Source organism: Eschrichtius robustus, chromosome 13, assembly GCF_028021215.1.
Source record: "Eschrichtius robustus isolate mEscRob2 chromosome 13, mEscRob2.pri, whole genome shotgun sequence".
Classification (NCBI taxonomy): Eukaryota; Metazoa; Chordata; class Mammalia; order Artiodactyla; family Eschrichtiidae; genus Eschrichtius; species Eschrichtius robustus.
This window is the reverse complement of record NC_090836.1, coordinates 27,329,222-27,598,353: the sequence shown is the minus strand read 5'-3', so window position 1 is coordinate 27,598,353 and position 269,132 is coordinate 27,329,222. Positions and strand designations below refer to the sequence as shown.

Here is a 269,132-nt window from a genome sequence, read left to right as displayed (position 1 = left end):
GCAGTGCTGATGACTCCCTAGAACAAATGCACTCTGCAAGCTTTTCTGCATTTCCACAATTTTCTCCTTCTGTATGCAGGCCAATTTTATTCACTAGAGAAGCAGTAGCATTTCCCACCACATACACTGACTTAGCATTCCATTTTTCTTTCAGAGACTTTCTCCAGACTTTGGTTTTATTGTCTTTCTCCAAACACAGCTCCACTGCTTCCACTGCTCTGGGACTGGTAAAAATGAGGCCCCCGTAACCTTCAGGGTGAGACAGCTTCTCCGAAAAACTGGGAAGAGACAAAAACTCAAATGATAAAACAGGGATCAAAGTGGCTTCGAGTCCATATAATCCTAATTCCCTGATGTAGGGATCCTGGCCACAGTCGTCCTCCTCAGGGTCTTTCAGTAAAAGAACCTTCATTATTACCTGGCAGTCTTTACAGGGTGCTCGTCTGGCTGGTGAGGCACTCGGCAGGCGCCCAGTGGGGGGCGGAATCTCACGGTTCCCACCAACGGGCAGCGAGGCTGCGGGAGCGACCAGCCGGGAGGGTGGCCCCCTCACCGCGTGGCCGGCGCTGCCATGGCGACGGCTCTCCCTGGGCCCCAAGCACCAGCACTTGCGCCGGGGGTCGCAGAGCCCCAGCCGCGCTCAGCTGGAGCTCACGCATGCGCACCGACACCCCGAACAGATAAGATTACTACTACAGTAGTCACAGTGAACAAATATCTTAAGTTAATGATTTTAGGGCTTTGCTATGTAAGGGAAGATGCAAGAATCTGGGGTAATTTAAATTCTTCCTGAGATATACATCTAACTATCTAAGGGCCTGTTTAGCCAAAGAACAGAGTGCCTTATCCTGTTTTTTCATCCTGAATACATCTCAAGGTGTACTGTCAGTGGGCAACTGCAGTGGGTTGTGACTTAACCCTTGTATAACTGGTTGGTGAACGATGCTTTTTGTTTTTTGTTTTTTGTTTTTGTTGTTCACAATACAGAAGATAACCTCCAGAAGACCTAATTGAAGAAGATGATACATTTATTTTAACAGAAACTTAGTAAATAGTATGATATTTTGAGCTGGTACAAATTGAGATTCCAATTGTTTTATGTATATATAAAGTGCATAATTTATAACATGTTAATTTAATTTCTATGTCTATATTTTGACCAGGTATTGCATATATTAATGACCTTTGTAAGGAAGTATATATACACACCTCTTAGAAGATTTACACAAATTTGAGGTGTCACCTGAAAGTGTCATGGTACAAGTTTGGCCTTGTACTTAAATTGAAAACTATTGCTTCTTAAAGGGAAGTGATCAGTCAATATCTTTTTTAAATCATTTGGAAACTGGAAAGAAAGCAGTTACTTTCTAAAAAACACAGTACGTGGCATAATGGAGCCTAGCGTTCCATGAGATTAGGAGAGAGGCACCCAACTTGAACCTGGCCTACCAGGAGAAGTTTCCTAAAGGACTTGAAATTAAAAGAGACCTGAAAGTGAGGAGTTGGCCTGGTGGAGGAGATAAATAGTTACCCTAGTGTAAGAAGCAGGACACACAGGAAGAAAGGCAGAAGGGGCGGGGTTCAGGGGAGAGACAGAGAGACAAAGTTGCACTTACAGGGCATGGGAAGAGAGAAATGAAGCTGGAGAAAAAGTAGGGTCAGATCATAAGAACCATGTATGTCATGGTAAAGAGTTAGGACTTTAAACGAAATAATACCATTTGCAGCAACATGGATGCAATGAGAGATTATCATACTAAGTGAAGTAAGTCAGAAGGAGAAAGACAAATACCATATGATATCACTTATATGTGGAATCTAAAATATGACACAAATGAACCTATCGATAAAGCAGAAACAGTCTCACAGACATAGAGAACAGACTTGTGATTGCCAAGGGGCAGGGGGAGGGGAGGGATGGACTGGGAGTTGGGGGTTAGTAGAAGCAAACTATTACATATAGAATGGATGGACAACAAGGTCCTACTGTATAGCACAGGGAACTATATTCACTGTCCCGGGATAAACCATAATGAAAAAGAATATAAAAAATATAACTGAGTCACTTTGCTGTACAGCAGGAATTAACACAACATTGTAAATCAACTACACTTCATTAAAAAAAAAAAAAAGAGTTAGGACTTTATTCTGATGCCAGGGGAATGATTTTTAACTTTTAAGCAAGAAGTGATGTTATCAGATTTGCATTTTAGCAATCACTTTAGCTGTCCACATCCCTCATTTTTATCCCATTAGATAAAAAAATACTGATCAATACTGAAATGTTTCATCTCAAATGATATACCACCTCCAAGACTGAATGAATGAATGAATGAATGAATGAATGAAATATTGGGGAAATTTACTTAAATCTGGCACATATAGGAAGTTTTAAAACTGCTACCTACATCATGGGTTTGGTTTTGTTTTGTTTTGTTTAATTTAGTTTTTGTTGTAGTGGTTTGGTTATGATTTGTTAAACATCTCATACATAAATGCTGCTGAACTATCACTGGTTGCCAGGAAAATTAGAACGTGGAATAACAGAATGCAATTCTATACTACTACATTCCTCTTTCCTGACCAGGAAACACAACTCTAAGATTCTGAATACTCAAGCTTTCCATATGTTATTGACTATTTTGGTAGATTAAATTGCATAACAGAATGCAGTTCTATACTACTACACTCCTCTTTCCTGACCAGGAAACACAACTCTAAGATTCTGAATACTCAAGCTTTCCATATGTTATTGACTATTTTGGTAGTTTAAATAGCAGTAGGTATTGATGTACATGCTTTCCAAAGACTAGTGCTATGAAACAGTAACCCATGAAGTGGGCAGGTCCAGAATATAAAGATAAATTTATTAGTTCCAGGAGCGACATCCCATAAAATGCTTGGTTTTTTTTTCAAGGAAATACAGAAATGCAGTCATTCCTCTGACAAATATTTGCTAATATTACATTTGCACCCATTAGTGATGTTATTAATATCACATTTATACCTGTTGCTCTGTTTCTGTATCTTTCTAAATACATTCTAAGATTTTTGTTTTAATTCCACATTATACTGGAATCTCTTTGGAGACATTTTAAATGCATTTAAACCCACCATGCAGATATCTACAATGCACAAACTCAATGATCATGAGGTATTTAAAGTAATCAAGGGACTTCACTGGTGGCGCAGTGGTTGAAAATCCGCCTGCCAATGCAGGGGACACAGGTTCGTTCCCTGGTCTGGGAAGATCCCACATGCCATGGAGCAACTGAGCCCATGCACCACAACTACTGAAGTCCACGCGCCTCAATGAGAAGCCTGTGCACTGCAACTAGAGAAAGCTGGCGTGCAGCAACGAAGACCCAATGCAGCCAAAAAAATAATAAAGAGTAATAATAATAAAGTAGCCAAACTCTTAGAAACAGAAAGTAGGATGGTGGTTGCCAGGTGTTGGGAGGGGTGGTTGCCAGGTGTTGGGAGAGGTGGAAAGGGGACCGATTGTTCAATGGGTATAGAGCTTTGGTTTTGCAAGAGGAAAAATCTCTAGAGTCTGTTGTGCAATAATGTGCAGAGAGTTAACACTACTGTACTGTACACTTAAGATGGTAAATTTCATGCTATGTATTTTTACCATTATTACAAAAAAAACCCTCAATGACCAAGTTTACAACACATGCACAATGATATATTTTATCAGGAGCTATTTGGTTTTCAGCAATTATATGATGCCATTGATTATAAGATGCAACCCAATTTTGGAGATGTTAAAAAGTAAAAAAAAGAAAAATGTGTCTTAAGATGGATGAAATGTGGTGTACATATATTTGTGTATAAATACCTTTTTTTGCACTTTTATAAATTAAAATAACATTCTGGTAGACTTCTAAAGCTTCCTATATGTGCCTGATTTAAATAAATTTCCTTTATCAAAATTTATTTATTTATTTTTATTTATTTACTTATTGCTGGAAGAGGTATATTCTTTGAGCTGAAATATTCCAGGATTGATCAAGAGTGAATTAGTGATGGAGTATATAAAGGAGTCAGAAAATTTATTACAGAGTTACAGAAGCCCCATATCTCATCCAATAAAGTGTGTTTTTTCCTACTTGGTTTTATACACCTTAAACACATCACTTCAAAAATTAATTACAAATTAAAAGAATGTGACAAGCACTCTTGGCTACCTACTCAACTGCCATCCCCACTTTTCCTTGTTAACAAAACCCAGTTTCAATCAAACGTTGGCATCAATGTGGTCAGACAAGTTGTGCTTCTTCGTAGAAAAACTGGATGAGGTCAGGCGATCATGGTGATCTTATTTTCTTTGCCAGCTGTTGATTTAGGGGAGCATATGATCTGGTTCTGGGTCTAGAGCGGAAATATGCTGTGGGTTTCTGGGAAGGATTTTCTTCCTCAATAGGAGAAGAACTTATTAAAAGGAACCCACTCCATACCACCTTCTCCTTACCCTCCTGCTTTTAGATGTGGTTTTATAAAGATACAGACATAAGTTCTGAACTGCTGTAGCCATCTCGTGACCAAGAGGGAAGATGATACCGATCTACTGAGGGTGGCAGAACAGAATGATGGAAAGAGTCCTGGGCATTGCTATGTTTAATACGCTACTGAATCAACCCTGAAACTTCCTGCCTCTTGAATCCTTGATAAGTGACAAGATAAACTGTCCTAATTGTTAAGCCACTGTAGTCAGGTTTTTTTGTTACCTGTAGCCAAAAGCAAACATACAAACCTTCAAGTTGCAAACTTTCAAAGATGCGAACGTGTGTTCGAATGTCCAATCACGTTAGTTCACGTGTCTGGCGTATATTGTCACGTGCGTGCATCCTCAAGTGGTTGTGCTTTTGTGTACTTTACTATACGGTACTGTATAGAGTACAGTAGTACAGTATCTTTATTTCAAGCCCAGAATGTCCAAAAACAGTGGTGATGTAGCTGGTACTGAGAAGAAGCACCAAGATATAACGATGGAAACAAAAGTGAAAATAATTGAGAGAGTGGAGTGAGGCAAAAAGATGGTAGACGTTGCTCATTATAACATGAATCGTTCAACCATCAGCACGATTCTGAAGAAGAAGGACAAGATCATGGAACATGTGAAGTCTGCTGTGCCTTGTCAACAATAATATCGAAGAAGAGTGGAAAAGTGATGGAGGAGATGGAGAAACTTCTCAGTGTGTGGATGCAGATCAGCATCAGCGTCGATTCCTGCTCAACTTAATGCTGATTAATGAGAAAGCTAAAAGACTTTATGAAGACTTGAAGAAGAAACAGGGGAAAGAATCAGAGGGTGCATCGTTTAATGCCAGCCATGGCTGGTTTCATTGGTTCAAGGCTAGAGCCAACATTCACAATGTAAAAGTAAGTGGAGAGGCAGTGACTGCAGATACGGTAGCTGCCTGGGAATTTCCTGAAATGCTTCGAGAAATTATTGATGAAGGAACATACTGTACTAATGAAGACCTGATGGAATTGGAGGCCCAGAGAAAGGACGAAGAGAGACAAGAGGAAGAAGAAGTAACTGAAGAACCAAAGAGATTCACGACACAGGAAATGGCAAGGGAATTTTCTTTATTTGAGGAGGTACTGTTAGTTTTTGAGGCACAGGACCTGAAGGTAGAACGGTACACGAAGGCTGCAGCAGCCATTCAGAATGCAATCCGGTGCTACCGTGTCATCTATGACGAGAAAAAAAAGAGCTACTACCCAGACATAACTGGATCGTTTTCTCAAGAGGATAGATAGAATTGAACCCAGCAAGGAACCAGAGCCTGTGCCAGCAACGTCAGGCGTGAGTGAAATTGCAGCTTGCTCTCCATCTCCTATTGCTGACGATCCTTCAGCTCTACCATCTCCCACCTCCCATCCCTCCTCCAGTCAGTAACTCTTCTTGCCTGTTCACTCGATAACAGCCCGTGTATGCCAGCTGTTGTATTGTACTTCTGTACTTTTCAAGGTACTGTACTGTAAGATAAAAAATATTTTCTTTATTTTTGTGTTTGTTTTTTATGTATTATTTGTGTGAAAAGTATTATAAACCTATTACAGTACAGTATTTTGTAGCCGATTGTGTTAGTTGGGTACCTAGGCTAACTTTGGACTTATGAACAAATTGGACTTACAAATGTGCTTTCAGAACGGAACCCTTTCGTATGTAGGGGACTTTCTGTACCGATACAGGAAAAATGGTTTATCCAAATTTTAAGAAAAACTCCTGAGAGACTTCCCTGGTGGTCCAGTGGTAAAGACTCCACACTTTCTTTTTGCTTTATTTTTTTTGAATTTTTGAATTTTATTATTTTTACTTTTTGTACAGCATGTTCTTATTAGTTATCTATTTTGTACATATTAGTGTATATATGTCAATCCCAATCTCCCAATTCATCCCACCACCACCACCACCCGCCACCACTTTCCCCACTTGGTGTCCATACGTTTGTTCTCTGCATCTGTGTCTCTATTTCTGCCCTGCAAACCGGTTCATCTGTACCACTTTCCTAGGTTCCAAATATATGCATTAATATATGATATTTGTTTTTCTCTTTCTGACTTACTTCACTCTCTGTATGACAGTCTCTAGATCCATCCATGTCTCTACAAATGACCCAATTCCTTTCCTTTTTATGGCTGAGTAATATTCCATTGTATATATGTACCACATCTTCTTTATCCGTTCATCTGTCGATGGGCATTTAGGTTGCTTCCACGACCTGGCTATTGTAAACAGTGCTGCAATGAACATTGGGGTGCATGTGTCTTTTTGAATTATGGTTTTCTCTGGGTATATGGCCAGTAGTGGGATTGCTGGATCATATGGTAATTCTATTTTTAGTTTTGTAAGGAACCTCCATACTGTTCTGCATAGTGGCTGTATCAATTTACATTCCCACCAACAGTGCAAGAGGGTTCCCTTTTCTCCACACCCTCTCCAGCATTTGTTGTTTGTAGATTTTCTGATGATGCCCATTCTACCTGGTGTGAGGTGATACCTCATTGTAGTTTTGATTTGCATTTCTCTAATAATTAGTGATGTTGAGCAGCTTTTAATGTGCTTCTTGGCCATCTGTATGTCTTCTTTGGAGAAATGTCTATTTATGTCTTCAGCCCATTTCTTGATTGGGTTTTTTTTTTTTTTAATATTGAGCTGCATGAGCTGTTTATATATGTTGGAGATTAATCCTTTGTCCGTTGATTCGTTTGCAAATATTTTCTCCCATTCTGGGGGTTGTCTTTTTGTCTTGTTTTAGTTTCCTTTGCTTTGTGAAAGCTTTGAAGTTTCATTAGGTCCCATTTGTTTATTTTTGTTTTTATTTCCATTACTTTAAGAGGTGGATCAAAAAAGATCTTGCTGTGGTTTATGTCAAAGGGTGTTCTTCCTATGTTTTCCTCTAAGAGTTTAATAGTGTCCGGTCTTACAGTTAGGTCTCTAATCCATTTTGAGTTTATTTTTGTGTATGGTGTTAGGGAGTGTTCTAATTTCATTCTTTTACATGTAGCTGTCCAGTTTTCCCAGCACCACTTATTGAAGAGGCTGTCTTTTCTCCACTGTATATCCTTGCCTCTTTTGTCATAGATTAGTTGACCATAGGTACGTGGGTTTATCTCTGGGCTTTCTGTCCTGTTCCATTGATCTATATTTCTGTTTTTGTGCCAGTACCATATTGTCTTGATTACTGTAGCTTTGTAGTATAGTCTGAATTCAAGGAGTCTGATTCCTCCAGCTCTGTTATTTTCCCCTCAAGACTGCTTTGGCTATTCGGGGTCTTTTGTGTCTCTGTACAAATTTTAAGATTTTTTTGTTCTAGTTCTGTAAAAAATGCCACTGGTAATTTGATAGGGATTGCATTGAATCTGTAGATTGCTTTGGGTAGTATAGTCATTTTCACAATAGTGATTCTTCCAATCCAAGAACATGGTATATTTCTCCATCTGTTTGTGTCATCTTTGATATCTTTCATCAGGCTCTTATAGTTTTCTAAGTACAGGTCTTTTACCTCCTCATGTAGGTTTATTTCTAGGTATTTTATTCTTTTTGTTGCAGTGGTTAATGGGATTGTTTCCTTAATTTCTCTTTCTGACCTTTCGTTGTTAATGTATAGGAATGCAAGAGATTACTGTGCATTAATTTTGTATCCTGCAACTTTATGAAATTCATTGATTAGCTCTAGTAGTTTTCTGGTGGCATCTTTAGGATTCTCTATGTATAGTATCATGTCATCTGCAAACAGTGACAGTTTAACTTCTTCTTTTCCAATTTGTATTCCTTTTATTTCTTTCTCTTCCCTAATTGCTGTGGCTAGGACTTCCAAAACTATGTTGAATAATAGTGGTGAGAGTGGACATCCTTGTCTTGTTCCTGATCTTAGAGGAAATGCTTTCATTTTTTCGCCATTTAGATTGATGTTTGCTGTGGGTTTGTCATATATGGCCTTTATTATGTTGAGGTAGGTTCCCTCTATGCCCACTTTCTGGAGAGTTTTTATCATAAATGGGTGTTGAATTTTGTCAAAAGCTATTTCTGCATCTATTGAGATGATCATATGGTGTTTCTTCTTCAATTTGTTAGTATGGTGTATCACATTGATTGATTTGCATATATTGAAGAATCCTTGCATCCCTGGGATAAATCCCGCTTGATCGTGGTGTATGATCCTTTTAATGTGTTGTTGGATTCTGTTTGCTAGTATTTTGTTGAGGATTTTTGCGTCTATATTCATCAGTGATATTGGTCTGTAATTTTCTTTTTTTGTAGTATCTTTGTCTGGTTTTGGTATCAGGGTGATGGTGGCCTCATAGAATGAGTTTGGGAGTGTTCCTTCCTCTGTAATTTTTTGGAAGAGTTTGAGAAGGATGGGTGTTAGCTCTTCTCTAAATGTTTAATAGAATTCACTTGTGAAGCCATCTGGTCCTGGACTTTTGTTTGTTGGAAGATTTTTAATCACAGTTTCAATTTCATTACTTATGATTGGTCTGTTCATATTTTCTATTTCTTCCTGGTTCTGTCTTGGAAGGTTATACCTTTCTATAAACTTGTCCATTTCTTCCAGGTTGTCCATTTTATTGGCATACAGTTGCTTGTAGTAGTCTCTTAGGATGCTTTGTATTTCTGCGGTGTGTGTTGTAACTTCTCCTTTTTTCATTTCTAATTTTATTGATTTGAGTTCTCTCCCTCTTTTTCTGGATGAATCTGGCTAATGGTTTATCAATTTTATTTTCTCAAAGAACCAGCTTTTAGTTTTATTGATCTTTGCTATTGTTTTCTTTGTTTCTATTTCGTTTATTTCTGCTCTGATCTTTATGATTTCTTTCCTTCTGCTAACTTTGGGTTTTGTTTGTTCTTCTTTCTCTGGTTCCTTTAGATGTAAGGTTAGATTGTTTACTTGAGATTTTTCTTGTTTCTTGATGTAGGCTTGTATTGCTATAAACTTCCCTCTTAGAACTCCTTTTACTGCATCCCATAGGTTTTGGATTGTCATGTTTTCATTGTCATTTGTCTCTAGGTATTTTTTGATTTCCTCTTTGATTTCTTCAGTGATCTCTTGGTTATTTAGTAACGTATTGTTTGGCTCCATGTGTTTGTTTTTTTTTAAGTTTTTTTCCCTGTATTTGATTTCTTTTTTATTTTTTATAAATTTATTTATTTATTTATATTTATTTTTGGCTGTGTTGGGTCTTCGTTTCTGTGCGAGGGCTTTCTCCACTTGCAGTGAGCAGGGGCCACTCTTCTTCATGGTGCATGGACCTCTCACTATTGTGGCCTCTCCCGTTGTGGAGCACAGGCTCCAGACACGCAGGCTCAGAAGTTGTGGCTCACGGGCTTAGTCGCTCCTTGGCATGTGGGATCTTCCCAGACCAGGGCTCGAACCCGTGTCCCCTGCATTGGCAGGCAGATTCTTAACCACTGCACGACCAGGGAGGCCCCCTGTAATTGATTTCTAATCTCATAACACTGTGGTCAGAAAAGAGTCTTGATATGATTTCAATTTTCTTAAATTTACTGAGACTTGATTTGTGAACCAAGATGTGATCTATCTTGGAGAATGTTCCGTGTGCACTTGAGAAGAAAGTGTAATCTGCTGTTTTTGAATGGAATGTCCTATAAATATCAATTAAATCTATCTGGTCTATTGTGTCATTTAAAGCTTGTGTTTCCTTAGTAATTTTCTGTTTGGATGATCTGTCCATTGGTGTAAGTGAGGTGTTCAAGTCCCCCACTATTACTGTGTTACTGTCGATTTCCTTTTTTATAGCTGTTAGCAGTTGCCTTATGTATTGAGGTGCTCCTATGTTGGGTGCATATATATTTTTAATTGTTATATCTTCTTCTTAGATTGATCCCTTGATCATTATGTAGTGTCCTTCCTTGTCTCTTGTAACATTCTTTATTTTAAAGTCTATTTTATCTGATATGAGTATAGCTACTCCAGCTTTCTTTTGATTTCCATTTGCATGGAATATCTTTTTCCATCCCCTCACTTTCAGTCTGTATGTGTCCCTAGATCTGAAGTGGGTCTCTTGTAGACAGCATATATATGGGTCTTGTTTTTGTATCCATTCAGCAAGCCTTTGTCTTTTGGTTGGAGCATTTAATCCATTCACGTTTAAGGTAATTATCGATATGTATGTTCCTATGACCATTTTCTTAATTGTTTTGTGTTTGTTTTTGTAGGTCCTTTTCTTCTCTTGTGTTTCCCACTTAGAGAAGTTCCTTTAGCATTTGTTGTAGAGCTGGTTTGGTGGCGCTGAATTCTCTTAGCTTTTGCTTGCTTGTTAAGCTTTTGATTTCTCCATCGAATCTGAATGAGATCCTTGCCTGGTAGAGTAATCTTGGTTGTAGGTTCTTCCCTTTCATCACTTTAAGTATATCATGCCACTCCCTTCTGGCTTGTAGAGTTTCTGCTGAGAAATCAGCTGTTAACCTTATGGGAGTTCCCTTTTATGTTATTTGTTGTTTTCCCCTGGCTGCTTTCAATAATTTTTCTTTGTCTTTAATTTTTGCCAGTTTGATGACTATGTGTCTCGGCATGTTTCTCCTTGGGTTTATCCTGCCTGGGACTCGTGCTTCCTGGACTTGGGTGGCTATTTCCTTTCCCATGTTAAGGAAGTTTTCAAATATAATCTCTTCAAATATTTTCTCTGATCCTTCCTCTCTCTCTTCTTCTTCTGGGACCCCTATAATGTGAATGTTGTTGTGTTTAATGTTGTCCCAGAGGTCTCTTAGGCTGTCTTCATTTCTTTTCATTCTTTTTTCTTTATTCTCTTCTGCAGCTGTGAATTCCACCATTCTGTCTTCCAGGTCACTTATCCGTTCTTCTGCCTCAGTTATTCTGCTATTGATTCTTTCTAGTGTATGTGTCATTTCAGTTATTGCATTGTTCATCTCTGTTTGTTAGTTCTTTAATCCTTCTAGGTCTTTGTTCTTTAATTCTTCTAGGTCTTTGTTAAATATTTCTTGCATCTTCTTGATCTTTGCCTCCATTCTTTTTCCGAGGTCCTGGATCATCTTCAATATCATTATTCTGAATTCTTTTTCTGGAAGGTTGCCTACCTCCACTTCACTTTTAGTTGTTTTTCTGGGGTTTTATCTTGTTCCTTCATCTGGTACAAAGTCCTCTGCCTTTTCATTTTGTCTATCTCTCTGTGAATGTGATTTTCCTTCCGTAGGCTGCAGAATTGTAGTTCTTCTTGCTTCTTCTGTTTTTTTTCCCTTAATTAACCATTTTATTTAATTTTTTGTTGTTGTTTATTTTTGGCTGTATTGGGTCTTCATTGCTGCATGTGGGTTTTCTCTAGCTGCAGCGAGCAGGGGCTACTCTTCGTTGTGGTGCACAGGCTCCTCATTGAGTTGGCTTCTCTTGTTGCAGAGCATGGGCTCTTGGCGCACAGGCTTCCATAGTTGTAGCACGCAGACTCAGTAGTTGTGGCACATGGGCCCAAGATTGCGCAGGTTTCAGTAGCTGTGCTGCATTGGCTTAGCTGCTCCGTGGCATGTGGGATCTTCTCAGACCAGGGATCGAACCTGTATCCCCTGCATAGGCAGACAGAGTCTCAACCACTGTGCCATCAGGGAAGTCCCCAAGACTAGTGCAGGGGGCATGGGTTCGACCCCTGGTCTGGGAACTAAGATCCCACATGCCACATGGCGAGCAGCCAAAAAAAAAAAGCACTTGATGTTGTAACATTGCAAAGCCGTACATTTAATGTTTTTATTATTATTGCTTGGAAAGCTTTTATTTCAGGATTTATGCATATCTCTTTGTTGTTGTTGTTTTTTTTAAACTTTTTATTTTATATTGGAATATAGCCGATTAGGAATGTTGTGATAGTTCCACCTTTGTTGTTTTTGAATGAGATCATCTAGATAAGAGGTCAGTGAACTGTGACCTGTGGGCCAAACCCAGCCCACAGCCTGTTATTTTTGTATGGCCCATGAACTAACAATGGTTTTTTTTTTTTGTAGTATTTTTTTTGGCCCCACTGCACAGCCTGTAGGATCTTAGTTCCCCCACCAGGGATCGAACCCATGCCCCCTGCTGTGGAAGCGCAGAGTCTTAACCACTGGACTGCCAGGGATGTCCCCTAACAATAGATTTTAATTTTTTAAATGGTTGGGGAAAAATCAAAAGAAGAATATTTCATAATATATAGAAATTGTGTAAGGCACTAATTTCTATGTCCAAAAATAAAGTTTCATTGAAGCCCAGCCAACAGTTCATGGCTGCTTTTATATTACAGCAACAGAGTTGAGTAGTTTAGACAGAGACCAGATGAACAACAAATCTGAAAATATTTACTATCTGGTCCTTTACAGAGAAAGTTTGTTGACTTTTGATGTAGATGGAAATAAGAAACATATAAAAGTTCCATTTGATTTTGAAAAATGATCAAAATATTTTCAAAACTTATAATTTAAGCTCTGCTCTATTTTGCCTTTGTATATGCCATAACAATGTCAATAGAAAGTGACACACACAGGCTATAAGACTAGTGCCAATCTATAATTGTAAATTTATATCTTTCTCCAATGACACCATTGTTTTATTACAAGGCTCACACCTCTATAGGCATTTGCAGTAACCCACATAGCTCTGAATCATTAGAATACAAAATAACCATATTCAAGACATCCTAAAATTTCCCATGAAAGGGATAAAGTATAAACTTGAAATCAGTGATGTTATTTACGTGATACTTCCAATAGAGGGTTTTTTCAAAGTAGACACGAATAGATATATGATAACATTTTAATGAGAATACTGGGCAATCAGAAATATTTTTAAAGCAGGGAATTAACATTTTCATGTGGATGATTTTCAGTTCGTTGTGAGAAAGCAGACTCCTAATTTTTGAGTCTCCAAAGCACAAATCAAAACCTTTGTTCATGGAGTGTATCACTTTCCACCATGTATTATAGTTATATATACTTTGTCTGATTTTCCTTTATACATTGTAAGCTCCTTGATGGCAATTCATCTAATTCATATTTGTATCCTCTGTAGCATCTTGCACAGTGACTTCCCCATAGTAAAATACACAGTGAAATTTACTGAAGAAAAATGCATGAAAGGAAAAATATTCATGACCATTAACAGTATTCCTCCTAAAGGAATGGTCTGTAAGTAGTCAGAAATTTAGATGACAATTTCTGTATAAAGATTTTAATGGCATCATTATTTAAAATAGTCTGGAAGTAACTTAAATATCCAATAATAAGAGAGTATTTTCTTTTTAAAAAGTATCATTTATCCATCCCATAGAATATTATGCCAGCCTTAAAAATAATATAGTTGAGGACTTTCCTGGTGGTCCAGTGGTTAAGACTCCATGCTTCCACTGCACGGGGCATGGGTTCGATCCCTGGTCAGGGAACTGAGATCCCAAATGCCGCACAGTGCAGCCAAAAAAATAAATAAATAAATAGAATAATAATAATAATAATAATAATAATAATGTAGTTGAAAACTTTTGATAACTTAGGGGAAAAAATCGCCATAAAAATGTTCAGAGAAAATTGCAGGATTCAGAATTAGGTATTCAGTATGATTTCAAGGAAAGTCACCAAAATGTTAACAGCAGTTTTCACTGAGAGATAAGATTATGGGTGAACTTATTGTCTTCTTTCTACTTTTGCACATCTTCTAAATTTGCTACAATAAGCATGTGTTGCTTTTATTACTAGGAAAAGAGAAATAAACATTTGGGAAATAAATGAGTGGGGTTGGCAGAAACTCATCAATGACTAATCTGAAGGAAAATAATCTGATTTGTTTTTTTTATCCTGAACTGAGCAGGTTTTCCCAAACTTGCTGGCAGTGAGGGAGAGATAAAACTCCCATCCAAGTAAAGAGAAGCTCTGCCAGGGACAAGAATAATGAGCAAGGCTGGGCTGTGAACAGGATCTTGAACTTAAAAAGCTGACACTGCCTCCACAGCCTCACTGGTGTGATCATCACTTACCCAGCCAATTATCACCCTGTGTCGTTGCTGATTAGAGAATATTTAAGAACACAATCAGTTCTTGAATAATTTGTTCAATATCTTAGAAGCCATTTTTCTACCTGAAAATAGATGCAGTCGTAGGCTCTCTGTGCTTGTTTTCAAACTTTATCAGATGTATTCTGGTACATATTATAAGTATATTATGTTGCAGTCATATGTCCTAAATAATAGGACTGCTCTAGAAGCATCAGTATTGTTCAGTGTAGGGTTGCAAATGACAGGAGAATGCCATTATTTCAGCACATGTTCTAGTTTTTAATGTTTGGTAGCTGTTATAATTTTGCTCAGTTGCAATCTTAAAGAAATCTTTGAGGTTCTATTGATGCATGTAGTATGCAGTCAATAAATGTTCATCTACTAACTGCCATAAGAACTTTTAGTAGTAACTAAATTGTTTATAAGAGAAAACTGCAGTTTTAATGTTTATACACAAAGTTATTATCAAGAGAACATAAGAGAAGAACTTACATCATTGGAGCTCATTTAGTTTTTAATTTCAACAATAGAAGAAACAAGAAGTTACTCCATTTCACTGATCTGATCTCACCTTCAAAGTTCTAATGAAGTACATTGAACAAGAAAATATCTTTTAAATGTAAGGTACTTATCTTTTAAAATATAAAATATATAGAAATTATATAGTAATGTGCATGACATATTCAGATGTGGACTTTGGAATATTCAACATCCAATAAGAATGTGTTTCTAAGGAGTATTTCAGAAAAATCTTGTTTTTGCCATCAATCATTAGATGTGGAAATCAAATGATATTACAAATAATGGTAGGCTGCCATCATCCAGTCCAAAGAACAGCTACTTTCCAGATAAAGCACACTTTTAAAAGACAACTTTCGGGCTTCCCTGGTGGCGCAGTGGTTAAGAATCCGCCTGCCAATGCAGGGGACATGGGATCGAGCCCCGGTCCGGGAAGATCCCACATGCTGTGGAGCAACTAAGCCCATGCACCACAACTACAGAGCCTGCGCTCTAGAGCTGGTGAGCCACAACTACTGAGCCCATGTGCCACAACTACTGAGCCTGCACTCTAGAGCCCGTGCTCCATAACAAGAGAAGCCATCGCAATGAGAAGCCCGTGCACGGCAATGAAGAGTAGCCCCCGCTCTCCACAACTAGAGAAAGCCCGCACACAGCAACGAAGACCCAGTGCAGCCAAAAATAAATAAATAAAATAAAAATAAATTAAAAAAAAATAAATAAAAAAATAAAAGATAACCTTTGACTGGTTTGATGTATGTAATTAAAATCACATAATCATAATTATACCCGAATTCAAGTCAGCTTTATTTTTGCATCTGCTAGAAAGAAGTGACATTAAAGGACACTTCACAGGAGATAATAAACACTTTTAATAGGTAATATTTTTATCAGTTGGATTTTATTTTCATCCTTGATATTTGTCAAGTATGCATACTTATCTAGGCATGTAATTTGATGAGATCCTTTCCATATTACATAAATATATTTAGTTACGTGGCCTTTATTTTCTAATAAGGTAACCCAGAATTAGGGCAACTATTCATGACAGAAGGCTGAGTTTTAAATATATATTACTTTCTGTCAATTCTAATGAAATAGCCAAACTTGAATTCTGGATCTACATAAATCTAAGAAAAATGGTAACACTCAGCAGCAAGCTGATGCAAAGCTTAGCAATGTGATACTATCTCTCTTAACTTTGTATTAGGAAGAAAGTCTGTGAGAATATATTTTAAAAGATGCCCTTGATTTTACAGAAAATTTGGATGAAAGGGTCATTCAAGGAGGAGAGAGTTGGAATTAAGGACCAGAAGAAAGAATAGCTTAATCTCTGACTATATATTGAAAAACAACTTTGAGTTATTTTAAGAATTATTTATAGGATCAATTACAAGTTCATTAGAATTGACAATTATCAATAAGACCGATGAATAAAATTATTTGACTCAAATTTTTATTGGCGAAGCACAAATGAACATGCCCTACAGCTTCAAGAAGGCATAATATCTATTTGTAAAATAAATATTGGAATTTTAAAGCAACATTGTCATGAAATAAAATATATGCATATTGTTGCAATGGTTACTCCAAATTATTAGAACATTTTAAAAGACTAGTTTTTGAAAATCCTATTGCTTAATGTACATCGCTGTTTGATATTTTAGAATAGTAACGTCTAAAAATTTGAACAACCTATGTAATTTAATAATTTTTAAAGCTGAAGCAATCATGATGTAAACAGAATGATTTTTATCTTATTTATTCTTCTTTTTAATACGGCCCAACTTGACCACACCACTTAATATTGTAATCTGTTTCACTTTCTCCCCACTCCAACCCAGCACAATCTCTTTTCCCCGTTCTACTTTTTAATTTTTCCGTAACAGATTCACTAACATACTTTGGTATTTCCATATTTATTATGTTTGCTGGCTTTTGTATGTCTCCCTCATCAATGCTACATAAATGATACAAACTTCAAAAAGGCATGAACCTCCTTTGTTTTGTTCTGCTGTATCTTAAGCTCCTGGAGCAGTATCTGGCACAAGATACGTTCTCAATAAATATTTGCTGAATTAATGCATGTATAAGTGAATGAATGAATTTCATTCATATGGGACTCCAGTAGCCTAGGCACTGTGTTATTGGAAATAATATTAGCTACCAAAGGCTAAACACTGTTTGGAAGATGTCATGTATGTTGATCTTGGCAATAACCTTGCCAGGCAAGCATTTTTATCCTCTTTTTTAAAGTGAGACAGTTGAGACTTGGAGACGTTAAGTACCTTTCCAAAGTCTCAGAGCTGGTAAGTAAGTGCCAGAGCTAAAATCTGTACAAAACTCCATGCTTTTGAAAATGCTTCTACTGACATAGCCTGCTTTAGAACAATTATTTCTCTAGAATTTATGCTAATTTTAATTTCTGACTTCATTGTGAGAAGTTTGAGAGCACCTATTTTCTTTATTTTTCATTTTTGTATAGATACTATATTTCCATGGTTGAAATAGGAAAACAATATAAAAACGTACTCACCTACTGAGGAATCTGGCTCCCCACTTGTTCCCTTACACCAACCCTTCGCTCTTTCACAGATAACCGTTTCTATAGGTTTCCACTGTTACTTTATCAAAAACAGGAAAAAATTACATATATTTTATTTTCTCCCTTTCTTACATATAGGGTAGCTTATTTTCAGTTTCAATAGGCTTCATGGGGTAAATAATTTTTCCCCTTTGATTTATTTAGAAGAAAAGTTGATATGAATCACTTATTAATCTTGGGCTAATAGATCTTTAAAATGAGGTGACTATTCCTGTGACATTTGACTGACATTATTAATAATTTATAACTTCAAAGGAAGTCAAATTATGAAGGTATCAGTAGGGTTCTTAAATTAGTTTTACTTTAATATACATTAATTAAAATGTCTACTGCTGACATTTTGAAGATTTCTTTTAATGATTTTTATAATCTCTCTACAACTTGGTACGTATGTGAGAGTTCAGAAGTTTTGAGTTGAAAAGTATGACTGTGTTGGAATATGGGAGTATTGCAAGATTGATTTATAACTCTTTGAGGTAATAACATTAATTTTTTTTCCCAGAACAAAAGCACATTATTTTTTCTTCCAAGCACAGAAACTGGAAAATCCATTCTGTTAAAAATAAAGCCCAGGTTCTGGATAGCTACATTGTATTGCAGTTCTGAATCATTATTTCAGCATATTCTGGGAAAAGGCTGGCTTCATGGACATGTGGACTTCTGCAGTCACACAGGGCCCTGTGCCTAGAACACCCTGTTAGTTTAATGTCTGCTGTCACTGTCTTGAAATTCTTAATAATTTTTGAACAAGGAGATCTGCATTTTAATTTTGCACTGGGTCTCACAAATTATGTAGACCGTTATAACATTTCTTTACTATTTAACAGGATGTCACTATAGTTATGATTTGTTTATATTGTTTTTTACATTTAAATTACATTATAAATTTTGTTTACTTTTGACACCGGCAATATTTTTTTACAGTGAGATTTATCTTCCTTGACAGTTATGTTGTAGATGAATTATCCTGAGTTTCTTCTTAAGGTATTTAAGTGATAGTTGATTCATAAAATGTTTAAGAAGGGACTCAGTCAGATTATTTCACTGTACACATTAAGGCTCCTTCAAATACAACATTAGAGATATAGTTTTTAGATTGACAAGGAAAGAATGGTAGGAATAGCCATTCACTTCATTTAAAGACCATTTCCCCCAGTGAGTTGGCATTTAGTGCCTGCTCATATTATAGTAGGTGACATTAGGTTCCATAAACTCAATTCCACATGTGTTATGAGAAAAGTTAGATGGCAAGGAGCCAAGGAATTGCACTGAGTTCCTACAATGTGCTAGTCAATGTGTGTATAACCAAAACCTAAGAAAACGTCTTCCATGAGATCCCATCAATTCTGGCCTCTTATCCTCAGTGGGGTTGCAGGAAACCTCCACATTGCTCTTTGTATAGTGCTATCCCAGTTGCCTACAAAATGTAGGATGAGACGAGAGACCTTGATGCTCCTCAAGGCTGATCCAGTTGTTTTAGCTTTTGAATATAGCAGGCTATCAGCTGTATTGTATATGAGAAGATCAAGGATCAAATACATTTATAATATCAAAGAAAAACAATAGCTTTCAGAGACAAAAAAAGATTTTTAGGGAAGTTTACACTATTATTTCTAGTGTTGTATTTATTCAACAGGTAAGCAGGCAACTTTAGCTGGGACCGTTGCAGTGCCCATGGTGGGTTAATTCGATTCATTAAAACGAGGATTGCATTAGAGGTTTCAACTCCTTGGAACCTCACGTTAAGTCCATATTCTGACTCTCCCTGCCTCCAGAAATAAAGCCAGGTCAAAGCAGGTGGCTCCCAAAGCAGCCCATTTACCACAGCACATATCTGAAGGGGGTGGCTAGCCAATTAACTTTCCTCAGGATTGAGACTCTGATGTTTCTTCATATGAAAGAGGATAAAGTATTGTCTCCCAAAATAAAGCATACAAGCTTCATTCTTCTTTCATTAAAATACTGTTTCCTTTTTTTAAGAACAGGCATTTCCTTCATGTTGGTACATTTCTAATCTAATTCAGCTAAGCGTATCCTCCTGCCAAAACAACCTTTTAGAAAAGATTACAAGTAGGAGTGATGATAAATGGAGAAAATGGGCAAAGTTGACACACATTTCTTAATAAGATTGTGTAGAAATGCAAAGCGAAGCATTCAGTTTTTAGTTTGAATAAGCGTTCACTTCGAGTAAATATATAAATCATAGAAATTCATAACTTTTTCCTTTTTTTGTAAGTACAAATCAACATAAAATACAGACACACTGCTCAAACTGATAAAATAGTACCATAGATGAAATGAATGAAAGATAACCAGTTTATTTACTGGAAAGAGTTATGCATTACACCATATGCAGTTGGTAACATAAACCAAGATAAAAGAATTGATGTATTGGCCTCAGTTATTTTCTTAGCACTGTAGTGCCTTTTCCAACCTTTGAGTGCATGATCAAATACAAATACAAGCACATATTGTATGGATTCTCCCATGAGACATTCACTTAGGATTGTCAACAAAAAAGTTTAAAAGGACAAGCAAAAATAAATTCATAAAATAATTTTTTGGATTTAAAATAAAGGCATTTGTCTTCAAGAACAAGTTTCCTATGAAATTTGGATTTAAAAAAATAATTAGCAACAAAGAGTTTCTTAGGTCAGTCTTTTAGTCAAGTTTTCATATGGTATTATCATTAGGTGGAAACACTTCACATCATTTAACACTAAAAGGCATAATAACAAAATTGCAATTAAATGTAGGAATAGCAGGATCATTACAACAATAATCATACAGTGTACAAATCAGGGTTGGCCACACATTACACAAGTGTTAATACTGGAAAGAAATACAATGCTAGAATTATGTATGGGTTCATCACATATGCATAATCGTGCAAATAAAAACACTGAGTAGATTACAAAAATGTCATAAAATATTTTCAAAGAATTGTTTAATTGACTAACAGTCAAACCATTGAGCTAGAAACTTTGTGACAATAAAGTTAAAATCATTTACTTCCTCTAAGATTTGGTGCACAATCATATCTTTGAACTCAAACAACAAAATGATTCATTCTGTATCTCCATTATCACTGAATAATGATTTGTCAACAAAATGATGCCATTTCTCTTTATAGTTCTCTGATCTTTGTTTTAAAATGACTTTTTAAAAAGAAAAACAGTCACACTAGAAAGCATCAGATTTACTTCTCAGTGTTTTCATTAGAGAACCATAACAGAATAATTTTGAAAGAAAAAGAAGTTAAAATAAAAACGTGTTCTCAACCAATGTTCTATAGCAATTAAACTCCAATCACAGAAATAATCTGGCTCAGCAGTTTATCCAGGCTTCAGTTTAAATAGGGCAAATTTCAAATAACTCCAGAGGAAAGGGATGAAAATACACCAGGGATTAGAGCCATGCATTTCAATACGGAAAGGAGACCAGATATAGGAAAGAATCTCCTTACATTCCTAATGGAGAGATCACAAGAGAAATAAGACTTCTATAGTGTTCATATTATGAATATGGGAAAGCTTACATGATGTGAAATATCTCATGCAAACATTTTACACGGCATACTTTTATGCACTCACACCCTTACACTAAAGGCAGTTAATTGCTGCTCTTCTTCATAAGTAGAATATTATTTCTGGAAAATCCTTGATTAGGGGACATATCTTAATACTAAATATCTTTTTAAGTTATTCTTTGAGTAAGAAGGACAAAAGAGATGTCTAGATGAAATCTTTCAGATGTAAACATAATAGGATCAGGATACAAATGCAATGTATCAAGGACTGTGGCAGTTAACTTGTCATTTAAATAAAGATGAATTAAATTACAAATACAACTCATCTGGGGGCATTATTACAAACAATGGAAAAGGTCACTCGGGAACTAGATTGGTCTTGTACATCCACAGAAAGTGATTTTAAAATAAAAATTGCTTGTCAGTATCAGTACTGATCATGTTATCTATCACATCTTCAATTTAACAGCTTTTTGAAGAATTATATTCTATTTAATGAAAACATATTCTTGTAAATTTTTTGAAATCTTAAATATAAGGGCTATTTAAAATCACTCTGGTTTATAAACAAACAAAAAACATACAGGGTAAATTTTTAAAATTATGAACTTTATCCTAAGACTTCCTTTTGAATCTAGTCCTACTTTATATCTACACTATTAACACATTTGTGGCATCATGGGTTGAACCAGCACAGTTCCTTGGTGGAAATCCATCAGTTTCCCATGATGTGTCTTTCTGAGATACAGATTATGTCTTTTGGCTGATTGATTATAACAGTTACACATTAAATTTGCCATTCTTAACTCAGTAGAAAATATATTTCATTTCTTCCTTTTCATATTTTGTAATTTCCAATTGACAATTGTAAGGATTTTATTTAAAACAGAATATCAGGAAATGTCCACATTCATAGTTAATTAATTTGACTGGTGTTTCATGCTTGTTTGAAACAGAAAGACTATCTGTACAGGAAAATTTTTCAAAGCATGGAAAAAGCAAATATTGTAGATTGAAGATCCTTTTAAGAAAAGATAAAATTTGAGAGGCATTTGCCCCCCTGAGGGATTGCATACCTATTTCTGAAGTATTCCTGAGGATGTTTGTTTTTTTAGACTCTAACAATTGAGGCTTTTTATGGTAAAATTACTACATTCTGGACAACTTTAAAGATACTATGAAATATAGCTGGAAGGAAAAATAATACTGACAACCCTGTTTTGTTTTTTACCAAATCTCTTGGAAAAATTAAGATTGCTATCCTATTTTCAAGGGATAAAATATTTTATGACTAACCAGTATAACTTTAATGTATTTTTAAATTTTAAATAAAAGAACCATAGAATTATGGAATCCCAGAATTATAATACATTATCGTAAGATTTCTTGCCACATAACTTAATCCTTACTAGAAAACCAGTAATATTTAATTCTTAAAAAACAAATCTTCCTTATGATTATCAATTTTGATGATTAATTTCCCACTGTTAAAAATCTCCTTCCAAGAGTTAATATAAATCCTTCAGACTGAAGACTTTGTTTTTTTCATTCTAGTCTTAGTAACGGTAGCCATAGCTGGTCCCTATCCTTTGTTAACTTTTCTTGATGATCACTATTGTACCTCTTCTTCCCTAGGCTAAAGTATAATCTTTATAAATAGATCTTTTCTTAATTATTTAATAACTTTCTATTTTCACCAAGTTCTCCAAATTCCTCTTATTGAAACAGAATTGGATATGAAAAAGGGATATGATGAATCATGAGTTGATTGGAAAGATTAATTCTGGGTCCTGTATGCCCCTGTGCACCCAGACCAAAGGCAATTTATTGCTCCTTTTTATTTTAAATATTTTATTTTTTTAACTAAGAAAAATCCTCAGTAGTAAAGCATTTCTGCATCCTATTCTTTTCAGTATGGTAATTGTGCTTACTTTTTAAAGTCTTGCTAGTTATCTTTAATCTTTGCCCACTGTGTTTGCAATAATTAGCCAGTATTGTCATTATACTTCTATAGTTGGTTTTTCTTCCCCAAGGCTGTCTTCAACTAGTCTTATTGAGGTTTATTCTTTTTTATTTTCACTATTTCTTCAGTTTTCCAGTTTCCTTTTAAATCCTGATGTTTCTTTACAGGTCCTGATTTTTATCAATGCTACACCTATTTGTCCATTTTAAATGCCTATAAATAAATATAGATATGGCTCAGTTTAAACTATACTAAGTGAAGCCACAGTATAAATACATGGAACTCTCTCACTGCTTAGGGACTACAATCTAGTTTTGTGCTGAAAATTAGAAATTTATTTCCAAGTTTCTATATCTTTTTGGCAAAGTTTGCTAAAATTAACATTTTTATAGAATTACTATTTCAAAACAAGCATTTCCCACTCTGTTAATATAATGAACTGAAATAAAACTAATACATAATAGACTTAATGATAAACTTTTTATTGGAAGAAATAAGTGTTTTGTCTATGACCCAGCTTTTCAGCTGGTCACAAATACAGCGCAAGAGAGCACAAATGCCCTATAGTTACACACAGACAATACTCACTGCTGAATTCCCTGCACCACCAATGAAACTGATGAGGCAATATAGGAAAATGTTCTGAGGTACTTTTTAAAAAGGCATATTTTCCCTCAGGCACAGTTTTTATTAAAAGTCAACTTAGCAGCTATGTCACTTCTCAGGTCCAAACACATGATGCTTGAAAAAGAAAAAGCAGGGATGGGGGTGGGGGAGCTTCCTTTAACTGAACTCTAATAAAATCCACACAGTCTCACTAAGACTGGTACCAGGCAGATACAACACCGATAAAATAAAGAAAATGTTTAGGAATAGCAAGGCAATGCAAGTGGAAAGAGCAGAAGGTTAGGTTGCCATGATCAGGGCTTTATGAAGATTTGTTTTGTTTCTTTTTCCGTATTTTAACCTGAATCCCTATTTTGGTGAAGATTTCCAACTACTGCAAGTTGCATAATAAATGACACTGTTGAAAATAGCACTCATATGAGGAATTCAAAATCCCTTGGTTGTTTTGGTAACAGTGACCACTACTTAATAGGTGTATGACTGATGAGAGCTCCTGCTCTGTGCTTTATGACTTACCCACTGGCTACCACCTTTGATGGGCCACTTCCACTAAGTAAGCTGAGTGGCTCCTACTGGATTGCCATTGTTAGAGCCCTGCATTGTTAACTACATTTTGAGTTAACAGTGAGGATTGTTTTTGTTTTAAAGAGAAGTTACAGATATCATTACACGAAAAGGTCAAACCGGTATGGTTTTAAACAAGTTAAGGCTACCTGACTAGACAAGGAATGAGGGATAGGAGCAGGTGTGTGGGCAGCACTTGATATAAGGAGCCCAAGAGTGTTAGACCTTTCAGCTCAATTAGCTGTTTTCCTTGTTTGTCAGATTATGTGCAAAATAAATTTTGCTGTGAAAATCCACTGCCTTAAATTAAGTCATAAAAGTTACTCAGCAGAATCTGTAAATTAACTAGGAACATGTATTATCTCAATATAACATAATGATTGTAGGCACCTGAGTGTTTGTCAAAAGTAGACAGTGAGCTAAGGTTTATTACCTGTTGTTTTTTTTTTGGCAAGGAAGATGCATTATGAAAAAAACCTAACAACAACAAAACATACAATTTTAATCAAAATTTGAACACTTTCTGGGTAAATTAATTAACCAAAGGCTAACTTACATCTACATATGCATGTATTTTCCCATTTATACTTGATATCTTGTAACAAGAAATACTCATAGTAGACCCTGAATTGGGGAGAAGTAAAAAAAATTCTGGTCATTAAATAAACACACCATTTTTTTCCCTTCACGTTATTTAGCCTTCTTTAACATTATCACACACACATATACACACACAAAGGAGCAGCACCAGTGCATCTACTTGTCTGCAATTTAAAAAAACTTAAAGATGCCATCAAAAGTTGAATAAGTCAATGAATCATAACATAGTGTCTTTTTAAGATTTACTTAATAATGTCCAGTGAAGAATTCTAGTTAAAAAAAAAACAAAAAAACAAAAAAACCAGCAGACAATGAGCTACCGATTAGAAAGTAAGTGCATAAACAATATCAGTGTAGCAGCAAAATACAGTTATTGTTAACATTCCGATGCACCTCATTTATCATTTTGTGCAAGAAAAATGACCACAGTCTGGCCAATTCCAGATTTCAGACTAAATTAAAATCATACTTAATTGAGTAAATTATGTGTATTTTAAAATAAACGAAGTTCACCTCTCATAGAAATGATTTTTATAGACATAAATCATGTGGCAAGTAAAGTACAAAGTAAATATCAATGACCAAAAAATTAGAATCAACTTCTATAGCTGAATTTGAAGTGTAAGGAAAGATGATTTTACAATATATGTATTTTACATTGTCTGAGGTCTCTCTTAAGCTATCGAGGTAAAGCCAGCCATCTGAGATACATATTTCCTGTTTTGTTTATTTTGATTTAACTGAACTGTGACTTAGAGAAACCATAAAGTGTTTTATCACACCAGAGTCTGTGCTTTGTGTTATTCTTCCCAACTTCCTCTCATCTTCCAAAATGATGGCCATTAATTCAATCAAACATCTAACCACCGAGAAGAAAACACCCGCTGGATCTTGGGCAGTATCCTGTGTGTGGCTACAAAACGTTCACCCCAGGTATTCGTCCACGGGAGATGAAGACTAGGGGTAAGGAGGCTTGGAGAGACAGTGGAGAGGGGCGCACTGCGAGCTGGAATGTGGCTGCTCATCGGGCAGAGCTATGTCAGGACTGCAAATGAGAAACAAGCATGTCAGCCAGAAATGCATTTACAAGGGGCTAGACACAGTTGTAAGGGTTCAACAGACACATTCTTTTCACAGGACTTTTGCACAGAAAATGGCTTAAATCTAAAGCATGCCAAGACAACTGCAGATTTTAAAAAAAAAATGCCCCCAAAAAGAAAAATGAAATGCACTGGGGAAATAGTATGTGAACGCCTCCCCAGCAATCATTCTTTTCAATTTCTTCACGCAGTCTCATTCCCCTAGGTCTCTGGGTTAGTTGCAAGATTTCTTTAGATCAGTTCTTTTCGAACTTTAATGACTGCATAGCAATCACAGGGAGTGATTCTGATTCAATAGGTCTGGGGTGGGACCTGAGAATCCGCATTTCAAAGAAGTTCCTGGGGACACGGACATGCTGGACCAAGGCTTTAGAGGAGTCTACAGTTCTCTGGTAGATTCAATAGGAGAACTAATTTGCCTGTGGAAGTCTGATCTGCTCTAAGGGTTCCCCCTACCTGCTTTAGCTTGGTAGTGTAAATATGACAGAAGAGCAAGTATATAATGCAGACTTCCAAAATGACCACTTCCGAGAGCCTCCAGTTTAAATGAACACAGAGATGCTCAGGCTCATCAACATCTTGCTGAGAAGTATTGGAGAATAAGGACGTAAAATCATTGAATTTCCTAAAGTAATACTACAAAACAGATTTGGGTTCAGACCTCTTAAAATGTGACTAATAGGGGGAAAATCACACTATGGGGATTTTTTTTTTAATTGAAAAAGATTGGCATTTTTCTAAAACTCTGCTTTTTTCCTTTATACTTTGAAACTCAGTACCATAGAATAATTTCTGCCCGGAGTGTTATGTGAGAAAGCTATTCAAGGTTTATTATTGTTATTTATTAATTTAATCATAATTTTTAAAAACCTAACACTATTATTCAAGTCATTAAAAATGAGCATTAAGCAATTTTTATCTTTGGTATATTATGTATATCTCTTGAGTTTTAATACAGAATCATAATTATGTACAATACTGCTCTGCTTGGGGTCACCCTTACTTCCCAAACTCTTTGAACTGCTATAAATTTAGTTTAAATGGAGATATGCTCTTCTGCACTAGTTAGGACAACCAGTGATAAAAATGACTTTTCCTATCTATTTTAAAATGTGGTAGGTAAACATGGGAGAGCTAAAGTTTCAACACAAGGACTAAGAAAATACTGCATGGCAGGATTTTTCCTCCACCCTCCAGAAAGAGTCAGATGGCCCGGGGAATAGAGCAGCAGATAGACTTTCCCACAGACCTAACAGAGTTTCTTTCCATTAAATCTGCATGATTTAGAATGAGTTTCTTTTTAGGGGACTAAACATGTTATTCAGCATAAGTTACGGCAAGTAGCACAGGGTGGTCACATCGTACAAGAGGCGTAAGTGTTTGAAGACCCATGGAGTTCAATACTCTTCTTGATAAAGGAAGGCAAGCATTTCTGTTTGACCAGCTGAAGTGTGTAGTAACGGCTTAAACATGGGTTATAGCTCGGCCCAACACATTGTGTCGTTTCATGATAATTAAAATTTTTTTTATTATTTCAGATTTCTTAAAGTGATAGATTATAAATATTTCATATTATAGTGTTACTATTTTTAATTTGCATAAAATACAATTGCACTGTGTATATTATGTGACAGAAGCATATTTTTGGTTTACAGATTGAGGAATCACTTCTTGAATGTAAATACTGTATTTGATAAGTTCTAGTCAAATAATTTAATCATAATAATCATAATCATTTAATCATAATAAGTTCTAATAATTTAGTCAAAATGGTTCTCAAAAAAAAAAAAGCAAGGTGAAATAAATTAAACTTAAAAAGAGTCCTCATTAGCCTTTCCATTTCTTATCTAATTGAAACACTTAATACAGTAGCCTTCTCTACTCTTTGCCCAAACAAATTAGAGAGGTTATGAGAGACAGCAGATTTCTGTCTTAAGGAATGGTTAGGTACTAAGAATGGTTAGTGGTAATAACAGCTATTGAGAGCACACTGTGGCCCAGCCCTGTGTCTTGCTGAATCCTCCCAGTAGCCATTCTCTTTCTCACTTTACAAGTAAGGAAACGAAATCTTAGCCAGCGAAAGCAACTTTCCAAGATTACGCAGTTAGTAGGGGTCAGAGGTGCGATTCAAACCCAGTAATGTGACTCAAGAGCTCATTCGCTCCCTGAACTTGTTGGGTGCCTGGCACTGCCCCAGGCCCTGGGTGGGGTGGGGACACTTTGTGGAGAACAGACTGTAGGTTAAGAGCCCACGTTCTTCTGCATTACACACGTAGAATCCCACTGAAATGGGTTTGAACATTTATAATTATATTCAGTTACTTAATGACTGAAATTACTAATGGCATTTGTATGTTAATGAAGAACTTTCCTGAAGTAAAAACCTGTTGCTGGAAGTGATGGGAACAGCAGGCTGAGACATCAGTTGGAAGACACTGGCTTGGGGCCTATTTAATCACATAACTTCTCCTGCTCACTTGATGTCCCACTTAAATAGCTGGCTGCACAACCACCTCAGAGACCAAGTCATCACTGGGGCTTTGGCTGCTGCTGTGTTTCCAGGGAACACTTGTGGCTCCCCAGCTCTCAGCTCTAACCCATGACCACATGCAGCCTGCTACTGACATCTACTCCTCAGACATACATGGAAGTATGTCTGGGCCTGCCCTTACTCAACAGAAGCCTTGCCCTGGGAGAAGAGCAACAGTCATATTAAAATAAGGAGAGAACAACAAGCAGGCTATAACAGCCACAACCAGACTATAAAAACTAGACACCATCAGAGGCCAAATAACTGGAGATGAAGGATTTCAAGAAAATGATTAGGTACTGATGGGGTGCTCTGATGATGTGTGGAAGTTCGCCCGTGGAATTTACCATAAAAGTAAGTTCATAATGGATTTGCAAAGCTTTCATTGGAAAAGAAATTGTTTAGCAAACTCTCCAGTTTAGCATCCAGGGAGTATGTAGACCTGCCTTTAAAATTCTTCAGTTAATCTTACATAAAAGGCACTATCACTGCAAATATTCTTTTTTGAATGCCAATTACAAGGTTTTCTCCACCTTTCAATTTCAGTTTCATTGAGGGTACTGAGTGGACAGAAAACAGAAACACTTTCATAAAGTTGTCTTCGAACAGACATCAGATATGCTTTATATCCTTCCTAATTGTTTGCCTGGGAAATATATTCTAAGGACAAAAGACAAGCAATTCCAGGTTTTATATTTTGGACGGTAATGGAACACTGGACTAACCAAGTATTTACCCACACAGGGGAGCTGAATGCCGCCTTAGGCTACTTGCCAGTGGCCAGTAAAATGAACTCTCGCTCTCTTGCATTTTCAGTGGCACGTGTGGACTTCAGGAGTCCAGTGTGTGTCTGTGTAGCCCATATTTGAAATAAAATGTGGCAAGTATAATTATGTATAGGCAGTCACGATGTGGGAAAGGAGAGCTTGGGGGTCTATGGAACTGATGTGCAACTGGGTGGGAAGAGTGAGGACATCTGAATTTACCTGAGAGTCGGGCAGTCTTGCCCCCCGGCTAGTTGTGAGCGCTGTGGCGGTACGGAGGCAGCAGGCTGCTGACAATCTATAAGAAACTGATAAATTAGACACGTATACGAAGAGACAACAGAGCAACGTGTTAGTAACAGTAACTTAAGCAGCTGCCTGAGAGATTTAGTGAGGAATGTGCATTCACACAGAAACATCTGGATTAAGCTTTTTTTTTTCCCCCTGAATGATGCCAATAGAAAAGACAAGGCTTTTTTTCTTAATTAAATACAGTATTTAAAAATTAGTGACACAAAATTAGTCCTGAGAGTTCTCAAGTACCTTAGGACATGCGTGGCCATTCATATTTGGTATTTGGCTATATCTAAAAATAAAGGATCTATTAACATAATGAAAGATCTTCAAGTTCTGAACCTGAACATGATGGTAATTACTTGCTCAGCAGTTAGATTTGTTATTCCAAAATGGTATGCGTTGTCGGACACACGGGCATATTGTCAATCCCATAGGTACATTGAGAAAAGCATGCAATACAAACTTTTCCATGATTAATAGAGGATATTAGAGAAGGAAATCATCTTTACAGTTTTCTGAAAATAGGTTTTATTTATCAAAAGCAAGAATTGTTAAAAATCTTAGAATGTTTATTTTATATATATTAAATTGTCAGTTAACTGGGACTGACAGAGAAAGCTAACCTGAATGGGAAATCTACTTTTATTTTTGTCATTTTAAAGTCATACAATAAAGCTCACACTAGGTTGACAAAGCACTAGCTAGTAAAAGTTCAGGCTTTAGCTGATCAGTTAGTTATGTTACTCATCTACTCCAAGAAAGACCATGTGCTGGGTGTTCTAAAATAATCAAAGAGCAGTCTGTTTACTGGTATCAGGCTGATGTACTAGGATCACCTGCGAAGTTAGTTAGAAATGCATACATTATATTTCTGCAAAAAAGATTTTGCAAAAAAGTTAAAATTAGAATTAAAAATTCAATTATTCTTAAATAATTGCAGCATTTCCTCTTGCTAACCGCTTAGACTATGTATTTGCTTAGCAAACCTCTTTCCCTATATGTTATATAGGTAATATTTAAGCCAAATTATCACAAATTCTGGATTTAAAGTCGAATTAATGAGCCTCTACTGAAATTTACGTTCAAAGGCTTGAATCTAAGCATCACTTGTTCTAAAGCCAACATATTCTCTATTGTAACAAAACCTGCTTGTATAACTTCAGAATACCAAAATTCATGAAAATTGCTCATGCTTTTGTATAAGACATTGCAAACACACTAAAGTTGTCTGTGATGCAAAGTAGAATATAAGATAGGCTTGATTTAAGTTCATTCAAGAGAACATCACTGAAGACAGAGACCCTTTTATAAGGTGGTCTTTGTTGCAGAGTAACTTATTAATTATTGTTTTTTAATAGGAACAAGATCTGATTCGTTGAGTAGCTGGTGTTCAGATTATCATACTCAGTAAAAGTCTTTCAAATGTAAAAAATATTTCCATTTTCTTAGCTTTGGGGAATTCTTTCTATTTTTTCTTTAAGTCTTTGTTTTTCCATTTTGCAGCTTGATTAGCTCAATGATTCCCTTTCGTAGAAACTCAGGAGTCTTAAAGGATGAATTCCTTTATGCTCTTTTCACCTTTTTCAACAGCTGTGCTAAGGGATAATTTAGGAATTGTTGGACAAATTTAGACAACTATTTTGATGTGGCCACCAGACATATTTAAGTTAACCAGATGTGTGCTGCCCTCTTCTGTTATATTTGAGTAAATGCAATGAATGCAAATGAATGTGAACACTTGGGAATCTGGCCTGTCTTTCCTATTGCCAGGAAGGTATAAATAAAGCTGTTCTATAGCAAAGTTTTGACCTCTGTGGAATGGCAAGCCCCAGAATTAGAGTAATTAGAGTTTTTAAATGGTCTAAATTCTTTTCCATCTCTCACATTAGATTTTATTTTTCTTTTTGCTAATGCAGTCACAGATTATTGTTCATTTGAAATATGCTTTGTGATGAAATTTAGAAAACAGGTGAGCAGGACCACAATGCACTCTCTTAATGAAGTGTTTAATATGTGGTGGATATTTCTTACATTGTAGTGAATATCAGTTTTTTCCTCTTTAGAAGTTATATCACCTCTGGTTAATTATTATTTTACTTTGCATTTATTATTTATAAGTACTGCTAAGTGTTATCCTTAAATAATAAAAACAAATTCCATAGATAAGATGGTGAAAGAGTAAAAAAAAAGAAATTTGAAAAATAGCTAATCGCTCTGACTCAATTGTCTTCTAAATTCCTCTTCTGTGGTCAACAGTCTTCCAGTCATGGACTTGGCTAACCCATGTGTATTTAGCATGTACTTTGTAAAATGAAAGGGGTGGGTTGAGAGATTGAGAAAGTCCCTTCCAGCTATGAGATGCTGTGGGCTTTACATGATCTTACCTGTTCTTTGTAGGATCTACTCTGGCAGACTCATTCTTGAAGGAACTAGGCCTCATCTCATTGCTTTTGAGGGCATAAAAGATGAGAAGTATGTGACTTAAGGAGGAGGCATCTCAGAACACCAGAAGCCACTGCTGTCATCTGGGGCCACCAGAATTTGTTTCAACCATTCAGCAAGCAAGTTACTAAACTCCAATTATGTGTCTAAAACTGTGTTAGGTGGTAGAGATAAAAGGAAAACAGAAGACATGGTCCCTGGTCAATTGAGAAAGACAAGCATATTCAACAAACAAAGTGTCATGGTGATGATGATGGTGATGGTGATGATGATGAGATGTGGTGGTGGGAGCACTGAGCACTCATTCATTGCTTACCATGTGCCAGGCACTGTGCAGGCACTTACTATGCGTGCTCTCCTTTAACCTTGCTTTATTAATCCCAATTTGTGAATGAGGAAAGGGGGACCTAGGTTAAGTAACTTGCCAAAGCTCACTAAGAGGTGGAGCTGGAATTTGAATCCAGGATTGTATGATCCAAGGGCTGAATTAGATTTTAAGACACTTCACTGCAGTGCTTCCCATGATAGGAAAATGTAGGGATCTCAGAGCAGAAACAATTCACTAATCTAAGTAGTCAGGAAATGCTTCCTGGAGGTTGTGACATCTAGGTTGTACACCTAGAAAACAAATGAGCAAATAGCAAAAGAACTTCTTAGTAACTATAAACTCTTTATGGCCTCCACTAATAATAATAAAATATTTTATAAAATTAAAGTATTTACTTGAAATGCTCAGAACTGAATTAGATAACACTGTACATTTATATTATAAGGTCATAGGCCTGAGAAATGTCACGGAACTCAAGAGATTGTTAGTGCCTCAAGGGCAGAGGTGAATAAGGGATATTATTGTTTAACACATCTATATGTCCTGGTATACACAGGAACTTATTTGACATTCCTCCCTAAACAAAGACCTCCAGTAGAAAGGAACGTAGAAAAGGGGAGAAAGAAGGAAGGAAATTATCTGGTGAATCAACATGATGTAATTTCTCCTAGGAACTTCATATTAGTTTTAAGTCTCAGCAACACTCTGGAGTTGTTATTTGCACTATTCCTATCATGAGGAAAATAAGTATTTTTGATCTATGGGACTATATTAAAATCTCATGTATTCTGAGACTATTTTTTTCTTTGACATTTTTCATGACCTCTCCCACCAAAAACAAATACAGAACTTGGCATCACAGTACAGTCTCCGCAAACATTCATTGATTAAGTGAATACATGATCACCAGCTAAGAAGTGGCAGAGCAAAGATTTAAAGTTAAACTTTTCCGAAGCTAAGGCCTATTTTCTACTCACTACCCTGTTTGTCTCTCGAATTGACGCCAGCTACCTCTAGAAAATATCAGACAAATATTGTCAAAGAAACATAAGAACTTCATCAGACAGTTGACCGTAATTTGAAGGCAACTAGTCACCTCAAAAACACAAAGCAAGATAAAAGGTGCAGGAATGGGGATAATATCCAGTTTCTATAAAGAGGTGGCTGAAATTAATGAATTTCATTGGCAGGAAGAGAAAGTCTTGTCATATGGTTTTCCCTCAGGCATCTACTATTTTTAAACTTTTCGATGCAATTTAGAAAACTCACCCATTTTCTAAAAGTCAGTGCCTTAGTGACTCCATGGGGCCCCGGGTGACTGATTGGGATGGGAGGGAGAGCCTCATGACGGGGGAGCCGGGAACACATCTATGTTTTTGGCTCCACACATGGCTCAGATGGCAGTGGAGGGAATTGATGAGGACAGTGTGCTGTTGCAGGGGTGGCTTCCTTGGTGCCCAGATGTTCCGAGGGGGGCAGAGCAGCAGCTCTTTGTGGCCAACAGTCTTCTACAGAATGGCCTGCGCCCCAGCCCCTGGTTTTCCTGACTTGAGAACTCATGCATCCTAACCATTTCGTGATGTCTTATTTTCCATACCACATTTCCTTCCTTCATGACCATAAACTCCATCAAGTGCTTCACATTTTCCCATGAAAACGATTTCTGTCCCCCCGAGTTTTCCTCAGGCCAAATAATCCAAGTTCTTCCTCACAGGACATGATTTCAACCTCCCACACCCTCATCTTTGCTCTCTGACCATGCTCCAGTTTGTGTACAACCTTCTAAAAATGAGGTGCTCAGAGAGGAAACCATGAGTGATAAGATGTGACAGCTGGACAGGGGTGGCAGAGTCCTGCTCATCTGAGACATCCTGATTCTATTAAAAGAGCAGAAGCCTGCGTGGCATTTTCAGGCAGCCACATCACACTGCTATCTCATATGGGCTTACTTTGTTTAAAGACGGTGCTGTCAAGTCATGTTTCCTCCATCCTATACTTACGGTGTCTGGAATTTCAATGCAATATTTTATATACTTTTAATGTTATGTTAATCTCTAATATGTTTCACCTCTTCCTACCTGATGCATCTTTTAGATTCTATTCTGTCATCTACCATACTAACTTCCTCTTCCTTTTATTTTCTCTCTCAAGTCAGAAAATGTGATAATCATGACCTTGATTCTTCTCAACTCTAAGCAGGCCAAGGGTTGAAATAAATAAATATGTTTTAATGTAAGGAAACCCACTGGAAAAGGAATACAGAAGCACGAATTCTAACTGAAAATCTGTACTCGAATTTCAGCAGATTTTCTTTTGGGTAAAAATCATTTTAGAGTGAAGTTAAAGTAGTCAAATCAGTCTTGGAAAAAACCAAATTGACAATAGAATGTGAAATTTGAGTAATTACGTTAGTAGAAAATATACATTTTTATGTACTATGCACTGAGGTGGAGACAGAAAAATTGCATAACATTTTTTGGTTTCCCAACTCAGGAATTCTGAATATTTGTGGATAATAGCACAAAGGTGCTCTCCACAACTAATTACTGACATACTTATGCACACACTCAGGTCTTAAGTGAGGGTTTTACACAGTAATTCATGGGACTGGATAATGGGTACATCACAATTTCCTTCCACTTGCCAACGATGCTTCTGCAGCAATTTTTTTATGGTCTCTTTGCCTTCCTCATTATTCTCTATTCTCTCTCTTCTGTGCTCTTCAACTTTCCTCCATGTCAGCATAAGATTTATGTCCATCAGAGAGATCTTAATATTTAGATCCCTGCTCCACCAACCAGTAGCTGAGTGACATTGAAGAAGTGACTTCACCATTCTGAGTCTCAGCTTTTCTGTTAAGTGAGGACATTAAATATAAATCTTGCAGATCAGGTGAGAGGATGCTTGTGAAAGCATCCTCTTTCACATCCATGAACAGGAACTGGTCATCGATAAGACATGAGTGCTAAAGGGAGGAGTCAAGATGACCTTGAGATTTTCAGCTTCAAGAAACAAAGTCCTTGCCATTAGCAACAATAAATTAAAAAGACCAAATAGACCATATAATAAGATCATTTCAACAAGTCTTTGCTCCTATTATTACGTTCATCTAAAATGCTTTTCTCTTCTCTTGGAGTATTCAGAACTAACAAGTTTCAGTCTTTACTCCTGACCACCCAAGAAGGAAGCGTCTGCTTCCCCTAAACTCAGTTAGCACTTATCTCATCTCCTTCAGCATTTCTTGTACACAGCTTTTGACCACTGCATCCCTTGCAGTGTATCTAAATTCCTCAGTCATGCTATGCAGTTGACAGCAGAGAGGACACTGCCTTATAATTCTTTGTTTCCCCACAGTAGCTTCTTTCAGAAATTTGCATGTGATACAAAAAAACCTGCTAATATACTGACTTTGCCTTCCCTAAAGGATCATTAGACTTGTTTATTAGTTACATTATTAATATCATTGTGTGATGGATCCACTTGAGGAAGAAAGAGTACAATTTAGACATTCCTGTCATCATAACAATATCTTCCTAACAAAAGGAATAAGAAAGAGAAAATACTCTCTGATAAAGATTTTAAAGCTAATTTAGTGATATCAGGTGATTGATTATTCTTCGATAATTTTAAGACTTTGATGTATAAATCTTGAAGATAGTTATAATTGCCATTATTTAAAATATGCCAAATAACATCAATACTAAATTATTCCTCACTAAATCTACAAAATGACTAATAGTGTGTTAGTGAATTAACAGAAAAGTTAATGGAAAGAAGCATCAAAATACATTCTCCTCGCAGTAATAACTTGAACACTTAAGTAGTCCTATGGATGCCTATACACATAAACTGAAAAAACAGACATATACAGTAGAGAATTTAAGAAAAAAATAAGAAAAATTTTAAGATAGGAACATTATATACAGAAAAGTAATGAGATAGAAACATTTCCATGAATATAAACAGTAGTTAGGAAAAGCTGAAATATTTTCAAAAACGTAATGATGAATTTAATGGTACATTGGCACTAGTAAAAATGGATAGCTGTGAAAAACTTTTAGCATTTTATAATCAAACACATAGAGTTGGCTATCTCATCCCTTTTTGACAAACATATCACATGAGTTTCTCTGAAAGTACCCACAGATAAGACAGTAACAATTTCCAGCTACTCGAGGGTGTAATCTGCTAATTCATGTCACCAGACACTTCAGAATTAACTTTACATCAGTGTTTAACACAGCAAATCCCATTATTTATTTATACCCTTTATAGTCAGAGACAATCATTATTCATTAAAAATTTCCAGGGAACGATGCAGACAGAATTGTTGAAACACATAAAAAAATTTCAGTATAGACAATGCAAAAATATGACTTGGTGACAAATCTTTAAAAACATCTGGCTCTGCCTTCATATAAATGACAACTGTGCATAGTTTATCATACTTTGGGGACAAGCATTAAAACTGTCTTCAACAATGTAGAATCAGAGCATGTCTTGCTAAGGAGCGGGAGCATTTTTAGACTTTTCAGTGATTATAGATTAGACAAAAACTTTCACCCAGCTTTCCATTTGCTGTCCTGAGGAATATCATATGACTAGCTAATAAAACAAAACAATATTAAAAAATCTATATTTATTTCAAACCTTGCAAAAGAGAAATATAAAAATATCCTGCAGTATTGTCAACTTTCTGCTTCTGGACAACTTACAATTAAACCATGAGCATGTGTGTAATTAACAGCCTATGTAGGAAGACATGGAAGATACAGGGGAAGAGGGTAATTAAATACAGTGGCACCAAGAGGTAAAAGTACATTTTGTTGCCAGATTCTTACACCAATTAAGTACTTTTTAGAAAATAACGTTTTGTTCTGAAATGACCTTCCCAAGAACAATGTCAGCTGGCACAAAGTTAACTCAGGATGGTATGATGGTCTGTTCTCATTAAACAATGTCAATAATAGCATGTATTAGATGAAGACCAGCTATACCTTTGAATGTCAGAATTAATTCATCATCAAAAAGAAATGAAAGAGAAATAAGTTAAACTACAAACAAGAACCTGCTAAAAAGATCAAGTGAAAATACATCCCAAACAAGAAAAATATTTGAGACACCACTCAGTGAAATGTGTTTGATTTGCTTATTTAATATATATATATATATATATAGTCATTTCAAAAAAAATCAAAACTAGAAAATATTCTGAGAGGTTCAGGGTATCCTCTTCTGTAAAGCGATGGATCTGAAAATTATAGACTATCACCAATGTCAGTTGTTTCTTGGCTTTTTTTTTTTTTTTAAGAAAAGAAGAAATACTTATAACATGTAATCCATATTTTGGGGAGGGGGGACAACTCAGAAACCCCAAAACTAAACCAAAGTTCCTCACAAGAAAATTAAACCATACGTATAACTTGGTTAAAGGAAAAGCAATATATTTAAATATTAAATATTTTTAAAATACAAGTTTACAGAAGGTGCTTATTCAGTTCTCAAAGAAAAGAATAAAGATTTACAATAACAAGCTTCCTAATGTAAAAGTATTTGATTTGTAGAAATTTAATTGAAGCAAAGCTCTTCAGAAATAAATCTATTAAAGAAAATAAGGTTCACTCAGGTTTATAGCCAACTTACCTCTTTTTGCTTTTGATGTCAAGTAGTGCATAAAAAGAGAAAAAAATTTATGTTTAACTGATTCTACTGTCATAATGGCTTATTCCATAAATACCTATTCAGAGTAAATGACTCTAGTATACTTTTTTTGTTGTTCTTTGTTTGTTTGTTTTTTGTTTTTACAGGATCCTATGAATAGAGGTGGAGCTGGGACTTCCTGGAAAGCCAGAAATAGGTATTTAACATGAACTAAGCAGCATCCATATAGGGTACCTCTTCCTACTCTAAATTTCTAATTTCAGTTCTTACGACCCAAACTGATCATAGACTGATTTTCCATTGCTAATAAGACAAAATCTTAAGTGCAATGAAGAATTGGGAGGTAAGGTTCAGTTTAGAGCAAAAATGTAGTTGATGGACAGCATCAGAGCAGCAAAAAAGTCCTTAACATGAGGAAAGTATATCTTCTTCAACTAAAAAAAGTACGAATTTTATATCCACCAAAAGCAGGTTTAATTAAAATGACTGTCCTGCTCTAAATCATTATCTTGCAAAGTAAATGTATATATTTTCATATAAAATTTTAAATCATATAAATGCAAATATTTGAAGTTATATTAGTTTCTTGTAAATAATTATTTTAAGAGTAACAATCTAATCTAGTCCAACTCTCGAGAATATTCACTGACAACTGCGGTCACGTTGAGAGGCCCAGCTCAAGAAGCAGTCCCCAAAAAGGAGACGATTTGTGAACTGGACACACTAAACTGACATAAAAATAATGTATACACCAAAAAAAAAAAAAAAAAAAAAAAACATAAAGGAAGGAAGGAAGGGAGGGAGGGAGGGAGGGAGGGAGAAAATCTCCAGAGTCCAGTAATGAACATAGCCAAAACAAACTTGGCTTTTACATATACAGTTCACAAAAACTTTAAATTTGTGATATGGAGAGCATATCAATGACTTTTTTTTTGGCTGAGAGGTGACAATGAAATTAATGGTTATATGACATCTTTATGACTTTACTTTTTTAGTAAACAATAGAAAGCAATAAAGTCAGCCATTTTGAGTCTTGCTTTTTTTTTTCCTGTCATACCTTTCAGGCATAATACACTGGGAAACAGCCAAGAAAATCAAACAAGCATCAACAGATGACTAAAGAGAAGGATGTGTGGAAGAAGGGACACACAGCTGTGCAAGAAGAAAACAAGAGGGTGGCAGGATGCTTCATTGCTGTGTAATGAGTACAGTGCACTGTGAATCCTTCTGGTTGATTAGCTGTATAGGTTCAACGCCTAGGTCACTTTAAGTAGTCTAGGTATAAGTGTAAGGAACTACATTTTCACTACATAATTTAAAACAAAGGAATAGGAAGTAGCAAGCGTAGGCTTTCTGTGAGCATCAGAATTACTCATCATTGGCACCATGCTCCTAGCCAGAACTTGGCTGCTCCTTCAGACCCTGCCCAACTCGTTAACAGCTCAGGAGAGCCACTGAAGCCAGGTTTAGCGTGTACAAAGGCCACCCCCAAACTGTTAATATGCCTCAGAAGAGTCTGGTTGGCTGCCATGTTGATGGGTACCAGAGCAGCATTTCTCAATTAAATCAGTGGCTCCCATATCCAATGTAATGATATAGGTATACTTTTAGAAATTGAACCTCATCGGTTTGGGGAAGGAAAGCAAAGTATTAGCACACTGCAAGAATTCAGCGTGAATTCTGGGACTCTGCTCTTTCCTGACTTGTATAGTCAGTTTATAACACATAGACACTTTAAATTGTCCAAAAAAAAGTTTGCTCTGTTTATTAGATAATGGGAATTTTACTTTTTCTTGATGGAAACTATACTATACGGTGCTGAGATATTTTAAATTTATTTATTTATTTATTTATTTATTTATTTATTTATTTATTTGTGGCTGTATTGGGTCTTCATTTCTGTGCGAGGGCTTTCTCTAGTTGTGGCAAGTGGGGGCCACTCTTCATCGCGGTGCGCGGGCCTCTCACTATCGCGGCCTCTCTTGTTGCGGAGCACAGGCTCCAGACGCGCAGGCTCAGTAGTTGTGGCTCACGGGCCCAGCTGCTCCGCGGCACGCGGGATCCTCCCAGACCAGGGCCCGAACCCGCGTCCCCCGCACCGGCAGGCAGACTCTCAACCACTGCGCCACCAGGGAGGCCCAGATATTTTAATATATTTACTTACAAGTGTATTTAGAAACATGGATTGTACACAGTGAACTCCAGTCCCACTCATGGAGAGAATAATTTGTATTCGTTGAATCAGAGAGACTCAGAGTTGAGAGAGCTCCTTCAGTATTCCTTCACTATAGCTGTCCACATGTCCTTATAAAGGCAGAGGAGAGCCTACAGTTGTTAACCTCAAGATTGGCTTCCCCAGGTATCTACTGTGGCTTTTTAAATTATGTTTTTCTTAGTATTCCTTGTAGATAAAAGACGTCCCTTTGAAAGCTGCAGTTTGAATATAACATCCCAGGGAATGCTTATAATCAGAGCATTTTTATAATAGAGGTCGTTATGTAGTTACAGTGAGGACAAACAGTAGAATTCAACAGACTAGTGCCAGCAAGTTGGATTAAATAGTGTGAGGAGCATAGCATAGCTGATGGCCATTTCCCCTGGAATACAATGAGGGAGAGCCCCCAGCTGCCCATCACAACAGAGTACTAAACCTCTTCTTTGCATGGGGAGGCTTTGGGATCTGAAGGCAGGGCCATGCCAAGGGCAGACGGTTGTAGCACCTTACTCCCTGGCACAAAGGATACCAAAGAAACTAAGGGTTAAGTGCTGTAGGTAAGTAATTGACTGCAGTTTGGTGGAATAAAGGCTGTTCCCTGACTTGAGGGTGGGGAGCATGAACAGGTAGAAGATGGTGAGATAACGTGCAATTTTAAAATTCAGTGTTCGGACTAGTTTGTCTTATGGTGGCAGAGGTTGGTCACTTCAGTGAGTCTGAATCAGAAGCTATGATCTAGGTGCCTGACTCTTTCGAGTTTTCTACCTGCCTTTCAATACTTTTTAGTGAGCCAGAAGTATCATTTGGGCAGGGTCAAGGGAGGAAGGTAGTTATTGCCTGCAACGTTCTGCGCCTTCTGTGTGTCTCAGCCCACCTGTGCCTCCCCATCATCCCTCCAGACTCAACCCCCTTCTGGAGGCCTCTCTCTTCACCACATGGGTGGACTCTGGTGGACACAAGCATGATGTGATCACTTTTGCCCTAAATATGTAACAATTAGGAACATCAAATAAGTATATTTTCTTTCACTTAATGGATATATTAGAGAAAGATTGTAGTTTTTTTTCCTTGAGGATTTTAATTTAAAAATTTTAATTTCCATGGGTTTATTAAAATTTTAATAAAACTTAAAAGACTTTAAAGCATAGTTATACTAAAAGAGTTATATGACATAGTTATATTAAAAGAGTCAACATGGATTGAAAATATAATCTAATTTAATAAGCACATTACTTCTGCAGTGTTGGTTTTCATGTTGATCCCTCAGTAATTAAATAATTCCATCATTTTATCATAGTCTATTGTGCTTACAATGCTCAGGTTTTGAATATGAAATCTTTTAAGAAAATGCAAGTTCTGGATAGTATACCTGACAGAGGAGGGAGTAGAAGACAAACCCAAAGATAAAACAAAATAAAGATGCTGATAGAACCGTGGTCATTAAATGTTCCATTAATCATTGCATTATTTATTGAGTGGCTCCAATCTATACTGTGGAATGGTTTACTTAGTATTGTCTTTATCTTTTCTTTTATCCTGGAAATGGGAAAACACACAGAACCCACCTTGGAAGAGTCTGATGTGTTTTCAGTCTATATATGGTGTCATTAAACTCTGCCATTTAAATTGGCAGGATGAATTGTAAACATTTTCCAGGTGCTCCGCTCCCTGCTTTGAATAAATAACATAGACTTTTTACAAGCTTGATTACACCAATTAAAAAAAAAATTAAGTTGTTTTATTATTTTAAGAATATTTAAGAAATATGGTTTCCTGGGATATCTAAACAATAGGAATTAAATTCTTATACTGGCAAGGAGACCTAGTAAACAAATAAAGGAGATGTATAGAGAAAGGTATGCAAACATTTAATATGTATCTATAATATTTAAAAGAATATTGCTACCAGAGACAGACAAAGCAGAATCAATTTGTAATAGCAAACATTTGGTCCAATGTTTCATTTTAAAAGAAAACCTAAACATGTGTCACCTTAAATCTTATTTTTAAATTAGATGTTAATGATTAGATTTATGTGCAGAAATTATATCCAGTTAAAACCATTGGTAAGTGAGAAGGTCTAGAACTGCACTGTCCAATACAGTAGCTACCAGCCAAATCTGGCTATTGGGCACTTGCAGTATGGCTAGTTCAGACTGAGATGTGCTGTCAGTGCAAAATACACACTGAATTTCAAAGACTAAGAAGAACAGATGCAAAATCTCATTAATAATTGCTTCTACTAATTGCATGTTGCAATCATAATATTATGGACATGTGTTAAATAAAATGTATTATTAAAATTAAGTTTATCTGTTTCTTTTTACTTTTTCTCATATGGTTACTAGATAATTTAAAATTACATATGTGGCTCATATCATCTTTCTATTGAATAGCTCTGGTCTAGATGGTGAAACATTCTTGTAGCTGTCATTTTATTGTTTGACAAGATATATGTCAATTCTGCACATAAAGACATTTCAAGCTTTCTTAAAGAGTTCAAGTATATCTTCTTTCTCCTCCAAACGTTTAGTTAAAAATAAACAAAAAGATGAATATTAATATAAAAAGGAAAAAAAAGCCAAGATATATTAAGTGACAAAAAAATAGCATGCATAATGATGTTTGTGGCTGTGCCAGTGTTACTGTTAATACATATATAAATACATATATGTGACTATATATGCATATGTTTATATATATTTGCTTGTATATGTACAGAGTGTTTCTGAAAGGATACCCAAGCTTGGCTGGGCACAGTTGTGGCAGAGAGAACTACTTTCTATTTGTATACCCTTTTGTACCTTTTGAATTTTGAACAATCATTATCTATCGGAAAATATACTTAAAAAATATTAAGTATACTTATTACTTTCTCTTATTCCTTTTTATATGCATATATAATCATATATGCTTAAAAAGGAATAAGAGGGCTTCCCTGGTGGCGCACTGGTTAAGAATCCGCCTGCCAATGCAGGGGACACGGGTTCGAACCCTGGTCTGGGAAGATCCCACATGCCGCGGAGCAACTAAACCCGTGCGCCACAACTACTGAAGCCTGCACGCCTACAGCCTGTGCGCCACAACTACTGAGCCTGTGCTCTAGAGCCCACGAGCCACAGCTACTGAAGCCTGCGCGCCTAGAGTCTGTGCTCCTTAACAAGAGAAGCCACCACAATGAGAAGCCCGTGCACCGCAACGAAGAGTAGCCTCCACTTGCCACAACTAGAGAAAGCCCACACACAGCAATGAAGACCCAACACAGCCAAAAATAAATAAATAAATAAATAAATACATACATACATACATACATACATACATACATACATACATACATACATACAATTAAAAAAAAAAAAGAATAAGAGAAAGTAATAAGTAAGGAAAGCCTATATATTTATATGCAACATTTTGGTCTGTATTACATGGGTTCATAAATTTTGCCCTCTAAAGTGAATATTTTCAGGGGAATTCCCCACCAGTCCAAGGGTTAGGACTCCATGCTTCCACTGCAGGGGGCACAGGTTTGATCCCGGTCGGGGAACTAAGGTCCCACAAGCCACGGGGCGTGGCCAAAGAAAAGTGAATATTTTCTTATAATTGCCTTGATTTTTAGGCATAATATATTAAAACAACCAAACAAAGAAACTTCAAATGATACATATGCTGCTTATATTAAATAGTAAGAGAAATGACTAACTCATTTGAAAATTTTCCAAATGCAATTGTTATATATAGATTTTATTACATCACCTACTTTAAACTACATTGGAAATGCACTATAATTCTGTATATCGGAAGAACTGCATATAGAGATGATAAACCACAATAAAGCTGTATATTTTGAATAACTGTAGAAAATTTGGACTAATTACCAATTATCCAACAAACTGAGGGCATACTATGTGCCAGGTACAGTGTAAGATCCTGGGGATTAAAAGAGGCAAGGTTTCTGCCCAAAAGCTTACAGACTCATAGAAAAATCTGATTTTAAGACAAATTGTGACTGTACTGTCTGTAGTGAGGAGTAGAGGACGAAGCAGCTAATTCTACCCAGTGGAGACAAGGGATCAGAAAACTCTTTATAATTTTTGTGCATTTATGCACATGATGGTAAAGCTGGTATATATGAGACATCTAGCTTAAAACTTTTGCAAAAGAAAACAAGGAAGGGAAAAAAATCTTAAAATTCCAAAATATTTTTACATGAAACTAGTTATCTGGGTGAAAATCAAAACACTCAGCTAAACTGGAGGACATTTGATATTTATCTAACCAAAGCAAATACGGAGCTATTTGAAAAAAAATGAGATAAATTCCTGTATTTCTCAGTTTTCAATTAGGTATCTGTCATTACAGAGATGGACAGAATCTAAAGGAGAGATATAGCTCTCAGATGACATTCTTCGCACATTCCAACCCAAGATCATTCTATACTAAAAGACTTCCTGTAAAAATGGAATTGCTACTTGAAGAAACACTGAAAGAATTGAAACAAAATTTAAGGGTGTTGCACATTTCCACTGTAAAATGAATTGTTTTAGCAGATTCCAAACTAAGGGCAACATGCTCTAGCATGAGAAAATGCTCAAGCCTTCCTCTGCTGGGGAAAACTCTGTAGAAGCTATGTTAAAAGCAAATACAACCCTAAATGATTACAAGTTTCAACAGAATGCTGTTCACTCCTACCATTTCAAGAATTGAATCCTGTGGAAAAAGAAAGTATGTGGGGAAGTGGAACACACAAAAATGGAGAAGCCTCTATAGGAAAAAACACACTTTAGGCAAAAAACCACTGAGGCGGTTAGTTCAGGAAGTCAGCTCAATTAGCATTTACCGAGCTCCTTCCACAGACAAACCACGGGAGGATGAAGAAGCACAGGCAGTTAGAGCAGGATGTGTGTGTGTACACAGGACACGCTGGCTTTTGCGTAGAGCTGAACTACTTTGCTTTCAGACACTTGTAAACATTCATATTCCTCACAGTTTTGATTCCGAGTCTCCACCACCTCTCATTTCACATTTCATTAGACTCTGTAGTTGCTTCTTTACCTCAGGTGTTACTGTAAGCAGTTAGGGGCAGGGGGTTCCAGGAGAAAGAGAACCAGGCATGGCTTTCTTGACTTAAGAGAAGTCATTTTTGCCCTAAGCCATTTTATAATCTAAGCCTGGCCTTGAACAGTTCTCAATAATCTTAAGGGAACAAAAGAATGCAGAAACATTGCCTGTTATCAGGCAAGAGAAGTAACAATAGCAAACATAATATATCAGCTGTAAAAACTCCCAGTTTTGCTTGAATGGTAAAGATTAGCATGAAGTGCTCAACCACCAGATCAACTGGAACCTAAGGGACGATGATGTTGACCTTTTCTGACCCTCCTGACTTCAATCAACTAAAGCTTGGACTCAACCAAGCCCCTTCATGAATACACTTCTTGTTAAAACTTCCCCAATTTTGCTGTTTGGGGAGACACTGCTCTGGGAAAGATCCCCGGTGTTTTCCTTACTTGCGGCAAGTAATAAATCCTTCCTCCTCCCAGTCTTTGGCTTGGTTGTGTCTTTTGGCTGGACACCCACCAAGAGGTGAACCCAGTTTTTCGGGTAACATTACCTACATCTAATCCATTCTCCACCTTGCTGTCAGGGTGATCTTATATACTAAAAATCTGCTCTTCTTCTTAAAACTGTTACCTGTGCCCTTGGAATAAAGTCTGCTCTCACGAACCCGGCCCTCTGTTTTCAAGTCCCTGCCTGCCTTTCCAGTGTCATTTTCCATCACTCCCAAGTCCTGCTCCAGTTTCTAGCCCCAAGCTCATGGCCTTTGTGCAAGGTGACCTCCTTTCCTATAAGGCTTTTCTCATTACCCACACCTGCACCCCTACCGGTAGCAGGGAAGAGCTATATCGGACTCCATGTTGGATCTGTTTCTTTGACTTTAACCTTTGCTTTTCATTGCTTTTGTTATTATAATCATACATAATGGTCTGCCTCAGGGAACCCTGCCCCTCTGCCCGAATGTTAAACTAAAGTGCCTTAGTTCAGCTCACAGGGAGCCAATCTGACCCTGCCCACCTGTGAATGGCTGCAGAAAAGAAGAAATTTTGCAAGATAAATGGCCTTTTTACCTTACTTCCTCACCTCCTCCCCCTCTCTGTTCTATAAAAGAAACTGGCATCCAAACCCCGGTAAGATGGTTTTTTGGGGACCCTAGTCTTCCATCTTCTTGGTCTGCCAGCTTTCCGAATAAGGTCGTTATTCCTTGCCTCAACACCTCGTCTCCCAATTTATTAGCCTGTTGTGTAGTGAGCAGAGCAAGCAGAGCGAACTTGGACTCAGTAACAAATTTGGCTTAGCCTGCCAGGAGCCTTGCTGCTCGCGGCTAGCTGGCCCTGGTCACGGAATACTGGGGCAAGGTCATAGCAGCTGCCGGGACCATTTGTCCTGAGGATCTTTCCTTCAAAACTCCCTGAAACAGCACTGGTTACCCCAGCGTTTGGCAGTTGAAGCAAGGAACCGACAAACTTCTATGAGTTGACAGGCTCGATGTTGGAGGGTAAGTCGCTCTGGCGTGCACACCGGGAACATATTACCCCCCCCCCTCAATTTGGGCTTTTCCTTTACGGGACAAGTCAGTCTGTTTGGTTGGGGTACCCTGTTGGAGAGGGGAATTGTCATTGGATGATTTTGGTAACCGGTTTGTTGGGTTTGGTTTTGGTTTTGGTTCTGTGTGCATCAACGTTGGAATTTGTTTGTGCCTTTTGTGTTGGAATTTGCGTCTTTTGTGTTTTGGTGTTATCAAACTTATAAAAATGGGAAATACTCCATCTATCCCAAAGGAGAGCCCTTTGGGGCATATATTAGATAACTGGGTAAAACACAGCCGTGAGCCTATGACTAAGAAAGACACATATACTATTGTAATAGGGTGTGGACCCAATATATGTTAGGATCAGAAGAGCGATGGCCCCTGAATGGCTCACTCTGTGGTGGCCCCCAAACTGTAAGCTTATTCAGCTTTCTGCTTTCCGGAGAACTGCTTGTCTCTTTCTTGGTATGCACTCCTGACGCCGCGGTATTGAGCGTAAAAAAGGAAAATGGCTTGCGGCCAGTTTCGTTCCAGGTGCCTGCTCTGGATCTAAGAGCCCCTGGTTGTTCCCCAGAAGAAGGACGTGCTGCCCTAAGGGGGAAGTCTGTATCTCCAGAGAATGGCCCATAAAGCATGCTGATGCATAGATAGTGGCGACAGAATTATGTGGAAAACAAGGTTTACTGATTTATTGTCTGCTATTCGTTCCGTACTAAACCTATGTATACATTCATGCTCTTTGAATAAACTTGCCTTGCAACCATCAGTTGTCTTGGCCCTTCTGATCCCATACTGGTGCTTTTCAGTTCCTTACCCCTCACCGCCAGGAACTTCTAGCTTTCTGCAGCCGGTCTGTGGCATCACTCAATTATTATACGATCTCGCAGTAGAAGTGTTTTGCAAAAGAACAGGGAAAAGAGATGAGACTCCATATGTAGAAGCACTTATGCTATTGCATCAGGAGGAAAAGGAGTCAGAGGACTGCCACCTTATGGTGCAGCGATCTAAAAGGAAACCCAAAGGGGAACCTGTTCTACAAGGGGAAGAGGGAGAAAATGAGAATGGTGACATGGTACTCAAAACCTAAACCCCCCTCTGGCTCACACAGCTTCCCCACTGGCCAAGCAGGCTGCACCAGCAGTTGTTCCAACTGCCCCCATGCCACCAACATACTCACTCCTTTCACTGCCTCCTGTTTCCCCTACCCACAGGGCTCGAATAAAATTTTCTGTGTTAACACCCGAGGCACAGGGACCTGGTTTAGTATCACCATCTAAGACCCAACAGGGCACCCAATTTGGACTGGTAGCCACTTCCACAGAAGGGCAATTTCCCTTGTGCTGACATCCTGTAAGTGGCCAGGGTACTCCCTTAGACTTGAGGCGTCTGATTCTAATTTCCCCTCAGGAGCCCCGGATAACTTTGACAGTGGCGAGCAAGTTGGTTGGCTTTCTAATAGATACGGGTGCCACATATTCTGTGGTAAACACCAAGGTGGCACAGAAAACATCTCAGTCTATCTGGGTCACGGGAGTTTCTGGAGAAGTACAAAACCATTCGTTCTTAAACGTCTAGAATGCCAACTAGGGAACCTCACCCTGAAACATAGCTTCTTATATATGCCAGAGTGTCCAATACCCCTTTTGGGACAAGATCTCCTTTGTAAATTAAATGCTCAAGTAACTTTTTTGCCAGAACAGCTTGACATCAGGGTCCCACTGGAGCCTACAAATGGTGCCCCTGGCAACCCCAGAGAAGGAAACAAAGTCATCCTAGGAGAAACTTGCCTGTATCTTTGAGATGCAAATGTCCCATTTGGTCTTCTCAGGAACCCTCATCTCTGCCATCTTTTTAAAATGCAAATTTTGAAAAGAGGGTAAAGTAATTTAGAAATTGACTTGTCAAGGATAAATAGAAGTCCTAAGTGTCTTTTAAGATTTAGCCATATAGACAAGGGAGCTTGATTTGTTCCATCTGCCAGAAACCCAACTTTAATCCAAACTCTGTTGTAAACTGATGGGTTTTACATGGCTGTACCTGACTCAGGGCTGAAATTTTGAAATGAGAACCATGAGGTCTCTCTGTTTGTGTGTTTGTGTGTGTCTTTGTCTTTGGATAACATTGCTGAGGTTAACTTGTAAATGAGCTCTATTTAATTGGCTTAAAGTAAGCGCTTACAAATCAAACAATTCTAAATACAAGAGAAATTAAGCTAAGTGAATTTCAGGTTCATGTGAACTGAGAAATATTCAGTATTAAATTAATACCTGATATTGTTTAAGTTTATTGATCTAATTAATGTAGACATGTCTTTAGAGTCATCAACATTAAGTATAATACTTTCACTGCACCTAGGTTTAATAGAAGTTAAATGAAATCTTATTATATCTGTTGCAAATTGGTCAGCAAGAAAAATAACTTGATATGATTAAACTTTAAAGTAAATGTAATGAGAAAAGAGCTTTTAGGTAAACTCTATAAGAATAATTATGTTCTAAAAATAATCTAAGATAGTCTCTCCAGGTTTTGGTAACTATTACTTGCCTCTTGGTTTTCACTAGAAATCAAAGTTTTTAAGAGTCAGGGATTCTAATTTATAATTAAAGCTACTGAAAATAATAAAACATTTCAGTATGGTAGAATGTGTGTTTTCAGTTAAGGTATGAGGAATGGAATTACCTTTTACTGAGAAAGTTTTATATATGGTCAGGATTAACTAAATTTATTAATTTATTTATAAATTTATTTATTTATTTTTGGCTCTGTTGGGTTTTCATTGCTGTGCGCAGGCTTTCTCTAGTTGCGGTGAGCAGGGGCTACTCTTCGTTGTGGTGCACGGGCTTCTCATTGCGGTGGCTTCTCTTGTTGCGGAGCACGGGCTCTAGGTGTGAGAGCTTCAGTAGTTGTGGCACGCGGGCTCAGTAGTTGTGGCGCACGGGCTTAGTTGCTCCACAGCATGTGGGATCTTCCCGGACCAGGGCTCAAACCCATGTCCCCTGCATTGGCAGGGGGATTCTTAACCACTGTGCCACCAGGCAAGCCCAGGATTAACTAAATTTAAATTGAAGTTAACTAAGTAAATGGATTTTGTTAAGTAAGCTAATACAAGACTGGAATTTGATCTCTTTCTCTCTGTTAGAAGTGCTCCTTTTTGATAACAGATTGTATGAGTTTCTGTCCCCTTAGGTGACCTGTATTTGTTTTCTTTTAATCATTTTCTGACTTTGGTTAAATGAATAAGTATTGTTTCACAGTGACCTATGATCCTGTTGTGTTTTAAAAGCTTTTTGATATTTTTAACAAGCTTCCCCAATATCAAAATCTGACTAAGCTTTTTAGCCTCCAGCTGACTCTGGGATACTTGAAAAGAACATCTCTGAGACATCTCGGAGAGGAATGTCAAACTAAGTTTATTTGGTATGTTAAATTACTTCAAAAATATTGTCAAGTGATTGGAGATGAACTTTAGGTTATAGTGCATGGATAGATGTCATTAATATAGATATTCCAAAATGTATATGGAATCCCTAACTTCCGATATATCCTGATATGTTATCAGTCATAACTCTAGTTATTCTAAAATGTTATGTGTCACAGAAATATCCAAGTTTCCTGCTAATTGCATTGTATTCCAATCTTTAACCAGGCTATTTTAAGTTTTGTCCTGATGTTTTTACAAAATGAAGATTTTCAAGAAGACTCATAAAAAGGAACTTTTTAACAATTAGTTTCTGATAGCCTTTAGATAATATCACTGGACTGGGTAACAAATGACAAACCTAATAGAAAACCTGATTACTTCATCCAGATCAACAGGAATTAATTACATGGGACTGAATGAACTGGTACATATGATTTATAACTTTATGACTTTGGAAAATATACTGGCTTTAATCTTTGTTTTTCAGAAAAAAAACCTTTTCTCTTATGCTATGACCTACAACAAGTTGATAAAGTATGCCTTTGTAAACAAAGATGAAACATTTATCTTTTTCTCTCTACCTGGTTGATCCTGCCAGTAGCATATGCTTGTCTCAAAGATTAAGCTGTGCGTACATGGCCAGTACAGTGAAACTGCAAATGGCTCATTAAATCAGTTATGGTTCCTTTGGTCGCTAATTCTTGCAACTGGATTACAACTAGTTATACTAATCATTGTTTTAATGTGTTCTTTGTTTCCAAATTGTTTGTGCTTTGTGTCTCCCTGCTGCACTATGTCTCTGTCAGTGTTACCAGCTGCATTTACTTATATTCTGTCTATTTTATAAGATTGCTGTCTCTTACAGTACCCAGTGTGTAACCAGGCCTCCAACAAAACCTCTATGGCTAAACATCTTGAGGAAATAGACCACATTTATAACATAAAATAATTATAATAGTGTGATTCTAGGAATGGGTAGAAGCAACAAGGGAAAATGTCTCCTGGATCATAATTAGACAGAGGATCTGGAGAATCTTTAATTATCAATAGGGCCTAATCCAAAAATTAGCACCTGGAGTGGCATATCAAGAATTTTCGCCTGATCTGGGATGAACCTCCCAGCGCCGTGGGACAAAATTTTATCATGAAACGTCTCCCAAATATTGGTCAAATTTCTGACCAAGAGGGGAGGATCTGAGAAATGGCATCAGTGACTGCAGCCCTCCAACGTGAGCCAGTGAGCCCTGAGGAAACTCAGGAAGGAGAAGAATACCTGCCACCTAGCAGCCATCAGACTACAGCCCCTCCCTATGGTGAGCCCTGAGGAAACTCAGAATGTGAAAATACAGGTTACAGGCCCCAGATAGCTGAGGCACATATCAAAGGAATGATTTCAGTGAGCCCAGACTCTTGCATCTTCCCATACATAGAAAAGCCCTAAATTCCTTGAAGACAAATCTCAACATTCGAAACAACTGGCACCTATGGTGGACATTCCCAGAAAGATCCATGTGACGAGACACAGCAAGAAACAGTTAGAATGGTCATCGCCCCTTTGCCACAAGATTATGGAATGGACATTGACAGTGGGGAACTGTAACAGGGAACTCCATGTTAGATCTGTTTCTTTGACTTTAAACTCTGCTTTTTGTTGCTTTTGTTATTATAATCATGCATAATGGCCTGCCTCAGGGAACCCTGCCCCTCTGCCTGAACGTTAAGTAAAGTGCCTTTGTTCAGCTCACAGGAAGACACGCTGACCCTGCCCACCTGTGAATGGCTGCAGGAAAGAAGAAATTAACACATCCCCTCCTATTTTGTAAGATACATGGTCTTTTTCTTTACTTCCTCACCTCCTCCCCCTCTCTGTTCTATAAAAGAAACTGGCATCCAAACCCCGATAAGATGGTTTTTTGGGGACCCTGGTCTGCCATCTTCTCGGTCTGCCGGCTTTCCGAATAAAGTCATTATTCCTTGCCTCAACACCTCGTCTCCTGATTTACTGGCCTGTCGTGCGGCAAGCAGAGCGAACTTGGACTCGGTAACATACCTTCTGCCTATTAAGGTCTGTAGTTACCTATCACGACCAGTGCTTGCATTTCTTCTGCGAGGATTTCCTCACCACTCCAACTCTTCTATTTACCAGGAACATTTATTAATGTCATTACTTATTTGCCTATCTACCTCCCCTTAAAGGGGAGAACAGAGGTGATGTTTTACTTGAATATCATTACATTATACCAAAAGCCAAAAAAAGTACCTGACACATAGTAGATGCACAATATATTTTGTTAAATTTTGACGAATGAGGAAATGAGTTAATGAAAGAAATGTGGTTTTGGTACATATTTAAGAACATAGGCTTTGCAATATAACAAACACAAATACACGTTTACTGTTTGAATATACGGAAATGTAAAGACAATTTTCACTAATGAACGTGGTTGTATCTATTACTAAAGGGGTGACTACATACTAAGGTTAATACATTTATGAGCTGCTTTAAAAATCGGTAAGATCTAAAATATAGAAAATTCTCAGATTTCAAAACAATACCATTCTTTCACATTAGTTCAGTAATGGTTTCAGAGAAAGAGAGAAGGAGCGAGGAAAAGAGAGAGGTAGGGAGGGACAGAGGAATTGAAATGATAATGGGGAAGCAGAACATTCAAGAGAAAAAGCTCCTACATGGAAAGCACAGGTTCACGAGGAGCAAATTGCTTAGGCTATTACTTCAAGAAGGGAGTTCAAACTTGCTTTTTCAAGTTTCAGATTTCTTGTTTATCCTGTTGCGATATTGTGATTTATAAGAAATGTATATTTGGTCTTCGTCCAGGATTCCTGACCCTTAGCTCCCCAAACCCTTGGAATTTCTTAAGTGCTGAGAATGACAAAAGAGTCTCTTGTGTTAATGAGATGACTTTAGGACCCCACCTAAGGGCGGAGGCTGGTTGCCAGGAGAACCAACCACAGAATTAGAGAGTTTGAACTTTCAGTTGCAACCCCTGACCTTCCGGGGAGAGGCTGAAGGTTGAATCAATCACCCAGCGGCCAACAATTTAATCAAACTCATGCTTCTTTAATGAAGCCTCCATAAAAATCCGAAAGGACAGGGTTCACAGAGCTTCTGGGTTGGTGAACACGCGGAGATTGGGGGAGAGTGTCGCCCTAGGAGAGCAGGCAAAAAAAGCTGTGCGCCTATCCCCATTCCTTGCCCTCCACATCTCTTCTGTCTGGCTCTTCCTGAGTTACATCCTTTTATACTAAACTGGTGATCAAGGAAGTAGCAAATTAATTGAATCTGAAGAGCGGGTCATGGGAACCTCTGATTTATAGCCAGTAGTTCAGAAGTAAGGTAACAACCTGGACTTTGGACTGGCACCTGGAGTTCAAGGAGGGGTCGTGGGAACCCCAATCTATTGCGGTGGGTCAGAAACACAGGTCATGATCCGGGCTTGCAACTGGCTTATGAAGTGGGGGGTGGGGCAGTCTTGTAGGACTCAGTCCTCAACCCGTGGAATCTGATGCCATCTCCAGGTAGATAGTGTCAGAATTGAGTTGAATCATAGGGCACCCAGCTGGTGTCAAAGAATTGCTCGGTGTGGGGAAGCTCCCCCCCGCCCCCCATGTTGCAACTGGGTCCCTAATTCACTTGTACAAATGATGCATTTAGGTCTTTACTACAGAAATAACATCTGTGGCCTATGAACTGCATAGATTCCTTTCACATATTCTGGTAGACTGATTTAAATTGTTGATTAAATTGTAAGTTTTTATTAATTATATAGGCCTAGGTAGTGAAGGCATTGAGATACAATGTTGGCTACAAAATAACCACTGATATTATGAAGATATACTATCTGCTGCCTGATTGCAAACTTGCTGATATCAGAAGGGCCCCTTTTGATTCAAGTTCATCAAAGCTAGTAGGCACATGGGGGAGGACGCTGGAGTTTGTATGCTAAATAAGGATAAAGTCAAGAACAAGAAAGTCAACAAGCCATGGCTGGAACCTCTGGGATTTCAGGGGCTAAGGTAGCAAGCAGAGACAGAGCCATAGCCAGAATTTTCCTCCACAAGGTTTTAGTAACATTGGAAATCAATCAGTAAAATGTACTAACAAATTAGCACAAAACATTCTACTAATTTTGAAAATCAATGCCCTATCCTAGAATTGATTTTCCAGAAATTGAGAAATTCTGCCTTGAAGAAGATGTGGTTTCTGCTTACCATCTCATAGAAGTGAAATCTATTTGAAAATATTCCTTATATATGGTAAATAATATTTTATGTTCTGTTTATGTAACTGTTTTAAAAGTTAAATGAGATTTATACCTCTTCCAATTCCTCAACCAAAGGATCCAAAACAAATTAAACTAATATCATTTCTATTGATTTAATTACTTCAATGATCCACAATAGAAAACCTATATATCTGCTGATTAGAATAATTAAAATCACCTAAAAATATATATTAAAAATATATTTTTGAAAACAATGCCTATCAAAAAACATTCTGATAAATTAACAGGAAATTGTCCTTTTAAAGTGATGAATATATATTGTTACCAGCAGGTAAATTTATAATAATAACATTAAACTCATAAAACCTATTATTTCCCATGGGTTTAAGATATGTCTTGCATAGGACATAGGACTAGATATATATGGCATATTTTCCCTGCCTCAGCTTAATGAAAACATTTTATATAGTAAAAGCATCAAATAATGTTTAATATGTTTTATACAATATAGTTCAGCCTAGGAAAAATAATATATATTGTCAATAGTGCAAATATTTTTAGAAGCTACAATTTGGTGTAGATGGCTAATAAGTTTCTATAGTAATTCATTTAACCAGAACCTTTTAGAAAATGTTGCTGGGTTGGTTTAAGAATTTATTAACGATTAATCTGATTGGTTCCATGATATCCAATTAAAAATTCTTCAGGCTATAATAACAGCTTTACTTCCTTCCTGCTTTTATTATTTTAACTTCAAATAAATGGTTAAAAATATAAGGTTTATCAAAATGCTAAGTTGTCATTAAAATGATTTTCTGGCCTAATGACGATTCTGAATTCCACATTATTTATCTCTAATCTTGTATATAGCAATCATTTCTAAGGCCTATGGCATTTTCTCATTATTCAAAACTAAAGAATTTAAGACGTCGTAATAGTATTCTCATTCATGTATGCTGACTAGCCTTAGAGTTGCAAGATGTGTACAGTGTCTATAAAGTTGTAGAAAGAGTCAGAATGTGTGAAAATGTCGGACTTTTAGTACATGATATGCCCTTTTTGACAGCACATCAAAATGGAGCAAAAAACATAAAGATGTTCATACTTTAACCCAGTGATCTCACTCTTGAGAAGAAAATGAAATATATGAGAAGTTGAATGCATGCTATTCCTAACAGCATCTTATAACAAATAATGGAAAACCATCTCAGTGGCTAACGAGAGGATGTAGTGATTAATGCAATAACAATATCTGAAATAGAATCTACGATACAACCTTTAAAAATAAAAATAAGACTAGGCAGTAACATAGAAAAGTTTATGATATCTGTTAGTGGTTTCCACAATGTAATGACAATGATGTAAAATAGATATTAATGTAAACAAGCATCAACTAGTCATACATAAAATGAAAATAGTTGTTATTAATATTCATTACTAATTTTAATCTTATTGATATGTCACTTTTCAAATTAAAATACAATAGGGTTACTTATTAATCACAGAATTTCTTTTCTAAGTTCTAGAAGATAGTGCTACTAAGTCCAGTTGGAACACAAAAAGACCCGTGGGTTTTATTTAAGTTAGGTGTCCTGATGAATCAGGATCACTTTGGTGACTCACAGACTTCCAAAGGGGTCTAAAAGAAGAGGAAAAGAGTAATGAAAGGAGGAACATCCAGGAGGGTTGTTGCCTTTTGTTTTAGGTGTACATTTTGGCTGCTAAGGCTCTTCTAACTCCTCATCACTACCTATGTCCTCAAACATTCTTAGAATGTTTAACTTCTGCTATAAATTTCCACACCATATCTTTTAATCCCAATCACTAGGCTGACTTATGAATCAGATAAGGAAAGTACAGTGTTAGAGATCCAAAGGCTGAGGTTTCCAAAAAGGAATTAAGGTAAAATTGAAGTAAATTAAAAAAAAAAAAATTCTGTGGCCAAGGTGGCAAACTCAAAGGTTACAGTAGGGGCCGGAAGATAACAGAAACAAGTGCAGCAGGCTGGATATAAGTAATTGGGAGCGAGGGGCCCTGTGGTAAACTGCAGTTTGCCCTGTTTAAAAGCAGCAGGCACTACATAGATCCAACAGGTTGCTGACGGCTGCCAGATATTCAGAATCCTTCAAGGGAGCCCAGAAATACAGCTGTTCAGGTGAAATCTCCTGAGTTTCTGACTGTTGACAACTAAATAGAATTAGTTTTAATTTTTCATTCCCTGCAATAGCCTAATAACAGCTGCCTTTGGGCTTATTTTGTTTCACAGAATTCCTGTGTACCACCTCTGACCTATAGTTAGCATGCAGGCAGGGATTTCCCAAAAGGATGATCTTTATCTGCCAGAAGTCACATTTTCAGTTGAGGCCTTTCATAGAAAAAATAAAAAATGTTAAAAAAAGAAAAAAGAAAAATGCTAAACAGTGAAGCTAAAGTAAGTTGTGAGCATGCTGGTAAGCACAAATCAATAAGGGCTTACAAACTATAAGAACATTATACTAAGACCTAAATGTTCCTGAGGAGCAAAACCTTAGAGGATTTTACTTTTACATTCTCTATAACTGAGGAGACATTCTGAGTCACTATAAAAGGAGATCAGCCCAAAAGGCTTTTTATAAAGATGGTTCCCTTTACTGAAATTACATTAAAAATGATCAGAAGAAAATGACAAAATTTGACCAAGACGGAATTGCTATGAGCTACCAAACTGCAAATAGGACCTGACTGTGTGTGTCCTGTGTTGTGTCTGTTGCTAGTTTCCCTTCAGCTATCCCATTCCTTCCAACTCTCATTTTCCATCCTTGGCTGTTAAAACGAGGTCGCTGGAGACTCCTAAGAAATGATTGTCTGGCTGAGTAAAGAAGGAAACCGAAAGAGAGGTATAAAGGCATTTTTACTTTAACCGTAGGAATTTACCGTCATCAAAGTTAGACTATGTGGATGGGTGGGAGTGAGTGGTTGGAAGGAAGGGGAGAGCTGTCTATTCAACTCATCATTTGCATCACATGCACCCAAGGAAAAAATGTTTACCTGGTGGAGCCACGGTTAACCTTTTTTCCTTGCTGAGCCGGTGCCCTTGGATGAATTCACTCATGGAAGGGGGGCCCTTCAGAAGAAATGACTCTGTGGAGGTGGGATCAGGGGGAACTCTTAATAAATTCTGTAGGTAGGAAGCCCCTGAAGTCCTGGGACGGCTCTGATCACAAAGGGAAGGTGAAAATTGTCTTGCAGGAGATCCAAGAAAATACATATAGGAAACAAAAAAGTTTTACTTTAATTACCTTTCAAAGCCTCACCAGTGACAACATTATTTAAATTGGCATTTAAAATTTTTTAACAAGTAAATCAAGATTTTCACTAAATGTTTAGTTTCCATACCAGGATACAACCCTATTTGGAAACTGTCCTGGATACTGGAAAAGAGATTTATTATAGTTAGTCAGTTTGAACCACAAATAGAAAATATTTATATTGTTTGATTCTTAACTGAAAACTCCTAAAATAAAAATTTTACTATTAACTGAAAATACAGGGTAAGTAATTCAACATCCAGGACTCTGGAAAAAGGTCATAAAATCAAGCCATTAAAAACCATACAAGTGACTTCTGAACAATATTCACATACCAAATGAAAAAGCACAAAAACCTGTTTTTAAGAAAAAGACTATACATATTCCATCCTATTTGACCTAAATAGAGACATCTCCTTTCAGTCAGTCATCAGTTTTCGGAATATGGACAAAAGTTCCCCTAAGAGAACACATTCATATCCTTGCCTCGTTAGAGAGAAGCTGGTAAATAGCACCATTGCCATTAAAACTATCACCCATGTAAAACATAGCTTCATTCTTAATATTGACCTTTTTATCTACCAATTTTTAGGTTGGAGGTAAGGGAGAGGCATATTTATGCATACAAGGAACAGCAAAAATGTTAACAGACACTTGAAAAGTATATTATGGTTAACCAAGAGATGGGGTGTGGGGGACAGAAAGGAATAAATAAACACAAGTATCCAAAGGTTTTAATTTGGAAAAACCAACATTGGCAAGGCCCATTTATACACCCACTCCCAGTTTTTCCTTTCCTTTCCTTCCTCCATCCTCCACAATAAGAGCACATTAATTTTTGCAGTTAACTAAAATCTGGCCACTGCACCATACTATGAAGATCGCTGCATGCATACCTTTTCCTCTGAGTGCCACTGCTGACCCGAATGTTGGGTGTCTGTGGGCCCTGACTATGCAGGAGGTAAGTGTCTATGGTGGGCACGGTGACTGATGCCTCCCCACTTACTTTAGGGCTGCCGATCTTGCTCTTTCCAAGTTTGCCTTTGCTGCGACGGGACTGCTCATGGTCAAATTCTAAGTCCTCCAGCCGCTGGGTCAGGGCGAGTTTTTGCTGGATAGCCATTCGTAACAAAGTGTTTAGAGTCTTCTTCTCATCCTCTGCAGCTGCTAACTGTCTCTGCATCTCATCCAACTGTGTGACATATTCATCACATCTGGAACCACAACAGAAAAGTGGTCAGGAAAAAATCTTGGTGAAATTAAGTTTGGAACTTAAGTTGAAAGTAATGAATTTTACTGGAATTTAGATATTTGGAACACTGGTCTTCCTAGATCACAATGGAAGTAATCCATTACAGTAGAAAATTGGAAACAGAGCAGGTTCAATAACTGATAGTTAATCTATACAATTAAGTACATATAGGGACATTCTTAATAGGTGGTATCTTAAACCCCAGAGACAGAGTTATTGTGGTTGCAGAAGAACCAACAGTAAAGTCTCAGGTAATGTTCACAGCATTGTAGATGTGTTACAATAGCTTTATAGTCTATGCCTGTAGCATGCAAAAGAATAATAATATTTGTAAAGAAAATATATACTTCTTTATCTATATTTATAGGTTTTATTTTAATTGAGTACAGACTGTAGTTGCTATTGCTTTCAATATGGCAGATTTGCCTGAATTAGAAACCTGAGTATCTTCAATGATCTCCCAACCAGATGATAAAGCAATAGGTGTCAAAGAAAACCAAGATTTGCATAGGGTTCAAAACAGATATAGCCGGCTGTCAGGAACATCTTTACTCAGGTTTGAGACTTGTGCTGCAGCAGGAGGATAAGCTTGGTGGTCTTTTTTCTACCAAAAGTAACACCTAAGCCCATGTACATTTGGAAGAAAGAATTATTCACATAATTATTCAGAGTTTTTTCTGCATTTATTTACCCACTAAGATAGTAAGAACTCTCCATGAATCAGAAGATAGTTAATGACTTTCTGGAGTTACCCAAAATGTATTGTACAAACTTTGGAATTAACGCAAGACTTTTGGTATTTTAAAGAAAGAAGAGACTTTGTAGTGAAAGAACTTGAGATCCAGGTGGGTCCCATTTTCTTTTTTAAAAAATATAATTTAATTTAATTTTTTATACAGCAGGTTCTTATTAGTTATCTATTTTATACATATTAGTGTATATATGTCAATCCCAATCTCCCGGGTTCTATTTTCTTTAACACTGAATGTCAAGAAGCATAGTAGGAATATCATAAGAAAAATCAGGGCTTAGTTAAATAAAATGTGGATTTCAGGACACTGGATTTATTTTAATTGGTTAGATAAAAATACTTTTAAAAATACTATGGAGTAAGGCAGTTAATATACCTGAAAAAACAAATTTCTGTGAAAATGCATTATTTGAGGATAATAATTCTTAAATAAACCAGATCGAGACTTTAAATGTCCCTTTAAAAATGTTTTGATTTCCTTTTCAAAGAGGGGGGCATTGTGCACCAAACCCATTCTCCATCCTGCTGCCCTCCACCGCCATAGTGGCCAGAGGTGTGCACATTCTACTCCCCAAACTACTGTGCTCAGACCCAGAAGTCAGTTCCCTTCAGTTCTCCTGTAACCTTGTGGTCTCTTAGGCACTAGGCCGCCTCACTGCCATTTCCAAGAGTCAATAACAAAGTTTGAGTTTGAGCCTTTTCTCTTCTGACACTAAAAGGAAGCTGGACAGATTCCAGGGCCCAGGATTTTTTTTTTTACATTATATCAGCTACATGTAAGTAATTTACTGAATCTGTAAATAAAGCATAAACATAGTTATGCTTTGTGAACTTTGTACCAAGTTTGCATCATATAAAATATAGAACTATTTTTGTTTTGGCACTGAATTGTGACAGCAAAAAGGAAACTGCAACACTATATTGAACACCTCAAGATTTTGAAAACGTTGAATCAATAATTCTTAACAATCATTTCAAGTCTAAAAAATAAAATATAGTGGTGCTTCATAACAAAACTGGTGGGGGGAGGTAGTAACTAATATTTGTCTAAATAATTAGTTGGGCAGTGTGAAAAATTTGGTGATATATATAATTACATTTTAGAAATTATAATTTAATTCACACTATATTAAAGTAAGTAATTAGCTGATATGATGAATATTAATCTTCATTACAAAGTATCTTTTTCACAATACTTGCTAATGATAAACACTTTTATGTATACAGAAATAAATGTCAGTGGTGATAATGTAATATTTAGCTATTTTAGGAAGTGGGTTTTTTCCCCCTTATTGGAGGTGGTTTTTTTTCTTTTTTCTTTTTTCTTTTGGTCTAATTCTTTTGGGCACATAAGGCTCTAGAAAAAATATCTATTATATTAATTTAAAAACACTTGTATGGGGAATTTCCTGGCAGTCCGGTGGTTAGGACTCTTCTTCCACTGCTGGGGGCCCGGGTTCTATCCCTGGTTGGGGAGCTAAGATCTGCAAGCCGTGCGGCAAGGCCAAAAAATTAAAAAAAATTAAAAAATTTTTAAAATTAATAAATAAAAACATTTGTATGTAGAAGAATTGCTTGATCCAGTGTGTCCAGTAGAGGGCTCTGGAAAACAGCACAAAAGGTTTTATCTTTGATTTGTCAGAGTGGAATCTCATGTATTTTCTTTACACCTTGCCCTTTTAGATGGCAGACTAAATAACACTCACGATGCACGAAGATGAACATGTGCATTTTGAAGTCTTTTCCCCATGTACCACACCTAATCTTGCAAGAAAAACTATTACCTTGTTGCAAACATTGCTCTCAGGGATGAGAAAGTTGCTGCATCTTCTTTCAAAGCCTTCAGTTCATTTCTAAGTTTCGTCATAGTTTCAGTCACCATTGCTTTTTCATTTTCATATTTGTTCTTGAGATTAGCTAATGCCACCTCAGCTGTCTAAAGCAGAAAAATCACAAAGCTTACAATTTTCATATCAGGGAAATCTATCATACAGGTTCTTCATGCTGGGTCTATTTCTTTCATAAATAAAAAGAAATTGTCTAGGTTGAATTTTATATAAACATATATATGTACTTTGGACATAGGGCAATTCTTTTTATGTCAAAACATAAATGTGAATCTATAATGTGGATAAATTGCCCTAGAAGCCAGTTGTGAACCAGAGTCACTATCAAGAGCTAAGGGAAAGATAGTAGTTCAGTAAATATTTAATGCATATTATTGAGAGTGTGGGATTTTCAGATATGAAGGGAGCCAAAATGAAACTTTATACAAGAAGGATTTTATCAAGGAGAAGTTAGTGAAGAAGCACAGCTTCCAGTCGAAATACAATAGAACTCAAATATTATTTTGTCACCTGTGCTTGGTGGGTCTGAAACATAGAATAAAAGACACAGGTCATTGCAATTTATAACATGAGTAGGACAAACTATAAATCCATATTACATATTTAAGGAAAAGAATTAACAAAGAATCAATTATTTCCTAAGTCTTTGTATACAACTTCTTCAAAACAATAAATTACAGTCAAATTCTTCACAATCTCCATAAAATCAGACTCCAAAAATATATATATACATATATTTTAAACATAGAATGTTTCACGAATTTGCATGTCATCCTTGTGCAGGGGCCGTGCTAATCTTCTCTGTATTGTTCCAATTTTAGTACATATGCTGCCAAAGCAGGCACCAAAATATTGAATGAATTAAAGTATTTGTTTGAATTTAGGATTTGGGCATGTTTAAGTTCTTGGAATTAAGAGTGTTTCAAATTGAGAACTAGCCTGACACACAGTAGGAAATAGAAACAAATGAACAAAAAATGTTGGCTAAGTCAACGCATGAAATCAATGTATATTTAGGGACTGCCTATTTGATGCATAGCCCCCATGGTATTCATATTGAAGCCAAACTAGGAAACACACCATTTTTACAAACTGTTAACTACAGCTTTTCAGAGTGTGTAAAAATATTCAATACTAATGAAAAAAGCCCATTACTAATGAAAAAAATCCATTAGTAATGGGATTTCCCAGGAAGACTACTGTGGTTTTTTAACATTTCTTTTCTTTTTTTTTTTTTAAACATCTTTATTGAAGTATAATTGCCTTACAATGGTGTGTTAGCTTCTGCTTTATAACAAAGTGAATCAGTTATACATATACAATATGTTCCTATTTCTCTTCCCTCTTGCATCTCCCTCCCTCCCACCCTCCCCATCCCACCCCTCTAGGTGGTCACAAAGCACGGAGCTGATCTCCCTGTGCTATGCGGCTGCTTCCCACTAGTTCTTTTTGTGCTTCGAGTGGACAGCTTCAACTTTCTTCTACAAAGTGCCAATCCATTTATAGAGATAAATGGATTCTTTTTTAATTAAAACACTATTGGATAAGGTAGTTTGTTAATGTTTTTATTCCAAAGTCGTAACTTAATAGTTTTTTAATTTTTATTTTTAATGTAATTTAGTAGTTTTGATTGTATTTAAATTCAGATTAAAATGAGAGGTTACTCATAAAATAATTTAGGATGTCTGTAGTGCTATAACTCAGTAGAAACTTTAGAAATGTTATAGATTCAGAAAGTTATCCAGAATGCAGAAATCGACCTGGGGAAAAATGGCAGTTGTTTAATTTTTTAAAAATTTAGACACATAATCATTTAGAACAGATAGCTAAGTTTAAGTTGTGAAAATGTAGATGTAACAAGTTTGTAAACACGTGGCGCTACATGGTCAGTTATCTAAGGGGAAAAGAGAGGGAAGTGACAGAAGAGCAATATCTGAAACAGAAGTACAAACTCATTTATTGTGAAAAATGCCCCAAAGGACTCAGCATTGTTTGCAGATTTTTGTCCACAAAACTGCACAAAGCTTTTTCGGAATTAAGAAAGTGTAAGTATCTCTAACCCATTAGCAGATTTGCTGACGTCTGCATTCACCACATTCTCCCAAAGTTGATTTTCTAAATAAAAAATCTTGTTTCCAGCCACAGAGGTCTAGATCTAGGATACATTAGTTACTTCCTTTGCAATGTTCCCGTAAATTGGATTACAGCATGTACAACATCAAACTGTAATTATCTGTTCTATTCTGACATCCCCAGAAGTCTGTGAGTTTTTTTCTGGAAGGCAGGGACCATGTATTGGCCTTCTTTGAATCTTTAGCATCCATAACAGTTTAGTATACAGATGGTCCTTTGTAAACATTTACTTATCTCATCAGAAGACACTGTGCTTACAAAAAATCTTAAGGTTATATTAAAAGAGTCATAGAGAATGCAGAATGCCTGTTTTAATAAAAACAGGAAGATTCTCTTTTTTTCCTCTATGACAGAATTCCTAGCTTAGCCTTAATAATAAATATTCCACAATGCCTAAATATAGTGGATGTCATCTGTAGAGACCTGAGCTATTTATGGCACACAGCATCACAGCAATAGCCCTAACATCATTAAAATGTAAACTAAAGGCATGGCTAGAAATGTGTTTACATTTAATTTACTGAGACCATATGGGCTGTGACACTAATGTAATGCAAATGGTACCACAAACTACTATGAAAATAAAAATTCAGCCAGGAATGCTTTGAACTGCTCTGAATTCCTATGGCACTGTATATCACTCTAAAATGCTCGATGATAGGTACTATCTTGTAAATAATTACAGGCATGTATTGAAATTCTGCTAGATTGCTAGTCACTTATTTTTGCATCCCTACTTACTACCTGCCATGACATATGGAATCCATGAATGCTTACTGACAAATTAGTCTCTCTTGGCTGATCAACCATGCTTATCTGTACTTCTATGTCAATTAAGCATCTTGACACTTCTATAGATCTAGGTTTCTAGGTCGGTAATATTCAAACTTCAGGAAGAAGTCCAAGAAGTTATTTGAATGGCTCGACCAAGAATGCCCAGTATATTATGTCCTTGATGAAGGTCTTCTAAGCCTTATCTAATACGGTATTAGTTATTCATGACCACTAAATCATTGGGTCTTTGGAAGGATATGGAAACAAATTCTTTATTCTGACCTCAAACTGGAGTCAGATATCTCACAAATTCTTCATTCACCCTAATCTTTTCTAATTTCCTGAAGTGATAGCACAAAACTAAGGTCCTATTTTCCCTTTAGATTTGTAAAAAACATGTTTATATAGTGCAAACATTATTACGGCTTGTAGTATAGACCTCCAAATTGTATCAACAGGTTTATGGGAACTGAAGATAAAGATGGTAGAAAGCTGCAATGTAGATGGCATGATAATGATATGGTTTCCCCCAGATAAAGGCAAAAGGAAAAGGAAGTCTGAATCTGAAATTAACTTTCACTCTCCAACACTAGCATTGCTCACATTTGCAGGAAGGTATTTGATGTTTTGTTGCTTCTTTTTATCAATACCCTTTATTCAGCACCCTTCTCAAAGGTATCTTTCAAGTCTCACTTTCCAGAGAAAATAACAGAGGTTAAAAATATTTTCCCACCTATATGTCACAGCACTGTCATCCAGGTAAAGCTTGAGGGTGAAAACCAAATTCAGACATCAAGGAGATCTAGGAGTTAGGTAGGATCATGTGGTAGCATTCCTACTTATGCCAGAAGGACAAGATCTATGGTTAGGAAAAATTCTCTGCTGCTTAAGCTCTGACTGAGGTGAATTAACATCCCAAGTGGACCTAAATTTCAGACATGTGGTTAGTGGCAGTTAGTGCGCATTCTATTTTATCTCTATCTCTACCTCTCTCTCCAGAGAGCTCCCATCTGTTTGGTCTAGCTGCCTACCAGGGTGCCTTTCTTGCTGTCTCTGCCTGGTGTAAGCTTCCATGCCAGCCTATTCTGCATCCCCCCATCTCCTATTTCTACACTCAGTGATTGCTGGGCTCCAGCTAAGTACCGCCCGGACTGCCTTTCTACATCTGCAACTGGATCTTCTCTGTTCCTGCTTTAATTTCCTCACCTTTACCTCTACTTAGTGGGGCATAGCTACTCTCCTGTTTCATCCATTCACGCACTTCAAAGAAATTATTACATTCTGATCTGGCTCTGGCCATAGTTTGTTTTATTCCTCTAATGACCAGGAATCTGAACTCTCATCCTGATGGTGGTGGACACTCAAAAACATTTAGGAATAAACTAGTTAAAGTGTTGGCTAGCATGGCTCATTAGTAGAATGAGATCACCTGTTTGTTGGCTTTCAGCACTGCCCTCAGTGTGGCGATCTGCTCCCGTTTGGTGCTCAGTAGGGACTTAAGCTTGAGGATCTCTTCCATTAGGGCTTCTTTGTCTTTATCAATCATGGGGGCCAGCTCCCGTGCTGCAGCTCTTTGACGAGACAGTTGCAAAGACCGGTCCACAGCTTTCTGCAGATGTTTGATTTGGTCCCGGATTATGGCATTAAGGTTGTAGATATTCATTGGTTCTTTGCGGATGTCACTTGTGTCTAATACTGGAGATGATGGTGGGGCAGTAATAACAGGAGAGATGGTGGGAGTCTTGGTTGGACTTGGTTCTTTGCTGGCTTCTGTGTTTTCTTTTGAAACTGGTTCAGGTGAGGTCCTTGTTTCTACAGGGGACGACACACCCCGCCTGGCTAACCGTGGAGACAAAAGTCCCCTGGGATCATCAGGCCCTTTCAGGCTGCCACTACGGGTGACTCTACTTTGCCTATAGTAGTCCAGCATGACCCTGTTAGGGGTTTCATTATTACACAGACATACATGATGGTAAAGCTGAGCTAGCTCCTCACTAAATGTCACCAACTCATCCTGGGCTGTATTAAGGGTATTGTGATTTTCATTGGCTATGCTGGTCATCTTTTGCAACTCCTTCTCCATATGGGCCATCTTCTCTCCACTCTCCTTGGTGGTCTTCTCAAGGCTTGTAATCTGCTCATCATACATTTGGATCTTACTCTCATACTTCGCCTTCTCTTCAGTATAGTTTTCTACAGATTTATTATATTTCTCCTTTAAGGCCTTAATTTCAGCTTTCAAATCGATCACCTCAGTTACTGCCACCCTGTATTTGCATTCAAGGATCTCTAAGCCATTGATGTCCACCTCGTAGTCATGGGTCTCCTCTCCTGAGTCCCGGCCCTTTTCCCCGTCCAGCTGCTTGAGCTCCTTGCTGCTCTGCAGGCCCCTCATGGCATTAACGTGCTCCGTGAGTCGGTGCACCCGTTCGTGCTGCTCCGTCAGTGCCCCCTTGGTGTGTTCCAGCTGCGTCTGTGACTCCTGGAGATTGGCCAGAAGAATGGCCTTTTCCCGCTCTACCTGCAAGGGTAAAAGAAAGTCTCTGAATGACTTCAAGGCAATGCCAGTGATGAGCTTGACCCATTCACATTTGGACATGTATATGTTTTAAAAATGCAGAAAAGCCCATGTTTCCATTACTACAAGTTGAATTGGAGTGTGTTTTCTTATCTCAGCAGTTCTGGTAAGTCAATCAAAAAGTACATCATTCCAAAAAATTATGCTTTGCATATTTATCCCTCCAAATTCTCATGAATTATACACAAGTCAAATCTGGGCAAGCTTCAGTTTAATAATCTATAAAAGGAGCATAACAATGCCTGTCTCATAGGGGCATTTGGATGATTCAGTAGGACAGTGAATTTAATGCTCAAGGTATTATAATGTTAGCTGTTGTTAACGTTTGGGTAACTGTGGTCCAATTCCCATGACCAAAATGCTTCTACATGGGAAACACATCTGTTTTACAAATTTGTATTTGTATGTGCAAAAGCAACTCTTTCATCTCAGAGTCAGGATATATTTGAATACAAATCCTCTTAGCTGGGTTTCATTACGTATAACAGATTGTACTTGCTTATAGCTGAAGATGAATTGACTTATCCAGACTATTGGGCAATAATTTTAAGTGAAAATCCAGGTAATTATGTAACACAGTATTTGATGAAAAGCCAAGACATTTGAATTTTTGATAAAAGAGATGGAAAATCTCCTAAATATTCTATTATTTGTATTGTATACAATCTCAATGAAATGGACTGTTTTTTTTTTTCTCTTAAAAATTAAGTAAATTTGCTCTGAAGAGTCTAAATATCATTTGATTAGTATACATGAATACAATACACATAGCTGATTTCAAAAAGGTCTTCAATAGGAAAAACTTTTGGATAAAACTAAAAACTGGACGAGAACAAAATGTACTGAACATGTCTCAGGTTTGTTTTAGAGGCAAAAGTGTTATGATAAATGATATAATGCCTTTAGGAGAGTGTCCAACCTGGACTTTGCCAATTCCCATTTAACATAAACATTTTCTAAGCCCCAAAGTATGTCTACCAGTTTCTTCACGATAGCACCTCCAGAAAACATCAAATAGAACACTGTCTCCTTCATGTGTATATGTTCCACATATAGTACTAATTTCCACACTCAATACATTTCTGGTGGAATCATTTGAATAGGGAACGATGTCTAAATTTTATACACACATACACATGTATGTGTGTGTATGTAAATACACACATACATACATACAGGTGTGTGTGTGTGTATATATTTTTTCTGGACAATTAAGGTTGGTCTGTCCTCCCCCTCCAAAAAAAGATAACTAAATTGTGGATAATTTTGTATAACTCTGGCATTACATTTTCCCTCAGCTATTGAGGCTTGAAGTACCTTAAATTGTATTTGGATTTCAGACAGCAGGGCTTAAACTATTTAAGATACATGGTACTTTGAATTATTAAATGCAAAGCACTTTAAAGATTAAAATTACTATTCATTTCAAGTGTATATTTTAATCTCCATTTGTGAAGAACGTATTCAAGAGAGACTTGCTGAGTTAATTGTAATCTTCTATAATTATATATAAATAATATATAATCTTCTACAGTGACTAAGAATAGTTGCCTTATTTCTCTTCTTACAATCTCTGTCTTCTATCTGAAACTGAAGATTTTACTTTGCATAGTAGGGTTGGTTGTTCTCCCAGAAAACTTGAATGCATAATTTGTAAACTCTGTAGTCTGGTGTAAGTACACAATATATATTATTATTATTGTTATAATTATGTGCCATAGAAATTTTTATTATTATTATTATTTTTTGGTCATGCAGCATGCAGGCTCTTAGTTGTGGCATGTGTGTGGGATCTTAGTTCCCTGGCCAGGGATCGAACCCTTGCCCCCTGAAGTGGAAGCACGGAGTCCTAAACACTGGGCCGCCAGCGAAATCCCATCCCATAGAAATTATTATTATTTTTAAAGGCAGTTGGAATGACAGTTGGAGGGAGGGGGACAATTTTAATATTTATTTATTTATTTATTTTGACTGCGCCAAGTCTTAGTTGCAGCACACGGGATCTTTAGTTGCAGCATGCGGAATTCTTAGTTGTGGCATGCAAACTCCTAGTTGCGGCATGCATGTGGGATCCAGTTTCCCAACCAGGGATCGAACCTGGGCCCCCTGCATTGGGAGCGTGGGGTCTTACCCATTGGACCACCATAGAAATTATTTTTAATTTCGCTGAGTGTTTACCTTTTAAATAAACACATTTACATGTATTGAGTACTGATAGATTCTTTTGTGAAGGAACAAAAGACAGCAGAATTTGCATGTTTATATTAGGACTTTTATAGGAAAAGAAATAAAAGCTGTTTTATGAGTTATTAATTTCCATAAAGTCTTTATCCTGGTCATCTGACTTTCAATTTGACACCTGAATGACTGGTGTGAGTTTTGGAATGTTATACATAGTATGAGTATGTAAAATAGAACTCAGAAATAAATAACTTATTCTTCTCTGTTTGAAGTGAAGTAACACTGGCAAATCTGTGCCCTGATGAATGAGAGCTGTGAAAAAAGATCAGCCTACAACCAAGAAACACAAGGTGAGGGAATCCAGCAGTTGGAAAAGAAGGTAATATATTTTGGAGAGTGTGGTGAGAAGGAATCTCTTCTCTCTCTCTCTCTCTCTCTCTCTCACACACACACACACACACACACACTCACACACGTATATGCAAAAGTCAGTCAGCTGGACAAAGACTCAAAAAAAAAAAAAAAAAAAGAAAAGAAAAGAAAGAAAGGGCTTCTCTGGTGGCGCAGTGGTTGAGAATCTGCCTGCCAATGCAGGGAACACGGGTTCGAGCCCTGGTCTGGGAAGATCCCACATGCCGCGGAGCAACTAGGCTCGTGAGCCACAATTACTGAGCCTGCACGTCTGGAGCCTGTGCTCCGCAACAAGAGAGACCGCGATAGAGAGAGGCCCGCGCACCGCGATGAAGAGTGGCCCCCACTTGCCGCAACTAGAGAAAGCCCTGGCACAGAAACGAAGACCCAACACAGCCGTAAATAAATAAATAAATAATTAAAAAAGGAAAAAAAAAAAAAGAAAACCACTAATCTGCTTTCTGTCCTATGGATTTACCCATTTAAAAAAAAAAAAAAGAAGGGGAGGGAGCCTTTTCAAGTCATTCTATGAGGCCAGTATTACTCTGATACCAAAACCAGGCAAAGAAAACTATAGACCAGTATCTCTTATGAATATAGACACAAAAATCTTGAACAAAATACCAGCAAACTGAATCCAGCAACATATAAAAAAGTGTTAGACAACCTGACCAACTGGGGTTTATCCTAGGAATGCAATGTTGACTTAACATGCAAAAGCAATAAATATAATACACTGTATTAATAGAACACAGGACAAAACCACACGATCATCTCAATGTATGCAGAAAAAGCATTTGACAAAATTCAATACCCCTTCATGATGAAAACAGACAACAATCTAGAAATAGAAGAGAACTTCCTGAACCTGCTGGGGCATCTACAAAACACCCACAGATGACATACTTAATGGTGAATGCTTTCCTCTTAGGATCAGGAACTGGACAAAAATGATTGCTCCTGCCACTTTTATTCAGTGTTGTACTAGAAGTTCTAGCCAGGGCAATTAGGCTATGGTCAAGAGGCAAATAAATGTCTGTGAGGATGTGGAGAAATCAGAATCCTCATACACTGCTGGTGGAGATATGAAATGGTTCAGCTGCTTTGAAAACAGTCTGGCAGTTCCTCAGAAGGCGAAACATAGAGTTACCCTACGACCCAGCAACTCCACTCTTAAGTATATGCTCAAGGGAATTAAAATATAAGTGCACATAAAAACCTGTACATGAATGTTCATAACAGCATTATTCATAATAGCTGAAAAGTGGAAACAACTCAAATGTCCATCACTGATAAATGAATAAATAAAATGTGGTATATCTATATAATAGAGTATTATTTGGCAATAAAAATAAATGAAATACTACTATATGTTACAACATGAATTGAACATATTATGCTAAGTGATAAAAGCCAGACACAAAAGACCACATATTGTGTGATTCCACTTAAATGAAATGTCCAGAATAGACAAATCTACTGAGACGTAAAGTAGATTAGTGGTTGCGGTTGGAGTGGCTACTAATGGGTACATAGTTTCCTTTTGGCGTAATGAATTGACTGTGGTGGTGATTGCACAACTGTGTGACTATACTAAAAAACACCAAATTGTACCCTTTAAGTGGGTGGATTGTATGTGAATAATTGCCATAAAGGTGTTCTTAAAAAATAACGACATAGACTCATCCCTTGTCGTGTGATTATGGATGCTCTTATTATGGTTACTGCCAGATGGTTTAAAAAAAAAGTAAGGCTTCTGAGAAATGTGTTTGCCTAAAGCTTTTTTTTTTTTTAATTTTTATTTATTTATTTATGGCCGTGTTGGGTCTTCGTTTCTGTGCGAGGGCTTTCTCTAGTTGCGGCAAGTGGGGGCCACTCTTCGTCGCGGTGCGCGGGCCTCTCACTCGTGGCCTCTCTTGTTGCGGAGCACAGGCTCCAGGCGCGCAGGCTCAGCAATTGCGGCTCACGGGCCTAGTCGCTCCGCGGCATGTGGGATCTTCCCAGACCAGGGCTCGAACCCGTGTCCCCTGCATTGGCAGGCAGATTCTCAACCACTGCGCCACCAGGGAAGCCCCTAAAGGTAATCTTTAACTGTAAAGTTTACAATAGTTTGACAACTTAACTTGTCGACTTTGTCCTAAGAAATTGTATTTGTCACATTAAGTTTTAAAAACTAGGAACTGACCAATCTTGTCTTACTAATTTCATCCCATAAATATTCTGTGAGTCTTTGTTAAGCACAGATAATATTTCATTTGTTTGAATCTCTCTCTTTCTCTGTGTAGCAATCCACTTCCTAGGGTTTTGGCTTTGAGCAAATGACATAACATATTTGTGCCTCAGTTTCCCTATCTGTAAAATGGGGATAACACTATCTACTTGGGTTATAAGCATCCACCAATTAAGCAAATATATACAAATAGCTTTTAACTCTTATGGGACATGAAGCAAGTTGACCACTTACCATCATTATAGGAAAAATTTAAATTGCCTTTAATAGAGTATATCTAAACACAATATGGATCTTTATTTCTTCCACATCCACGAGGATACAACAAAACTTATAAATTTTAGTTTTACAGAAATATTACTATTTTCTCACATTATATGTGAAATTATATAGCCAGTATGATACTGAAGAAAACAATGCAAAGAGTTTTCTCCTGCTTAGTCTGACTCTCTGTGATATGAAGTTAAACAGAGGATATTTGTCAAAGGTAGAAATTTTAGCACAAGCATAGAGACTCCTTTAAATAGATTATGTAATTTATTTAGTGTTCCCAGGCAGGATCTACTTATTTTCATTCTAATAAAATGAACTAAAGTACCTGTCACTGGGAATTATTATTATTATTATAACCTATTTGAAATAACTGGGTTTTGAGGGTGATCCAATTCTAGGAGGCACTATTTAAATTGTAGTCAGTGTAGGTTTTTATATTTATCAATATTATTACCATTTTCCAGCAGATGGCAGTATGATATCTTGAGGAAGGGGACTTTTTTTTTTTCCTAATTCCAACAAAGGCGTCATAGAGACTAGTGATGGGGCTAATTTATCACCTTTCACCTTCCCTTTTATAAATGCACCTCGGAGAAGTGAAGCAATTCACCCAACATTCCTGATACCCAAGGCATAAACATAGTTTTTTCTTTTCGGAACCAGGTTAAGTAAATATCCTTAGTGGGGAAAACATACTTTACATGCATAGATGGAATCTTGTAAGATAAGAAAAGGCTGATAGGCTTTGACTCAGGTATGCTGTTTTCAAAGGGTTTCTTTATTTTATTTTTTAAAGTATTTATTTTGGACTGATTTAAAAAAACATATAAAAGTATATTTAAAGCATAAATATATATATATATATATATATATTTATTTATTTGGCTGCATCGGGTCTTAGTTGAGGCACACAGGCTCTTCATCACGGCACACGGGCTTCTCTCTAGTTGAGGTGGGGAGGCTCCAGAGTTCGCGGGCTCAGTAGTTGCTGCACGCAGGCTCTCTAGTTGTGGCCTGCAGGCTTAGTTGCCCCACGGCATGTGGGATCTTAGTCCCCAGCCAGGGATCAAACCTGCGTCCCGTGCATTGGAAGGCAGATTCCTAAGCACTGGACCACAAGGGAAGTCCCTCAAAGGGTTTCTTTAATCCTAAGAAAGAAAATCTTAAAGGCTGCATATTTCCTGGTATAGGGTGTTACACTCCTGCCTCTGCCCTTCTATATATGAAATTAAATTTGTTTTTCTCTTGTTAATCTGTCTTCAATTTAATTTTTAGGCCAGCCGAAGAACCTAGAAGGGAAGAGGGGAAAATTTCTCCATGCCTACACTTTCTATATTCTGAATATTTAATTTCAAAATACATCTGGCCCCAAGTGTTCCAGATAGTCATAGTCAAAGTGCATTTTATTGCTCCCTCAGGAGGTCCAAAACAATGGTACTGACATGGTATGTGCTGCAAGGTGTGCGTAAGTGTTGTTTATTAGAACTGCCATATTATTTTCAAGGCTCATTCACATCAACACCAACTGCAATAACTTCTAGGCAATGTATCTTGTAATTTTTTAAAAAATTTATTTATTTTTGGCCACATTGGGTCTTCGTTGCTGTGCACAGGCTTTCTCTAGTTGTGGCGAGTGGGGGCTACTCTTTGTTGCGGTGCACGGGCTTCTCATTGCAGTGGCTTCTCTCGTTGTGGAGCACGGGCTCTAGGCACGCGGGCTTCAGTAGTTGTGGCATGCGAGCTCTAGAGCACAGGATGAGTACTTGTGGTGCACGGGCTTAGTTGCTCTGCAGCATGTGGGATCTTCCCGGACCAGGGCTCGAACCCGTGTCCCCTGTGTTGGCAGGCAGATTCTTAACCACTGCGCCACCATGGAAGCCCTCCTGTAATGTTTTTATAATTTACTTATATGAATTAAACACAAGGGGACACACAGCTAAGGAAAAACTCAGATTATAAAGAAATTATGCATGAGAAGATACATTCTGCTATACTTGTGTTCAACAGTTTGAATGAGATATATTACAAAAAATGCTGATTACAAGAGAAGAGGTGGTTACTTTGCCTACAACAAAATTAGTAGTTAGTGTTCCGAGTGTGAGACTGGACACTGCAAAGCCCTTCCTGTGTGGAGCCTGTTTTTTACAACTAAATTAAGAGCAAACTTTGGGACATAAGGCCCTTCCTGTGTCCCTCTACATCTTTATAAACTGTCAGCATTAATTAAGTGCTAATGAAAGATTCAAAGGTACACAGTTTTCTCATATATTGAGGGAAGGTTTATCCAGCCAAGTTTTTCTCACTCTAACTTCTTGCTGAATGAATATCCCTTTTCAGACTGTCTCACACCCTGAGACTTACCAGCAACCACATTACTCCCATCTGAGATGACTATTCTTGAGCTAATCATCTAACAATAACAGTTAATTATATTAATAATAGCTAAATAAATGGTGTGCTTAACAAATTAAAGGCACTGTGGAGTTGAAATAATGATAATAGTTCATAATTATTGAGCATTTATCATGTGCTTGGCCCTGTTCTAAGCACTCTGTGTACATTAACTCAGAAACCTTCATGACACTTTGAAGAAGGTACAACGTATCCCCATTTTATGGGAGAGTAAAGTGCTGTCCCTCTAAGAATGATTCTCGACTAGAGGTTGACCCTTGGGACATTTGAAATGTGTGGGGCATTTTTGGTCACCACGTCTATGAGGAGATGTAATGAGCATTTAATGGGTTGGGACCAGAGATGCTAAACCTCCTGAAACTCATCAGACGGACTCAGACAATGAGGAACTATCCCACCCCAAATGCTGCAAGGTGGTTCCCATTGAGAACCACTCTCTTGCTGAGAACTTGTTCTCCACCATTCTTTTGATTAAACTACTCCTCTCTTTTGGACTTTTGTATTCCCCAGCTCAGATTACATTTAGGATTAAAACTGAGAACAGCTCTGAGCTTTCAACCAATAGTTGACCTGGTTGAAAACTATTGAGCTGTTTACACATAAAACCCCCTCTTCCTCATATACTCTACACTGCCACCAAAATAAAAAGAAAAAAACAAAAGCTTCAACCCACTAAATTTTTATCCTAAAGCAACCAACATGATAGTTTAAGAAAAATTTTACATTAATTCTATTCAATTTGAGGGCATACGTTCTTGTAAATATATGTCACATAAAATTTTTTTCACAAGAAATGTGTTTTCTATCCACCTGGTTGTATTAGTATAAACTGAGCAAAAAGACATGGAAAAGTATTACCTACACAGAACTGCACTTTGCAGTCAGGTAAATCTATATGAAATTAATTTTCTTCCAGTCGCCATCCCCTCTTACCTTGATTCAAATTGAACACTGAGAAAATGAATTCTCACTAATTGTCTTTCAGCAGCCAAAAGCACTGGGCAGGTAAAGTTAAAAGTTAAAGGGTGGACTTTCCTCGTGGCGCAGTGGTTAAGAATCCGCCTGTCAATGCAGGGGACAAGGGTTCAATCCCTGGCCGGGAAGATCCCACATGCCGCGGAGCAACTAAGCCCATGCGCCACAACTACTGAGCCTGCGCTCTAGAGCCCATGTGCCACAACTACTGAGCCCACGTGCTACAACTACTGAAGCCCGCGCGCCTAGAGCCCATGCTCTGCAACGAGAAGCCACCGCAATGAGAAAAGCCTGTGCACCTCAACGAAAAGTAGCCCCTGCTCACCGTAACTAGAGAAAGCCCACGCACAGCAATGAAGACCCAACACAGCCAAAAATAAATAAATAAATAAATATTAAAAAAAGTTATAGGGTATGTTAACTTTTGATATAATACTAAAAATAAGCCTAATAATATATTAATTTCATTGGTTCTCTAGTCTCATTTACTTCTGCTAATTACATTTCCAGTCATCATTTCTGTAGAGGCAGAAAATTATAAGCCCTGGGACTTCCCTGGTGGTGCAGTGGTTAAGAATCTGCCTGCCAATGCAGGGGACACGGGTTCGAGCCCTGATCCGGGAAGATCCCACATGCAGCAGAGCAACTAAGCCCATGTGGCACAACTACTGAGCCCACACGCCACAACTATTGAAGCCCGAGCACCTAGAGCCCGTGCTCCACAACAAGAGAAGCCACCGCGATGAGAAGCCCGCGCACCACAATGAAGAGTAGCCCCCACTCGCCGCAACTAGAGAAAGCCCACGCGCAGCAACGAAGACCCAACACAGCCATAAATAAATAGATAGATAGATAGAAAATTATAAGCCCTGTTGGCTATTAAAAAAAGTGATTGCCAGAGTCTTAAGGCCTCTAATTATCAGCTTTATGCAAAGAACCTTGGTGGGATCACAGATCGAAGAGCAAGCCTCAAACTTGTCACCTAACAAGCTTGTTGAAGCAGATGCCTGGCTCAGTAGATCTGTGGGGAGCCCAACAATTTGTCCCTCAGCAGCCCACAGGTGATGATGGTGGTGGCGATGCTGCTTCTCAGACAACATTTCCATCATCACTGGATTAATGTAGGGTCGGGAAGCAAGACTACATTAGAAAGCCATTTCACAGTGAGATAAGCTTGCGGGACTCTCCCCAAGACATTGGATTTGAAGATGCTAAAACTTTAAGGCCTAGCTCATGTAGGAAGAAGAAATCCTTGGTTTCAGATTTATACCTGTTCTGTATTTTTAATCATATGATCATAATCATACGATATCCTGCTAGTTTGTATATAGAAAGTCCACGTCTTTTATTTATTTATTTATTATATATATTTTTAACATCTTTACTGGAGTGTAATTGCTTTACAATGGTGTGTTAGTTTCTGCTGCATAACAAAGTGAATCAGCTACACATACACATACATCCCCATATCTCCTCCCTCCTGCGTCTCCCTCCCACCCTCCCTATCCCACCCCTCTAGGTGGACACGGAGCACTGAGCTGATCTCCCTGTGCTATGCGGCTGCTTCCCACTAGCTATCTATTTGGTATTGTGTATATGCCCATGCCACTCTCTCACTTTGTCCCAGCTTACCCTTCCCCCTCCCCATGTCCTCATGTCCTTCATGTCTTTTAGAGCTTAAAATATTGCTGTGAAGTATAACCATTCATCTTGAAGCTATACATAGAGTTGCTTGTGATAGAAAACTTCATTTTCTGTCATTTCTCTTGTGTATAAAGCTTTTGAATTCTTTTGTGAGAAATGCATCAAGATGCTGTCTTTTCTCCCTTCACACTCGATTGTTTTCTAATTTATCTAAGAAATAAATTTCGTAAAGCAATGCAAATGAGAGATTTCTCTTCAACACCTCTTTTGTGTCTTTCTAAACTATTGTACTTTCAAAGTTGCTAGTTAAAGAATATTTAAAAAAAATAATCTGGAACTAAAATGTGACAATAAGAAATCCCACAACACACTAACGTAACTTACAAAATATTCACTCTAACAGCCCTAAACAAAGTTCTTACCTGCATAAGTTGCTGCTTCAATTTCTGTATTTCTGAGATGTTCAGCTCGCTGAATAAGTCAGAAACAGGGTGTAGAGACTCTCCTTTCCTTAAAGTGGGAGTCCGATAGTCTCCATTCAGTTTCACAAGGGGTCCGTGGACATGCCCGTTCATTTTGTCATCATTGTTGGGTTCACTTCCATCCTCTGCAAACTTGAGTCCATCGACTGAAATGCTGATATGGTTATCATTGAGGGTGATGTACTGGGAGAGCTCCTTCCGCAGGCTGTTCTTTTGCTCCCTTTCATTTTTTAAGGTCTCAAGGGCTTCTTCCAGTTGGTGCTCAGCGATTTCTTTCAACCGGATGGCATCTTCCAGTTGGCTGTTCAGCAGCACCGTCTCCTCCTCAAATCGCTTAATCTCATGCTTTAAACCTTCGTATTCAACCTGAATCAGATACGATACAGAAGATTCATAAAACTAAAATTTGGGTCTAACAAAACTGCCATTAAACACTCTAGTGGACCTAACATTTAAAAATTAAAACGCTACAAAATAAATCTGAAAAGCACGCGGTATATACACCATTAAGGTAACACAGGATGGTTTCTTTAGATATCCATGCATATAAATTCAATTCCTAGCAGAGATGAAAAAGGTACCTCTCTTAGGATTTCTTTTACAGAGTCCAGTGGTCAAAAGGGGGCACTGTTCACTTAATAAATCAAGAATATTTTTTTGTAATAGTTTATCAGAATATTCACAATCCAAGAAAAGATTTTTATCATCACTATTACTTTGTTTTATTTAATTATTAATAACGAGGAAATTTTTTTTTTTTTTTTTTTTTACGAGGAAATTTTTATACTCAGGGCTAAGTTAGTTAAAAGATCACAATAAGAATATAATCTCAATAAAATATGTTTGAGTAAGATGAGAAAGCAAAGAAAAACTTCATGTGCTTAAGGATAGAATCTGGAATAACAGTACCAATTACCCCAAAACAAAAAAATACATGGAAGTGGATCAAGATGGTGGAGTAAGAGGACATGGAACTCACCTCCCCCCACAAACACATCAAATACATCTACATGTGGAACAATTCTCACAGAAAACCAACTGGAAACTGGCGGAAGATCTCTTACACAAGCAAAGCTGCAAGAAAGATCCCCACATAACCAGGTGATTGTGTGCCAGCACCAGCAGCTCTGCTTCAGGCTGCCAGTTGGATAGACTTGGCTTCAGGCTTCAGACTGTGTTCAGGTCAGCTGCACATGTCTTGTTTTAGGACCAAACTTGAAGGGTCACGCTTCCTGGGGCATGAAGGTAAGGGGATTAGTCAAACCAAGGTAGTATGTCTGAAATCTGTGCTCCATCATGTCTGCTAACATTCCAATGGTCAGAGAGTCACATGACTAAGACCAAGGTCAATGGAGCTGGCCAATTTACTCTGCCCTTTCTAGGGCACTGCCAGGTTACGTGGCAGAGGGAGAGAGTAAAGAATTGAGAACAATCTAAATCTACCACATATTTTTACCATCACATGATGAGACGTTTTTCTTTTTTAAAAAACTTTTTATTGTGGGTAATGTAAAAATACCCAAGCAGCAAGAAGAATTCAATGAACCCCCAGGAGCCCACCACTCAGCTTCAACAATCATCAACTCCTGTCTACTCTTCTTTCATCTATATTTCCATTCACTCCCCTAGTTGGATTATTTTAACCCCTAGATATCACATACTTTAGGATCTATCTCTAAGAGATAATTTTTTTAAAAAGCATAGCCATAATCCCTTGAACAAATAATTTCTTAAGAATATGATATAATCTTAGTTATCAAAACGATGTCAACAATAGGTTTGTAATGATATAGGAAATAAATACAACTGAGTGAAAAAGGATAATGTATTACGACTGGAGTACAAGAGATCAAATGGAAATTTAACAAAATGTTAATGACAGTTGTTCTTTAGTGGTGGGAATAAAGGTGATTTTAAGAAAAATAATACATATATATTGTTATCAATATATTACTCTTTTGAATTATAACCAAATAAGAGCCTGTTCAAACACTCTCTTGGTCATGAAAGTCTGTAGGTGAAAGAGAACTCCACTCTGAGCCCAAATGCCTTCTTTGGGGACTTTTCCATGGCTCTTACCACATGCCACCTTTTAATAAATATTTTTAATAAATATTCTCCACAACTACTTAGAGGAAATACTTTTTATGCACCCAGGTGTCCCTCACAGTGCTTCAGTATTCCTTCATAGTGTTTCAACAAAATTCTGCTCTTAATAAGTATTTGCTGAATAAACTATTGTGAATGAAAAAATAAAATAGAAAAAAATATAGAAAAAAATATAACAACATCAATTATGATATTAGATACTAATAATAAACTGTGTTTAGGGACTTGATCTCTTTCTAGCTGGGCAGCTTCACTCATTCCACTCTCTCAAATGTGGTTCCTATTCACCCAGCTGTTTCATGTTTCTCTGCCTAGGCAAAGACAGTCATCTGGAAAACTCTTATTCATCATTCAAGACCCAAGTCAAGACTCTGATCCTAACTGAAGTCTTTGTTGACACACTCAGGCAAACAGATCACTCCTTTCTTGTACCATCATTGCAAGGCTTTATCATATGATTAGAGCCCCAGCAAAGTGGAGGCACCAAGAAATAGAATGAGAAGGCACTTAAAAATTGGTATTTGATATGTTAAAGAAAGCATCAGTCAACATGAGAAAAATCAGTACTTTGTTGTGATTCATTATAGCACCTTCATAGTTTAGTAATTCTATTTTTAATGAGGGTTGGAAATAAGTACCATAATATTAAGATCTTTTTTTTTTTTTTCTTGCTGTTTTCCATTTGGGTTTTATTTAGAACTCTAAGGATCTTAATTTGGACCTGTATTGCCAAACCTAACACATAGCTTTACTCTTCAATTACATGGATGGCTGAGTTTATTACCTGCCTTCCCTACTGGGACCATGAGCTCTTTGAGCCAGTGACCATGTTTTTTGTCCTTAAAAAGTACATGGCCTCATAGAAAGCTACCCCTGAAATACTGGTTAAATGAAATCAAACTGAATTGATCCCAGGGTCTCTTATGATATTATTACTTGATAGAAATATATCCCTAGAGGAAATATTCTTCATAATAAAAATGATTGTATCATTAATTGAAAACTAGGGTTTTCAATGCTTAGATAACAAATATTGAGTGCTTTAGCTCAATATGTGAGATATTAGGGACATGAAATTTATTATTTCTCCTGCCATCACATCTCTAAAACTTGAGCATGATTTCCTGTCCTATGTTAAGCAGTACTGGGTCCTGCCTCTATGTTAACTGATACTGGGACTAGGCATAAAAAACTTAGCTGCTTGAGGGAAAAACTTGCTCCTGCAAGATAAGACTCAACTAAAACAGCTTCCTCAAGACTTGAATCAAGACCCTCACTTTATTGTACCTCCCAACTCAAAGCTATGTCACAAACTCTGTCTATCCCAACCACTTACCCACCATGTGAGACCTACCAGTCCAGATCCTCAAATCCTATGAATATCCTTCTTGTTGACATCCTGTTTTGAGATACTACTAAGGCTCTGTTGAACTGCTATCTTACCGCAGAGGTCTAACAAACAGCTTTGTTTCATCAACAGATTTTTCTAATGGTCTGTTGGGGAACTGACAGTTGACTTGACACTTTTTTATGGCTACTGCTGCTTACTGCACTTCTTTCAGATATTTTGGTTTGAAAAGTATAAAGGTATAAAACATATTTATAAGGTTGGGTCTAATTTTTTTTTTTAATTTTTATTTATTTATTTATGTATTTATGGCTGTGTTGGGTCTTCGTTTCTGTGCGAGGGCTTTCTCTAGTTGTGGCGAGCAGGGGCCACTCTTCATCGCGGTGCGCGGGCCTCTCACTATCGCGGCCTCTCTTGTTGCGGAGCACAGGCTCCAGACGCGCAGGCTCAGTAGTTGTGGCTCACGGGCCCAGGTGCTCCGCGGCATGTGGGATCTTCCCAGACCAGGGCTCGAACCCGTGTCCCCTGCATCGGCAGGCGGATTCTCAACCACTGAGCCACCAGGGAAGCCCAAGGTTGGGTCTAATTTTATTTTAGACACAGAACCAAATCAGCACACAGAGGAATGTGGCTAAAGTTTTCAGAGTCAACTCTTTGGTGTAGGATCACAAATAAAAATTGGTATGGTTAATTATAATAATCTTAAATTTTAGTTTCCTCTCTAAGTTGAATTGTGGATGTAAGATAAAGAAAAAAAGTTTATTCATTATTTCAACAAGTATTTATTAATACTTAATGCCTACAGTGGGCTAGCCCCTGTTTTAGGTGTTTATATTGTAGTGAAGAGAGATGGAAACAAACTAATATATAGAAGCTACATATGGAGTAAGAAGTGCTATTTAAACAATTATTTAGAAAATAATCAACATTTAACCGGAAAATGGAACTTCAGAAGAAGAGCATCTTCTAGTTCTTTGAACTAAACATTTTACAATTCTAGTAGCTTTCCTATTTAGGGAAACCTCAAACCAGGCTGGAAGAGTATACTTTGTATAGAAAGCTTCAGTACAAAGCAACATTCAGACCAATTTTGAGATTGAAAGCCAGCCATCATCATGTCTTTGAAAAAAAATCTGTGGTATTTATATGTAAAGTATTATATTTAATACTTCATTAATTAGAAAGAGAGTTTATGATATATGCTAAATCCTGTAAATAAAGGCCAATAGTAAGAAAAAAACAAAAACAAAAAACAAACCCCAGCATTTCCTTAATTGGGAGAGGCTTGTGACACTACAGTGCACCCATTTGTTAGGAAATAAACCAGAATGGCCCTTTGTAAGGAAAATGACTTCAAATTAATTAATTAGACACATAATTGGGAAAATTACCATATTACATCTAGAAAATAAAATTTAAAAGATGTATACATTTTTCTGTTTGTTTTTTCAAACTTCTGAGTTAAGCATTTGATTTCCATGTTTCAATTACTGGTGGAAGGGTATGGATAAACTGTAAACAGTAATCAGCCAGACTAGTAGTACAAATTCCCACAGAAATGGCATCTGGGCTAATGAATACTCACAGGATACCTTGGCAGTCTTTCAAGAATACTTAATACTGTCCTAAATTAACCTCCTGAGTAAATTAGTCTACCACATGCAGTGATGGGAAACCCTACAGTGTAGATGGATGCTCTCCGCACCCTTGCCTGTGCAGAGAGCAATGAGGACCTGTAGAAATCGGGAGAAATGACCACTTTAGATGTTTGCACATCACATAAACTTGCTTCAAGTCTTCTACATTCTTCATCAACGACCAAAAAAACTAAACAACAAAAAATACCCTTCTTATTTCTAAGAAACATATATTTTTAAAAAATCTTCTAATTTTCCCCACTGAGAGCTCATTGTCCCCAGACAAATCAAGACCTAGGGTCTCATGGTACTGCCAGCCCTCAGCACACACAGTGATTCAGTGCTTAAAGGGGAAGGAATGAGATAAAAACACATGGGATATCCAGATAACCCTTTTTTAATGGTCTGGAACCACCCCCTTCACTCCTTAGTAGACATTTTGCTCCCCAGCACTCCAAAGCTGGGGAGAAGTGGCAATGATCAGAAATAAAATTTCAATTGTGTCAATTTTCTTCTGGATTTTTCCTTTCCCCTTTTCATCTTTATATCTATCAAAACCACACAGTCATCCCTCAGTCTCTGTGGGGTATTGGTTCCAGGAGCCCCCCGCAGACACCAAAATCTGTGGATGCTCAAAACCCTTAGATAAAGTGGTCATAGCATTTGTATATAACCACACACATTGGCTCATCTTTAAATCATCTCTAGATTACTTATGATACCTAATACAGTGTAAATGCTATGTACCTGCCAGTGTGAGGCAAATTCAAGTTTTGTTTTTTGGAATTTTCTGGAATTTCTTTTCTTTTTTTAGAATATTTTCAGTCTGTGGTTGGTTGAAACTATAAACACAGAACGCATAGATATGAAGGGCTGACTGAAACAGTTCCTGGAAGGAGATACCAACTTGGGAAGGGAGAGAAGTGGAAGCATACAACTGGGCTGCCCTCTAAGTTGACGGAGGGCAAGAATCCTACCCTCTGGATTCTGATGCCTCTGTAGCCTAGCACAGTGCCTGGCACAGTTTGATGACCTGATCTGAGAGGTTATAACAGCGTTGAGACCAGAATAGGGTTGTGGTTGAGGAACTACCTTTGAAAAGACCTTGAAATCCAGTCCACCTTTGCTTAACTACCTATGAATTTTATTCATAAATATATTCTACCGAAAATACAGATTCAAGAATGCTATTACTAACAACTATAACAAACCACAATGCAAACTGATCAGGAAAATTCAGCAATTAAGCTATCTAAGTCTCATTACCCACAAAATTATTTAAATGTACGCATGCAATCTTTTTAGTCAGCTTACAGCAGAATAAAGAAATCAGGCCTTTTTTTTTTCTTATAATGTTTGTACTGATTTATATTTCATAATCCCCGTCCTTGTATGATTTGAAAGCAGTTTACAGAAAGAGAGATTGATAGAGATTGCAGGGAAACCTTAAGCTTGTATTACAAAACAAGCTTATAAACCCAGGCTTTAATGAGAAGTCAGCCAGTTAAACTGATTACAATACATTTAACTTACTCCAGAAATAAATTAACATAGAGCTAAAGTATAAAATAAGATTTTTCTTATCCAATAAAGCTTTTTGGTAATTATACTACTTCTAGGTTTGCCTTTTAAATTTAGCTGAAATAGGAGGGTTGGGAAATTTCAGCACATAATTAATGTTGGGAGACTGAGGCAAATTTCGACAGTTTCTTTCCTGATAAATAAAGAGAAGATTTAACCTTAATGGTCAGAAGGTGTAGATCCATATGGAGTGTAACCAAAAATCTTCTTAAACCTCACCTGGTTCTGCTTTAATGTGGACACCAGTTTCTGCAGCGTGATGTTTTCCTCTTCTAGTTCAGTATAGTCCTGAAGGAGGCGGGCCTCTCGGAATTTATATTCTCGGATTTCATCCTTCATCCGTATTCTTTGTAGCTCCACCATCTCATTGTTCTGAAACAAGAGAATAAACAGTAAATACAAAACTTTCTTATTCTAGATTTTATGAAGTGTAGATAAAGTCTTGGTAGCTAAAAATAATAATAAAAACATCTCATGGAGTGTAAATCGGTACCACCTTTTTTTGAATAAGAATTTAATGGTATCTGTCAAACTTTAAAAGCACATACACATGACCCAGCAATTCTACAACTAAAAATCATTCTTAAGCATATTTTCTTAGAGGTAAATAAAAAAGAAAAATAAGTTCATGTATATTTACACAAAGAATTGGAAACAGTCTAAATGTTTGCTAATGGGGGAACAATGAAATAAATTATCATACATCGTTTAGTGAAGCATTATAAAATTATTTAAAAGAATGAGAAGAAAGGAATGAGGAGGAGCTTTATGTACTAAAATGTAAAGAGAGCCACAATACATTATGAAATATAAAAGAAAGTTATAGATTAGTATGCATACAATACCAACTTTCCAAACTCCGGGGGGTCCCTCTGCAAGTTTCAAAATCTTCCAACTAAGCCACGTGGTCTAATCCTGGCTTGGTCCAGACACTCTGGCCTCAGTCACCTGGCTTCAGCCACAGAAGCTTCCTTCTGCCCCCTACCACGTTGGACTTGGCCGCTCATTCCTGCCTTCAGGCTTTTTCACTCCCCCTCCCCGACTCCCTGTCTCCAGATCAAGGGTTCTTAGCCTCATCTGCGCCATGACCCTCTTTGATAACATGGTGAAGCCGATGGAGCTCTTCTCAGAATATTTTAAAGGGCACTGAAAGAGTTCAGAACCTCCCATGCCAACATATGCCACTTTGGTATATTGATTATTTTGAGCTGAAGGCACTTGAGAAACAGCAGATGCAGGAAGGGCTCTCTGCCCTCCCCCTTTCTACCTAAAAGCAGGACATGAAATTTCCCCTGAGAAAAGTGCCCTTCCTATACCAGGAAGAGAACGTTCTTATCACCAGAGACTGGGAATCGATGCTGAAATGGACCTGTACAAACACACCTCCTAAAATGATCTTCCATTAGTTTCCCCCATTTAGTTCCTAGTCACTGTTCCACAATATACGGCCCCTAGCCCAAGCTCCTTTGTCCTGTCACATCCCCACAATTTATCCTTCTTTGTGTAAAAAGGTATACAAGCTTTTGGGCCTAATGACTTCTGGTCTTCATTTTCCTTTTTTTTTTTTTTTTTTCCTGGAGTTTTTTTTGAGGTGCCTTTGGGTATTGCAGGAGTAGTTTTTATTTATTTATTTATTTATTTATCTATTTATTTATTTATGGCTGTGTTGGGTCTTCATTTCTGTGCGAGGGCTTTCTCTAGTTGCGGCAAGTGGGGGCCACTCTTCATCGCGGTGCGCGGGCCTCTCACTATCGCGGCCTCTCCCGTTGCAGAGCACAAGCTCCAGACACGCAGGCTCAGTAGCCGTGGCTCACGGGCCCAGCCGCTCTGCGGCATGTGGGATCCTCCCAGACCAGGGCCCAAACCCATGTCCCCTGCATTGGCAGGCGGACTCCCAACCACCGCGCCACCAGGGAAGCCCCATTTTCCTTTTGAAGACTCCCATGTACTTGTAAAAAAATTAAATGAATTTGTATGCTTTTTTTCTTATTAATCTGTTTAATGTCAGTTTAATTCTTCATCCCAGTCACAGAACCCAAGAGGGTAGAAGGAAATTTTCCTCCCTTACAGTGTAAAAGAGAAGATTACAAAGGACACTGATTATGTTCAAATTAAGTTAATATAATATTTTACAAAATTATGATATGGTAATCAGGTAGATTATTATGGTAGTGGCCCCCAATTAATCACATTTCCCTGTGGCCACACGTGGTGGAGTCTGAAGTCAACCCTGAACTGGCCTCTCTGACTTGCTTTGACCCACAAAATGCAGTGGAAGCTTTAGCTTGGAAGGCTAAAGGCCTTCCTTTAGGAAGGCCTTGTAGGGACTTCCCTGGTGGTCCAGTGGTTAAGACTCCACACTCCCAATGCAGAGGGCCTGGGTTTGATCCCTGGTCAGGGAACTAGATCCCACATGCCGCAACTAAAAGATCCCACATGCCACAACTAAGACATGGCACAGCTAAATAAATAAGTAAATAAGAGGCCTTGGAGCTCTTGTTCTTTCTCTCTTGCAACACTGCCACCATGTGAAGAAGCCCAGGCTAGCCTGCTGGAGCACGTGGCCCAGCCCATAGTCAGCACCAGCTGCCAGGCAGGGGAGTAAAACATCTTGAACTCTTTGGCTCAGTTGAGCTGCCAGATGATGGCTGCCACATCAGTGACCCCATGTTAGTTTGTAAGAACTGCTTAGCTGAGTAGAGCTCAAATAGCTGACTCACAGAATCATGGGGTATTATTTTAAGCCCTTAAATTTGGGGTGATTTGCTACACAGTAACATGTAACTGATACAGTAATACATGTGCTTCTTTATTAGCAGAATGTATACTCAGATCTAGTGGCAGATCTAAGAAATACCATAATTTCAAAGAAATGATGATATTTCAAGATCCTGCAAGAACTTCGATGTGATATGAAAATACTGATCACAAAGTAACAGGTGCTGCTAATGCTACTGAAGTTTGTGGCCTACATTCAAATGGAAGAAAATGCTAAATTTTTAGTCTGAGTTTAGAGAAAATGGAGATGTAATTATTTTTCCCTCCAAGGTTACAAGGCTTCCTGAATTCTATCCACAGACTCCCAGGACCCAAGTTAGGAAACTCTTCTGCTTCTATTTGTCATTTAGGTCTCAGTTCAAATGTCATCTCCTCAGAGAGGCCTTCTCTGAACAGCTAATATAAGACAGCTCCCCAACCCCTGCCCTTCAGTCTCCCATCATCCTATATGATTTCCTTCATAGATCAGAATTTTAGCATAGAGTAGATACTCAGAAAACAACTGTTGAAAAATAGCACTAAACATTACTTGAAATTAGGAATTTATTTACCTTTTACACTTTTTACATGTATTAAATTTCCTTTTCCATCTGAATATAATGAACCTTTACTGTAGTGTTTGCCTATGGGTCCCTAATACCTGTCATATTTTAGGCCCTCATAACCATGGAATGAATAACAAAACAGGTATACAAATGGCTAAACACAAAATCTAAAAAAAATCATTGTAAAAATTTATTATAGGGATTATGGCTTTTTGTCTGTGTTGTTAAGAGTGAGGAACAAAGGGAGAACAACACAGTTTGAAATAAACATACCTAAATCTGTGAAATGACTGGACTTATTACAGTTCTTCAATATACTGTCAAGCTATTTAGAGGCAGAAACATTACTTTATTCCCTGCTCCTTGGACAATACTTTGCATATGTGTTCAATAAGTGTACAATGAAAAATAATAGAGTATAATATTTTTCTGTTTCTTAAAGGTCTACCATTAACTGAATGGGTGATGTATAGTTATTTAGTTTTCCTTGTTTATATGCATGAACATATGAGGAAGCTAATAAATTGGATGTCAGTCATTTATGTAAAATTATAAACAAAAACGTTAAGATATAAGAGATTCTATAAAATGTGAATATATACAATGTAAAAAATGTTAATGACTACAAACCTTGTTCGTTTACACTCAGAATTAATCATGAAACCTTATATAGTAAGATAGTAAATGTCAGGACAAATTTAAGACCATGGCAGAGCTAATGAGGATCACCAGCAAATAAATCATAAAATAGCTAATGAAAACTTCCGACGTTAATTAAGGAAAAGGAAGAGATTGGTGTGGAGACAGGTTAAGTTGAAAGACTCTCTAGCAATAAAACAGACATAAGACCCAGGGGAAGAAAACTGGTCTCATTTATTTTGTTAGAAACCCCCTTTTTTTTAAAGCATTTTTTAAAATTTTATTTATTTATTTATTTATATTTTTGGCTGCATTGGGTCTTTGTTGCTGCGCGCTGGCCTTCTCTAGTTGCGGCGAGTGGGGGCTACTCTTCCTTGCGCTGCGCAGGCTTCTCATTGCGGTGGCTTCTCTTGTTGCGGAGCACGGGCTCTAGGCATGTGGGCTTCAGTAGTTGTGTGGCACGTGGGCTCAGTAGCTGTGGCTCGCGGGCTCTAGAGCGCAGGCTCAGTAGTTGTGGTGCACGGGCTTAGTTGCTCCGCGGCATGTGGGATCTTCCCAGACCAGGACTCGAACCCGTGTCCCCTGCATTGGCAGGTGGATTCTTAACCACTGCGCCACCAAGGAAGTCCGAAACCCATGTTTATTTTTGAACTGCCAAAGATTAAATTTTATGGGCAGTGTTCTTTGCTTCCATAATAAATTTTTTAAATTTCTATTTTTGTTTTTTGTATACTCATCATACATTTATCTCTGACAATTTTTTTCTTTCTGGGATAAGATGGCGCTGAGCTCTATTAAAAACCCCCACCAAGAATAATGAGAGTGAGAAAAATAAAGCATGAGAGAAAGGGGAGAAAATGGCACAACCAGGAGATACTCTAGCCTTTCGCCTCCAGAGACCTGAGCCCCAGCTTCTCCTCAGAGGACAGAGGATTCCCTGAAATGTTTGGGGTAGACTGTCCTCACAGTTTGCATTGCACTTGAGCATTCTGAGAGTTCTTTTTTAATTAACATTAAGAGGCAACTTCTCTGGTGGTCCAGTGGTTAAGACTGCACACTCCCAATTCAGGGGTCCTGGGTTCGAACCCTTGACCAGGGAACTAGATCCTGCATGCCGCAACGAAGATCCCACTTGCTGCAACTAAGACCCGGCACAGCCAAATAAATAAATAAATAAATAAATATTTTTAAAAAACATTAAGAGGATTTCTTTTTTTATTTTTAAAGATTTATTTATTCATTTTATATTTTATTATTGCTGTGTTGGGTCTTTGTTGCTGCACACGGGCTTTCTCTAGTTGCGGCGAGCGGGGTCTACTCTTCGTTGCAATGTGTGGGCTTCACATTGCGGTGGCTTCTCTTGTTGCAGAGCACGGGCTCCAGGCGCGCGGGCTTCAGTAGTTGTGGCTCGCGGGCTCTAGAGCGCAGGCTCAGTAATTGTGGCGCACGGGCTTAGTTGCTTCGCGGCATGTGGGATCTTCCTGGACCAGGGCTTGAACCCGTGTTCCCTGCATTGGCAGGCGGATTCTTAACCACTGTGCCACCAGGGAAGTCCTAAGAGGATTTCTTTATGTGGGAATAATAAATTCCCTCTACTATTGGCCAGAAGTAAGAAAATATAAGCACTTATTACCACACAAAGACTAAAGTATAAAAAATAATATAGTGCCTTCCAGTTATACAGCTCTTAGCCTTTTATAACTTAATTATATTCATTGTCATATTAGATCTTACTAATAACTTGTGTGAGCTGGGTGACAGGTCCCTGCCCACAGCTTACTCATCTGTAAAATGGGGATCCTAATACTTAACATTATATGGTAATTGTGAGAATTTAATGATATAACATGAGAAAATGAGCAGAGATGCCAGACACACAGATAATTTCTGTAACACAGTGGAACACATGCTCTTACAGAGAGAGGTTCACACCTAAAGGCTGAGTAATTATTACTATTGCTAATTACTCCTGGGTGAGTCAGGAAAAGCTTTATAAAGTAAGTAATATTTGAGTAGAACCTTGAAGGACAGGTAGAGTTGACTAAATGGGTAAAGAGGTGGATGGACTTTCCAGCCAGAGGTTAAACTTTTGAACAAAAGGAGAGTTCTATTTGTTTGAGGGCAATGCTAAAATAGCCAATAGCCAGACTGAGCATTTCCTTAGGGCACCAGTGAAGCTGGAGCACTGAGAGAGAGAGAAAGAGAAGAGAGAAATTCAGAAAAATCTAGAAAATAGCCAATTATTTTCAGCTTATGTCTACATTTGGTGTTATTTCATAAAATAAAATGTTAAATTACAGTCTAGTGTGGTTAACCTATGAGGTAGTAGGAGGAACCAAAATATTTACAGTGCTTGGAGGCTTTCAAGTTCTTAACCAGGCTGTGGTTTAGGAAACAGTGCAGTTGGGTGTGGCTGGAGCAAAGTAACTTGAGATAGATTTGCAGGAAATTCTACATTAAAAAAGGAATTTGGGAACCATCAAAGTCTTTTAAACAAAGTAGCCATGTAATCAGACCTATGTTTTGAAAAGTCACTCTGAGAGTTGGGAGGGTGGACAGAGAACAAGCTAAGCAGCCCCCTAACTTGAGGAAAAGGATGAGGAATTTTGAGGGACATCTCAGGATGAACAGGACTTAGTCACTGATTGATGTAATAATAAATGAAAAAAAAAAAAAAGACGATGAAGAGCAAAAAACAATGGCCTAATAAGGATAAAAGTATCAAAATGGAGTTGTAAGAAAGGAAGAAATTTTACAATAAAGTTAATGTGAGAGTTAAAGATGTGTCTTATTAATAATTACAGGTAGTGTTAATTTGGATAGCCAAACCAGGAATTTCTGGATCTGTGAATGGAGTGAAGGAAGACAGATGGAGAAGGGAAAGGATGGGGTATGCAGTACTGACTTTCTCACTTCTCTCCTAGAGAGTTGCCACTGCTGGCCAGTTCTGGCACTTTAAGACCATAGTATTTATTTTCCTTCTTTTGGCCAAAGATCAACTCTTCTCTTGCTGGTGAGAGGAGTGGACCATAGTTCTTGCCTGACCTCTCAGGTCCTCAGCGTCCTCAACTCAGGTGATCTACTCTCTAACCCACATTACCAATAACTTACCTCCTATTCTTCCAAATCATCTCCAGTTCTCCCCACCCAGCCATTCTTCCACCTCATCAAGGTTTGCTATCCTTCAATCTCCAACTTGCTCATTATCTGCAACCCTGGGTTTTCACTTCCCTCCTTACCCAGGTTTGATTCTACTGGGTTGGCCAAAAAGTGTGTTCAGGTTTTCTGTAAAATCTTATGGAGAACCCAAACGAACTTTTCGGCCAACCCAATACTATCATCACATACTTACTGTCTTGCAAACACATCATAGAGCCTAACTGTCTGCCTTGTTATGCCCAAAGCTAAACAGAACTGGAGAAAATACAAATCCATGCCACATGGTTTCAATTACAACTCACAAAGAGGTAGCGGAATGTAGTGGTGAAGAGTCCAGACTCGGAACCAAACTTCCCTGGACTCAAACCCCTACTCCAACACTTAGTAACTCTGGCCAAGGTTACTAATTCTCCATGCCTGTTTCTTTTCCTGTCAGGGGAATAACCTCCAGGTGTTGTTATGTGGATCAGAATGGTGCCTAATAGGAGTGGTGAAGTCCTGAATCTCAAACAGGCCTTTGGTACTGTCTAGTGATCATACCGTATATCCACAGTGTAGTTAAGTTTCCTACTTCTCTCTTCATACTAGTCTCTTCTCTCCCTGAGAATCTTGCCTCATATTTACTTGGGGTGGGGGTGGAGCAGAAGGAGGTATGGCTCCTATTCCCATTCCCATTACTTTCTTCTAATCAATCAATACTTTATACAGTTTTTTTAAAAATTTTATTTATTTATTTATTTATTTATGGCTGTGTTGGATCTTCGTTTCTGTGCGAGAGCTTTCTCTAGTTGTGGCAAGCGGGGGCCACTCTTCATCGCGGTGCGCGGGCCTCTCACTATCGCGGCCTCTCCTGTTGCGGAGCACAGGCTCCAGACGCGCATGCTCAGTAATTGTGGCTCACGGGCCCAGTTGCTCCGCGGCATGTGGGATCTTCCAGACCAGGGCTCGAACCCGCGTCCCCTGCATTGGCAGGCAGACTCTCAACCACTGCGCCACCAGGGAAGCCCCTTTATACAGTTTAAAGATAGTAAATCCAGTCTTAAAACAAAACTTGACCTTTACATCCATATTTGTTTCTACAGTTATGATCGCCCTTTCTCAATCCATTCCAATAAACACTGAACCTGCCCTTGTCAAAGTAAGTCATCAATGACTCGCGTTGTTGCCACTGGATTTGGTGGCCACACCTGTGTTTTCCTCTTACTCCACTTCTTTTTTTTTTTTTTTTAATATTTATTTATATATTTGGCCTTGCCAGGTCTTAGTTGCGGCACGCGGGATCTTCATTGCAGCATGCGGGATCTTTCAGTTGCGGCATGTGTGATCTGGTTCCCTGACCAGGGATTGAACCGGGGCCCCCTGCCTTGAGAGCTCGGAGTCTCAGCCACTGGACCACCAGGGAAGTCCCATCCTCTTACCCCACTTCTTCAACAGCGTTTACCACTCCCTCCTTTTTGAAACTCTTTTTCTCCTATTGGCTTTCCAGACATCTAAACTCTAACCTCACTGGCTACTTCTTTGCAGTCCCTTCTGACTTGTTCCCCTCCTTCTCAGCTCAACCTCTACTGTCAAGTGTTCCAAATCTATACTAAGCCCCTCCCTTTTCTGGCTACTCTCCAAAGGCAACCTCATCCAAGCCTCTAGCTTTAAATATACCACCGATATGCTGATGACTCTCGAATCCCCACCAGGGCTAACAGAACCCTATGGGACCTGACTCTTGCCTCACATAAAGTGCTCATTCTGCATCTTTCTCCCAAGGACACATCATGCCCCCGATCCCCGAACTTCTGGTTCTTTAACCATCTCAAGCTGGGTCCTGCTTTAGAGTTCTTGCACCAGCTGTCTCTTCTGCTTGGATTTCCTTCTCCTTGTTCACATTGTCTGTCTCTTCATTAGGATCTCAACTTAAGTGTCATCTCCACAAGAAGCTTTCCCTGACCACTCAGTCTAAAGTAGCTGCCCAGTCACACTCACATAACCCTGTTTTAATGGTCTGAAAAGTGTTTATCACTATTTGATTTATTTGTTTGCTGGATACTGGCTATTTTTCCTTCACTAGATGTCAGAAGGAACAGATGTCCTTCACTAGTTGTCAGGAATTCATCCCCACAGTACCCCAGAATCCAGGGGAGCCCGTCACTCACGGTAGTTGTATCCCACAGCTAAGACTCATCACTTCCAGCATGAGTTGGACTGGTGGTAATGTGAGGAAAGCTGGGAAGTCTCTGAAGGATGAGCTTAGCTGGGTATAGCCAAAGAAGTACAGGTGTATTGGTACATTTCATATATGTTCATAGACTGGGGGAAAAAAAAAAAGCACACCTGCAAAGCAGGCCCCAGGTAAAATTCTCTACTATTTAAAAACCCTTTTGGTGACACACATTTTATGCATATTTATAGTTTATCCCATCTCTGTAGAAATTTGTACCAAGAAGAGGGTTCGATAAACATCTCCTACAGACATAGATATATACTATAGGACTGACACGACTTGTTATATTCTCTCTCTTAAGAATGGGTACAATTAATGAGGGACATCAACACTGTGACGTCTCCATGCTATCAGCCAATAATAAGCTGATGGACACTGGGATCTTCTTCCGAAATCATGATAAGGGAAGACCGACTGCTCTATCAGGCAGTCATGTGGGTTTCGCAGTCTTCAGGAGAGCTATCGATGCAGAAAATGAGGTATCCAGAGCACCATACAGGCAGCATCTCCAAGTGCAATCCAAACTTAATAAATGGGAAATAGCTAGGACAAACAAACAAGGTGAGTTTGAAATGTGGCTTAAAACAAACATGCTCAGTGAGAAAAAGGATAAAAAGAGATTTGCCATGGCTGGGAAAGAGTAATAAAGGAGGAGAGGATTACCACTTCAGGACAGCATTGCCCATAGTGAGCTCTGCATTAGGCTAGTTCTGTGCAGGGTTACTAGGAGTTGCTCAAACATAAGTTTAGGAAATATAAGTTAAAGTTACACATGTATTTTTTTCTGCTGGACTTCTCAGAGCCCTTCATATGCTAGCATGTATTGAGACTTTGTAAGAGTAAGACGTGGTATGCAGCATTTGCTAAATTATTTTGACTACAAGATCTCTGCCTTTTAAAAGGAGCATTTTGATCAATCCACAGACCAAGTCATTGGAAAATGTTACTCTGAGACAGTAGAAAATGATAGTATCTGTACAGCTGACTGGGGTAAACCACCAAGCTCTTTATAGCACAACTCCAGATCCCTTCCAACTGCTGAGGGCTGAATGGATCATCAGATTTAAATAACGGCATAAAATTAAAAGCAAAGAAGTGAATAGATATAAAAATGGGTGAAACAAGATGATCAGGTCCTGACTGGCAATGACTATACAAGAGTAATAAAGCCATAACGAAAGCAAGACTCCGTAATTCTCACTTTGAAGGTATCTGCAAATCTTGTCCTGAAGAAAGCGGCACCATGAAGGGTTAACTATCCTTGACTTAATTTGAAGCAATATCAGCACCTTTCCCATGGGATATCAGCCTCCATTAGAAATCAAGGACCAGACATTTCACAAGCAGTTCACATTTCAATGCCTCATTTCAAACATTTCTCATAAGCAAAATCTTGACAGCAACATAAAATCCGCCCTTGTATTGTAAACATTTGAAACAAATGGCACAAAATAAGTAACATATGACTGATTTTCTTATACCCTGATTTATCATTTTTTCCTTCTTTTACTTGTATAAAAAGGACATTAAAATAATAAAGATTTATTCTAAGTAAAAAAATAGCTTAATAAACATTTACGTTGCATCTTAGTTGGGTGGAACATGTGTTTTACAGAAAACTTTTTGTGTAAAAATTTTTTTTGGTATCAACTTTATTATGATATAATTCATATACCTAAAATTCACTCATTTAGAGCATACAATTCAATAGTTTTTAATGTAGTCACAGAGTTGTGACCATCGTCACAATCAATTTTAGAACATTTTCATCACCTCAAAAATAAATTACAGGGAATTCCCTGGTGGCCCAGTGGTTAGGACTCTGCGCTTTCACTGCCCAGGGCACAGGTTCGATCTCTGGTCAGGGAACTCAAATCCCACAAGCTGCTCGACACAGGAAAAAAAAAAAAAAAATCCATGTCCATTTCGTATAAATGGAATCATGTATGTGGTCTTTTGAGACTATGTGTAAGATTTTTAATAGTTTGGTTATTGCTGATAAAATATCTTTGTTTTGCAAAGTCTATAGACAGTTTTGCTGCAGCATGAATGTATTTCACATGATAATAAGCAAATTGTGCTGGCAGTATCTAGCATATATCAGATCCAGTAATTGAGTTATTATGTTTTACAAAGTAGTATGATCGTTTAAAGTTCACTCAATGGACAGGAAGTTATTTTTTAATCAGTGAAAGTATGGCTTTGTGACCTGGGTATTGTAACCTGAATACACTGATTTGTTCTGGAATGAGCTTTTGCAGATATAAAATACTGGAATCTTTTCTTCTTTCCATAATCAAACTTGAAGTCAGGAAACCATGACCATTTCCCAAAATAGTCTAGTTACCCCTTGCTTACTTGCTTGATTTTTCTTTTTAAAATTTCTCTTTCTTAAATTTAAAGATGGTAGGACAATTTTTCTTTTCTGATAGTATCTCCGTATAATTATGAATATCCATGCTGCCCTGATTACACAATTACTATAATAATTTATGAAATGGAAAAGGGAAATTTAGATAATACATTAAATAGATTTGAAATCTAGATTGTGCAGTAAACATCTGAGTTGACAAATATTCCAGAAATAGTTTGATCTCTAGCAAATATCCTTTCACCGCAGCTTCACAGACTTTATTGTGACCTTGCTGTAAAGAACGATCTAACCCAACAGATAAACAGCATCAACAGTCTCAAAATCATTCATTATAATAATTAACTTTACTGCCTATCACCATGGAAACACACTATATAAAGATGTTTAATGAGAAGAAATACCATGAAAGGGAAAGAAGTGATCAAAAATGGAAGTAATGGTATGCACTTAAAGTGATTTTTTAAAAGTGGAAGTGAACATTGAAATAAAGAAAAAATTTAGAGGGATGAGAAAGGAGAAGGGATTGAAAATGACAAAATGCGAGATAAGTATCATGAGGAAAAAAGGCTGAACAGAAAGTGGGAGTATTGATATAATTTATAACTTGATTGGAAGATACAAGTTAACCCCTTAAGGGACTAAAGGTCATTAGAGACACTATTTTTGTTTATTCCTTAGGTATGTGCATATAGTAGAGGCTGACTGACTGGTTATTCATCCAGATAGTTTCTGAAACTTTTACAGGATATCTGGCTGGTCTGACTTGGTTGTTTATTTTTATTACTACAAAACACATTTATTATCCAGGAAACAAAGTTTAGCCCAAACATTGGTAATAAAGAAGAAAGCTTAAACTAATAGTGAATATAGTTACTCAAATTAACTCTTCAATATATGGAATAGTATAAAAAATAACAGCTTCAGAGAAGCAGCTATTTTACAAAGAGGTGGGTGTTAGAGTAAAAATAGTTCTGGACATGGACCTGGATTTGAATGCTGTCTTACACCAAAAAATTTCCAGGACTTTCAGTTTTCTCACCTCTGAAAACAGAAAAATAGGGAGTTCCCTGGCAGTCCAGTGGTTAGGACTCCGCTGCAGTGGGTACGGGTTCAACCTCTGGTCAGGCAACTAAGATCGCGCAAGCCGCATGGCGTGGCCAAAAAATAAATAAATAAATCAAAATTAAAAATAAAACAGAAATATAGCTTTCTACTCAACTCCAGAGTCGTCAGAAATAAATGAGAAAACATTTCTAAAAGCACTTTGTAAATTGTAATGAGCCCTCCTACATCCTCATTAAGAGGTAGTTTTTAAAAAGTCAGTTAAAAGTTTTTGTGGGACTTCCCTCGCAGTCCAGTGGTTAAGACTCCGCGCTTCCACTGCAGGGGACTAAGATCCCGCATGCCGCATGGTGTGGCCAAAAAACAAAAACAAAAACAAAACAACAAGAAAAACAAAACAAACAAAAAAAGCTTTTGTAGGACAGTGTTGGAGATCCTTCAGAATGTTCTTTATCATTAACCATTTGAAGATTCTTTGAAAAAACAGTCAACATGTAGACATGCTTCTAGCTCATCATATGAATAATTTAAGATGAGGAGGGCTTCCCTGGTGGCGCAGTGGTTAAGAATCCGCCTGCCAATGCAGGGGACACGGGTTCGAGCCCTGGTCCGGGAAGATCCCACATGCCGCGGAGCAACTAAGCCCGTGCACCGCAACTACTGAGCCTGCACTCTAGAGCCCGTGTGCCACAACTACTGAGCCCATGTGCTACAACTAGCGAAGCCTGCGTGCCTAGAGCACATGCTCTGCAACAAGAGAAGCCAACGCAATGAGAAGACCGCATACTGCAGTGAAGAGTAGCCCCCACTCGCCACAGCTAGAGAAAGACCACGCAGCTATGAAGACAGTGCAGCCAAAAATAAATAAATAAAAATTAAAAAAAAAAAGATGAGGAGATACTGATTTCAGAGCCAGATATTATAAAAATATATGCAGTGAGTAAAAAGTCTCACTCTCAACTTGTCCCACCCCTCAACCCCCAACCCACTGTTCTTAGTAGCTTATGTATACTTTCAGAGTTCCTTTACATGTTGCTTATTTTCAAACTTTATCTATAGAGCCAACTTATTCCCACATGAAAATGAACATGGTTAACACAATTATATAATGGACTAATCATAACAAAATTATTTTATTTATATATGTGGATGTATATGTGGTATATATATACATATATATCACATATACCACGTCTAGTGATACACATACATACCACTAGAATCTGTATCTCATATAGCATTCTTCAGTTACAAGCCAGAATTTATTTATTTAATAAGCACTTAAATAATGTTTACAATGCGCCAAGACCATTCTAAGCATTTTAGAAATATAAAACTCTTTTAACCTTTTAACCCACATGACAATTCTATGAGCTGTAAAATCCCATTTTACAGCTAGGCTAACTGAGGCATGGGTAGGTTATATAATGATTTCCCCAAAGTTCAAGAATAAGCACAGAAAAAAAAAAAAAAAAAGAATAAGCGCAGAGTCAGGAGTCCAATCTAGAACACATGTTCTTAATCACTAAGCCCTGCTTCCTTAAAAATGGCTTATTAAAGTGAATTATTGCTTGAATGGATGTAGCCATCCATCCATTCAAGATTATTGTAAATTCTCTCTTTACTTTATAGTTTCCTTCTCTTTATGAAATAAGGAATGAATAGAAATACAAATGCTTTAGTAAATTTGCCCCAGTGTATAATAAGTTAGTGGGTGCTATTTCTGAAAAATAAATTATTTTATTGTTTTCAATACATAACTTCTTGCAAAATTTCCTCAGAACTGATTCTGGAGATAATGATGTAATATTAGCAAGAGGTGCCCACATTTTGAACATTCATTGCCTATTAAGTTTCATAGGTAAAAGCTCTCATTGCAAAGGCAAAGCTATAACTTTTACTCTGACTATTATACTGTTTCCAGAATCTTTCCCCTATGAAGGCTTTTGATATTCTGGATCTGTGAGTACTACAGGCTAACTAATGCTACAGGAATCCAGTTGTATATGTGCTTATTAAAATGTAAGTTCCAAACCCTGAAGTATTGATCTATCTTAAGTTGACTGGCATTCTGATTTCAACAATTATATTAAAAGTCTAAGAAATTCCAAGATGTATCTTTTAGGTAATTATTAAAGGTGATCAATTTTCTACCTTTACAATCTACAATAAAGTTTCAAAAAGAACTCTCCTTACCAACATCTTCCTGGTATTGGCTTTCCCCCTTGCTTTGAAATAAGTGCAAACTGAACTTTAGAATAACCTAGAGAAAGGAATTTTGGCAGGGCAGGAGTGATAACTTGAGAGATAGGTGAAAACCTAGGTAGTGAAATTTAAAAGTGATAAGGTCCAGGTGAGAGGGAAGCAATACTAGCAAAGAAAATGGACTATTGTGTAAGGTTGGGGTTAATCTGTAGTTAAAGGTCATTCTTAGCTCATCTCCAGGGATCACAGACATCTGTGACTGACCCTGGACCCTGATAGGATGAAATGGAGTAACTAGTGACTTACAATGTGCTGCTTAAATCTGAAACTCCCTTGACACACACTCTATTAGTTTGTCTACATTATTTATAGAGAATCTAAAGGTTGATGATTGGTACTTGGCTCCATAGTTTATATTGTCTAATTTTAGCTATAAGAGCAGCCAGGTATAAAAGACTCTTCTGTAAACTTCCCTGAAAACAGGTATCTTGCGTGTATCTTAGTTGTTCACAACATGAACACAAGACACATCAGGTGGTATTAAGAAAGGGCCTTGGAGCTGTGTCTCGAAGTGTCAGACCTCTGTCTGCTTGTTTCCTCTTCCTGCTGGAGGGACAGCAGAATAAGCCACCCCAGCATATGCCATTTTGGCATGTGGATTATTCTGAGCTGAAGACATTGGGGTCCAGCATACTTAGGAGGAGCTTTTTACCTCCCTCTTAATTGTCTAAAAGAATTTAGATCCGAGGCCTGTACCAGGAAGAGAGCTATTACCAGATATAACTTTTTATATCAGAAAGACTTGTCTGCATGGCATGGCAAACATTTGTTTACCAAACATTTGCTCTTCTCAGCTTCTGTGAATTGTCTTCCTCTCCTTTGAAGTTCCAGACCCCCTACTTCCTCCTTCTTAGCTCAGGATTGTACATAAGTCTCGATTACCTGGCCGCTGGGAAGTCTCATATTTTATGGGGTCCCCTTATATTTTTCCCCTGTGAATCTGTCTTATGTCAATTTAATTATGAGACCTGCCAAAGAAGCTAGAAAGGAAGAAGGAAAAAGTTTTCTGCCCCTACAAAGTCTTATAAGAGTATACCCTTTGGAATCTTGTGAGTCCTTTCAATTATCTGACCCTGTGTAACTGCTCCAACTTCAGTAAGAGCAAACAAAAACAGAAATTGAGGCTAGGAGAGTGGAGTGCAATAATCATAAATTCCAGCAACCATCCAGGAAGACACTACACAGAAGACAAGGTGCAGCCCCCCTCGCTCACACCCCGCACACTCAGATGAGAGTGAGCTGCTCAGTCACCAGAAGGCAGATCATACTAGTCAGTCCTGAAAGGAAACAGAGGTGTCAAGGCTACAAGCTGCATCAGAATTTTTTTGCCTTCCTAGGAGAATATTCTGAGGCATTTTCTTCACACACTCTGTAGCAGTAAGAAACATTTGGAACAGAATATTTTTCTACAAGCTGCATCTTTGCAGATAGACTTCTAAAACCAAATAAAATACTATAAGGCAAGATAAACAAAAGGAATATTTGAATACTACTCTCTTGGCAGAAATTCAGTTTATATTTGAAATATCTGAAAGATATACATACATTGAATAAATATATTCAATAACATTTTTCCTTCTTGGCAGGTGAAGGTAAGTAGATTCTAAGTCTTGTGGTTTTTCTCTCTTACATGAAAATAACTACTGCTTTATTGTCATTACTTATTTTACAATCACTCAAAGTGAATTTTTCAATCAATTATAGTACTATTGAAGTGGGAAATCTTGATTATTTAATGTTTTAATAAAAGTTGTTTTAGCCGCTTACATATTACTTATCAGACATAGGAAAGAAATTTCTCGGGCATAAAAAAAGACAGCAAAAGGATGCTATGATTCAACTATATATAACTAATATATAATATTAATTGTTGGTAATTAAATACGGTACAAATAGTTAAATAAAAAGAACTTGTGGTGTATATTTTACTATAATAATGAGTAAACTGAGGCCCAAAGAGATAAAGGAAATTGGGGTAGGTCACAGAAGTAGGAAATGATAGCTCTAGGCTTTGACCCAGGTACCCCAGATCCTAATTCTGAGCTCTTTTCATTAAGACACCCTGGCTTTGTCTCCTGGCTTCTGGCAGAAAGCCAAAGAAAACAGACTGAAACAAAAAGAGTAAAATGTGCAAGGGGAAAACGAAGAGTACTCTCCAAATCAAAATGAATTCCTCATTTTCTGGGCCTCCAAACTCGGGAAGAGGCTGGGAGCACTGTGAAACAGAGAACTAAGAGGCCATAGCCTCAAGCTCTGAGTACTATCTTATTTGGCTCAAAGTTTCAAAGGACACTAATTCAGGGAGAAAATCGTGTTTGGGGGATGAAACTCAGAGTCCCATAGAGGAGCTCAAAGGATGGTTCCCTTCCCCCTGCCCTGGGAAAGAATTTTGGAAGATGAGTGAACATCTTCTTTTGGCACCCGATGGTCAGGGGTCACTGCTGAGGAGAGCGCATGAGGGCTTCCGGCTGGTGAGCGACTGGTGTCTACACTGTTCTTGAAGACACGACTGGACACACTTCACACACAGGGTCCTTCTCAGTTTGCAGAGAAGAGAAGCTTTTATATGGAACAAAGTCTAATAAGAAGACCTTTCATAGATACACAAAAGCCAGTGATGTATTTTTCCCTGCCCTGAATTTCAATTAGCATCATAGGCAACAAACCTGAAAATGACTAACTGAGAAATGTCTGCATTTAGTCTGTGGGCCCAGGCCAAAGAAATATTATAAAATATATATTAAGAATCACTATTAGCCAAATGAACTCAGTGTGTATGTGGGGGGAATATTTCATAAGAGTATTCTGTTGGAGTTTCATATATTTTTAATCTTACCTAAAAACTCCTGATAATTACCTTCTTTGCTTTACCTATTTAACATTTCACTGAGTTACATAGTGAGATAAAATATGTTCCCACTCACCATTTGATTAATCAAAGTATGTGTGAGATATCTTTGATTCTTTGGTGGTACCTTAGTTATTTAATTCCACTCCTATTAAAGTTTACACTTTCAGTAAAGCTCACATTCTCCAGAAATAATCAGACTGACAGACTTTTAAAATAGGAATTTTTCAGTAAACCAGAACTGCTTTTTGTAAAGAATCAGCCATAACACAAATATGTTATCACTTATATTCAGATTTTGAAGATATATTGTATTATTTTAAATTATCCATATATTTTATTCATCATTATTTTAATATCTTTCATTAGTGAATTGAAGATATAAATCTAAATAATATTTTGGATCAATCACAATTGTAATTTAATATATGCCTGGGGCCAACCATATGACTGGCTTAAAACAAGTCAATTTTAAGCAAACATAAAATTAAATAGCATTTAAAAAAATCAAAGTAAATAGGGGCTTCCCTGGTGGCACAGTGGTTAAGAATCCACCTGCCAGTGCAGGGGACATGGGTTCGAGCCCTGGTCCAGGAAGATCCCACATGCCACAGAACAACTAAGCTCATGTGCCACAACTACTGAGCCTGCATGCTGCAACTATTGAAGCCCGTGCGCCTAGAACCCGTGCTCCGCAACAAGAGAAGCCACCCCAATGAGAAGCCCGCGTACCGCAACGAAGAGTAGCCCCCGCTCACCGCAACTAGAGAAAGCCCGCGCACAGCAACAAAGACCCAACGCAGCCAAAAATAAATAAAAATAAAAAAAATAAATTTATAAAAAGTCAAAGCAAATAATTTTAGTATGTGTTCCTAATAAGTTACTGACCAGTGACTCAGCCGTCAGATTTATGGTGACATTCAGAAGGCAAGTTTAAAGTGTTATAAATCCAGAGAATTTAAAATTTCATCTATAAAACTGTTAGAAATACTAAAATGATGCACTAACTATTTACCTATCTTTGCTGATATGTTTTCTCTATAATTTGTTTCATTCTGGATAATATCAAATCAGAAAGCTGTATAGACTAGTAAAAATGATACTAGTCATTTTTTGCATATGGAGAATATCCTGTTAAATTACTCAACTTATAGTTCCTATATAGTACTTAGGTCTGAAGAGGAATATGCTCTATGTTTTCAGTCTAAGAAGATAATTTACAGTAAAAAAAAACCCCAACAACTCTTACTATCAAAGTCTGGGAGGACAGCACTCATATTTACACTTCTTAAAAAAAAATCACAGCAACATTTACTTTAAGTCCAAAATATTATGTATTCATGTCTATTTCCAATATTATGTTTTAAATAAATCTGCCTTTCTAACATGATGCTCGATATTAATATACACTACTATTTAAATCTAGTGACATATTAATTCTAGGGGAAAAGAAATAAATAATGACCACTTGAAGTCATATTATTATTTTGTTTTTTGACTGCACAGCTTGCGGGATCTTAGTTCCCCGACTAGGGATTGAACCCACACCCTTGGCAGTGAAAGCGTGGAGTCCTAACCACTGGACTGTCAGGGAATTCCCTTGAAGTCATATTATCTATAACAGAGGTTCTCAAAGTGTGGTCCTAGAACCAGCAGCAACAACAACACATGGGAACTTCTCAAAAATGCAAATTCTCAAGCTCCACCACAGGCCTACTGAATCAGAAACTCCAGCCATCTAGGTTTTTGTTTCTGTTTTTTTGGGTGTTTTTTTTTTTTTGGCCATACCACGCAGCTTGTGGGACCTTAGTTCCCCAACCAGGGATTGAACCCAGCCACGGCAGTGAAAGCACTGAATCCTAACCACTAGACCACCATGGAACTCCCAGAGATCTGTTTTAACAAGCAATTGTGATGCACACTAGGTTTGACACCACTGGTCCAGATTAAAAAAATCTATTTACAACAGCTGAAGTCCATCCAGAAAAGAGATGCTCATAGCAGGTTGGTCTATTACCTACTCAATGACATCAACTGTCCAGCACTTACAAATAAATGAATAGGACAGACAAACAAACAATGGAATAAAATAAAGAGCCTAGAAACAGACTCACATTTATATTGAAACTTATTAAACAACAGAGATGTCACTGCAGATCCATAGGGGAAAGATGGGCTAGAAGAAAATTTAGAATATATTTATGACCTTGCAGCAGAGAATTTCTCAAATAAGAAACAAAGATGGCTTACTTGTAGAGAAAAAGACTGATACATTTAACTACATTAAAATTTAATACTTCTATTCTTCCAAGTATCACTTACAATAAAGTAAATGATAAGGCAAGTCTCTAACTAGGAATATACTTCTCACACATATTGACAAAGACTTGTGTTTAGTATTTATTCATTCAACAACTACTCATGGAGTGCCCATTATGTGTCAGACACTATTATAAGTGCTAGGGATATAGTAAACAACAACAACAAAGACTATCTCTGCTCTCTTGAACTTACATGCCTTGCTTACAATAGACACACACACACATATATGTATATGAATATGTATATGTATGTGCGTATATATATATGTATATGTGTGTGTGTGTGTGTGTGTGTGTATATATATGCCCAGAAGAAAGTTTGGAAGACTGGGGACAGGGAGGTCAGGACAAGAGGCGTATGGATGGATTTACGGTAGTAGTCACGCAGTATGGAGATCTTTGTACTGCATATTAACACTTATCGGAAAACATCTACCCTGGAAGAGACACTAAACAACCCAGCAGACAGGATGCCTTAGACAGTTGACACCTGCCAGTCTCTGTCACCAGCAACTCTTGTGCTGACACAATGGAACCATGAAGGTACTGGGACACTGGAGGGTCCTGTCAGTAGATAACAGATTTCAAGCCTCAGGGCCAGGGTTCTCTGGGCAGGGCTTAATTCCCCTGAAGTGACTGAGGTATTATTCATTAACTTCTTGTTCATTCTTCTATCCCAGCTGTGATTATGTTGGATTTTGGACCATAGGTGGTCCCCAAATGTTTTTTAATTGATAGGGTTCAACTGCTGTCCTGGCAGCTACATAAAGGAGCTTTTAAGAGTCAGGTCAAAATTAACAAGGAAATGAATTTTCAGAATGTGGTCTGGTTGCTATCACAATAGATAATTATTATGTTGAAAAAATCAGGGGGGAGGAGAGAAGATGGCGGAAGAGTAAGACGCGGAGATCACCTTCCTTCCCACAGATACAGTAGAAATACATCTACACGTGGAACTGCTCCTACAGAAAACCCACTGAACGCTGGCAGAAAACGTCCGACCTCCAAAAAGGCAAGAAACTCCCCCCGTACTTGGGTAGGGCAAAAGAAAAAAGAAATAACAGAGACAAAAGAATAGGGACGACACCTGCACCAGTGGGAGGGAGCCGTGAAGGAGGAAAGATTTCCACACACTAGGAAGCCCCTTCGCGGGCAGAGACTGCGGTGGCAGAGGGGGGAAGCTTCGGAGCCACGGAGGAGAGCGCAGCCACAGGGGTGCGGAGGGCAAAGCGGAGAGGTTCCCGCACGGAGGAGCGGTGCCAACCAGCACTCTCCAGCCCGAGAGGCTTCTCTGCTCCCCCGCCGGGGCGGGCGGGGCTGGGAGCTGAGGCTCGGGCTTCGGTCAGATCGCAGGGAGAGGACTGGGGTTGGCGACGTGAACACAGCCTGAAGGGGTTAGTGCACCACAGCTAGCCGGGAAGGAGTCCGGGAAAAAGTCTGCAGCTGCCGAAGAGGCAAGAGACTTTTTCTTCCCTCTTTGTTTCCTGGTGCGCGAGGAGAGGGGATTCAGAGCGCCGCCTAAACGAACTTCAGAGACGGGCGCGAGCCGCAGCTAACAGCGCGGATCCCACAGCAACAGGGGCGCAGAGGAAAAAGCGGAGAGACTCCCACACAGAGGCTCAGCGCCGAGCAGCGCTCACCAGCCCGAGAGGCTTGTCTGCTCCCCCGCCGGGGCGGGCGGGGCTGGGAGCTGAGGCTCAGCTTCGGTCGGATCGCAGGGAGAGGACTGGGGCTGGCGGCGTGAACACAGCCTGAAGGGGTTGGCGCACCACAGCTGGCGGGAGGGAGACCGGGAAGGGGTCTGCAGCTGCCGAAGAGGCAAGAGACTTTTTCTGGCCTCTTTGTTTCGCTGCGCGCAAGGAGAGGGGATTCAGAGCGCCGCCTAAACGAACTCCAGAGAAGGGCGTGAGCCGCGGCGATCAGCGCAGACCCCAGAGACGGGCGTGAGACGCTGGGGCTGCTGCTGCCGCCTCCAAAAAGCCTGTGTGTGAGCACAGGTCACTCACCACACCGCCCCTCCCGGGAGCCGGTGCAGCCCGCCACTGCCAGGGTCCCATGATCCAGGGACAAATTCCCCGGGAGAACGCACTGCGCGCCTCAGGCTGGTGCAACGTCATGCCGGCCTCTGACGCCGCAGGCTCGCCCCGCCTCCTCTGTACCCCTCCCTCCCCGCGGCCTGAGTGAGCCAGCGCCCCCGAAGCAGTGCCTCCTTTAACCCCGTTCTGTCTGGGCGGGGAATAGACGCCCTCAGGCGACCTACACGCAGAGGCGGGTCCAAATCCAAAGCTGAACCCCAGGAGCTGTGTGAACAGGGAAGAGAAGGGGAAATCTCTCCCAGCAGCCTCAGCAGCAGTGGATTAAAACTCCACAAACAACTTGATGTGCCTGCATCTGTTGAATACCTGAATAGACAACGAATCATCCCAAATTCAGGAGGTGGACTTTGGGAGCAGGATATATTAATTTTTCCCCTTTTCCTTTTTTTTTTGTGAGTGTATATGTATATGCTTCTGGGTGAGATTTTGTCTGTATAGCTTTGCTTTACAATAGCTTTATTTTACTTCACTATATTATGGCCTCTTTCTTTCTTTCTTTCTATTTTTTCTCCCTTTTACTCTGAGCCGTGTGGACGAAAGGCTCTTGGTGCTCCAGCCAGGCATCAGGGCCGTGCCTCTGAGGTGGGAGAGCCAACTTCAGGACACTGTTCCACAAGAGACCTCCCAGCTCCATGTAATACCAAACGGCAAAAATCTCTCAGAGATCTCCATCTCAACATCAAGACCCAGCATCACTCAATGACCAGCAAGCTACAGTGCTGAACACCCTATGCCAAACAACTAGCAAGACAGGAACACAGCCCCATCCATTAGCAGAGAGGCTGCCTAAAATCATAATAAGGCCACAGACACCCCAAAATACACCACCAGACGTGGATGTGCCCACCAGAAAGACAAGATCCAGCCTCATCCACCAGAGCTCAGGCACTAGTTCCCTACACCAGGAAGCCTACACAACCCACTGAACCAACCTTAGCCACAGGGGACACATACCAAAAACAACGGGAACTACAAACCTGCAGTCTGTGAAAAGGAGACCCCAAACACAGTAAGATAAGCAAAATGAGACGACAGAAAAACACACAGCAGATGAAGGAGCAGGGTCAAAGCACACTAGACTTAACAAATGAAGAGGAAATAGGTAGTCTACCTGAAAAAGAATTCAGAATAATGATAGTAAGGATGATCCAGAATCTTGGAAACACAATAGACAAAATGCAAGAAACATTTAACAAGGACGTAGAAGAACTAAAGAGGAACCAAGCAATGATGAAAAACACAAAAAATGAAATTAAAAATACTCTAGATGGGATCAATAGCAGAATAACTGAGATAGAAGAAAGGATAAGTGACCTGGAAGATAAAATGGTGGAAATAACTACTGCAGAGCAGGATAAAGAAAAAAGAATGAAAAGAACTGAGGACAGTCTCAGAGACCTCTGGGACAACATTAAACGCACCAACATTCGAATTATAGGGGTCCCAGAAGAAGAAGAGAAAAAGAAAGGGACTGAGAAAATATTTGAAGAGATTATAGTTGAAAACTTCCCTAATATGGGAAAGGAAATAGTTAACCAAGTCCTGGAAGCACAGAGAGTCCCATATAGGATAAATCCAAGGAGAAACACGCCAAGACACATATTAATCAAACTATCAAAAATTAAATATAAGGAAAACATATTAAAGGCAGCAAGGGAAAAAAAACAAATAACACACAAGGGAATCCCCATAAGGTTAACATCTGATCTTTCAGCAGAAACTCTGCAAGCCAGAAGGGAGTGGCAGGATATACTTAAAGTGATGAAGGAGAAAAACCTACAACCAAGATTACTGTACCCAGCAAGGATCTCATTCAGATTCGATGGAGAAATTAAAACCTTTACAGACAAGCAAAAGCTGAGAGAGTTCAGCACCACCAAACCAGCTTTACAACAAATGCTAAAGGAACTTCACTAGGCAAGAAACACAAGAGAAGGAAAACATCTACAATAACAAACCCAAAACATTTAAGAAAATGGGAATAGGAACATACATATCGATAATTACCTTGAATGTAAATGGATTAAATGCTCCCACCAAAAGACACAGGCTGGCTGAATGGATACAAAAACAAGACCCATATATATGCTGTCTACAAGAGACCCACTTCAGACCTAGAGACACATACAGACTGAAAGTGAGGGGATGGAAAAAGATATTCCATGCAAATGGAAATCAAAAGAAAGCTGGAGTAGCAATTCTCATATCAGACAAAATAGACTTTAAAATAAAGACTATTACAAGAGACAAAGAAGGACACTATATAATGATCAAGGGATCGATCCAAGAGGAAGGTATAACAATTGTAAATATTTATGCACCCAACATAGGAGCACCTCAATACATAAGGCAAATACTAACAGCCATAAAAGGGGAAATCGACAGGAACACAATCATAGTAGGGGACTTTAACACCCCACTTTCACCAATGGACAGATCATCCAAAATGAAAATAAATAAGGAAACACAAGCTTTAAATGATACATTAAACAAGATGGACTTAATTGATATTTATAGGACATTCCACCCAAAAACAACAGAATACACATTTTTCTCAAGTGCTCATGGAACATTCTCCAGGATAGATCATATCTTGGGTCACAAATCAAGCCTTGGTAAATTTAAGAAAATTGAACTCATATCAAGTATCTTTTCCGACCACAACGCTATGAGACTAGATATCAATTACAGGAAAAGATCTGTAAAAAATACAAACACATGGAGGCTACACAATACATTACTTAATAACGAAGTGATTACTGAAGAAATCAAAGGGGATATCAAAAAATACCTAGAAACAAATGACAATGGAGATACGACGACCCAAAACCTATGGGACGCAGCAAAAGCAGTGCTAAGAGGGAAGTTTATAGCAATACAAGCCTACCTCAAGAAACAGGAAACATCTCGAATAAACAACCTAACCTTGCACCTGAAGCAATTAGAGAAAGAAGAACAAAAAAACCCCAAAGCCAGCAGAAGGAAAGAAATTATAAAGATCAGGTCAGAAATAAATGAAAAAGAAATGAAGGAAACAATAGCAAAAATCAATGAAACTAAAAGCTGGTTCTTTGAGAAGATAAACAAAATTGATAAACCATTAGCCAGACTCATCAAGAGAAAAAGGGAGAAGACTCAGATCAATAGAATTAGGAATGAAAAAGGAGAAGTAACCACTGACACTGCAGAAATACAAAAGATCATGAGAGATTACTACAAGCAACTCTATGCCAATAAAATGGACAACCTGGAAGAAATGGACAGATTCTTAGAAATGCACAAACTGCCGAGACTGAACCAGGAAGAAATAGAAAATATGAACAGACCAATCACAAGCACTGAAATTGAAACTGTGATTAAAAACCTTCCAACAAACAAAAGCCCAGGACCAGATGGCTTCACAGGTGAATTCTATCAAACATTTAGAGACGAGCTAACACCTATCCTTCTCAAACTCTTCCAAAATATTGCAGAGGGAAGAACACTCCCCAACTCATTCTACGAGGCCACCATCACCCTGATACCAAAACCAGACAAAGATGTCACAAAGAAAGAAAACTACAGGCCAATATCACTGATGAACATAGATGCAAAAATCCTCAACAAAATACTAGCAAACAGAATCCAACAGCACATTAAAAGGATCATCCACCATGATCAAGTGGGGTTTATCCCAGGAATGCAAGGATTCTTCAATATACGCAAATCAATCAATGTGATACACCATATTAACAAATTGAAGGAGAAAAACCATATGATCATCTCAATAGATGCAGAGAAAGCTTTCGACAAAATTCAACACCCATTTATGATAAAAGCCCTGCAGAAAGTAGGCATAGAGGAAACTTTCCTCAACATAATAAAGGCCATATATGACAAACCCACAGTCAACATTGTCCTCAATGGTGAAAAACTGAAACCATTTCCACTAAGATCAGGAACAAGACAAGGTTGCCCACTCTCACCACTATTATTCAACATAGTTTTGGAAGTGTTAGCCACAGCAATCAGAGAAGACAAAGAAATAAAAGGAATCCAAATCGGAAAAGAAGAAGTAAAGCTGTCACTATTTGCAGATGACATGATACTATACATAGAGAATCCTAAAGATGCTACCAGAAAACTCCTAGAGCTAATCAATGAATTTGGTAAAGTAGCAGGATACAAAATTAATGCACAGAAATCTCTTGCATTTCTATACACTAATGATGAAAAATCTGAAAGTGAAATTAAGAAAACACTCCCGTTTACCATTGCAACAAAAAGAATAAAATATCTAGGAATAAACCTGCCTAAGGAGACAAAAGACCTGTATGCAGAAAATTATAAGACACTGATGAAAGAAATTAAAGATGATACAAATAGATGGAGAGAGATACCATGTTCCTGGATTGGAAGAATCAACATTGTGAAAATGACTCTACTACCCAAAGCAATCTACAGATTCAATGCAATCCCTGTCAAACTACCACTGGCATTTTTCACAGAACTAGAACAAAAAATTTCACAATTTGTATGGAAACACAAAAGACCCCGAATAGCCAAAGCAATCTTGAGAACGAAAAATGGAGCTGGGGGAATCAGGCTCCCTGACTTCAGACTATATTACAAAGCTTCAGTAATCAAGACAGTTTGGTACTGGCACAAAAACAGAAGTATAGATCAATGGAACAGGATAGAAAGCCCAGAGATAAACCCACACACATATGGTCACCTTATCTTTGATAAAGGAGGCAAGCATATACAGTGGAGAAAAGACAGCCTCTTCAATAAGTGGTGCTGGGAAAATTGGACAGGTACATGTAAAAGTATGAAATTAGAACACTCCCTGACACCATGCACAAAAATAAACTCAAAATGGATTAAAGACCTAAGTGTAAGGGCAGACACTATCAAACTCTTAGAGGAAAACATAGGCAGAACACTCTATGACATACATCACAGCAAGATTCTTTTTGACCCAGCTCCCAGAAAAATGGAAATAAGAACACAAATAAACAAATGGGACCTAATGAAACTTAAAAGCTTTTGCACAGCAAAGGAAACCATAAACAAGACCAAAAGACAACCCTCAGAATGGGAGAAAATATTTGCAAATGAAGCAACTGACAAAGGATTAATCTCCAAGATTTACAAGCAGCTCATGCAGCTCAATAACAAAAAAACCAACAACCCAATCCAAAAATGGGCAGAAGACCTAAATAGACATTTCTCCAAAGAAGATATACAGATGGCCTACAGACACATGAAAGAATGCTCAACATCATTAATCATTAGAGAAATGCAAATCAAAACTACAATGAGATATCATCTCACACCGGTCAGAATGGCCATCATCAAAAAATCTAGAAACAATAAATGCTGGAGAGGGTGTGGAGGAAAGGGAACACTCTTGCACTGTTGGTGGGAATGTAAATTGATACAGCCACTATGGAGAACAGTATGGAGGTTCCTTAAAAAACTACAAATAGAACTACCATACGACCCAGCAATCCCACTACTGGGCATATACCCTGAGAAAACCATAGTTCAAAAAGAGTCATGTACCAAAATGTTCATTGCAGCTCTATTTACAATAGCCAGGACATGGAAGCAACCTAAATGTCCATCGACAGATGAATGGATAAAGAAGATGTGACACATATATACAATGGAATATTACTCAGCCATAAAAAGAAATGAAATGGAGGTATTTGTAATGAGGTGGATGGAGTTAGAGTCTGTCATACAGAGTGAAGTAAGTCAGAAAGAGAAAAACAAATACAGTATGCTAACACATATATACGGAATCTAAGGGAAAAAAAAAAAAAAAGGCCATGAAGAACCTAGTGGCAAGACGGGAATAAAGACACAGACCTACTAGAGAATGGACTTGAGGATATGGGGAGGGGGTGGGGTGAGATGTGACAGGGTAAGAGAGTGTCATGGACATATATACACTACCAAATGTAAAATAGATAGCTAGTGGGAAGCAGCCGCATAGCACAGGGAGATCAGCTCGGTGCTTTGTGACCACCTAGAGGGGTGGGATGGGGAGGGTGGGAGGGAGGGAGATGCAAGAGGGAAGAGATATGGGAACATATTGTATATGTATAACTGATTCACTTTGTTATAAAGCAGAAGCTAAGACACCATTGTAAGGCAATTATACTTCAATAAAGATGTTAAAAAAAAAAAAAAGAAAATCATGTTATAAAATTGACAATTTTAGTAAAATTTGAAATTTTTGAAAAACATAATTCCAGGAGTGTTCCTCAGACAAGAAAACCCTCTAGTAGATATGATGCACTTCTGTGATGAAATGACTCTTATCTGCCCTCCCCCCATCCCCCACGGCATTCTATTAAAATGGATTGTTTATGTATGACACAACTATAGGGCTATGATCTTGGAGGGGAAATGACTGATTGCACAGAAATAACCTAAATAGAAATGGCCTCTGTGCTTAGATGAGGAAATCTGTATATGCCATTGTTAAAAGTTTAAACCAATTTGTGAAAAGCAATAGAGGATTCTAATAGACTAAGGGTATAAGAATGGACGCACAAATAAATGGAGAGAGATGACATTCTTACTCACCATCCTGCCTAACAAGCTATCAGATATGTGCTTTGGGGCAGGCAACGGTGTACCTTCTTTATACTTTAGAATTCTCTTCTTCACTCTAATTCATTTAAGCCAGAAGTGAAGATGAAAGGGTCTACCCCGAAGCAAACTGCTGACCGAGACTGAAAATTTGCCTAGCAGAACCTCTTCAAAACTGAGGAATGGCACTGTAAGTCTTAATCAACAAAAGAACCAACAGAATGAACTTAAATGTCTTAGTTTATAGTTACCTTTTTTTTTCTCTTTTAACCAAGACACTTGCTTGAGAACTACTTTTAGCCCTGATAAAGCAACAAAGACTTAACCTCTCATTGTGAACAATTTGAAAACTGAACAAAATATATGAAACAGCTGTTTTCAGACACTGACTAAGAGGCCTGTAAGACTGATTTCTGGAAGAAGGGAAACAGATGAGATGAGCACTGTGAACACCCCAACTTTCTGCCTGGAGGCAATTCCTGGACTGCAGGTGAAGGAAGGGGGAGCCCAGAGAACCCAGAGGCCCTGCTGAGGTGAAGAGTTCAGAGGTCAGGAAGCTGAGGTGGACGGAAGCTGCAGGGTAGAATTCTGGAAAGGAGTGATCTACATAGAGAAAGACCTCCAGAAATCTGTATAAGTGCTTCCTTGTATTCTTCCTGGGTAGGAAGCAAAACATGATGCACAACTCTAGAATTACAAAGAAACATAGGGCAAGGTCGTTGCCTTCCAGAGGCTAAAATACAGTGAGAAATTTCACAATTGGTAGTAATTTTCTTTTCTTTTCTTCTCTTAATTATATTTGTAGTTCTTTGACAATTGTTTAATTGTTTAATTTCTGAATACATTTTTACTGAAACAAATGTTAGAACTTTACTGATTCTGTATGTATTTGATTTTTGGGCAAGAAGGTATTACAAACAGGTAACCGGACTTCCCTGGTGGCGCACTGGTTAAGAATCCGCCTGCCAATGCAGGGGACGTGGGTTCGAGCCCTGGTCTGGGAAGATCCCACATGCCATGGAGCAACTAAGCCCGTGTGCCACAACTACTGAGCCTGTGCTCTCGAGCCTGGGAGCCACAACTACTGAGTCCACGTGCCACAACTACTGAAGCCCGCAGGCCTAGAACCTGTGCTCCGCAACGAGAAGCTACCGCAATGAGAAGCCCGCGCACCGCAACCAAGAGTAGCCCCCCCTCGCTGCAACTAGAGGAAGCCTGCGCACACCAACGAAGACCCAGTGCAGCCAAAAATAAATAAATAAATAAATTTTTTTAAAAACCAAAAAAACAGGTAACCATTCACTCATTCATTCCTTTTATTAGTTCAACAAATACTCATTTAATGAATACACTATGCAAAAAATTGTATAGGTTCTGAGATTATAAAAAGCATAGGACATTTTCTCTATCTCAAAGAGTTTGTAATTTAGTTGGGGAGACATGTTTAGAGCTAATAATATTTAACGTTTATTGAATCCTGGTATGCAAGTACTGTTCTTAATTCTAAGCACTTCGTATGTAATAATTCACTTACTCCTCACAACATTATGAGGTAGGTATTATTATTATTATTGTTCCAATTTTATAAACAAATAAGTTGAGGCACAGAGATAATTTGCTTACATTCCATAGGTGGCAGAGCCGGGATTTTTAGGCTTGCAATCTGACTCCAGAACAGCTGCTATTAAACACTATTGCATGGTGCTTAAAAATTCAAAGAGTGTTTATTGGGGGGCCTACCATATGCAAAGCAGTCTGCTAGGTAGTGAAATTTATATGTGTACAGGACAATCCCGAGCTTCAGGAAATTTATAGTCTACATATGATTACAATTAAAACAATTATTATGGATTAATATCTGAAAATATCCATATCACATGACTCCTGTAGGAAAAATTGTATTATGAGTCTCAAACAATTTGTTTATGTGTTAACTTTAGGAGCACTTTATTGCCAGGTAAGAACTGGCTCTATAAATGTGCTACAAATAATTATTTAACAAGCATTCTTTTATTTATTAATGATTGAAAATATTTTTGTATTCCTTTCTAGAATATTTTTCTTATTTTAAAATATTCACCAATTGTGAAATAAATGTCTCTTTGGTGCTGTTTGGTCTCCCACTGTCTAAGTTTCCTAAGGTCGCCATAACTAATTACAATAAGTTTACTGGCTTAAACAACAGAATTTATTCTCTCACAGTTCTAGAGCCAGAAGTCTGCAATTGAGGAGTTGGCAGGGCCACACTCCTTCTTAAGGCACTACAGGAGAATCCTTCCTTGCCTTTTCCAGTGTCTGGTGGCCCCTGGCAGTCCTTGTCTTGGGTCAGCAGAACTTCAGTTTCTGCCTCTGTCTTCACATGGCCTTCTTCCCTGTGTCTCTGTCTTTCTTCTCCTTATCTGTTTCTTATAAGACACTTGTCATTGGATTTCGGGCCCACTCTAATCCAGGATGATCTCATCTCATGATCTTTAATTGCATTTGCAAAGACTCTTATTATAAATAAAGTCATTCTGAGCTACTAGAGGTTAGCATGTATTGAGCTATGTGACATATATTTGGGGGCCCATAATTCAGTCAACTATACCCACTTCAGTTATTCTTATTTTTTGCTGTTTTGCTACTGCTAAGGGTGGTAGGAAGCTAAAGGGGGTGGGTGGCCAGGACATCAGGGAGGGACTTGCTAGTAAAAGGGATGGGGATGGAGAGGGAAATGGGAGGATGAGTAGAAAAAAGATAGAAATAGAAGACACAGGCAACAGAGCAGCCAAGGATTTCATGACTCTCCTCTTCTCAGGCTCGGATATAGACACAAGAGAACAAGAACAGGGTAGGCAGAAAAGGAGACAAGATTAAGAGAAAGACAAAAAAAAAAGTTAAGGCAATGGGGAAGGTTTGGAGCCAGTGTTCAAGGATTTTTGGTAATGAGCTGCATTCGTGCTTCTATAAAAGGACTTTTTTAGGTAAAGCACACACATAGAGAAGGAAAAATAACCTTGCTGTGTAAACCCACGACTTAACCTGGGGTCACATTTAACAGTAACAATCGATATATTACTGGTTCTTGCGTCTACCAGCTACTGCAATATCTCTAAGTATGAACTCACCTCATCCTCATAATTATTTCTGGGAGTCTCTTTTTGCTGTCCTCCTGGACTCAGAAACATGTTAGCCATTTCCTTCTTCTCCTGCTCCGGCGCCATCCAGCAATGTCCACTGTGAGGCTTCTGCTGCCTCCCAACTGGGATGAAGGAGCCTTACTACTGCCTTGGAAGATCCTGATAAGCCCCTTCCTGCCATGTCCCACAAGGCCTTGCTGCCTGGTTATGCTGGGTACACCTGGCGCCGATACTACTTAGGTGGTTGAATCTCTTCCAGGGACCAACACCATGGAGGTGGTGGAAACCTCTCGGTATCAAAATGGCACTGGTCCTCAAAAAGGAAAGCCTCACTGAACTCCATGAAAACATGCAGACACCGTTTTCCTTCCTTTTAGCATAATCTTTTTCCACTTGGTTTTATAGCAATGCTGCTTGTGTCATCATGGCTGAGAGACTTTCACTTAGTGTCCCACCATCCCCATACCCTCTCCCTACAACAACATGCATAAACCCATTACATATACATACAGACAACAGTGAGAAGCAACAAAGATCTGAGCAGGAGGACACATCTGAGTGACAAACATTTAACCAGAATTGCCCTCTGACAATGGATGAATTTCTGGGTCAAGGGAAGAAAACAAGAAACAGGAAGGCATAAAACACAGAAATAAATGATTACTATCTACACTCTGTGCATCTAGGAGATCTTTGTACAAGTTTTGGTTGAGTTCCCTAGCACAGGGCCTGACACACAGGTGATCAATAAATATTTGTTAAATGAATGCATGAGATAGAGGAATCAATCTGTAGAAACCATGTACTTGGGCCTCCCTAGGTAATAAAGTCACCATTCACAGCACTCATCCTCTGAGAATGCTCCTTCCTGCACCTACAATAAGACTCACTTACGTTTGTCTTTTATTCCCTAGCCCAGCCAGGAAGTTGTGATATTTTGAATCAGAGGTCTCTTTGCCTAAAAAGCTATTTTTTTTCCTTCTCTAAGGAATCAAACACAATTTATTTTAGAACTGAATAGTACAGACTGAATAAAAGAAAGTTTTATCCTAAACTTTCCAGATAGACATTTTCTCACCAGGTTCCACACTGATTTTAATAGTCCCGTAAGTGGCCTTCACAATATTCACAAAGGATGTACAGATTGTGTCATTTGGTTGCAGAGTCAAGTTTGAAAATAAGTCTTTCCATTCTCTGTGCTTCAGAACAATTCTTAAAATACATCTCTTATGTTCTCAGCTCATAACTGTTCTTTTTTTAAAAAAGATTTATTTAGTATTTATTTTTGGCTGCGTCGGGTCTTAGCTGTGGACTCTTTGTTGCAGCGCACAGGCTTCTCTCTAGTTGTGGTGTACAGGTTTTCTCTTCTCTAGTTGTGGCGCGCAGGCTCCAGGGCGCATGGGCTCTGTAGTTTGTGGCACGCAGGCTCTCTGCTTGAGGCGCACGTGGTCAGTAGTTGTGGCGCACGGGCTTAGTTGCCCCGCAGCATGTGGGATCTTAGTTCCCTGACCAAGGATGGAACCCACGTCCCCTGCATTGTAAGGCAGATAGTTTACCACTGGACCACCAGGGAAGTCCCCATAACTGTTCAATTAAATTTTTCTCCCAAAAATAACTTACAGCAAGAGAATCATTTACTTTATACATATTGAAAACCAGAGCTCATACATTTTCTTCAGTGTTCCATGGAAGAAAAAACTGGTTCAAAGGAACAGATGTAACAAAAATATGTCTCTTATTTTGGCTTCTCTGTTTTAATGACCAGAGAAAATCCTTTGTTGTTTTCATCTTGGTTTCAACACAGTAGTATCAATATCCTTTTCTTTCCCTGAATCTTGAGCTGGCATCCAACACTGATCTTTTACACTCAAAAAATGAGTATTTCAAAGCTTTGCAGTTTCCTTCCTTCAGACACGCAGAGAGGATTTTACTTCCTGGAGCACGTAGTCAAACGGGGTCAGACACGCCCCAGGTCCTCCTTCACGCCCGCGCACCAGCTGCCCACCGGCTTTTCCTGGACTTAAATAATATACGGGCGTGACTGCGGCTCCTACCCGCGACGGCCCTGACCAGGCAGTAAAAAACTATTTTAATTGAACTAGAAAGTCGAATAAGGGAAGGGTAATAATAGAAACTTCCAGGTATTCAAGGACTATAAGTTTTATTTAAGACCCGTGGGCAAAGCCAGTAACTGCACGGGCTTAAATCTGTGAGGGAAAGCAGCTGCTGCTCACCCACACAACAAACTGTTCTGGGAATCCGCAAGAGCTGAGACAGAAATTCAGTCTAGAAAACCAACCAGTAGCATTCAGAGGAGCAGCAGACAAGTAATATGATCGAGAGCAATGTTTTCAACTTGTGGCCTGTGACCTAGCAGTGGTTTGTGAAATCAATTTAGAGGGATGATTCCACATTTTGAAAAAAGGAAAGAAAAAGGTAAAGTAGGATATAATAGATGATATCAGCATGCACTGCAGAAACAATAAGCACTGTTTCATGGACTCCTGCTTTGGAAATGTATGTGTATATGCATGTGTATACCTGTACACAGGTGTGTACACCTGCATATGCATGCACGTGAGTGCCGGGTAGCAATGTAAAATGTATTGTTTATTGTGGGTGATGTAAAAAATGTTTGAAAGGCACCACTGCAGTGCATATCCCATTTAGAATGGTGATGCCACTCAGCTCCAAATGGTTCTTGCTATAAGTTAGATTTCAAAGAGAAGCCAGAAATCTGCATCTTTGTGAAATGTCATGATTTTGAAATGGTGGCAACTAGTTCAACAAAACAAAACAGAGGTGCAGCACAAGTATGTGTGTTGAAGACAGCTAATAGACAGTTTGGGTGTTCCATCCGAGAGTAATACTGTGATAAACCTACTTTGCAGAAAGAGATGTTATTGGTCACTCTCTTGTGGTCAAATATTTAATGCCCTTTCCTCTGAGCCTCTCCCTTGTAGAAGATCATACAGTGCTCTCACTGACATTAGTCATGAACATATGATTTGCTTGGGCCAATGAAATGTGAGTGGAAGTGAAGTGCTTGCCACCTCTAAGCAGAAGCTTTAACAGCTTGTGTGTGATTCACTGCATTGCCACCTCTCTTTTCTCTCTGCCTGGATGATGAGAATAAGCCAGCTATCTGGGGCAAAGCATTGCAGGGTGAGTGAACAGCAGGAACAAAGGCCCTAAGGAAGAAAGCAGCAGCAAGGGAGCCAGTATGGGTGAAAGAGGGTGATATATTATACTTGGGAGGTAGCCGGGTGCCTGATCATGGCCTTGTAGAGCACAGGAGAAAGACTGGATATGTTCTCCAGTTCAGTGCTTTTCATCATTAGGAGATTTTTAAGCCAGTGAGTGATATGACACAAACAAGAAATATTTGTAGAATAAATGGTCATTAAAAGGGTCACATTAGCAATTATGCTTCTATTATTTTAAAAAAGAGATACAGCTTTGGCATGGATAGAGCTTCTTCAAACTCCATCCAGATGACTGGCCCATTGTGGCTGCTATAGACTGAATTGCTTCCCCCACAAATTCATGCGTTGAAGCCCTAATGCCCCATATTTGAAGATGAGGCCTTTGGGAGGTAATTAGAGTTAAATGATGTCGTGAGGATGGGGCTGTGGTCTTGGGATTAGTGCCCTTATAAGAGACACCAGACAGCTGGCTCACTTTCTCCCTGTGGGAGCACAGAGGAAAAGCCATGTGAGGATGCAGCAAGAAGGCAGCCATCTGCAAGCCAGGAACAGGAACCTTACCAGGAACCAAATTGGCTGGCACCTTGATCTTGGACTTTCCAGCCTCCAGAACTGTGAGATATAAATTTCTATTGTTTAAGTCTCCCTGTCTGTGATATTTCGTTATGGCAGCCTGAGAAGACTAATACAGTGGCCAAGATGGAGTCTAAGGAAGAGGGAATGAGTCTCAATTAAAGCACTGAATGGATCTTAATGCTTTTGCTTTGGTAGGAAAAAAAATGCCTCTCAAGAGCTCAGAGTGAAGAAAAGCAGACAATTAAACAAGGAGAACAAAAAAGAAAATTGCTCTTTAAGCAATGTTATCTACTGGGTCGTTGCTGTTTTTTAATTGCACTAGAGGGAAACTAGGTAATAAAAGGGAATAAGGTTGCAGATGAGTTAAGCTTGTTTATCAGTTGACCATAAAATAGGGAGATTATACTGGATTGTCCAGGTGGGCACAGTGTAATCACAAGGGTCCTTAAAAGTGGAAGAGAGACAGAGAAAGAGAACCAGAGAGATGGCAGTGTGAGAAGGATTTGGCTTGATGTTGCCAATGTTGAGAATGGAAGAAGGGGGTCATGAACCAAGGAATGTGGGCGGCCTCTAGAAGCTGAAAAGGGAAAGGAAAAAGAGTCTCCCCTACAGCCTCAAGTAAGGAACATACAGCCCTGTTAACATCTTGATTTTAGCCCAGGGAGATGAATTTCAGACTTATGAACTACAGAACTGTAAGATAAAGAATTTGTATTTTTTAATCCACAACGTTTGTGGTAATTTGTAACAGCAAACTAATAGAAGTGGTTACTTCTATAGAGTGGGGCTGGAGGTTGAGCAGTGTGAAGAAAGATTTCGTTTGTATGTCATCTCACTTCATTTAAGTATTTTAACATGTATATATAACTTTAAAAATATATAACAACAACAATGAAGGGTTGTGTTTAATTGGCATTTTGAGAACTATAATTCCCTTTGTAGTGGCAATAACTTTAAAGAAAATTTTCTATTATAGCCAGAAATAATGAGGTAAACATAAGAAAAAATTCAAAGAGGGAAAAATTTGTATCGATTCTAACCAACTCAAAAGGGCTAGAAACTGAGTTTGCAGTTTCATCCTTACAATTACATAAGGTGGCCTAAACTTACTGAGACTATGCCTGTATGTAATAAAGATTAAAGTAACACAATTTTGAAAAGTAGGCAGAATACCTAGTGAAAGGCAAAAACAAGATAACACCTGAGTTTCATTTCTCATCCCTGAGTGGTCAAGAAGTTTGCCATCATTGCCCTATCGTTTCACTATCTCTTAAAATTAACTAAGTGATAAATATGCACTGCAAGTTGACAGTGTTTTCTAGACCGTCGTCTTATTATATCACAATGCAGTAATCATAAAAAACATCTAACCCATGTGGTTGATATTGTTTTAATTGTTTTATATGTATTGCATTTTATCTTCACAATACCCCACTAAGGTAGGCACTATTATCGTGCCTATTTCTCTGAGGCACAAAGGAGTTACTTGCCCAAAATCCACACAGTTAATAAGTGGTGAAACCCAGATTTGAACAGTACGAGCGAAAGTGCAGAGTGCACAATACTACCTGTATGCAATATAGTCAGGAAAGTTTGACTCAATGTCTAAACAGAATTTCTTTGTGATTAATGTAGTGTAGGACAAGCTTTGGTTTTAGCAGTCCTTTTAGCATCGAAGATCTAAGGCTGTGGAATTAACATAATGATATGCTTTTTAGTATTTTCATTCAAATAGTTAGGCCTCTCTAACATACAGGCTCTCTGAACAATCTTTCTCGTGTTTCCTATTTCAAGGAGTGGGTCACTCACCAAAATGGTCTGGTATACCAACCTCGACAGCATTTATTATTAAATACCGTTTATGTCCTTTTCAAGTCTCTATTGTAGGACCCATGCTTCAGCATTCCTGGGACCCAACCTGGTGCTGCAACAGAATCACTTGCAAATGATTGATATTATCAAGTCATATAGGAAGATATTTGTGCATAAAAATGAACAAAATAAAATAATGGAACAACTTCAGTTCAATGCTGCCAATTAACCAGATAAAATTTAAAATACCAAAAAACAAACAAACTCATCTGTAGGCTCCTGAACCCCTTAGTGATCTCTAAGAAAACAGTCGCAAACCCACAGCATTTTAACTTAGACTCCATTTGAATGTTGTCAGGGACACCTAGTATTCCCTGCCTATCCAGCCATAATGATCTGTATCATCTTCCTCTGTGAAAATCAAACCAGAAACTCTCTTCTCTCTTATTTTAACTCTAGATGACAGAGGAAGAGGGAAGAGGAAAGACACATTCACAGACAAATCAATAACTTACTTTAAAGTAGATTTATATATTGTTAACCACAGTACAGCATCAATTAAACTATTTCAAAGAACACACATATAAGAACATATTTTGTTTTAGAGATCCCTGTACACATCAGGCTTCCTGCCAGGCTCACTTTTTCATCCCAGGACACGAGGAAGTTCGCTTGTTCAAATCCTTTTTTTTTTTGGCCAGCTGTTACTATACTCTACCCTATGCACCTGGGGTTCCTCTCCCTAGAAAATGGTACTAACATACAGGTTCCTCAGATTCCCAGTTCCCCCTTTCCCCTACCCATACCATCCTCTCCCTATCCTAACTTAGAGTTCTTGAAGTCAGCACGAGTCTTTTTTTTTTTTATTTTATTTTAAGGTTTGCATCTTTATACATATCAGGAAAGCAGATCTCACCTGCTCAAGGACTTCACTTTTGCAATTATCCCTCCTACCTCTCTCCATCACCAATTTATCCTTCTTTAAGGTTCATCAGTTAACAAACACACATCTCCCATTAAAATAAACCACCACCACAGAAGGAACTAATAACAAAGAAAGCAAAAATAATAATACCCCCATCCCTCTGCTGCCTTTCATGGCAAAATCCTGAACTAAATTTGTTTACACCTGCTATCTCCATTTCTTCACATTCTCTCTGCAGCCTAATCTAATCAGACCTTGGTTGCCTCCACTCCAGGGAAATCTCTTGCCAAGGTCGTCGGCAACCTCCATCTTGCCAAATCGGTGATCAATTCTTAGCTGCATCTTCCTTGCACAGTTCTTCATTTCCTCCTTTTGCAAACACATTTATCTCTAGGATTCAGTCTCCTTTAATGACTCATTCTTTTCTTCACTGACTTCTGTATATTGGAGTGTCTGAGGTCTGACTCTTGTCAGTCCATAGGTGATCCCATCTGGACCCATGACTTGAATTGTCATCTATTCACTGATAACCCCTATATTCCTTTCTCTAGGCTCAGCCTCTACCTTGAGCTCCAAACTTACATGTCCAATTATCTTCTTCTTCTCCACTTGTTGTCTTCTCCACTTGGAGATCTAATAGGCCTCTCAAACCAAACATGATCAAAACAGAACTCTTGATGTCACCCCACCCCAACACATGAACCCAGTCCCTCCATGAAGATTTCCCATTTTACAATGTGACAGAATATTATAATTGTGTTTACTGTCCATCTGATTCACACGAATATAAGTTTCACAAGACCAAGGATGTTGTCTTGTTTCATGCTGTATCTCCAGTGCCTACACCAGTACCTGGCAATAAAATGTGTTCAATAAATATTTGATGAATGCAGAATAGTGGGAGGAGGAAAGCAAAAACAATAAGCACTTGAAAAAACTACAAATATCAAATAACTATAAAGATGCTTTCTTAATAGTCCTTCCTAATCAGTAGAAAAGTGCATTTTTAAAAAGTGGTTTGGTGGAAATCTGCCATATAATTATAGTGTTATTTCTGAAGGTAGAAATAATAAATTCTTTTCCTCTTTAGAGACTGATCTCTCCCATCCTTCTCCTAGTTATCCTGAGAAGGTGATCCTGAGAAGGAAGAGAAATAACTACAAATTAAAAGGCCATTTAAGTGTCCCTAGACTCAAAGGTATTATTTGCCTTATTTACCAGTGGGCAGTTGTTTTTCAATCTGAACGTTCCTTCTACTCTAAAATGGAAAAGTCAAGTTAGGCAACAGTTCATAAATTTTCCCTTCTGACTTAAAAATAAAATGAGACCAGTGGGTATTTTTAATATTCCTTTTCCACCCTTGCCACTCAGCTGGCAAAAGTCTTTCCATCTACTAGAGACAGAAATGGAAGCAATGTTGGCTGCTCCTTGGATGTCCTGATTTTAAGACTAAAGTGATTACCATGTCCATCTCCAGCTCTGGAATTTGGAATTAGACCTCAGAGAATTTAACCAAATCAGGGCTTTGTGATATTCTTTAAATAATTCTTAAACTTAACAGGTGCCAGGTTAAAGTTAGGCGCTTTCTGTCTACTGTAGTTCATGTTTCTTTATTAAACAATGCCAAGGGACAATTTTTCTTTCCAAATCTCAATTTTGCTTCAACCCAATGCTCAATCTTTAAAATGTCTGTGGTGCCAAGTTGTGATTTCATCCTTTTTTCTTACACTACTGTTTACTGGGCACTTAACTATTCCAAGAGCTTTGCACTATCTTATTTAATCCTCAAAGTAACCCTATTTGGCAATATTATGCTCATCTAACAAATTAAGAAACTGAGACAGCAAGAGGTAAATAACTTGCTCAGGGCCATGATTAAAACCCAGGCCTGTCTGACCCAGATCTCATGCTTTAACCATTACACTATACAGCCTCTTTTGTTTTATTTGCCCCTGCTGATGATTTGGATTATACTATCATTTTTATTTTATTATTATTATTATTATTACTATTTATACCTTCTGCTTTAAATGTTTTGAGGCCATTACAATAAAATATGTCTACATAATAAGGCAGTTAAAACAGGAAATTATAGAAAAAAGAAAAAAAAGAAGCAGCAAATATCCTTGAGAAGCATGACTACAAGCACTGACATGATGTAGCTATTGGGACTGAGAACTGAGACCTCTGTGTCAACATGACTTAGTTGTTTGTTCCAGGGAAACTTTGCTCAGGGCAGATAAGACTATATAAATCAGTAATTCAACTCACTGTTTGCTTCAGGAAAATCAATTGATCTTAGACAACAGACTGCTCACCTGGGCAAATAGCTCCTGTACCAAATAGCAATATCTTGACCAGGCCTCAAGTACTCATTTTAACTGAGCTTTAAACTGAGTGAGCTCTCTGTTTCCCAGACAACAAGTAAAAAAGGAAACACAAAAGAGTCACTGAATTCTAGTTATCTGGTTTAAAAAAATATCATTGGTTTATCAAGAGAAATATATTCCTTCACCATTATTTTTATCCCTATTGTAAAGATAAAGAAACAAGACTTAGAAAGATTATGAGATTTAGACAAGATTCCACTGGAAAGTAAGTGGAGGGGCCTGAATTTGAACTCAACCCTTATCTGACTTCTGAGTCCGTATTTTTAAACATCACATCATACCGCTGATAACTGTGTACAGCTTTCTAATACTTTAAATCAAGAGAAGGCTAAAACTTAAGGAAAAATGTGGGAATTGGCAGATTGCCTGTCACTTGGGCTATGACCCTTGAATATCTGTCAGCTGAGTGTTTGACAGCAATAGAATAACAAGTAGGCAATTGAAGATAACTCTCTCTGATGACAGCCTCTGATGACTATTCTCTGTTGCAGATTGAGGGGAGATGGAAAGGCTTTGGGTATCAGGCAAGTAGGTGGCAAAGCTGACATTCCATTAAAAATGATGAAAAACCTGTTGTGACGATTTGATTGGATGCAAGGGTCATCTTATTTGCATAAGGGGGAAGGGCAAAGAGAGACACAGGGTGAAATGGTCCTTAAGAGTTCTGTCAGACTGAGCATCCATTAGCAGGAAAAAGATTAGATTGGAAAATTCTACGAGTAGATATTACTAGTTCTCTATTTCAAATACAAAAGAATCTTAGTATTGATTTTTGCAATTTCTGGTTGTAAATATCATTTGGTTTCCATATTTCATTTTAGAGAATGTATATGAAAGCGATGATTTTAATTTTGGAACAGTTTATAAAGGATGATTCTTCTTACCTGGAGACAATTGAACTAATGAATTTTTAAAGTCACTCCTAGAAAAAATATTAAATCAGCACAGGAAAAAAAAAGCGGGGGGGAGCCCGAGCCTGTCTTACAAATTGTTCTATCTATCAAGAATACAGGCATACTGATAATCTAAAAATTGAACCTGACCATTTAAACATGAACTAAAAATGACAGGGCCACCAAAATAATTGAAACATTAAAAAAAGAGAGAGAGAGAAATAGTACCAGTAATCTTTAACATATTGCTACATGGCAACAATTACAAAGTGAATCTCTGGCATAAGAGTAGGCAGAGAGAATAACAGAATATGATAGAAATAAGACAAAATAGGCCAGAAATAGGACAGACAGGATATAAAAACACAATACAGTGAAGACAGAATAATGTAGGAGTTCTTTTAGAAAAGAAAATACAAGTGTCTTTAAAAAAGGAATCAATTTTAATTAAAGGGAAATTATGGAGAAACCCACTCAGACCAAAAAAATGCTTTATTTATTCAAAAACCTGATAAGAAACCTTTAGGCTACTGAATATTTAGGTTGCAAGAAGCTCATCGAATCCTAGTGCTGACCAATCCAGCTGGGGAAAATAAGATTAAATTTGATTATACTCTTGTATTTTCCTGATATTCAAAGTAAAAATACTGAGGCTCATCAGAAATGTAAACCTTTAACCCCAGGACTTATGCCACTTCTATAAGTTTATAAATCATGTCTTAAAGATCTATGTCAAATCACAAAAGTTGTATATTATAGGAAATAAGTAATAATGTATTAAATATGCCTATTTTTCATTCCTTGAATTGAAAATAACTTTAATAATCATTCTTTTCATTTATTTTTCTCTCTAACATTATAAAAATATTCTGGGGTTTTTTTGTTTTGAGACTGTAATCTATTGCAATTCTCTTAGTTTAAACTGTTTTGATAAGTTTCAACACAAAGTATAGATAAGAATTTAACATTCTTATTAAAAGAGGAGCCTCATGGCGTAAATGGTGTTGGGGCATTTAGCCATTTAGGGGAACATTTTTATTTTTATTATTTATTTGTTTATTTATTTATGGCTTTGCCATGTGGCATGTGGGATCTTAGTTCCCTGACCAAGGATTGAACCCCTGCCCCCTGCATTGGAAGTGAGAGTCTTAACCACTGGACCGCCAGCGAAGTCCTAGGGGAACATTTTAAATTTAAACTCTCACATTGTTCCACACATGAAACTGAATCTCATATAGACTAAAACATTAAAAGTAAAAATTAAAACATTAAAAACTGATATAAATGAGCATTACAGTTTTATAGTTTTGAGAAGAATGAAGGGGAGAAGAAGGAAGAAGAAACATCTGCGCTTAAAACCACTTAAAGGAATCTCAGAGGAAACAAGCAGTAGATTTAAAAACAGAACTGCCAAAACTTCAATATGTTAAAAGTAAAATAAAATCAAAAGGCAAATAAACTGGGGGAAATACTCATAGCAAATGATTAAGAAAAATCAAAACTTTCTTGGAGCACACATAAATAACAGAAAAACTAAAACCTAATAAATGTGCAAAAAATTAAGGTACATAAATTACCCCTTAATTAATGAATTTATTCATTTATTATTCCACAAATTAATGAAAGTGGCAAATTTATTATTCATTCATTTATTCTTCTGGGTGTCTAGTATATGCCAAGTTCTATGCTAGGATATAGTGATGAACAAGATAAACCATGTACCTTCCATTAATGCCCTCATAAATTAATACTGAAATGCCACTATTCAGCTATCAAATAAGCAACCTGAAAGAGCTTAATGCTTGCCAGGGCTCAGTGAAATGGGGATTCTCTTCTGTTACTAATGAAAGCATAAATTGCTTTAATCCTCTATAAAAGCAATATAACTATGTGTGTGATCTAAAAACAAACAAATAAACAAAAAATCCTTGTACCATTTGATCCAGTAATTCTACTTCTGGAATGCTATCCTTAAGAAATAACTCTAGGGACTTCCCTGGTGGTGCTGTGGTTAAGAATCTGCCTGCCAGTACAGGGAACACGGGTTCGAGCCCTGGTCCGGGAAGAAACCACATGCTGTGGAGCAACTAAGCCCGTGAGTCACAACTACTGAGCCTGTGTGCCACAACTACTGAAGCCCGTGCGCCAAAAATAAAAATTAAAAAAAAAAGAATCCTAAATACATTTTTAAAATATATGCAAACAGCAATGAAATAATGCAATGCAATAATGCAGCCAGCTCTGAGTCACTGCCTGCTATGTGCCAAGTGCGTCACATGTAAGGATTCACAACAGCCGCCAGAGGTAGGTGTTACTTTTATTTCCACTTAATAGATAACAATATTGAGGTCCAGAAAGGATAATCATTTGCGTAAGTTTATTCAGCTAATTATGTGCATAACCAGTGTTAAACCCTGGCAAATACGGAGATCAATACACTTGCAAAATCTGCACTTAGCTCTAAAAACAAAATCCAAAGCTTCTAACTTCAATTATTTGCAAAGTTTTAAGTAAAAAATTTGTAAGGAATTTTACTGAATACAATTTTTCTTTTGTGCATCTGCTTTATCCAGCATGAAATGGTATATTACTAGCCTTCAATAACATTCTCTGGCAATCCTGTTTTTTAAAAAAGATTAGGATGCTCAGGTCCTATTCGCCCAAGATTAAGGGCAAATACAACTGTTTTTATTTTTTATTTTTTTTAAAGAAGGTTTATTTATTTGTTTGTTTATTTACTTATTTATTATTTTTGGCCGTGTTGGGTCTTCGTTGCTGCACGTGGGCTTTCTCTAGTTTCAGTGAGCGGGGACTACTCTTCGTTGCGGTGCCCAGGCTTCTCATTGTGGTGGTTTCTCTTGTTGTGGAGCACGGGCTCTAGGCACACAGGCTTCACTAGTTGCAGCACGGGAGCCCTAGAACACATGGGCTTCAGTAGTTGCAGTGCGTGGGCTCAATAGTTGTAGTGCACGGCCTCTAGGGTGCGTGGGCTTCGGTAGTTGTGGCACGTGGGCTCAGTAGTTGTGGCTTGCGGGCTCTAGAGCGCAGGCTCAGTAGTTGTGGCGCACGGGCTTAGTTGCTCTGCAGCATGTGGGATCTTCCTGGACCAGGGCTCAAACCCGTGTCCCCTGCATTGGCAGGCGGATTCTTAACAACTGCGCCACCAGGGAAGTCCCTACAACAGTTTTTAAGCCCAAGATTCGGTAGAATGTGTCAGGGAAAGTCCAAAAGCAGTTGGAGCAGAGCATTAAGAATCCAGTTGGACTTCATAAGGATTCTTGTTGAATTCAAGCTTTATTATTATATTAAATATATTATTCAACTTCCACGATAACCTCTACTCATTTCAAATGGGAGTACAACTCATGGATTGTTAACAGAGAACTGATCAATTTCAAGGCCATCTAAGATAGCCATTACAATAAACAAAGAAGACCCTGGCATCGAGTCTTTAATTAATAATACTTAGGCTGGAGAGCCAAGTGGTATCCACTGGATGTTTCTCTGAGGGCTCTAACCGGCTGTGTATTTAGAGGATGTCAGGTAGGTGTTTCCTGTTTTAATTCAGGCAGCTGTGCTCAGAGAAGCAGCCCAGGGGGAGAGATGTGCCTTCTAGTACTAGAATTAATTATATATTCATTTTATTCCTCTGAACAGTCTAACAGAGGCAGACATTGCTTACACATGCTGGTATTTCCAGCAGTGTTTGGCACAGAGTGGTGCGCAATAGAATGGTCATTCCTGAAGGAGAAATTTTGCAGCAAATTAAAGTATGGCACAAATTTTTCATTTCTCTTTGCCACAGAGTCTGAAAAATTGCGGTTACATATGACTATCTGCACGTACACATCAAAAGCTTTTGCCAACTCAATAGTATTTCTCTCAGTCTGAAGCTTAATGGTGGATTTGCCCATTACAATAAGAGTTAGGTAATAACACTGTCTGACCTTGGAGTGACTCATGCCCTTCTCTGCTGACTGGCTCCAGCAGAAAGGGTGATGCAAAATAAATGGATGGGTTAGTACATCGTAATAAGATGGGCATCACCAACTCTAGGGCTTCTGAATCTTACTAATTTTAAACATATACTCTGTTCTAATGGCAAGTGCCCCGAGTAGATTGGGATATAATAAAAAATTGATTACTAGCAGAAGTTACATATTTATTTATCTTTTATTCTTCTTTCTTTTTTTTTCTTTCTTAATGGTGTAGAATATGCATTTCCAGTAGGGGGTGGTATCACCCCTGTGATAAGCCTCCAAAAATATGTAGGTCCTAATCCCTAGATCCTGTGAATGTGGTACCTTATATGGTAACAGAGACTTTGCAGATGTGATTAAGTTATGATTTCTGAGTTGGAGAGATCATCCTGGATTATCTGGGTAGACCCTAAGTGTAATCACAGTGTCCTTATCAGAGGGGAGCAGAGGAAGATTTGACACAAAAGAAGGCGGCAATATGACACTGAAACAAGATGCTAGGCTGCGCAGGCTTTGAAACGTAGAGAAAGGGGCCATGAGCCAATGAATGCAAGAAGTGCAGTCCTAGAAGCTAGAAGAGGAAACGGACACACTTCCAGCACTTCCAGAGGAAGAAGACCCTGCCAACACCTTAGCCCAGTAAACTGCAGACTTCTGGCCTCCAGAACTATAAAACAGCAAGTCTGGTTTTAAGCCACCAAATCTGAAGTATTTTGTTACAGCAGCCCCCAAGGGGGTAAAAATTAATCCCTGGGGAGGCAAAAAAAAAAATCTTATATATTACAATGGTTTGTGATCCTCCCAAGCTCAACACTACCCTACAAAATCTTATTCCTCAGTATTTTGTTTTGTGGCAATTAGGGAAAAATGTCTGAACCACTCTTTAAGGAGTTAAAAAGAAAAAAAGTTTGTAAAACAACATTTCATTGGCAAGCACTGCCAATGAAAGATTGATTCAAATAATGATGCAAGATTTTTATTACTCTCAAGGCCCAGTTTCATTATCATTAACAGTTGGGACAAGATAGGTATTGTTATCCTTTCAGGTTCTTTTATACTTTTCATTCTAACAACTGAATTTACCATCCAGAAAACACTTGCTGGCAACTTCACTGTACAAGTAGCCAAATCTCCACCTCATTTTTAGACAGATCCTCTCTCCCATATGCCACAACAAAACACAGGAATAATTTGGCCCATAAATAGTGTCAATCTATTAATGTGCATATTTGAAATTATGTGCCAAAGTCCATTAGGAAATGCATTTTAATATTCTAGATTTAAAAAAATGTAATACAGACAGTAAGGTTTATGAATATTGTGAGAGCCTCAGAAGAGATCGTTTAATTATAATTTTGCTTTTTGAAAAATTGTTTTAGTGAAACCAAAACTCTATCAGAAAACTATTTCTAATTTACTTTTAATATCAGTGAACAAGTGATGATGAGAAAGCTATTTAAGTAGGTAACCAATGGACAGCCTTTCTTATGGGATGCATTCTACTTTAATTCAAATTGAAAGTTAAAGTTTGGGTATATTAATGCATCTAGTATGATTCAGTCTATAGTATTTTTTAAAATATCTCTGTTGATTAAGCATTAAAAAGTATAATTCAAGATACATATCAAAATTCATTATATCACTAAGCTCACTCATTAGTTTGCTCTTTCTACCTTGTTCAAGTATAAGTTTCCTATAACCTTCAAGAAATTAAGTTCTGAGTAGATTCAGGTATTGTTGATTGTTAGATTAAGCTTTAAATTCCCTTAGGAGAATTAAATACCTGAAGAGAACCTTAATCAGGCTGGATCTGCCAACCAGGATGTTCTTTGGAAAGAGGTCAAGATGTAAAAAACGATTAAAATTGTCCACTAAGCATTCTAGCAGAAATGCCGATTGTGCATTACTCTTCCTTCCACCCAGTCTGCACAGGGAGCAAAATCTGAGCTTCGGGTAGGAGAAAAAGTTTGAAACTGAATCAAGCTATTTTTAGTCCAAGAATCAGTGTGTACAAAATGGATTGTGCACAGATCTTTATTTTTATGTTCCAAGAGGTAGAAAGCTGGTGTTTGACCCTAATTCACAAGATAGGAAAGAGAAGGGAGGGAGGGGAGGTAGGAGGAGGAAAGAAGGAAGGGCAGGAGTAAGGGAGAGAGGAAAGGAAAGAAATCCATATATATATATATATATATATATATATATATATACATTCCATATATATAAAATCCATATATATAAAATCCATATGTATAACCCATATATATATGATATATGTGCCAAGTATATACCACACATTTTAAAAAGTAGGCTGCCTTTTGCTGCTTACTATTTTTAAATGATGAATGATAACTGATAAAAATTACCTTTAAAAAAAAAAGTAAAGAAACTACACATGAATACTTTAAAAACAGATTTTTATTTTTTAACCTATGTCAGCTCCAGAACTGCCATTTCTGCATCCTGCCCCAATCAAAGCTCTCTCACCATTTCTAACTTTAGCTTGACCTTCCCTGCAGTTTCCCATTTAATTCTCCATTTGGCACTAGTTTAGTGACTGGCTATTACACAGGAAGTTGATGCAACTGTCATATCAGGCCAGAAGTTTATGCCCCTTCTCATTGTCTAAGGCAGAGAGTCACAAATGAAAATGGTACTATTTTGAAGCTGTGTCCAAATGCTGTCCAACATCTGGATGTTGGAAACATTTACATATGCTTTCATTTTTGAAGTTTTCCCCAGAATGTTTGGGATTATGGAGATGCAGGTCCTTATTGCCTGCCCAAAATAAGCTCAAAAAGGCTAAAGATATTTTTGACTAAGATCAACTGACGTTGTTTTGAGAGCTATTCAAAAGCTGTTGTATTATTTCTCATTGACAAATACAACCACCCAACTTTCCAAATCATGGGAAAAATGTTATTTCCAACCCTTAAAAAGAGAAATTAAACGTATACACTCCTTACAACAAGGCATGCATTTTAATCAATATTCACTGACTCAATGAGCATATGGGATTATAGCAGGCATGGTGATTTTACAGATTTATATAATGTACTCCTCGATTAATGGAAAACTGATTCTCCCTTGGGGACACTGTTTCCCTTGCAACTCTCTCAAGTACAGGCCTGGAGGTGAGATGGGTGCCCCTCTTGCTCCGCATGGCTGCTTTCAGAAAATTCACCCTCTTCTTCCTCCACCCTTAAAATTCCTCTGCTTTAAATCTCATGTCATCATGAGATTTTTTTTTTAAGTTAGTAAATGTACATTAAAACAAAACAAATTAACAGTAACTTCCTCGGGGGACAAGGTAGCAGCAGGGTAGGCACAGACACTGCATACTGCCCACTACTCAGCACTGTTACTGTCACTTAGTAAACACCAACTCATTCCTCCTTATTTCTCTAAGACTTCAGCTCCTGGTTCACTGCCAATGTCTCCAGAACTCCTGGTCTCAATTTCTGGCATTCTTAATATGCACAAAGGTGATCTCAATTCCTGGAATTTCTCCTCTTGAGGGACCTTCTCCTGCTTCAGCCGCTCATTCCTATGATCATACCTTAGTGACTCACTCTTCTAAGTGATTATCTCACCACTTCTCTCTCCTCAAATCCCCAACACCTCTGCCATCTTCCCTGCCAGCTGCTGGCCTTGCTTCCTTCAGTGAGAAAATTGAAGCAACCTGAAGAGGACTTGGAAAGACTCTCCGTATTCACATCTGCCAGCATACCACATCTGCATCCACAAACTCCACTTTTCCTGGGTATCTACTGTAGAGAAACGAACACTTAACGTTCACATAAAAGTATAAATGTACATGAATGTATATAGCAGCTCTATTTGTAATTGCCAAAATCTGAAAATAACCCAAATGTTCTTCAATAGGTGAATTGATTAAAAAAAAAAACAAACTGTAGTATATCCATACAGTGGTATTTGACAATAAAAAGGAAGAAACAACTGATGTGCAACAACTTAGATGAATCTCAGAGGCATTATGCTGAGGAAAAGGACCCACTCTCAAAGGTTAAATACGTATGGTTCCATTTACACGACATTCCTGAAAAGACGCAACTATAGTGATAGAAACCAGATGACTGATTATCAGAGACTGGGGTGGGGAAGGGTATCAAAGGAGTAGCACAGCACAGGGGGAGGTTTTGGGGATGATGAAATTTCTGCATCATAATTGTGGTTACATGAATCTCTATTTGTTAAAATTCACAGAACTATACGCACATACATTAAAAAAATTCTGTGAGCCTGTAATTTTAAACTAATCCTACAAACAATCCCATTCATGTAAATTATTTTTCCCAAAGGCACAATCAAATCACAATTATTGGGCTTCCCTGGTGGTGCAGTGGTTGAGAATCTGCCTGCTAATGCAGGGGACATGGGTTCGAGCCCTGGTCTGGGAAGATCCCACATGCCGCGGAGCAACTAGGCCCGTGAGCCACAACTACTGAGCCTGCGCGTCTGGAGCCTGTGCTCCGCAACAAGAGAGGCCACGATAGTGAGAGGCCCGCACACCGCGATGAGGAGTGGCCCCCACTTGCCGCAACTGGAGAAAGCCCTAGCACAGAAACGAAGACCCAACATAGCAATCAATCAATCAATCAATCTTTAAAACAAAAACACAATTATTCAAAGGTGAATTGTTTGTATATTGTTAAACTGCTTTCAAATTCCTTTATGATGTTAATAGGGATGTTTGTTTACTGCAGCTCAGCAAGTGCTGGAAAGAACTTTTTGACAAAAAAGCTCTCTCCAGTGGAATCAATAAACAAATAAGCAGGCACTAACATGGTTAAGAGCAGGGACTCTGGAGTCAGATTGCCTGGTTTAGGACACCAGCCTGACTGCTTGCTGGACAAGTTGTCAGCCTCTCTGCCTCATCTGTAAAGGGGGGATAGAAACAGTACATGCCTCGTAAGTTTAAGAGAATTAGATGAGATAGTGAATGTAAGATGCTGAGTATTGTGCTTGGCACATGATAAGCTCTCATAAATGTTAGCTATGATATTATTGTTAGTTATTTAAATCAATTAAAAAGAGTGACAATTCTTCACTGTTTTGACACTTTGCATCATTCCAGGGAGGTGTGAGGTCCATTCCCAACAAGTAGAAACTGGGACATGCCAGGGAAATAACTTTCCAGCTATAGCCAAGCCATGCCTTTATAGAGCAGGAAAATCATCATTCAGTTGGAAGTGTCAATTTCATTCAGCTATGTGTAAACACAGCTCTCAATGACCAATCATTCAACCAGAAACCTCAGAGAATATAAGAAAAGCTTTGTGATTATTGGATGACTTAATTAAATAGTTTAACCTCTCCCCATCAGTAAGCACATTCGATGTTGTACTGAGAAATAATGCAGTGACCCTCTTGAGAACCAGCCAGGTACGAAAGGCTATTTACACTGATAGTCAGAGCACCCAGACAGCTCTCCTCTTTCAACCTACTGGCTTTTAAACATGTGTCGTTTCTTCTTTTGGTGTCAGGGTGTCAGCCATTTTACTTCTTGCTACTGTCAGAAGGTGCTGGGGCCTTCTGACAGTAGACCCCAATACATCTCTCTAAATTTATTGTTTTTGTCTTGCTGTGTATGAATAAGTCCAATTACAAACTTTGAAACAATAAATAACACTTACATAGTCTTCTACTTCTTGTAAAGCACTTTCATGAAAAATATTTTCTCCTCATAAAAATCATGAGGAGTAGGAGAGGTGTTATTATAATGTTTATATGGAAAATGAGAAGTTTAATCACACAACTAGTAAAATGGTCAAGTTAGGACCTGAACTCAGATTTCCTGATTTCTAATTCCACACTATTACCAAACCACCTATTTATGCAGTAGAAGCAATTTGATTTTTAAGGAGTGGCTGAAGGACTCTCCTTAAATAAAGTGACTATGTGCTGGTGGCCGAGGTCCATGGCATCTAATCTGACTGTTTAGATGTTTTTTGCTTAGTCACAGCAGGTACCACCTATCTGTAGTTTTAATGAGAGACTAAGATGAGTGTAATTTACTGTACAAAATGTTATATGTTGTCTTAGTCCATTTGAGCTGCTATAACAATAACACCATAGGCTGGACGGCTTAAACAGACATTTATTTCTCATAGCTCTGGAGACTAGGAAGTCTAAGATCGAGGCACTGGCGGATTCAGTGTCAGGTGAAGGCCCACTTCCTGGTTCATAGATGGCCATCTTCTTGCTGTGTCTTCACATAGTGGAAGGGGTAAGGGAGCTCTCTGCGGTGTCTTCTATAGGGTCTCATTCATGAGGGCTCCACTCTCATGACCTAATCACCCCCAAAGGCCCCACCTCCAAACACCATCACTTTGGGGATTAGGCTTCAACGTATGAATGTTGGGGGACACAAACATTCAATCTATAGTATGTGTTGTCTAAAACACAGCTCACTATCTCCACAGATACTAAAGAGTAGAAGGAAATAGTTTCTGAACACATTTAGTTGTTTTAACATTGAAAACAACCACTCCTTGTTGACTTTTTGTTCACTGATGCTTCCAAGCATCCAAGCATCTGGCTCACAGCAAGCACTGAAGAGACCACTGTTGAATGAATGAATGAATGTATGACTGCAAAGTGGAAAATCCAAAAAGCTGAAAACCCTAAGATGAGAAACTCAAACCCTTCATCCAACAGTTCACGTTTTCAAAAATTTCCAATGGGGTAAAGACAGTCAATAGTCTGTTTTTAAAAAGCAGACACATTTTTAAGAGACACTGGATCTCAGTCTAAGAAGGTAATAAACAGGATGCTGAGGCATCCTGAAACCATGTCACATGAGGAAGTGCTAATGGATCTAGATATGTTTAGTCTGAAAAAGAGAAGACAAGATAGATCTTTGCAAATATTTGAAGCTGTTGGGCATGGGCTAAAATTGTCAAGTGGAATAGAAAACTAAAAAAATGTATTCTCTGTAGATCCAGAGGCTAGGAATATTGCCAGTTGGTGAAAATTACAATTTTCACTGCACAAAAAGGGGCAGTTTAACAATTAGAGCTGCCAAGCAACCGGATGGGCAGCCTTGGGAGGGAGCTGGAAGACAAGGAATGAACAGTAATTTAACATCTCCTTTGTGCACGGCATTTGACATAGGACCTGTACATTAGTATTACCATCTCCATGTCGGAAGTGAGGAAAGTGACACTTACAGAACAAAAGTAACTTGTCCAATATCACACAGTTGGTAAGTGGCACAGCTGGAATTCAAACCAGAGGTAGCTAACTCCTAAAGTATGTTATTTCTGTTCAGTTCAACTCAACAAACATTCTTTTTTTAATGTCTGCATTTGACCAGGCACTGTGCTGAGTCCTGGGGATACCAAGATAAATGACAAACAAAAGACAGTCCCTTCCCTGGAAGGACTCATAGTTTACCATCTCCGTAGTGATGGAAGTGTCTGGGTAAAGGCTACATGACCATTCCAGGTTACTGGAGAAAGAATTATTGATCTGGGAGTAGGCTTTACCAAATAATCACTAGGTGCCTTCATGGCCTAAAAGTTTACAGACGTGGCTATAATCGATTCCCGAAAATTGAGCTGCTGTATTATAAAATTTGGTTGTAAATTCCAATGAGGGAAAAAAATGGAGCTTCAAATGTGATAAAGATCATATGGATTAAGCAGCTTTTAAAATATAAAATGGCCATATCTTAATAAAATGTTACCAACAAGTTAGAAATTTAGCTATCGTACTAAAGCTTCATATATTGTGCCAGAAATTTCATTGACTTGAGGAAAGATTCAGAAGAGGGAAACGTGTGCTCTTGGTAGCTACAGTGACATGGCTGTACAGTGAAATTCAGGATATCTTCTAGTATTTTAGACCTATATGTTGAGATAAAAAAATGAAATTCAAACTTGTTTACTCAATATTTGCTTAGGCACTACAGTAATCTATCCGCTCTCATTTAGCTCTCACCGAAATGATGCCGGTCAAGGTCACCCAAGGATTCCCCCCTTCCCATCCCCTGCCTGTTACTAGACCTGTAGGATTAACACCTAACTTGTTTAAGATTAACTCCGATTTGGTTCTTTGATTGGGTGACACTTTTTCTTTTACTCCCTGTACTTAAAAATCTTATTTAAAGCAGTTTACCATTAGGAACACATATACAATAAGGCTGATGAAAATGTTTAAAAATGAGAATTATATGAAAAATCTAAGTTGGGTTTTACAGTGACACATCGTGCTGGAGGTTTTTAACAACCAAAGCAATAATAAAAACATACTAAATTCCTACCACCTGATTCATATCTCATCGGAAAGAATTTTCAAGGCAATAAATTCAAAGAGGTATTTACCTAATGTTTCTTTAACCTAAGAATATGGATCTACATAATAAATGATATCTTCAACAATAGCTTTATGGAGGATGCAGAAAGTTATTAATGATAACAGTTTATGTTTATTGTGTATTTACTATATACTAAACTAATCTTTAACAAATACCATGAGTATAATTCTAAAACTTTTAGCAGAGCTGAGACTAGAATATTGATTTTCTAATACCTAATTCAGAAATGTTTCCATTTTTTCCACTATACTGTCCTATACATACCATATATGGAAAAGAATTTGGCTGTGGAATTAAATACACACACACGCGTACATGCGTGTGCACAAATATGAGTGTAAAGCTTCCATAACACACACAGCACATATACACACACGGGCACCTTTGCCAGTACCAATGATCCTACTGAAATTAGAGATTAGTCCTTTTAGTAAATAAAAATAATTCCATTAATTAAATTATTAAATTCACACAGGGACTTCCCTGGCAGTCCAGTGGTTAAGACTCCACACTTCCAATGCAGGGGGCACGGGTTCGATTCCTGGTCAGGGGAACTAAGATCCCATATGCCGTGGAGCACGGCCAAAAAGAAAAAAAAATTCACACAGCATCTGTCAAGCTGATGATTTACTACGCTTTTTATTGGTTATCCTTGTCTATTTCTCATGGTCCATCACGTCATGTTTTTTCTGTTTCATCATCTCTCTTCCAGTCACTATGCACCAATCAATACCCAGAATACAAAAAGACAAATAAAACTAAGCCTACAATAAAAACAAATCTGGGATTTGAACTTAACACCAGCCATCAAAAAAAGTCTGTATCAACATACCAAGAAATAGAATTTATTCCTTTTCTCCTTTTACAAATGTCCTCAGCCCTACATGCTAATAATAATTTTATTAGCGACATTAAAACAAGGTCTGCATGAAAAACAGCAGGGCTCTGGGATGTAGTAATACCACTCACTAGCTTTCAGCCCATCAGAAAGAATATTAACAGATAAATTGTTGGCACACTTAGAAGACCAGGAAACTGACCACCCGTTTTTTTTTTCTTTTAGTTATTGACAAATCCAAACGGCTAGACGGCCTTGAGCTGTTTTAGATTAAAAAAAAATACATAAATTTGGACGTAACAAGTTATTCTCTTACGGCAAATCAAGTACTGAAAATGCATAGAAATCAAAGGATTATAACCAAGTGATCATTCAGCAATTCCCCACATTGTGAGCCTTATGATACTCCCATGCCCAGCTTTAAGCCAGGCAAAGAAGTTTAAATTAGTGGTTCTTAAGGTGTGCTCTCTACCTGCTGTGAACTTGTTAGAAATGCAAATTCTTGGGTTCCACCTAGGACACTGAATCAGAATTTTAGGGGGTGGAGCCCAAGACTAGTGTTTTGATGAGTTCTCTAGGTGATTCTGGTGCTCACTGAAATTTGAGAACTGATCTGAATGAAGGGCTTCTCGGCATTTTGTTTCCCTTGCGGCCTCAGTTTATTCCTAACTTGCATCCTCATTCTTAATAATCAACTCCTGCTGCTTATCATAAACATACTCATTGGAAACTGCACTCAAGCATGGCATATGTAAGTAAGGATGCTCCATCAATCTCCACTGTCTTGCCCCAAGAGGAAAACATCTGTGGTACCCTTTCCTCAACCTTTGCTGTTCTTTCCTCAGCTGCAACTGCCGCACACAGTGGGGTCGTGTAGCTTTCAGAGGATCCATCCAGTTGGTAATCAAGACTGCTTGACTCATTGATTGCAATCCTTCTACACAAACCACCTGCATGTGGGTGCCCGTGGCCTTCAGGTTGCCCATATCACAGCCTCTCTGCCGACTTGCCACGTGAACCTGCTGCCCATGGCTGCTGAGGTCTCTGCCTGTGGATGTTCTGGGCTTTGCTTAATCCAAGAAGGTGGCCTATGGCACTATATGACCTTGAGTCCACTTGGAGGAGGAGGTCTGGTACTCCAAAGGATAAGCAAGTGATGGTGAAAACCCAGCACATACAGATGCATCAAATGAAGAACTGGAGGTGGGCTTTGTTTTTTAACAATCATTTGCAGTGGAGGGAAATGAGGCAGGGCATCCTGAAAACTCTCATGTTCTTTTTGGTACCCAACACTAAATTCCCCTTGGTTGGCTCCTTTCTTTGTCTCCAGAGTCATATTTCTATATCTGGGGCATGTGCAAAGACAATGAACTAGGTAAAGCAGAAACCTTACTGTCAATATTCACTGAGTTCATTGTAATATGGACACAGGCAAATGTAAATTATTGATTGAATTCCAGTAAATTTTGACGACTTATATGTCATAATAATGAAACTTTATTTCTAATATGTCACTAATTTCAAGAGAAAGGTATCAGTGGATTACTTTGGTTATATTTCACAATATCAAACAATTTTTTCATCTGACCTTTTTCTATTATCAAAATGCTCAGGTAGGGACCTCCCTGGTGGCACAGTGGTTAAGAGTCCATCTGCCAATGCAGGGGACATAGGTTCGATCCCTGGTCTGGGAAGATCCCACATGCCGCGGAGCAACTAAGCCCGTGCGCCACAACTAATGAGCCTGTGCTCTAGAGCCCGCGAGCCACAACTACTGAGCCCATGAGCCACAATTACTGAAGCCTGCGTGCCTAGAGCCTGTGCTCCGCAACAAGAGAAGCCACCGCAATGAGAAGCCCGCACATCGCAATGAAGAGTAGCTCCCACTCGCCGCAACTAGAGAAAGCCCGTGTGCAGCAACGAAGACCCAACTCAGCCAAAAATAAATTTAAAAAAAAAACAAACAAACGCTCAGTTAATGAGCCCACTTGGTAGTGGACCCGGCATTTGTTTGTCAACCTCCACTGCACCGGTGTAGGAATTAGAGGAAATCTGCACCTCTTCTATAGCTTTCTTAATCAAAAAATGGAGTGAACGACTTAATATGAAGTTTTCAAAAATGCTCTTAAAAGGGTTTGGTGGATGAAGCTGCTTTTGGCTATTTCTGTCCCCAACATTACCTCCTTCCCCCAGGACAGAATGACTCTGCCACTCTGAAACCATCTGGCATATGACGCTGCTACGTGAAAAGCTGAAGGGAAAGAGTGAGTCCAGGGAGGGCCCGGGGACTGAAGAAGGCTCCTAACCTGATTCACACCAGCTGTAATTTGCTGCTTGTCTACAGCCAGAAAAAGAGTTTATGGTTCTGCATCACCAGACTCTAAGTAAGACCCCTCAGAACACTCCGCCAGGATCTCTCTCCCCAGTGAGGAGAGTCCTGTGCTAACACCACATTCATTTTGAATTAGTGCTGACACCGAGCATAACAGCCAACCGTTCCTCTCCACATTGTATTGAAACAGGTAAAGGGGAGGAAGTGACCTTAGGTTCACTGTAGTTTTTAGACACCTCTGCAGAAATAGCAAGGCCAATTCCCAAGTACTCAATAAATAAAGACTTTAATTCTTAACGAACAATAAGAGAGAGAAAAGCTCATCTCAGAACAAGCTGTCATTTCACTAGAAAAGCAGAAAAATTGCTAGCATCGGCATCAAGTGCTTCTTGTTTAATACAGCTCCTCTGATTAGAGAAAAAGTTTTATTCCTCTCTCCTAGGAAGAATTTCATCTTACTTCTCTCTCCCACAGCTCTCTCACAGGGAGTATGTTTGTTGTTTGTTTACCTCCTTCAGATCCTGCACGACGGCTGTGAGCCTCTCATTTTCTGCCTGCACGTTGGCGACCACAGCCCGGCTCTGTTTCAGTTCGTTCTGCATCTCCAAGATCTTCCCCAGATAGTAAGCTTCTTTCGATGCTGACTCCTGCAGAAGCGTTTCCTCCCGAGTCTCTCCATCCTCAGCAACCTTACGGTGGATGGAGAAGGACTGCCCAAATGCCTGCAGAGGATTTGGAAAGAAAATGAGCACACAGTGAAATGCACCACTGCACTATTCAACAGACTTGGGAACATGATTTGTTTTACTTTGTGTAAAAGAAAAGGTATTCTGCAAGACTTCCAGAAGCAAAAAATACATAGTTCATCTAACAGGCTAGCAGCTTCATTGACACTTGAAATAATTCAAATTCAATTAAGGAGAAAGAAAAATTTTACGTATTTTGCTAAAATATATATATAACAGGTTAAAACTTGAAAAACATTGCTGCTTGTTTTATGTTACCATTTTTTAGACAAATCTTTTTAAGGAATAGACAGTTCAGTGCTAATGAGCCCTTCAAAATTCATATTCTCATTTTCATTCCAGAAAAAATCCCCAAAAAAATTTTCAAGAAAGAAAATAATAGTTTCATTAGCTTTCTAATACATTAGTGGTAAGAATATACCAATTATGAACAATACCCTTAAGAGAGAAAAATCACCAAACAGCTTTCAAACTGCCTGGTACCACAAAAAGACATTCAAATGCAATCAATGTATAAGAAAACATATCTGTGGAAAAAGAAATACAGAAAAATAAGCCAGAAAGTAATGAAATTGGTAAGCTACGGGGGGGTGAGTGGGTATGGGGTAGAAAGAATGAGGGAATGAAATGCTATACAAGGGATCACATTTCATAGGAGTCACACTTTTCTGAGAATGCCTTTTCATATCGCTCTGACTCGTACAACTACAGTAAGGTTTCACATACCTCCCAAATAAATAATAATGAAAATCAGCCTCTATGTGTCCAGGTACCCAAATGGAACACAAATAGTAACAAATGAACCCAGCTGTACTGCAAATGAAGAACAGGACCACACTGAAAGGGGTTGAGAAGAAAAGATATAACCTGATTTGGGAAATCAGTATTTTTGCTATACACAGTAAAGCTAAAAACAAAATGAACTGTACCCAAACACTATAGTACAGTTAGTAAATTTGTTTCTCACAGGGATTATGGAGTCGCAATTCTGAAATTCTTTACATGTATACTAGGGCTGAGGAAATAAATAAATATATTATGGATAATGAAAGACAGGTTTCTCCCTGTTGGAGAAAGGCATTATAAATAAGGAAAGGGAGAAGTCTAGAAGGAAACCAGTGGTACTGGGTTGTAATTAGAATTATCAGGATAGTCTTTAATAGGGAGATAGGTCGATAGATGATAGTCTTTAATAGGGAGATAGGTCGATAGATGGAGAGAGAAAGGTGCTTGTGTGTGTGTGTATACAGATTTCCTAGCTCTGTCAGCAAACCTTGCAGCCAAATTTTGTTTCTAAATATCAATCTCCAATTAAAAGAACTAGGGATCTTTGAAGAAATGACGGAGTCTCTGACTGGAGCAAAACGAACTTGGTGCATCATGTGGTGCCAAAGAGTAAGTAACAAAATGCTTTTAAAAAAATGATGTGGATATGTCAAAGGACACAAGAGCCTACATGAAGGGGCTCCCAAGGGCCAAATCTGGGATAATTTGGGGGAACAAAATAGTTATAGTAATGAATTATAATCCATAGAATAAAATAAATATTCATGAGTCCACATTGATATAATAACTGAATAAATAAAAGAAGGAATAGCTCTTCTTTACAGTAGGATTCGAATCATTTAATTCTAATAGAAATCAAATACATCAGCATTACTTGACATCAGCATATTACTTGGCAAACACCAAGTAATAATAGTTGCAGGTAAAGATTATCAGTGGAATATAAAATAATAGGCAAAAACTATGATGAGAAACAGGATATTTGCATAGTCTTAAAACATGTCCTCCCAAGATATTTATTAATTCCAATGGGAAAAACAGTAACTGTGCAGTAGAGTACCCTGGCAGACCTTAACTAAGTGACCAAAAGTTAGCTCAGCAGCAACAAGACATACTAACATCGTGTACCCTCTGATATAACACACTGAGGGGAGAACAGCGTCACTTCTGTGGTATTTTTGCCAAAAATGAGTAAGCCAATTCTTACTATAAGAAAACATCAAGCAAACCCAAACGGGAACATTCTACAAAATTATTGGCCAGGGCTCTTCAAAAGTATTAAGGTCAGGAGAAATAGAGGAAGACTCCTCCAGACTAGATGAGACTAAGAAAATATGACAATTAAATGCAGAATGGGTTCCTGGATTGGATCCTGACCTGAAAAAAAGACTTTAGTAGGACAATTGGCAAAACTGAAATACATTCTTTTTTTTCTTTTTTTTTTTTTGATGTGGACCATTTTAAAAGTCTTTATTGAATTTGTTACAATATTGCTCCCTGCATTGGAAGGCGAAGTCTTAACCACTGGACCACCAGGGAAGTCCCGAAATACATTCTTTATATTGGATAATAATATTGTAGCAATGTCAATTTCTGGTTTCCATAACTGTACTATGGTTATGTAAGATGTTAACATCTGGGGAAGCTGTGTAAAGGGTACATGAAATTCAGTGTAGTATCTTTGCAACTTTTTCTATGTCTAGAGTTATTTCAAAATAAAAAGTTAGGTAAATAAATGTAGTCTTTGCCCTCAAGGATTTGATAGATCTGATAAAATACTGGCACATACAGTTATAAAGAACATGTGTACTTGAACACCAAAGGGTCACTATTCAATCAGAAGTGCTATGGCTTTATGACGTGATATACATTTTTAAATTTTAAGTGTCATAAAATGATGCTTCTGGACTATGTACAGGTCATAAAGAAACAAGGCTGGAATTAACCTCTGAAACTCAGTTTCACACTTGTTACAAACTTGAAGGCAGAAAAGGTTTGTGTTAATCATTGAAAGGGACATCATAAAGTTAGGAGGAGACAGCATGATTTAGTGATTTTAAAGACAATCTGGTATTCATCTCCAAATTATACTACAGAAACAGAAAATTAAAAATTAATAACCTGCAAGCCTATGTCTCAATAAACTATCTTTCTTAGAATCTCTACATGGATCAAAATCAACAGATGATTCCTAAACATCAACTGAGAAAGAAATATTTCAGTATTGATGTTCATCTATACAGAGCAGAATACTATTGGTATTTGGCTTGCTCAGTCTCAGGACAGAAAGAAATTCTTATTTGAGTAGCCAAGCTTCTACATGTGATAATAAGCATATAGATTTATGAACAGATGAAAAATTGTCTTCGGAGGTGATGTTTACCTTGCTTTTCTATCAGTGATGATCAGATTCTATGAGGTCAATTCTGAATTCATTACCCATTAAAAAATCTTTGGAGGGGAGACATCTGGCAGCACATCTCCCCATGGTGACCTCGTTATGTCTTCAGTAGACTCTCACACTGGCAAAGGAACCCTGACTATCATGCTTAAGTATTAGTAAAATTTCAAATTATCATGAACTGTGTGTCAAGCACGTCAACTTGCTTCTTTTTCACAACTACTTTCCCACATCTATGTAACAGAAAACTTTCACAGGGTCATTTTCTTAACTCTGCCTGAGTAAGATCAACAGACTTAGGCAACCTATGGGTCTCACATTATTCTCAGCACATAGGCAATGCTCTCTTGGTGGCTAAAACAGCCCCTAATGTCTTAATAGCAAGTGAATTTATCTTTCCACCCTTGATGTAAAGTTTTAAGAATTGTACTCTGGATCCTGCACCAAAGGAAATAAAAAATTTCAGACATATACACAGAATAGATCTTCAAAGTAGAGTCAAGAATTGAAATTGAAAATATAAACATTTTGATGAATCCTTAATTCATATTTATTGCAGCTCAGAAAACTTAACTGAACATAGGGGTTTCCAAAGTTAGTCATTATTTTTATGAGGAACATGGCCCTTCACTGGACCTGATTTGAAAGTACGCAAGGTTATCCAAGGACATTTACCATGGTGCTTTTTTTTTTTTTTTTACTTGAAATAGAAAAATAATACCAATCCAGCACAGGCTACAGATGCCCCATGATCTGCATTTGCAAATCCGCTGAGAACTAACACTACAGAAAATATCTGCATTTTTAGAAAGGGAGGGTGAAGGAGAAAACACTCCTACTTTACCAAATTCCTAATTGTTGGTAACTGGAATTGGGCATGACAGCCAACTGACAACTGTCATTTGGCTAATTGTTGAAGCTGATTTACCAGACCTGTCTGGCTCTGCCGGGTACCTCCCTCCTCCACCACCATTCCAAGTATCTCCTAACAAAGCTGAACCCAAGAGATGAGAGACAATCTTTTCCAAGGCTATAGAAGCTGCACACTTGGCAGAAATCACAAAACTAGCTTTGCTGTCTATTTATAGGCAAACCTAGGGCAGTCATGCTTCTAGTTATATTTTGTTCAGATAGCAAATTCCTTTTAGGCACTGCAGTCATTTCATGAATAATTTTTATTTGAAATTAACTGAGGTAAACTGACATTTCTATACAATTTTAGAATGTATTATGATTTCTATCATGTGTGTAGCTATAATTGCACAATTATCACCTTTAATACATTCCATCGCAATGTATCACAGTTGCTTTCAGTTACATGCCAGTGTAAGTCCATTTAGCTATATAATAAGTACCTTGCTTTCTCATTCTACTCACAGGACTTCTTTTTTTTTTTTTTAATTAATTAATTAATTAATTTATGGCTGTGTTGTGTCTTCGTTTCTGTGCGAGGGCTTTCTCTAGTTGTGGCAAGCGGGGGCCACTCCTCATCTCGGTGCGCGGGCCTCTCACTATCGCGGCCTCTCTTGTTGCGGAGCACAGGCTCCAGACGCGCAGGCTCAGTAGTTGTGGCTCACGGGCCCAGTTGCTCCGCGGCACGTGGGATCCTCCCAGACCAGGGCTCGAACCCGTGCCCCCTGCATTGGCAGGCGGATTCTCAACCACTGCGCCACCAGGGAATCCCAGGACTTCTTAATCCCAAGAAAATTGGTATTTTTTTACCTTCATGTTCAGGACAATATGTTAACTGTTAAGTGGAATTTTCATGCTTATTATCCTTCACAATATGAAGGACAAAAGTTCGGCTAGTATATTTAATAATATCAAATTATCTTTAAAATATGATCCTTGGTTACAGAATCTTCATTCTTTCATCTTAAAAATTGTGACAGAACAGTATATTAGGTCACTCGAGGACACCAGACAAAATATTCTTATTTGAAATACTAAAATTTATTCATTCGTTTGTTCATTCACTCAGTAAGTATTTACAGAGAACTGTAACAGGCACTGCTTTAGACACTGAGGATTTAGGAATATTCTAGAAAAAAACCTCTGCCTTTGGGAGCATTCTAGTGGAACATAAATCAATAAGTATGTGGCATAATGCTGGAAAAGTTCTAAAAAGAAAATGAAATCCCGAGTAAGAGTATAAAATAGCACTGCCCAATAGAACCTTCTGCAATGATATATCTGTATTGTCCAGTATGGTAACCACTGTCCACATGTGGCTAATGAGCTCTTGAAATGTGGCAGTATGACCAAAGAATTAAATTTTTAATTTTATGTAATCTAATCAATAGTGGCCTCCGTGTTGGACAGCGCAGGGATAGTCAGGCAGGTGTGGACAGAGGGAGCCTCATCTAGAGAGGACGATCAGAGAAGGGGGTGACCTTTGAGTAGAGACTCAAACAAAGGAGGGGGTGAGCCAGAACCTGGCCTTTCCCCAGAGGAGCAAAGCTAAACTGAAGTGTTGCTAAGCAAGAATTACAGCATAGCCGCGGTGTGTCTTTAAAGACTTATCTGAGGCAGTTCCTTAAATTCTCCACTACAGCACTAAGAGCTGAGTGCTCCAGGGAATATTTAGACATAATTTAACTTGGAGGAAGGAAAGGGTTGTCAACTGGCCTATCACTAAAACCCATCCTCCCCAAGGAACTACTTTATCTTCTTTGAACATATAATAAAAATCATTTGACCAACTGTATTTCTCTGTTGCCTCAGCTGCCAGGAAATTCAGCGTTAAATGCTCTGTAGCAATGAACTAAAATACCCTTAAGTTTCTGGTATAACTATCTCCTGTTTTCTCTACACTCTTTTGAGGTGTATTTACCCCCACTGTATTTGTTTCTTTTATTTTAATCTGCTTCAAATACTTTTGGAGTAGAAAGGATATGAGATATAATCCCATCAATGGTTTAAATGATGTTTAATTACCATTTGTTTTAAATTAAGTCTTAAGGAAAGTCCAAGTTAAAGAATGAAGTTTGAGAGTTTAAGAGGACTAAAAGCTCTACTAAGGATTCATTCTTATTCTGAGAAAAACAATGAGCCCAAAGGATCTCATAAAGCACACACACACAAAATAGGAATAAACTAGCTAAACTTGTTTGAACTGGCTGAGAAACATTTCCCAAACCACTATATTCCAGCAGCAAAGTGTCTTAGAGGGTACGGTCCAATTAGAAAAGAAGGGATCATTGTAAGTGAGACAATCCAAAACTACCCAGCTGGCAGAAATCCATTTCCATGACTCACATGGCTCAAACCTTATTAGGAGCCATAAGGTTTCCCTGACAGAATGAAGCCTGATCCTTGAAAGGCACAGGTACTCATAAGAGACTAAAGAGGTTAAAGACATGGGCTCCTGAGCTGGACCAACTCTGCCACTTACTCATTGTATGACAATGAAGAAGTTACTTAACATTCTGTGCCTCAGTGTTCTCATCTGTAAAATGGGGATAATAATTTCTATCTGATAGTGTTGTTGTGAGGATTAGAGAAAATCTGTGTATCACTTGGAGCAGTTCTTGGTACAAATACAGTAAGTTCACTGTAAGTATTGGCTATTAATTGTAGGAAAAAGACGAGCTTTGGAATCAAATGTATTTGGGTTTAAATCTGCCTCCTCTGCAATCTTTGGCAAGGTTTTGAATTTCTATGTCTCAGTTACCAAATGTGGAAAATGCATAATAATGTCTACCTTAAAAAAGTAAAAACAGACTAGGTCTAAAAGGTAAGGATATCAGATAAGAGGTATAAATAAAATCCACAGTAAATGCTTATTAATATCAGTCCCCACCCTCTCTCCCCACCCAACACTGACAGGCTGCTGTGTCCCTGTGTGAAGGTTCTGCCAGGCCTGTGCATGACTCAGCAGGCCGTTCACCTCTCCATGGAGAGCAGCTCCCCACACATTTCTGAAATACTGAACCTCTTACCAGAAAGGGAACTCTGATGTATCTTTTTTCTTATTAAGCCATTAAAAATGTAAAAAGACAGAACACAGAAATTTCTCAAGGCATAGGCCCTAAGGTTGATTTTATCAAAGAAATCCATTTTATCTTCTTTTAGTGAGAAATTTCAACTCTTTCTTAACTTCCCCCATTTTTTTTCTGGCTTTTTTAACCTAATTCCTACCCAGTTATACATTCCATACATCTGGGAAACATAGGTTATTTCATTACCAATTTTTGATTCTAATTTTTCATTGTGTAAGCCATTTTTCATTTATCACAAACATTAAAAACATGCATTTTTAACTTGATGTGAGTGACCATAGGTTTTTTAAAACATCTACCACATATCCTTAACTGATTTAATCATCATACTACAGGGCTACAAGGCATCATTCTAATAAATAACATACCATATTTTCTATACTTCTTAACTAAATATTCTATGATAGTTTGGTTTAATGCCCCTGATTTTTCCAAATGTAATACCTAATAGCCTATCATTCAAATATATATTTACTTAAAGCCTGGATTTTTTTCTATCCTTGATGGTTCATAATTGGTACCTTCTGTCTTGCTTAACAAACTCCTTTTTCAACTGTTCAGAGGTTTTTCTAAATTTTGTTGTTATATATTGAATATACACAAGAGAAAATTTATAACAAAATATAAGCACAAAAAATAACATCAAAATGAATTTCTGTAGTTTAAGAAATAGACCATGACCCATTAGCCTCAAAAGCTTCTATCTACCCATCCTATCTCCCTTGCTGCACCCCAACCCCTCCCCAAGTAAGCACTATCCTAAATTTTGTATTTACCATTTTCTTGTTTTTCTTTATAGTTTACCATATATGTATAAATTTGTAAATAACATATTATTTAGTATGGTTTGTTCTTAAAATTTGTATAATGGAATCATTCCATAGGCATTCTTTTGCAATTTGCTTTTTAAACTCAACTTTAAATTCCTACAATTTATCCATTTTGATTAGTGTAGCTCTCGTTCATCTATTTTCATTGTTATAAAGTAGTCTTCTGAATAAATATATACCCCATTTTAATAATCCATTCTCCTAACAATGGATGATTGGATCCACTGCATCCAGTTTTTTGCACATCTCCCTGGCTAGTACTTCTCAAAATACATTTTGTGAAGCAACAGTTTTATGTCCAATCCTTGGTGGACTAACACTTTTGCAAAATACGATAAAAATGGGTTACTGTAAGCATACGTCTACAACACGACCCAGCCATTTCATTCCATACAGATTTGTACACAAATGTTCACAGCTTTATTTGTAATAGTCAAAAACTTAAAAACAACTGAAATGTCCATCAACAGGTGAATGGATAAAAAAAAATGTGGTATATTCATACAATGGAATACTACTCAGAAATAAAAAGGAATCTACTACTGATACATGCAACATGGTTGAATCGTAAAATAATTATGCTGAGCAAAATAAGTCAGACGAGTACATACTGTAAATTTCCATTTATGTGAAATTCTAGACAACGTAAACTTATCTACAGTGACAGAAAGCAGATGAGTGGTTACCCTGGAGAGGGGGTGTGTGTGTGTGTGTGTGTATGTGTCTGTGTAGGTGGGGAGCTTGAGGAAGCAGTATGGAGGGGAAAAAGGAAGGATTATGATGGGGCACAAAAACATTTTAGGGACTGATGGATAAGTTCATTATTTTGGTCACGATAATAATTTCACAAATTATGCTTATGTCAAAATTCATCAAATGTACACTTTAAATACGTGCAGTTTGTTGTATGTCAATTATACTTTAATAAAACCGTGTAGATAGTAAATTACTAGAAAAATATTAGAAGAAAAGCACAAAATATAAGCCCCAATGATTTTTAAAGACTTTTTTTAGAGCAGTTTTAGGTACACAGCAAAATTGAGAGGAAGGTACAGAGATTTCCCATATACTCCCTGCCCACACACATGCATAGCCTCCCCCACCAGAGAGGTACTTTTGCTACAATTGATGAACCTACATTGACACATCATAATCACTCAAACTCCACAGCTTACGTTAGGGTTCACTCTTGGTGTGGTACATTCGGTGGATTTGGACATAGCCATAATGACATGTATCTACCATTATAGTATCATATGGAGTAGTTTCACTGCCCTAAAAACTCTCTGTGCTCTACCTATTCATTCCTACCCTCCAATCCCCTGCCAACTACTGACTTTTTCACGGTCTCCAGAACTTTGCCTCTTCCAAAATGTCATATAGTTGGAATCATACAGTATGGAGCCTTCTCAGATTGGCTTCTTTCATTTAGTAACATGCATTTAAGGTTCCTCCATGTCTTTTCTTGGCTTGATCTCTCACTTACTTTTAGCACTGTATAATATTCCATTATCTGGATGTACCCCAGTTTAGTTGTCCATTCACCTTACTGAAGGACATCCTTGGTTGCTTCCAAGTTTTGGCAGTTATGAACAAAGCTGCTATAAACATCCGTGTGCAGGTTTTTGTGTGGATATAAGTTTTCAACTCCTTTGGGTAAATGCCAAGGATCATGATTAATGGATCATATGGTAAGAGTATGTTTAGTTTTGTAAGACACCACCAAACTCTCTTCCAAAATAGCTGTAGCATTTTGCATTCCCACCAGCAATGAATGAGAGTTCACGTTGCTCCACATCCTCACCAGAATCCAATTATCCGATTTTTTATTATTAGATTTAGCAGACAGAAAATTATATTTCAATAAATTTAACCAGAACAAATGTAACATAGGGGTAAAAAAAGATTACAAAAACTGTACCATTATTCACTGAACATGTGATTAATATAAACTACATCTTGACGAAGACCTGTAGGAAATAATGTGCAAACCAGCGCTGGTCCCCAGATACACTTTGAATAGCACTATCCTCAGTCACATGTGTAAGAGTTTCCCTAGCAGTGCTTCTCAGCCCTAGGCGCCATTAGAATCACCTGGGAAGTTTTTAAAAACAAAGACACACAGACTCCAACTCCAAATATTCTGAGTTAACTAATTTGGGACAGAGATTCTCAAACATTCTTGGTTCAAGATCCACTTGATGTCTCAAAACTTTTTTAATGGCACTCCTAGGACAAAAGAAATACCAAACAATTCCATTTTCTAAATAGTTAGTTCCAAACAACTTACTAAGTCTTTATGTCCCAATGACGTACTAGCTGTCTGAAAAACTAATGTGCAAAAATTGAAAGAAAAAATATTTTAATTTAATTCTTAAATAACCACAATTACTTACGAATGGGATAGGTGCACCTGTTGGGCTCTGTACAACTTCTCAAACCCTGCCATTTTCATTTCCTGTTCCACATTGATTTTCCTATGGTTTCCTATCTGCTTTTTATTAGAGCAACCACTGAAAAATCTAGCTTTGCGAAATATTGCATAATAGAAAAGAATGGAGAGAGTCTCACAAGGAAACTGTGAACTGAACTATCTTGAGTTAGTAGTTCACACAGTGTCCAGCAGATGCCAAGTATCACAGCGTTCCCTCGAACATGCAAAATACCCCACGGTCCTCTGTGGGTTTGTGGTGGTGCCCCTGAGCGCCTATGCGTACAATTTGGTAACCACACGTCTGGGATAAGGCCTATTTCTGACATGCTCATTTTTAGATTCTAACATAAGGAAGGGTTGAGAACCACTGCCCTAGGGTGTGGGCCAGGAGCTGAATGACTAGGCTATAGATCACATACAGCTTCAACACTTCCTGACAAGACTGCAGGGTTCTCCAAAGTGGCTGCCCTGATTCACACTGCCACCAACAGTGTCTAAGAGTTCCTGTTGTTCCACATTCTTACTTGACTTTTTGACTTTAAAGCTTTTCCCACTCTGGGGAGTGGGAAATAGTATCCTCTGGTGGTTTTAATTTGCATTTTCCTGATTACTAATGAAGCTAAACATTTTCATATTTTTATTGACCGTTCACATTTCCATTTCTGTGTAATTTCTATTAAAGGCTTTTTTCATTTTTCTACAGAGTGCTTTTTACCCCCTTTAATAATTTGTCAGCTATACGCATGGCAAATATCTCCCCCTAGTATTTATGCCTTGATTTTTCACTCATTTTACAGTATCTTTTGATGAAGTGGGGTCTCATTGTCTGAAGGATGGTTTCCTGTTTCCTTATTATTTGTCAGTTATATGTATGTCAAATACCTTCTCCTAGTTCATGGCTTCCGCCTCTCCCAACTCTTTTAGTGATGTCTTTTGATGAAGTAATGTCCTTGATTTTAAGGTAGTCCAATGACCAATCTCTTGCTTTCTGGCTACCACTTTTTGTGTCTCATTTAATACCCTTCTCTCCTCTAAGGTCGTAAAACTATTCTATATTTTCTCCCATAAGTTTAAAAGTTTTGCCTTTTATGTTTATGTCTCTTAATCCACCTGAAATTGACTTCTGTGTATGAAATGAAGTCCAGATCTACTTTAATTATTTTCTATATGAATAATCAATTTCCCTGGCACCATTTAATGAACTTATGTCTCTTAATCCACCTGAAATTGACTTCTGTGTATGAAATGAAATCCAGGTCTACTTTAATTATTTTCTATATGAATAATCAATTTCCCTGGCACCATTTAATGAACTGCCCCTCCTTTACATTGATGTCGAGTGCCAAGTTAGCCATAAATCATACTGACATAACTGTGCCTGTTTCTAGGCTATCCCATAATGCTCCATTGATATTCATAAGGTATTGAGGTGAGGAGCAGTCCCCTGAGAAAGAAGGGGTACCTTGCATCAACTAAACCTTATTCATTAAGTTATTTAAACCTTGAAATATCTTCATCAGACTGGATGCTGCTTCTAAAGTACACTAACGGCAATCTATTAAATGAAAACACCATACTTCCTAAAAAAGGAGCAAATCCATACTGATTTTGAAATTTAGTCAGTGAATACATAAAACCTAGGGTTTTTTTCCTTTTTGTAAGTAATATATGTGACTATTAAAGAAAATATAGTTAATACCAAAAAGCAGAAAATGGAAAAAGATTACCAACTGCACCCCACCTCCACAATGTAGGCAAGTTCAGGACGTCCAAATCTTTGCCCACCATTGCCTCCCAGGCCCTTGAGGTCCTGAACACTTGTTCTGACTCATCAGGGTTTGGGCCTCAAGCTAGGATCTGGTCTTCTACCCTTGTGAATTTGGCTCAACCAAAAGGACTGCATTTGCCCAGGCTGGCAGCCACCCATGTTCCCTCTCCCTTGGCCCTCTTGGTGTTCCTAGTTTTTCTTTTTGTTGCTAGCGTGAGACATACCCTAAGAAATCTTGGGATCAAAAGTGTGGGACAGGGCTTCCCTGGTGGCACAGTGGTTGAGAATCTGCATGTCAGTGCAGGGGACACGGGTTCAAGCCCTGGTCCAGGAAGATCCCACATGCCGTGGAGCAGCTAAGCCCGTGCGCCACAACTACTGAGCCTGTGCTCTAGAGCCCGTGAGCCACAACTACTGAGACTGTATGCCACAACAACTGAAGCCCGTGTGCCTAGAGCCCGTACTCCGCAACAAGAGAAGCCACCGCAATGAGAAGCCCGCACACCGCAACGAAGAGTAGCCCCCACTTGCCACAACTAGAGAAAGCCCACGCACAGCAACAAAGACTCAATGCAGCCAAAAATAAATAAATAAATTTATTTATTTATTTTTTTAAAAAAAAAGTGTGGGACAGCCACTGTCCCCCAACTGTTGTTTTTGGTCAATCTTATTTCTGGTCGTTCATCTCAGCCTCCTTTGGATAGATTAGAAGCTAGTCTCTTATTACAACAGCCACCAAACAAACTACAGAGACATTAAAATCAGCAAAAGGAAAAATATATGTGCTCAGCAAGCGATCTCAAAAGAGACTGCCAAGCAGAACATGTCTGTCCAGAAGCAAAACTCAAATGCACACATTTTATGAGTATAATAACCAGAAAGAAATTCTTCAATATTTCTTATAGATTCTGGTTTTTTGAATAAAACATGTATAAAATATATGTAAATTGTTTTTCTGCGTCTTGTCCAATGACTGTTTTTGCATTAAAATGTAGATAAAAGGCAATTACTTCTTAAGTCATCATAAATTATATTCTGGGTTTGCAAGTATAACAACAATAAATTTCACATTCCTCTTCCCAATTAAAAATCAAACCTATCTCCAGTGAAAAAAAAATTTTTTTTCTAACTTTCCCTCCCTTCCTTTCTTCCCTTCCACCAGCCTTCCTTCCAACAAACATTCATTGAGTGCCTATGCATTTAGGTACCAAATCTCTGGAATGTCAAGACCTCATTATACTGTATGAAGAAATCTGGTGGTTTTATTTTTATGCAAGTCTATCCCTTTAAAAGATGACTTGTGAAGGCTTTCATACAATTCAGCTCAAGAAAATGAACTGAAATCAGCTCAGGCAGTGACTTCACTACAATCCCCCTAGATAAGAGGGATCCCCAGGAAATTATTCCAGTTCAGGGCTCAGAAAAGGAAAGCCTTGTTTCAGAAGAAAGAACTGTAGAAAGAAGCTTTTCATTCAGGGAAAGGGTTATTTCACACTATTCCAGGAGAATAAATACAGTAGGCTTTTTGAAACCTAAAGAAGAATGTAATGAGGGAACATTTCTGATCTTGCAAAAATCAGTATTGACCTGAGGTTATCAATATGACCTGGATTTTCTTAAAACTTAGTTGTGACTAGGATGGAAGAGAAAAGATCAAGTGACTTTTATTTCTAATCAAGTAAAAAAAGAAAAACGTTTCTTGGACATGTTTCCTTTGCTCTGTACGTGGACACAGTTCTTATTGGTTACCAAAGTGAATGAAACATATGTTTTGAATGTGTCTTCTCCCCATGTAAAGCAAAGTGACCTTTCACTTGAATTTTTAAAAATTGCCTCAGCCTATTAAAGCCTCAAATATAAGACATGACACCATAAAACTCCAAGAAGAGGACACATAGGCAAAACATGCTCTGACATAAATCGTATCAATGTTTTCTTAGGTCAATCTCCTAAGGCAGTAGAAATAAAAGCAAAAATAACAAGTGGGACCTAATCCAACTTATAAGCTTTTGCACAGTAAAGGAAACCATAAACAAAGTGAAAAGTCAGCCTACAGACTGGGAGGAAACAGTTGCCAAGAATGTGACTGATGGATGTCAAAAACAAGATGGCGTAGTAGAAAGAAGTGCTCTCACTCCCTCTTGCAAGAACACCAGAATCACAACTAGTTGCTGGACAATCATCGACAGGAAGACACTGGAACTCACCAAAAAAGATACCCCACATCCGAAGACAAAGGAGAAGCCACAATGAGATGGTAAGAGGAGCGAAATCACAGTAAAATTAAATCCCATAACTGGTGGGTGGGTGATTCACAGACTGGCGAACACTTATACCACAGAAGTCCACCCACTGGAGTGGAGGCTCTGAGCCCCACATCAGGCTTCCCAACCTGGGGGTCCGGCAACGGGAGGAGGAATTCCTAGAGAATCAGACTTTGAAGCCTAGTGGGAATTGCTTGCAGGACTTCGACAGGACTGGGGGAAACAGAGACTCCACTCTTGGAGGGCACACACAAAGTAGTGTGCGCGTTGGGACCCAGGGGAAGGAGCAGTGACCCCGGGGGAGACTGAACCAGACCTACCTGCTAGTGTTGGAGGGTCTCCTGCAGAGGTGGGGGAGAGGCTGTGGCTCACCGTGGGGACAAGGACACTGGTGGCAAAAGTTCTGGGAAGTACTCCTTGGCGTGAGGCCTCCCAGAGTCTGTCATTAGCCCCACCAAGAGCCCAGGTAGGCTCCAGTGTTGGGTTGCCTCAGGCCAAAAACCAACAGGGAGGGAACCCCGCCCCATCCATCAACAGTCAAGTGGATTAAAGTTTTACTGAGCTCTGCTCACCAGAGCAACAGTCAGCTCTACCCACCACCAGTCCCTCCGATCAAGCCTCTTAGATAGCCTCATCCACCAGAGGGCAGACAGCAGAAGCAAGAAGAACTACAGTCCTGCAGCCTGTGGAACAAAAACCACATTCATAGAAAGACAGACAAGATGAAAAGGCAGAGGGCTATATACCAGATGAAGGAACAACATAAAACCCCAGAAAAAACAACTAAATGAAGTGGAGATAGGCAACCTTCCAGGAAAAGAATTCAGAATAATGATAGTGAAGATGATCCAGGACGTCGGAAAAAGAATGGAGGCAAAAATTGAGAAGATGCAAGAAATGTTTAACAAAGACCTAGAAGAATTAAAGAACAAACAAACAGAGATGAACAATACAATAACAGAAATGAAAACTACACTAGAAGGAATCAATAGCAGAATACCTGAGGCAGAAGAACGGATAAGTGACCTGGAAGACAGAATGGTGGAATTCACTGCTGTGGAACAGACTAAAGAAAAAAGAATGAAAAGAAATGAAGACAGCCTAAGAGACCTCTGGGAAAACATTAAATGCAACAACATTCGCATTATAGGGGTCCCAGGAGAAGAGAGAGAGAAAGGACCCAAGAAAATACTTGAAGAGATTATAGTCGAAAACTTCCCTAACATGGGAAAGGAAATAGCCACCCAAGTCCAGGAAGCGCAGCGAGTCCCATACAGGATAAACCCAAGGAGAAACATGCCGAGACACATAGTAATCAAATTGGTAAAAATTAAAGACAAAGAAAAATTATTGAAAGCAGCAAGGGAAAAATGACAAATAACATACAAGGGAACTCTCATAAGGTTAACAGCTGATTTCTCAGCAGAAAATCTACAAGCCAGAAGGGAGTGGCATGATATACTTAAAGTGATGAAAGGAAAGAACCTACAACCAAGATTACTTTACCTGGCAAGGACCGCATTCAGATTCGATGGAGAAATCAAAAGCTTTACAAGCAAGCAAAAGCTAAGAGAATTCAGCACCACCAAACCAGCTCTACAACAAATGCTAAAGGAACTTCTTTAAGTGGGAAACACAAGAGAAGAAAAGGACCTACAAAAACAAACCCAAAACAATTAAGAAAATGGTCATAGGAACATACATATCCATAATTACCTTAAACGTGAATGGATTAAATGCTCCAAGCAAAAGACACAGGCTTGCTGAATGGATGCAAAAACAAGACCCATATATATGCTGTCTACAAGAGACCCACTTCAGACCTAGGGACACATACAGACTGAGAGTGAGGGGATGGAAAAAGATATTCCATGCAAATGGAAATCAGAAGAAAGCTGGAGTAGCTATACTCATATCAGATAAAATAGACTTTAAAATGAAGAATGTTACAAGAGACAAGGAAGGACACTACATAATGATCCAGGGATCAATCCAAGAAGAAGATATAACAATTATAAATATATATGCACCCAACATAGGAGCACCTCAATACATAAGGCAACTGCTAACAGCTATAAAAGAGGAATTCGACAGTAACACAATAATAGTGGGGGACTTTAACACCTCACTTACACCAATGGACAGATCATCCAAAATGAAAATAAATAAGGAAACAGAAGCTTTAAATGACACAATAGACCAGAGAGATTTAATTTATATTTAGAGGACATTCCATCCAAAAACAGCAGATTACACTTTCTTCTTAAGTGCGCACGGAACATTCTCCAGGATAGATCACATCTTGGGTCACAAATCAAGCCTCAGTAAATTTAGAAAATTGAAATCATATCAAGCATCTTTTCTGACCACAACGTTATGAGATTAGAAATGAATTACAGGGAAAAAAACGTAAAAAACACCAACACGTGGAGGCTAAACAATATGTTACTAAATAACCAAGAAATCACTGAAGAAATCAAAGAGGAAATCAAAAAATACCTAGAGACAAATGACAATGGAGACACGACGACCCAAAACCTATGGGATGCAGCAAAAGCAGTTCTAAGAGGGAAGTTTATAGCTATACAAGCCTACGTCAGGAAACAAGAAAAATCTCAAATAAACAATCTAACCTTACACCTAAAGGAACTAGAGAAAGAAGAACAAACAAAACCCAAAGTTAGCAGAAGTAAAGAAATCATAAAGATTAGAGCAGAAATAAATGAAATAGAAACAAAGAAAACAATAGCAAAGATCAATAAAACTAAAAGCTGGTTCTTTGAGAAGATAAACAAAATTGATAAACCATTAGCCAGACTCATCAAGAAAAAGAGGGAGAGGACTCAAATCAATAAAATTAGAAATGAAAAAGGAGAAGTTAAAACAGACACCACAGAAATACAAAGAGACTACTACAAGCAACTCTATGCCTATAAAATGGACAACCTGGAAGAAATGGACAAATTCTTAGAAAGGTATAACCTTCCAAGACTGAACCAGGAAGAAACAGAAAATATGAACAAACCAATCACAAGTTATGAAATTGAAACTGTGACTAAATATCTTCCAACAAACAAAGGTCCAGGACCAAATGGCTTCACAGGTGAATTCTATCAAATATTTAGAGAAGAGCTAACACCCATCCTTCTCAAACTCTTCCAAAAAATTGCAGAGGAAGGAACACTCCCAAACTCATTCTATGAGGCCACTGTTACCCTGATACCAAAACCAGACAAAGATACTACAAAAAAAGAAAATTACAGACCAATATCACTCATGAATATAGATGCAAAAATCCTCAACAAAATACTAGCAAACAGAATCCAACAACACGTTAAAAGGATCATACACCACGATCAAGTGAGATTTATCCCAGGGATGCAAGGATTCTTCAATATATGCAAATCAATCAATGTGATACACCATATTAACAAATTGAAGAATAAAAACCGTATGATCATCTCAATAGATGCAGAAAAAGCTTTTGACAAAATTCAACACCCATTTATGATTAAAACTCTCCAGAAAGTGGGCATAGAGGGAACCTACCTCAACATAATAAAGGCCATATATGACAAACCCACAGCAAACATCATTCTCAACAGTGAAAAACTGAAAGCATTTCCTCTAAGATCAGGAACAAGACAAGGATGTCCACTCTGACCACTATTATTCAACATAGTTTTGGAAGTCCTAGCCACAGCAATCAGAGAAGAAAAAGACATAAAAGGAATACAAATTGGAAAAGAAGAAGTAAAACTGTCACTGTTTGCAGATGACATGATACTATACATAGAGAATCCTAAAAATGCCACCAGAAAACTACTAGAGCTAATCAATGAATTTGGTAAAGGTGCAGGATACAAAATTAATGCACAGAAATCTCTTGCATTCCTATACACTAATGATGAAAAATCTGAAAGAGAAATTATGGAAACACTCCCATTTACCACTGCAACAAAAAGAATAAAATACCTAGGAATAAACCTACCTAGGGAGACAAAAAACCTGTATGCAGAAAACTATAAGACACTGATGAAAGAAATTAAAGATGATACCAACAGATGGAGAGATATATCATGTTCTTGGATTGGAAGAATCAATATTGTGAAAATCACTATATTACCCAAAGCAATCTACAGATTCAATGCAATCCCTATCAAATTACCAATGGCATTTTTTACAGAACTAGAACAAATCATCTTAAAATTTGTATGGAGACACAAAAGACCCCGAATAGCCAAAGCAGTCTTGAGGGGAAAAAATGGAGCTGAAGGAATCAGACTCCCTGACTTCAGACTATACTACAAAGCTACAGTAATCAAGACAATATGGTACTGGCACAAAAAATAGAAACATAGATCAATGGAACAAGATAGAAAGCCCAGAGATAAACCCACGCACCTATGGTCAACTAATCTATGACAAAGGAGGCAAAGATATACAATGGAGAAAAGACAGTCTCTTCAGTAAGTGGTGCTGGGAAAACTGGACAGCTACATGTAAAAGAATGAAATTAGAACACTCCCTAACACCATACACAAAAATAAACTCAAAATGGATTCAAGACCTAAATGTAAGACTGGACACTATAAAACTCTTAGAGGAAAACATACGAAGAACAGTCTTTGACATACATCACAGCAAGATCTTTTTTGATCCACCTCCTAGAGTAATGGAAATAAAAACAAAAATAAACAAATGGGACCTAGTGAAACTTCAAAGCTTTTGCACTGCAAAGGAAACCATAAAGAAGACAAAAAGACAACCCTCAGAATGGGAGAAAATATTTGCAAATGAATCAATGGACAAAGGATAAATCTCCAAAATATATAAACAGCTCATGTAGCTTAATATTAAAGAAACAAACAACCTGATCCAAAAATGGGCAGAAGACCTAAATAGACATTTCTCCAAAGAAGACATACAGATGGCCAAGAAGCACATGAAAAGCTGCTCAACATCACTAATTTTTAGAGAAATGCAAATCAAAACTATGAGGCATCACCTCATACCAGTTAGAATGGGCATCATCAGAAAATCTACAAACAACAAATGCTGGAGAGGGTGTGGAGAAAAGGGAACCCTCTTGCACTGTTGGTGGGAATGTAAATTGATACAGCCACTATGGAGAACAGTATGGAGGTTCCTTAAAAAACTAAAAATAGAATTACCATATGATCCAGCAATCCCACTACTGGGCATATACCCAGAGGAAACCATAATTCCAAAAGACACATGCACCCCAATGTTCATTGCAGCACTATTTACAATAGCCAGGTCATGGAAGCAACCTAAATGTCCATTGACAGACGAATGGATAAAGAAGATGTGGTACATATATACAATGGAATATCACTGAGCCATAAAAAGGAACGAAATTGAGTCATTTGTTGAGATGTGGATGGATCTAGAGACTGTCATACAGAGTGAAGGAAGTCAGAAAGAGAAAAACAAATATCGTATATTAACGCATGTATGTGGAACCTAGAAAAATGGTACAGATGAACCGGTTTGCAGGGCAGAAGTTGAGACACAGATGTAGAGAATAAACGTATGGACACCAAGGGGGGAACACCGCGGTGGGGTGGGGATGGTGGTGTGCTGACTTGGGCGATTGGGATTGACATGTATACACTGATGTGTATAAAATTGATGACTACTAAGAACCTGCAGTATCAAAAAAGAAAGAAAGAAACAAACAAAACTACTAATACTAAACTTTCTTTGGGCTATTTGTATGGAAATATGTTAATATAAATGTTTCAGACATTACATGAAATTTCTAAAAATCTTATATGTTCTGGTATAATGTTATAAGTCATAATTCTAGTTATTACTTTAAAATGTATATATCAGAAATAACTAAATTTCCTTGTCAATTGCATTATTATGAACTTTCATCAAATCTTTAACCGTGTTCAGTTTTAAGTCTTTTGTCGTTTACAGACAGTTCTGGGTGTACTCTGATGCTTTTGCAAAAACGTTCCTATAAAAGGGTTTATCTTCAAGGAATTCATGGAAAAGACTCTGGCAAGTACAGATTTCTGGTAACTGAGTATACTGTTGAACTGAATGAATAAGCATTTTCAGAACTCTAATGGAAAACTAATGAATTCATAAAAGTGCTAACAAAAGATCAAGATGAAAAAAAAATTAATTACATGGGACTGAGTGAACTGATGAGGATGATTATAATTTTTGTGACTTTCTGTTTGAATGAAAAAAAAAAAAGTCCCACAAGGACTCAGAGGCAAAAAATATACAAATCAATTTTCACTGCAAAGTAAAGGAGCTGTTACAGTGGAGGATTACTGGACTGAATGTCAATATTATGACATAGTATGAGTGTGTTTCGTGTTTGGTAATTGCAATCACTGTTGCTTTTGTTGTGGTCATCCATGGACAATGCTTGGTGTCAGTCTATTTATCTCTTGTAAAAATAAAATACAGTGTGTGTGTGTGTGTGAAAAAAATAAATTAATTAATTAAAAAAGAAAAAAGAATGCGACTGACAAGGGCTTAATTTCCAAAATATACAAACAGCTCACACAACTCGATAACAAAAACACAATCAACCCAATCAAAAAGTAGGCAGAAGACCTCTGTAGACATTTCTCCAAAGAAGACATACAGATGGCCAAAAAGCAGCACATGAAAATATGTTCAACATCGCTAATCATTAGAGAAATGCAAATCAAAACTACAGTGAGGTACCACCTCACACTGGTCAGAATGGCCATCGCTAAAAAGTCTACAAAGCAATACTCCGTAATGGCCTATATGGGAAAAAAGACTAAAAAAAAAAAAAAAAAAAGAATTTGAGGTACAGACATCAAAGATACAGGTAAAATCTCAGAAAGGAGAAGATGCTTTGCTTTGAATGACAGACGGCTTTTCCTGAGATGAGGAAGATGGCTGGTAAACCTCTAATGTCGGTCACACGTGATTGGTCTGCCAGAAGTTAGCTAACCCTCAACCCATCTCACGCTTCCCTTTGATTTTATGCCTCACCACATCTCTGATCCACCACAGTATCCAACATGGACAGGGCAGGGCAGGGAGTAGGGGAACAGGAGGGAGGAAGGGAAAGAGAATACAACAGGCTGGTCAACAGTGGGGGGGAGGCTCGGAAGGTTAGGGTGTCCACTTTGTACATTATTTGGTAACTTCTTTTAACTGAAAATGTGTCCTTTTCAGTCTTTATCAAATGCTTCCACATCAAAATGGCCATGTCAAAGCAATAGATGTGAATGTCACGGGACCCTTTTCTCAGGGCACGTTCTAAGTTCTAACTTCATATCCTCAACAAGCTGCTCTCAGATCTGTGATTGAAATTCCTGAGGTAAAACTGTGAACCTAAAGACAAAGCTTTTCCTATTGAGCTTCATGAAGAAATAAAAACCATAAGCTTGAGAATAGTTTAATTCAGCCTTAGTTAAAATTAATGAGAGAACTCATGGGTGATAAAGGTATTTAGTGAGAAACTTCAAGAAAAAGAACTTTGACACAGGTTATTTAAGAATTCAGGGTACTTTCTTAAGAGCACATTGAACAGGAGGGTGGGAGGGAGGGAGACACAAGAGGGAAGAAATATGGGGACATATGTATATGTATAGCTGATTCACTTTGTTATAAAACAGAAACTAACACACCATTGTAAAGCAATTATACTCCAATAAAGATGTTTAAAAAAGAAAAACCTCAACAACAACAAAAAAAGAGCACATTGAACAAAGAACACTTAAGCAAAAGGCACAAGTTTCTGCTCTAAGTTTAAATTTGCACATGCCCTGTCTCTTGTTAAACTAATAAGTAGCTCTTAATGTTGGGTTAGTAATGTCAGGGAACCTCTGTCGTCTGCACTTTCAAACTACAAAGGCTTTAAGCTGTAACTTTAAGAGTATGTATGTTTGTCATAGAAAACTGAATTTCTTAGAATGTATATTATAGACAAGTGATTGTTTTATATAAAGTTGTAAACTGTTTGACATAGAAAACTGATTTTGCTCACCCACCTTGTTATAATTAACTCAATGACTATGATTTCATTAACCTCGTTATAATTAACCTCATTCATATACAAACTATGTAGAGTCTCATGCTAGATAGGAAATACATGCTAGACTCACATCCTAAGATATTTTCCTGCCAGTTAGATAGTAAAATAAGATAGCATTTACAGCAGATTCACTTTTAAGACCACGATGCATAATGTCATCCATGTACTCGTCAAGTTGTTTGCCCAGGTGAATGATATATTATTCTAATAAGAGAGCTGTTTGCCGAGATGAGCAAACTGTTTGTCCTGATAAACTGATTTGCAGAATTCCATGAAGCAAATAGTGAAGCTATTTATTAACTTACTGTCTCATCTTTCTGGGCAAGAATTTCCTGGAGCAAAGAGTTAAGTCATGTTGACATGGATGGGCTCATTCTAATACCTCCTTTCCACATGTGAACAACAAATGGTCAAGGAGAAAAAAAAGGACTGAAATAGAGGGATGTTCAGCCATAGAGTTTTAGAGATTGGTGAGTAGTCCAAGCTCATAAGTTCACTGTGGAAGAAACTGAGACCCAGAGAGTTTAAATAACCTCCCCAAATTCATATAGCCAGTTAGTGAGAGTGGACAGCACAAATATCTAGACATTTTGCTCCGAATCCAATGTTCTTTTCATTACATGACTCAGCTCCTTCTTTGAAATAGTCCTTTAAACATAGAAAAATTTAGTCTTTTATAACACCTGTAAATGGTTCCCAGCATTACAAGCACCTCCACAAATGTAGTACGGAGATTTAAGCAAAGGCACACCATTTGCAAAGTTATCAACTCTAACACACGTCACAAACTTCACAATGAAGAAACTCAGAAATGAATGTGAAGTCTTGTTCATTTTACATTTATTTTATGTCATTAAAGACCACACTTGGGCTTCCCTGGTGGCACAGTGGTTAAGAATCTGCCTGCCAATGCAGGGGACACTGGTTCGAGCCCTGGTCTGGGAAGATCCCACATGCCACGGAGCAACTAAGCCTGTGAGCCACAACTACTGAGTCTGCGCGTCTGGAGCCTATGCTCCGCAACGAGAGAGGCCGCGACAGTGAGAGGCCCGCGCACCACGATGAAGAGTGGCCCCCGCTCGCCGCAACTGGAGAAAGCCCTCGCACAGAAACGAAGACCCAACACAGCCAAAAATAAAAATAAATAAATAAATAAATAAATTTATATATAAAAAAAAGACCACATTTATACTTTGACAAAAAATGTCCATTCCACCATTTGTTCTTCTGTTCTACTCTGTATTTGGAAGCTATTAACATGAACCTTTCATCTCAATTTGTACTAGAAAAGAACTCTGACTAGTACTCCAATGTCGCAACCATCACCAATGAAACACTATATAAAGATGTAGCTATTTTCTGCTGCTCATTTTTATGTCTCTTAGTCACCCAGAAAGTGTCTAATTTAGACAGTGTGTTGGTTTTATGTTTGGATTGCTGAGATAGTGGGAAGATTTATATAATATATCACATAGCCAAAAAAGCTTTCTACTCTCAAGGTTCTGTGGTCGCATAAGGTAGCTATTAGCCACGTGCGGCCATTTAAATTTAAATTAATTAAAATGAAATAAAATTTTAAAATCAGTTCTTTGGTCACGTATTTATATTTCCACAGTAGAACTGTGCATGTACATTCAGCAGTTTCGGGGGTTATGTTGTATTTGATCACTTCACTACAAAACATACATCACTCTAGTAAACGTGCATCATTAAGTAAACCAAAAAGGAAGGTTATATTGGTCAGGACAGGGTAACACAGAAACATGGAACCACAAAACCTCAGTGTCTTAACACAACAAATGTTCATTTGTTCTAACCCATAGTTGAAAGTAGATGTTTCTGGACAGACGGTTCTCCTGGATACATTGCCTCTGAGCAGTGATTTGGAGAGATAGGGCCCTCTGTATTCACCCAGTCCATGTTGAGAGAGAGAGAGAGAGAGAGAGAGAGAAGGAAGGAGGGAGGGAGGAAGGGAGGGAGGGAGAATGGATTTTGTCAGGTGCATGGGAGCTAGGTCTGGACATGCCACACATTACTTCTCCCCATAATCCACTGGGTATAAATAGTCTCCTGGCCCCAAACAGATGCAAAGGGGTTGAGAAAGGCTATCTTCCTATAGGCCCAGGAAGAGAATAAAATGGGATGGTGAGTACAGAGGGCTATCTCTGCCAGAAGTCAGCAACGTTCAGAGCTCATCACAGAAACAGATGAGAACGTATTTACAGCCAGTCTGAAGATTTCATAACTGTAAAAGACTGTAACATTATTCAAAAGTATTCCTTGCCCCTCACCACGGAATGATTATACATCCCTGCCCCACTTATGCCAGGCCTGGCTGCATGGCTTGTGGTGGCCCTCTCTGCAGGACTGCACATTCCCAGAGTGGCCACCTGACTGGGTTTGTACAATGTGTGTGTGGCATGACATGCATCCTTTTCAAGCAGAAGCTTTAAGATCCATTGTAGGTTTCCACTCTGTTTTTCTCTCTCTGCTGAAGGACTAGCAAAGCCTCAGAGAGGGGCTGCTCCTTCAGCTTATGTCTCAGAATGACAGTGACGTGTAATAGAGTCTTAGTTCCCTGCAATGGAGGTATAGCATGAGAGATACACCTTTGTTGTTGCAAGTCCCTGAAATGCTGGGGGTTGTGGGGTTTTTTTGTTTTTTGTTTTAGAAAGTCTTCTTATTTATTTATTTATGGCTGTGTTGGGTCTTCGTTTCTGTGCGAGGGCTTTTCTCTAGTTGTGGCAAGTGGGGGCCACTCTTCATCGCGGTGCGTGGGCCTCTCACTATCGCGGCCTCTGTTGTTGCGGAGCACAGGCTCCAGACGCGCAGGCTCAGTAATTGTGGCTCACGGGCCTAGTTGCTCCACGGCATGTGGGATCTTCCCAGACCAGGGCTCGAACCCGTGTCCCCTGCATTGGCAGGCAGATTCTCAACCACTGCGCCACCAGGGAAGCCCCTGGGGGTTGTTTTTGACCAGGGCACAGCTTAGCCTAAGCGACTAATAAGGCATCAAAATCATAGCAGTGGATGTAGCTCTTTAGAAGCATTTAAAAAGAATAGGAATTGCTTATGATTTGTGATTAATAATAAAACATTCCTGTGAATGTAGAGAATGTGACAAAAGGTTGTATTAGGCACAACCTTTACCTTGGGCTAAAATTACTTCCCAGGTCCTGGGGAAGGGACTCTACCAGTGGCTTGAGATAGTGGAGTCCCTGCTTGCTGTGCCAGAAGAGTGAAGCCAGGGAAGGAGGGGGGTGCCTGGGGTGGGTCTCCTTCTGTGTTCTCTGGCACTATTAGTCCAGGCCCATGAAAGGGTAGAGACTTCCATCTGGATGGAACTTATACATAATAACATGTTCCTAACAAATGATTTATAGATAAATTTCTGGAATTCAACAAATCATATTGAAAACCAAAAATGTGGTTCTGCAGGAATGTAGCTAAAAGGAATAGAAAAGTTTATGGCTTTTCTATTAAACCATAAAACACATTTTATGAATTGAAGAAAATTTAGGTTTCATAAACTTTGCAAACAACAATGAAAATCAAGTAATCAAAAGTTGAAAGAGAATTTAGCTATCTAATTTATCCACTTATTTCCAAAGTTTCAGGCAAAAGGAGTCTTATAGCAAAAGGATTTTTATCATCCTTATTTTGCTTTTCTGAAGTCTAAGTTTCTTTGCTGTTATTTTAAGTAAATTCTCATTAGGTCTTCACCTAGGATGGAAAACAACCATCTGTCATATAACACTTAAGTTACAGTCAATTATTGATTATTCAAGGCCACAGAGTAGCAAGAGATCAGTGTGATCAGTGTACAATGAAATCAAATCAACAAATATGTTTTCTCTATGCAAGGCACTGCATTAGATACCATCACAGATGATTTTTTTTTTTTTTATTTTATTCACTTATATTTTGGTTGTGTTGGGTCTTTGTTTCTGTGCAAGGGCTTTCTCTAGTTGCGGCAAGCGGGGGCCAGTCTTCATCGCGGTGCGCAGGCCTCTCACTATCACGGCCTCTCTTGTTGCAGAGCACAAGCTCCAGACGCGCAGGCTCAGCAGTTGTGGCTCACGGGCCCAGTTGCTCCGCGGCATGTGGGATCTTCCCAGACCAGGGCTCGAACCCGTGTCTCCTGCATTGGCAGGCAGACTCTCAACCACTGCGCCACCAGGGAAGCCCCACAGATGATTTAAACTCTTTACAAGAACCTAAAATGTCAGCTTTGGGTTTCCCTGGTGGTGCAGTGGTTAAGAATCCGCCTGCCAATGCAGGGGACACAGGTTGGAGCCCTGGTCCAGGAAGATCCCACATGCTGCGGAACAACTAAGCCCGTGTGCCACAACTACTGAGCCTGTGCTCTAGAGCCCATGAGCCACAACTACTGAAGCCCTCACGCCTAGAGCCCGTGCTCCGCAACAAGAGAAGCCACCAGAATGAGAAGCCCACACACTGCAAAGAAGAGTAGCCCCCGCTCACCACAACCAGAGAAAAGCCCGCACGCAGCAACAAAGACCCAACGCAGCCAAAAATAAAAAAATAAATAGAATAAAATAAATTAATTAAAAAAATAAAATAAAATGTCAGCTTTCTTCAACGGTCCTGACTATGAGCATCAATATTACCATTTTAAAACTAATAGCAAAATGGCCTCAAGGCCTGTAGAAACACAGAAAATAAGAAAATTAACACAGATTTTTCCAACTCACTGAACAAATAAAACTCTGTGAATGACAGTCACCAAACTTCATGATAACACTTTTAACTCTCCTTCATTTCTAACCTTCTGATTTTCTCAAAACAATTTCTAAAACCTTTATGAATGGAAATACTACAAACCTCATGTAAGTATTTTCTATGCACAGTGCCAGAGAGTGGGTACTGCAAAGAGCATTTTCCTCGGGAATGAATCATCTGCTCAGGACCGAAATACACATATAAGAAAAAACTGGAAAACTACAATACAGAATGTAATTGTCTGTACCATAGGAAATTGAGTTTTTCTCCTTGCCATAAAATCAGAAGGGTACATTCAGATATTTACCACCACCTCTCTGAACTTGGTTGTTAATGAACAGTTTCGTGTTCTATGATGCTATCTTTAAATTCTCCTTTATTGGGAATGGAATAAGTTTAAGTAGCTCTAACAAGCATACACTGGCAATTTTTCACTTGTAGCAGCTAATTAAAAACAGCTGCAACATTAGTCTTTGTAAACAGAATGCATCTTAGAGCAATTACTATCATAATTCCACCAGACAGCAGGGTTTTACAGTGCAGACACATCAGCAGATACTTCTTCCCCTGCAATCTGCTGTGCAGGGACTTCTAGCTTTGCTTTTGCTTTGGTTAAATTGATGAGGTACCTATAGACGTAAAGAGACAAATTTAATGACACTAAAATTACATAGGTCAGTGTTCTTTTTCTGTTAGAATTATAACAAGTATATCCCAATAATAAGCAAAATTTGCTAAGAAAATTGAATTATGTTCCAAAAGCCAGTGAGTGAGAAATATTTTTTGATAATTAGCTTAGCTGAATTTGAAAATGTGCTAAAACATAATCCTTCCTGTAATGCATAAGATAACCAGCTGTCTTGTTGCATTTATATGCATAAAATGAAGGGCTCCTAATAGTAACTTTAAATGATTTCAAATGTTAATTAGAAAAAAAATCAAGTCTAAAAATAATTGTTTTCATTTCATAGCCAGAATTTCTATACACCATGGCATTCAATATGACAAATTAGTAAAAAGTGGAATTTTTAATAAACAACTCTTTAGTTCTTTTATGCATCTATTCAAATGCCAAAAATATTCCTAAATTCATTTGTGATTCCATTGTAAAAAGTAATATTCCAAATTCCACATAAAGATGGATTGAAAACATTTATTTTTTCTACCTCCTGAGGCTCCTCTAAAGCTACAGTCGAATAAATTTTTAAATGTGTATGTATTTATAGATACATACATACACACGTACATACAAGAGAATGTGATAGGAACCAACAGCAACAATCTATTAAAAGCTGGGATACACAGGGACGAGGAGTCACTGACATCCCAGACTGAGAAAGCGCATGTCCCTTAATAACATTATGGTAAGGATTAAATGGGATAATGTATGTTAAAAAAATAAGTGTCCAATAAATGCAAATTTTATTATTAATAAAATGTTTACAAATGGTGATCTTTTGGAAGACGGCATGACATTTGATTTAGCAGGACAATATTAGAAGGAAAATGTAACCTGTTGAGACCAGAGTTGTGAATTACTGAAAGAAAGGCTCTATTTTAGACTCCTCAAGGGGACCGTGTACTTGCAGCAGGATGAGGGTAACCTCGCGCAGGAAATCCTTTGCAGAAGGGAATGAAGAGACCCAAGTGAAAAGCATATTTGGAAATCTGATAGTAAAGAAATAAAAAATCTGACCACAGGAAACATCAAGAGAAAGGCCTCACTCCAGAATCATAAGTAGATGTGTGACGGGTGCCTATTTTAAGGCATCTTGAGTCCCTCTTTAGATGGAAGGCTAAGTGCAGCTCAGACTCTTCCAGAAGACATTAGAGAATACACCCACACATCTATGAAGAAGGTGGGAAAGCAGACCCAGAAGACATGTCTCAGTGGGTGACTGCAAGGTCCAGACAGAAATCCTCAGGGTTCTCTGAGCAGATCACTAGAGCTGACTATCGGGCCAAGGAGCTCAGAAGCACTGAAGTCCACATGTGGACGTCACTCGCTGTGCACTGCATACGGGAAAGGATGTCTAAGAAAGAAATTCTAGTCTGGGCTCAGTTGGGCTCAGTGAATAAATAGGGCTTTGCTTCTTTGCCTGGTACAGGGGAATCCTCCACTTTAAGTTCCCCTTTAATCCTACTACAAAAATATGAACTACTTCAGCCTAACACACAAACTGCATATATATTTTTTGAAAAATCAGTAGTATAGCTATGAAAATATTTTGCTTATTTCCATAGTTTTGGTATCAAGAAAGTAGAAATTTAGATTCCTTTACTATTTAACCTACTGTTGGGGTTCAGGTTATGCTGCCCGAAAATACGGTACCTTAGCATATCAAATATTTTAGGATGAAGGAGTTTGAGAAAATGACAGAGGCAAGGAAGGTCATAAAACTCTCATGTGAGACATGCTGTCCTCATATGAGAAGAAAGGCACATCCTTCATTCTGGAGACAGAGGGACACAGAAAAATCCAAAGAATCGGGCCTTGCTAAGTTTCCCCCAGCTTACTTCAGTAATCTCATACTCTTTGACCCATCATATTTCTCCACAAATGTCCACTCTTCATCAAACTTGCTCAAAATAGTGAGTATTATAAAAATACTCAGGTTTAATAGTTTCTTCGGGTCTTCACTTCCTGATGAAAGTATCACATAAAATTTATATCGTTAGTGTCTTTGGCAGTTTAATTTTCAGATCCTGTTAATGTCCTGGTCAGTTTAATTTTCAGGTCCAGTCAAGGACCCTAAGAGGGTCGAGGAAAGCTTATCCTATCATTAGATTTTAAGCATTGGCACAAATAGGAAGAAAAACAATTTACCTCAAAATGTGTTTTATCTATTTTAAGAAGGGATCAATATTTTTCTATTAGCTTTAACTTAGGTTAATATGGATTGCTAAATATACCAATAACAAAAGTCTCTACTTCGTAATGTACACTTCATCTAGAAACTGCTTTTATCATTTATTTAAAATATAAGTATGTTCTTGGAATTGTTTCTGGTGGGAATGACATCCAGAATCTGGTGTAAATGGGCTTTTCGGCAGAATTGCTTTATCACTTGAGGTGTGGCCTGCGGTTTCTACAGAGGCACAAACAGATTACTTTACACAGAAAATATGCAAAGCATGGTCCCTTCACTTGTGAAGTAACCCCCTCTTAAAGAATTATTTACTTTTCAGTGGCCTTAAAAGAACTATGAAGTACTTAGCGTTCTTTTGGTTAATATTTTACACTCTCCAAAACCTATCCCCATCATATGTGGAGAGAAGAGGCTGCTATCTGTTACAAGTGGAGTGCTGTTTTAACTAAGGAACAGCTATTTTCCTGGAAATAAAGCCCCTTATACTAAAATGCAAGACAAAACCTCCCTCATTCCAGCTGAAAGGTGCTGAATTGAGTGACCCCCAGATGCCAGCCTGCAGTGAGCCAGGACAGCCAGCAGCGGTAACAGAGCAACTCCCTACAACAGCAGCGGGGAGAGCTGCCCCGTCCTTTTACCTACCCGGTCAGTCAGTTGCCAGGCTCCTGCACAGATTTAGAGACTACTGAGAACAAAACAAGTGGCCACCGGCCTGACTTTCTAATATTTCTGACTTTCTAATAAGTCATGAGATTCTTGCTTCTGTGGTCTGTCTACCAGACAGGATATCCTGGAGCAGAGGCTCCAGCATGAATCCAACCGAAGTTAATCGAATTTGAATCAAATCCAATCTTAAATTTCTGTAAATCAGGGACTGATCTGCTGATCTAGCAAACAGATTAGTTCCCTTTAACCCTGGTCCTGTCCTATCTCACCTTTCTGTCCTTTTCCTGGAAACTGCAGCTGAAGTCCCAGTGAGAACTGTGGTCAAGCCTGTTTGTTGCCTGCCAGCATTGCAGTCAAGTGGATAATACTTTGACCATGGCCTGTTCTTTTTAAAGCTCATGCTTTGACCTCTTTGGTGCTGAGCCCATTCTCTCATTTAGGCTGTGTTCAATGGTGATCTCTTGATATTATGAATCAGAATTATTCTGAGTTCTGAGAGTGACACACAAGAAGCGATTATTCCCCTCTATCAGCCTACTATCTAATTAAAGATATGACTAAATCTCATGAAATTACAGCTATACCAGGAAGAGTATAATTTAGGTAATACACACTGTAAGTGGTTTAGTAATTGATACCCGTAAAAATAACTTCTGCTGTTTTTCTCCATAAGATTAAAAAAAAAAACCAAAAACTGCTCATCATCACACAATCACATTAGCATATGCATATATCTACTTTGTAGACAGGGTCATCATATGCATACACTTCTGCAATCTGAATTTTTATTTGATACACATTCTAAACACATCTATATCACTATGTTTAACTGCTGCAAATAATTTCACTAAGCTAATCATTTATACTGTTTACAAATTTTTATCATTATATGGAGTTTTTCCAATAATATTATTTAACATAAATATTTAGACTCTTTTAAAATCACTTTTTTCAATATACTTTTACTCGTTTCCCTTAAAAAAAAAAAACAACTCAACTCCTCCCATTTCTCCTTAGCCATCCTCACTCCTCCAGCCAGAAAACCAGGGTTACGCATGGACATGTATACACTACCAAATGTAAAATAGCTAGCTAGCGGGAAGCAGCCACATAGCACAAGGAGATCAGCCCGGTGCTTTGTGACCACCTAGAGGGGTGGGATAGGGAGGGTGGGAGGGAGACGCAAGAGGGAGGAGATATGGGGATATATGTATATGTATAGCTGATTCACTTTGTTATAAAGCAGAAACTAACACACCATTGTAAAGCAATTTTACTCCAATAAAGATGTTAAAAAAAGTGTAATGATAAGAGATTCAAGAGAGAGTTTAAGGATAAGGAGACAAAGTAGCTTGCTGGTAAGTCTATTTCCCTTAAAGACTCTAAGGTTTCTGGGTGAAGAAACCTTGTCTTTTCATCTCTATATCACCAGTACCTAGTATAAAAGCAAACTAATCCCTCCCTCTCACAAAGATCCCAGCAGCTTGGTGACTCTAACAGTCACCTAACAATAATCAGGATGCTCCACCAGCCACTTACTCTGTCCTCCTCGGGTAAATGGTCCTTCTAGACTTACCACATGGAGGCAGATAAAAGCCAGCCAGTAATGAATACATTAGCATTCAGTCCTAAGTAGAAACAAATATTAAAGTAAGGAAAGGAAGAAGGTAGGGAAAACTGATGCAAAGAAGGGAGAAGGGAAGGAAAAATCTGTCTTAAGGACTAGTGTTCAGTTCCAGCAGTTTTAGTACTATAAGTTTAAAAATACAAATATACAAATAAAAAAAGAAAAGCATTTATATTGCTAGCTCATCCATAACTGTGACATAAGCCTTACTATTTACTCCAGATGGGTAAGAATAAAGGGTGCCCTGGGTGAGGTAATGTGGAAGAAGAAAAAAGTACTGAATGCTGTGTGTGCAAGATCTTAAGTTATAAAGGAAAGGAAAGCGTCAAAATCTTGTTCTATGAGGGAATACTGCATATCATACTTCCTAGGGACCTAATTTATGATGTGATTACATTTTTAAAATGACAATAAAGGCTTAATTTCTAGTTCCCACCACATCCCCATCAGGGGTTGGCTATGGCTTTGAGAGTAGGCTAACAGACCTGCCCTGCCTGGAGCACTGCCAACCATGCTGGCAGAGGGAAGAGAGAACACCGCACATCATTCAAGTGCCCCTAAGTCTCCCACTTGAAAAGGACATCTGTCTCACATTTCAGAGGCCCAAACTAGTCAAGGAGCCATGTTTGACTTCAACAGGGCAGCAATGTACAATGTTCCTGTAGAGAGGCACCCACAGAGAGGGCACGGGAATTTTTCAGAACAGTCTTCCATAGAGAACATCTTTGTTTTGATCTCAGCCTCAAAAAATTTTTTCTTATCATTTTACTATTTTAAGAATGAATTTGGGGACTTCCCTGGCGGCGCAGTGGTTAAGAGTCCGCCTGCCAATGCAGGGAACATGGGTTCAAGTTCTGGTCCGGGAAGATCCCACATGCCGCGGAGCAACAAAGTCCGTGCGCCACAACTACTGAGCCTGTGCTCTAGAGCCCACAACTGCTGAGCCCGCGTGCCACAACTACTGAAGCCGGCGTGCCTAGAGCCCGTGCTCCGCAACAAGAGAAGCCACTGCAGTGAGAAGCCCGCACACCGCAAGGAAGAGTAGCCCCCACTTGCCGCAACTAGAGAAAGCCCGCGCACAGCAACGAAGACCAAATGTAGCCAAAAATAAGTAAATAAATGAATAAATAAATTTATTTTTTTTAAAAAAGAATGAATTTGGGTGATTATTTTAAATCTTATATTTGAAGGACAAGTCACTTAACCTCTGTGGGCCTCAATTTGTCTGAAATATTATGTGATGGGACTAAATCGGGGTTTCCAACCGCGGCAGTATTGACATTTGGGTGTGGCGGCTGCCCTGTGCATTGCGGGGTGCTTAGCAGCATTCCTGGCCTCCACTCCTAGATGCCAGTAGCACGCAGCCCAGATCTGATAACAAAAATGTCTCCAGACACTGCCAAATGTCTCCCTAGTTGAGAATCACTGCGCTAGATGATCTCTTACGTTTCTTCAAATTCTAAAATTCAATGCTCCACTAATCTGTGTTCAAACCAGTAAGACCCTTTGCCAAATTTTAGACACACAAAATATGCCAGTCCAGGAAATAACTATAATCTGTAAAGTAACACTTTGAAAGTAAGGCTTCACTTGCTGTAAACACAGAATCTAGATCCATGAAACTTCTATTACGCTAACAAAAATTCTGTAATATTTAAAGAATAAAGTACACTACAGGGAAATGAGCAAACAGTATTCCTGTAGAAGGTGGGGAACTACATCTTTTTATATAAGTAATGTTTAGGCTCCATCCCAAGAAGGTTTTGTTTGTAAGTGGTTTGGACCTATTTTATTTATTGAATTTATATCCTGCCTCATTCCAAAAAGCATCTGAGGCAGCTTGCAAAGAGGCATACATAATAAAAATGGAAAGAAAATAATAAAAATAGGGGGAAATAGGTAACGAACAAGAAGAAACAAATGTTCCAGTCATAAAAGTCAGTATCATTTCTGGGATTGTGCATAAAATGTAGCTCAGAATTTCAGGATGTCTAAGGAAAAGTTGGAAATAAAATAGTTATATAATTTGCATTGTCACAGAAGAAAAATTATTTTCTAGAGAAACAAGGGTTTTCTTAGGATTAAACTCAGAGACATGTTTCATGTAAGAAGGACCCATATTCTATGGTTTCACAGGAAAAGGCAGTTCTTATATGAGTTAAATATAATTTAAAAGCGTAACTTTTAAACACAATTTGGTGAAGGTGTTTCTTTGGGAAGCTAAAGCAACATGGGTAGTTTTCCAATAAAAGCTATCCAATGACCTAGGTGATCCAAGGATGAGATGTCGTTTGCCTACAAGAGTGGTTTTCAAAATGTGGTTGTTAGAGAAAACTTTTCTTCAAAGAAGAGAAGCTTCTAGAGAAGTCTTGTACATACAGGAGATTGAGGCAAAGCTGCACCTCTCCTTCCCATCACTGTCTCTCTTCCTCAGAAGGATCCTGTGACAGAGTTCAAAAGCCACTAACCTAGAGAATAAAACTTCAAATGCCTAGAATAGATTCAACAATTCAACAAATACATGTTATGCTCCTGCTAAGTATTAGAGTACATATTGTTTTATATATTATTCTTCGTAAAAATAATATTTTCAGTTAAACTTTTAATGAGAAAATTGACAGTACCCAGGACAATTCTGACAGAGCCTGCAGTGCTAATTAAGCCCAGGTCCTCAGACTTAACAGAGTTCATCTTCTGTTAAGGAATGAGAGCTCCCGACCAGCATTCACATCCAGGTGCAAGGCAGTCCCATCTCCTCAGAACAGACAGGCACAAAGTCAAGATTTTTCTCACTAATCTGTTTTGGATCCACTCAGGAACCTGACCTAGTGATTGGTTCGCATCCAAAGTTTCTACATTGCTGAGCATTGCTGAGGTAATCTGAGCCTAAAAATTTTTTCAGCACCAATATTACCAGTGACCATCCACTGCTTTGACTTTCTGGCTCCTGTCAGCCAAATGCCAGGTAACTGTTCTCACCTCAGTCTCAAGGACTGCCTCGCACCACCTCCTACTCCTCTCCCTCAAGGTCAGGATAGAACCACCCTGAGCAGCTGGTTCCCATTCCCTCCCCTTAGACCCTCACCAGGCCTTGTTCCTCAGTCCCGAACGGGGCCCTTTAAAGCAGAAGGCTCACTGAGGCCAAGTCCTACCAGGTAAGTAGAAAACAAGGAACAAGAAACTGCACCAGGAAAAAAGGAACTTTGAATCCTTCACTCTCCCACCAGGAACACAAAAGTATGCATTCTCAGGTTTATCTCACTCTTCAAATGTAAATGCAAGGCCCTCCTTGAGAAACAGTGGGAGGTAAGGAAGCTGTCTGACCAAGAACTATAGCTTGCAAAAGCTGAGTCGTGTGTTAGTAGCTAGTTCTAAAATACATTACATAATCTGATGTAACTGACAGCATGAATAAGCCATAGAATGCAATCCTGTAACTGAACTAATTAATACTAATAAAGTATCAGAGCAGTCTGATACTTCTCATTTACACATTGAAGAGTGTCTATCAAAATTATCTTTGTTTCATCAGTTAGCATTGTGAATTTCTTCTCTGTAATAGGTATAAAAGATAGACATTAAAAAATATATCCAACTTTCAATAATAACAGCAAACACTTACATAGGCCCTATTATGAGCCAGGTGTTGTTTAGAGGGAAGAAAATACATTTATTTATATAAATATAAATACATGCCATCTCCTTTTAACCTTAATATTATGAGTACATTATTATTTCCTTTTTAAAGGTGAGGAAACTAACTCACAAGGAAGTTGTTACTTCCGCAAGATCAAAAAGCTAATGAGTGGTAGGGCTGAGATTGGTTTGCGGACATTTGGTTCTGTCCAAAACGTCCATAAGCCATTTGGTCCACGCCAAAAGGTCCGTGATGTTTGGTCCTGTTCAAACCACTTAGCACAAACCAAATATGCTCACGGACATTCTGGATCAAATTTCAAGCACTTTTTGGCATGGACCAAATGGCTTATGGACGTTTTGGAGAAAACCAAATGTCCTGAAAGGCTGGGCTATGATGCAAGGAAGCTGGGCTGCAGAATCTGTGCTCTTAAACACTACAAAAGACTCTTTCTGGGTTTCACATATGACCTGACATTAGGAAGATCAATGTCAAATAAGAGTGATTCTCAGCTACTTCCCTATAACTGCTATGTGCCCGTAAAAGGAGAAATAATTTTAAAGTCTGAGCAAAACATGAATATATATGAACAACTGCAACAGGCCCAAATCCTGTTATCTATTCTCCAGTCTGTCATAAATGCATTTTTGCTTTTCTATCTCAGAATATTGACAATAATTTTATTTCTTATTTTCATTTCATTCCAATAACACAGCTTTCATACATTTATGAATTAGTAGCTGAAAATATCTGATTATTTTGTGATCTAAATAACCTAGACTTGACTCTGGAAAAAAGAAAAGAATATTTAGAATTTATGATATGGAATCTGAAGCTTCCTTTTGAATTGATTTAAAACAAGTTTATTATTTTCTTATGAAAATAATGCATGTTATGGTAGAAATTTTTAAAATACAATCTGAGAAAAAGAAAGCTAAAACTCATGGCCCATTGATAACCAGCGCAAACATTGTGGTGTACAGCTTTTTAATTTATTTCTATGCTGATACCAGCTACCACTTACCAGGCATTTAAAGATTGTAAGACACCATGCCAAGCACTTATTATGTTTTCTCATGGAATTTTCATAAAAACCTACAGGGCAAATATTATCATTATTCTCATTTTTTTGATAACAAGAGTAGAGAGGTCTAGAAACCTCAGCCAAGGGTTCCAACCTAGGACTACAGGGATTGCTGATACTATGATCTCAATGAGGCAGGCACCCCATCTATAACCCCACTTTAGGCACTGTGTTGGGTAGACGCTTAACAAATGTGGTTAGCTTTCACGTCCCCTAATTTTATCCCTTTTTTCATTTACACACAAGTTCCCTGATTTACTTTAACTCAAGATTCCTCAACTTGGGCGGTAATGACATCGTTGGCTGAATCACCCTTTGTTGTGGGGACTGTCCTGTGCCATGTAGGATGTTTGGAGGTTTAGCAGCACCCTAGCCTCTACTCACTAGATGCCAGTAGCCTTCCCCTAGTTGTGACAACCAAAAATGTCTCCAGGCACTGTGGGAGGGGGAGGGGGGACAAAACAGCCCCCAACTGAGGGCTACTGCAGTTTCATAAATTGTAACAATATTTGAAAACTCATAGCCTGATTAAGATAGTCTGTTAACTGAGATAGAATTTTCTCATAGAAACAATTCAATAAAGATTATCTATGAATCTCCTTTTACAAAGAGCCCCTTCAGAATTCTTGAAGGGGTCCACATGTACTTCTCTCTAGTTTCTAGGTATTCTGCATCGTTTTACTGTGCTTTGTTTTTGAATAGATGAATCCCTGCAAATCTTCAAATCAGTCAAGTTATAAATTAGCTTGAGGCTAATTGCCAAATCCTCTTAAAAAATAAATTTTAACAGAGTATCTCCTCAAATACTTTCATACAAATCTGGTCAATTCCTGCAGTCTCTTTTCAAATATCTCTTCTAGTAATTCTAGCCTTTGTTCTCACAATACTCTATGAGTATATATACTCTCTCTATATATTCGATATCATGAGTATATATACTCATGAACCCAATTCATCCTTATTGCAGTTCCTCTGAGTCTGAAGTAAAATTCAAGCTCCCAAGGAATGCTTTGTCTAACCTGGCATAGTCCCCTTTGGATCTTTCTCTAGGGGAGATCTCCCCCTGGTGCAGCAAAAGCAAGGCAGTGTCATCTAATTATGCCCCTATGATCCTAGACTTGCCATTTCACCTACACTGTCAGGATGTACAGCTATCAGGGAGCTCATTAAAAATAATTTTGATGAAGAGCAGAAATACTGACAATTAGCTCCAGTGACCTTCTAAAATCTATTTTACCTCTTGAATTTTTTTCCCCACTGCAGTAGTCAAATTGTTTTCTAGAGTGTTAATGGATTCACTTTTGTCCTTTGAGGTCCTTGAAGAACAATCTTTCTCTTTAACTATCAACGTGCTATTGAAAGGGGTTTCTGAATCCACACTGCAGTGTTCCCACTTTGACCCTCACAACTAAGGAACAGAGACAGAGACACGTTATATTTGGCTTTCTCTAATTACCCTTATTACCTCTATAACAAATACCATAAAGTTTCATTTGACAACAGCGAGTTTCCCAATCCATTTACCCTCCTCCATGCAGTGAACATTTTGTAGTCTAAAATACCACCTGGTTTGATGTCAATAAAAAAAAGAAAAAAGACAAAATAGATTGTGTGGTAGTCAACTATCTTTAGCCTCACTTTTGAACCATATATTCTGATTTGTCTTCAGTTTACATAGTGCAAAGAACTGATTGTTAACTGAACTCCTGAGAATTAGTGCATCATAGCCTGGCCATTAAAACTGCAAAAAAAAAAAAAAGTATAATAGTAAATCAATACTATTGATAAAACAAGACAAATTCTATGGATTATCAGAGTAATTAACAGAAGCTGCTATAATAGACAAACCTGTAAATCTAAACGGTTTAACTCAACAAATGTTTATTTCTCACTCAGTTAAGTCAAAAGTAGATTGGATGGCTCTCCTCCAGCTATGTCATCTGGACCACACCCCTCCAAATTCATTTCATTAGGGGAAGAAAGGGACAAAGGAAACATGCTGGCTTACAAGTGACACTAGCGAATTCTGTTCGCAGGTAATTGTCTAAAACTAGTCTGAGGACCCTAACTCAACTAAAAAGGAAGTTGGGAAATGTAAGAGGCACATGGAGTATTTGGTAAGCACTAGAATCCATGTTCAAAAGATATTACTATAATACTGAAAAACTGAAAACAGCAACTTTTATATTCCATTTAAATACTATTATCAAGACATTAAAAGCTTTTCAAGCTCCTAATATAACCTTGAGTGAACAAGCAAGATACAAACTGAATATATATTATCTTTTAAAGAAAAGAAAACTATAGGAAAACAACTTTGTTGTTACCAACAGTTATCTCTGTATAGTATGATTATAGGTAATTTAATGTTATTCTCTATATACTTCCTTATTGTCAAATTCTCCACAATGAGTATGTATTAAGAATTTATATCAATCAAATAAAATTACAGTATCAACCTACTTCAGTACATTGTGCATAATAAACCCTCAATTACTGCATGAACGAAATGAAAAGGAGACAGGAAGAATTAAATGAGATTTGTTACATTCTTACATAAAATTCCATTACAATGGAATTCAAATTTTATTTTATTTTTTTATAAATTTATTTATTATTTATTTTTGGCTGTGTTGGGTCTTTGTTGCTGTGTGTGGGCTTTCTCTAGCTGCAGCGAGTGGGGGCGACTCTTCGTTGCGGTGCGCGGGCTTCTCATTGCGCTGGCTTCTCTTGTTGCGGAGCACGGGCTCTAGGCACATGGGCTTCAGAGGTTGTGGCACGCGGGCTGAGCAGTTGTGGCTCGCGGGCTCTAGAGCACAGTCTCAATAGTTGTGGTACATGGGCTTAGTTGCTCCACAGCATGTGGGATCTTCCCGGACCAGGGCTCAAACCCGTGTCCACTGTGTTGGCAGGTGGATTCTTAACCACTGTGCCACCAGGGAGGTCCCCAAATTTTATTTTTTAATCAAAGAATCTCTCTTTCCTATTAGAAGACAAAGCTTTGATGAGTAAGGGTTAGAATTATAACAGGTAACATTATTGGCAAGTTACCATTAGCCAGGCATGTGCTAAGCATATCACATTCTTTATCTTATTTATTCCTCAAATTCATATTTTGAAACAAGATTATACCCATTTACAGATTTGGAAGTTTGGGCACATAGAGGGGAAAGAGGATTTGACTTCAGATAGCATGACTCTGGAGCCCGCACTCTTAACCACTACCCTATACGTGTCAATTATTTTTTGACATTGAAAAATCATAATTTACATTGTATTCTTCCAAAGATTGCTAAACGAATGTAAACTTTTAAGAAGTAGAATGGATACAGCAGATTGGTGCTTAACATCCATTCTAACTTCTTTCTAGTGAGCCTTCTTTCCAGCAGAAGCTGCAATATTAAAATTTGCATTTTCTAAGACTGTATTGCAGGTAGGTTTTTGAGTGTGATTTAGGGTCACCGTAGACACACCTGTGTGGGATTTAGCCAGGGGAAGTGAGGCTAAGGTTATGGCTGTTTCTGCTATCCAGCATGGTCATGGAGGAATTTTCCTTCTCGGTTACAGTCCTACCAGAGATTGCAGTGTCAACTCCCTCACTTCATGGCTGTTGAAGGGTGTGATATGGGGCATCCATTTACTGTGCATATTATAGCAGGCAGGGCATGGTTCTGGAACCAGCAACAGTACCTGCAGTTTCCTGATCATGGCGGCTTCTTTATTATAGTGGTGGTGGTATAACTCTGAAGCTGACAGCTTCCCAATATCAGAAAACTGAACAAAAATCCATGAAGAGTCACAGATGCATTAAAAAATATTCATCCAGAGCATTCTATTTGCTAGACACTATATAGTATTAGGTGATAGGAATACAATGACAAGCAAAATATACATGTCCCCAGACTTAGGGAGCTTACAGCCTAGTTGCGGGAGCAGAAATTAACAAAATAATTATACAAATAAATATTTATTTACAAATTCTGACTACTCTTAAAGTTTTGCCTTTCATCTTATTCCCGGGGCAGTGAAAATCATCAAGAATTTCTAGAATTCACATCAACGTACTGAATATTTAGTCCAGTTTATTGATCTTAACCTTCAAACTAAGGAAGGTTACAATCAGGAGTTTAGATATCAAATAAAGACAAATTCAAACCAGTAATGATGACAATGCAGAACTTCCAAGAAGACCTTCTGGCAAATGGCTACAATTCAACAATTACCGTAAGCAAAACTATGCTCTCCTAAAGACAAAGAAAAAAATACAATCATGATGATGTCAGTGCTGTGGAAAATAACTGGTCATATTGACATACTGTTAATGGAGTCTATGTCTCTGGTTGAATAATATTGATTTCACTAATGTTCCTTCTAGTGTCAGCTCCCTTTCACTTGTCATATGGTATGCCATCTTTCAGCTTGGAAGGATTACTACTCAGCATTATGATGAGTAATGGTTTGGCAACGGGTGTCTTCAGGCTCATATCTTTTACCATGTGGGGGGGGCTGAGTAAGTCATGTAAGATTGGATTTAGGGTAATCTGAAGACATAATTGTATTCAAATCATTTTTCTTTCTGGATCTGAGCAGATTATGGGCAATATTGGGTATTACTGTACCATTAAGGCTTCCAGACAAAAGATAAACATATTGCTCATCGAGTCATAGAGTTAACCTATCCTGTAAAAAGTTTTTTTTAATAAATGATGTTAGATGTTTATAAGGTTATATCATAGTCTTGTTGCAAATAAAGCAAATTTGGATAGAGCTTAAGTACAAGTGAAATATTATCTACCTTCATTTGTTTTAACTTTTAACTATATAAGGGGAAAAAGGAAAAATTAGTACATATATGTATATGTGTGTGTGTGTGTGTGTGTGTGTGAGAGAGAGAGAGAGAAAGAGAGAGAGAGGGAGAGAGAAAGATCTGAAACTTAATTATACAAAAATATGTTTCATCATTAACAGGAGAATCTACCCATCTCAGTTTCTTATACATAATAAACCTTAGATTGTTGCATGAATGAATGAATATGAAACACAAAAACAACTTAAGTGGCACCACTGTATTTCAAGACAATTTAGATTTTCATACCAGATTATAAGAATTAAAACTAATTTGAATCAGCTAGCTCTTCTTAGCCAGATTTAATATTGAAAAACTCATGCTTCCTGACTATCCAAAATCTATACTGAGGCCCCAAAAATTTTTTTTAAAGTGAGGCACTTCCATTTTCAAGATAAATGAACAAAACCTCAATAAGAGTGGTTACTTTTAACCATATTTATGGAAATATTACTAAAGTGTATGATAGATTTTAAGAGATACCTTAGCTTGAAATAGCTTAGCTTTTTAAAGATAAAGCCATTTCTTAACAACACAGGGTATTATACACCTCTTGTCAAAAAGGGCAGTGTAAGGCATGCTGGAAAGGTTTACTGCTAGCGGATTAGCCAAAGCTGCCTGGTAAAGGAAGGCTTGGTTCCAGAAGAGGATAACATCCAGAGCAAGCAAATCTAGTGGTTGGGACACGGCAGTGGGAGGGACAATAATCTACCCTTTGTTGAATACAAAGTATGTGCCGAACTAAACCATGTGCTTAGTATGTGTCAGATGCCATACATACATGTCATCTAAACTCGTTACAACTGGGCAATATCGTCCCCATTTTGTGGGTGAGAAATCCGGGGCTCGGAGAGATCCATACTTTCCAAGAGTGACAACTAGGAAATGGTGGAGCCTGGATTCGAACCTCAGCCTGTTAGGCCCAACCCGTCCTACACAAGGAAAGCTCTGTGTTCAAAGTGTGCAGCCGTGTGACTCCTGCTGAAGGGGAACCCCAACTATAGGTAGGAACTAACTGCCCTACTTCCTCTCTGGGCACAGGGATGGCAAGATAATTGGGGAAGACTGTCCAAACACCAGGCAAACAGGCAGAGTTCAAGCCAGAGTCCCCAGCAAGAGGATGGTTAACGTGGGGACTTTTGCTTGGGGGCATATATAACCAGCAATGATGGCGACACATCAAATACTGGGTCTTTGGCAGCAAGACAATTCCAGAATCCCACCTGCTGGTGAACTGATTCTCCCTGAACACTTCTTGCCAGGACAGGCTTTTGGGACCAAGTTGTTGGTGCTGCATTAACAGATGAAAAATAGTAAAGGCTGCAGCTAACAGGACTGGGAGGACACAGTTGACACTCTGGTTACTGATGTTACAGCAATGCCCAACAGGGCTACTGGGATGTGTAGCATTACTGACATACAATAAATAGCCTAGATCACTATACTTTTTGTAGTTTTTCTCCCTTCCTTCCCTGGCAGCCTACTGGTAGTCACTTTTTGCTGTCAGTATGCCTGACTAGCAACTTCTCTGTCTCCTTCTCTCCCCATCTGGCCTCTCCAAAAACATACATCTTACCAGCTAATCTACATGCTAGAAAACTTGTAAACCAAACTTGTTTGATGGTGTACAAATTATACCCATATCACTGGTCCCATTTTTTCATTCACTCATACAACAAACACTTCTTAAGCATTTTTAATCAAGTGTCAGGCATTGTACAAAGCCCTAGGAAAAGTACACCAAAGATCAAGTTCCTGCATTTGAAGAGCTCATAAACCAGTGGGGGCAGAGAGGAGGTACTATAAAATGACACTCTGGGATATTACAGAGGCTGTAACAGAGTTCTGTACAAGTGTGAAAGTTGCATAGAGTCGCAAGCGAAGCTCTCACGAGACTCATGGAGGGTTGTTTGCAAATAAAGTACATGAACTTCTCTGCATACAGGGACAGGGGCCAAATGTGCCACCATAAGAGTTTGAAGAAGATGAATAGCTAATATTTGTTGAATGCTTACTATGTGCCACAGGTATTCTTTCCACATGTTAACTCATTTAGTTCTTACAACAACCTTAATGTGTTGCTATTATTTTTATTTTCCTTTTACATCTGGAAACTGAGCCACAGAGAAGTTAAATAACATGCCCAAGTTCATACGGCTAGTAAGTGGAAGAGCCAGGATCTAAAACCAGGCAGTCTAATTCCAAATCCCACACCTTAACTACTTAACTATATCACTGCCCCAACCCTTAGTGCATAGTAAAGCACCCAATAATTAATGGTCAAATTAAAATGAAATAAACTTTGTGACATCTGTTGGCCAAAGGCCTTTCAGGTACTGAAGGTGCCGCTGTAGGGGAGGCCACCCTTATTACCAACTTTACATGTATATTTTCATTTGGCATCAGAACAACCCTCTGAAGTATTATTATTATCCCCATTTTGCAGATGCAGAGACTGACACAAAGGGAAGTTAAACTCGCCCAGAATCACACAGCCAGTGTGATAGTAGATTTGGCCCAGGCAGTTAGTTTTCAGAACCCATGCTCTTAATCATGACAGTGAAGTGAATATGTGAAAACCAGTTTTTTTTTTTTTAATGTGAATAGGTGAAAAAGTAAATTTCCAAGGTGATATTCACTAAGCTGTGACCAATGAAGACAGGAAAAAGAGAAAGAGATTGAGAGAATACCTAGGAAATAAACTGTCATACTGAGAAGACAAAGAAACGGTGGCAAGAAGATTTGGGATCAGATGCCTCCTAGTACCACCCAATAGGTACCCTTGAGCATCCAGGAATCTTGTTTCCTTCCAGAATAAGCAGAAAATGTGGGGAGCACCATTGATTTATCACTTTTAATATTTGGATATAGATTGAGCAAGCTTCCATTTGTCCTCTTGTCCTAGGCCCCCAAAATGCTTAGAGATAGGTCTGAAAATCTATTAATACAAACTATCCAAAATAATAGCACAACACCTGAATTTGCTCCTAGGCAAAGAGGTTTGTACTATTGACATTTCATCCCTTCTAGAGAAGGTAAATTCCTTAGCATCCATATGAGTGAGCCTGGGTCCTTTATTAACCTTTGCATCAAACGGTACCACAAAAAGGAAAAAACATTAAGAAAGGAAATTCAAATTGACACATAGAGGCAGGGATCAAGTACTTATCTCTGAAATTAGGCTCTAGGGACTTCCCTGGTGGTGCAGTGCTTACGAATCCGCCTGCCAATGCAGGGGACATGGGTTTGATCCCTGGTCCTGGAAGATGCCACATGCCATGGAGCAACTAAGCCCCTGTGCCACAACTACTGAAGCCCACATGCTCTAAGGGCCCACATACCGCAACTATGGAACCCGAATGCTGCAACTACTGAAGACCGCATACCTAGAGCCCGTGCTCCGCAACAAGAGAAGCCACCGCAATGAGAAGCCCACACACCACAATGAAGAGTTGCCCCCCACTCACTGCAACTATAGAGAAAGCCCGCGCACAGCAATGAAGACCCAACGTAGCCAAAAAAATAATAAATAAATAAATAAATAAATTTAATTAATTAAATAAAAATAAGGCTCTAGACTCAAAATAATCATAATACTAGACAAGAGTAATTTCTAAAGAATTTCATCTGCTGAATCAATATCTAATATTTTAAAAACATATGCCAATTAACATCCATATTTATTAGGTTTTAAGCCTGTGAAAACCAGAACTTTGGTTTAGAAAAATAATAACTATGACTAACACATACATACCAGTACAGTAAGTCCCCTACATATGAATGAGTTCCGTTCAGAGAGCACGTTCATAAGTCCAATTTGTTTGTAAGTCCAACAAACTTAGTCTAGGTACCCCACTAACACAATCGGCTATATACTGCTGCTTTTACACTTGCTTCTGGGTATCCTGGGCTTGAAATAAAGATACTGTACTACTGTACTCTATACAGTAAAGTACACAAAAGCACAACCACTTGTAAAGGATGCACGCATGTGACAATGTATGCCAGACATGTGAACTAACTTATGTGATGGGACATGCAAATGCATGTTCACATCTTTGAAAGTTCAAAACTTGAAGGTTCATATGTAGGGGACTTACTGTAATTATATTCTAGGCAACAGTTCAAAGTGTTTTATATTTACTGACTCATTTAGCATACATATGTGTGTATCTGTCTCTCTGTCTCTCTGTGTATGTACGTATATATAATACACACATACACACAAATGTATTCAGATTGACAATAGCTAATTCATACTAATCCAGAGATAATCACCTCAGCCCTGAATTATCTGACATTTTGGGTCAGATAATTCTTTGTTTTGGAGGGATGTCCAATGCAGTATAAGACAGTAGCATGCAATAGATGCCATAGCAACCTCCAGTTGTGATGGCCAAAAATGTCTCCAGACATTGCCAAATGTCTCCCAAGGTGGGGGATGGGAAAGGAGAGGGCAAAATTACTCCCAGTGAAGAACCACGAATACATACTAATTCATTCTGTATAGGTATACACCCCTAGGGTCGGGGTGTGTATATATATCTATTAGACATTTATAGAGAGAGAGGAAAAAAGGATGTGTAAATGTATACACAGATAAATATGTACAGATAAAGAAACAAATATATAAAACCCCACGAGGTAACACACACGTTTTACAAATGAGAAGACTGGAGCACAGGGATGTTAAGTAACTTCACACAGTTCAGCAAGTAACGGACCTAAAACTTAAACCCATATGTTTTTACTCTAGAAGCCATGCTCTTAAACACTGAACTACACTATATAATATAAACAATTTAAGGAATAAATAATTTAAAAGTCTAAACTAGAGTCTACAACTCTCTTTGTTGGAAGACAACATGGTACCAAAGATCACAGTATTTGATGTCTGAGAAATCTGCGTTTGGGTCCTACTTCCCCTGGCTGTGCATCCTCAAGCAAATTTTTTACAATGTTATAAACACAAAGATAACAATTATGCCCCAGGATACTTTTGAGGACTAAATGATTGTAAAAAGTAATCTGTAAGTCACAGAATTAGCTTGACTACAGAAATACTACCTGATTTGTAAATGTCAAAATTATTGTTTCTATAATAGGCAGTAGCATTTATTCAGTATAAAACAGTACCATCATTTTTGAGAAATTGTTTTGAGAGCTAAAATGTAAGGATTTCCTGAGATTTGTTCTTAGATCACAGCGTTACAGGGTCAATACTGTCAAATGGGTAGTAATTTTTTTTTTTAGTTGGAGTATAGTTGTTTTACAATGTTGTGTTAGTTTCTACTGGACAGTGGAGTTCCCTGTGCTATACAGCAGGTTCTTATTAGTTATCTATTTTATACATATTAGTGTATATATGTCCATCCCAATCTCCCAGTTCATCCCACCCCCCACCCCGCTTCCTCACCTTGGTGTCCATACGTTTGTTCTCTACATCTGTGTCTCTATTTCTGCCTTGCAAACCCCTTCATCTGTAAAATGGGTAGTAATCTTAAGACACAGAATCAAAAACACATTGGTAAACAGCACCACACATACACATCACAAAACACAGTTATCACATACTATATGACAGGAAACAAAATCTCTCACATGCTCATATTTATATGTGTGTTTGTATATATGTATACGTAACAAGTTTTGGAGAATTTTTTGTCTGCAGAGGAGAATTCAAATAGTTGGAGTTTTTCTTGAATACAAGTAATTTTCAAATAATTTATTAAGAATATAAAAAGTTGCTTTGACTGCTTCCGGGTTTGTGTCACAGCAGCTCTCCTGGTTTATCTAAACATACGTGTTCTGAAATACATACATGTCCTGCTTATGGTAACACCAAGACAAGCTTAGAGATGTCATCACAGCATAATTTCAAAATGTAAACTGACTGGCAGCTAACAGCTCTTCCAAAAAGAATAGTAAATATCTGGAGCCCAAAATGCCAAAAAGTATTTGAAATTTTAGGGGAAATGGTCTAGGTTTCCAGTGCCAAATAACTCCCACAATGCTGTTAACAGTGATCTCCCAGAGTGCCTCATCTTGAGCCAATACATCCCTGCTGTGCTTTGCTTCAGTTACTTTAAGCACATCCTTAGACTTCAGTAGCATGATAGCTGGGAACCCAAGCCAAGGCTAAAGCTGCTCTCAGCTATATTCCATTATTAATTCATCCCAGGGGCTGGGACTGAGCCGTGCTGAGCAGCAGAGAAGATGCCCCTTCGTCCTCGCAGGCATAGGCAGGACAAGCTCAGGCACTTTGCACACACAGATATTCAAGGAGAGCTGTTTGCCTGCTGCCTGGACTGCAGTGTGCCTTAGTACCGCACACAAAAACCCTGGAGGAGCAACCATTTTTAAGCGCAATTTTACTGCAGAAAGGCCTGAGTCTGCTGCTGTCTCTTTACAAATGTCTGATAATCCACTCCTGTCACAGACTGACAGGAGCTGCTATTTTCCTTCCAGCCACTGGGGCAGACCTCAGGAGAGTAGTTACCTCTCAGTGGGCGGCAACAGCAGGGCTATTTCAAGACCTCACTACATTTTAAAAGTGTTATTCTCCACACAGACTATAAATCACCACAGAACAACTTTTCTGAAGTATGAGCTGGTCTGTAGGATTCCTAGATAATTCCAAAAGGGTTGGCGTCACTGGGAGGGCTTAGTACCTCTAGCCAGACAGCTAATTTAAGAGACCCCGTCAGGGTTACATGCTGTAATAAAGGGGGAGAAAATTTTCAATGACTTTAAGTCATTGTTATAAAACCCATTTAATATAGGGACTATATCTTACTATCTTAACAAATGTTGCTCCCAATAGTTTCTTTTATTTTAATGCAGTTGAAACATTAAAATAAAGCATTTTCTTTTTCTTTCTTTTTTTTTTTTCCTCTCAGGAATTTTGGAGTGCAAGCAAATGTATGAAAGAAATGTACTGCTATTGTGCTATTCTACAACAATGATAGCAACCTCCTTGTATTTTACAAGAACTTTCCTTTCTCTGTAGGGTTTGAATTTTTTACAATAAACATTTGTTAAAGAAGGTACTTTCATTTTGAGATGTTCTTATCTCAGTGGAGAAGAGGGCTGTATTTCTCTTTTTGAGAATCCTAAAACAATAGGTCCTTGAACTAGATAATATGATAAACAGAAATGTAGCTGAAATAGCCTACTAAAGGATGAATTTTAATCTCCATAGCTGGACAGCTGAAACTCCTTTTTGCATATCAATTAGATGTAGCTGCTCATCATTCTACCTTATGGTGTTACAATTCACAGATGGTTACTCCAGGGATGGATGCATTTCAGTAACAGTTTGAAATGCCCCTGGGTAATAAAGAGTGTAAATAATTGCTATGCCTTTGAAATAATGCAATCAGACTGCTAGTGGCTGATAGGGTACAGCTGTAGACAAAGTTCACATTTGCTTTTAGGGCCCTGTCTGCACTGTGGATTAAAGAAATTTAAAAATGTGTTGATTAACCGAAAAAAAATAATAAATGGCATTCAAGATACTTGATTTTAAGAAAACCACAACTTTTTTTTTAAATCACATTTTGAGTAAGAAAAGCAAAATGGTTGATTTCACAGATGCTCATCTCTCTGCCTAACTGCAGAAACAATATGGGGTAACATGCTTGAATTAGGGGAAAACCTTAAACGGGATCATTTTAATTGGATACAGGATAAAGCAGGAGGTTTATCCACAATCCATCAGTACAGACATTATTTAGTGTATGATTAAGTTGATTTATAGTGCCAGGCTATGCTGGACTGTGTACAGGATATCAAATACTTTCCTACTCTTAAGAAACTGAAAATCTACCTTGATAGAAAAGATGTCATGCATACAAGACAGTACATAATTAAGTACTGGGTTATAAGCCGTACAGGCCATAAGACCACAGGAATTTGGGGAAAGGAAAGAATAATATGAGTGAGCTACATTCATTGGGAATGCTTGGAGGAGAAGGTGGGTCTTGAGGAAGTTAAGAAAGACCTACTTTATTGAGACCAGTAGAGCCACAAGAGTGAATGCGAATGTGACAGATAAAGGAAATACTAGCTGCTCAGAGTTCAGGGCTCTCCCGGGGGAATAGTGAGCAGTGCTGAATGTCAGACTAAGGAGCTTGACCTTGAGCTGACAGACTTGAGGAGGCTGCTGGCAAAGGAAGGATTTAAGTGGTATTTAAACAACTGATCTAACAGTGGTGAGTAAGATGAACTGGAGGGAAGAACAGAGCAGTAATTCTTAACCAAGGGTACATATCAGAATCACCTAGGAACATTTCTACACTAAATCTTGCTTTTATGTTTCAAGATTTTCAGACCACTTCAGATACTGTGATTGTTATGGAGCTCAGAGTAACTCTTCAAGTAATTCCAGTGTGATTCCTGTCTGTGAACTACTTACTAAAACAGAAGTTTTAAAAAACAAAACAAATGCAAAAAAAAAAAAACCTTCTTGGGAGAATACTGAAGATATTCCAATGAGAATCTGTGGTCATGACAAAAGGAATGGAGAAGAAGGAATTATTCCTACAGTCGCTGCAAAGGAAAACTCAACTGGACTTGGTAGTGGGACTCAATGACGGAAAAGTTGCCAAAGATAAATGCGTTAAGCCTAGTGAAATGGGAGAATTTCACTGACACTGACAAAATTATGGGAATACTAGTAATTGTGCTACATGAAGCCACTGAGTTGTCACTCAGTTGGCAACTGTGTCTAACAAAAAATGGCTATATGAGAGGTCAAGGCTAGAAACGTGCCTCCTCAACACCAAGACGTTGGAAAAACTTATGAAAAAGAGTGAAAAAGAAGGGCAGAGGCCAAGGACTAACCTGGGTCCCTATTCACAGAGTGGGGAGATAAAGAGCATTTGGGGAACTTTGGAGGAAGAGGGTGACAAGGAGAATGGGGAGAACAGAGTGTCACAGAAGCCCAGAGAAGAAGGAAATAATTTTAAAGCATTAGGTCCAGAATACTCAAAACTGAAAACAAATATTACTGACTTTAAGATAAGGTCCATGATGAACTTGGAGAATTCATCAAAAAATCTTAGAGTTGGGTGAGTCTTGAATCCATTCTCTGATTTTAAGCACTGGGAATCTGATAAGTCTTAACTGATTTAAGGTTTTGAATTTCCTCTTCTGTCAGGTGGGCCTTGTGGACTGACTTACTAAGAGCAGTTTTACTACTGAAGCTTCTGGAATGAACTGACTAATCCTCTCTCAGATCTAGGTGTCAGATGAGCAATCAAATCTAACCAGATGTAGCTGTGCATTTTTTGATGATATTCAATATTATTACTATATAAAGTAGGTTTGATTTCTTTAAAAGGAAAAATAAATAAAAGATTAGGATATATTCCTGTGGAATAACTCCTTAAATAGGAGAACTTATTCTCACATTGCTCATATCTCTGTTTTCTCAGAACTGGGTCCCAGCAGCCATGTTTGCACACATAAATCTCCTTGGTTATAGCCAAATGGACCAACAGCAACACCTGATTCCAGGTGGGCCAATCCATTTCTCTCTCCTTGGCAGCTGCAATTGGGATTTAAACACACTAGTCTCTGCTGACTGCTTAAACTAAAGACATCTAATCTCAGGAACTGTGGAGCATCCACTTTCCACCATGGCCACAGGGAAAGGAGAAAACGGCAAACCAAAGGCAGGGAAGAAAGAAGAAGATGTGCAAGCAGAGGCAGGGATGCCCCTCAACCTGAGTCCGCTCAGATATCCCTCACTTTGTGACTCAGTTGCTCTCAGACTCTGCTCGTCTTCCTTCTGCTGCCTCTGCTTCCACTGCTGGAAAGCCTAGGGATGCCTGGAAACATGACCTTCAATTCATCTAGTCTTGCAATAAATACTGTGCAACTTACTGTGCTTGGGTTGGCACGTACATGTCTCCAAATTAATAAGAATGAAAAATGTGATTTAGGCAAAGCTGTACCATAATCCAATCAACATATTGTACACAAGTAATTAATGAGCTGTACCTGGTGAGCAGGAGGCATGCAGCAGAATGCTCCAGAACAGTCAGAAGGGCTGTCAGGGTAAAAAGGCTGCCTAAGAAAGAAGAAAGGGAGGCGCTGCCCACTGGTGGAATCTGTGCAGCTTCCGCGAGTGGCAGCTGCATCTCTGCACGAGGGGCTGTGGGGAAGCTGGACCGTATACTTCTGTATTGGAATATGTTACACTGTCACATGCTTTGAGCAGGAATTTCCAGTCACATAAATCTCAGTATTCTTTGACAGCAAGGAAATCTTATATCTTTAGGCAACTGTGTCTGCTACCATCTTTCTGACAATGCCACCACCATCTGTTTTGATGCCTACAGGAAGGACATAAGCCAGTGCACCCTACATGTTTTGAAATATTTGCTGAAGTACAAAGATTTACCAGAATTGCTGAGAAGCAGAGTACAGTTTATATTAATATTACAAGGAAGGGCCATAATGAAAATGACAGGGAAATGCTCAGAAAGAAGAGTCAGTGAATTTACCATGAGTCTTGTCTGCCTCCCTACATATGGAAAGGTTTCTCCTCTTTCGACTACTGTCTCTGGATAATAGCCTGCATATTCTTATCTATTTCATATGACACGAGAAAACCTCTACTCTAGTGGGATATCAGACTATCACACACTCAGCACCGTCATGGACCAACCCAAGGCCTCTGTGTCAGGCTGTGCAGACCTGCACTGCATAACATCAGTGGTGGCACTTCCATCACTACTCTCCAAAGCTGTACTACACAGCAGCCCTGGAAATTACCTATCTACAGCATGGAAAAGCAAAAACAGGAGTTCAGGGATGTTAATAAGCCGTACATTGGTACAGCTAAAGAGAAGCATCTTCCTGGGTGTGCTTTCTCATCACCATTCTCTCTGTTCAGCCCCAAAGCCCAGTTCTTCTAAGTCCTATCTTCATCCACATGCCTCTCTAAAACTGACTGGGCAACTCCTGGGATCTTCCTGTTTGTACGCAGCAAACCAGGATAAATTCTCAAGGTTGAGAAGAAAATGTGTGCTTTTCTCTCATTTCTCTAGAGAAAACTTTCAGACAGGCCAAAATGATCTACTAGGACTACTGCAGAATCCCAGACTGGTTACTCATGCTCCTTGTGATCACGTGACCAGAATTCTTCAGATAGGGTCGATGTTTTGCCTTTATTCTTTTTTTTTTTTTTCCATACAAATACAAATATAAGATTTTTAGAAATTTCATGTAATGTCTGAAACATTTATATTAACATATTTCCATACAAATAACCCAATGAAAGTTTAGTATTAGTTGTTTTGTTTGTTTTTTTATACTGCAGGTTCTTATTAGGCATCAATTTTATACACATCAGTGTATACATGTCAATCCCAATCGCCCAATTCAGCACACCACCATCCCCAACTCACCGCAGTTTTCCCCCCTTGGTGTCCATATGTCCATTCTCTACATCTGTGTCTCAACTTCTGCCCTGCAAACTGGCTCATCTGTACCATTTTTCTAGGTTCCACATACATGCATTAATATACGATATTTGTTTTTCTCTTTCTGACTTACTTCACTCTGTATGACAGTCTCTAGATCCATCCACGTCTCAACAAATGACTCAATTTCGTTCCTTTTTATGGCTGAGTAATATTCCATTGTATATATGTACCACATCTTCTTTATCCATTCGTCTATTGATGGGCATTTAGGTTGCTTCCATGACCTGGCTATTGTAAATAGGGCTGCAATGAACATTCGGGTGCATGTGTCTTTTTGAATTACGGTTTTCTCTGGGTATATGCCCAGTAGTGGGATTGCTGGGTCATATGGTAATTCTATTTTTAGTTTTTTAAGGAACCTCCATATTGTTCTCCATAGTGGCTGTATCAATTTACATTCCCACCAACAGTGCAAGAGGGTTCCCTTTTCTCCACACCCTCTCCAGCATTTGTTGTTTGTAGATTTTCTGATGATGCCCATTCTAACAGGAGTGAGGTGATACCTCATTGTAGTTTTGATTTGCATTTCTCTAATAATTAGTGATGTTGAGCATCTTTTCATGTGCTTCGTGGCCGTCTGTATGTCTTCTTTGGAGAAATGTCTATTTAGGTCTTCTGCCCATTTTTGGATCAGGTTGTTTGTTTCTTTGATATTGAGCTGAATGAGCTGTTTATATATTTTGGAGATTAATCCTTTGTCCGTTGATTCATTTGCAAATATTTTCTCCCATTCTGAGGGTTGTCTTTTCGTCTTGTTTATGGTTTCCTTTCCTGTGCAAAAGCTTTGAAGTTTCACTAGGTCCCATTTGTTTATTTTTGTTTTTATTTCCATTACTCTAGGAGGTGGATCAAAAAAGATCTTGCTGTGATTTATGTCAAAGAGTGTTCTTCCTATGTTTTCCTCTAAGAGTTTTATAGTGTCCAGTCTTATATTTAGTTCTCTAATCCATTTTGAGTTTATTTTTGTGTATGGTGTTAGGGAGTATTCTAATTTCATTCTTTTACATGTAGCTGTCCAGTTTTCCCAGCACCACTTATTGAAGAGACTGTCTTTTCTCCATTGCATATCTTTGCCTCCTTTGTCATAGATTAGTTGACCATAGGTGCGTGGGTTAATCTCTGGGCTTTCTATCTTGTTCCATTGATCTATGTTTCTGTTTTTGTGCCAGTACCATATTGTCTTGATTACTGTAGCTTTGTAGTATAGTCTGAAGTCAGGGAGTCTGATTCCTCCAGCTCCATTTTTTTCCCCTCAAGACTGCTTTGGCTATTCGGGGTCTTTTGTGTCTCCATACAAATTTTAAGATGATTTGTTCTAGCTCCGTAAAAAATGCCATTGGTAATTTGATAGGGATTGCATTGAATCTGTAGATTGCTTTGGGTAGTATACTCATTTTCACAATGTTGATTCTTCCAATCCAAGAACATGGTATATCTCTCCATCTGTTGGTATCATCTTTAATTTCTTTCATCAGTGTCTTATAGTTTTCTGCATACAGGTCTTTTGTCTCCCTAGGTGGGTTTATTCCTAGGTATTTTATTCTTTTTGTTGCAATGGTAAATGGGAGCGTTTCCTTAATTTCTCTTTTAGATTTTTCATCATTAGTGTATAGGAATGCAAGAGATTTCTGTGCATTAATTTTGTATCCTGCAACTTTACCATATTCATTCATTAGCTCTAGCAGTTTTCTGGTGGCAGTTTTAGGATTCTCTATGTATAGTATCATGTCATCCGCAAACAGTGACAGTTTTACTTCTTCTTTTCCAATTTGTATTCCTTTTATTTCTTTTTCTTCTCTGATTGCCGTGGCTAGGACTTCCAGAACTATGTTGAATAATAGTGGTGAGAGTGGACATCCTTGTCTCGTTCCTGATCTTAGAGGAAATGCTTTCAGTTTTTCACCATTGAGAATGATGTTTGCTGTGGGTTTGTCATATATGGCCTTTATTATGTTGAGGTAGGTTCCCTCTATGCCCACTTTCTGGAGAGTTTTTATCATAAATGGGTGTTGAATTTTGTCAAAAGCTTTTTCTGCATCTATTGAGATGATCATATGGTTTTTATTCTTCAATTTGTTAATATGGTGTATCACATTGATTGATTTGCATATATTGAAGAATCCTTGCATCGCTGGGATAAATCCCACTTGATCGTGGTGTATGATCCTTTTAATGTGTTGTTGGATTCTGTTTGCTAGTATTTTGTTGAGGATTTTTGCATCTATATTCATCAGTGATATTGGTCTGTAATTTTCTTTTTTTGTAGTGTCTTTGTCTGGTTTTGGTATCAGGGTGATGGTGGCCTCATAGAATGAGTTTGGGAGTGTTCCTTCCTCTGCAATTTTTTGGAAGAATTTGAGAAGGATGGGTGTTAGCTCTTCTCTAAATGTTTGATAGAATTCACCTGTGAAGCCATCTGGTCCTGGACTTTTGTTTGTTGGAAGATATTTAATCACAGTTTCAATTTCATTACTTGTGATTGGTCTGTTCATATTTTCTGTTTCTTCCTGGTTCAGTCTTGGAAGTTATACCTTTCTAAGAATTTGTCCATTTCTTCCAGGTTGTCCATTTTATTGGCATAAAGTTGCTTGTAGTAGTCTCTTAGGATGCTTTGTATTTCTGCGGTGTCTGTTTTAACGTCTCCTTTTTCATTTCTGATTTTATTGATTTGAGTCCTCTCCCTCTTTTTCTTGATGAGTCTGGCTAATGGCTTATCAATTTTGTTTATCTTCTCAAAGAACCAACTTTTAGTTTTATTGATCTTTGCTATTGTTTTCTTTGTTTCTATTTCATTTATTTCTGCTCTGATCTTTATGATTTCTTTCCTTCTGCTAAGTTTGGGTTTTGTTTGTTCTTCTTTCTCTAGTTTCTTAAGGTGTAAGGTTAGATTGTTTACTTGACATTTTTCTTGTTTTTTTAGGTAGGCTTGTATAGCTATAAACTTCCCTCTTAGAACTGCTTTTGCTGCATCCCATAGGTTTTGGGTCGTCGTGTTTTCATTGTCATTTGTCTCTAGGTATTTTTTTATTTCCTCTTTGATTTCTTCAGTGATCTCTTGGTTATTTAGTAACGTATTGTTTAGCCTCCATGTGTTTGTCTTTTTTACGTTTTTTTCCCTGTAATTCATTTCTAATCTCATCCCGTTGTGGTCAGAAAAGATGCTTGATATGATTTCAATTTTCTTAAATTTACTGAGGCTTGATTTGTGACCCAAGATGTGATCTATCCTGGAGAATGTTCCGTGCGCACTTGAGAAGAACGTGTAATCTGCTGTTTTTGGATGGAATGTCCTATATATATCAATTAAATCTATCTGGTCTATTGTGTCATTTAAAGCTTCTGTTTCCTTATTTATTTTCATTTTGGATGATCTGTCCATTGGTGTAAGTGAAGTGTTAAAGTCCCCCACTATTATTGTGTTACTGTCGATTTCCTCTTTTATAGCTGTTAGCAGTTGCCTTATGTATTGAGGTGCTCCTATGTTGGGTGCATATATATTTATAATTGTTATATCTTCTTCTTGGATTGATCCCTGGATCATTATGTAGTGTCCTTCCTTGTCTCTTGTAACATTCTTTATTTTAAAGTCTATTTTATCTGATATGAGTATAGCTACTCCAGCTTTCTTTTGATTTCCATTTGCATGGAATATCTTTTTCCATCCCCTCACTTTCAGTCTGTATGTGTCCCTAGGTCTAAAGTGGGTCTCTTGTAGACAGCATATATATGGGTCTTGTTTTTGTATCCATTCAGCCAGTCTATGACTTTTGGTTGGGGCATTTAATCCATTCACGTTTAAGGTAATTATCAATATGTATGTTCCTATGACCATTTTCCTAATTGTTTTGGGTTTGTTTTTGTAGGTCCTTTTCTTCTCTTGTGTTTCCCACTTAGAGAAGTTCCTTTAGCATTTGTTGTAGAGCTGGTTTGGTGGTGCTGAATTCTCTTAGCTTTTGCTTGTCTGTAAAGCTTTTGATTTCTCCATCAAATCTAAATGAGATCCTTGCCGGGTAGAGTAATCTTGGTTGTAGGTTCTTCCCTTTCATCACTTTAAGTATATCATGCCACTCCCTTCTGGCCTGCAGAGTTTCTGCTGAGAAATCAGCTGTTAACCTTATGGGAGTTCCCTTGTATGTTATTTGTCGTTTTTCCCTTGCTGCTTTCAATAATTTTTCTTTGTCTTTAATTTTTGCCACTTTGATTACTATGTGTCTCGGCGTGTTTCTCCTTGGGTTTATTCTGTATGGGACTCTCTGCGCTTCCTGGACTTGGGTGGCTATTTCCTTTCCCATGTTAGGGAAGTTTTCGACTATAATCTCTTCAAATATTTTCTCTGGTCCTTTCTCTCTCTCTTCTCCTTCTGGGACCCCTATAATGCGAATGTTGTTGCGTTTAATGTTGTCCCAGAGGTCTCTTAGGCTGTCTTCATTTCTTTTCATTCTTTTTTCTTTAGTCTGTTCCGCAGCAGTGAATTCCACCATTCTGTCTTCCAGGTCACTTATCCGTTCTTCTGCCTCAGTTATTCTGCTATTGATTCCTTCTAGTGTAGTTTTCATTTCAGTTATTGTATTGGTCATCTCTGTTTGTTTGTTCTTTAATTCTTCTAGGTCTTTGTTAATCATTTCTTGCATCTTCTCAATCTTTGCCTCCATTCTTATTCCGAGGTCCTGGATCATCTTCACTATCATTATTCTGAATTCTTCTTCTGGAAGGTTGCCTATCTCCACTTCATTTAGTTGTTTTTCTGGGGTTTTTTCTTGTTCCTTCATCTGGTACATAGCCCTCTGCCTTTTCATCTTCTCTATCTTTCTGTAACTGTGGTTTTGGTCCACAGGCTGCAGGATTGTAGTTTTTCTTGCTTCTGTTGTCTGCCCTCTGGTGGTTGAGGCTATCTAAGAGGCTTGATGGGAGGCTCTGGTGGTGGGTAGAGCTGACTGTTGCTGTGGCGGCCAGAGCTCAGTAAAACCTTAATCCACTTGACTGTTGATGGGTGGGGCTGGGTTCCCTCCCTGTTGCTGTGGCGGTCAGAGCTCAGTAAAACCTTAATCCACTTGACTGTTGATGGGTGGGGCTGGGTTCCCTCCCTGTTGCTGTGGCAGTCAGAGCTCAGTAAAACCTTAATCCACTTGACTGTTGATGGGTGGGCCTGGGTTCCCTCCCTGTTGGTTGTTTTGCCTGAGGCAACCCAACACTGGAGCCTACCCGTGCTCTTTGGTGGGGTTAATGGCAGACTCTGGGAGGGCTCACGCCAAGGAGAACTTCCCAGAACCTCTGCTGCCAGTGTCCTTATCCCCACGGTGAAACAGAGCCACCACTCGCCTCTGCAGGAGACCCCCCAACACCAGCAGGTAGGTCTGGTTCAGTCTCCCCCAGGGTCACTGCTCCTTCCCCTGGGTCCCGATGCACACATTACTTTGTGTGTGCCCTCCAAGAGTGGGGTCTCTGTTTCCCCCAGTCCTGTCAAAGTCCTGCAATCAATTCCCACTAGGCTTCAAAGTCTGATTCTCTAGGAATTCCTCCTCCCGTAGCCAGACCCCCAGGTTGGGAAGCCTGACGTGGGGCTCAGAACCTTCACTCCAGTGGGTGGACTTCTGTGGTATCTTGCCTTTATTCTTGTTTTACATCTTTTTAACTCTGACACTAGTTTTTTTCTTGGTTCACCTAAATCATCTAAAGCCCCAAATTTATTGTTCTACATTTCAGACAATTTTCTGGCAATACTTCTCTGACAAAGCACACAAATTGAGCAACATATAACAATATGTATTTCTTGACTTCAGAAAAAAAAAAACTGATTTCTCCTATAACACATATAGAAACATATAAAAGGCAGATTGGCATAAGTTGTGTGATTATGCAGCTTATTATAAAGCTACATGCATTATTAAGTAATGTACAACATACAAGAACATATATTGATAGTTGTATTAATGCTGTTATTCATAAGAGACCAGCCCATCACCACAGAGAAAATCTTTATTGATGACCAACACTGACTCCAATATTATCCAAGACCTATACTTAATACATGTTTAAGAGCATCATGGTTCCTTATTCAGAGGACCACGCTATAGAAATGGCCTGGCCCATGTAGTTGAGCACAAGGAGATGCAATGCAATATGGGAACAATCATGACGTTTACAACTGACCAGTCATTCATTTCTCATTAAGTAATATCTGTTTCACATTTTTACGATTACGGAATTGTCTTACTATATTAAATTTTGTCATTTTTAGAAAAATAACTGTAACGTGTAATTGCCCAGTGGAAGGCCTTATGGTGAAATGGAGGAGTCTCTCCAGAAAAGCGCCGACCTGCCTGCAGGCTGAGAGACCTTAACAGGGAGCATAACTTGGTGAATCGGATATGATTCAGGTCATGAGCTATGGACTAGGTAACTATCCCTTTCCAGACTCATTCAGGTTTGCGATGCTCTCGCACATTAATTAAACCCACAGGAGATTGATGCACAGAATCAGAATAGACATTTATTTTACAGTAAAACTTACAGAACTGCCAAGAGGCCAGAGAAAGACATCAGGAGAAAAATCAAATTCTGTCTTCAAAGGCAAGCTCTCCAGCAACCAGTTAACCAGGTGCATGGGTTGGGAGAGCATGGATCAGAGTCAACATGAGATTTCCCTGATTTGAAGGTAATTGCATCAGGCCCTGAAAACCCAGTACGCCTGTCTCCACAGCACAGGCCTCTTAGGAGAACTGACCACTGCAGGGTCCAGGCAGGGTGTCCACCCCTGCTCAGAGCTTGGGTGGACACGGCAAACATCTGCTTCCAGTTTCTCTTGGTTCTTTGCTTCCCTTTTTAAACAAAGCTACCTTGGATTGCTGCAGTCGATATAGATATTATTTTTTCTTAAGATTGTTGTCAAGGCTTGCTGGCCATGCTGTCTCTGAGATTTTTCCTTCTCTCCTCCAGCCCTTTAAGTGTTTTGTTCTGTTTTTCAATTTGCACAATCATTAACAGCTGCCGTCAAAAACTTTTTCAATTTGCATAATCATTATATCTTTTTTTACATATAGAAATTAGTAAAACTTAAAACCAAATGTGACTTGTACAGAAATCCTTTAATTTTATTTATTTTTACACATTAAAAAATGAAACACACTATACAAATGGTTTTTCATAGCAGATTACAAGTGGGTCCATTCAGACTTGCTCTCAAAATGCTGCCAGCATTGTAAGTGCTGCCTGAGACGGCAGCTGTTAATTGTACAGCGAGTTACTCATGGCCCACATTCACTAAGTCATTGTGTATTTATTCATGTTTCAAGAAAACTTGAAAAAGTTTTTTAAAAATTATCACCATAGAAACTATAAAGAGAGTAGCCTTGAAGCGGATGTTAAAAAACGAAACAAAACAGAAATTGAGTGAGCAGTGAACAATGAACTTGAATGATTTTAATCACAAATCATTTAACTTTAAATAGCATAGAAATTCTTCTTGGTAAATCTTCACTACCAAGAAATAAGGAGTTTAGCTGTCTGATAAGTAATCAAATATCCAAAATGGTGGCTAAGGAAAACAAAAATCATCACCCAACTGCCCTTTTAGTGAAATGAGAGCTGTGGGTTTCAGAATTCAAAATTCTCTGCTCTTGTTCCTGTGAACCTCCAATCCAGCTGCTTTCCAGCTCCAGTCTTTCTTGGCCTCCCTCAGCTTCAGTTTCTCGTTCTTGAAACACTTCCCATGTTGGTTTCCATTCACCACTCCCTGCTGGTCCCCCTCACAGCTCTCCCACCATACTTCTTGCTTTCACTGCACCCTCTTCCTCTGCCTGCCCTGAGAGCTGTGACGCCAAAACTCCATCCATAGCTCTTTTCCTTCTTCCTCTACTTTCATCTCATTCACCCCCATGGCTTCAAGAACTACTTATATGCAATAATTTGACATCATATATTGCACAAGCAGAGCAAGACACATGTTAATGGTTCCTTATTGTCAATTTTCTTGCTTTTTCATTAGTCTTGAGACTCAGAAGTGTATTTGCGTTAGCCTGTTGAGTACCTCCACTCTGATGTCTTATAGTTCCCTTAAACTCCATATGTTCAAAACATTTTTTTTCTTAGTCTCAAATCTTTTCTCCTATGTTCTCTACTTCAGTTCATGGCCTCTCCATCCACATGCTTTCCCAGGTTGAATATCTGGAAGCCATCATGGCTGTTAGGCACTATTGGCCAACAAGTAAGAGTAACTTTGTAATGGCAATTGCTAACAAAAATGTGCAAGAGAAAATTGCAAAGTTGGTTGCTAAATAAGCCTGACAAATGACTGTTAACTTATGCAGATGGTATAATTAGGAAGAAGAGTGAAAGAGAAGAATGAATGGGTTATGAAAGAGCCTTTATTTGTATGTGTATGTCATTTGTAATTATAAATATGGGAAACTGATTAATTCCATTTTTTCCCACTAAACTCTAAGTGCTATGAAGACAGAACCCATACCTGTTTTGCTCATCTTTGTATGGTTAGCACCTATACAGTGTTTCACATATAGTAGGTACTTAGTAAACACCTGCTGGGATACACAATTGCTAACACAATTAGCTGAAAACACAATTTATCTCTACTTTGATTTATCAAAGTAGGCTTACAGAATGCCAATATATAATATCAGTCTAATACCACCACAAAAAAAGGAAAGATGTCTAGTGGGACAAATAAAACTTTCTGAGCACATCTGTTGAGCCTTCAGTTCATCATTTGACCAGAAATTTCTCTACCTCACTAGATCAAAGACTCTGATTATAATAGTGATCTTCACCTCAGCAAAACTAAACTGGCCTTGAGAGTCATTTATTATTTTAAAAGCTCCTTTAAATGATTAAACAAGTCTAAAATGTCTGTTATCAAATTTCCTGGACATCAATAGATCAGGAAGGTATGACACAAGTAGAAATGTCTAATCAAGATCTTTGAACTCGGGGGTAAAAAAAAAAAGAACCAAGAGAAAGGAACTTCTTTGAAAGCATTCCACCCAAACACCCACTGAAGGAGGAGCTGGCTCCCTGATCTCTGTGCCCAAAGCTGCCAACTCAGACTGGGGAAAGGTAAACATTATATGAATAATTTATGTACAAGGATGGGTGTGTCTGTAAGTGAACTGTCATAACGTATAAATATACAGAAAATAGAAATCTGCTGTCTTCTGGCACTTTTGTCATTTACAGAAATAATATTCATCTAGCCTTAAAACAACCAAACAAATGAGAAACTCCCTCTCCCTAACCCCTCAAATCTAACTGAACATCAAAGTCTATCAACCTGGCCCTCTAAGATCAGCTCAAAAACTATTTTCTCCATATAAAGTTACTGGCTCTCTGTGCTCACAACACATTCTGCATATTATCATGTACTATAAGAGTATATTATAATTATTTTAGCATCTCCCTCCTCCTTTCCTCTTCTAAGACTAGGAGCTACTTAAAGATATTCAGGATCTCCTGTGTAATAACATAGTCTCTGGTAATTTAATTAGTAATCAGCAAATCATAGCCAAAAGAAAGAAGAAATGGGATTTAGGAATATAAATATAAGATTTTGATAGCAAGGATGAATCCTTTCATCCCTCCTACTTTGTACCTCTCCATGGCCTTTTCCTCTACCACTTTTGTCATATCCATGACCATTAACTTGTGCCAGAGAGCATTCCTCATGATTTCAATAACGTGTAGCTGTGGGCACTGAATGGATGTACTTAGCATCAAGGCTTCTTTACTTTCTTGTTCCTCTCTTACTCAGCCCCTTAGCAGAAGCAAAGACCAAAATGTCCAAAACAAAGTGCTAAGATATGCAGAGATAATACATGCATAGTGGTACTGATGAAAACATCGACAAGAATTAAGGAATACTGCTTTCAAAAAAACTTAGGTCTCCCTCAACATCTATGTATATCACTCAACCATCAGGAGACAACCAACTCTTTTTCTAGATAAGAGACAATTTCACTTGCCCCCTCCCATAGTAATGCCATTGGTAACTGTCCATAAAAGTAAATGGATGGTATCTAAATACAAAAGAAGAGAGCTCTGAGCTCTGGGATGACTGATAATGCAGTTCGGCCTCTCTTGCAGGAGAGTGGGGAGGGGGTGTCAGAAAGGTGAGGAAGAGAAAGTGATTCTGAGTAATTTGGATTAGTATTTGAATCTTAATCTTAATGAAGGAAACAGACAGCTTTCTGTACAAAAGATTTCAGTAGATAACAGATTTTTTGACATTATTATGCAAGTAGACAGTAAATTAACCTGCCTTGATTAATGAAAGCAATTACTAAATGCTGTTATCCTAAGTGGATTAACTTTACTGTATAACATCTCCCGGTGATTCTTCAAGTGGCCCAGATAAAGCTAGAGACCATTTGACAAAATGTTTCTTGTATCTAAGAAGGTATATTTTGCTGATTTAAACCATAATCTTTGGCATTCACACCTGCCATGGATTTATACCTCTGGTATATTTACTGGTACTGTAGCAAAAAAATTTTCATGAAGAGAAAGGGGAAATATTAGATTTTGCTAGCAAAAAAGCCATTGTCCTATTGTGAGATGCTAATACTCATTTTGGAAAGAATCATTTATGATCGAAAAGACAAATCACTGTGTACAAGATATTTGCAACACATACAAATGATAAAAGACTAGGATTCTGAACATATATAAAGAATTCCTATACACCATTTTTTTAATAGACAGATAACCTAATATTTCAAATGGCTAAAGAGTTAAATAGGCATTTCATAAAACAGGAAATCCAAAATTATGGATTACCTGGGGTGGGGGAGTTGCAATGGAGGAGGGGCACAAAGGGAGATTCTGGGGTGCTTATATATTCTATTCCTTCCACCTGGGTGATGACTACATGAATAGTGACTTTATATTATTTGTTAGACTGTACATTTGTGTTTGTGTACTTTTTCTGTATATATAGCATATTTCACAGTTTAAGATGTTTTTTAAAAAAGGTTATGTAGACATATAAAACTAGATGTTCTGGAAACTATGGGAGGAGACAAAGGACAAACAAAAAATATAATCGGGAGATAATAACTGCCACGAAGAAGAAGGAAGCAGGATAAGGGGAATGGGTAGAGTTGAGAGAACTATTTATAGTTGGAGAGTCAGTGTCTCTGTACTTGTCTCATGGAACGCTGCTGTGGACACAGCAAAGGCAATGCAAACAGAATTCACTATAAAATTTCAAATTGTGCAGGATTTCATAAGGTCCATAAAAGACGCAGGATTTCATAAAATCCACAAAAGATGGCTCCAATAACACCCCACGTCCCTGATAGATAAGAATTTTACAGCCTTAGACTGTTAACAATTGAAGAAAAGAAAATAAGAAAGCCTGTCTATATTTTGGATGCTTCATAAGAAAATAATGATTTAAGTATTTTTTTAACCCCTGGAAAGTTGACGAAGTCCTCAAATTTCGTTTGAGATCTCTTTAACGAAATGCTCAGAGTCAGAGGTGAAGTGAAGACTGTTGTAATGTGCCTTTTTTGTGGAGAAAAAATACTATAGGTAACAATAAACCATTCATTTTCAATTTGAAGAATTAGCTTATTTTTATTTTTCCAACATATTTTCCATATATATGCATAGTTTCATATGTAAGATAAGAATAAAGAATTCCAATCCATTCTTTTTTTTTCCCTGACTATCCACTACGAAATGTTGGTCCTAGTTCTTAAGTGAATTAATTTTGCTTTGACTTTTTGTGTATATCAGTTGTTCTCAGATAATATAGATTCCAAAAATGGATTAAACTTTAAGCCCTCACACCCATACCTTTTTGTCTAATACATTAGGCTGAACCATGTGGAATTACAATATTCTATCATTTTGATCTACAAAAATGGCAATTTCATACAATTCATCCTAACATGTGAGCTCCACAGTCTAAGCTGTGTCCTCCTGCTCACAGCGCAGGTCTTGCCTGGTGATGCTTGAAGAGTTGACCATTATGCAGAGGAAGGTGGAGAGACTTTTATGTTTTTTATTTTAACTTTTCCTTCCCATTAGGGATATAGGAATAATAGGATAAAGGAATCCATTATCTCCTCAGCAAAATGATAAACATTGATAAAATTTATACCTTTTAAAAACCAGACTATGATTTAGGTCTTCATTCAACAAACATTAGTTGACTACCTACTGTGTGCTAGGTCCTGGAGAGAGACAAAAACAAGTAAGACAAGGCTGCTGACTCACGAAGTTTACAAAGAATGGGGAATAAAAAAAGGTAAGAAAACCAACATGTACAGGATATTGTGGTAGGTGCTATTCAAAAGTTTGTCCAAAGGAGGGGGGTCCAAATCAAATTTCTCATTGGGCATTAGAAATATAGGATACTGTTCTGAGACATCTTTTCATAAATGTTTAACTTAACAACAAAAACACAACAAATTAGTCAAAAAGCACATATCAGGACAAAAAAAAAAAATCAAAAATATAAATTCTGAATAGGTTACAAAAAAGATAGTAAGGTCTTGAATAATTCCATTTTCTTAATTTTAAGTGGGTATCTTAGAACACACGAGTATAAGATCAAAACGTTGTCTTGTTTGAATTGTAAATCTCCACTTTAAAACAGCAGATGGAGTGCCTTCTGTTCACAGAAGGAAAGCCAAGGGCTTCGAAAAGGTAACCACTCACTCAGGGCAAAGAAGCAAAACAGAGAACCCTTGTTCTGAACTTTTATACCCTTGAAAGGTAACAGAGATTTTTACAGAATTATAAGGTAACTAGTGAAATTTCCTCAACGTATTTTCCTTTCTGAGTCAAGGAAACATGTATGTTCTAAGGAAGATTTCAATTACAATGAAAAATGTTAAATTTCCAATCACTGAATTTAAGTCACCAGATTTATAGTCCTCTGGTATATACCATGCTGTTAATGCAGTTATTAATGTCTTTTTTTTTCAGTTCTGCTTCCTCAAATGCCAAAACTACACACTCTTAAATATGTAACCCTGTGAGAATGAGGAAATATGTGTAAAATTTTTATCCAAAGAAATTAAAACCCAACATTTTGCTTCTTATTTGTAGATCTAGTTCTTATAAACATTTAATCAAATAGTCTGCTTAGAAAATAAAGGTCCTCTCAAACTATATGGCACTTCTTTCAATGGAAGCATTGACATGCAGTTTGATAAGAAGGCAAAGGACACACCCCCAAAACAATCTAACAGAAGAGGAATTTAAAATGGTAAACAACATGAAAAAAATTGTTCAAATTTTTTTCTTATTATTTATTTATTTATTTGGCTGCGCCAGGTCTTAGTTGCCACACGCAGGATCTTCGCTGGGGCATGCAGGATCTTTTCTTAGTTGCAGCATGTGGGATCTAGTTCCCTGACCAGGGATCGAACCCGGGCTCCCTGCATTGGGAACTCAGAGTCTTAGCCACTGGACCACCAGGGAAGTCCCTTCAACTTTATTAATAATGTAAAAATTCAAAATGGTATGACATTCTATCTTTTACCTACCCAATAAGTAAGGATTTTTGGAAAAGAAGGCAGTAGATTTCTATTTCTTATGTGTACAGTTCAGTAACACTTGTGACCACAAATAAATGCCAGCATTTTTAATAATCTACATTTCTAATCATATGTTTGTTTCTACTGATACATCCTCAGTAGAGCAATAACAGACTTCAAAAGGTCAGGCCTGGGAAGATTTCTGGCAAGAAATGAAAGCGCTGTAAAATGCTTCCTGGAAAACTGAGGTCCATTTTGACTTGATTTACCACGTTTCAAGGTAAAATTATGCATCTTACCCATGGACTAATATTATTTCTACCTTCAAGTTAAATAACCAAACTTTATATTATTATTCTTGGAGCTACTTTGTACTCAGCCATGTAGTCAGAATTGTGTGCTTATGAATGCGGTTATAGGTTCTCACAAAACATTAAAAGCATCACACGATAACATATTTGCTGAAGAACTCCCCACTTGTGTCTCCCCATCTTAGCTCTTTCCTTGAGTCTATTCTTTCTCACTGAATTATTCAGTCAAAACAGACTAGGGCTTCCCTGGTGGCGCAGTGGTTGAGAATCTGCCTGCTAATGCAGGGGACACGGGTTCGAGCCCTGGTCTGGGAAGATCCCACATGCTGCGGAGCAACTAGGCCCGTGAGCCACAACTACTGAGCCTGCGCATCTAGAGCCTGTGCTCCGCAACAAGAGAGACCGCGACAGTGAGAGGCCCGCGCACCGCGATGAAGAGTGGCCCCTGCTTGCCGCAACTAGAGAAAGCCCTCGCACAGAAACAAAGACCCAACACAGCCAAAAATAAATAAATAAATAAATAAATAAATAAATAAATAAATAAAAAGAAAAACAGACTAAAGACAGGACGCATAGCAAAAGTAGAGGCAATGACAGAAGAATAATGGTCTGGAGATTGCAATGGGGTGGGGGGAGAATATGCTACTGGCTCTGGATTCTTAGATTTTTAGGATATGGGAGAGAACAGGCAATATCTTCTACAGGAGGCTGCAGGGGAGACAAGTAAGCCCAGTCGAGGAGACAGAAAGAATATTCCGGGAGGAGGTTAAGATACAAGAAAGTTTGCTTACCATGGAGAAGAGCAGCAAACAGGTAAATAGAATGTTGGGCAGGAGAGGGGTGAGGAGGTAAGAGAATGGATGAGAGGAGGGAGGCTTGCCTGGAGGAGGGAACACAAGGCTTTATGAAGGTAAGTATAAGAGAAAAGATGAATAAAGGATATTCAAATCCAAGCATAACAGTCTCATTTATAGCCTTTCTTTTATTAGCCCATAGTGAGAGGCTTATAAAGATGTTATGTGCTTGACTTTTAGGCATTTTTTAAAATATTACATTTTTATAAAATTTCTCTGCCATAAAAAAAAACTACCTTTGCCAGAGCAGGAAGGAAGCCAGTGAACCAAGTTACTCACTGGGAGTATAATTATAAACATTTAGCATTTTTGAACATGAGAAAAAGAAAAGCTTTTATTTAATAGTCTTCAGGATCTCAAGAAAGAATTCATCCTCCATTTATTTTCAGGGAGATGTGGTGCTTCTTGGAAGAAGCTCAGAGGATCCTGCTATTAAATCAAGACCCATGCGGAAAAAAAATTATCCACTCCACAATAACGTGGCATGTAACACAAAGGCAGTGGTACTTATCCAGCAGGGAGAGGGCCCCTTCAATACAGGGACTCCTACCGGCTGACTTAATTACAGCACAGCAAGACAATCCACTACAAAGACAGTGCAACTGAAAGGAGACCGCTGACATCCACACTAGGTTCAGGGACAGATGGTTCTGCTGCTTCTCGTTTGGTATGAGACCTTCTAGAAAAATCTGAAAATGGATACATGCCAACAAGTTTTCAACTACCAGTATTTTTTTTTTTAAGCCTACCGTATGCTACCGTAAAAATAATCCTTAACTTGAGAGTCAATCAGCAAAGATTTACTGAGCTGGGACCGGGTGTAAGGGATAGGAAAAGGCCTAAAGCAGCTTACCATCTAGTTTAAGGACATGAATTAAACTCTGATTTAATTTAAGGGCTTTTCATGTTTTTCATCATGCTGCACACACACACAAAATTACAGCAGAGGCCATAAAACGACTGCCTTAAAAATTTTCAGATGATAACAAACACAAATTTACAGAAACAGAGTGGTTCCACCCTGGAAAACATGGCTTTAAACAAGGGATGATGCACTGAAGCCTAATTCAGCAGTCAAGGTAACTGAACGTTGTTAAAGCAGTCACCATAGCAACCACAGGGACTAGGGCACAAGACATAATTAGTCCCTCCAATTATGAAGTTATAATACAGTCACTAAATAACAGCCCTGAGTAAATTCTATCTTGTAAATAGTTTTAAGGAAAATGAACATTTAACTACAAACTTACTAAAGAAGGACCAAGCTATTACTGTCATACTGTTTTATTAAATTAACACAAATGCAGCCTTTCTGCATGCAGCAAACTCTACCTTCCTGGTCACTTTAAAGGATATGAATTAATCAAAATCATAAAATTCTTTTTTTTGGCCACGCCACAGCTTGCAGGATCTTAGTTCCCCAACCAGGGACTGAACCCCAGGCCACGGCATCGAAAGCGCCAAGTCCCAACCATTGGACTGCCAGGGAATTCCCCTCAAAATCATAAAATTCCTCATTCTTATGTGTGAATGTACAACAATGCCACCCAAGAAACTGAGTTAATTTACAATTTCTATAGCACACACAATTCATATTTAATACTCATAACAAGTCTATGAACTAAGAAAGCACAGCTCAATGAGTTTAAATAAAGTAAATGAATGTACAGCACTTGGAGAACTGCCTGTCACACAACCAGCACTATGTTAGTCCAAGCTATTACTTCTACCATTACAGTAGTATTATTGCTGATATTATTATTATTGTTAAAAATGCAAGTTTTGAAGTCACACTGCCTGACTCAAATTTTGGTTCCATCATTAACTAGGCAAGTTACCTAATCCATCTGTGACTCAATATTCTCATCTATATAATGGAAATAATAAAAACATCTACTTCGTAGACTACTGAGGGTATTGTGATCAGACAGACTACATATTTAGCAGACTACCTTGTATGTGGTAGGGGACGAACACAATTTAGCAATTATAACAGTTTAAATGTTTGGTCTTGGCTCCTAGCCAGTAAATAGGGAATTGGAATTAAAACTCGGGTTTCCTGACAAAGTTTAGAACATTTTCTACAGCCACACTGCTAGGAAACATAGAAACAGTCCATTTAATCAAACAGATACACCCAAGCATTATTATAACATAGTAACAAAAAGTAACATTGGTTGCACATGCTGACATTAGCTATGGAAAGGCTTTATATGTTGTAAGATAATCAGGCCAGATGCTCCAGCTGAAACATATACCACCAAACATGCTACCTTGTTCTCTTTTTTCTACTATGATTTTTTCCCTTTTTGAAAAATATAGAAAAATTATATATCTGAGTAATGTATCACCACAGTAAATATTTGAAAGTATTGTTTCAGGTCACAAAAGCAAAATAACTTCTTAGTAAAACAACCACTTTAAAATACTAAGTATTCAGTGAAAACCAGAGTCATGATAAACCAAAACAGTGCTATACCTCCAGGTATTAGTAACTGTTTCAGGAGTCTTAAGCAAACCTGATAATAAAGCTCCTAAATAAAGAACTGGGATATGTTTAAGAAAGAAAACTTTCATAACTTAAGAATGTTCAAACTGGGCACACAGTGGTCCAGGTAAGTATGGGTGGACATCCTTCTAGAGAGATTGGAGTTCAGGGCAGCACTAGGAGACTGAGGATCCAGGAAGGAGGGGAGGGGGATCTAAGAAACCAGAAGGAAGGAGATGCCCAGTCATCTCCTCTTTCTCTGTTCTCTCTTCCCTCACTCTCAAAATTCACTCCATTTGGGGACTTCCCTGGTGGAGCAGTGGTTAAGAATCCGCCTGCAAACGCAGGGGTCACGGGTTCGATCCCTGGTCCAGGAAGATCCCACATGCCGCGGAGCAATTAAGCCCACGCACCACAACTACTGAGCCTGCTCTCTAGAGCCTGTGAGCCACAACTACTGAAGCCCACGTGCCTAGAGCCCGTGCTCCGCAACAAGAGAAGCCACTGCAATGAGAAGCCCACGCACTGCAACGAAGCCCCTGGTAGCAGCAACTAGAGAAAGCCCATGCACAGCCAAAAATAAAATTAATTAATTAATTAATTAATTATTTTAAAATCCTGTTTTAAAAAAAATTCACTCCATTCATCAAAAAGGCAAGTTCAGTGCTTGGTGATATAAAGTTGAATAAGACACAAAGAGAAAACACGAAACATGAAAATCAAAAATCACTGAACAGGGAATATTAGAGTTAACCTCGGGTTTTACAGGAGAGCATAGAGAGACATCAGCTAACCAGAACATGTACTTTGGGCAAGGTTATGTGCCAGGTGGTCCTGCACTTACCATCTCATTCAAAAATAAACATAGTCCTGTTTACTGTTCCTATTCAGTAGATGAAGAAATGTAGGCTTTGAGATGTAAGAGGTACACTCAGAGTAAAATTTGGGTCCTTTTAATCCAAGCCCAGGGCTCTTGGTAAGGCATGATGACCCGCCTCCAACTCCTCTGCTTTCTCATTCTTTTTTTTTTTTTTTAAAGTTTTTAATTATTTATTTATTTAATTAATTTTTTGGCTGTGTTGGGTCTTCGTTTCTGTGCGAGGGCCACTCTTCATTGTGGTGCACGGGCCTCTCACTATCGCGGCCTCTCTTGTTGCGGAGCACAGGCTCCAGACGCACAGGCTCAGTAGTTGTGGCTCATGGGCCTAGTTGCTCCACGGCATGTGGGATCTTCCCAGACCAGGGCTCGAACCCGTGTCCCCTGCACTGGCAGGCAGATTCTCAACCACTGCGCCACCAGGGAAGCCCCTGCTTTCTCATTCTTGACTTTGCTTTCTTTATTTTTTTTCCATAGAAGGGCAAGAATGTCAGTGTCTAGATCAGAAGTCAAAACTCAAATGTCAGGGAAATCCCTGGCGGCCCAGTGGTTAGGACTCCACACTTCCACTGCAGGGGGCACAGGTTCGATCCCCACTTGGGGAACTAAGATCCCACAAGCCGCACAGCCAAAACAAAAAACAAACAAACAAAACCTCAAATGTCAACAAGGAAGCGACAGATGATACAGTAAGGTGTTATGGATGAGATGGAATGGTGGGGACTGTGGTGAACTGGAGATTCATGCCCTTTCTGAAGAAGAGGGACTCAGCTCCAGCCCACTGATGTCATGAACAAATGTGGGCCCAGGGCTTTGTGAAATCTTCCAATTTTTTGAGAGAGCTCTGAAATCCAGATTTTTTTTACATGACTCTCCTTATTGTAAAAAAAGAAGCTCCCTACACCAAATGTTTCTAAATCACTGGGCTGGCTTTTGCCTATGGGGTACCGGTTTGTGATCTCTACTCTGGATGAGAGGCGGCCAATCTCACTGGCACTGCTCTCCGTCACTCTGGTATTTCACCTGCAGAGTTTACCAACCAAGCAGCCATTGCAAAACAAACAGCAGGGCTGGCGCAGCTGTTGTCAGCAGGACTTTATTCTAATTCTGCAGTATTAGTGAGACAGCCATGTTTAATGATAGAGTTACAATGCTGAAAACAATTTAGACATCCTCCGTTCCAAACTCCATCAATGCCTGACTCACTTCCTTAACATCCCTACCAAACAGCTTTTTGGCTTCTGCTTAAACATCTCCTTTAGCCAACAAGGAAGTCTCTCTCCTCAGAAAACCTGCTACTTTTCCCTCTGCTCTTAGTCTTCCATCAAGGAAGGTCCTTCTTCATATTAAGTTGAGCTCTGTATCCTCGTATCTGCCACCCATTAGTGCCTGGATCATTATACCTAGAACACAATATTCCAGGAGCAGATGGACAGACATTTACCATCACATTCTGGACAGTGTTTCTGTTAATGCAGACTAAGGTCGCATGAGCTTCTTCATAGTCTGGTACACTTGCCTCCCTGGCCCTCAGGGACTACAATGTTATCTAGCACTGCAAGCGAGTCAAGAAAGATCCACAGCAGAGGGGAAAGAAAGCTGTTATTTGTACCAGTCACATTTTTTACTTTAATTTCAGTTTAAGGATATATGTATGCCCCAGTCTCCATGTTTCTAATCTAGAGTACACACATTGCTTCCTATAAATGATTAACACTTTTGTTTAAAAAATACTGACGTCCATTTTAGTAAATGGAGGGGGTTGCCTTCACAGAATGTCAGAAGTGTATATATATGGCTAGTTTGTTTTAGTTTTAGGAAGAAAAATGACATTTTAGCTTCGTAATAAAAGGAAGAAATATGACTACACACAATGTGTATCATGAAATGTAGCCAACTTAAGTCCAGTAAATTACATCACAGAGTATAATAACTATAGGATGATGCTTGTTTTTCTGTCAAGTCATGAGTCCTTTCCAAATGTTAAATGCTTTGGCAGACATATTTTAAAATTCTTTTTTAAACAAAGCATCAAAATCGGGATATGTGAGAATTTTCAAATTCAAATTAATATGGAATATTTCATCTCCTAAATTTAATCATGAAATATTATTTACTACTTCATTTTCATACCTCATCATATGATTTCTTTATATTCTTCTTAGCTTGTTATAAAGAAACACAGGAGCCATCCTGATTTCTCCCTTTCTTTTGCTCTCCCGATCAATTAGTTAGCAAGTCCTTCATCATGCATCCTGAATCATTCTTTTCTCACCCCCAAGTAGATCTCCCCCAGCCCAAGCCACCATCACCTAATACTGCAACTACTGCAACAGCCTATTCACTTGGCTCACTCCTTCGCCAGTCTGCAAGGAAGAGACAGAGTGATCTTCCTGAAATATTTATCAGATCACATCACTCCAGCGGCTGCCCGTTATGCTTAAAATAAAGCCCAGACTTCTTGCCAGGGCTCAAGGTCCTGGTCGCTGTCCACTGCTCCATCCTCCTCTCTAACATCCACACCAGCCCCTCCCTCCATATTGTAGGGGTTCTCTATCGAGGGTAGTATGGCTCCACCCTGGGGGGAGAGGAGGTATTTGGAAGGTGTGAGGGTGTTTTTTTTGGTTTATTCTTTGTATTTATTTATTATTTTTTACTTTTTAAATTGAGATATAATTGATACATAACATTGTACCAGTTTTTAGGTGTACAACATGATTTGTTATATGTATAATTGCAAAATGATTACCACCATAAGTCAACATCCATCACCTTCACATAGTTCCAATTTTTTTCCTTGTGATGAGAACTAAGATCTACTCTCTTAGCAACTTTCAAATATATAATACACTGTTGTTAACTCTAGTCACCATGACGTACAGCAACAGCGCTTTTGTAATCACAATGACCTAAGAGTGGGGACACGCTGGCATACTGTGGGCAGGGCCAGGGATGCTCACCACCCTCCAGGAGCCCCACAGCCCCACAATGCACAGCACAGTTCTACCCTACAAAGGACTACTGCACCCAAAATGCCAGTAGCACCAAGCTCATTCAAACCTCAAGGTCTTTACCTTTGCAGTTACTTTCAACCCCAGACACTGAAATCTTTTCCTGGGCTTGCTCGTTCTCATCACTTGAGATGTCGTCTGCTTTGAAAGGCCATGTCTGGCCCTCATTTCTTTTTTTTTTAATAAATTTATTTATTTTATTTATTTATTTTTGGCTGTGTTGGGTCTTCGTTGCTGCGTGCCAGCTTTCTCTAGTTGCAGCGAGCAGGGGCTACTCTTCATTGCGGTGCGCAGGCTTCTCATTGCGGTGGCTTCTCTCGTGGCGGAGCACGGGCTCTAGGCGTGCGGGCTTCAGTAGTTGCGGCATGCAGGCTCAGTAGTTGTGGCTCGAGGGCTCTAGAGCGCAGGCTCAGTAGTTGTGGCGCACGGGCTTAGTTGCTCCACGGCATGTGGGATCTTCCCTGACCAGGGCTCGAACCCGTGTCCCCTGCATTGGCAGGCGGATTCTTAACCACTGCACCACCAGGGAAGCCCTGGCCCTCATTTCTAAAATAGCCTACCCAGCATACCTGCCAGTCTTATTATTCCTTTACCCTGCTTTCTTCACTTTTTGGCACACATCATTATGCAAAACTATTTCTTTATTTCCTTACTCTTCTATGCTTTTCTCCCCCACTGGTATGTCAAGTCCCTGAGGGCAGGAACTTTGTACCCCCAGCACCTAACTACAATGCCTGGGACATGGCAGGTGTTCAATAATCATCTGTGAAATAAATAAATGTCCATAGTAATTTTTCTTATTTGGGATTAGGAATTTTAAAAAAAGCTTCTTTTTGACATACAGTGTCATCTAACCTTCATTTCTAGTTATTTTTTTCCTATGTCGTTTTCCTTTTTTGCAATGGACTGTCACTCAAAGAGTTGTTTTTACATGCCACAACTTTTATTTTTACTTAAATACATAAATACAGAGAGGTAACAGAGAGGTAAAATTTCCAAGTCATTACTTAACTCATTCACAGAATGTGAAAGAGGGTTTTCTTATGAGTATTTTTGTAAACCTCGGAGTAAATGTGTTACTTCTTCTGCCAATAGGGTCAGGAGTCCAATGGCATGACTGCTTCTGAGGACAACAATAAGCATAGATGGTGGTGGTCCCTTCTCTTTGAGAGGAGCAACTCCTGAATCCACCCGAATAGAGAATAAGCATCACTTTTTGTCAAAAATGCTCACAAACATATTTTCAAGACCAAGAAGAGTTGAAAAATAATGCAACATAAATTTTTTAAAAATCATACTTCGAAAATAGATAGCTAGTGGGAAGCAGCTGCATAGCACAGGGAGATCAGCTCGGTGCTTTGTGTCCCCCTAGAGGGGTGGGAAAGGGAGGGTGGGAGGGAGATGCAAGAGGGAGGGGATATGGGGATATATGTATACATATAGCTGACTCACTTTGTTACACAGCAGAAACTAACACACCATTGTAAAGCAATTATACTCCAATAAAGATGTTAAAAAAAAAATCATACTTCGAGAGCACTAAATCAAAAGTTCAAACCAGGTCTATGAAATGGGCTAAGGGAGAAGTGCTAAGAGGGGATGTGTGGAATTACATCTAGATTTTAAGATATGATTTTATTTAAACATATAGAAATCTGTTAGGATATGCAAGAAGAATGAGTATAATTTGATTCCTTTTATGTTCCACACATTTAGATACTAAATGCTAACCAGTGCTTCTCTTTGATGCATGGTATTTGAGGACTGGTATACAATTACCTATGGTTTGTGAGAGACTGTTGGGCCCAAGTATTGTGTGCATTTTATACCTTAACACAAACTGCCAAATCACATTCTCAAAGCTCATAGCAATTCATACTCACACAATGTATAAGAATGTTCACATTTCCACACACTTGGCAACACTGTATATTATCAATATTTAAAATTTTTCTAAGTTGATTGGTAAAAAAGTGAAAACTCACTATTATTTAATTTGCATTCACTGACTACCGATATCGAGCATCTTTTTACACGTTTATTGATTATTTGCAAACCCACTTCTGTTTGTCTACTTATAGTCTTTGCCCTTTTTCTATGGTATTATTGTTGTTTTCAATCAACTCAGGGTAGCTGTATACTAGGGATAATAATCCTTTGTAAGTCAAACATGTTGCTTTTTTTTTTTCCAATCTGTTGTCTGTATTCCACTCTTGTTTGTGGAGCCTACCTCAGTTTTCAAAAAAATTTCTATGTAACCAAATGTGTCAGTCTTGCCTTTTGATTCTAAGTTTTATATCTTGCTTAGGAAGATTTCCTCCACACTGACATTTAATAAATGTTCCCAGGAATTTTCTCCTAATTAGAGTTCATTCTTTCATGATCCATTAAATCCTTGATATTCTGGTGTAAAGTTAATGGGAAGCGAAGGGATAAAAGAAGATGAGAAAGAAAAGTATACAAGGAGAAAAAGAGACTGGAGAAGTCTTACTTTTTAATGTTAAACAGGGAGTTTTAAATGTGATGCTGGATTGCTGAATTTTTGCTCTCCATATTGTTAATATTAGATTATAAAGGGGAAAAACCTCAAATAGTTTTGACTTGAAAATATAATTAAGCTATAAACATAAGGAGGAAATTATTGATTTAAAACTATCTGAACACACGGGCTTCCCTGGTGGCGCAGTGGTTGGGGGTCTGCCTGCCAGTGCAGGGGACATGGGTTTGAGCCCTGTTCTGGGAGGATCCCACATGCCGCGGAGCGACTGGGCCCGTGAGCCACAATTGCTGAGCCTGCGCGTCTAGAGACTGTGCTCTGCAACAAGAGAGGCCGCGATAGTGAGAGGCCCGCGCACCGCGATGAAGAGTGGCCCCCGCTTGCCGCAACTGGAGAAAGCCCTCGCGCAGAAACGAAGACCCAACACAGCCATAAATAAATAAATTAAAAAAAAAAAAAAACTATCTGAACACAAATAACACTATAAAGGGTTTTTTTTTTAAGTAAGAAGAGGAAGAATTACATTTTTCATCATATGAAAAATGAAAAAATGTAAGATGATAAAAAGAAATGAATTCCAGCTTAGGTTATAGTTCATCTGAGCCTTTTCCATAAAAGTTTTAAATTTTACAGGAGTATGATATTATTTATTATTAAATAGACCAGTTAATTGGGAATTACTGCAGAAATTTATTTTTCCAATGACTGTGATAAGAACAAAATAACCAAGGGCAGAATTTTTATAGAGCTACAGGTAATAAATGCACTCAAGGCAAAAGCGTTGCTGTACTGCTTACATCTAAAGGTTTTTGCTTTTATTCAGTTGTAGCCTCTGAGCATTCTTACTAAGAAGTCAATTCATTCATGCATTTTAAAGGCTAGGTTTATATTTTTTCTAGCATTTTTAATTGTTCCCAGCAGAAGGGTTAGTCAGAGGTCCTAGACCACTGTACTGTCAGAATCAAAAGCCAAAAGTCACTGTTTTCAAACATAAAGTTAATGATATTACTCTCCTGCTTTGACACTGTCGAAACTTTTCCCATGGTATACAGATCAAGCTCCTTAGCACTCCCACAAGTGGCCTGACCCCGTTCCAGAGGCGTAAGGGAGATACTCGTAGAAAAGCAGCAAAATGGAGGTTGAAGCTGAATCAATGGCAACTGAGAGAAAAGACAAGAGAGGAGGAAAACAGCCATGAGTCCTAAACAGCAAAGGCAATGAGCAAGGAAATATTAAGTCTAGTATGGACGGAGCTCAACATTCGGGGTCTGATCCACAGGTTAGAATCGAAGTCAAGACCTCAGGGCATGTGGCTCTCAGAGCCGAGGGAGTCAGGAATCAGAGGGTGTATGAGCGATGAGGGTTGTCAGGAGCAGGACCAGCCCAGCCACACGGAAGGACCGTGGCACTGAGGACCCACACTGAAGGGGCAATCAGGCAACCTGGTCACAATGGGGTAAGACTGGGAAGCTGCCACTCTCCAATTCACAAGAGGCCAGGAGGCTCAAACAAACCCTAAAACACACCAAACGGGGCACAGGAGCAGCAGAGACTTCCAGACCCCTTGTTAGTTGGAGGTACTTCTCATCTTGTCATTGGGGCCTGGCGCTCAGGGGCAAAGCCTTCCCAGGCAGACGTCGCCATGGTCAGCCACGCCAGAGCCGAGGTGGGGGAACTGACAAGCCTCCTTACAAGGCCCTTCATCGTCTCCCCCCAGACCACCTCCCACCCCTCATCCCATTTCAAATACTGCCTGCAACAACACAGATGCTGACGAGCAACAATCTCTCCAATCCCCCCTCCTCTGCAGGCTGTTTCTTCTTCCTGAAGGACTCTGCCCCTCATCTGCCTGGAAAATCCCTCCTTGTTCTTCATGCCCCTTCACATGTCGCCCTGATCAGAAACTTTTCTCTGATTCCTTTGAGTTTGCTGCCCTCCACTTTGGTGTCCTATCAAGCACAGCCAACACATTATTATTTTTACTATTTTGTTATTATTATGAATTATTATCACCATCACATCCATCAGTTATCAGGTGCTTACTAGGTGTCAGGGACTGTAGTAAATGCTTTAGATGGATTTTTCTTTAACATCTATAGTTACTATCTTCCTCCATTTTACAGAGGAGGAGAGTGAGAGATTCGTAGAGTTTTAAGTATTAGCCTAAGATCACAGTTACTAACCAAATTCAAATACAGTTTGTTGTGACTCAAAAACCCATGATCTTTCCAGTAAAATACCTTAATCACATTTGTTCATGTCTTTTGCCTCTAACAGCAAATAGCTAACTTAAAAATAAAGACCACGTCTTCCTCATTTTTGTACACCCAGCATAAACTTGGCATATAACTGATGCTCTCTAAATATTTAGTACATGAATGAATGAATGCATGAATGACCAGCATCCATTCCAGTCCCTCAGTAACTAGAGTATCAACTGCGGCACAGAACCAGTAATACAATGTTAAACTGTCCTTATGTCACGTTAGACTAAGGTCTACTAAATGGCTCATATCGTCCAGAATAAGGGACAGAGCAGAAGAAAGTTAGGTAAAGATTCTGGTTCAAGGACCCAGGCAAGTCAACACAGTATCTTTTTTAGTAAACTGATTTAATTGGTCAAACAAATGGTTATTTTTAAAACAGGTAGTCTAGTTCAACCTCTTTTCACAATAACTGTCTTAATTACTTCACCTTTTCCTTCCAGCCTAAATGAATGCAATACCACAGACATCTCTTACACACTTGCTGTGGGGGAGGCAGGGAGAAGCATGCGACAAATCTCATGAGCTACCAGGTTAATTTGAACTCCTTTTCCCTGAAGGAGGTTACAGTCTCCTTGAATGTACACACAGGGGGGGAAAAAAGGCGTAGGACACGGACTCCTGTTCTCAAATCCTCCAAAAGTTTCCCCTATCACTCAAGAGTAAAAGCCACAGTCCTGGTAACAATTTAAAAGCTGCTGCATCACTGACACTCATTCCCTCTCTGACCTCATCTACTATTCACATCCCACCCCAACCCCTCGAGCCACGCAGCCTCTTTGCCCGTCCCTCTCAAGGAGGCTTTCTCTGATCCTTCCCCACTTCACAGGCCATCTCCCCCCTTTCATGCTCTATTTTTCTCTATAGCATTTAGGATCATCTAACATTCTATTTCACTTATTCATTTTGTTTATTGTCTCCCCTTCCATTCTCCCACAGAATGGAAGCTTCATGAGCATGGATATTCCTGTTGGGTTTTCTGCTGTATTCTCAGCACCTAGATCTGTGCCTAACACATAGGAGGTATTGAATATATTGTTTTTGTAGGAAAAAATGAGTGAACCTTAGTTAGCTTTATGCAATGACCTACATGTTCATGGTATTTACTTTGGTGTCCATATTTCTAAATCACATTAGCATCACAAATTAAAATGCAACTTAAAAATTTTTCACTTGGAATTGATCAATGATGACAGTTCTTTTCATTGTCATTTCCTGAAATGTCTTACTATAACCATTGTCTAAAAATGTAATTGTGGGGCTTCCTTGGTGGCACAATGGTTAAGAATCCACCTGACAATACAGGGGACACCGGTTCGAGCCCTGGTCTGGGAAGATCCCACATGCCACGGAGCAACTAAGCCCATGCGCCACAACTACTGAGCCTGCACTCTAGAGCCTGTGTTCTGCAACAAGAGAAGCCACTGCAATGAGAAGCTAGCACACCGCAACGAAGAGTAGCCCCCGCTCACCGCAACTAGAGAAAACCTGCATGCAGCAACGAAGACCCAATGCAGCCAAAAATAAAAATAAATAAAATAAATAAATTTATAAAAATATATATGGTTTAAAAATAAATAAATACAAATAAAAAATTTAAAAAAATTTTTTAATGTAATTGTGGTTTTTTGAGATCCTGGTCTCAACTTTAGCAAATAATAGCTCATATTACCCCGAACACTTCAATGTGACTTGCAAAGACATAATATTTATTTGGCTAAAATGAAAAAAGCACATAAAACTTGATTGGAAATAACTGCAGTGATTAAGAAGACCTGAGAACTCTCTTAAAAAAGGATAAGAATGCACAGTGATTAAGAATCCGCCTTCCAATGCAGGGCACGCAGGTTCGATTCCTGGTCAGGGAACTAGATCTCACACACATGCCACAACTAAGGAGCACATGTGTCACAACTAAAGGAGCCGGCAAGCCACACTAAGGAGCCCTCGAGCCTCAACTAAGGAGCCCGCCTTCTGCAACTAAGACCCAGCGCAACCAAAATAAATAAATAAATTTCTTTTAAAAAGGGTCCTAGTTCTAAATTATTTTAAAATATTAATAAAAGGGGTTATTGTTGTTCAGATAATTAGAATGAGATCATTAAACCATAATTAATTGTGAATCACCAACACTAAGAACATTTATCAACTTAAAAATATAATCCAAAGGGCCAACAATTTAAAAGCATTTATAATTAGTTTTCAAGTGTGTTATATCCTTTGTTCTCTCCCTCTAGTGGTTGCTTTTTCTTCCTAATTATATTTCCTTGAGGTTTTGAGCTTAAAGGCTCTGCACACATACCAGCATTAGCAGAAAGAATGTCAGATTATGATTTAAAGGAGGGAAAATGGCCATGTATGCCAAAAAGATAATCTGTAAGATGGTAGTACCTTCAGCTCATCAAAAGAAGCCATGTACAAGATTAGACTTACCCTGTCTCCATCTAATTACCTCACATGGAGGTCAACTTCAAAAAATCTCCTAAAACTATCTAGAGAATGGCAATCAGTGAGGCTTATCAACAAAGCACATTCATGTTATAATATAAACCTCTTTCAATTTCAAAAGTTGATGGCTAAGAGCTCTTCAGCAGTGGCATTTGATTCCACATTAGTCTGCAGTATGCCGGAGACAAACAAAGACCCATCATTCTGAACCTTCTATTTACAGACCCACACCAAACTGTGCAACAAAACATTCTTAAGGAAATTGCTACTGTTACTGTGTACTTCCCATAAATGTAAACAGGTTTCTTTTTTTCATTTCTAAATATAAAGATAGAAACACAGCAGATAAATACTACATTTTAGTGTAGTGCTTTTTCTCCATAAAATAGTATTTGAAAACAGTAAGCATGTATAACCAAAAGAACAAGTGAAAATAACCCCAGAAGTTAAAGATCAATCCATCAAAGCAATTCTTTTCTAATATTCTACTTATGAATTTGTAAAGCTGGCATAAACAACTGCAAACAGAATAGAGCAACAAAACAGACACAACAAAGGAGACAAATAACTTTTAAAGGAAACTTCAAACAACCCTGAAGGATCAAAACTTATACACTTTTAGCATGCATCTTAATTGTCTAACATAGTTAAGTTTTTTTGTTTGTTTGTTTTAACATCTTTATTGGAGTATAATTGCTTTACAATGGTGTGTTAGTTTCTGCTTTATAACAAAGTGAATCAGTTATACATATACATATATCCCCATACCTCTTCCCTCTTGCGTCTCCCTCCCTCCCACCCTCCCTATCCCACCCCTCTAGGTGGTCACAAAGCACCGAGCAGATCTCCCTGTGCTATGTGGCTGCTTCCCACTAGCTATCTATTTTATGTTTTAACATAGTTAAGTTTTTGATGACATTTGTTGGTTTTCTGAAAGGCTTTCCCAGTGTCTTCATTTATAGAAAACAGAGAAGTAAAAAGACTGTGCCATTGAGGTTTACATACCTCATGGCTCATGACTTCCCAGCTTTTCTTACCAAACACTTCTATTCCTATAGAGTCATTTACTCCTAGAGTTGGAAGTTTCTAGGAGAGAGGCTCTCAGCCCTGGTTGCACCTATGAGGGGAGTGGGGTTAATATACTGAAGCCCCTCTCCACCTCCAAAGACTGATTGAACTGTCTCAGGGTGGGGTCCAGGCAGCAGTATTTTTATAAATCACCCAGCTGATCCTAATGAGTAATCTGTATTGAAAGTCACCTCTTCAAAAAGAAGACCTCAGGGGGATCTAGGCTCTGCACAAATACTTCTGATGTCGAGTTCCAAAATCTCATTTGAAGAATCCAAAGGCAATACACTACTTTATGGATGGTCATTTCTCAAACGAATGGTGATTTTTTTTTTAATTTTCCTTTTTTTTATTGAGGTATAATTGATTTACAATATTATATTAGTTCTCAGGTGTATAACATAGTGATTCAAAACTTTTATAGATTATACTCCATTTAAAGTTATTATAAAATATTGGCTATATTCCTTGTGCTGTACAATATATTCTTGTAGCTTATTTTTTTTATACATAGTAGTTTGTACTTCTTAATCCCTATCCCTGTCTAGCCCCTCCCCACTTCTTTCTCTCCACTAGTAACCACTAGTTTGTACTCTATACCTGTGAGTCTGTTTCTGTTTTGATACATTCATTTATTTTATTTTTTAGATTCCACATATAAATGATAACATTCAGTATCTGTCTTTCTCTGTCTGACTTATTTCACTAAGCATAATACCCTTCAGGTCCATCCATGTTGTTGCAAACAGCAAAATTTCATTCTTTTTTATAGCTGAGTAGTAGTCCATTGTACCACATCTTCTTTATATGAATGGCTATTTTTACAGGGTATGGTCACCCACCATTTCCCCTAACAACTACCAACAGAGTTCCACAATCTTTGTACTTGTCCCTCTTCCTAAAAAATCACTTCCCTCAATCTCCACATGACTGGCTCGTTCTCATCATTCAGGTCTGGAATCAAACGTCACCTCCTGGGAGAGGCTTTTCCTGATCATGCTTTCCCCAGCCAGCCCCCATCTCTTCACTCATGGCATTTCTCACATCTGACATGCGTGTGTGCTTGCTGACTATCTCCCCATAAGCTCCATTCAGGCAGCTCTATTTTCTCTGTCTCGCTCAACCTTTTACCTTCAGCAAGCAGCACAGTGTCAACATAGTAGCCACTCAGAAAAACTTTTGAATGAATAAACGAAACAGAACAAGAAGTAATGGACATGCCTCTGATGAAGGCTGTGTTTAAAAAAAAAAAAGTAATAGACAATCTAAAGCAAAAAGAAAAAAAGAAAAAAAAATTCTGATTGGTATATAATGTAAAATAGTTGACAATGCAAATTAAAAATATTGGACTAATAAAAATTATGGGTGGTTTTAATTTTCTTCATACCTTTGTGTACTTCATTGTCTTCAGTAAAAGTAAATTATCTTTACAATTACAACCAAAATAGTATAATAATAAAAATAATTTTTTATGAAAAGTTAAAAACAAAAAACCTCAACTGTCACGGCAAAGATGGGCTAACGTAATGAGGCCCAACTGCCTGCATCATCCTGGCTTCTCCCCAAGACCCAGCATGGACAGGATGTGGCCACACTGCAGGACCAGCTCTTGCCCGCCCTGGAAACCAGCCACCTATTATGGTGTCCACGTAGGTACGACACCAGCCAAGTAGACAAAGGAATCAAAATCGCTGCTCGTTCACCCATAAAACTTCCCATCTTTTCCCTTGGTATATCACAGGCCTGCCATGGGGCAACCAAACAAATCCCATCAGTTTCCTTCACACACACCTACACTAGTTTTCTCTCTCACAGGGCCACCCAAGCTATCCTGAGGGCAGACCCTGGGCCACCTCCCAACCCCTCGCAGTCTCCAGTGCCGACCACACTCCCTGAGGCTCTCTGGTTTTCTTCCCTAATCAGTCCCATTTGCTTCACACTTGAAACGCCAGTGCCTTAAAAATAAAGCCCTGTCCTAGAAATATCTGCATTTTGAAAGGATATACTATTAAATAAAAAATGTCACGTTACAGAGTAATACGTACGGCATGAGTCCATTTTTATAAAAACTAAAGAATAAGAACAACAAAGAAGCCTGCATATGGATTCATATGTTTAAAGTTATTTAAAGCAAGTATAAGAGAATACTCACCAAAGTATTAGCAATAGAGACAGAACTGGGAGGAGAGGAAGGGGAAACTATTTATTTGTCTATGCTTTTACCCAACTGGGATTGTTGCCACAAATTGTCATAATTACACAACGGTAATTTTTAAAGAGCAATCAAACTCTTGTGGCCAAAAAAAGAAAGGTAAAAGTGCTAATGTACTCTCAAGTATCAGTCAGTGGGGGGTAAGTGCTGTTGCTCCCAGCACCCCTAACCCTAGAGGTCTGCAAGGGCTGGTTTTCCTCACTGTACCAGGCCAGCTTCTTGCCCATTGTTTATGAGTTTATACATCTCTTAATTCAGAATGCAAATGGGCTTCCCTGGTGGCGCAGTGGTTAAGAATCCGCCTGCCAATGCAGGGGACATGGGTTCAAGCCCCGGTCCGGGAAGATCCCACATGCCACGGAGCAACTAAGCCCATGCGCCACAACTACTGAGCCTGCACTCTAGAGCCCTCGAGCCACAACTACTGAGCCTGCGTGCCACAACTACTGAAGCCCGCATGCCTAGAGCCTATGCTCCACAACAAGAGAAGCCACCGCAATGAGAAGCCTGCGCACCACAAGGAAGAGTAGCCCCCGCTCACCGCAACTAGAGAAAGCCCGCGCACAGCAACGAAAACCCAACAGAGCCAAAAATAAATAAATAAAAAAATAAAAATTAAAAAAAAAAAAGAAAAAAAGAATGCAATCAAACTAACTGTGAAAACATCATTAAACTGTTCATATAGTCCATATTCTGGAAATTAGGTTTGAATAAAATGACAACCAATTGCACAATTTATTCACTTGTTTTATTAAACTTAGAGTTGAGTATTTTAATTTATCATGCAACTTATGCCTCCCCTAAAAAGAAAACATGAACTTAAAAAACATATAACTCAGGCATCAACTTTACCCTCTGAAACTGCTCTTTCCCCCTAGAACCTTCCTTTGTGAATGGAACCACCTTCTAATCCATCCTGATATTCTCAAATCTACTCTCTTCCTCACATTCCACACCCAGTCACATCCAATACCGCGTTCCACCCTACACCTCCTAAACAGCCCTCAGGTTTGTCCTCCCCTCACTACCCCTACTGCCCCTGCACAGCTCCAATCCACCCTCTACGACCAATACCATGACCTTCTAAACTGCATATTGACTGAGGTGTTTAAGCATCTCTGGGTAGTAAGGTGCAAAGAAAGTGGGCTTCTTCCTGAACCAGGTTTCACCACTTAGCTTTGTGGCCTTGAGAAGGACCCATTGCCTCTCTAAGACCAAGTTTTCTCTTCTGTATGATGCAAGCCATATCTACCTTGTAAAAGGATTGCTGTAAGAATTACAGATAAGGCATGCAAAGTGCCTAGTCCTAAATGGGGCTGTAAACATAGTTCAATGCTTTATTACTTTAACTATCTTCTTATCTGTAAAAAAAGGCAATAAGCCTCTGAGTTACTCTGAAAATTAAATGAGATAAAATGTAAGGCACCAAACACAGTTATTGTTTCCTTTCATTTACTTTTAATGGTTCCCCATCCCCAAGACAAAATACGGCCACTGCCACTTTCCCAATTTCATCTCCTGCTACTTCTCCTTTAGCATAATGATTTTTTTTGTATTTTTTTTTTTTTTTGGCCATGCCATGCGGCATGCGGGATCTTCCCCGACCAGGGATCAAACCTGTGTCCCCTGCATTTGGGAGCACAGAGTCTTAATCACTGGAGAGCCAGGGAAGTCCAGCATAATGAATTAGGTACACAGTCGGACTATGCACCTCTTCATGCCCTTCTCTCCTTCAAAGCCATGTTTACAGGTAAAATCTTAGGTGTAAGAAAGTCTTTTCTATATATTTCAACATGCAAGTTAAATATCATATTTTCAAATTTGGAATGCAATATCCATAAAGTACAAGTGTGTTTATGGGGAAGATAGGGAAGAATATTTGTAAGCATGAAATTCTGAAAAAAATCTTCAAACCATGGCTGCTGTACATGTTCATGCAAATATGATGAATGTGATGAGAGATTATAAAATCTTGCTAAATGGTATCTGAGAAATAACTTTGTCAGGGATGAAATCTTGAGTTGAAATAAAAAGGAAAAATGGTACAAGTTAGAGAAACTGGGTCCAAAAAAAATATGATTAAAGTGATTATGTTTGTTTGTTGAGTTGCTTATAAACACTTTCCAAAAGTATATGTCTATATACTTTAGATGTTTTAATTAATTTGATAATAAATGTGATAAGTATAACATGTCACATGTCTTCTTTAAAAACAACAAGAGATAAAAATACTAGCTTAGATAAATAAATTCAATATTAACTTTCTCTATGTTTATTCATAGACTGGAAAAGAAATATGGGGGTTTTTTCCCCATATGATTTTATGATTTAGAATTTACAAAGAGAAGAGAAACTAACAAGCTTTCTAAGCATAAGAGGAAAAAAATTAGTTCTGTTTAAAGATGAATTCAGGTAGTTAAATGGCTTTTGTCAGGTCCCTAATGTGACAATCTCTAAAAGTATGTAAGTTCAGTACTTATTTCTTGAATGATTTAACTATAGTCCTGAAAAAGCATCAAGTTGGCTCTAAGCGGAAAAGCTGCTCTGTGTCCACAAAGTGCTTCCTCAGCAGCTGGTGTCTATCCTCAGCGTCAGGTTGAGAAAATGAGCAAGAAAATGAGTTGAAGATTCTTAGTAGACAGTCCACTGTAACCCAGCTGCAAAACTTTTCTAAAGTTGTCACATGGACATGTTTTCTAAAATGTTACCAGGAATGCTGAATCATTTCTTTCTAAGGGGATCTTTTAAAACTTTCCTACATTTTAAATTTAAAACATTTTTAAAGCAAAAAAACAAAAAACAAACCAAAACAAAAACCTTAAATTCTAGGTTTTGTTTTTTTTTTAATGAATGTTTATTTTTAAGTTTCAAATTATTGTAGAGCCATAACTCTTCTTCAAACACTATTTTGGCCTGGGTGACAGGCACAGTGCTGATTTACACACATCCCAAACATACAATCAGCCAGGCCCTGAACATAACTGGGCATGGGTGTCCCCCAGGCCACTAAAAAGCAAGCATTATTCATGAAATCATAAAGCCGTGATTAAGTATTCTAGTGGACATGTGCTTTGTCCAGCTCCCCAAAGATAATGAAAAGGAGAACATTATGATGATGTCAGAAGTCATTCTTTTCACATCATTAGTACTTTCCTTCCAAGTGTGTTCTTTCAGAATTACAGTAGTCATGCAGGCACAGGGCAGAGCCCTAATGATACGAGGCCAAGCCAAAGAGCAATCCAGACTTAGGGAAGAAAGTAACTAGAAAAAAATTAATGAATTCATCATCTTGATTCTACACATCTTCAGCAATACTGCTCACCTGCATTATTGTCAGAGCTGTATACAGCCTGGGAAGGGGGGCAGCAGCATTGCTGGGGGCTGCCTCTTGAAAACAACATGACCTTAAAGACTGAGCCGTGTCGCGACACTGCAAATTACTAACGTCCAGCTTGGACTTAGCACAGTATTTTTCTGTTGACATTCCCATAAACTGGTCCAATTACTTTTAAATGAATCATATCTGTTGAAACAGCCTGGAAATAAACCAAAGATTTTATACTTGGTTTTACAGTATAGAGCAAGAACATCATTTCCTATATATACCTGCAAATGAACAAAACTTCCTTTTGAAAAATCAGAGCACTAACAAAACGCATTTTCCAAAAATGGCTTCTATATGATATCATCACTGCAATATCTTAGTTTGCACAATTATTTTGGATTTACTTTTCAAACAGGAAACATTACTGAGACTGATTTAGCTCATTTAAATAATACTCCCAACTAAAGTATACATCATGTTTAAAGGATCAAAATCACAGGTCTCACTATCAAATAATCAATATAATGATTTTTTTTTACCTTAAAATACATTTTTATATAATTGTATAAGCCAGTTCATTGGGAACATAAAATTAAATTATATTTATGCTAAATGCAACTCAAAATACATATGTAAACAAGTATCATTTGGTGAAAATAATCCTGATAAACTTTTATTAACCTCCTGCTGTACAGAACAAAATATACCTCACTGTTTTATAGAAAAAAATTATAATTGGTATTTGCATTATTCTCTATTAAGAAAACACTGTTACACTATTCTTACGAAACACTTTTTGCCATTTTTCCTATTACTGCTGATGAAAGTAGTACAGGTAGTGTTTCATACTAAGCACTTCCTATACTTCTCAATTTTCTTAGTCTTTCTCCGACACTAACTAATATGGACTAGTGAATGCTTAATAAAGTATATCTTCTTCCAGTATAAATTTATTCTTTCATAAAATACTTATTTTATGCTCACTATGTGCTGGGCTTTGTGTTAAAGACTTTGGATGCAATATAAATTAAGACAGATTCCTTGCCTTAAGAGCTCATGGTCTAGTAAAGGCAAAAGACAATTGCATTAAGGTTTACTATGCACGATGAATACAATGACACAGAAAAACCCTTGTAGGGTTATTTGAATCAAGCAGGAAGGCCAGTTAACAGTTATAATTAATTTCATTAAATTAAGTCTACCACCTTTATCAAGGAGGTGGTAGCTAACACTGCCGGGTTTGCACTTCCTTGTCTTGGTAAAGCAGTGTTGATAAGTGTAGACAACATCAAAACATCTCTGAAAATTACCATCACCTTCCTGACTTCACAAGGTTTAGCATCACTGAATTTAAACATATCAGCTTAAGACCTAATCTAAGTTGGAAAATACCATTAAGTCCAGCTGTAGTTAATAGACGTGTACATGGTAAAACAAAACAAAACAACAACAACAACAACAACAAAATGAACTAGAAATGTACAGCCTAATGCACAAAAAATCAGATTTCTAGTTGGGGTTTTTACCATATGTTTATTTTTTGGCATCTAGGCATCAGAATAAAAATAAGACATACCTGAAACTATAAATGCTTACCATATTATGTACTAAATTAGAAGGCAAATTGATTAGATCTGTCATAAATCATGTTTTTTAAATATAATAACACAAAAGAAGACACCCCTTGAAAAACTGTTTGAGTACATTATAAGAATAAAAACGTGTTTGATTAACATTATATAGCAAATTAGAAATAACATTTTTAAATGCCAATATGCACTTAAAAATAAAGACATGCCACATAGAAAAGCGGTGTGTACATTTACATTTATGCTACCCATAGTACCCCAGGAACTGGGTAAAAGAGACTGAGTTCCTTCAACAATATGTATATTCTTCTAAATTTTTGATATTCACTACTTATTTTCTTCTAATACATTAGCCAGTCTTTAAAAGAAGCCAAATACCAAAAGATTAAAGAGGACAAGTGTTATATATACATGGCCCATTTGTGACATTCTGGTTTTATACATAGTCATTTCAAACAGAAGAGCCTTACGTGAAATGCACGGCTACCCACGCATCTGATATATACCATTCTTTCACACCATTTGTAGGGGAATTAAATTTTCCCTGTTCAGGGTGATCTTATAAGACTTTGGGCATGGCCCACCCTCACTCAGAGGTGAAATCAAGGCAGCAGCAACACCCAGCAGTAGAGTTGTTTTTCTCCTGCTGCCCGATGACAAGAATAACTAAAGACAAGGAGAATGAAGATTGCTCAAGTCTTTGTCAAACGGGATTGGCAAGGAGTTCTCCTAATAACAGTTCCCAATCTCATCAAGGAGTGGTTATGTTCAGCAGAAGGCTGAGGTACCATAGGTTCTACAACCTGAAACCGTGGGTCCTCAACACAAACCCACTCATCGACTTTGTGGATTATGGGATTGTTACTGAAACCTGGACGTGATATAACAGCTGTTTTGAGAAGTTTGATTTATGCATTCCAACCCAGCTGAATGTCGCCTTAGAGTGCTGAGGCTTGAGGACTCTTAGGAATCTCCCTCCCGCACAGCCTGAACAGCCATCGCCTCCCAAATTCCAGCTTATACATTCATTTCCTGGGCAATTCCTCTCTTGGGGGTAAAACAATGGACTCTTTCAATCTTCTCTTATCTACAAAGAGCTCTAAGACGAAGAAACAGTCCTTTCAATAGCATCCTTTCCGACTTCTTTATAAATGATGAGTGGGAGTTGAGGGAGGGGGACCGGGCCGAGCAGGGAAGAGGTGACAGGCAACTCACCTCTTTCAGCTGCTCCAGCTCCTGTCTGAGGCTGTCATACTCCGCCTCCAGCTCGTCATACTGCTGTTTGAGGGTCAGCTTCTCTTCCAGTACCACCAGCCCGTACTCGGCCGCCTGGATCTTCTCGTGGGTCGTCTCCGTGAGCTCCTTGGTCAGCCTCTCTATCTCGGTCTTATAATGGTCCACAGTCTGCAATACCTCTTCCGCGGCCATAGCCCCGGCGGATAGAGGCAGGAGGGGGTAACGGGGTGGGGGAGATGGATGCAAAGCAGGCGGGGGAAGGGAAAAGGAACTAAGGAGGGAAGGATGAAAATGGAAAAGAAACGTGTGGCTGGATGTACGAGCAGAGCAATGCCCTGGTTGCCCCTCCGGCAGCCGCGGCTACAGCGCCCGAGAAACCGGCGAGAAACGCAACATGGAGAATGCAGGGGAGAGGATCAGGGGCGAGGCGGCAGCTGCTGCGGCATGTGTCCTCTGGGCCGGCCCCTGCGTGCGGTCAACAGCCGTGCGGCATGGCCAGGCTGCGGCGGCCGGAGGCGGCGAGGGGCTCCGATTCTGCTTATTCAGAGACGCACGGCCGCCATGTCTCCGGGCAGCGTCACTGCAGTCTCCTCGGGCCCCGCGCTCCGGCTCGCCGCGCCCGCCCGCTCCACCTGCTCCCTCCGGCCGCGCTGCAGCGGGTGTGGAATGATGCAGCGTCGGCCCTCTCCCTCCCTCCGCGCCTGGCCGGGGCTCCGAACGGGGGGCGGGGAGGCGGACGGAGTCGGCGCGGGGGGAGGGGGAGGGACCAGACGGAAACCTCCGGAGGCGCCTCCCGCTGGGCGGCACCGCGGGTGCGCGGGACCGATGCCGAGTCGGCCGGACGCGCGCGGGGAGGGGTCCCGCGCGCGGGGAGGGACCCCCCAGCCAGGCCTGGCCCGGCACGCCCGGCTCGCCGCCGGCAGGAGTTCCTCCCAGGGCTTTGGCCGGGTGGGCGTCGAGGCCCCGGAGAATGGCTTAGGCGCCCGGCTCTCTCACTGCGACGTGAGCCCAAGCTCAGGAAGCTGCCTGGAATCGGCGCCTTACTCAAAGAGAAGCAAACAGTAACTAACGCGCTCGGGGCCCGCGCATCCTCCTTCTCACCCCCTGGGCTCGCAGCATCCTTCCCTGGCCTTCTGCACCCAAACGCTGTGCTTCCAAAGCCTTCCAGACGCCCCCGCCCAACGCTCCCGCTTCTGCCCCTTCCGCCTCCTTCCTCTTCCCATCTCTCCCCTCCTTTCCCTACATGGCCTGGTTCACCTCACGCTCTCTCCAAATAACCTTATTACAGGACGGTCTTTGCTAAAGATTGCTTGCCCTCCCCCAAGCTTTCTGTGCCCAGCTTATCACAACATCACTACTCAGAAAAAGATCTCTATAATGCATGCACCCAGAAGCCTCTGGGTACAATTATTTCTTGCCCCAGTAGTTCTACTCTACGGATTCTTCAATAAAGGAAAACTGCATGAAATTCCCTCTATACAGTATCAACAGTACCCTACAATAAATATTCTTAAAATAATAAGAGCTAATAGTTCTGGAGCCCACGTGCTAAGCTTTCTTCGAAGTATGGTACATGCAATTTCTCCCATCCTAACAGCAACTCTTTGAGGTAGGAACCATTATCCTCAATTTACAGGTGGTGAAAGAAAGGCACAGGAAAGCTGAGCGATTTGCCCAAAGTCAGGCAACTCTTAACTGGTGAAGCCAAAATTTAACCATAACTCCACAGCCATAACCTGAATCATTATGTTGGCTTCACCTTCACTCATTACTAATACAAAACCGACAACTACGTATTATATGCTCGTAAAATGACCACTTTAATCAATGCAAAGAGTGATGATGAAGAGTCACAAAAGGAGATGAAGGCAAAGTCAGAATGAAAGAGAGTAAAGAATGAAGAAGAAGAGATGAGAATAGAGGACAACCAAGAAGAAAGGAAGCATTAGGAGCAGAAAAAGAGCTATTTCTGTGTAACTAGTAGGCTGTGGGATCAATAGATCAAGGATCTGACCAGTTCCTTCCCTGTCTCCTGGTGGCACTTGTCACAGAGCTGTTTCTCAGTGGCCAAGAGGTGTTCAAACACACATACACACACACACACACATACACGCTCTTTCTGAGTTAGAATGCAGGACTCTCCCATCGTTGTGTCCAGGGTAAAGAAAAAAAAAAAGCAATGGTTGATGGTGTGGAAGAGCAAATGACAGTGTCCTTACAAAGCCTTGACTAATAGGTTCTCTGGATGTGATTTTCACTGTCTCCGAAAACAGACAAAAAAAGATTCCTTCCACGTGCTCTCAATTACAACAGAATATTCTCTTGTGATTGATCAAAAAGAGAGAGAGAGAGAGAAGGGAAGGGAAGGGAAAGGGGGAAAGGAAGAAAGAAAACACTTGAAACTTTGGACCACCATGAATGCCATTCCACCTGTGCAGCTTTGCTCTCATTGCAGTTGAGAAACCCCTCCCCACCCCTGTGTGCTCCTGTAGTGCCCATTCTCTGTCACAATGATGAATGACCATGAACTGCTGAAGAGAAAGAGAGGAAGCCTGTAATTGCAATTAGCTAAACTGTCTTCTTCCCAGGATGCCCTGGAGGTCCCTCACTCCACAAAGTATAAGCAGCGCCCTTCAAAGGGATCATAACACTTGGAGTAGATTGCTTGTGTCTCCCCTTCCTTTGGATAGAACTAAGAATGGAGTTTTCTTCTGTGACTTTTCTTTTTCTGAGTTTCCATTGCCACCCATCCCCTATGCTCCATCCTGCCCCATTTTTCTGAGTGATATATTTTTGTTAATATATTCAGCCTGACTTCATTCAGACATGTACACTATTTTAATACTTTAAGATTTTGTTTATTACAACTTTGATCCTTTCTATGTTCGTATTAAACTTGAAAAAAAAGTAAACATTTCCGTATACATCATACTCTTCCAGTACTGCACAGTTATATTTCTCTCTTTCTTCCTATATATGTCATACATATCATATATACACACATACATATATATGTGTATATAAATCAATGACAAGTATCTAGAAAATAATTTCTTAAATCATTCCTAGAAGCAGGGTTCCCTCATATTTCTTTATCCTAGCAGCCTCCAATCACTTATGCAACATTCTAACAAATATTTAGGGAAAAATTGTATTGTGGTCTAGTACCTCAAAGCAACTTTTCACCAACTTTGTCAGCATGAATATTGCTTTCTCTTGTTCTCATTCATTCATTAAACCAATGTTTATTAAGTACCCACTATGTCCTAGGTACAACGGTAGGCGTTGTGAAATCAATGACCAATAAGATGTCAGTGCTCAAGGGTCCCTGACCCATGGAGCTTATGTTCTGGGAGGGACAGACAATAACATGAATAAAAAACAGACAGCAACAACAAAAAAGACAAATTAATACAATAATTCCAAATTGTGACACTGACAGGCAGGATACAGCATAGTGGTTAAGAGCACAAGCTTAGTCTGCTTGGATCAAATCCCAATTTGCCACTTATTAGTTGTGTGTGCCTCAGTTGCCTCATCCTTTTTTTTTTTTTTTTAATTTATTTATTTTTGGCTGCACCGGGTCTTAGTTGCAGCATGCAGCTTTTTTTTTTTTTTTTTTTTTTTAGTTGCAGCATGTGGGCTTCTTAGTTGCAGCATGTGGACTCTTAGTTGCAGTATGCATGCGGGATCTAGTTCCCCAACCAGGGACCAGGGATCGAAACTGGGCCGCCTGCATTGGGAGTGTGGGGTCTTACCCACTGGACCACCAGTTGCCTCATTCTTAAAGAAGGGATAATAATTTAATCTACTAATGAGATTGTTGTGAATAGAATAGTATTTAACACCTAATAATCAGCATCTGTGTGTTTGTTTTTTAAAGTTTTTAAAGAAAAATAAGGATAAAATTGAGGTGGAAAAAAGAAATAGGATAATCAGTGGAGATCTCTCTGAAGAAGTGATTTTATATTAGTATCTAAGGAACATGGAGGAATCAAATATGCAAAATGTAGAGGAATTGCTTTCTAAGGAGCGGGAACAGCATATGTAAAAACCTAAGGCAGAAAAGAGCTTGGTGAGTGCAAAGAATAAAAATCAGAGGCTGAGGCTGATTAAGCATAAGGGAGATGGCCTAAGACTACATTAGAGAAATAGGCAACACTGGAGACATACTCAGATACTGTGCCTACCTTGCATTTTAGAATAGGGAATTTGGCTGTTGCACACCTGAAACTAATATAATGTTATATGTCAATTATATCTCAATTTAAAAAAAAAAGAATCTGGTCTTTCAAAGTGCAAACGATCACAGAGTAAAAAACTTTCCAAGGGAAATGAGTTTCACAACACACAGAAACAAGAAGAGACAAGATACCTCTGTGTAGCTTCTCAGCATGAACTAGAAAAATCTTTAAATAGCCCTACTAACGTAGGGCTATAACGTTAACGTCAGCCTTAATGTCAGAAGAGCTGATAGGTCATGAGTTGTGATTTTGAGCCTCCCAGAAAGGACTTTTTAAATCCTCTGCCCTTCTTTCTAATCCCCCTCAATGATGTCTGAAACTTCTTTGGTAATAAATAAAGTCTATCATCTAATAATTAGAAATAAGTTTAAAAAGCAAAAAGTTAGTAAACTTAAACTTACAGTTATATTTGCTTTTTGTTTTTTCCTGATTCTGATAGAGTTACACCAAGGAAGGAACTGAATGGTTGAAAAGGAGAAGGCTAGGAACACTGAAGACAAATATCTGATTCACATTTGTGCCTAAGGTTGGCCTGGCACTCAACTCTTCAAGACTTGAATAGAATTCCTTAATTGCTTCTTTCTGCTAAAATATTGCCACTTCTCTTGGTTTTTGATGGCCCTGGAATTTATATAGAGATCCTGAATCTGTTCAGAAGATTTCCTTTGCCTAACAGCCAAAAAAAAAAAAAAAAAAAAAAAAATGAGGAATTTGGGTTTTATTTCCAGCACAGTGGGAGGTTATTGGTTATTTAGTCAGGAATGAAATTATTTGATTTATACTTTAAAACTATCACTACTATGAGTAAATAAGTTTGGAGGTATCAAAAGATAGAAGTAGGGTCACTAGTTAGGAAGCTGTTGTGATTGTCCAGGAGAAAAAAAATGGTGACCTGTACTGAGGTGGTGGCAGTAGGAAAAAGGAGTGGATGGATTCAAGATATATTGGGAGAGGGGATGGAAAAAGTCTCAAGACTTGGTTGAAGATTGGATGTAGGAAGGAGAGAAAAAAAAGGAATCATTAATAAACTCTGGGGCTTCCCTGGTGGCACAGTGGTTAAGAATCTGCCTGCCAATGCAGGGGACACACGTTCAAACCCTGATCCAGGAAGATCCCACATGCCGCGGAGCAACTAAGCCCATGCACCACAACTACTGAGCCTGAGCTCTAGAGCCTGCAAGCCACAACTACTGCGCCCACGTGCCACAACTACTGAAGCCCGCGCACCTAGAGCCATGCTCTGCAAAAAGAGAAGCCACGACAATGAGAAGCCTGCACACCGCAACGAAGAGTAGCCCTGGCTCACCGCAACTAGAGAAAGCCTGCGCACAGCAACGGAGACCCAACACAGCCAAAAATAAAAAATAAAATAAAATAAATAAAAAATTAAAAAAAATAAATAAACTCTAATTTTCTGACTTGGGCAGTTGGGATTATGGTTTGCCATTAGTTAGATGGGAAAGACTAGGAGGGAGTGTCTGGAGATTAAGAGTTCTATTTTGGACATATTAAGTTCAAGACAGTTTTGAGACATTTGAATAGAAATGTTAAGCAGAAAATTGGATGTAAGACCAGAATTAAGAAAGACTTCTTGGGAGGTTTAAACAATTCTCCTCTGGAAATCATTAGCATTACATGGTATTTAAAGCAAAGAAAATGAATGAGATTGTCTAGGGAAAGGGTGTAAATAGAGAAGAGAAGGCATCCAGGACATATCCCTGAGGAACCCCTAGTAAAGGTTGAATTGAAGAGGAAAAGCCTGCAGAGAAGGGACCAGTCAGTGTGAGTAGGAGGAGAACCAGGAGAGAAACATCTGAAGGGAACAAAAGAAGAGAAGGTTTGAGGGGTGAAAGAATAAGGACCAAGTCAATGCCATTGAGAGATCAAAGTCGAGTAAGATGTGGACACAGAAATGTCACTGAATTTGGAACACAGAAGAGGGTACTCTCTTTTTTTCTTTTCTTTCTTTTTTTTTTCAGTATAATACACTTTATTTTATTTCTTTAAATTTGGTTAAATTGAAGTATAGTTGATTCACAATTCTGTACAGAAAAATGATTCAGCTATACATATATTTGTTTAGATTCTTTTCCATTATAGGTTATTATAAGATATTGAATATAGTTCCCTGTGCTATACAGTAAATCCTTGTTGTTTATTTTATATATAATGGTGTGTATCTGTTAATCCCATACTCCTAATTGATCCCTCCCCCCCAAGTTTCCCCTTTGGTAACCATAAGTTTGTTTTCTATGTTTGTGAGTCTGTTTCTGTTTTGTATATATTAGATTCATTTGTATTATTTTTCAGATTCCACATATAAGTGATACCATATATTTGTCTTTCTCAGTCTGACTTACTTCACTCAGTATGATAATCTCTAGGTTCATCCATGTTGCTGCAAATGACATTTCATTCTTTTTTTATGGCTAAGTAATATTCCATTCTATTCTTCTTTATCCATTCATCTGTTGATGGACACTTAGGTTGTTTGCATGTCTTGGCTATTGTAAATAGTATTGCTATGAACATTGGGGTGCATGTAGTCTTTTCTGGTTTATTTTATGGTTTCCTTTGCTGTGCAAATACTTTTAAGTTTGATGAGGTTACATTTGTTTATTTTTGCTTTTATTTCTTTTGCCTTGGGAGACTGATATAAGAAAATATTGCTACAATTTATGTCAGAAAATGTTTTGCCTGTGTTCTCTTCTAGGAGTTTTATAGTATCTGGTCTTACATTTAGGTCTTTAAACAATTTTGAGTTTATTTTTGTATATAGTGTGAGGAAGTGTTCTAACTTCATTGATTTACATGAGGCAGTACAGCTTTCCCAACACCACTTGCTGAAGAGACTGTCTTTTCTCCATTGTATATTCTTGCCTCCTCTGTTGAAGATTAATTGACCATAGGTGTATGGGTTTATTTCTGGGTTCTCTATTCTGTTCCATTGATCTATAGGTCTGTTTTTGTGCCAATGCCATGCTGTTTTGATTACTGTAGCTTTGTAGTATTGTTGGAAGTCAGGGAGCCTGATTCCTCCAGCTTTGTTCTTTTTTCTTAGGATTGCTTTGGCAATTTTGAGTCTTTTGTTGTTCCATGTAAATTTCAAGATTATGTGTTCTAGTTCTGTGGAAAATGTCATGGGTAAGTTGATAGGGATTGAATTAAATGTGTAGATTGCTTTGGGTAGTATGGCCATTTTAACAATGTTAATTCTTCCAATCCAAGAGCATGGGATATCTTTCCATTTCTTTGAATCATCTTCAATTTCCTTCATCAATGTTTTATAGTTCTCAGATTATAGGTCTTTTAAAAAAATTTTTCCCAGAAGTTTATTTTTTCTTCCAGTTTTTTTAAAAAATTAATTAATTAATTTATTTATTTTTGGCTGTGTTGGGTCTTCTTTTCTGTGCAAGGGCTTTCTCTAGTTGTGGCAAGCGGGGTCCACTCTTCATCATGGTGCGCGGGCCTCTCACTATCGCGGGCTCTCTTATTGCAGAGCACAGGCTCCAGACGCGCAGGCTCAGCAGTTGTGGCTCACGGGCCTAGTTGCTCCGCGGCACGTGGGATCTTCCCAGACCAGGGCTCGAACCCGTGTCCCTGGCATTGGCAGGCAGATTCTCAACCACTGCGCCACCAGGGAAGTCCTTTCTTCCAGTTTTATTGAAATAACATTGATATACAGGACTGTATAAGTTTAAGGTGTACAGCATAATTGTTTGACTTACATACCTCATGAAGTGATTAACACAATAAGTTTAGTGAATATCCACCATCTCATATAGAAACAAAATTTAATAAATAGAAAAAACATTTTTTCCTTGAAATGAGAACTCTTAAGATTTACTCTCTTAACAACTTTCATATATAACATACAGCAGTGTTGATTGTATTTATCATGTTATACATTACATCCCTCGAATGTGCATGTTCTTGACAAGAGTAGCTGGTGTGGAACAGAGGGTGAAAACCAGATTGTAGTAGATTAAAGCATGAAGAGAAGTTTCAGATGTGGAGACAGCCTGAGCAGACAACTCCATGACTGCAGAAACAATGGAGGGGAAAACATACAATAAGATGGTGGATCAGTGGTACATTGGAATGCTCTACTATGAACTGCTGGTGGGAAATCCACTCTTCAAAAGCACCTCACTCACTGAGACCTCCAAATGCATACTAAAGGTAGATGTGAGTTTTCCCCCATCAATGCCTTCTGAAGCCAGGACTTGATTTTCAAGCAGCTCAAATACTAACCTTCTGGGAGGCTGCCCTTGGACCAGATCCTGGAGCAACCCTGGGTCCAGGCCCACTCCCAGAAGATGCTGCCTCCGTCTGCTCACATGGCTTCCTGAGGCCCGTCTGCTCTGTTTTGTGTGTTTATTCAGGGAGCTCTCCCAGCTCTGCTACCTCATCTTTTGTTTCTTCTAAGATGCATGATGCTAATTAATAAAAGCTGGAGTATTTTGTGTCAGGGGAAAAAAAACAGCCACATAGCTGTCCTCTGCCTGTTTTATATCTTCAAAATCAGTGGCGATCAGATTCTCTGGGTTTGTTTCTTAGCCACAACCTGTATAATTGTCATCTTCCCACCAGAAAGGCACTGGTAATCTCATAGCACTCAATTTAATTTTAGTTGGGATTGCATTTTTCCACCTGTTTTTTGCTTTACTTTCTAAATGATGTTTTCTTCGAAATTCTTGATTTTTACCATTTTTGCTATCAGCATTTGCCTATTTTGGGGACAATCTCACCTCATTAATTCTTTCTTCATTATTAAATCTACCCTCTGTTTATTTTGGCTGGAAAGAACCAGAAGAATTTGCAGCACACTGCAGCACACAGGCTAATATAACTTATTCTTTCATTAAAAGAAGACTAAAAAATTCTGATTACCAGGTATTATTTCTTTAGAATTTGTCCACTGACCAGCCTTGATTTTCTTGATCTGAGGCAATGTTCTGAGTCACCTGTTTCAGAATACCAATTCCTCTTTATTATAAAGTTTATTTTGAGGACCATTTTAGTGAGCAAAACTATATGTTACCCAACGTAACCAAAAATAAATAAATAAATAAATAAATAAATAAATAAATAAATAAATAAATAAATAAATAATTTTTTAAAAAACCTATATGCTAGCAGTTAAAGTGATAAATACATCTAAGGTTTTACAAGGTGCTATGGATCAAAGAATTATAAAGATTGTTTTTGAATAAATTGTTGTCACCCAGCTGAGTCAAAAAGCCTAGCCAAAGTTAAAAATCATGAATTTATAGAGACATTAAAAGCCACATAGTTTTATGGCTTTTTTCAGAAGACCAAGTGTAAGAGTAGAGATGGCAGTAGTATCAATTTAAGATTAGAGTTTTGTCAGTGAGTGTGTAAGAGGACTAGGAGATAAGGAAATTGAGGATATTAATAAAAAGACAGCTGATGAGTTAAATCATGGCATATGGCCAACTGCTACCTGTCTTTCAACATCTATTCCCTTCTTCTATAATGATTGCATCTCCAATTTCTTGCTGTGTGCATGGTCATGTAATAAATGTGGCCATTTAAGTTAGTACATTAAGTAACTTGCCAGTGACTAGGATCTGGCTAACTGGGCTTAAAATGTGTGTACAACTGCCAGTAAGCGTCCTTCACCCCTTCCCTTTCTCTTCCTTTTAGTGTCATATCTAAGAATCCATTACCAAATCAAAGGTGGTGAAGATTTAGACCAATGTTTTATTCTAAGCATTTTAATAGTTTTAGCTCTTATATTTAGGTCTTTGTCTTGCAGGAAGAGGGACTCCTTCCAGGGCCCAAGAGTAGGCTCTTGTCTAACACTCAGAAATTAATTGTCCAAGAAGACACACGTGCTGACAAAGCAAGAGACTGTATTGGGAAGGGGCACCCGGGTGGAGAGCAGCAGGGTAAGGGAACCCAGGAGAACTGCTCTGCCATGTGGCTCGCAGTCTCAGATTTTATGGTAATGGTGTTAGTTTCTGGGGTGTCTCTGGCCAGTCACTCTGACTCAGGGTCCTTCCTGGTGGTGAATGCATCACTCAGCCAAGTTGGATTCCAGCAAGAAGGATTCTGGGAGGTTGGTAGGACATATGGACTGGCATCTCCCCTCTCCTTTTGACCTTTCCCGAATTCTTCCAGTTGGTGGTAGCTTGTTAGTTCCTCATTCCTTACCAGGACCTCCTGTTGTTAAGGTAACTCGTGCAAGTGTCTACTATCTTGCCTGGCTAAGGCGGGCGGTTTTGGTCCCCTAACATTTGATCCATTTTGAACTTAATATTCATATATTGAGTGAGGTAAGCGTATGATTTCATCTTTTATATCCATTTGTCTTAGCAACTTGTTAAAAACGATTTTTTCCCCATTGAATGGTCTTGGCACTCTTGTCAAAAATCAGTTGACTATAGACATATGGGTTTATTTCTAAACTCCCAATTCTATGCCATTGGATTATATGTCTATTCTTATGCCAGTACCATGGTGTCTTGATTATTGCTGCTCTATAGTAAATTTTGAAATGAGAAATGTGTCATATTGTGACTTATAATAAGAAATATATATTTGGTTGTCCCTTTTTTTGACACAGAGCTCTTTAAACCCTTGGAATTTCCTAAGTGATAAGAGCAGTGGGAGCATCTTTTGTTATAGTATTTGGTCTTAGTTCCTGAATAGCTCCAGATCCATAAAGGTGAAAGAGTGTCTTGTTATTCATAACAAGCCCCTTTCAACCACATCTGAATTTATGTTAATGAGGTAGGTGACCTTTGAAGTGTTCCTAAGGAGGGGGCTGGTTGCTAAGGGGACCAATCAAAATTAGAGAGTTGAAACTTTCAGCCCCACCTCCCCACCTCCGAGGAGGAGAGAAGGATTGGAAGTTGAATCAATCACTGTTGGTCAATGATTTAATCAATCATGCCTATGTAATGAATCCTCCATAAAAACCCAAAAGGGTATGGCTGAGGAATCTTCTGGGCTGGTGAACACATCCATGTGCCGGGAAGGTAGCACACCCCAACTCCATGAGGACAGAAGCTCCTGTGTTTGAGATGCTTCCAGATCTTGCCCTATGTAGCTCTTCATCTGACTGTTTATCTGTATCCTTTCTTATATCCTTTTAGTAAATCAGTAATCTAGTAAGTAAACTGTTTTCTTAAATTCTGTGAGCTGCTCTAACAAACTAATCCAAACCAAAGACTGGGATGTGGGAACATCTGATTTATAGCTGGTGGTGAAACCAAGCAGGACCATGTCCCCTATTTCTTGTTTGTAGGAAAAAGGTTTCAGCCTCCTAGACCTTCTGTGAGTTCCAAAGGACAGATGCAAACAGTTTGATAAAACAGAGCCCTAGTTCCTCCTCAAGGGATATACATAACAATCTGACACACGTCTCTGAGTTCTTCTACAGGAACTGAGGCCCCCACCCAGGTGGAGGATGGGAACTTCAGGCTGAGCATAAGTACGTGGACCCCAGACTGGTCAGAACCAGAAGGCTGAGGACTGAGATTCCTGGAACACCACCCTGTTACCTCACCACCAATCAATCAAAAGCAGGTCACATACCCTGCAGCCCTCACCCCAAATTTGCCTTTAAAAATTCTTCCTGAAACCCATTGGAGAGTTCAGTCTTTGGAGCACTAGTGGCCCATTATCCTTGGTTGGTCCTTGCAATAAACCTTTCTCTGCTCCAAACTGACGTTTCAGTTTGTTTGGCCTCACGGTGCATCGGGTACATGAACTTTGGTTCAGCAACAGTGGGAAGCATGGGTAACAACCTAGACTTTCAATTGGTGTCTGAAATGAGGGGCAGAGAGGACAGTTTTATGGAACTGAGCCTTTAACCTCTGGGATCTGATACTATCTCCTGGTAGGTAGTGTCAGAATTGTTAAGTTGTAGGACACCCAGCTGGTGTTGCAGAATTGCTTGATGTATGGAAAACTGACACATCTGGTGTCAGGAGTGCAGTAGTATGGTGGTAATGTGAGGGTAAAGGAGACACACTGGAGGAGGAGTGTTTCTCTTTATAGTGTGAGTCCTGTAATATAACTTTTTGCCAGATAGCCTGAGGTCCCAGGTATATCAGAGGGTAGATGAAGCTAAAAGGTCACAGCATTTACTGAGTATTAAAAGGTTAAAAGGTTATGGTGACTTAGTCTCACACACTAACATGTCCTGGGGGGAGAATTAGTATTTCCTGTTTAGCATACTACCCCAAATCCTGGGAATAAGAAGTTTGATTCCCCAACATGAAACCATCAACCTTCTTTCTTAGGTAAATAGATAGACCTGACTTTAATCCTTAGTCATCTTCCTTCCAAGCTCTTTGATCTTGTACAAGGTATTTACCCGCTCCAAGCCTCAATTTTTCTCATCTATACATAGGAATGAGTATACTTCCTTCATAGAGTGGTTACGAGGTTTATGCGTGGTAATTTCTTTTTCCTTCCCAAAACCCTCCTTCTTACAGTAGAACAATATTCATCAAGAATTTAGAGATTAAGGGACAAAAACAAAGGCAAAGATAAAATGTTTATAGATGGGAAACTGCATGTGCTTCTTATGTGGTAACTATTATGGATGTCATTAAACTATAAGAAGGCTTATATTGGAAATTTCGGATTTAATATGCAGCAGAATTTGTGTGGAAGCCGAAATAGCCCAGCAAGATTACCTAAAATGAAGATGAGGGCTGAGAATGGATCCTGGGCAACACACATATTTAGAGGGCAGGAGGGGAAGCTAGGTGGAATCCTTGAAGGAGGTGTAGTTTTTTCCAGTACGCTGTGTCCTCTGTGTGTGTGTGTTCACGTGCACATGTGTAAGCACTATTAAAATAATCTCAGGCTTGTCTAGTTTAACCTTTTCTCTCTAGATATAAGAGCTTCCCCCCTTCACCCACCCCCCTCCTGTAGTGATGTCCTAGGGCATGTTTACAGAGGATGCTCATACAGGGTAATGAATGAGGGAGTCAGCAATGCCTTGTGGTGAGGCAATTATCAATTTAATGCAAGTTCAGGAAGGAGCAATACCTCTATATCTCTAAGAAGAAACTGGTGTAGACCCTAGGGTGCTGGTGAGCATGTGTTTGTTCAAGTGCAGGTCTATCTGATGGGATATCAGGGCTCAGTAACCAACCTCTCCTGAGCACAGAAATCTCCTAGCCCTGGACCTTCACTTCGTGGGCAACTTCAGAGATCAGCTTCTAGGTTTCTGAAGGCCCCTCTGGAAATCTTGCTTATTGCTACCCTTCTCCATAATCTGTTTCCTCCACGTTGTCATTATGCCTCCCTCCATTTTCTCCTGCACCCCAAATAAATCAAATCAAATTAATATCTGTCTTCTTCTTTCCCCTTGGTTTGATGATAAATCAAACCTAGGACCCAAGCAATTAGGAACCGAAACTAGTGCCTCTTTCTGAGATATTCCAATCCAACTAGAAAGTGTCTTCCATTCTTCTATTGCAATAAATAAGAGAAAAAAAAAGATTCTATATTAAGAAAAACTGAATATTCTTACCTTGCTACTAAATTTTTTAAACACTGTTGAGATCATATGCTATACACAGTTTTGTATCCTGCTTTATTTATTATCAAAATACTTCCTAAGCATCATCTTTAAAACCTGCATAATTGACCATTTCATATTGTAATATTTTTTTAACCATTCCTACTCCAATCCAGTGGTCCTAACGCAAATAAAAACTGTATGACAAAATAGGTACTGAATTCTAGGTACTTGTTGAAAAGTACAGTCTGAATTTCAGGACTTTGATAAGTCACATTTATCAAAGAGGGGATTATTTAAAGACTATCAGCCCATTCACTCGCAGGTACTCTATAATCTTTAGACCAGTACAGAACAAGATGCCTGGCCCGCATCCTGCTTGCCTGTTACCACATTTTGATGTTGGGTCATGAGGCCCTATGAGAAAAGTCTCTGGTGGGAGACTCAACCCACCAGAAGTGGTTGTCTTGTCTACACAAGGATGCTGTTGAGGTCATTAGCCATGACCTTACATACTGTCTCTTTTTATGAGAACCTTCTGTGTTCTGTGGAATAAATCTGCGTCTGTTTTTATTACCAAGAATAGTTGATATTCTCTGGAGAAATTGATCTGCTTTTATTTCATGAGTACTGTGAACTGTATAACTGATCAGATTTTCCTTTATCCAAAGCTGCTAGAAAGCATCTAGGCAAATTTGTGACCTTCTTTTAGCAAGTGTATAAGTTGCATAATATGTATTTTCAGCCTCATTCCTAGCGCTGTTTTAGTCTCCACCATTGTTTATTCTTTCTTCTATGGAAGTTTTGAAATTATCTTGTTCACTATGTAACTCTGCCTGCTGCCTTAAGTCTTTTCTAGAACAAGGCAGTAGATCATAGTGGTTCAGGGTCTGGCTCTAGAGCTGGAGCCACTTCCTGTCTGTGTGCCCTTGGGCAAGTAAGCTACTTACCTTCTCTGTACTTCAGTATCTTATTTGTAGGAAAGGAATAATAGTGTCCGCCTTGTAGAGCTCTGATGAAGACTAAATGACAAAATAAATGCAAAGACCTCAGATTTGTCCTTAGCTCACAGTCAAGTGCTTAAAAGAAATTGTAAACAACTTAAGAAAAATTATTATAATCATTCTCCTATTATTGGAGTTTTACCTTATACAGAACTTATTCCAAGTGAAATTACTGGGTCAAAGAGCATGCATGTTTTGAAGGCTGTGTGCTAAATTTCACATCAATTGAAGAGGAAGAAGCTTCAATTTTACCATACTTTTATCAGTGCTGAGTACTATTATTTTAAAAAATCCTTGCTGATTTAACAGGCAAAGAAAGAGTATCATCTTATTGTCATTTCAATCTACATTTTGTTGATAACTAATGAGAATGAACCTTTTGACCAAAACTACTACGTTTATTTATTTATCATTTATATTTCTTCTCTCTCTTTTCATCTTTTGCAATTTTCTTATTGAGGTCTTTGTATTTGTCTTTTTTTCTATTTAAATAAGATAAGGGGACTTCCCTGATGGGGCAGTGGTTAAGAATACACCTGCCAATCCAGGGGACACGGGTTCAAGCCCTGGTCAGGGAAGATCCCACATGCCGTGGAGCAACTAAGGCCGCGTGCTACAACTACTGAACCTGAGCTCTAGAGCCCACAAGCCACAACTACTGAGCCCACGTGCCACAACTACTGAAGCCCGCGAGCCTAGACCCTGTGTTCCGCAACAAGAGAAGCACCGCACTGAGAAGCCCATGTATTGCAAGGAAGAGTAGCCCCTGCTTGCCACAACTAGAGAAAGCCCGCACACAGCAACGAAGACCCAACGCAGCCAAAAATAAGTAAATAAATCAATTAATTAATTTAAAAGAGAATGTATTTTAAAATAAATAAATAAATAAGATGAGGGACTCTATTTTCTCTGTCTCCAGTCACCTGCCAAGAGAGGGGAAAATAGGGGAGTAGAGGGACTTGAGGGAAGTAATAATCACAGGGAATGGAAAAAGGGCAACCAAGAACACATAAATGGATTTCTGGGTCAGCATGTGGGTCCTGCAGAGTAAACTGCCATCTTATTAATTGAGGATGGATGTGTATCGTTCTAAAAGCAAAACGCACTACACACAGGTAATAGAACATCTCCATAATCTCTCTCTTCTTTTCCTTTTAAAACATGACCAATTCCAGAAAAAAATAGTCAAACATTAAGTTTTATTCTTTAAGTTGAAATAAAATTCCTTGAATTACAAAGCAATTGTAAGATCATAAACAAACACTTCTTTGTTGCAAAGACTGTTTGTAGGAGAGTAATCATTTTTTGTAACCATGGAAACCCAACTGATGCCATGGTTACATAACCAGCTTACACAGACAATTTTTAGTAACCAAGTCAAACAAATCACTATAACTACTAAAATCATTTCATTTTATTTTTTAATTTTTGGCCTCACGGCTTGCAGGATCTTAGTTCCCTGACCAGGGCAGTGAAAGCACGGAGTCTTAACTGCTAAACTTCCCTAAATTAATTTAGGGAATTCCCCTAAAATAATTTCATTTTAGAAATGTTTTCTCTCATTGCCAGTGGAGGCAAGCTAAATGGTTTGGCATTGTGTTGCACACCCAACCCAACTTTTTAGCTTCTCTTTTGTGACTTTTTAGCTTTTTCTGTTCTTCCTAAAAATTCTTAATGAGTACAAAGCACATGCTATAATAGTTCTCTCATCTGTCTTCTGATTTCTCCTAATAAAGTCCCTGTATATATACTGAGAATACTGAGAGACGAAAGATGCTATGCCCAGCCCATGGCCACATACTGGACAGAGCTACACAAACCTCATTGACAATTTATTTCATGCACAAACACAGTCTTTGGGTACTTAAGGAAAACGCAGTTACAAGCTCTTAATGTCCAATTTGGTAAACAGATATAAAGGTTGATTCCTTCCTAACTCATTTTTTTTTCTTCAAAATTTTTTTAAAGGTAGAGTGTCTTGAACACCATTCTATGCCAAGCCCTGTTCTAAGTGTTTTACATATATTAACTAATTTACCCCTTACAACAACCCCAGGAGATTGAAGGTAATTATAATGATAATGATACTATTCCTATTTTACAGATGAGGAAATGAAGGCACAGAAAGATTACGTACCTTGCCCAAAGTCTCACAACTGACAAATGATGTTCCTCAACTGTTCATATAAACCTCTCTCTTAAACCATGTTATTTATTTATTTTTATTTTTGGCTGCATTGGGTCTTTGTTGCTGCACGCGGGCTTTCTCTAGTTGCAGCGAGCGGGGGCTACTCTTTGTTGCGGTGCACGAGCTTTTCATTGCAGTGGCTTCTCTTGTTGCGGAGCACAGGCTCTAGGGGTGCGGGCTTCAGTAGTTGTGGCGCGGGCTCAGTAGTTGTGGCACACGGGCTTAGTTGCTCCGTGGCATGTGGGATCTTCCCTGACCAGGGCTCGAACCCGTGTCGCCTGCATTGGCAGGTGGATTCTTAACCACTGTGCCACCAGGGAAGTCCCTCCAATGACTTTTTATATCCGTGCTCTCAGGAATTGTCAAGGAGGTTTCACAGAAGAGGCGATATTGGAGCTAAGTTTTGAAAGATGTATGTGTGTCCTAATATAATCACTGATAACATTTACTGAGCAATTACTATGTTCTAGGCTCTGTGCTAAGAGTTTTATATGCATTATCTCATTTAATCCTTACAACAACTCTGTGAGGTCATTCAGGTAGGTCCTACCCACCCCGCTCATATAAATACCTGTTGGCATGATTCAAGAATGGATCTGTCATGCTGTTGTCCACTAGTCACAGCCCAAAGAGAGAAGTGCTGGTGGCTGGAACAACAAACTGCACAGGCCTTGAAGTTGGCAACACGTGTCCCAAGCCATGGCCTGGTGAGAATAATTTGCTTTGGTCAATGGACACATCCTGAGACATAACTGGCTTTTCCCATTGCACTGGGAGACTTGGGAGTCTTTTCTTAACTAGTTTTGACAATTGTTCTGGTTTAAGCTTTGCCTGCTCAGTCAGACCAAGGGCATAATAAGAGACCCCAATGAAAAGACTAGAAATGTGGATTGTCCAAAAAACAGACCCCTAACTTATATAACCACAAATTAGGAAATACATTTTAAGCAATGCAGAATGAGTCAAGTGAAATATCATTGATGATTTTTGTTCATGTTTCCAAATATCACTCCTGAAGCAGTTAATACCACTAAAAAGTGAAATGGACCATTAAAGCAATTGTTACAGAAAACAGGAGGTAGCAATGGCATGAGGGGCAGGCTTTCCAGACTATGGAAACATATAATGAAGCTGAACCCCAAGAAAGGACAACTAGTTGAAGTATGTGGTTCATATCACAACACATCAAATTGATTTCTTAAAATAAATTTATTTATTTAATTTATTTATTTTTGGCTGCTTTGGGCCTTTGTTGCTGCGCGCAGTCTTTCTCTAGTTGCGGCAAGCAGGGGCTACTCTTCGTTGTGGGGTGTGGGCTTCTCATCGTGGTGGCTTCTCTTGTTGTGGAGCACAGGCTCTAGGTGCACAGGCTTCAGTAGCTGTAGCATGTGGGCTCAGCAGTTGTGGCTCATGGGCTCTAGAGCGCAGGCTCAGTAGTTGTGGCGCACGGGCTTAGTTGCTCCGTGGCACGTGGAATCTTCCTGGACCAGGGCTCAAACCCGTGTTCCCTGCATTGGCAGGCAGATTCTTAACCACTGCGCCACCAGGGAAGCCCCAAATTAATTTTTAAAAACCATTTTTTTCACTTCAGGACCAGAAATTCTGCCACTATCTCCAAGACAAAAATAAAGAAATCCCAAACTCTTTTGATTGTTTACCTGAATGTGAGAGGTAGAATTCTCATGAGACGAGTTGAGTGAGGTTGGCTTCATCTCACATGAGGCTCAGGCAAGGCTGATGCTTTCAGGGCCCATCTTACTCCATGAAAAACATTCTCCATAATATAATTGTTGTACTTTTCAAATGTGGCTTTGAATAGACAGAGGTAGAGGAACACTCAAAGCTTGTCTTTCTATCAGAGCCAGGGTATGGGCTAAGAAGGACTCCTAGTGGAGAACAAGGGAGGTGAGCAGAAAAAATTTTAGTCACCAGGACGGTCCCTGTACCAGGCCACACTACTTTGTCCTTTTACCCTAAAAAGAATTCTCTTAGCAATCTTTCCAAATATATCCACAGCCTGTAATGAAGGATGTTGAGTGATTATTAATCCACCAAACCATGTCTACAGCTGTTACTTCATAGTGTTGGGCCTGTACCATACTTGGCTCTTCTGGATGGATACTGACAAATAAACATTGTAGATACAACCAGTCCCTAAAGGGAATTATTTTAATTATGTCTTCATTGAGCTCAGCAGTTCACAACTTGGGCTCCTGTAGATCACTCATTTTGGGGGACACAGTTTACCACCTTTAAAACCTGTGCAGAATGTTATAATTTTTGAAAAAAGATGGAACACGGAATAATTTGAGTTAGGGGAACCCATGAAATGATAGTTTTGATAATAATGATATCCAACCAAGCCTACAGTGGAAAATTGAACTATGACCACTAGTCGGCCTGAGGAAAAATTATAGAAGTTCAGGGGCAGGCGGGGAGGGGGCATTAAGTAAATCCTAAATCATTCAGTTTACAGCATATAAAAAGGAATATGTTCAAACACTGAAAGGGAAGGAAAAAAAGAATAACATAATTGGTGATCAAATAATAAATTAAAAAATGTAATTGTTTATAAATTTTATACTTTATCTTTTTTGGAGAGTTCAAATATGTATGAAAATAAAAAGCTCGTTATTGTGTTTCTCTTCTATATATGGGCAAATGCAAGCTTACAAACCTTTGTAGGGGAAGAAACACTTTCTCTTTACCCTTCTAAGTATGATATCTGGGTCTATAAAATAAACTGGCAACAGGCAGGTTAACAAAAGGTACACAGATTTATTAATTTTTAATATTACAGACACAGGGGCCTCACGGGGGGAAAAAAGTGAATACCCCAAAAAGCTGTGCAATCTGAGAGCTTATATACAGTCTTTATAGGGCAAGGGGAAAGGGACGTAAGCCACTTAGGAAAGAGTGAGTGATTTTTAGGAAAGATGAATGGCCCTTAGAACAGATGGGAGATATGATAGTTTGTGACAAATGTGTCTGGGTGTGGTGTTGACTTCAAGTCTTCTCTGGTTGATGAAACTAGGGGGAGGAGAATCTAAGACCATTGGATTCCTTTGGGAGGATCTGTCTTTAGGTAGATAAGGGGAGCTCAAAGAAAGCCTCTTCTAACATTTTCTGTTTTTCAAGTGTCTTCAGCTCAAAATAGTCAATAACCCAAATCGGCATATTTTTGAAGTCTTTCACTTTTTTTTTTTTAACATCTTTATTGGAGTATAATTGCTTTACAATGTTGTGTTAGTTTCTGTGAAGTCCTTCACTTTTATAATTGAAGCTGCAAAGACATTGAACCAGCCATTTGCAGAGGCTGTGTGCTCTACAGAACAAGATGGATGAAGGTCAGATGCCCTTTCTGGAACTCCCTCACCCCCTCAGGGGGCCTTGCCAGCATGCTAGTCAGAAAGTACACCCTGCAAGTGCTTTATCTTTAATAAGCAGGAGACTTTGTTAATTAGCATCTTGATGTTAGAAGAGTTGTCACTGGTAAAACTGATGGCGGTCAAGAAATGGGGAGTGGCTAAAGTGTTTTAGTCACTCTTGGCTAGAACAGAGTATAAGAATCTAGGGGTGGGAGAGAAGATGGAGGAAGAGTAAGACGCGGAGATCACCTTCCTTACCACAGATACAGTCGAAATACATCTACACGTGGAACTGCTCCCACAGAACACCCACTGAACGCTGGCAGAAAACGTCAGACCTCCCAAAAGGCAAGAAACTCCCCACGTACTTGGGTAGGGCAAAAGAAAAAAGAAATAACAGAGACAAAAGAATAGGGACGGGACCTGCACCAGTGGGAGGGAGCCATGAAGGAGGAAAGATTTCCACGCACTAGGAAGCCCCTTCGCGGGCAGAGACTACGGGTGGCAGAGGGGGGAAGCTTCGGAGCCCCGGAGGAGAGCACAGCCACAGGGGTGCGGAGGGCAAAGCGGAGAGACTCCTGCACAGAGGCTTGGCGCTGAGCAGCACTCACCAGCCCAAGAGGCTTGTCTGATCACATGCCGGGGTGGGCGGGGCTGGGAGCTGAGGCTCGGACTTTGGTCGGATCGAAGGGAGAGGACTGGGGTTGGCGGCGTGAACACAGCCTGAAGGGGTTAGTGCACCACAGCTAGCCGGGACGGAGTCCGGGAAAAAGTCTACAGCTGCCGAAGAGGCAAGAGACTTTTTCTTCCCTCTTTGTTTCCTGGTGCGCGAGGAGAGGGGATTCAGAGCGCCGCCTAAACGAGCTCCAGAGACGGGCGCGAGCCGCGGCTATCAGCGCGGACCCCAGAGACGGGCGTGAGACGCTAAGGCTGCTGCTGCCGCCACCAAAAAGCCTGAGTGTGAGCACAGGTCACTCTCCACACCACCCCTCCCGGGAGCCGGTGCAGCCCGCCACTGCCAGGGTCCCGTGATCTGGGGACAACTTTCCCGGGAGAACGCACTGCGCGCCTCAGGCTGGTGCAACGTCACGCTGGCCTCTGCCACCGCAGGCTTGCCCCGCCTCCTCCGTACCCCTCCCTCCCCCCAGCCTGAGTGAGCCAGAGCCCCCAGGGCAGCTGCTCCTTTAACCCCGTCCTGTCTGGGTGGGGAACAGACGCCCTCAGGTGACCTACACGCAGAGGCGGTTCCAAATCCAAAGCTGAACCCCAGGAGCTGTGCGAACAAAGAAGAGAAAGGGAAATCTCTCCCAGCAGCCTCAGAAGCAGCGGATTAAAACTCCACAAACAACTTGATGTGCCTGCATCTGTTGAATACCTGAATAGACAACGAATCATCCCAAATTCAGGAGGTGGACGTTGGGAGCAGGATATATTAATTTTTCCCCTTTTCCTTTTTTTGTAAGTGTATATGAATATGCTTCTGGGTGAGATTTTGTCTGTATAGCTTTGCTTTATAATAGCTTTATTTTACTTCACTATATTATAGCCTCTTTCTTTCTTTCTTTCTTTCTATTTTTTCTCCCTTTTACTCTGAGCCGTGTGGATGAAAGGCTCTTGGTGCTCCAGCCAGGCATCAGGGCCGTGCCTCTGAGGTGGGAGAGCCAACTTCAGGACACTGGTCCACAAGAGACCTCCCAGCTCCACATAATACCAAACGGCAAAAATCTCTCAGAGATCTCCATCTCAACATCAAGACCCAGCTTCACTCAACGACCAGCAAGCTACAGTGCTGGACACCCTATGCCAAACAACTAGCAAGACAGGAACACAGCCCCATCCATTAGCAGAGAGGCTGCCTAAAATCATAATAAGGCCACAGACACCCCAAAACACACCACCAGATGTGGACGTGCCCACCAGAAAGACAAGATCCACCCTCATCCACCAGAACTCAGGCACTAGTTCCCTCCACCAGGAAGCCTACACAACCCACTGAACCAACCTTAGCCACTGGGGACAGATACCAAAAACAATGGGAACTACGAACCAGCAGCCTGTGAATAGGAGACCCCAAACACAGTAAGATAAGCAAAATGAGATGACAGAAAAACACACAGCAGATGAAGGAGCAGGGTCAAAACACACCAGACCTAACAAATGAAGAGGAAATAGGTAGTCTACCTGAAAAAGAATTCAGAATAATGATAGTAAGGATGATCCAAAATCTTGGAAATAGAATAGATAAAATGCAAGAAACATTTAACAAGGACGTAGAAGAACTAAAGAGGAACCAAGCAACGATGAAAAACACAATAAATGAAATTAAAAATACTCTAGATGGGATCAATAGCAGAATAACTGAGGCAGAAGAAAGGATAAGTGACCTGGAATATAAAATGGTGGAAATAACTACTGCAGAGCAGGATAAAGAAAAAAGAATGAAAAGAACTGAGGACAGTCTCAGAGACCTCTGGGACAACATTAAACGCACCAACATTCGAATTATAGGGGTCCCAGAAGAAGAAGAGAAAAAGAAAGGGACTGAGAAAATATTTGAAGAGATTATAGTTGAAAACTTCCCTAATATGGGAAAGGAAATAGTTAATCAAGTCCTGGAAGCACAGAGAGTCCCATACAGGATAAACCCAAGGAGAAACATGCCAAGACACATATTAATCAAACTGTCAAAAATTAAATATAAAGAAAACATATTAAAAGCAGCAAGGGAAAAACAACAAATAACACACAAGGGAATCCCCATAAGGTTAACATCTGATCTTTCAGCAGAAACTCTGCAAGCCAGAAGGGAGTGGCAGGATATACTTAAAGTGATAAAGGAGAAAAACCTACAACCAAGATTACTCTACCCAGCAAGGATCTCATTCAGATTCGATGGAGAAATTAAAACCTTTACAGACAAGCAAAAGCTGAGAGAGTTCAGCACCACCAAACCAGCTTTACAACAAATGCTAAAGGAACTTCTCTAGGCAAGAAACACAAGAGAAGGAAAACACCTACAATAACAAACCCAAAACATTTAAGAAAATGGGAATAGGAACATACATATCGATAATTACCTTGAATGTAAATGGATTAAATGCTCCCACCAAAAGACACAGGCTGGCTGAATGGATACAAAAACAAGACCCATATATATGCTGTCTACAAGAGACCCACTTCAGACCTAGAGACACATACAGACTGAAAGTGAGGGGATGGAAAAAGATATTCCATGCAAATGGAAATCAAAAGAAAGCTGGAGTAGCAATTCTCATATCAGACAAAATAGACTTTAAAATAAAGACTATTACAAGAGACAAAGAAGGACACTATATAATGATCAAGGGATCGATCCAAGAGGAAGGTATAACAATTGTAAATATTTATGCACCCAACATAGGAGCACCTCAATACATAAGGCAAATACTAACAGCCATAAAAGGGGAAATCGACAGCAACACAATCATAGTAGGGGACTTTAACACCCCACTTTCACCAATGGACAGATCATCCAAAATGAAAATAAATAAGGAAACACAAGCTTTAAATGATACATTAAACAAGATGGACTTAATTGATATTTATAGGACATTCCACCCAAAAACAACAGAATACACATTTTTCTCAAGTGCTCATGGAACATTCTCCAGGATAGATCATATCTTGGGTCACAAATCAAGCCTTGGTAAATTTAAGAAAATTGAAATCATATCAAGTATCTTTTCCGACCACAACGCTATGAGACTAGATATCAATTACAGGAAAAGATGTGTAAAAAATACAAACACATGGAGGCTACACAATAAACTACTTAATAATGAAGTGATCACTGAAGAAATCAAAGGGGAAATCAAAAAATACCTAGAAACAAATGACAATGGAGACACGACGACCCAAAACCTATGGGATGCAGCAAAAGCAGTGCTAAGAGGGAAGTTTATAGCAATACAAGCCTACCTCAAGAAACAGAAAACATCTCAAATAAACAACCTAACCTTGCACCTAAAGCAATTAGAGAAAGAAGAACAAAAAAACCCCAAAGCTAGCAGAAGGAAAGAAATCATAAAGATCAGGTCAGAAATAAATGAAAAAGAAATGAAGGAAACAATAGCAAAAATCAATGAAACTAAAAGCTGGTTCTTTGAGAAGATAAACAAAACTGATAAACCATTAGCCAGACTCATCAAGAGAAAAAGGGAGAAGACTCACATCAATAGAATTAGAAATGAAAAAGGAGAAGTAACCACTGACACTGCAGAAATACAAAAGATCATGAGAGATTACTACAAGCAACTCTATGCCAATAAAATGGACAACCTGGAAGAAATGGACAGATTCTTAGAAATGCACAAACTGCCTAGACTGAACCAGGAAGAAATAGAAAATATGAACAGACCCATCACAAGCACTGAAATTGAAACTGTCTTTAAAAACCTTCCAACAAACAAAAGCCCAGGACCAGATGGCTTCACAGGCGAATTCTATCAAACATTTAGAGAAGAGCTAACACCCATCCTTCTCAAACTCTTCCAAAATATTGCAGAGGGAGGAACACTCCCCAACTCATTCTACGAGGCCACCATCACCCTGATACCAAAACCAGACAAAGATGTCACAAAGAAAGAAAACTACAGGCCAATATCACTGATGAACATAGATGCAAAAATCCTCAACAAAATACTAGCAAACAGAATCCAACAGCACATTAAAAGGATCATACACCATGATCAAGTGGGGTTTATCCCAGGAATGCAAGGATTCTTCAATATACGCAAATCAATCAATGTGATACACCATATTAACAAATTGAAGGAGAAAAACCATATGATCATCTCAATAGATGCAGAGAAAGCTTTCGACAAAATTCAACACCCATTTATGATAAAAGCCCTGCAGAAAGTAGGCATAGAGGGAACTTTCCTCAACATAATAAAGGCCATATATGACAAACCCACAGCCAACATTGTCCTCAATGGTGAAAAACTGAAACCATTTCCACTAAGATCAGGAACAAGACAAGGTTGCCCACTCTCACCACTATTATTCAACATAGTTTTGGAAGTGTTAGCCACAGCAATCAGAGAAGAAACAGAAATAAAAGGAATCCAAATCGGAAAAGAAGAAGTAAAGCTGTCACTGTTTGCAGATGACATGATACTATACATAGAGAATCCTAAAGATGCTACCAGAAAACTACTAGAGCTAATCAATGAATTTGGTAAAGTAGCAGGATGCAAAATTAATGCACAGAAATCTCTTGCATTTCTATACACTAATGACGAAAAATCTGAAAGTGAAATTAAGAAAACACTCCCGTTTACCATTGCAACAAAAAGAATAAAATATCTAGGAATAAACCTACCTAAGGAGACAAAAGACCTGTAAGCAGAAAATTATAAGACACTGATGAAAGAAATTAAAAATGATACAAATAGATGGAGAGATATACCATGTTCCTGGATTGGAAGAATCAACATTGTGAAAATGACTCTACTACCCAAAGCAATCTACAGATTCAATGCAATCCCTATCAAACTACCACTGGCATTTTTCACAGAACTAGAACAAAAAATTTCACAATTTGTATGGAAACACAAAAGACCCCGAATAGCCAAAGCAATCTTGAGAACGAAAAATGGAGCTGGGGGAATCAGGCTCCCTGACTTCAGACTATATTACAAAGCTACAGTAATCAAGACAGTTTGGTACTGGCACAAAAACAGAAATATAGATCAATGGAACAGGATAGAAAGCCCAGAGATAAACCCACGCACATATGGTCACCTTATCTTTGATAAAGGAGGCAAGCATATACAGTGGAGAAAAGACAGCCTCTTCAATAAGTGGTGCTGGGAAAATTGGACAGATATATGTAAAAGTATGAAATTAGAACACTCCCTGACACCATGCACAAAAATAAACTCAAAATGGATTAAAGGCCTAAGTGTAAGGCCAGACACTACCAAACTCTTAGAGGAAAACATAGGCAGAACACTCTGTGACATACATCACAGCAAGATTCTTTTTGACCCAGCTCCCAGAGAAATGGAAATAAGAACACAAATAAACAAATGGGACCTAATGAAACTTAAAAGCTTTTGCACAGCAAAGGAAACCATAAACAAGACCAAAAGACAACCATCAGAATGGGAGAAAATATTTGCAAATGAAGCAACTGACAAAGGATTAATCTCCAAGATTTACAAGCAGCTCATGCAGCTCAATAACAAAAAAACCAACAACCCAATCCAAAAATGGGCAGAAGACCTAAATAGACATTTCTCCAAAGAAGATATACAGATGGCCTACAGACACATGAAAGAATGCTCAACATCATTAATCATTAGAGAAATGCAAATCAAAACTACAATGAGATATCATCTCACACTGGTCAGAATGGCCATCATCAAAAAATCTAGAAACAATAAATGCTGGAGAGGGTGTGGAGGAAAGGGAACACTCTTGCACTGTTGGTGGGAATGTAAATTGATACAGCCACTATGGAGAACAGTATGGAGGTTCCTTAAAAAACTACAAATAGAACTACCATACGACCCAGCAATCCCACTACTGGGCATATACCCTGAGAAAACCATAGTTCAAAAAGAGTCATGTACCAAAATGTTCATTGCAGCTCTATTTACAATAGCCAGGACATGGAAGCAACCTAAATGTCCATCGACAGATGAATGGATAAAGAAGATGTGGCACATATATACAATGGAATATTACTCAGCCATAAAAAGAAATGAAATGGAGGTATTTGTAATGAGGTGGATGGAGTTAGAGTCTGTCATACAGAGTGAAGTAAGTCAGAAAGAGAAAAACAAATACAGTATGCTAACACATATATACGGAATCTAAGGGAAAAAAAAAAAAAAGGCCATGAAGAACCTAGTGGCAAGACGGGAATAAAGACACAGACCTACTAGAGAATGGACTTGAGGATATGGGGAGGGGGTGGGGTGAGATGTGACAGGGTGAGAGAGTGTCATGGACATATATACACTACCAAATGTAAAATAGATAGCTAGTGGGAAGCAGCTGCATAGCACAGGGAGATCAGCTCGGTGCTTTGTGACCACCTAGAGGGGTGGGATGGGAAGGGTGGGAGGGAGGGAGATGCAAGAGGGAAGAGATATGGGAACATATTGTATACGTATAACTGATTCACTTTGTTATAAAGCAGAAGCTAACACACCATTGTAAGGCAATTATACTTCAATAAAGATGTTTAAAAAAAAAAAAGAATCTAGGATGTTCTTGCTAATTATTAGAGAAATGCAAATCAAAATGACAGTGATCTATCACCTCACACTGGTCAGAATGGCTATCATCAAAAAGTCTACAAACAATAAATGCTGGAGAGGGTGTGGAGAAAAGGGAACCCTGTTGGTGGGAATGTAAATTGGTGCAGTCATTATGAAAAATAGTATGGAAGTTCCTTAAAAACTAAAAATAGAATTCTCATCTGAAAGAGCAGTCCTACTCCTAGGCATATTTCCAGAAAAGACAAAAGCTCTAATTCAAAAAGACACATGCAGGGGACTTCCCTGTCTTCCACTTTCCTGGCTTAAGACTCTGTGCTTCCATTGCAGGGGGCAGGGGTTCCACCCCTGGTCCGGGAACTAAGATCCCGCATGCCACATGGCTCGGCTGGAAAAAAAAAAAAGACACATGTTCCCCAATGTTCATAGCAGCACTACTTACAATAGCTAAGACATGGAAACAGCCTAAATGCCCATCAACAGATGACTGATTTAAGAAGATGTGGGAGATATATATATATATATATATATATATATATATATATATATATATATATATATATATATATATATAAATAAATAAAATGAAATATTACTCAGCCATGAAAAAGAATGAAATAATGCCATTTTCAGCAACATGGATGGACCTAGAGAATATCATACTAAGTGAAGTAAGTCAGAGAGAGAAAGACAAACATTATATGATATCACTTATATGTAGAATCTAAAAAAATAATACAAATGAATCTATATACAAAACAGAAACAGACCACAGACATAGAAGAAAAACTTATGGTTACCAAAGGGGAAAGCTGGGGCCAGGCGTGGGGGGAAGGGGGAGTTAATTAGGAGTATGGGATTAACAGATGCAAACTACTATACATAAAGTAGATATGCAACAAAGATTTACTGTATAACACAGGGAACAATATTCAATATCTTGTAATAATCTATAATGGAAAATAATCTGAAAAATATATATATATAACTGAATCACTTTGCTGTACACCTGAAACTAACACAATATAGTAAATCAACTATCCTTCAGTAAAAAAATAAAAATTAAAAAATTTTAAAAGAATTTAAAAAATTATAAAAGAATCTAGGATGTTCTGAAGCCTGTGCCTAAGGGATGCCGCCCAGCTGTTGACTCTGTCTCCTGTGTTCAGCCATTGAGTCAGAGGATTCAGTTGCCTGAGGGCAATGATGAAGTTACCCACATCCTGCCTCCAGAATACTGACACCTCGCCTCAGGACGAAACTTTCAAGTGAGAAGTGCTTCAGCACCTAAGGAAGCAGATTGGGTCTTCATCTAACCAAGTAGGACCGACTGTATGAACTTTGCGTGCCTGCTTGCTCTTAAGTTCTTGCTCCATATTATCTGTATGGGTGGTCTAATTTTGTCTGAAACTTGCTTTCATTATAACCTGGTAGTGCAGGATAGGGAGTAGTTAACCCTGACCCACCTCTAACTAAGGGCAGTGAACCGATGTCTATCAAGAAATAACCTAAAGGACTTCCCTGGTGGCGCAGTGGTTAAGAATCTGCCTGCCAGTGCAGGGGACACGGGTTCAAGCCCTGGTCCAGGAAGATCCCACATGCCACGGAGCAACTAAGCCCGTGAGCCACAACTACTGAGCCTGCGTGCCACAGCTACTGAAGCCCACGTGCCTAGAGCCCATGCTCCACAACAAGAGAAGCCACCACAATGAGAAGCCCATGCATGGCAACGAAGAGTAGCACCCCTGCTAGCCACAACTAGAGAAAGCCCGCACACAGCAACAAAGACCCAACACACCCAAAAATAAATAAATAAATAAATTTATTTAAAAAAAAAAAAGAAATAACCTAAAAATTAAGTAAGTCCAAATTGTTGTACATCAGTTAACAACTATGTCCAATATTCATTTTACTCCTCTTCCTTTGGGTAAAAGTCATGATATTTTGGGGAGATTGATTATTCCAGAGGGTCGCTTTTGATTAAATCTTTGAAGGGAACACATAAAGAGTCCTTCTCTTCCCACCTGGGTTCTGGACCAATTGAGAAATATTACAAAGGAATAAGGCAGATAGAAACCCAAATATTACTTTTAGTGCTGATTAAGTGTAATTTGGAAAATGAAGCTTTGTGTGGAAGACAAAATAATTTGTTAACTCTTCATCTTCCAGTCTAGACCTTAGACTAGGCCCCTGAGGGCGAGTTTGGGACAGTAGAGCAGACACATATTGGGCTGGAAAAAGAGGGAGAAAGAAAGAGACCAAAATTCCCATGTTTAGGACCTTTGATAATTTAACTTCACCTGGTTAAGAAATGAGGCCCATTGGCTGTTGCTCACCAGTCAGGCAACATACCCAATACACATAAAGAATTTAAGGGATGAAGCAAGTGGCCTTACCTTAACACACTTAGTGTTAAGAAAAAAATATATCAATAAATTCTGTACCTGGTTTTCTGTCATAAGATCATCATCCTCTCAGGTCCTTGGACCAAAGGTAGGCAAAGAACAAGAATCAGCTGCTCTCCAGCAACCTCCATGGCCCAGCTCAGTCAGTCCCCTGCCAGTTGCACCTGCGGGGCTGGGAATAAAAGTGTCCAACATGAGCCTGTGGGTCTGGGACCTCCACACAGTCCCACACCATGGCACTCAAGGCACAATACCCAGCTACCCATGACCAGCCCCATCAACAGCCCTGCCACCTCCACGATGTTGCAGGGAGGAAGATCTATGTTCTGTGCCAGCTGTGAAGGAACTCTCACTCTCTGCTCCTTCCAAACTTAAAGGGCTCCCTCCTTCTGCTCTTGGCTCTTCCTTTATGCAGTCATGAACCCGGGACTAAGAATGTGAAATTAAATTCATTCCCACTTTATAAAGATGAAAAAGGGAGGCTTGTCTTAATTGTCAAAGCCTAGATTTGACACCAGAACTGAGTCTATTTAGCAAAAACTCTAAACTTACCCAAAATTTAATATTTACTTCTAGAGATCAAGTATGAAAAAAATATATATACATAAATCATACGGTGCAAGCTTTTGATAGTATAAAAGGAAATTGTATTTTAAGTAAATTTCCTTCTCAAAAAAAGGAATCAGATTTCTAAAGTTATTTTATACACTGTTAGTTCATTAGATTAGGACATAAATACGGCTCAGCTGTTGTCTATTTTAGCAAAATAGACTCAGGGTACATGGAATGAACTAAGTCATCACTGTGGCTTCTATCCAGAACAAAAACAAAGTTGAGATATAACAATAATTGTGGAAGCATTTTAATAGCAAGAACTTTAATAAATACTTACATTTTGCATAACAAAAAAGAGTAACACTTAAAAAACACGGCAAATTGCTTAATGTTTGCAGTATATTTTTAAGAACATATGGTCAAAGAATTTCAGAGCATTTTGGTCAAAAAATGTGTACAGAGTGACCAGGATCTTGTTTTAGGGATCTCCACAAAAAAAGAAATAGTATAGGATAGTGAGATTCATTGTAAATGTAAATCTAGACATACACTGTTTATTTTTTAAAAAGAGAGCTAAATAGATATGAAAACAAAGTTGATAAACTTCAGAAAAACAATGAAAATTCATTAAAACCACAGATTCTTTACATCAGCCACAATATTACTTCTCAAGGCAGACCTTCTCAGACCTTAGGCTGAAGGTGCCTTAATGCAGTATTGACAGAAATTCCACTTAAGCCAGGAGGGCTGCTTTGATCAACCCATCAGGAGAGGAACCAGAGGAAAAACCTACTCCATGTAAGGAACTCTTCACCCCCAGACCATCTCCACAAATTTAGGCAAACAACCACAAGCGTGGAGCACAGGGAAACGGAATGGAAGTTAGTATTTTTTTGAGAACATCATAGTGTATATCAGGCTGTACATATTCAAGTTTTTTGACTACACAGTACATATCTATGAAGTATGTTACTGCTTTACGGATGACAAAACTGATGTTCATTAAGTAAAGATATACAACCAGCAGAGCCAGAATCCAAACCCAGGTTTGTCTTCTATCTCTGCTCTTTCTGAGCCTCTTCTTCTTCAGACTTAGGTCTAAACCAAGACCCTCACTTTAACCAGATTGCCACCTCTGAGATCAGATTGGGGCTTTCCAAGAAGTACTTAGAAAAGGGGGAATGTAGGGAAGGAGAAGTGAAGAAGAGAGATGTATCAAAATTTAAATTCAGAAGTCTAGTCCAGAGGTCAACAAACTTTTGCCATAAAAGGCCAAATATAGTAAATATTTTAGGTTTTGCAGGCTACATGATCTCTGTCACAACTCCTCAACTCAGCCATTATAGTGTGAAAGCAGCCGTAGACAATGCTTACACAAACAGAGCAGCTGTGTTTGAATAAAACTTTATTTATGGACACTGAAATTTGAATTTTTTATAATTTTCACATGTTACAAAATAGACCCTTTTTTCAATCATTTAAAAATATAAAAACCATTCTTGGTGCATGGGCTAAACAAAAACAGGCATTGGGCCGGATTTGGCTAAAAACCCACAGTTTGCCAACCCTTGCTCTGGGCTAAACCAGTCCTCAACTAGTAACTTATCAATTAAACATTTTATGAGTTTCTTTCTTCTCAGTGATCTGCTTTCTTCTTTTTCCTCACTTTTACCTCATCTTTTACTGTTACTCCATTTAAATAAAACCTCCTATGCTGACATACAAACATATGGAAACAAAAACAATTAAGGAAGTGATTATTTTCACAGCAATGACAATGTATTATGGCACAGGCAGCAGGCCTGGTTCTGGAGATAAGTTTCAGTCTTACCAAAAATAGCATAAAACTCTTACAAAAGACACCAGTGGAGCATTTTTTTCTATCAGATATTCTGAAAGTAGTGAGACCTGTTGTACAAACAGAAGCCTTTAACAAAATAAATTAAATTGATGAGCAAACAGCAAAACACAAACTTCTTTGCAACAAATGGCTAAAAATAATAGATCTGAGATTTTAAAAGGGTTACTTTTTTAAACAATATTTATTTATTTATTTGGCTGCGCCAGGTCTTATTTGAAGCATGCGGGATCTTTTAGTTGCGGCATGCGGGCTCTTAGTTGCGGGATGTGAGATCTAGTTCCCTGACCAGGGATTGAACCTGGTCCTCCTGCATTGGGAGTGTGGATTCTTAACCACTGGACCACCAGGGAAGTCCCCAAAGGGTTACTTATTGATGAAATAAAAATTCACATTTTAAGGCCAAGCAAGAAAAATTTAAACATAAAATTTTTCTCTGCCCATTTGGGCCTCCTCCCTCCCTCTAGTATGAATTGTGCATCTGCCTTGTGTGTTAACCAGACTTCCCCAATGGCAGAAATACCCACTGAAACATAAAGTTCACAAAAAAATTTTTTCTTGCACCAGCCATGTAACTCAATAGAAGATAACATTCCTCTCTGAATTCTGTAAGGGGTCACAATGACCCAGCACTTGCCTTGTACGTGCAGACATCTTTGGTGAACTTTGTGAAGAATGCCAATATATCATTTCCCTTAAAGATAGCGGTTCTGGTGCAGAGCAGACTGGTCAGACGGCCTGGGGAGACACTGGGCCACACCTAATGGAAGTTCTTAGCTTAAATAGTTACTTGTGACCTTATAAATGTTACTAGCTATATTACTTGTATTCTGCCTATTTTACAAGATTATTGTTTCTTGAATTGCCAAATGTGTGACTGAGCTTCAGATAAAATTAATGATGATAATTAGGTTACTTGAAATGATTGATCAAATATATAGTTCTATAAAATTTATTGTAACACTGCAATTCTACGTATGGGAAGAAGCAACAAAAGGGAACCATTTCCAGGACCATAACAGACTAGTAAAGCAGGTGGTCCAGAGGCTTTTGGCTACTGTTAACAGGGCCTAGTCCAGCAATAAGCACATTGAGTGGCCTATCAATGAAATCTTCACCTGACCTGGGAATAAGCATTCCTAGCTCCATGGGCCAAATTGGTCACGAAATGTTTCCCGAACCTTGGTCAAAATTAAGACTGAAGGGGAAGGGATTGTAAAATAAAGGACGTTGCCCACCATCCAGTTCTACAAGAGTTAAGTCATTAGCCACGGCAGTCAGTGACCTATAATACACACCCTAAAAGGAATTCAGGGCAAAGATAAGGATGAGGCACTTTCTGCTCTGGGAAAACAGGAAGAACAGGCCCTTAGGTAGTTAGAAATATTTCAGGAGAAATTTTTTGTAAACTTGGACTCTTGCATCTTCCCATACTTAGAAAAGCACTAAAACCATTAACTAAGATATCTGTTCCTCATTGCTAGCAGCAACCTTCCACTGAGATGTGTGCTTAGTTGCACATACCCCTTCACCAAAATCACATATATACTGACCTCTCCCCTTCCCTCTTTGGAACAGTTCTCAGAGCTCTCTCAGAGACCGTCTCCCATGTTATAATCCTCAGTTTGGCTGAAATAAAATTTTCCATTTCTTTCTTAGACTATTGATTAAATTTTTGTTGACATTATTAACTAGGCCTAATAAACAAGGGGGATTAATGTTCAAATAATATGATTTGAGTTCAACACACACTGAATCTGATTATCTGTCGAAATGTGCTAAAATTGTTATAATTGGTGTTCATTTTTCTTTTAAAAATCTTTTTCATACTTTGCTGAGTTCTGTTGAGTATTTCTATTTGTATATTGAAACTAGTCTTTTCATAAACACAAAATTCTTCCTTTGTAAGATGATGTTAATAAGAAAAGCATGATTCAGTTTCAAGTAACTTCATAGTAAACTCTATGAAAGCTACACCATCCTGCAGAGAGACACACTTTATCTTCTGAGATATTCACTAAAGAAAATTTGATTGGGGGACTTCCCTGGTGGTGCAGTGGCTAAGAATCCACCTGCCAATGCAGGGGACATGGGTTCGAGCCCTGGTCCAGGAAGATCCCACCTGCCGTGGAGCAACTAAGCCCGTGTGTCACAACTACTGAGCCTGCGCTCTAGAGCCTATGAGCCACAAGTACTGAGCCCGCGTGCTACAACTACTGAAGCCCACGCACCTAGAGCCCATGCTCCGCAACAAGAGAAGCCCGCGCACCGCAATGAAGAGTAGCCCCCGCTCGCCACAACTAGAGAAAAAGCATGTGTGCAGCAACGAAGACCCAATGCAGCCATAAATAAATGGCTGTGCAATTTATTTGAACACATAATGAATGTATGAATACATGAAGAAAATGAACTAGAAGCTGCTAAATTTGAGCATTTAAGACAGTAGACATGTTGTTGTACTGCAAAACAGGAATAAGTTCATTTGTACACTTGTCACAGTTCTCTCTGAGAAGTGTTGTCAAAGGAAAAACAGGCTCTGAAAATGAATGAACAGGGGAGGTACTGAATGCAAAGAAGAGCTTCACTCTGTGGTATCTGCCTTCTGGCAGCAGAAGGAAATGTTCAATCTGCCACTTGGAGACTCCTCATCAGTGGACTGACATTCTTTGCTGTCAGTACCCTGTGCATGGGGGTGAAACCGCCCCCCCCCAGAATCCTTCAGGAAAAGGATATCCTTGTCACTTGTCAATGCCCTTGACAGGTTGTAGGACAACCTGTCAGCTAGCTGGTGGTACTAAATTAATGAACATTGCCCTTGAAAGAAACACACACACACACAAAACTAACAGTTTAGCACAGAATAATCAATGAAGAAACTTTCAGTTTTTTTGTGGTTTTTTTAGGTGTTAAAATGTGCCCATTACTAAGGTGTTGAGTGTGGGAGCGGTTAGAAAGCATTCTTCCCATAACCAGTTTGAACACCTTTTATTTAACACCTCATACAAGATCACAGCAACACAAAAGGGATGTCCACAGGCTGGATTTTCCATATACTCAATGTAGGAGCGGAAGAAAGGCTTTATTTGGCCATATTGCTTCA

General features: G+C 38.6%; 1 protein-coding gene, 1 non-coding gene and 1 pseudogene across 17 annotated transcripts; all 3 read right to left on the bottom strand.

Annotated features, from left to right (window-relative positions):
* Positions 1-433, bottom strand: part of LOC137775775 (uroporphyrinogen-III synthase pseudogene) — a 944-nt pseudogene extending 511 nt beyond the window's left edge.
* Positions 434-25,863: 25,430 nt separating this feature from the next.
* Positions 25,864-233,826, bottom strand: BICD1 (BICD cargo adaptor 1). Of its 16 annotated transcripts, XM_068560533.1 has the most exons (11): positions 233,614-233,826; positions 142,205-142,417; positions 84,619-84,771; positions 77,665-78,090; positions 65,968-67,059; positions 61,569-61,720; positions 58,678-58,995; positions 57,522-57,715; positions 38,011-38,019; positions 29,523-29,598; positions 25,864-25,951 (listed from the first exon to the last, which is right to left on the bottom strand). In XM_068560533.1, the coding sequence occupies exons 1-11, from the start codon at positions 233,824-233,826 to the stop codon at positions 25,864-25,866; spliced, it is 2,934 nt and encodes a 977-aa protein (XP_068416634.1). The 16 variants fall into 16 exon arrangements, with proteins under 16 accessions (XP_068416634.1, XP_068416633.1, XP_068416638.1 ...); XM_068560532.1 differs by lacking the exon at positions 38,011-38,019; XM_068560537.1 differs by lacking the exon at positions 38,011-38,019 and having other exon boundaries at positions 57,522-57,687; positions 58,788-58,995.
* On the bottom strand, positions 62,370-62,472 carry LOC137776035 (U6 spliceosomal RNA). Its single transcript, XR_011076157.1, has one exon. It is a non-coding gene; the product is annotated as a U6 spliceosomal RNA (small nuclear RNA).
* Positions 233,827-269,132: the final 35,306 nt, after the last annotated feature.

Excerpts from the sequence above, each read along its gene's own strand:
- BICD1 (XM_068560533.1), bottom strand. The coding sequence starts at position 233,826 with ATGGCCGCGGAAGAGGTATTGCAGACTGTGGACCATTATAAGACCGAG. Across the intron at positions 142,418-233,613 it reads AGCTGGAGCAGCTGAAAGAG|GCATTTGGGCAGTCCTTCTC; the intron begins GTGAGTTGCCTG and ends AATCCTCTGCAG. Across the intron at positions 84,772-142,204 it reads TCGTGCAGGATCTGAAGGAG|AACAATGAGATGGTGGAGCT; the intron begins GTAAACAAACAA and ends CTCTTGTTTCAG.